This window comes from Schistocerca piceifrons, chromosome 8 (assembly GCF_021461385.2).
Source record: "Schistocerca piceifrons isolate TAMUIC-IGC-003096 chromosome 8, iqSchPice1.1, whole genome shotgun sequence".
Lineage (NCBI taxonomy): Eukaryota > Metazoa > Arthropoda > Insecta > Orthoptera > Acrididae > Schistocerca > Schistocerca piceifrons.
Window position 1 is genome coordinate 11,589,572 of NC_060145.1, and position 288,358 is coordinate 11,877,929.

General features: G+C 42.0%; 1 protein-coding gene across 2 annotated transcripts; it reads right to left on the reverse strand.

Annotated features, from left to right (window-relative positions):
* Positions 1-2,396: 2,396 nt before the first annotated feature.
* LOC124711415 (neurogenic locus notch homolog protein 1-like) lies at positions 2,397-173,384 on the reverse strand. 2 transcript variants are annotated; one of them, XM_047241474.1, is made up of 8 exons: positions 173,280-173,384; positions 172,646-172,700; positions 136,713-136,847; positions 113,883-114,053; positions 101,139-101,222; positions 62,030-62,205; positions 61,327-61,549; positions 2,397-3,431 (listed from the first exon to the last, which is right to left on the reverse strand). In XM_047241474.1, exons 1-8 carry the CDS (start codon positions 173,283-173,285, stop codon positions 3,067-3,069), a joined length of 1,215 nt encoding a protein of 404 aa, XP_047097430.1. In that variant the 5' UTR covers positions 173,286-173,384; the 3' UTR covers positions 2,397-3,066. The 2 variants fall into 2 exon arrangements, with proteins under 2 accessions (XP_047097430.1, XP_047097431.1); XM_047241475.1 differs by lacking the exon at positions 2,397-3,431 and adding an exon at positions 22,324-22,349 and having other exon boundaries at positions 173,280-173,381.
* Between the last annotated feature and the right edge of the window lie 114,974 nt (positions 173,385-288,358).

Consider the following 288,358-nt stretch of genomic DNA (forward strand, 5'->3'; position numbering starts at 1 on the left):
TTTCTTCATCATCTGCAGAGCTAGTTGGCATATAAACTTGTACTACTGTAGTAGGCATGGGCTTTGTGTCTATCTTGGCCACAATAATGCGTTCACTATGGTGTTTGTAGTAGGTAACCCGCACTCCTATTTTTTTATTCATTATTAAACCTACTCCTGCATTACCTCTATTTGATTTTGTATTTATAACCCTGTAATCACCTGACCAAAAGTCTTGTTCCTCCCGTCACCGAACTTCACTAATTCCCACTATATCTAACTTTAACCTATCCATTTCCCTTTTTAAATTTTCTAACCTACCTGCCCGATTAAGGGATCTGACATTCCACGCTCCGATCCGTAGAACGCCAGTTTTCTTTCTCCTGATAACGACGTCCTCCTGAGTAGTCCCCGCCCGGAGATCCGAATGGGGGACTATTTTACCTCCAGAATATTTTACCCAAGAGGACGCCATCATCATTTAACCATACAGTAAAGCTGCATGCCCTCGGGAAAAATTACGGCTGTAGTTTCCCCTTGCTTTCAGCCGTTCGCAGTACCAGCACAGCAAGGCCGTTTTGGTTAATGTTACAAGGCCAGATCAGTCAATCATCCAGACTGTTACCCCTGCAACTACTGAAAAGGCTGCTGCCCCTCTTCAGGAACCATATGTTTGTCTGGCCTCTCAACAGATACCCCTCCGTTGTGGTTGCACCTACAGTACGGCCATCTGTATCGCTGAGGCACGCAGGGCTCCCCACCAACGGCAAGGTCCATGGTTCATGGGGGGGGGGCCTTTTTCATATTTTTTTGATATTTTTCCGTAAATATATGGTCATACTGATGGCATACCCATGTGTTGTTCGATTTTATATAAGGATATTTGCATGTCCTATACACAAGCCTACTAAAAACTCCTAAGAATTCTCCTCTTCCTGATTTCGGCTAGGAAGATCGTGAAAAGTATGATAACACTCGCCTCATATCTAGACGAGACTTAACGACTGGTGCACGCTGGAAACTCGTAATCTGGAAACAAATCCATGTACTGCTACAACACACCAGAGTACTTGTGGGCAGACTCTTGTGGCAAGCCATTCAATGAAAACTCAAAAGTCTGACGCAGTTTTACACTTTCATCTGACTTCCACTCCACCATGTAGGGTTCTGCAACAGAGGGTTGACATGTGTACAGAGTTGATTTCTGCTGTTGCTCTGCTATTTATTTTTTTCCCGATAGGTATATGCTCTTATTGCTTACCAGATGAGCTTCTCTACTTTTGTTTACACTTTCCAACTCTGATACGTCCCCACAACTATGTCAGGGCATCTACAAATGGTAGATTTCGGGTATTTCTTTTATCCTAGTAATAAGTTACTCATTAATTGACATAATGTCAACTGCACTTAGCATCCTCAACTGTGAGAGTCTCTCCTTCCTGCATCTACAGAGTGTGCATCCTTGACAACGTAATTAATAGACAGAGTGTTAGCAAGTTATGCATTCAAACTAGAAATGTCCACCACTGACAGCTCTACAAACATAATTATAGAGACTATGCATGAATATTGCCAATAATTAAGTCTCGATTTTAACCGCTTGAATGTTATTTCAACAGTGCTACAGCCCCGCAAATAGCAAATAACTTTTCCCAAAATGATTCTGTGATGGATGTAAGCACATTTAAATTCATCCTGCTCAGCATAACATCTGTGATGCAAGTTATATTACTGATTTTTCATAACAAAATTGTCTAGTTTCTCCAGTAGTAACAACAAACCATGGCATCTTGCTGTGCCTATCAAGTCTCCTTTTATACTCTTAGAACATCCACAATGACAGTGCATAACCATCCCAATTCTGTTATTTTGTGTTGCTAGATGTTCATAGGAAGGATGGAGACAGTCCTTTTTGAGTATTATTCTTATGTACAGTAGAGAACAACACATTTGTTGGAAGGCATAGCACCATACTCAACTGTACCAAGTTACTCACAATCATATATTCTGCAGATGCAGCTCTATTATTTTGTACTTCTATGTCCATGCTTGTGCCGCAGGTGGTTCCAATAAACATAAAACATTGTTTGTATTCTTATAAGGATTGTTTGAAATATTTCATTCATCAACTAAAGAAGTGTTTCTCATGAGTAGATCTCTCTGTCCTTCAACATCTAGTTTAATTATCTTACATAAGATGTTACAGAGACGTTTTCATAGATATAAGGTTCGTGGATATAATATTTTAACTGGAAGTTACGTAACTATAATGTTTCATAATCTTATTTCAAGCTTTTATTTGGGATCTCTTGATTGTTATGATAAAGTGACAGCCAGGGTCATTTGCAACCTTGTGCTATACTCTTGAAAGGGGATACATGTCTACAATGTAGTTAAAAAAAATTAATAATACACTATTATGGTTGTGTTTATCTTTTATACTATGGAACATTACAAAGAGGTACAGAGACAAACACTATGCTTATTCTATAACACACAGATTATATACAGACAGCTGGGAATATCAACAATTCACATAAATGCACAAACACTATCATTAAATGTATGATGAGTGGGTTCCTGAAAAACAGCACAATTCAAGAGCCAGGTATTATTTGAAACAGATACCCAATTATAACTGTGTAGGCCTCCACAGCCAGAGTCAGTTAACATGGGACGTTTTCTGGCTATGGTACCGCATCTTAATGTAAGAAACTGTTACTGATGAAACTGATATTTCAGCCACAGCAACTGTAACCAAAACGTGTTTCATCTGTAGCACTTTCTTACAATATGATGTGGTACCATACCCATAAAACCTTTTCGTGAAATAGCAATTTGTTACTAACATTTCTTAGTGTGATACAGAACTCTTACCAAATCTGTGACTGTATCACTGAAAACACACCTACCAGTACAAACTGCTTGGTATAATTTCCACAAGTATATACATAAAGAACTGGAACTTTAGTTCAATTTCCAAACATAGCTCGATGCTTAAAACTTTCTTAATATTCAATGTTATTATAGATACTTTCATTATTTGAGAAGATTAGGTACAAATAGAGAGAAAAAAAGAGTCTATGTTCATACAAAATATCTGCTCTGGTAGACTATCCTCTGTTGAGAATTTAATGGCTGGCAAGCAACAGAGGCGTCGCCTGTGTAGCCTGCAGGACAAGCACACAGGGGAATGTGGTTCCTGACGACACACTCTGCCAGTGCCCCACAGGCCCCTCGACACGGACTGCGGCAAGTGAAGGTGGACGCGTCGCACGAGAGATCAAGCCTGCACTCATTATCTGTGAGGCACTCTCCACGCTGACACTCCCGGAGTGCATTTCCGACGTAGCCGGCAGGGCAAGTGCAGACCGGCCGCCGCTTCCCCGTGTTGTCGAAGCCAGGCTGGCAGACGGCGTTCTTTCCGCACGGATTGGGATTGCAGTAATCATCTGTTGACAGTTGTCAGAATATCTGTGTAGATAATTAATTTGATTGGAAAATACAAACACTTTTGTGTTGTGTGTGTGTGTGTGTGTGTGTGTGTGTGTGTGTGTGTGTGTGTGTGTGTGCGCGCACGCGCAAGGTTATGTTATATAAGTGATGTGTTTGTGCCAGGTGTTATAAATGTGCACACAGCTTGTAGAGTTTATACTGTAAACAGGATTTATGATGTACCAATCAATTCTCATATAACAACATGCATAATACACAATGTAGGAAAAGACAGAATGCTACTCACTGTAAAGCAGACACATTAAGTTGTAGACAGGTACAAATAAAAGACACTTACGTAAAGCTTTCGGTCACATCCTTCATCGGCAAAAGAGAAGCACACACCCTTCGTACACATGAGCAAGCACACCTCACGCACACACGACTGCCAACTCCAGCACATCGGGTCACATGTGCATGAAGTGTGCTTGCTCATTTGTATGAATGGTTTGTACTTCTCCTTTGCTAATGAAGTATGTAGCTGGAAGCTTTTTATAAGTGTCTTTTAATTATCCCTATCTGAAGCTTATCATGTCTTTTTTACAGTAAGTAGTGATCTGTCTTTTCCTATATTGTTGACACTCCTACCTGGAGTTTCTATTGTTTGAACATACATAATATCACATTTTTAATTACATAGTACACGTGCCCTCAATTGTCCTTCATATCCCCTGTCGGCTGTGAAAAAGCAAATGTCAAAAAGCTCATCTGCTTAAAATTGTGAACCTTCATCAGGTTTGATTTTGACACAGAAGTGTAAAAAGTTCCTAAATTTAGGTACTGAGCTTCTCTGGTGGCTTTAATTGATATTAACAGCCTAACTAGATTAGATTAGATTAGATTAATACTAGTTCCATGGATCATGAATACGATATTTCGTAATGATGTGGAATGAGTCGAATTTTCCAGTACATGACATAATTAGGTTAATTTAACAACATACTTAAGTTAATATAACAACTTTATTTTTTTGTGTTTTTTGTTTTTCTTATTTTTTTATTTTTATTTTTTTTTCTTAATTTATATCTAAAAATTCCTCTATGGAGTAGAAGGAGTTGTCATTCAGAAATTCTTTTAATTTCTTCTTAAATACTTGTTGGTTATCTGTCAGACTTTTGCTACTATTTGGTAAGTGACCAAAGACTTTAGTGCCAGTATAATTCACCCCTTTCTGTGCCAAAGTTAGATTTAATCTTGAATAGTGAAGATCATCCTTTCTCCTAGTATTGTAGTTATGCACACTGCTATTACTTTTGAATTGGGTTTGGTTGTTAATAACAAATTTCATAAGAGAGTATATATACTGAGAAGCTACTGTGAATATCCCTAGATCCTTAAATAAATGTCTGCAGGATGATCTTGGGTGGACTCCAGCTATTATTCTGATTACACGCTTTTGTGCAATAAATACTTTATTCCTCAGTGATGAATTACCCCAAAATATGATGCCATATGAAACCAATGAGTGAAAATAGGCATAGTAAGCTAATTTACTAAGATGTTTATCACCAAAATTTGCAATGACCCATATTGCATAAGTAGCTGAACTCAAACGTTTCAGCAGATCATCAATGTGTTTCTTCCAATTTAATCTCTCGTCAATGGACACACCTAAAAATTTGGAATATTCTACCTTAGCTATATGCTTCTGATTAAGGTCTATATTTATTAATGGCGTCATACCATTCACTGTACAGAACCGTATGTACTGTGTCTTATCAAAATTCAGTGAGAGTCCGTTTACAAGGAACCACTTCGTAATTTTCTGAAAGACAGTATTGACAATTTCATCAGTTAATTCTTGTTTGTCAGGTGTGATTACTATACTTGTATCATCAGCAAAGAGAACTAACTTTGCCTCTTCATGAATATAGAATGGCAAGTCATTAATATATAATAAGAACAACAAAGGACCCAAGACTGACACTTGTGGAACCCCATTCTTGATAGTTCCCCAGTTTGAGGAATGTGCTGATCTTTGCATGTTATGAGAACTACTTATTTCAACTTTCTGCACTCTTCCAGTTAGGTACGAATCAAACCATTTGTGCACTGTCCCACTCATGCCACAATACTTGAGCTTGTCTAGCAGAATTTCATGATTACACAATCAAAAGCCTTTGAGAGATCACAAAAAATCCCAATGGGTGGTGTTCGGTTATTCAGATCATTCAAAATTTGACTGGTGAAAGCATATATGGCATTTTTTGTTGAAAAACCTTTCTGGAAACCAAACTGACATTTTGTTAGTACTTCATTTTTACAGATATGTGAAGCTACTCTTGAATACATTACTTTCACAAAAATTTTGGATAAAGCTGTTAGAAGGGAGATTGGACGGTAATTGTTGACATCAGATCTATCCCCCTTTTTATGCAAAGGTATAACAATAGCATATTTCAGTCTATCAGGGAAAATGCCCTGTTCCAGAGAGCTATTACACAGGTGGTTGAGAATCTTACTTATCTGTTGAGAACAAGCTTTTAGTATTTTGCTGGAAATGCCACAATTCCATGTGAGTTTTTGCTTTTAAGCAAGTTTATTATTTTCCTAATTTCAGAGGGAGAAGTGGGTGAGATTTCAATTGTATCAAATAGCTAACTGTATAGCTAAGTACAACAGATACTCATTTTCTATGTCTTAGAGATGATTCAGATATGGAATGTGATTTTTCACTGAAAAAATAACCAATATCTTCCAGGCTAACAAACATAATTTATAACTGTGACTTTCCATTTTCCTTTGTGTAAAGAAGGACTTATTTAAGGCTGTTTTACCAACATAAAGTAGATTAGATTAGATTAATTATTCATTCCATAGACCCATAAAAGAGGGAACCCTCCTGGGTGTGGAACATGTCAGATAAACACATAACAAAAATGTAATTAGAAAAACTTGAGTTTCATTAATTTTAATGATCCTCAGTCAATAAACAGTAAAATTATGTACATGAATTAAATTTAAACTTCTAATACTTACATCTGCTTTCATTAAATCCATCATCCAGACATTTGCTAGTTTCTTGGCTATTACAACTGTAGAACTATAATAATGGAAAATCAATGTTGGAATACAGATATTGAAAGGAGTAAAGGTAACAATGTACAGTTGAAGCACTAAGTGGTCTATGGGTGCACAGACAAACTGAATGAAAACATTTTTAAGATTTTGGATGACACCTTTCTTCAGAGATAGCAAATACAGAACACGCGCGCAGTTACATCGTCCCAGAAAACTACATTGTACTGGTGCTGCAGCTTGACAGAACTAAACGAACGATTTGTGGTCAAGCAATGACGTGTGCTCACCCTGCATACAGGTGCGAAGTTACCATGACAGAGCCGGACTACATATGGTAGCTGCACTTGCTATAATCTTGTATTGACAGTAAACTTGTACTTGGGTGAAGGTGCACACCTGCCTTGCTTTAGATTTCCATCATTTTCTTTTAGATCCATCAAAATCTGAGGTTGCTACTCGAAGAGGCCAGAGCATATTTCCTTCCCCGTTCCAGGCTTTTGCTCGCCTTTGAACTATAATCCTACATTTCTTCTTGCTTTATGAATGGCAAAATATAAACACAAACAATGAGGAACAGCAGTTTCCATACAAATGCTCGACTCGCTGAAAAATTCATCGGAACTACAGCTTTTGAACACAAAGTAAGGTATGCAAATTTTGGAAATGGTAATAGATTAAAACTGTAGTAATTGCATCTCAGTGTGACTTTATCTGAAAGATGGAGTAATTTCCAAAAGGAACCCAGCAAAATGATGAGAGAGTGGGTTTAGTGTTTTTGTGAAAATGATGTGCTACAAGGAAAACAGAGCAATATACATCCAGATCACTTTCTTGAGACACTGGGATAACATCCAGTAAGCTTTGACCACACAAAAACAAGTGGTGTGTTATGTTCTACCAAAAACATCTGGCCACCTCGAGAGGCAATCTATCGCTTAATGCAGAGAGAAGTGTCACTCTCCTAGCAGAGTCTTGTGTAGCACTAGAGCTTGAAAGGCAGACTAAACTCAAAGAACTTCATGTTTTACTTTCATTATCTGAAACCAATAACTGTATTCTTTAAACCACAAAATCTTTCATGGAAAAGGGGATCGTCAGACAAGTTCATGGAGAAGTAGAAAGTGCCCCAGGATTTTATGGTTGGGCTGTATATGTTTCATTTCAAGAGTCACTTCTCAGGCAGGGCTGTTGTATTTTAATAAAATACCTACTACTACTTGAATGGTATCAGCTTTTGATTGTTACTGGATCTTTGGACAGAGGTGTATTTGAGACTTCATTTCTACTGACAATGAGGCAGTTTGGCACTTGATGGCAGAAAGTAATTAAAATTCCACTGCTTAATTTATAAAGATAAGAAGCTTTTTCCAAGTATGTTTCATAGTGTTGTTCTTACCAGGTGCTCGAGAGAAACCTTGGAACAGTTACTGAAATGCGGCCTGGTCAGTGTTTAGTAATCCATTTTTGCAGAGATTCAAGTGAAATCATGCTGTTCCCCATAGCCTAATCAGCTTTTAAATGTGTGTGTAAAGATTTTTACTGCCAAGAAGAATGCCCTACAAAATTAAAAAAAAAGACTAGGATAGCAACAAACCATCAAACTTGCAAACATGGGTAGTTCGTACGTCTTCAACATTGACAGTGGAGAACGCTGTATTTATCAGCCACAGGAGGGAAGCATTCAGTATGGTGGTTTAAATCTCTGTCTGGCCATCCATATTGATTTTCTCTATGATTTCCCTAAATTGCTTCATGTAAATCCTGAAATGTTTCCTTTGGAAAAAGCACCCCATCCATGTGTAATTCGAACTACAATGATTACTCTGTCAATGGGATATTAAACTCTAATCTTCCTTTGTTCTTCCAGAGGCCAACCCCGCAGACAGCAAACTCCACAATGTGGTAGTGACTGCACGAGGTGTGACGTGGCGGGCCATTTGAATTACGGAATATGAAAGTGAAGGTTAGTTTGTATTAATCATTTGTTCGAGTCTACATTTCACTGTTAACTATATTATGGACATAAATAAACATTTAAACTTCACTCGGCCTGCTGCCACTGTACTTTTGTCTTAAGGTAGTTTTTGATATTTTGTTGCTAGATCGAGAAGTGGCTTAAAAAAGCACTGAAAGCATTGTACTATAGAACTTGACTCTTCTGTTTCTAATTCAACAACTAGATGTTTTGCTAAGATTAATTATGGTAATAATGAGAATGGTACCAATGTAATCGGATTTACAGAAGGTAAGTTAGTTAACGCTCATACGATAATCGAGCCAGAGTAGTTACTAAAATAATTTAGGAAGTACGATGAAACTTATACAGATTGAACATTAATAAAACTGACAAAATGCAAGGAAGTATTCCTGACTGGAACACATGTCAGGAAATGGACGATGTGAGTCCTGGAACACAGTGCAGAGATGTATCACATTCACGCCACAACAGATGTCCAAAGTGGCCTCCATTAAATGCAATGTCATGCAGGATACACATAATTGTACTTTGGCATACACCATGTTGGCAGGCCACTTGCCCAGAACTTGTACTAGGGTTCGTCTCAATATATCCTGTAGACCCCAGTCCTCCATATCTGGTGTATGCACAGTCCGCCATCTACCTAAACATTTATCTGTTTGACAGGACTCACGATCACACAAACGCCCAAAAAGGGCTCAAAATGTTGTGTGATGTGGTTGATGTCTGTGATGGTACTTGTTTTGGTATAGCCATGCTGCCTCTTAGTCATTTCCATCTGCTTGGCCATATGGAAACATCTTCTCGGCTTGTTCCCAACATGAATACTGTATCATTCTCTGTTTACAGTATGCTGCACCAATCACACAGCCTGCAACACACAAGGAATGCACAGCATGTGGGCAGAGGAACTGACACTTCTCAGTGCCATCCACCGTAGCAATGATGCGCTTCCAGACACATGTTTACAGGATCTTTTCTCCTCCATTTCCAGTCAGGAATCTGCCCCTGCAGTTTGTTGGTTTTATTAATGTTCACCCAGAATATCTTTATGATTCATGAAAAGTCATGATAGTCATAGTCCTCAGTGTGTTATGTGCAGCAAAGTTCTCTCAAGTAACTCTATTGCTCCAGCAAAAATGCATTGTCGTTTGGATCTGTTTGTGGTAAGTTGTTTCTCTTTCTTTCTTTTTTTTTAAAAAAAAGGAAAGAGTAAATTACTTCATTCAAAGGTTTGGTATACTCTTGCCAGAAATATGTTTATGGTTCAAACTACAAAAATATTCAATGAAAAAAAAACCTGAAGCTGCTTAAATAGCCAGATATCAAATACCTCAGTGGAGCATGCTTAACTGCAGAAAATTTTATTACAACTTCTGCAACTGAGGTGGTAAAATGTTGGGTGAAAAATCAGCATCAGAAACATCCAAGATATCACTACTGCATGACATGCTAATTTAGTGCATCAGATGTTAGCAACCAATATAAAATATGATCTTATTCTTACCTCAAATCACATGAATTTTCATTACAAATGGATGAATCTAACAAATAGCTCGATTCATGCTATTAACTGCAATAGGTATCATTATGAAAACAAATCACTGGAGAATCTTCTTTCATGTCAATATCTACTAGCATCCCCTACAGAATTAGAGATATTTTGTCTCCTGAATTCTTTTCTCAAAGAGAATATAAATTATAATGGGGCAACTGCATTCAGATCTGTAGTGAGGAGCATGACCTATGCTTCAGCGAGTTTGGTTGTTTTCCGACAATGAAATGCTATCTAGAATAGGAATGGGTTGAAATAGGAGAGACTTAATGTAGAATTTATACAGACCCGGAAAGGTATGAATGAAGCTTTTTATCAGTGGTTTGAAAATGAACAGGACATTAAATATCAAAATGAATTATCGGTTAAAAACCCATTTATTGTCAATGCACGATTTTCGGCGAGGTCAGCAGATGAATGCAACCATTTTATTAAGCTGACATCTGATTGACATTGGAAGAAAAATTAAAATCAATACCGCTAGCAGAATTCTGATGCAGTTTACAAGAGGAATATTCTCCAGGCAAAGATGACACTTTCACACTTTGCTCTCACCAATTGAGAATGTTTGGGGCAGTATGGGCAGGGCTCTCCAACCAGCTTGAGATTTTGGCAATCTAATGCACCACTTGGGCAGAATTTTGCATGATATCCCTCAGGAGGACATCCGACAACTTTGTCAATCAATGCCAAGCTGAATAAATGCTTGCATAAGGGACAGAGATGGACCAACACATTCCTAACTTGCTTAGTTTGTGAAGCTCTTTCTCTTGCATAAATCATCCAATTTTTCCAAACTGTAATAATTTGTTTGCCTCTACATACAAATCTTGTCTACCGATTTCCATTCTCACCCTATGTATCTACAAAAAATAAATACTACAGCAGATTTTTCAAACCTGCCACAAGAATTCAACTTTTTTCCACAAAGCCTGATATTGTGTGTATCTATGAAAACAAGAACAAGTACCTCTTGACCCATTAAAATTAAAATTTAATGTTCTCACTGGTTACGTTATTTTAAAAATTTTGGATTGATTTTGAGATTACTTTTGAAGCAAATAAACAGTATCTGAAATTAGTGTCATTCTTGTTTCAAATAATCCATTGAGAGAATGTTGCATTAAAAACACACAGTGCAGAAAGAGACCAGGGGTTAAGAGCACATGTTCAGAAGTGCTGCACGGCAAAATACCTTAATAGGACACAGGACAATGTGGTCATGACCACTTAAGCTACATTAATAAGTATCAAACTACATCCATCTTCATACAACAAAATAAAAAAATGGAAAATAAGCAAAAGCATAACAAGAAAGGCGACAAAAAGCCATAATAAATTCTAAAGATTTCCAAAATGGAAAGAGCTGCTTACTTGAAACTAGCCTGAAGAGCAATTCCTAATGTGCATCTCTCCAAGATGTCCTCACTCATTTATAAGGTTTACCTATTTGCTAATTCTTTAGTAGGTAAGTCTAATTTAAGTAAGAAAGTATTTGTTTGAAGGCTGTACCTTAAATGTGTGCATATTTTTGTGTTATTAACAGTACACTTTCTGTTGCAAACTTAAAGCACAGCAGATTCCATGTTTGTTTTCTACTTATATTCAAAGTAAAAACAGAAATTAATGTCCCTTTGACAATGAGGTCATTTATGATTAAGCAAATAATGAAATAGAACAAGAATGAAGAAAAGAATTAACCATGTCATTTTCCAAAGGAACGCTCTCTTCATTTGCTTAACTGACTAAAATGTAAATCATGACTGTCAGATGGAGATTTGAACTGCAATGCGCTCGAATGAGAGCCCAGGGAGAGGCTCAGGTAGAATTACAGTGCCACCTATTCAGTACTTTTTCCATGTCCATGTAGCAGAATATAACACAATAGGACTGAAGCAACAAGTGGATGATACTGGGTTTAAGTCATCATTTGACAAACCTGACTGTCTTCTTTTCAACTGTTTCCAGGGCCACATACTTAGTGAGAGGGTTATCTGAGTGCTACGTCTGATGAACTTTGAGAACTTGGCCCATAATCTACTTGAGAACTTTATGTACCACAACTGCAATGCATGAGTAGGATACTAAATCTGTATACAACAATTCTACAGAAACCTTATGTGATCGATGGAAAGGACATTGATTCAGCCTGTGTTATGTTAGGGTTTTTACTTCTTCGTGTGACTAGAGCCTCCCGTCGGGTAGGCTATTCGCCGGGTGCAAGTCTTTCGATTTGACGCCACTTCAGCGACATGCGCGTCGATGGGGATGAAATGATGATGGTTAGGACAACACAACACCCAGTCCCTGAGCAGAGAAAATTTCTGACCCAGCCGAGAATTGAACCCGGGCTCTTAGGATTGACATTCTGTCACGCTGACCACTCAGCTACCAGGGGCGGACTAAGTTAGGGTGAAAATTATGTATTATTTGGCCAAATAATACAGCACACAGAAATTTAGGGGACACATTGAGATGATATTGTAACCGGGGTAGCTCGTATTGAACATATCACAATGTAATGTACGGCTTCACTTAACACCAATGTCGATGGGATGAGTACGGATTCAGTAAAAGGAAGAAAGCTTTGAGAGCCTCTTTTTTCCACTCTGTGGTGGAATGTGCTGGCCTCGCAACTGTGATCTTCATTTGCTTAAGCAAGACAATCCTACCTTTCTATTTCACTTCCAAAGTAAGAACAGAGGTTAATGTCCCTTTGACAGTGAAGTTATTACGGAATAACTAGCCCTACTCATTTCAAATGCAGATGACTGGCACCAGGGCAACATAGCTAACAATTACAATAACTGCAATCACACGACCAAATTTCAAACAGATTCAACACAGTTATCCACAATATCCAACGACAACCAACAGAACTCCGAGCTGTCAGATATTCTCTTATGACATCATGGAGTCAAAATATTAGTAGAAGCAACTACTGACTCAAATAGTACTAAGAATGCTGTGTCTCTGAAACAGTATATGAGATTAAGGTGCATTTAGCTCTTAAGGTGCATTTAGCTCTTAACATCATAGTTTCAGTGAAAAGAAAACATTGCACTGAAGCTAACTGGACAAAGAGAAAAAATAAATGACACTGGAAATTGCCAGTGGAATACAAAGAGTGCAAAGTGTAGAGCTAACATCTTGCCATACAGTGGAGGTGTCAACTGGTTGACAGGTGGATAAAAAAAGTGAAAATGTACCTGAACTTTTAGGTTGGGTCCTCGTTCAGCGCACGCAAACTTCCCACCTCTAAACTGTCTCGGCACTGTAGTCCACCTGGGATCAGGCTTGTGTCGGATGGAATGCGGGTGAAAGTAAAAAAGAGGGAGGGGCAAGAGGAGGGTGACCGTTGGCTGTGGGGGGGAGGGGGGGGGCACTGTGGTAGTGACGAGCCCACATGCTAGGAATGTGGTGCGACACAGCACGGCATGGCACTGTGCTGTGGACTCACTCCAGTATGGAGTGGGGGAGTTGCACGTGGTGCACAGCGAAGTCTCCGAATCGGTCCAGTTGCGATGGGGGAGTGGTAGACGTGGAAGAGACAATGAGGAACAAACAGGGAACACATAGAGCGATGGGGTGAAATGGAAGGGGGGGGGGGGGGGGACAGAACGCGCAGGTGTGGCGCAAAGTATAGCACTTGCTGAAGCCACGAGAACAGGGGGGCCGGAGGACATGTCACCGATACGATTCTCGTCTACGTACATCTGAGAAACAGGTACCGGGATCTAGTACACTGATGGGAAGTTGCCACTGAAGTCGAAGATACTGTGCCCAGCAGTGCATTATACTGCTGAATGCTTGACCTCAGTCTTGGCCCCATTGGTCGTGTGAGAGACTCTCTCTTTAGTAAGGCCCTAATGAAAATATGTACAATATATATAAATGTTTTCCACTCTCGAATTTTTAGAGGTAAATGAGTACAGTAAAACTTTTATAAGCTGGTGGGGTGCACTGCAATGTGAGTTGCTAGTTTGTGCACTGTGCATCACCATCATGCATAAATTAATAACTTTTCTTTGGACCAATACCTGTGTATTCCGAAGGTATTGCAGTCTGAGTCTGATTACTTACTGGCGACCTGTGGGCAAAGGTACTTATACAACACTATGTCAGTAAGTTATATATGTTACTTATATTTGAACACTAATGCAGATGATGAGACCAGTGTATAATAAAAATTTAAATAACGTTTCTATACTTGTGAATTATTTTACATCACACAGCTTACATGGACTCAAAATCTGAATGTCAAATTGGCAGAAATCAATTTCTTCACTTTTGTTTACACCTTCAGACTAAATTTGAATTCTTTCATCCAATTAACATGAATGAAATATTAAATATGTAGAATGCAAGCAGTCTGACAATTGATGAGCATGCTGCTGTATTGTTTGTGTAAGGTCTGTGTCACAGTGTCTATCCTGCGATAATTGTTTACTTTGTATCTCATTATCATAGTTCATATCTGCATGGACTGGGAGCTAATGAATTATGTAATCCATCACGAGCAAATCGTGTAGATAAGAAAACTTCCTATTCCTTGCCATCACTTCAATATGGTCTTCCCAGTAAAATGAGTTAAAATACAGCATTCAACCAGGAAAACTGATAACAGATGGATCTAAAGGGTATGAGAATGTGATGCAAGACTAAGAGGTCACTCTATGTGCAAATTATAAAAACACAGTATCCAAATTTACAAAGTTATTCCAAACTGTACAAGAAGGTCCTTTGTAAAATAATATCTAATGCAAAACAGCTAGCAGACGAAGGCTACATAAACAATTCTAATGACAAATGTAAAGCCATGTGGGATATTATCAACAAGCTGATGTCACATAGAATCATAGTGGGCAAAACATAATAGACACCAAATGCATTTGTTATACATTTAATAAATGCTTTACTGAAATAGCTAGCGGTGTTTCAGTTGGTCACTCTCCACCAACAAAATCTTTCCCTCCAAAGTGTATAAAATTTGACAAATAACTTTTTCTTATGTCTACAACTTTGAAGAATATTCTCTTAATTAATAAAAACATGAAAAAGTCTCTCTCATCTGGCCTTGATAGTTTACCCAGCTATGTAAGTAGACAGATTGATAATGAGACAGTACAGCCTCTTTGCAAAATAATCAACTATTCATTTGGTACTGGTATTTTCCCTCAACCACTCAAAATCTTCATGATCCCCTCAAGAAGGGGGACAAGCTCAAGGTCAACAACTACAAATATATAAACTTCTTCTCAACAGTATCCAAAACAACCGGAATCATTGTGTACACTAAAGTAAATCATCAATGAGGCTCTCTTTTGATTTACTGATCAGATAATACAGGTATTTAATGAAAAACACTATGCTTTTCGACTTTTTATTGATTTTATAAAGGCATTTTATTGAGTCAATCACACACTGCTTCCATGCAAACTGAATGCTTAAGGTATAGGAGTCTGTAATGAAAGGTTTCAGTCTCATCTATCAAACAGCAGAAACAACAACACATGACGGAAGAAGAATCTGTTCAGATTTAATATCACATATTACGAAAAGAAAAGTTGCTACTCCCCATGTAGCGGAGATACTGAGTCGCAGATATTCACAACAAAAAGTCTCCCACAATTAAAGCTTTCGGCCTTTGTCCTTCATCAACAATAGACCACACACACACACACACACACACACACACACACACACACACAAACGCAACTTGCGCACATGACTAGTGTGCGCGAGTTGTTTTTGCATGGGTGTGTGTGTGTGTGTGTGTGTGTGATGAAGGACAATGGCCAAAAGCTTTAGTTGTGGGAGTCTTTTTGTTGTGCCTGTCTGTGACTCAGCATCTCCGCTACATGGGGAGTAGCAACTTTCCCTTTCATAATATTATTACATTCCATCCTGGATTTTCCATTGTTTGGCAGACATAATATCAGTCACTCAGAGCTCAATTTAAGTCCCCATCCTCTTCCTTCTCTTTATTAATGACTCCCACGAACACCTACCTACCCTCAACAGTACCTTTGTTATTTGCTGATTCTACAAGCCTCCTCCCTTGTAAAATTACTCCACAGTAGATGACAGCTGACTTGGCTGTGAAAGGCTGTATGATAACAACCTCTTTCTTAATATGAATAAAACAGACTGTATGACCTTCTGCCCATCAAAGCACCATACAATGCATATAGAAATGATAGCTATAGTCGAGAAATTTGTTGAACAGGTCAGTGATACTAAATTCCTGGGGTTCTGGATAGACAATGCGCTACAAAGGAATGTTGGAGTGAGTTCTCAGCCTAAGGAGCGATTTGAATAGCTTTAAAACCATATACTTTGCTGTAGTTAATTCAGTCATCTCATGTGGCATTCATTTCTAGGGTAAATACACAAGAAAATATTTGTTAGGCGAAAATAAAGTGCCTAGCTTGCAATATGACTGTCAACATATACACCTTTGAAACAAATAATGATATGAATTTGGCGATGGTAACATTCATCTGACAAAGTAATAAAAACTCTTTCAGGAAGACTGTTACAGTATAATGCTCCAGCATTGTTTTTATTCTGTTTCTGAATTTCAAGAAACCAATTTTTGTAACATACAAATTTAATTTTATCCAAGTGTATTAATCTTGCATGTTATGGTAGTTAAATGACAATTATTCTTATTTAAACATACAGAGTGCTGTTTAAAAACTATTGTTGTATATGACACATACACACACACACTGTCCTTTACTCCACATGTATATTTAAAAACCAATGTACCATATGGTTTATGCTCCTTCAATAGCCATAGCTTGTATCCCATATCATGAACATGATTTTGTGGATAAACAAATAAAATTTTAGGTCATACGATCATGTTACATTAATGTTAAATTTTTGTCTTCACTGAAAAGACGTGAAAGTTCTGCTTACTAACGTGAAATTTGCTGTCGCACACACTGTTCTCCTAGTACACATGTTAATGCTTACACCTACAGCTTTTATTATAGGCAGATCTCCAGTTGCTGTTGGAGTGATGTGAAAACCAGCATTGACAACTGTTAGTTTTCTCCAGCACAGATGATGTGGTCTGCAAAGAACGACAAGTTGTGTGCTGCTTTTGCCACAGTGAAAGAGCTTTGATACAAGTTAAATGGATGTCAGTTCATGTTCCTCACAGATCACATACTAATTACACAAGCTTTCCACAGAAAAAAAACTGATAATCCAACACTAACCCAATTGTGTTACTTAGATACACTGATGTAGAACAAAATGCACCAGTAGATGTACTACCTTGAAATGACACTTTTCAAATTCTGCACTTAGTAGTACTCAGATGCTGAGTCACAGAAAGGAACAACAAAGAGACAGTCATAAAATTAGCTTTCAGCCAACGAGGCCTTTGTCAAAAATAGAAACACACACACACACACACACACACACACACACACACACACACACACACTCATGGAAACGCAACTCACACACACAATGACAGTCCCTGGTGGCTGGAGCTATATTCTTACATTCTATCCTGGATTTTCCGTTGTTTGATTTTGCCATGAGATGAGTTAAATTGTTTTATCACGTCAAGTCTGGTATACAGCTTCTACACTTCACATTGTCAAGCTCCAAAGAACACTAAACTCTCGCTAATACGGTCCTCTGTAGTCTGGCCTCTCCGTAATCTGGCACATTTCCAGCTTCTTGTCGTTCAACCTGAAATGATGCCTACAATAATGAAATTTCATCTGAAACGATGTTGTTAGTTAATCATAATGTTCAGTATTCCAGTACACTCTAAAATTGTGGCTTTCATTGTGGATCATTAACATGGCACCTAAAGGGAATCTCTTTCTTTCTTTTTTTTTTAAAAAAAGGAAAGAGTAAATTACTTCATTCAAAGGTTTGGTATACTCTTGCCAGAAATATGTTTATGGTTCAAACTACAAAAATATTCAATGGAAAAAAAACCTGAAGCTGCTTAAATAGCCAGATATCAAATACCTCAGTGGAGCATGCTTAACTGCAGAAAATTTTATTACAACTTCTGCAGCTGAGGTGGTAAAATGTTGGGTGAAAAATCAGCATCAGAAACATCCAAGATATCACTACTGCATGACATGCTAATTTAGTGCATCAGATGTTAGCAACCAATATAAAATATGATCTTATTCTTACCTCAAATCACATGAATTTTCATTACAAATGGATGAATCTAACAAATAACTCGATTCATGCTATTAACTGCAATAGGTATCGTTATGAAAACAAATCACTGGAGAATATCTTCTTTCATGTCAATATCTACTAGCATCCCCTACAGAATTAGAGATATTTTGTCTCCTGAATTCTTTTCTCAAAGAGAATATAAATTATAATGGGGCAACTGCATTCAGATCTGTAGTGAGGAGCATGACCTATGCTTCAGCAAGTTTGGTTGTTTTCCGACAATGAAATGCTATCTAGAATAGGAATGGGTTGAAATAGGAGAGACTTAATGTAGAATTTATACAGACCCGGAAAGGTATGAATGAAGCTTTTTATCAGTGGTTTGAAAATGAACAGGACATTAAATATCAAAATGAATTATCGGTTAAAAACCCATTTATTGTCAATGCACGATTTTCGGCGAGGTCAGCAGATGAATGCAACCATTTTATTAAGCTGACATCTGATTGACATTGGAAGAAAAATTAAAATCAATACCGCTAGCAGAATTCTGATGCAGTTTACAAGAGGAATATTCTCCAGGCAAAGATGACACTTTCACACTTTGCTCTCACCAATTGAGAATGTTTGGCGCAGTATGGGCAGGGCTCTCCAACCAGCTTGAGATTTTGGCAATCTAATGCACCACTTGGGCAGAATTTTGCATGATATCCCTCAGGAGGACATCCGACAACTTTGTCAATCAATGCCAAGCTGAATAAATGCTTGCATAAGGGACAGAGATGGACCAACACATTCCTAACTTGCTTAGTTTGTGAAGCTCTTTCTCTTGCATAAATCATCCAATTTTTCCAAACTGTAATAATTTGTTTGCCTCTACATACAAATCTTGTCTACCGATTTCCATTCTCACCCTATGTATCTACAAAAAATAAATACTACAGCAGATTTTTCAAACCTGCCACAAGAATTCAACTTTTTTCCACAAAGCCTGATATTGTGTGTATCTATGAAAACAAGAACAAGTACCTCTTGACCCATTAAAATTAAAATTTAATGTTCTCACTGGTTACGTTATTTTAAAAATTTTGGATTGATTTTGAGATTACTTTTGAAGCAAATAAACAGTATCTGAAATTAGTGTCATTCTTGTTTCAAATAATCCATTGAGAGAATGTTGCATTAAAAACACACAGTGCAGAAAGAGACCAGGGGTTAAGAGCACATGTTCAGAAGTGCTGCACGGCAAAATACCTTAATAGGACACAGGACAATGTGGTCATGACCACTTAAGCTACATTAATAAGTATCAAACTACATCCATCTTCATACAACAAAATAAAAAAATGGAAAATAAGCAAAAGCATAACAAGAAAGGCGACAAAAAGCCATAATAAACTCTAAAGATTTCCAAAATGGAAAGAGCTGCTTACTTGAAACTAGCCTGAAGAGCAATTCCTAATGTGCATCTCTCCAAGATGTCCTCACTCATTTATAAGGTTTACCTATTTGCTAATTCTTTAGTAGGTAAGTCTAATTTAAGTAAGAAAGTATTTGTTTGAAGGCTGTACCTTAAATGTGTGCATATTTTTGTGTTATTAACAGTACACTTTCTGTTGCAAACTTAAAGCACAGCAGATTCCATGTTTGTTTTCTACTTATATTCAAAGTAAAAACAGAAATTAATGTCCCTTTGACAATGAGGTCATTTATGATTAAGCAAATAATGAAATAGAACAAGAATGAAGAAAAGAATTAACCATGTCATTTTCCAAAGGAACGCTCTCTTCATTTGCTTAACTGACTAAAATGTAAATCATGACTGTCAGATGGAGATTTGAACTGCAATGCGCTCGAATGAGAGCCCAGGGAGAGGCTCAGGTAGAATTACAGTGCCACCTATTCAGTACTTTTTCCATGTCCATGTAGCAGAATATAACACAATAGGACTGAAGCAACAAGTGGATGATACTGGGTTTAAGTCATCATTTGACAAACCTGACTGTCTTCTTTTCAACTGTTTCCAGGGCCACATACTTAGTGAGAGGGTTATCTGAGTGCTACGTCTGATGAACTTTGAGAACTTGGCCCATAATCTACTTGAGAACTTTATGTACCACAACTGCAATGCATGAGTAGGATACTAAATCTGTATACAACAATTCTACAGAAACCTTATGTGATCGATGGAAAGGACATTGATTCAGCCTGTGTTATGTTAGGGTTTTTACTTCTTCGTGTGACTAGAGCCTCCCGTCGGGTAGGCTATTCGCCGGGTGCAAGTCTTTCGATTTGACGCCACTTCAGCGACATGCGCGTCGATGGGGATGAAATGATGATGGTTAGGACAACACAACACCCAGTCCCTGAGCAGAGAAAATTTCTGACCCAGCCGAGAATTGAACCCGGGCTCTTAGGATTGACATTCTGTCACGCTGACCACTCAGCTACCAGGGGCGGACTAAGTTAGGGTGAAAATTATGTATTATTTGGCCAAATAATACAGCACACAGAAATTTAGGGGACACATTGAGATGATATTGTAACCGGGGTAGCTCGTATTGAACATATCACAATGTAATGTACGGCTTCACTTAACACCAATGTCGATGGGATGAGTACGGATTCAGTAAAAGGAAGAAAGCTTTGAGAGCCTCTTTTTTCCACTCTGTGGTGGAATGTGCTGGCCTCGCAACTGTGATCTTCATTTGCTTAAGCAAGACAATCCTACCTTTCTATTTCACTTCCAAAGTAAGAACAGAGGTTAATGTCCCTTTGACAGTGAAGTTATTACGGAATAACTAGCCCTACTCATTTCAAATGCAGATGACTGGCACCAGGACAACATAGCTAACAATTACAATAACTGCAATCACACGACCAAATTTCAAACAGATTCAACACAGTTATCCACAATATCCAACGACAACCAACAGAACTCCGAGCTGTCAGATATTCTCTTATGACATCATGGAGTCAAAATATTAGTAGAAGCAACTACTGACTCAAATAGTACTAAGAATGCTGTGTCTCTGAAACAGTATATGAGATTAAGGTGCATTTAGCTCTTAAGGTGCATTTAGCTCTTAACAGCATAGTTTCAGTGAAAAGAAAACATTGCACTGAAGCTAACTGGACAAAGAGAAAAAATAAATGACACTGGAAATTGCCAGTGGAATACAAAGAGTGCAAAGTGTAGAGCTAACATCTTGCCATACAGTGGAGGTGTCAACTGGTTGACAGGTGGATAAAAAAAGTGAAAATGTACCTGAACTTTTAGGTTGGGTCCTCGTTCAGCGCACGCAAACTTCCCACCTCTAAACTGTCTTGGCACTGTAGTCCACCTGGGATCAGGCTTGTGTCGGATGGAATGCGGGTGAAAGTAAAAAAGAGGGAGGGGCAAGAGGAGGGTGACCGTTGGCTGTGGGGGGGAGGGGGGGGGGCACTGTGGTAGTGACGAGCCCACATGCTAGGAATGTGGTGCGACACAGCACGGCATGGCACTGTGCTGTGGACTCACTCCAGTATGGAGTGGGGGAGTTGCACGTGGTGCACAGCGAAGTCTCCGAATCGGTCCAGTTGCGATGGGGGAGTGGTAGACGTGGAAGAGACAATGAGGAACAAACAGGGAACACATAGAGCGATGGGGTGAAATGGAAGGGGGGGGGGGGGGGGGGACAGAACGCGCAGGTGTGGCGCAAAGTATAGCACTTGCTGAAGCCACGAGAACAGGGGGGCCGGAGGACATGTCACCGATACGATTCTCGTCTACGTACATCTGAGAAACAGGTACCGGGATCTAGTACACTGATGGGAAGTTGCCACTGAAGTCGAAGATACTGTGCCCAGCAGTGCATTATACTGCTGAATGCTTGACCTCAGTCTTGGCCCCATTGGTCGTGTGAGAGACTCTCTCTTTAGTAAGGCCCTAATGAAAATATGTACAATATATATAAATGTTTTCCACTCTCGAATTTTTAGAGGTAAATGAGTACAGTAAAACTTTTATAAGCTGGTGGGGTGCACTGCAATGTGAGATGCTAGTTTGTGCACTGTGCATCACCATCATGCATAAATTAATAACTTTTCTTTGGACCAATACCTGTGTATTCCGAAGGTATTGCAGTCTGAGTCTGATTACTTACTGGCGACCTGTGGGCAAAGGTACTTATACAACACTATGTCAGTAAGTTATATATGTTACTTATATTTGAACACTAATGCAGATGATGAGACCAGTGTATAATAAAAATTTAAATAACGTTTCTATACTTGTGAATTATTTTACATCACACAGCTTACATGGACTCAAAATCTGAATGTCAAATTGGCAGAAATCAATTTCTTCACTTTTGTTTACACCTTCAGACTAAATTTGAATTCTTTCATCCAATTAACATGAATGAAATATTAAATATGTAGAATGCAAGCAGTCTGACAATTGATGAGCATGCTGCTGTATTGTTTGTGTAAGGTCTGTGTCACAGTGTCTATCCTGCGATAATTGTTTACTTTGTATCTCATTATCATAGTTCATATCTGCATGGACTGGGAGCTAATGAATTATGTAATCCATCACGAGCAAATCGTGTAGATAAGAAAACTTCCTATTCCTTGCCATCACTTCAATATGGTCTTCCCAGTAAAATGAGTTAAAATACAGCATTCAACCAGGAAAACTGATAACAGATGGATCTAAAGGGTATGAGAATGTGATGCAAGACTAAGAGGTCACTCTATGTGCAAATTATAAAAACACAGTATCCAAATTTACAAAGTTATTCCAAACTGTACAAGAAGGTCCTTTGTAAAATAATATCTAATGCAAAACAGCTAGCAGACGAAGGCTACATAAACAATTCTAATGACAAATGTAAAGCCATGTGGGATATTATCAACAAGCTGATGTCACATAGAATCATAGTGGGCAAAACATAATAGACACCAAATGCATTTGTTATACATTTAATAAATGCTTTACTGAAATAGCTAGCGGTGTTTCAGTTGGTCACTCTCCACCAACAAAATCTTTCCCTCCAAAGTGTATAAAATTTGACAAATAACTTTTTCTTATGTCTACAACTTTGAAGAATATTCTCTTAATTAATAAAAACATGAAAAAGTCTCTCTCATCTGGCCTTGATAGTTTACCCAGCTATGTAAGTAGACAGATTGATAATGAGACAGTACAGCCTCTTTGCAAAATAATCAACTATTCATTTGGTACTGGTATTTTCCCTCAACCACTCAAAATCTTCATGATCCCCTCAAGAAGGGGGACAAGCTCAAGGTCAACAACTACCAATATATAAACTTCTTCTCAACAGTATCCAAAACAACCGGAATCATTGTGTACACTAAAGTAAATCATCAATGAGGCTCTCTTTTGATTTACTGATCAGATAATACAGGTATTTAATGAAAAACACTATGCTTTTCGACTTTTTATTGATTTTATAAAGGCATTTTATTGAGTCAATCACACACTGCTTCCATGCAAACTGAATGCTTAAGGTATAGGAGTCTGTAATGAAAGGTTTCAGTCTCGTCTATCAAACAGCAGAAACAACAACACATGACGGAAGAAGAATCTGTTCAGATTTAATATCACATATTACGAAAAGAAAAGTTGCTACTCCCCATGTAGCGGAGATACTGAGTCGCAGATATTCACAACAAAAAGTCTCCCACAATTAAAGCTTTCGGCCTTTGTCCTTCATCAACAATAGACCACACACACACACACACACACACACACACACACACACACACACACACACACAAACGCAACTTGCGCACATGACTAGTGTGCGCGAGTTGTTTTTGCATGGGTGTGTGTGTGTGTGTGATGAAGGACAATGGCCAAAAGCTTTAGTTGTGGGAGTCTTTTTGTTGTGCCTGTCTGTGACTCAGCATCTCCGCTACATGGGGAGTAGCAACTTTCCCTTTCATAATATTATTACATTCCATCCTGGATTTTCCATTGTTTGGCAGACATAATATCAGTCACTCAGAGCTCAATTTAAGTCCCCATCCTCTTCCTTCTCTTTATTAATGACTCCCACGAACACCTACCTACCCTCAACAGTACCTTTGTTATTTGCTGATTCTACAAGCCTCCTCCCTTGTAAAATTACTCCACAGTAGATGACAGCTGACTTGGCTGTGAAAGGCTGTATGATAACAACCTCTTTCTTAATATGAATAAAACAGACTGTATGACCTTCTGCCCATCAAAGCACCATACAATGCATATAGAAATGATAGCTATAGTCGAGAAATTTGTTGAACAGGTCAGTGATACTAAATTCCTGGGGTTCTGGATAGACAATGCGCTACAAAGGAATGTTGGAGTGAGTTCTCAGCCTAAGGAGCGATTTGAATAGCTTTAAAACCATATACTTTGCTGTAGTTAATTCAGTCATCTCATGTGGCATTCATTTCTAGGGTAAATACACAAGAAAATATTTGTTAGGCGAAAATAAAGTGCCTAGCTTGCAATATGACTGTCAACATATACACCTTTGAAACAAATAATGATATGAATTTGGCGATGGTAACATTCATCTGACAAAGTAATAAAAACTCTTTCAGGAAGACTGTTACAGTATAATGCTCCAGCATTGTTTTTATTCTGTTTCTGAATTTCAAGAAACCAATTTTTGTAACATACAAATTTAATTTTATCCAAGTGTATTAATCTTGCATGTTATGGTAGTTAAATGACAATTATTCTTATTTAAACATACAGAGTGCTGTTTAAAAACTATTGTTGTATATGACACATACACACACACACTGTCCTTTACTCCACATGTATATTTAAAAACCAATGTACCATATGGTTTATGCTCCTTCAATAGCCATAGCTTGTATCCCATATCATGAACATGATTTTGTGGATAAACAAATAAAATTTTAGGTCATACGATCATGTTACATTAATGTTAAATTTTTGTCTTCACTGAAAAGACGTGAAAGTTCTGCTTACTAACGCGAAATTTGCTGTCGCACACACTGTTCTCCTAGTACACATGTTAATGCTTACACCTACAGCTTTTATTATAGGCAGATCTCCAGTTGCTGTTGGAGTGATGTGAAAACCAGCATTGACAACTGTTAGTTTTCTCCAGCACAGATGATGTGGTCTGCAAAGAACGACAAGTTGTGTGCTGCTTTTGCCACAGTGAAAGAGCTTTGATACAAGTTAAATGGATGTCAGTTCATGTTCCTCACAGATCACATACTAATTACACAAGCTTTCCACAGAAAAAAAACTGATAATCCAACACTAACCCAATTGTGTTACTTAGATACACTGATGTAGAACAAAATGCACCAGTAGATGTACTACCTTGAAATGACACTTTTCAAATTCTGCACTTAGTAGTACTCAGATGGTGAGTCACAGAAAGGAACAACAAAGAGACAGTCATAAAATTAGCTTTCAGCCAACGAGGCCTTTGTCAAAAATAGAAACACACACACACACACACACACACACACACACACACACACACACACACACACATACACACATACACACTCATGGAACCGCAACTCACACACACAATGACAGTCCCTGGTGGCTGGAGCTATATTCTTACATTCTATCCTGGATTTTCCGTTGTTTGATTTTGCCATGAGATGAGTTAAATTGTTTTATCACGTCAAGTCTGGTATACAGCTTCTACACTTCACATTGTCAAGCTCCAAAGAACACTAAACTCTCGCTAATACGGTCCACTGTAGTCTGGCCTCTCCGTAATCTGGCACATTTCCAGCTTCTTGTCGTTCAACCTGAAATGATGCCTACAATAATGAAATTTCATCTGAAACGATGTTGTTAGTTAATCATAATGTTCAGTATTCCAGTACACTCTAAAATTGTGGCTTTCATTGTGGATCATTAACATGGCACCTAAAGGGAATCGCGTTATGCTAAACCTCAAACAGAAACTCGAAATTAGATATAAACTGAACTGAGGTTAATCCATGAAAAGCACCAGTTTGCTTTTGTTCTACAGTATTACTTTTATGGTGTTAACCAGTTTTCGGCTTACAAGGCCCTCTTCACACATTTACTGAGTATTTTCACAAAGAAGTTACAATGTTTGTAAACAACATTGGAAGAGAAGTTACATGTCTAGACTGAAGCAGAAGACATACAGTAAGTAACATCTTTGACAGTGTGGTGGTAATGCACTGAAAAAGCAAAAAATTGAACAGAAAATAAATAAAAATGGATTAGACAAGAAAAAACTTTAACACAAAATAGGAACAGTAGTCCTACATAACTGTTTCTATTAATAAACAAAAATAATAAAATAAAATAAAATTCATGCTTGACAAGGCTACTTCTGGAGGCACAAAACATGGAGAGTGATACACAAACCAATTAAAAGAAGAAACAATTAATCAATGTAACCACAGAATACGTAAGGAACTTAGGCAATATCAATAAGATAAACAGAAATAAATAAATAAATTCAGGAAAATGGAGGAGTTTGAGGGAGCATACAGTAAAAGCAATCTTTGAGAGTGTGGTGGTACTGCACTTTTTAAAGGTAAAAAGGCTGAACAATACACAAATACAAAAGGAGCAAACAGAAAAAACATTAACATTATATTCAAAGCTGTGGCTATGTAACAGTTTGCATTAAATAAATGAACCAAGCAAAATATAACCAATATTTGATGAGACAACTACAAGAGGTATTAAACATGGACAGTAATATAAGTGCCAGTTAAAAGAAAGCATTAACAATTGAAACTACAGTCTATAAGGAATACACACACAACTTCAATAAAACAAAAGAACTTAATGAATACAGGAAAATGGAAATATGTATGAACAGAGAGTGTGGTAAGTAATAGACAACATAAATGATTACATGAAGTTTATGAGAGGGGGAAGTGTTGAGCTGTGTCTGCTCATTTAGGATTAGATGTGGACTGTGGGCTAGATGTTTGTTAATTTCTAGGGCTTCCAGCAGATTGAGTTTATGGGACACTGGCTGTTAGTTATGAACCTCACTCAGTACATGTTCAGCAAATGCAGTCAGAATTCTGCAGCATCCAGCTGTGTTCATGTTTAGCCAGCCTAGCTGTTTTGTCTCTGCCTGGCTGGCCAATGTAAACTTGTCACAATCAGAACAGGTAATTTTGTATACCCGATTTTGGCTAATAACTGGATTTTATCTTTGCTATTGAAAATACATTGGGCTGTTGTGTTCTTAACATAGGAGGAAACCCTATACTTGCAGGCTTTCAGTGCTTTGGCTACAATCTGTGACACCTCTCCTAGATATGGTAGTGCACACCATTTCTTGCAGACGAGGATGAGGAAGCAGATGGGGCATAGAGGTGGGGCATAATTTTCTGTTTTTGTTTCCTGTACAAGATGTGGCCAATAAGCCATTGGCTGTGAAAATAAATTTGATTGTATCTAACTCTGCTTTAAAATCATCTCTGAACATGGGGATAGATATGAGATGGTGTACCATCAAGTGGAAAGCTGCATGTTTGTGAGCTATGGGGTGTTGTGAGCAAGAAGGTATTACTGTGCCTGTAGTTGTTCTATAAATTTTGAAATAATGTGTGTGTGTGTGTGTGTGTGTGTGTGTGTGTGTGTGTGTGTGTGTGTGTGTGTACAGATGTCAGTGGTGAGATATAAGAAGTTTGTGGATTTGCTGCCAATCTCCATTGTGAACTGAATATTTTTATATTATTTTATATTAACTTTATCAACATAATCACATTTATTCAAAGTGTTGAGCTGTCTTGTAGTACCAGTCCACATACACAGGACATCATCCACATATCTAAACCAGCATTTGATATTTGCACTCGAAGGTTCTGTTTTTAGAAAATTTTGTTCAAAATGATCCATAAATACTTCAGCCAACAGTGGACTACGAGGCGAACCCATAGCGGAGCCATCTAATTATTTATAAAGAGTCCCTAGGAACTGGAAATAGTTCTGTGCCAAGCATGTCTGAATGGCCAGTCTCAAGTCATTCAATTCCAGGATTGACATTAGGCTTGTGCATCAGCTCTGTCAGAATATCAATGCATTCCACCATTGGTATGTTGGAAAACAAACTGCAGACATCAAAGGATATTAATTTATCACTGTGTGAGACGGATATACCTTTTATCTTATTTACTAGGTCCACAGAGTTTGAAATACCATGCTTTGATTTGAATTTAGTCTTGCTCTTAATTAAGGCATCCAGTTTAGTAGTTAGTCTGTAAGAAGGAGCAGTGAATGGTGATACAACTGGACAAATAGGAAAATCTCATTTATGCAGTTTAGGAAGCCCATACATTCTAGGAGGCACTGGGTTCATATTAGTTAACAGTTTTGCTTCAAAATAAGAGAATATGCTTTTGCATGAACTGATTGCATATTTAACATCCTCTTTGAATAATTTAGTAGGGTCTTTATGAAGGACTTGGAAACCTGTGGTATTCAGGAAATCATTAACTTTATCAACATAATCACATTTATTCAAAAGTACAGTACTGTTGCCTTTATTAGATTTTGTGGCAATGATATCTTGTTGTCGTAATTTCTGTTTTAAGAACTTGAGGGTGTGAAAGTCAATAGACCATGGGATGTTTCACTTTAATCTGGTTTCTTTCTTTAGCGCATAAGGCAACTAAATATTTTGCCGTGGTGTCTTTTGTTAGAACATATTCAATATCTACTTTCATAACATCCAGCTGTTTTTCTGATGGAGGGTGGGGAGGAGCATATTTAAAACCTTTCTCAAGCACTTTTTGGTCACTTGGCAACAGAACCAAGTTCAATACATTAATTACACATCACAAAAACTTTTGTTAACAATTTGAGGTTAGAGGTGCACTCACATTCCTGTTCTGCCGCAAAAATACATCATGAATAAGATCACTTACACTTTGACGAACTTCTCAATTGAAAATGTCAAACTCACAGGGGTGTAACTTCGATGTGATGGCCATATGACCACTTTTAGATGGGTACACACGTCATGAACATGATACCATTTCCTCATTTATCCACGTGTATCTTGCAATGTCAATGGCTTTATTTGCAGTAGCAGGTGTTCCTCTTGACTTTAAGGAGATGTATTTTGGCATAATTTTGCATTGCAAATACTGTTTGTTAAACCAAATGCATTGTGTTGACTTTGTTTTTTGCCTCAGTAATTTACTAAATGACAAGACACAGCTCAACACTTCCCCTCTCATAAACTTCATATAATCATTTCTGTGTTCATTACTTCCCATGCTCTCTGTTCCTACATATTTCCATTTTCTTGTATTGATTAAGTTATTTTATTTTATTGAAGTTGTCTATGTATTCCATATAGACTGGCTTGGTTCATTTATTTAATGCAAACTGTTACATAGCCACAGCTTTGAATATAATGTTAATGTTTTTTCTGTTTGCTCCTTTTGTATTTGTGTATTGTTCAGCCTTTTTACCTTTTAAAAGTGCAGTACCACCACACTCTCAAAGATTGCTTTTACTGTATGTTCCCTCAAACTCCTCCATTTTCCTGAATTTATTTATTTATTTCTGTTTATCTTATTGATATTGCCTAAGTTCCTTATGTATTCTGTGGTTACATTGATTAATTGTTTCTTCTTTTAATTGGTTTGTGTATCACTCTCCATGTTTTGTGCCTCCAGAAGTAGCCTTGTCAAGCACAAATTTTATTTTATTTTATTATTTTTGTTTATTAATAGAAACAGTGGTAAGGAAAGTGTTTCTGAAGAAGAGAAATTTATTAACTTCGAGTATAGATTTAAGTGTCAGGAAGTCATTTCTGAAAGTATTTGTATGGAGTGTAGCCATGTATGGAAGTGAAACATGGACGATAAATAGTTTGGACAAGAAGAGAATAGAAGCTTTCGAAATGTGGTGCCACAGAAGAATGCTGAAGATTAGATGGGTGGATCACATAACTAATGAGGAAGTATTGAATAGGATTGGGGAGAAGAGAAGTTTGTGGCACAACTTGACCAGAAGAAGGGATCGTTTGGTAGGACATGTTCTGAGGCATCAAAGGATCACCAATTTAGTATTGGAGGGCACCGTGGAGAATAAAAATCGTAGAGGGAGACCAAGAGATGAATACACCAAGCAGATTCAGAAGGATGTAGGTTGCAGTAGGTACTGGGAGATGAAGAAGCTTGCACAGAATAGAGTAGCATGGAGAGCTGCATCAAACCAGTCTCAGGACTGAAGACCACAACAACAATGTAGGAATGCCGTTCCTATTTTGTTTTAAAGTCTTTTCCTGTCTAATCCATTTTCTTTTTTCTTTTTTTTTTTTTCCAATGCATTACCACCACACTCTCAAAGATGTTACTTACTGTATGTCTCTGCTTCAATCTAGACATGTAACTTCTCTTCAAATGTTGTTTACAAACATTGTAACTTCTTTGGTGACAATACTCAGTAAATGTCTGAAGATGGCCTTGTAAGCCGAAAACTGGTTAACACAATAAAAGTAATACTGTAAAACAAAAGCAAACTGGTGCTTTTCATTTATTATAATGTTGTTCTACCAAGAACCGACGGAAGATTCAGTAAACATGAACTGAGGTTCTTCGCAGAAAACCACTGTGGTTGGCATCACTGTTGGATGAACAATTATTTATGACCAAACTTCAACACAAAAGAGGTAATCATAAGCTCACAGGAAAGTTACGATGAAACTGATAAAGAAGAGGGCATAGGAGGAGAGAACATGAAGGAAGTTGGAGACATCTTCCTGGAGTACATTATGCAACAAACAGAAACATGACAGGACCTATGAAATGCTTGTGAAGCCATTGTGTGATAAAGCATGCTACCGTTGCGTATCTTCATGGTGACAACTAAAGCTTAGGGACATGTTTAGTAGTGAACGCCGAGTTATACTAATATGCATGTACGTACTCAAGGACTAAGTTTTCTGTAGTAATGCATGTATGTTTTGATTTGATAAAGTACAAACCCTATGTGTTTATACTAAATTTTAGACACTCTCAACAATCTGGCACTTCCGCTAATCCGGCACCCAGATGTGCGAGGAATGACCGGTTTAGCAAGAGTCTAGTGTAATGTTGCACTGTGACATCAACCATTCAGAAAAAAGGACATTTGCCATACTGCCACATCCACAGTCCATAGTCTTCACATCCAGTAGAGAGACCAACTACATGTCTGGAAAAGTATGAACAAGGACTGAAAGATGTTTGATCGGTAATTTAACACGTGCCGACTTGACTGTGGCAGGCAATTCAAATCCCTTCTTCTCAAAGCGTTGGCATCACTGTTGGAAATGAGACATATTCAAACAGTCCACCATCCTGCTGCAAACAACACAGTAGAAATACCACACCGACACCTGGAGGACCACATTAAGATGTAACTTCATAGACCGTCGGATTGAACAGTAACCACTATTTTTAGTTAGCCTACAGCACTACAATTACCCAGCAAATATTCTGCTGACACAATAACCTCCTTCATTTGTGCACCTGACTTTGTGTAGCACCTATGAACACAGATCTTATAATTACAAGTGAGCATTTCAAAAAGGGTATAGTGTTTAACAAACATTCATTTTAAATGATTTGCAGTCATGAAGCAAGTATGTGTGTAGAACCATGATTACAGTAAATAGGCTAAACTTGCATCTAAAACCCCAGGAACTCCAAGCTGTAATCAATGAGATGTGCAAAACGAATACAAGGATGCGAGCAACACAATGCAACTCGTGGCGATACCATGCTACTGACCTGCAGCCTCTGGATCACAACACAGTTGTCAGACGTTTGGGATGGCGAGTGTTTATGAACCTTAGGTTCACTGACACTGAGGAGGGAGTGATGTAGTGAGTGAGTAATCTGACAGATGTGCAGTGCTGTTTGTGTAAGCTCTCTGTCTCATGGTGCATGTTTCCTGATGAGTGTTTTCTATTTGACTAACAACTGTTCCATAAGTCTGTTTTTCATCTCAATACGTCTTTGTTTTTCATGTTGTAAACTTAGTTTATGTCTGTATCCGTTGAGAGTTTTATAAATAATACATTATGTATTCCATCACAAATGAGTCAATTTTACCTAGATGGTACTACATTAATATACTGGTATTGTATTAATTTGTTTCCAATATATTGGAAATACACGAATATATTGTTTACAAAGGCAAGGATTTTTAATTGTTCTTTTTTGGTTACTGTTTGTTTCTTTACATCATCCATTGTTCCAGTTTCCTTAGTGGTTGCCTGCAGTTACAACAGTTATTGCCTGATGCATCTATGTTGTACTTAACTGCTGTGGAAGTTAAGTGATTCACGCCTGTTTACTGCTCTGTCGTAGTTGACTTCAGCAACAATTCGATTACAGTACTTCTAATGGGCTCTTGCCGCATTTGATCATTGCTTATAAACACAGAAGATGGTCTTTTATTTAAAGCATAGTACACAAATTTGTTGCCGATTCAATATCAGTGCTATCAACAGATTATCTCTGGTATCCCGGCCAGGCACGTCTGATGACTCGCTAGACAGTACGGACACTGACGACGGCTACTAGGCGGCATTCTGGCAATTGCAGGCACCGCCGTCACCGATGCCCGCCCGACTGGCCTATCAGGGCTCACGGCCATCCTTTCAATCTGACAGCACGCCCTGGACACTCCATCTGTTAGTTGTGATTTCTCTGCATTGCCACACAGATCTCTCTACACGTCGTTGCCTCAGTCCCGAATTTGCTACGTCTCAGTATTCGAACTTGGCTCGCCATTTGGACTTGTTATTCTGCTGTGCCATTTCCCTTGCCTGTCATTCTCGAGTGTTGTCCACCTATTGCTCTCTGGACAAATGCTGCCGATGCTATTGGCCAGTCAGCTAGCCACAGGTGGTTCTGATGTCATTCCCGGACTTGTCCGATTCTGGTCACTATAACTCGCATCGCGGTAAGAGAGTAACAGTGCTCCGCGGATGCCGAGCCTGTGGAACGCATGGAACAGCAACAGCGGCTGCTCCTCCAGCAGCAACAGCAGTCCCTACAACAATTTCAACTTTTTCTCGGATCTCTTATGGGTTTGGGGTTCCCAAACCACCTAGGCTGGGGCCACCTACCAGGCAGAATTCCACCCACATGTGTTTCTGCCATTTAATGATGAAAGGAGGCTCTGCTACAAGTATCTGCCAAGGCTGAAACACCACTTCACCACATTTCTGGATTTGGATGATGCTCTCCAACAATTGCTCTTCCTTTCCTGGGCTTCCTCGGCAATATTTTTCTTGCTAAAGAATTTGGCTCCACTCTCGAATCCAGTTGTGCTCATGTGCGAGGAGATGTGTTCATTGCTTTCCAGTTATTATTCACAACGATTCCACGTTGTCACATTGTGCTTCAAGTTCCATCAGTACAAGTGGCCTGGTCAGCTGTACCACTTCTGTGTGACGGATTTGCAAGCTGAGTCGACGTTGCAATTTCACTTGTGCAAATACGGCTTACAAAACTTCATAAGCAGATTCACCGATCCGAGATGTTGTGGTCAAACTGGCTGTCAAAGTTCGTACTGCAGCCCTCAAACTGGACAAGCATTTCTTAGAAGATATTTTGAAAATCACCCCCTCTTTCGAGGTTGTGAAGGCTGCGAATTAAGACCTCGTGACTCAACCTCGGGTAGCAGCGGTCCAGCCACCACTTCGGGTGCAGAATTCTCGTTAATCTTTTTCTTGCCAGTGGAATTGCGATTCATCAATTTTGGATGTCTCTGTGGCCTCTAACAGCCTGTCATGCCTCGTTGATGTAAGCAGTGTGGTCTGCCGTGGTGTCCTGACCACTTGACACTCGTGTCCAGACTGTCCAGATTGCTGGGCACACTGCACCATTCTGTAAAAGATGGGTACCTCTGCACGGTCTGTTGTCATCCATCGACACAGTCAGGTGCTCCTGCCCCCCCCCCCCCTCCTCCCCCCCACATGTGTCACAGCACAGTGCATGAACTTGAGGCAGTAGTTTCTTAAGTCTTTCATCTTAAATCAATCAACAGACGTATGCAGACATGTGCTCCCTGCCGCCGTTGGATAAGCAGCTGCAGCAGCAAGTCGTATACTCCTAGCTCACTCATTTGTTACATAGTTTAATTCTTAATTTCTTTGCGTGTTTTTGGTACTTGCATTGTTTATTTCATAAATTTCGGGCGTATTATAGTATTTGAGAGTTGTAATATCGCGTTTTAGTACCTGAATAGTGTAACTTCGCGTAGTCGTTTGTCTTCTGTTTTTGTTTTGAACGGCCAGTGTTGGTTGGTCACAGTCAGTGTGCTCCCTGCCGTCATTGGATAAGCAGCTGCAGCAGCAAGTCGTATACTCATTTGTATACAGTACAGAAAGCTGGTTGAAGCCAGAGATAAATTCTGCCGAAAGTTTTACAAAGGTACAGACGGTGTTTAGAAAGGATAGACTGCATGCAACAAGTGGTGGAGTGTTCGTCGCTGTTAGTAGTAGTTTATCCTGTAGTGAAATAGAAGTGGATAGTTCCTGTGAATTATTACGGGTGGAGGTTACACTCAACAACCGAGCTAGGTTAATAATTGGCTCCTTTTACCAACTCCCGACTCAGCAGCATTAGTGGCAGAACAACTGAGAGAAAATTTGGAATACATTTCACATAAATTTTCTCAGCATGTTATAGTCTTAGGTGGAGATTTCAATTCACCAGATATAGACTGGGACACTCAGATGTTTAGGACGGGTGGTAGGGACAGAGCATCGAGTGACATTATACTGAGTGCACAATCCGAAAATTACCTCGAGCAATTAAACAGAGAACCGACTCGTGGAGATAACATCTTGGACCTACTGATAACAAACAGACCGAACTTTTCGACTCTGTATGTACAGAACAGGGAATCAGTGATCATAAGGCCGTTGCATCATCCCTGAATATGGAAGTTAGTAGGAGTATAAAAAAAGGGAGGAAGGTTTATCTGTTTAGCAAGAGTAATAGAAGGCAGATTTCAGACTACTTAACAGATCAAAACGAAAATTTCTGTTCCGACACTGACGATGTTGAGTGTTTATGGAAAAAGTTCAAGGCAATCGTAAAATGCGTTTTAGACAGGTACGTGCCGAGTAAAACTGTGAGGGACGGGAAAAACCCACCGTGGTACAACAACAAAGTTAGAAAACTACTGCGAAAGCAAAGAGAGCTTCACTCTAAGTTTAAATACAGCCAAAACCTCTCAGACAAACAGAAGCTAAACGATGTCAAAGTTAGCGTAAGGAGGGCTATGCGTGAAGCGTTCAGTGAATTCGAAAGTAAAATTCTATGTACCGACTTGACAGAAAATCCTAGGACGTTCTGGTCTTACGTTAAATCGGTAAATGGCTCGAAACAGCATATCCAGACACTCCGGGATGATGATGGCATTGAAACAGAGGATGACACGCGTAAAGCTGAAATACTAAACACCTTTTTCCAAAGCTGTTTCACAGAGGAAGACCGCACTGCAGTTCCTTCTCTGAATCCTCGCACAAACGAAAAAATGGCTGACATCGAAATAAGTGTCCAAGGAATAGAAAAGCAACTGGAATCACTCAACAGAGGAAAGTCCACTGGACCTGACGGGATACCAATTCGATTCTACACAGAGTACGCGAAAGAACTTGCCCCCCTTCTAACAGCCGTGTACCGCAAGTCTCTAGAGGAACGGAAGGGTCCAAATGATTGGAAAAGAGCACAGGTAGTCCCAGTCTTCAAGAAGGGTCGTCAAGCAGATGCGCAAAACTATAGACCTATATCTCTGACGACGATCTGTTGTAGAATTTTAGAACATGTTTTTTGCTCGAGTATCATGTCGTTTTTGGAAACCCAGAATCTACAATGTAGGAATCAACATGGATTCCGGAAACAGCGATTGTGTGAGACCCAACTCGCTTTATTTGTTCATGAGACCCAGAAAATATTAGATACAGGCTCCCAGGTAGATGCTATTTTTCTTAACTTCCGGAAGGCGTTCGATACAGTTCCGCACTGTCGCCTGATAAACAAAGTAAGAGCCTACGGAATATCAGACCAGCTGTGTGGCTGGATTGAAGAGTTTTTAGCAAACCGAACACAGCATTTTGTTATCAATGGAGAGACGTCTACAGACGTTAAGGTAACCTCTGGCGTGCCACAGGGGAGTGTTATGGGACCATTGCTTTTCACAATATATATAAATGACCTAGTAGATAGTGTCGGAAGTTCCATGTGGCTTTTCGCGGATGATGCGGTAGTATACAGAGAAGTTGCAGCATTAGAAAATTGTAGCGAAATGCAGGAAGATCTGCAGCGGATAGGCACTTGGTGCAGGGAGTGGCAACTGACCCTTAGCATAGACAAATGTAATGTATTGCGAATACATAGAAAGAAGGATCCTTTATTGTATGATTGTATGATAGCGGAACAAACACTGGTAGCAGTTACTTCTGTAAAGTATCTGGGAGTATGCGTGCGGAATGATTTGAAGTGGAATGATCATATAAAATTAATTGTTGGTAAGGCGGGTAACAGGTTGAGATTCATTGGGAGAGTCCTTAGAAAATGTGGTCCATCAACAAAGGAGGTGGCTTACAAAACACCCGTTCGACCTATACTTGAGTATTGCTCATCAGTGTGGGATCCGTACCAGATCGGGTTGACAGAGGAGATAGAGAAGATCCAAAGAAGAGCGGCGCGTTTCGTCACAGGGTTATTTGGTAATCGTGATAGAGTCAAGTGGCAGACTCTGCAAGAGAGGCGCTCTGCATCGCGGTGTAGCTTGCTCGCCAGGTTTCGAGAGGGTGCGTTTCTGGATGTGGTATCGAATATACTGCTTCCCCCTACTTATACCTCCCGAGGAGATCACGAATGTAAAATTAGAGAGATTAGAGCGCGCACGGAGGCTTTCAGACAGTCGTTCTTCCCGCGAACCATACGCGACTGGAACAGGAAAGGTAGGTAATGACAGTGGCACGTAAAGTGCCCTCCGCCACACACCGCTGGGTGTCTTGCCCAGTATAAATGTAGATGTAGATGTAGATGTAGATGCTTATTTTGATTCAACCTGATTTGGCCCTGCCCTCTACACTGGTCATCTATGGTGACAGTTCGATTCCTCTCTCAGGTCAAATCACTGTCAACACTGTATACAAATCTGGCTCATAATATCATGCCACTTTTCGGCACCTACCGGTCCACTTCCGTTCACGACTGTAGCTCAGCGGAGCTCTTCCGTGGGCAGCAGCTCTGTACTCTCCTACACCTCCTGGCCACACAGCCAACAGAACTTCGGACCCTGACTGCTGGGTGCTTGATGCCAGATGCAGCTGTGTGAGCACACTCGTACTGGCCAAAACACTCGGGGATGCCGGCCATGGTGGTCGCCACTCACACAACACACATCCATTGTAAGCTTGTTACTATTTTCAAGCCTCAGTCTACCTCTACAATTATTAACCCCTGTCCACATCTCCTTACAGTCGCAAATTGACTATTCCTTGATGTATTCTATCAACAGATTACTTCTACCCATCAGGTTGTGTCATTAATTTCCTTCATCTACAGTCTTTTTTAGTAGCTTCTCATTACTTATTTGTCTATCATCCATCAAATCTTCAGTTTACTCTAAAATAGTTGAATGAATAGTATGTAATCAATTAGAAAAGTACAATAAGGAAGGTAATATTATTCTCAATAACCAATATGGGTTTAGGAAGGGACAAAACACTTTACAAGCTGTAAATGAACTAACCTCTAAAGTAGTAAATGCCTTGACAACAAACAAAGTGTATCTGGTATTTTTTGTGACCTCTCAAAGGTGTTTGATGCAGTAAACAATAAGCTATGCTCCAAAAACTGGGTACCTATGGCTTCCATGGAAAATCTATAAGATGGTTTTCATCTTATCTCAAAAACAGATACCAAAGGGTGGTGATACATCAAAAGGGAGAGAAAACTTGCTCTAGCTGGAAAGAAATTCAAGCAGGCATGCCCCAGGGCTCGATATTAGGACCACTTCTGTACTTCTATTACATAAATGACGTGCCTAGCAAAGTAAATACAGATACAATACTTTACGCAGATGACTCAACTGCTGTAGTCTGCTGCAAAAACGCTGATGAATTAGTAAGAACCACGAAACAAACTCTAGAAGAACTTGAACAATGGATAAAAGATAATGCCATGATATTAAATCTTGAAAAACCCAAATCATACACTTCAGGACCAAACAAACTACTGAATGTATATCACAAATAGAATATTCAGGTAAAGAACTGACCACAGTTGATTCTGTAAAATTTCTTGGGATAACTTTAAATAAAAACTTGCAATGGACCGACCATGTGGACAGTTTACTGAAGAGATTAAATAGTTTAGTTTATGCAATGAGGGTACTACACAAAGTAACGGATTTAACGGTGAAGAAAACTGTATACCACGCGTATTTCATAACACTTATAAGATATGGAATAATATTTTGGGGTGCTGATAAGACGAACCTCCTTCGAATCTAAAAAAAAAAAAAAAAAAAACCAACAGAGCAATGACAGGAACGAATAGTAGGCATTCATGCAAACCACTATTCGAAAGCTTGGACTTCATGACAATACCTTCCATCTTCATATATGAAATACTTCTCTTTGAACAGAAAAACTCGCACCTGTTTGAAGGAAATACATTCACACATGCCTATGAAACTAATAAATTGAAATACATGCTACATTGTCACTGACTCACAGTATATGAAAATACTCCATATTACATGGCTCTGAAGATCAGAAATAAGATAAGGTCAATATTTGGGGAATCCACATTGGAGACCATTGGCACATACCTAAAAAACAAGTGTTACTATAGTCTAGAAGAATTTCTAAATGAATAAAAAGCAATGTTATAGTTTAGAAGAATTTATAAATAGGATTTGGGAGTAAAGATACAAGTACAAATGGTATACTTTTGAAGCCATATAGATACAAAGTATACACGTTCACTGTATATTCATGTTTATATATAGAATTATAGTTTGAATGGCGGTTTGTATCCCGTTCAGTACATCCCTACTTCATATAGGTGTGTGAAGACTATGGTAATGATTCAATGAGGTACAAAAAGATTTAAAATATAATGTTGTATTTTTATTATAATAAGCAATGTATGTATTATGTATTTCCTGCAGTATATAAAATACTGTAACAACTTAGGTTAAAGATTGACGAGTCACCAATGTTCTCAATCGAATGATTGTATAAAAACATGTTATGTGACAATTAAGTATCTTATCTTATCTTATGACTATGCCTCTGTGATCATTTCATATTCCTACAGATTATTACACACAATTAATTGTATAAGTTGCCCGATACCATCTGCAACTCACTGACATTGTAGTCACTGGGTACTGCCTGTTTTCGTATGAGAAAGTGCAAAATTTTACATTTCTGAACATTTAAAACAAGTTTCCAATCTTTGTACCACTTTGTAACCTTATTAAGATCCAACTGAATATTAGTGCAACCTTTTTCAGACAGTGCTTCATTATAGATACCTGCGTCATCTCTGTTAAGTATGAGGTTACTATTAATACTGTCTGTAATGCAGTTAATATAAATCATGAATAGCAAGGGTCCCAACACACTTCCCTGGGTTACACCCTAAGTTACTTTTTTTTCCATGCACAAAATACCTGATCTTGAATGTTCTGATCAAGTGCTGTCAAAACTAAAATCTAATAGACATTTTTGCTTAAGCCAGTCTAACCATCCCTGTTAAGATATTCATCTATAGAGTTGAAGAGGTTGCGTATCAAAAAGTCTTTCAAAATCCATTCAAACCGTGCTTTATCTGAATCCAAGTTTTAATGGCTGCTGGCAATTTACTGACAATGTGTGTTCCAGAATATTGAGCCCCTTTTTGGACCAAGGTAAGTGATTTTAAGTCTTTATGTAGATTGTTCTTATTCCTAGTATTGATACTACGTATTGAGCTTTTGGCTGGAAACAGAGATATATTACATGAAACAAATTTGATTAAGGAATAAATATATTGAGAAGCAGTGCTTAGAATAAAAAGTTACTTGAAGAGGTTTCCACACAATGTTCTTGACTTTCACCACAGATGAGTCTTACTACACGCTTCTGCACGCTAAAAAGTTTTGGTCTGTTTGACGCGTTACCCCAGAATATGATTCTGTATGACATATTACAATGAAAATATGCAAGTTATTTTTATATTTATATCTCCTACATCTGACATCATTTTCACTGCAAATACAGATTTGTTTAGGCACTTCAGCAATTCTGTGGTATGCTCTTCCCAACTGAATTTATTATTGAGTTGTAATCCCAGAAACAACACTGTCAACCTCTTTGATCTGCATATCTTCATATGTTATATACATGCTGCAAGGAAATCTCTTACGAGATCTGAGCTGCATATAGTGGGTCTTTTCAAAGTTTAATGACAGTGAATTAGCTTTAAACCATTTATTAATGACAGTGAAAATTTGATTAACAGTCATTTCTAAATCTGTCAATGACTCTTATCCAAAATAACTTTATGTGTCCTCTCTACCAAAAAATCCCCAATCCAGTCACAAATTTCGCTCGATATTTGATAGGATCGTATTGTCGATAATAAATGTAGGTGTCAAAGACTTTTCAGAAATCAAGAAATTCTGCATCTACCTGACTGCCTTGATTCAAAGCTTTCATTATGTATGTGAGAAAAGTGTGATGTAGATTTCATTTGACCAGTGCCTGTCTGAGATACTTTTTATGTTTGAGCTGAAAATACATTCTAAGATTCTACAGCAAATGGATTTCAAGGATGTTGCATGGTAGTTTTGTGGATCACTTTTGCTACCCTTCTTGTAGATAGGTGTGCCATGTGCTTTCTTCCAACAACTAGGCACGGTGTTTTGTTCAAGTGATCTACAGGAGATAACGGTTAAGGGACCTTGTCTCTACTTAGGTCTTTCAGTGCTGTAAAATTTTTCTTCTTGCAGTAAGTATGATATTTTCCAACTCGACATCATCTACTTCTTCTTCCGTTTCTATAATATTGGCTTCAAATTCAGTCCCTTGCATAGCCCTTCTATACAGTCCAACCTTCCATGCTTATATTGGCTTGCCATTTGACCTCTTGATATTCATACAGCTCCTCCTTTTTTTCTCCAAAGGTCTTTCGAATTTTCCTATAGACTGCATCTGTCTTTCCCATAGTCATGCATGCTTACACAGCTGTAACTGCTTAGCCATTTTATACTTTGTGACAATTTCATTTTTGCCTAGTTCACCTGCTTCATCTTGATATTTTCTCCTTTCATTAATTAAATTCAATACTGTGTATGTTATCCAAATATTTCTAATGGTCTTTGTCTGTTTGATCTCTGCTGCCTTTGCTATTTCATCTCTCAAAGCTATCTATTCATGTTCTTTTGCATTTCTTTCTCCTTTTTTTGCCAATTATTGACTAATGTGTCCTGTAAAACTCCCAACAACCTCTTGTTCCTTAAATTTATCTCGGTCCAACCTCCTAAATTTCTTATCTTTCTGGAGTTTCTTCAGCATTAATCTCCAGATCATGACCAATAAATCATGGTCCGAGTCCATATTTTCATTTCTTTCCCCCCCCCCCCCCCCCCCCCCCCCCCCCCCCCGCTCATGTTTTCCTATTATTTTTCTTCTTTTCCTTTTCCTATCATCAAATTTCAGTTTCCCACCACAGTCAAATTTTTGTCTCTCTCATACACCTGAATAATCTCAACATACACTCTTTCAATCTCTTCTTTATCTGCAGAGCTGGCAGATTAGCTTTGTACCTATCTTGGCTGCGATAATGTATTCACTATGGTGTTCATAGTAGCTGATCTGCATTTCTTTTTTCTTATTCATTATTAGACTTGCACCTGCATTTGCCCCATTTGATTTTATATTCACAACCATATACTCACCTAATTAGAAGCCGGAGTCTTCCTATCACCACACTTGCACAAATTCTCACCATATCTAACTCAACCTATCCATTTCCTTTTTTTTAATTTTCTAACCTACCTACCCAATTTAAGAGTGTAACGTTCCATTCTCTCACCTATAGAATGCCAGTTTCGTTTTTGCTGATGACACCATCCACCCGAGTAGTGCGTGTCTGGTCAACAGAATGGAGGACTATTTTACCTCAAAAATATTTTAACCACCGCCATTAAACCATATTGTAGAGCTACATGCCCCGGCTTCATGGCTGCAGTTTCCCTTTCCTTTCCGACATTTGCAGTATCAGCACAACAAGGAAATGTTGGTCAAGTGTTATGAGTCAAGACTGGTCAACCTCCAGGCTGTTGCCCATGAAATTACTGCAAAGACTGTTGCCCATTTTAGGAACAACTGGTTTTCCCAAACTCTACACTGTCCTTACATATATGGTACAGCAATCTGTATCATCAAGGCATACCAGCCTTGCTATCGTGGTGAGGCAGTTCGCAGATGGTTTAGAATGTGCCCCTCCCAAAAGAAGAAGTTTAAAACACTTTATAATTACTATCTGTCAGCAAAGGTCGTAAAAATATGGGCAATTAAATGAAAATGAGACAGATGGAAAAAGTAAGTAAACTGTTTCTTATATTAAAAGCAATCACCATAACTGTTAAACATATATCCGACTGTGAGACAAGACACTCAATGCCTTCATGAAAACTGTATGTGGTTGCCTACAGAATGATGATTGTACACAGGCATTCACCTCTTCTTCTGAAGCAAACTGATGGCTACAAATGTCTTTCTTCAAGATTCCAAAAATATGGAAATCACACAGAGAGAGATTGGGACTGTACGGAGGACGTGTAAGGTCTTCCCGGCAAAACTTCTGCAGCATACTGGAAACAACCTTGGCAATGTTTGGGTCTGCTTATGCCACAAGAATTTTCCTAGGAAGCACTTACACATCCTCCACACAGTCCCCATGCGATTTGTGTAATTTTGGAGCCCTGAAGAAAGACATGTGTGGTCATCACTTTGCTTTGAGAGAAGACACGCACGTCTGGGTGCAATCAATGCCCTGCAGTGTAACAGCCAGAGAGTAATTCTCTCTTTTCCAAGTTGAATCTTTCGGTGCTGTTCACGAATCATCTGATACCACTTTTGGTCATTATTTGTTTGATTTTTGGTTTTTACTGGTGATGTAGTATTGTTGTTGAATTTATCCTTTATTTCTATTTCTTTATCACATTGATGATATGAATATAATAAGAGGGAAACATTCCATGTGGGAAAAATATATCTAAAAACAAAGATGATGAGACTTACCAAACAAAAGCGCTGGCAGGTCGACAGACACACAAACACAATCAATTTTTTGGTCCTGTCCTCCTCAGTTGCGCGTAATACTACGGTATGTTGATGATTTTCACTTATGGACCGTCTGACAGCAACTGAATAAAACACAATTTTAGTGCCATACGCGTTTCGCCTTTATTTTCTGCAAGGCATCATCAGTGGCCTGTAATATGTACATATGTTAGCTATTTTATTTACATTTTTGTCACTGTGCCTATAGGTTATAAACAGTTCTGGTGGTTGGTATTTCCTATTAAGTAGTAATGTTTTGAACTGTACTTACAGGTTGCGTAGACATTTTCTTACATATTACGCTCCTGTTGCATTTTTGGTCTTGTTCTTCTTCCTATGAGCGCCAATTTGCTGCTTTTTCCTGCATTCCACAGCACTATGCACTGAACGCTTTTTTTAATGCAATGTTTTGGTTTCTGTTGCCGACTGTCAAATGTTTTTGCCAAAGATCGAATATTACTGCCAAACTTATGAGTGTAACTATCGAAGTATCTGTGGTCTGTTCGTGTATGCATTTGTGTGTGCGCTTGTGTGTGTGTGTGTGTGTGTGTGTGTGTGTGTGTTTTTTGGTGTCATTTTATTTTATTGTATTTAATTATTTATTTTTGTTTATGTCCTGTGTATGTGTGTGTGTTTTGGTGTGATATATATATATATATTTTTTTTTTTGTGCTGTGTATGTATGTCTGTCTGTATTTTGGTGTTATGCAAATTTTTTTTTTTGGAAGGGGGGGCTGTGTATGTGTGTGTGTGTGTGTGTGTGTGTGTGTGTGTGTGTGTGTGTGTGTATTTTGGTGTTATATACTTTTCTTATGTTATCATTTCCTTTATTAAGTGTAGTAAGGAGCCTGTGCTGATGTGTGTTTGTTCATTTATCACATGTTTGTTTTCTGCTATGGCTTTCTGGATGTGGAAGTTTTCTTGCATTTGTATAAGATGTTTGTCATGGTTGCTTATTCTCATTATTTTCATTTCTTGTTCCATGTTTGTAGGATGATGGTTGTAGTGTTTTAAATGCTCTGCAAATGTGGAATGGTTTGTTTCATACTTCCAACATCTGATATGTTCTTTGTATCTTGTTTCAAAATTCCTGCATGTCATACCTATGTATACTGCATCACAACTTTGACATTCAAGTTTATATATTCCTGATTGTTGGAATTTGTCCCTCTTGGTAGCTGGCTGGCTTAGGTGTGATTGAAGGGTTTGCCCAGGCTTATATGCTATTTTGAAGCCCTGTCTCTTTAGGATGTTTGCAACTCTGTGTGTTAGTTTATGTGTGTAGGTCATGGTGTACCATCTGGTTCTTTTCTGTGTGGTGTTGTCATTGTGTGTGTTTGTTGAATGTGTTTGTAAGTTTTCAGCTTGTGAGTTCTTTTGTATTGTGGAAATGTTGTGTTTGTTTTTTATTTGTGTTTTTATTTTTTGATTGAGCCTGTGTACCACATGTGTGTCATACCCGTTGTTCCTAGCTATTTGTATGATCGTGTTCATTTCTTGTTCATAGTTTCTCTTACTGAGTGGGATTCTGTTTAATCTATGTAACATGTGTCTTAGTGCTGCAAATTTCTGGCTTTGGAGGTGGTTGGATGTGGAATGTATTATTGTGTCCGTGGCTGTTGGTTTTCTAAAGATGTTAAATGTATGTTTTCCATTTTCTTTTTTAATTGTAATGTCAAGAAAATTTATTTGATTTTCTTTTTCTTTTTCAAGTGTGAATTTTATGTTCTTATGAGCTTTGTTTATTTCTGAATGGAGTTCATCTATTTTTTCACTTGGCTCGTCTACCAAACAAATAATGTCATCCACGTATCTGTACCAATATATGATTTTGAAACTTTCATTTGTGGTTATCTTATCAAATATCTGATTTTCAAGGTGACTGATGAAAATGTTTGCTAGTGTTCCTGATATTGGGGATCCCATGGGCAGTCCATCAGTTTGTAGATAATATTCTTCCTCAAACTGAAAGTAGTTTTGTTCAGTTGTCAGTCTGAGCATATCTGTTATTTCTTTTATTGCGTCTGTGGTGAGGTTGCTGTGGGAAGAGAGATTTTGTTCTATGATTTCTATTGTTTCTGTGATAGGGATGGAGGTATACATATTTTCTATATCGAATGAAATCAGTGATGCTGTGTGTGGTACCTGTATGTTCTGTATATTTTCTATTAGGTTTCCTGTGTTTATCACTGTTCTGTTGTTCTCTACTTTATAGTGTTTTGTAACTATCTTTTGGAGGTGTTTGGCTATGCGGTATGTTGGGGCTTTCTTGAAGTTGATAACAGGTCTCATTGGCATTCCGTCTTTATGTACTTTCGGTTGACTGCGGAGTGTTGGTGCTTGTGGGTTTTTCTGTGTTAAGTAGTATTTTTGTTTGTCTGTGAGTGTGTGTTCAATGTTTTTCAGTGTTCGTTTCACATTTGCCTGGAATCGTGTAGTTGGATCTGACTTCAGTTTTTGTATTGCGTTGGTGTTTATGTATTCCTTGGTTTTTGTGATGTATTGCTCTTTATCCATGAGTACTGTTACATTTCCCTTGTCTGCTCTTGTTATTAATACGTTGTTGTTTGTTAACTTTTGTTTTAACCTTTTCATAATAGCTGCTTCTGTTTGGTTGTTCTTATTGTGTGTCTGCTGTGTTTGTTTTATTATGCCTTTTATTTCTTCTTTTACTAGTTCTCTTGTCAGTCCTATGTTTATTTCACAATTATTTTGTTGTTCTTCACGTGTAAGGATGTGTTCGGTTTCTACTATGAGATTTTCTATGTATTGATTGTTCACCTTGCTATTGGTGCAGTGTTTCAAGCCTTTTTCCAAGAGCATTTTTTCGTTTTCGTGTAGTTCTGTCTCTGTTAGGTTAACTAAGCGTGGATGGAATGAGTGTTGGTGTTCATGTGGTTTCCCATTTAAAATGTAAATGTATTTTTGCGTCTTTTTTACTGTTAGTTTCATTATCTTGTGTTTATGTTTGTTTTGTAAATGTTTCATTGCTATGTATGTGTTGTGCTCAGTTTTTTCTACTAGTGCCATGAAAACTGCGGCGTTTCCTACGTTTTTTGCCAATTCTAGATGAGTTTCATAGAGCATCAAGTTTAGGTGCTGTTTTTTCGAATAGAGCATCTTAATTTCATGTAGTAACCAATATCGTTCTGCGAATGATTTCGACTTTTGTGCCACTGTAGAACTGTTTTTAACCTTTACATTAATGTAGCTTGGAATTAAATCGTTCTTTTTGCATGTTCTGTTGAATTTTATATGCTGTATCGTCTTATGGAGTCTCAGATGTATTTTCTTGAACCTGTTGTACACGTTGACAGGGAATGCTTGACATAGCTGTATTGACATCTTCAATTTTTTGGTCCTGTCCTCCTCAGTTGCGCGTAATACTACGGTATGTTGATGATTTTCACTTATGGACCGTCTGACAGCAACTGAATAAAACACAATTTTAGTGCCATACGCGTTTCGCCTTTATTTTCTGCAAGGCATCATCAGTGGCCTGTAATATGTACATATGTTAGCTATTTTATTTACATTTTTGTCACTGTGCCTATAGGTTATAAACAGTTCTGGTGGTTGGTATTTCCTATTAAGTAGTAATGTTTTGAACTGTACTTACAGGTTGCGTAGACATTTTCTTACATATTACGCTCCTGTTGCATTTTTGGTCTTGTTCTTCTTCCTATGAGCGCCAATTTGCTGCTTTTTCCTGCATTCCACAGCACTATGCACTGGACGCTTTTTTTAATGCAATGTTTTGGTTTCTGTTGCCGACTGTCAAATGTTTTTGCCAAAGATCGAATATTACTGCCAAACTTATGAGTGTAACTATCGAAGTATCTGTGGTCTGTTCGTGTATGCATTTGTGTGTGCGCTTGTGTGTGTGTGTGTGTGTGTGTTTTTTGGTGTCATTTTATTTTATTGTATTTAATTATTTATTTTTGTTTATGTCCTGTGTATGTGTGTGTGTTTTGGTGTGATATATATATATATATATATTTTTTTTTGTGCTGTGTATGTATGTCTGTCTGTATTTTGGTGTTATGCAAATTTTTTTTTTTGGAAGGGGGGGCTGTGTATGTGTGTGTGTGTGTGTGTGTGTGTGTGTGTGTGTGTGTGTGTGTGTGTGTGTGTGTATTTTGGTGTTATATACTTTTCTTATGTTATCATTTCCTTTATTAAGTGTAGTAAGGAGCCTGTGCTGATGTGTGTTTGTTCATTTATCACATGTTTGTTTTCTGCTATGGCTTTCTGGATGTGGAAGTTTTCTTGCATTTGTATAAGATGTTTGTCATGGTTGCTTATTCTCATTATTTTCATTTCTTGTTCCATGTTTGTAGGATGATGGTTGTAGTGTTTTAAATGCTCTGCAAATGTGGAATGGTTTGTTTCATACTTCCAACATCTGATATGTTCTTTGTATCTTGTTTCAAAATTCCTGCATGTCATACCTATGTATACTGCATCACAACTTTGACATTCAAGTTTATATATTCCTGATTGTTGGAATTTGTCCCTCTTGGTAGCTGGCTGGCTTAGGTGTGATTGAAGGGTTTGCCCAGGCTTATATGCTATTTTGAAGCCCTGTCTCTTTAGGATGTTTGCAACTCTGTGTGTTAGTTTATGTGTGTAGGTCATGGTGTACCATCTGGTTCTTTTCTGTGTGGTGTTGTCATTGTGTGTGTTCGTTGAATGTGTTTGTAAGTTTTCAGCTTGTGAGTTCTTTTGTATTGTGGAAATGTTGTGTTTGTTTTTTATTTGTGTTTTTATTTTTTGATTGAGCCTGTGTACCACATGTGTGTCATACCCGTTGTTCCTAGCTATTTGTATGATCGTGTTCATTTCTTGTTCATAGTTTCTCTTACTGAGTGGGATTCTGTTTAATCTATGTAACATGTGTCTTAGTGCTGCAAATTTCTGGCTTTGGGGGTGGTTGGATGTGGAATGTATTATTGTGTCCGTGGCTGTTGGTTTTCTAAAGATGTTAAATGTATGTTTTCCATTTTCTTTTTTAATTGTAATGTCAAGAAAATTTATTTGATTTTCTTTTTCTTTTTCAAGTGTGAATTTTATGTTCTTATGAGCTTTGTTTATTTCTGAATGGAGTTCATCTATTTTTTCACTTGGCTCGTCTACCAAACAAATAATGTCATCCACGTATCTGTACCAATATATGATTTTGAAACTTTCATTTGTGGTTATCTTATCAAATATCTGATTTTCAAGGTGACTGATGAAAATGTTTGCTAGTGTTCCTGATATTGGGGATCCCATGGGCAGTCCATCAGTTTGTAGATAATATTCTTCCTCAAACTGAAAGTAGTTTTGTTCAGTTGTCAGTCTGAGCATATCTGTTATTTCTTTTATTGCGTCTGTGGTGAGGTTGCTGTGGGAAGAGAGATTTTGTTCTATGATTTCTATTGTTTCTGTGATAGGGATGGAGGTATACATATTTTCTATATCGAATGAAATCAGTGATGCTGTGTGTGGTACCTGTATGTTCTGTATATTTTCTATTAGGTTTCCTGTGTTTATCACTGTTCTGTTGTTCTCTACTTTATAGTGTTTTGTAACTATCTTTTGGAGGTGTTTGGCTATGCGGTATGTTGGGGCTTTCTTGAAGTTGATAACAGGTCTCATTGGCATTCCGTCTTTATGTACTTTCGGTTGACTGCGGAGTGTTGGTGCTTGTGGGTTTTTCTGTGTTAAGTAGTATTTTTGTTTGTCTGTGAGTGTGTGTTCAATGTTTTTCAGTGTTCGTTTCACATTTGCCTGGAATCGTGTAGTTGGATCTGACTTCAGTTTTTGTATTGCGTTGGTGTTTATGTATTCCTTGGTTTTTGTGATGTATTGCTCTTTATCCATGAGTACTGTTACATTTCCCTTGTCTGCTCTTGTTATTAATACGTTGTTGTTTGTTAACTTTTGTTTTAACCTTTTCATAATAGCTGCTTCTGTTTGGTTGTTCTTATTGTGTGTCTGCTGTGTTTGTTTTATTATGCCTTTTATTTCTTCTTTTACTAGTTCTCTTGTCAGTCCTATGTTTATTTCACAATTATTTTGTTGTTCTTCACGTGTAAGGATGTGTTCGGTTTCTACTATGAGATTTTCTATGTATTGATTGTTCACCTTGCTATTGGTGCAGTGTTTCAAGCCTTTTTCCAAGAGCATTTTTTCGTTTTCGTGTAGTTCTGTCTCTGTTAGGTTAACTAAGCGTGGATGGAATGAGTGTTGGTGTTCATGTGGTTTCCCATTTAAAATGTAAATGTATTTTTGCGTCTTTTTTACTGTTAGTTTCATTATCTTGTGTTTATGTTTGTTTTGTAAATGTTTCATTGCTATGTATGTGTTGTGCTCAGTTTTTTCTACTAGTGCCATGAAAACTGCGGCGTTTCCTACGTTTTTTGCCAATTCTAGATGAGTTTCATAGAGCATCAAGTTTAGGTGCTGTTTTTTCGAATAGAGCATCTTAATTTCATGTAGTAACCAATATCGTTCTGCGAATGATTTCGACTTTTGTGCCACTGTAGAACTGTTTTTAACCTTTACATTAATGTAGCTTGGAATTAAATCGTTCTTTTTGCATGTTCTGTTGAATTTTATATGCTGTATCGTCTTATGGAGTCTCAGATGTATTTTCTTGAACCTGTTGTACACGTTGACAGGGAATGCTTGACATAGCTGTATTGACATCTTCAATTTTTTGGTCCTGTCCTCCTCAGTTGCGCGTAATACTACGGTATGTTGATGATTTTCACTTATGGACCGTCTGACAGCAACTGAATAAAACACAATTTTAGTGCCATACGCGTTTCGCCTTTATTTTCTGCAAGGCATCATCAGTGGCCTGTAATATGTACATATGTTAGCTATTTTATTTACATTTTTGTCACTGTGCCTATAGGTTATAAACAGTTCTGGTGGTTGGTATTTCCTATTAAGTAGTAATGTTTTGAACTGTACTTACAGGTTGCGTAGACATTTTCTTACATATTACGCTCCTGTTGCATTTTTGGTCTTGTTCTTCTTCCTATGAGCGCCAATTTGCTGCTTTTTCCTGCATTCCACAGCACTATGCACTGGACGCTTTTTTTAATGCAATGTTTTGGTTTCTGTTGCCGACTGTCAAATGTTTTTGCCAAAGATCGAATATTACTGCCAAACTTATGAGTGTAACTATCGAAGTATCTGTGGTCTGTTCGTGTATGCATTTGTGTGTGCGCTTGTGTGTGTGTGTGTGTGTGTGTGTGTGTTTTTTGGTGTCATTTTATTTTATTGTATTTAATTATTTATTTTTGTTTATGTCCTGTGTATGTGTGTGTGTTTTGGTGTGATATATATATATATATTTTTTTTTGTGCTGTGTATGTATGTCTGTCTGTATTTTGGTGTTATGCAAATTTTTTTTTTTTTTTTGGAAGGGGGGGCTGTGTATGTGTGTGTGTGTGTGTGTGTGTGTGTGTGTGTGTGTGTGTGTGTGTGTGTATTTTGGTGTTATATACTTTTCTTATGTTATCATTTCCTTTATTAAGTGTAGTAAGGAGCCTGTGCTGATGTGTGTTTGTTCATTTATCACATGTTTGTTTTCTGCTATGGCTTTCTGGATGTGGAAGTTTTCTTGCATTTGTATAAGATGTTTGTCATGGTTGCTTATTCTCATTATTTTCATTTCTTGTTCCATGTTTGTAGGATGATGGTTGTAGTGTTTTAAATGCTCTGCAAATGTGGAATGGTTTGTTTCATACTTCCAACATCTGATATGTTCTTTGTATCTTGTTTCAAAATTCCTGCATGTCATACCTATGTATACTGCATCACAACTTTGACATTCAAGTTTATATATTCCTGATTGTTGGAATTTGTCCCTCTTGGTAGCTGGCTGGCTTAGGTGTGATTGAAGGGTTTGCCCAGGCTTATATGCTATTTTGAAGCCCTGTCTCTTTAGGATGTTTGCAACTCTGTGTGTTAGTTTATGTGTGTAGGTCATGGTGTACCATCTGGTTCTTTTCTGTGTGGTGTTGTCATTGTGTGTGTTTGTTGAATGTGTTTGTAAGTTTTCAGCTTGTGAGTTCTTTTGTATTGTGGAAATGTTGTGTTTGTTTTTTATTTGTGTTTTTATTTTTTGATTGAGCCTGTGTACCACATGTGTGTCATACCCGTTGTTCCTAGCTATTTGTATGATCGTGTTCATTTCTTGTTCATAGTTTCTCTTACTGAGTGGGATTCTGTTTAATCTATGTAACATGTGTCTTAGTGCTGCAAATTTCTGGCTTTGGGGGTGGTTGGATGTGGAATGTATTATTGTGTCCGTGGCTGTTGGTTTTCTAAAGATGTTAAATGTATGTTTTCCATTTTCTTTTTTAATTGTAATGTCAAGAAAATTTATTTGATTTTCTTTTTCTTTTTCAAGTGTGAATTTTATGTTCTTATGAGCTTTGTTTATTTCTGAATGGAGTTCATCTATTTTTTCACTTGGCTCGTCTACCAAACAAATAATGTCATCCACGTATCTGTACCAATATATGATTTTGAAACTTTCATTTGTGGTTATCTTATCAAATATCTGATTTTCAAGGTGACTGATGAAAATGTTTGCTAGTGTTCCTGATATTGGGGATCCCCCGCATAGCCAAACACCTCCAAAAGATAGTTACAAAACACTATAAAGTAGAGAACAACAGAACAGTGATAAACACAGGAAACCTAATAGAAAATATACAGAACATACAGGTACCACACACAGCATCACTGATTTCATTCGATATAGAAAATATGTATACCTCCATCCCTATCACAGAAACAATAGAAATCATAGAACAAAATCTCTCTTCCCACAGCAACCTCACCACAGACGCAATAAAAGAAATAACAGATATGCTCAGACTGACAACTGAACAAAACTACTTTCAGTTTGAGGAAGAATATTATCTACAAACTGATGGACTGCCCATGGGATCCCCAATATCAGGAACACTAGCAAACATTTTCATCAGTCACCTTGAAAATCAGATATTTGATAAGATAACCACAAATGAAAGTTTCAAAATCATATATTGGTACAGATACGTGGATGACATTATTTGTTTGGTAGACGAGCCAAGTGAAAAAATAGATGAACTCCATTCAGAAATAAACAAAGCTCATAAGAACATAAAATTCACACTTGAAAAAGAAAAAGAAAATCAAATAAATTTTCTTGACATTACAATTAAAAAAGAAAATGGAAAACATACATTTAACATCTTTAGAAAACCAACAGCCACGGACACAATAATACATTCCACATCCAACCACCCCCAAAGCCAGAAATTTGCAGCACTAAGACACATGTTACATAGATTAAACAGAATCCCACTCAGTAAGAGAAACTATGAACAAGAAATGAACACGATCATACAAATAGCTAGGAACAACGGGTATGACACACATGTGGTACACAGGCTCAATCAAAAAATAAAAACACAAATAAAAAACAAACACAACATTTCCACAATACAAAAGAACTCACAAGCTGAAAACTTACAAACACATTCAACAAACACACACAATGACAACACCACACAGAAAAGAACCAGATGGTACACCATGACCTACACACATAAACTAACACACAGAGTTGCAAACATCCTAAAGAGACAGGGCTTCAAAATAGCATATAAGCCTGGGCAAACCCTTCAATCACACCTAAGCCAGCCAGCTACCAAGAGGGACAAATTCCAACAATCAGGAATATATAAACTTGAATGTCAAAGTTGTGATGCAGTATACATAGGTATGACATGCAGGAATTTTGAAACAAGATACAAAGAACATATCAGATGTTGGAAGTATGAAACAAACCATTCCACATTTGCAGAGCATTTAAAACACTACAACCATCATCCTACAAACATGGAACAAGAAATGAAAATAATGAGAATAAGCAACCATGACAAACATCTTATACAAATGCAAGAAAACTTCCACATCCAGAAAGCCATAGCAGAAAACAAACATGTGATAAATGAACAAACACACATCAGCACAGGCTCCTTACTACACTTAATAAAGGAAATGATAACATAAGAAAAGTATATAACACCAAAATACACACACACACACACACACACACACACACACACACACACACATACACAGCCCCCCCTTCCAAAAAAAAAATTTGCATAACACCAAAATACAGACAGACATACATACACAGCACAAAAAAAAAAATATATATATATATCACACCAAAACACACACACATACACAGGACATAAACAAAAATAAATAATTAAATACAATAAAATAAAATGACACCAAAAAACACACACACACACACACACACACACACACACAAGCGCACACACAAATGCATACACGAACAGACCACAGATACTTCGATAGTTACACTCATAAGTTTGGCAGTAATATTCGATCTTTGGCAAAAACATTTGACAGTCGGCAACAGAAACCAAAACATTGCATTAAAAAAAGCGTTCAGTGCATAGTGCTGTGGAATGCAGGAAAAAGCAGCAAATTGGCGCTCATAGGAAGAAGAACAAGACCAAAAATGCAACAGGAGCGTAATATGTAAGAAAATGTCTACGCAACCTGTAAGTACAGTTCAAAACATTAATACTTAATAGGAAATACCAACCACCAGAACTGTTTATAACCTATAGGCACAGTGACAAAAATGTAAATAAAATAGCTAACATATGTACATATTACAGGCCACTGATGATGCCTTGCAGAAAATAAAGGCGAAACGCGTATGGCACTAAAATTGTGTTTTATTCAGTTGCTGTCAGACGGTCCATAAGTGAAAATCATCAACATACCGTAGTATTACGCGCAACTGAGGAGGACAGGACCAAAAAATTGAAGATGTCAATACAGCTATGTCAAGCATTCCCTGTCAACGTGTACAACAGGTTCAAGAAAATACATCTGAGACTCCATAAGACGATACAGCATATAAAATTCAACAGAACATGCAAAAAGAACGATTTAATTCCAAGCTACATTAATGTAAAGGTTAAAAACAGTTCTACAGTGGCACAAAAGTCGAAATCATTCGCAGAACGATATTGGTTACTACATGAAATTAAGATGCTCTATTCGAAAAAACAGCACCTAAACTTGATGCTCTATGAAACTCATCTAGAATTGGCAAAAAACGTAGGAAACGCCGCAGTTTTCATGGCACTAGTAGAAAAAACTGAGCACAACACATACATAGCAATGAAACATTTACAAAACAAACATAAACACAAGATAATGAAACTAACAGTAAAAAAGACGCAAAAATACATTTACATTTTAAATGGGAAACCACATGAACACCAACACTCATTCCATCCACGCTTAGTTAACCTAACAGAGACAGAACTACACGAAAACGAAAAAATGCTCTTGGAAAAAGGCTTGAAACACTGCACCAATAGCAAGGTGAACAATCAATACATAGAAAATCTCATAGTAGAAACCGAACACATCCTTACACGTGAAGAACAACAAAATAATTGTGAAATAAACATAGGACTGACAAGAGAACTAGTAAAAGAAGAAATAAAAGGCATAATAAAACAAACACAGCAGACACACAATAAGAACAACCAAACAGAAGCAGCTATTATGAAAAGGTTAAAACAAAAGTTAACAAACAACAACGTATTAATAACAAGAGCAGACAAGGGAAATGTAACAGTACTCATGGATAAAGAGCAATACATCACAAAAACCAAGGAATACATAAACACCAACGCAATACAAAAACTGAAGTCAGATCCAACTACACGATTCCAGGCAAATGTGAAACGAACACTGAAAAACATTGAACACACACTCACAGACAAACAAAAATACTACTTAACACAGAAAAACCCACAAGCACCAACACTCCGCAGTCAACCGAAAGTACATAAAGACGGAATGCCAATGAGACCTGTTATCAACTTCAAGAAAGCCCCAACATACCGCATAGCCAAACACCTCCAAAAGATAGTTACAAAACACTATAAAGTAGAGAACAACAGAACAGTGATAAACACAGGAAACCTAATAGAAAATATACAGAACATACAGGTACCACACACAGCATCACTGATTTCATTCGATATAGAAAATATGTATACCTCCATCCCTATCACAGAAACAATAGAAATCATAGAACAAAATCTCTCTTCCCACAGCAACCTCACCACAGACGCAATAAAAGAAATAACAGATATGCTCAGACTGACAACTGAACAAAACTACTTTCAGTTTGAGGAAGAATATTATCTACAAACTGATGGACTGCCCATGGGATCCCCAATATCAGGAACACTAGCAAACATTTTCATCAGTCACCTTGAAAATCAGATATTTGATAAGATAACCACAAATGAAAGTTTCAAAATCATATATTGGTACAGATACGTGGATGACATTATTTGTTTGGTAGACGAGCCAAGTGAAAAAATAGATGAACTCCATTCAGAAATAAACAAAGCTCATAAGAACATAAAATTCACACTTGAAAAAGAAAAAGAAAATCAAATAAATTTTCTTGACATTACAATTAAAAAAGAAAATGGAAAACATACATTTAACATCTTTAGAAAACCAACAGCCACGGACACAATAATACATTCCACATCCAACCACCCCCAAAGCCAGAAATTTGCAGCACTAAGACACATGTTACATAGATTAAACAGAATCCCACTCAGTAAGAGAAACTATGAACAAGAAATGAACACGATCATACAAATAGCTAGGAACAACGGGTATGACACACATGTGGTACACAGGCTCAATCAAAAAATAAAAACACAAATAAAAAACAAACACAACATTTCCACAATACAAAAGAACTCACAAGCTGAAAACTTACAAACACATTCAACAAACACACACAATGACAACACCACACAGAAAAGAACCAGATGGTACACCATGACCTACACACATAAACTAACACACAGAGTTGCAAACATCCTAAAGAGACAGGGCTTCAAAATAGCATATAAGCCTGGGCAAACCCTTCAATCACACCTAAGCCAGCCAGCTACCAAGAGGGACAAATTCCAACAATCAGGAATATATAAACTTGAATGTCAAAGTTGTGATGCAGTATACATAGGTATGACATGCAGGAATTTTGAAACAAGATACAAAGAACATATCAGATGTTGGAAGTATGAAACAAACCATTCCACATTTGCAGAGCATTTAAAACACTACAACCATCATCCTACAAACATGGAACAAGAAATGAAAATAATGAGAATAAGCAACCATGACAAACATCTTATACAAATGCAAGAAAACTTCCACATCCAGAAAGCCATAGCAGAAAACAAACATGTGATAAATGAACAAACACACATCAGCACAGGCTCCTTACTACACTTAATAAAGGAAATGATAACATAAGAAAAGTATATAACACCAAAATACACACACACACACACACACACACACACACACACACACACACACACACACATACACAGCCCCCCCTTCCAAAAAAAAAAATTTGCATAACACCAAAATACAGACAGACATACATACACAGCACAAAAAAAAAATATATATATATATATCACACCAAAACACACACACATACACAGGACATAAACAAAAATAAATAATTAAATACAATAAAATAAAATGACACCAAAAAACACACACACACACACACACACACACACACACACACAAGCGCACACACAAATGCATACACGAACAGACCACAGATACTTCGATAGTTACACTCATAAGTTTGGCAGTAATATTCGATCTTTGGCAAAAACATTTGACAGTCGGCAACAGAAACCAAAACATTGCATTAAAAAAAGCGTTCAGTGCATAGTGCTGTGGAATGCAGGAAAAAGCAGCAAATTGGCGCTCATAGGAAGAAGAACAAGACCAAAAATGCAACAGGAGCGTAATATGTAAGAAAATGTCTACGCAACCTGTAAGTACAGTTCAAAACATTACTACTTAATAGGAAATACCAACCACCAGAACTGTTTATAACCTATAGGCACAGTGACAAAAATGTAAATAAAATAGCTAACATATGTACATATTACAGGCCACTGATGATGCCTTGCAGAAAATAAAGGCGAAACGCGTATGGCACTAAAATTGTGTTTTATTCAGTTGCTGTCAGACGGTCCATAAGTGAAAATCATCAACATACCGTAGTAACACAAACACAAACATACACACAAAATTCAAGCTTTCCTGATGAAGCAACCGTTTGTTGCGAAAGCTTGAATTTTGTGTGTATGTTTGTGTTTGTTTGTGAGTCTATCGACCTACCAGTACTTTTGTTTGGTAAGTCTCATCATCTTTGTTTTTAGATATCTTTATCACATTGGATAGTTATGAAAATATTCGGTATGCTTTTTATACAAAAATATGTACAGTCCAGAAAGTCAGTCATCCTGCCATTTTTAGATTTAACGTAAACAGAATCAGATAAACATATAATAGATTATAGATTATATTTTATCATAACGCATAAATTTCTACTTTTCTGATGTACAAAATTAATGTCATAATATAGATCAATATATTTATTTATTTGTCCAAGAATAATTTTAGTACATTGTTTGTATACGTGATATAGGACAGTGGTAAACCTAGTTAATTTACAATACAGTAGTCATTTTGACTACATTGTTGACATAATCAAAATGCATAATAATGCATGTTGGTGTACTACATTGCTTCTACATGTGGTAATAGCAGTTATTAAGTGAGATGACATGATAAGCACAACATAAACTATATTATGAATTGACAATTAGTAAAATTGGGTAAATGAGGTTTATTTATTATGATGTTCCATGAATTCAGACAAAGAATAGAAGCAGTGGTCAAGCAAGAATTGTTTTAACTTTATTTTAAATGCATTTAATGTTGGTATGCATTTTAGGTAAGAAAGAAATGGTTATATAACATAGCTCCAGTATGATACACTCCTCTAAACTTCTTTGAAAATTATTTTTGGTCTATTATAGTCTTTAGTCATAAGCTGATGCCATGAGAAGCAGATTTCAGATCTGTTCTGTGAAGTTATGTATGTCGTCTGTTGTGACTGTTAAGATACAAATCTAATTTGAAGAGCCATGTGAATATATGATAACAACAGTGACTGTCAAATATGTTTGCACCCATTAAATGGCGAAATAAGTCAGCAACAGCAAAAAATTAAAGCATAACCAAGACCCCTACATTCCAAAGTTTTGATAAAATGAATTTCAGCAACTGGACCACTAGAGCCATCAAAAAGATAAGTAGAGGTCGACATTTTATGTAACTAACACTCAATGGACTATTTTTATTTGGCAAGAATGTGGTGATTCACTTGTCACACATTACATATTTTTCCAATTATTGTCAGTAATGTCATTGTGACAGATAGTTATCGTAACAACTGCAAACATTTTTTTGTAAAGGCATTGCTAGTCTTGTTTGACAGTAGAATAAATTTATTTATAGTTATGATGGTTAATTTTGAAACAATAAACAGTTTACTTACTTTTTTTCATCAGTCTCATTTTCATTTGACTTCTCCTTATACATTTTTTCCAGCACAATGTACTGCACTTTATCCCTATGGTTGCTGCTTCAAAAACTACCATATTTATATCCATATTTATATTTAAGATAGGGATCAATAATATTGGTGATATGTTCATGGAATATATGCACAGTTATTTGTTTGCAAAATACATTTCTCAATATAGTACCTTGTCTGTTGGTTTGTATCTGTAGCACTTAAGTATTTGGGTAACTATATAACAATTACTGGAATGAAATCTTTCTTTCAGCAATGAAATGAATACTATAATCATGGTTTCTGACAACAGTTTCTCTGATGGACCCAAACACAGAGCTTTGCCTCTCATGGTGAATGGTGTTATCTGGGCATACCCCACTGCTCAGTCCACAGCCTAACCTGTCAGTAGTTATCTCGTATCTTTAGAACCCACGGTATTTCGCTAGTTTAGCATTCTTATGACAAATGCATAGAGGAGCATGATTTACCCACAGCCAAAGAATTGTTTTCAAAAGTGAATCATTCATGACAAAGTTTAGTGTATTACATCTGTTATGAAACTTCCTGGCAGATTAAAACTGTATGACAAAATGGATCTTGAATTCAGAGTCTTGGCTTACAATTGCTACTGAAGTTGCCTGGGAACACCTCTCAGTCATCAATCCAGACAATTCTGATCAAGTTAATAAATCTATAATCTATTCTATATGCTTTAGCTACCCCTTCTCTTGAATACCAACCTACATAGTAGTACAATAAGTCTAAGAATTAATTTTGATATAACAATATAAATGGCAAATACAATTTAAAAAATTCTTTTACAGAAAAAATGAACCACCTGTGAGCTACAGGCTTTTCAGAATAATCTACCTGTGTACCAAAACCGTGTGTTGGAGAGGGACAAACCTTGTGTTGTAGTGGGACAAACCTCAGTCCTGTGTACAATTTTAATTTATCAGAAAAATTCATACTGTATACAAATGCATTTTTACTCGTGGCTAGTTCGGTGGGGGCAGGGGGGGGGGGGGGGGGGCAGGGCCATTATACCATGCTTGAAGTGATTCTTGATTCTTTGGAAGCACTGCACAGCACTCCTCTTCAGTTGCAATTGGTTCTTGATTTGGGGGAAAAAAGGGACAGAGACAGAGGGGGAGGGAGGGGGGGGGGAGGGAAGGAGGGAGGGGGAGAGAGAGAGAGAGAGAGAGAGAGAGAGAGAGAGAGAGAGAGAGAGAGAGAGAGAGAGAGAGAGAGAACACGCCAACCAGGAAGAATCTGGGTTTAGGAAGCGAGAAAAGCCTAAGGGAACCAAATCTGGAGAAAAATGTGGCAAACCAAAATGCAATGCAAGTCCTTAATTTTGAAACTGCAAAACACTTCATTAACAGTTACAGTATATTATAATGTTGAAAAGTGAGTTTTTTGCAAATCATGTCTCTTCTCATAATTCTGACATTTATTATGGTGAAGTGAAAAAAGTAACATTTTCATTTGTTTAGTGATAACTGATGAGCAAACTCCATACAGCATCAAGAAACACTGAACTGTTTATTTCTGGTGAAAAGCATCCAGATTCTTTCCACTGTCTGGGTTTTGGTGTCAATAATGAAGTAAAATATTTTCTGCACACTAACAAAGTGAGACACAAAATTAGTTTCAACCTTTTAAAATTTTTACCAGCACATATTTTTGGTCTACTGTGAGCAATTCCCATATTATGTAAAGCTTTTTCACATGCAGTTCCTGTAGTAAAACATGAGCTCACATGTCACCTAGAAATGAGATGTGTTTTAGCAATTTCTCACACTTATATCTACCAGCTTACAATAAAATTTCATGCATTACTGTCAATATTTCTAATGAGGTCACATTTCTCAAAAGTCCTTCAGACAGCTGATTTTAAAGGATGGTAAGCCCACATTAAGTTTAGGAGCTCTTCTTTAATGATGGAGACACACTTTCATGAACTTCAAATGAATTGAATTAGGCTTTACAGTCTCCTTAAGAATAAACTCTGACTAAAAACTACTACAAAATATTCATTTTATAGAACGAGCTGTTAGTCAGAATAAGTTACTATGAAGAAATGCCGGTGCATAGGCAATACTTTTGTAATGAAAATCTGTTTCTAATGTATCGTAAATGATTACCTCATTTGTCGATCATTAAAATCATACAGTAATGAAGAAATCAAGCATGTGTAATGAGTACTGCAGGAACATACCATCTGTGACTGGCCGACAGTAGAGCATAGCATGTCCAACGTAGCCCTCTGGACAGCTGCAGACAGCGGTCTCACTTTTAACTTGACACTCGGCATTAACACCACATGCCGATTTGCAAGGGTCGAGGCAGCGACCGTACCAACAGAGGGGCTTGTCTTTGGTGCAGTCTTCTGAAGTAACACACTCGGGGCGACAGGACACTTGTGGATTTCCGACGTAGTACTGAAATGCACAGAGTTCGACAAGTTTTCATTGTGCGTTACATTACCCTATTATAAAGACACTTTTCTGTTTAAGTCAGAGGATATATTTTTGCCCCGAGCAAACAAAAAACTGAATAGTTGAATAATCTGTAAACAGAATACAGGGTATCCCACTCAAAACAATTTTTTTTTTTTTTTAATTTTATGTGATTAGCAACTTAACTGGGTTTGAAATATCTAGGCATCTGCCCTGTGCATCTGCATATTTTTAAATATTTCAATTCTTTCTTTTTGCAGATAACTGTAACTGTTGTTTTTGGGTTAATTATTTTATTGTCACATAGTAGTATTTTACTAGGTTGCAGCTTCATTTGTATTAATCAGCCTTACCATTATTATTGTTGCAAGAGTGGCTGTTCTTTTCTCACTGCAAAATTTTAGTAATTCACAATATTACACTGTACAAAAAATTACAAGCATTACTAGACTTTTGTCTTACTTCTGGGCAGGTGCACACAGCTACATGATTTCTGGCGGAGCAGAGGGCATCTACACCACAAACACCCGTAGTGCAGACACTTGTGCACCGGTTGTTGGAGCAGTGTTGGTGGTCGGAACAATCCCCGTCGCTTTCGCACTCTGGTCTGCACCCTCTGAGTGCTGACCCGACATATCCTGCAGAGCAGATCGCATTAACGATACTTGTGGGCCTCACTTTGAAAGCTACAGAATGGCAATCAACAACAAAGCGAGACAGACATCAATTAACACAATGTTATGATAGGGAAAAAATTACATCTTACCTCAGGTATAAACAGAAAAAATTACACATGAATAAACTGTTATTATATCTCTCTCACTTCTTTTTAAGAAACTGAGAGCCTTGTAAAACACGTATGCCTGATATAAGATGGTTGCTAAATTACTGTTGTAATGGCCTAAATCCAAGCTGATGCACAGTGCAGGGTACAGAAATGAAAAAGATCGTAAGGAAGGGCAGTCTTCTGAAGTAAGGGAGTTAAAACTCTAGGGAAGTGTACAGAAAGTAAGTGAAATCCTGCTAGTTCTTGCTAACTATGTGGTGAGTTACTCAATGAATCTTCAGAATTTCTGATCGAGTTCTGAAATGCTCGATACTGTCTAAATTTTAGCCAAACTTGAGTTGAATTTATTATGTAAATTATTTATTTCTTATCTATGAAAGCTATAAAGTTTCCTGACTGTCAAATGCCTTTTTTTCGTAAATACTGTATTATTTTGATATATTATCAGGCATCAAACTTACACAGTGAAAATTAGTAGTCACAGTTTTAACAGTATATGATCTGAAAATAAGTCTATGTTAGATCAGTAATTTACATTTTTCGCTTTTAACTGTACACAAAATATCCATCTCCATTTATAATTTCATTAATTTTGCTACTGATAATGAAATCAATATTACACAATAACAGGAAACTTCTATTTCCCGCACTGTCAAAATTTGCAATCTTTGTCATCAAAAATGAGACCTACAACTCTTCACGTTAATAATTATTTTCAGAATATTATGCAGCAGGAGAAGGTAACCAGACACTGAGGCCTTGTTGAAAATATAAGTACCAATTTGTTACTGCAATATATTGAACCTTTCCCTTCACCTAGGAAAACATAGTTACTAAATGAGATAACATCACACAGCAATGTTGTTATGAAAAATAAATCAGGAACAATTTGAGGGGGGTTCACTGCAGGTGGTGATGTCAGCTGAGACAAGCAATGTTTGTTTACATAAGGGAGGATTCGTTACAGTTAACACAGTGCAGGAAGTCGCACAAAAGATACGTCTGTTTAAACAGGGAAAAATGAAACAAAGGCAGCCAAGGAGAAGAAAATTATTTAATGGATAGAAAGAATGATAAACAGATAAATAAGGTATCAAAACATGAAATGAACTAAAATAAGGAAAAGATAGCAAACTGTTAACTTGCAGTACAACAAAAAGACAGCAGAAAATCACTAATGTAATACAGTGGGCTTGGATTACAGTAATCCACGGCATGTAGCACAGGACAGCAGATTCAGTAAGGCTCCGCTACAAAATTTAGAAAAGACTTGTCTCTGGTGAAGAGCCCTGACGTTCTGGATGGCAAGATGGCTGGCCGACTGCCAAATGTTGCAGGCATACGGTCTAGTGCTGCACCATGAGTGGGTGAATATCTTTCATACTGAAAACTGAAAGGCAGTTTTCAAACACATCCATGTAAATTTCAAAGAAGTGTCTAGAGAATAGTTTGCTCTCTGTTTTTCCTTCAATAATAGTCATTCTACAACAAACACACATGCGTGTGCATGCCCACACATGCAAGAGCAAGCACGTACTTGCGTCCACACACACACACACATACACACACACACAGCAGAAGCAGCACTACCATCACCGTCATCAACACCACCCACTGTCATCAATATCACCCACATAATGATTCTTCAGTTTATATTTCATACTTACTTTTACATGGATGGAAGAGATAACACCTCCATTGTTACAGACTCTTTCATACCTATTTTCATGGTAAGTGTTGATCTGTTTGTAACTTGCTCCAAGATGTCAGTATTCTCTACACTGTGTGCTCTAGAGTTGTTTGAACTAGCCTTGGGATTATTAATGAGCAGTGGCTATGAGAACCAGTGATAGACTTAAACAAGTAACATTCGTAAACATGGCACTGTGCCTTACCAAACTATTATCATCATTCTGTGTGCCTTGTAGACAATTTGTTGATCTGCTATTGGAAAAATTACTTTGTGTGCCAATTAGTTTACGATTCTCATCTTTTTAGTGGAAAATAATTTAAAGTTATCTGTCAAACTTGCATAAACAGTTTTGATATGGTCTTTAGCAATGGGACTCAAATTCTGCAAATAATTACGCAAAGTGATTTCATGCGAACATTTGAAAACTAATACTAACTTCTCTGTTTATTTATTAAGAGATACAATCCAATCCCATCATGAAAATTTTCAGCTACAGGGCTGGTGGCACAGCTACTGAGAGGTAACATTAATCTGCGAGCGGGTCTTCCTTGTAACCTTACATCTGGTGTCCGGAGAGAGGAACAATATCAGACTTTATACAGTGTTTGTTTGCGGATTCCCAAGTACTTGTGGTGGTTTGATACATCGATCTGTGTGATCTCTCTTAATGATGATATTTGATCTCACTTGATGTCTAGCTTCGTTCTGTGTAATTATGCTTTGTGATCACGAAGTGAATAAAGTATATCATTACGATAAATTGCTGTTAAAAGTTATTATTTCACTGTAAAATCATTACTTGCCACACTGGTTACCCTGTTTTCCACATTTTATGTGAACCCAGTGATTTGGACAATTTCCATTATCGAAATACCAAAGGACAATATTGCCTACAATAGCAACGAATGTTATGACGCAGCGGCCGACTCTGTCTACTGGTTCCGCATACATGTACATCTACTGCTTCAATTTGCCACCACTATGCTTCGAATCATGTGAAAACAGAAAACTGTGACCAATTTTCATTGGTATCATCACAACTTGCTCACCTATGTGCACAGACAATGGACATCGCTGCACATTCTCTCACGCCCTGGGAACATTTTCCAGGACAATTTACTCTTCTAACCTACAAATGATGCAGTTGGCTCTGCACAATGGCGCATACTGCTGGGAGATTCACATAACCTTGTCGAATTTGACGATGAACCACAAGTGTTCGGTTCAGTGCAACAGCAGCGGTGCTTGAACAGGGACCTTCTATTAATGAACAATGTGACTTTCGCTGCAGCCCCGTCCAGTGCTCCTAGATCGAGTGTTCCCACTCCACCAGAACTAGTAAACAAACCTCTGCAGTGTACTGTGTCATGCGTACCAAATCTCTTGGCAGCCACAGCCATTTCTACCATGCAGGTCACACCTGCAACCCCGTCTGCCATGTCGGGTTATATGCACGAGCATCAAGAACAGTGTAAAGTCGAGCATCCAGATATTCTGCAGGCCACCGCAACATCATCTGTGTTCACCGCTCCACTCCTGACTGTTCTCAGGACTTCTACCACAATTGCCTCCTCTTAGCACGGATAGCCCGAAAACATGGTTTGCTCTTGTGGACATTATCCTCAATCTCCATGGAGTCTTATCCGACGAAGCGCAGTTCGTATCTTTGATTGCAGCTCTGCATGAGCACAATGTCATCCTCGCAGCACCAACAAGGGACCGCTATGAACATGCAAAATCTATTATTCTCAAGTGCTTGTCGAGAACTCCAGAAGAAGCAATTAATCAGACAGTGCACAATGTATTGCTCCGTGAGCTCACACCGTCGCGGTAGTGGCGAAACATCAGAGCATTGATCATTCCGTCCTCCCTGTCTGACGCCCCTTTGTTGCTGCTATGGATAGCGAAAATTTGGGGAGCTCTCCAGCTGCAACTTTTATAACATGCTACCAATGCATTAGATATGCACACATGGCTAGCAGACGATGCCTATAAAATCATCAGACTTTGACAACTCACCGCAACATAGAGTTCTTCGCCGACAGTTGGCAATACTGCACACATCTTAGTATATAGTTTCGTGCGATGCCATTCCAGTCAACAATCTTGGTTGAGGTGCTACACGCTGGCCGTGACAGTAAACCAGCCACCCCTGAATGCTTCCTCACCCACGCCCCCTCTCCGTCTCACCCAACGCCAGCGCTGCAACTACAGATGTTGCACACACAGTCTGCAGCTGCACCCGTACATCCGCTGTGTCGGTACCACACCCATCACAGAGATGTGGCTCATAAGTGTCACCTGCCATGTGCCCTGCACCCAAACTTCCATCGCACGATGAGTTAGGTGTATCATCTTGCGGATATTCTACAGGGCACCTACAACAACACCAATCTTCACACAATGAACAACTACGTCCGGGGAGGCTGTACCTACATGACCTCATCAGCAAAACGTTCTTTCTAGGTGATACCAGTGCAGATACCAGCATCATACTTCTAGCATTGTCAACTTCACCACCAAGGCCTTCTGCCATAACACTGTGAGTAGCAAACAATTCATCAGTCACCGTCTACGACTCCACACACCTTCGCCTCAAACTTAAGCCGAAATTTTGGTTTGAATGGACATTCAAAAGTGACCTGCATTGATAAGCCAGTGTTGGGCATTGATTTTCTATGACACTATAGCCTCTCTCCAGATTTACCTTCGGGAACGCTGCTCCACCACTCTTCCGACACAGGCATTGAGGGCTCCTTTGTCGCAACACCCACACATCCACGAGCAACAATGGGTGCCCCTTCACGCCAGTTGGCTGAATTCGCATCCCTCACTTCGGACCTGGTGGATCCACAGTGCAAGCTAATCAACCAATGACATGGCATCGCAGCCATATGCGTGGCCAACTGACACTTCCGCAGACCTGGCACATGCATTAACGACCATCGCAGCACTTCCAGCAGCTACCACCACTACAATGCCAGCTGCTGCTCCGGTCTTTCTCTCTATGGACAACATTCAATGCAAACTGTCTTCTTGCTCCCACGGTGAGGAATCTGCCTCCTCCACGTCGGCAGACTACACTCGCTCTACAGCTGTCAAACCAATGACCTACGCAGCCGGTACAATCGATGCTGTCCCGCATGCTCACGTCAAGCCTGCACAACCACGCGCCACCTCGCTCACCATCAACACAAAACCACCCCTCTCACCCAGCTGACACCGCACACAACAGCTGGCCTGGATGACACACCTGCAGCTACCGACATAGTACCTGGTGGCAGAGAATCTTTCACCACCTTTGCCACCTGTTTTGCAGATCAGTTCTCAGTCTCACAGTGCTCATGTAAGCACAGTGAGGTTCTCCATTACGATTATTACAAATGGTACATGTCATAGGATAGATACTACGGATGGAAGCCTGTCCGCGTAAAAGCATGCCGTCTATCAGCTAAGAAACGTCGCGCCACAAAAGTACGCATTCAGGAACTTATACAACTAGAAATCATACGTCCTTCTGACAGTAATTGGTCATCATCTATTCATCTCGTCCCCAAGGACTCAACCTTCAGATTCTGGGGAGACTACTGTAGACTCAATGCCCGCACAATTTTAGACAGCTACCCCATCCCACACACTCAAGATTTTGCATTGCAACAACACGGTGCTCGACATTTTAGCATCATTGACTGTTGTAGGGCTTATCATCAGACTCCAATGCACAAAGGTGACATTCCTAAGACAGCCATTATGACACCCTTTAGGTTGTTTGAATATTGCTATAAGCTTTATGGACTTAAAAATGCAGCTCAGACGTGGCAACGTTTTGTAGACTCATTATTTCGTCATTTCCCATCGATGAGGATGGCATACTGTCAATTGGTATTCTATGCGATCGCCCACAGCCCTCCCTTCCCCTCCTATTCAGATCCTGCTCTCCCTCACTGGTCATCTCCTACACCAGCCGACGTGGACGAAAGATTCCCTGGTCACCTCCCCAATACAATTCCCTTCTCTTTTTGCTCCTATACCGTGCTCCACACTCCCAGTGGGGGTTCTGTGGTGGTTTGATACATTGATCCGTGTGGTCTCTCTTAATGATGATCTTTGAACTCACTTGATGTCTAGCTTTGATTTGTGTAGTTACGCTTTGTGATCACAAAGAGAATACAGACTATCATGTGATAAAGTGGTGTTAAATGTTATTATTTCACCGTAATAACAGTTTTTGGAAGTGACTTTTAATGGAAAGTCGTACTAATGGTGTTTACATATGCTTCTTTAGATGGGTCAGGAGCAATACGAAAACTGATTTAGTATTTATGAACAAGTGAGTGCAGAGAATATAATGTACTTAGTGGAAATTTACATTAATGACTTGTTCTACATCTACATCTACATTTATACTCCGCAAGCCACCCAACGGTGTGTGGCGGAGGGCACTTTACGTGCCACTGTCATTACCTCCCTTTCCTGTTCCAGTCGCGTATGGTTCGCGGGAAGAACGACTGTCTGAAAGCCTCCGTGCGCGCTCTAATCTCTCTAATTTTACATTCGTGATCTCCTCGGGAGGTATAAGTAGGGGGAAGCAATATATTCGATACCTCATCCAGAAACGCCCCCTCTCAAAACCTGGCGAGCAAGCTACACCGCGATGCAGAGTGCCTCTCTTGCAGAGTCTGCCACTTGAGTTCGTTAAACATCTCCGTAATGCTATCTCGGTTACCAAATAACCCTGTGACGAAACGCGCCGCTCTTCTTTGGATCTTCTCTATCTCCTCCGTCAAACCGATCTGGTACGGATCCCACACTGATGAGCAATACTCAAGTATAGGTCGAACGAGTGTTTTGTAAGCCACCTCCTTTGTTGATGGACTACATTTTCTAAGCACTCTCCCAATGAATCTCAACCTGGTACCTGCCTTATCAACAATTAATTTTATATGATCATTCCACTTCAAATCGTTCCGCACGCATACTCCCAGATATTTTACAGAAGTAACTGCTACCAGTGTTTGTTCCACTATCATATAATCATACAATAAAGGATCCTTCTTTCTATGTATTCGCAATACATTACATTTGTCTATGTTAAGGGTCAGTTGCCACTCCCTGCACAAGTGCCTATCCGCTGCAGATCTTCCTGAATTTCGCTACAATTTTCTAATGCTGCAACTTCTCTGTATACTACCGCATCATCCGCGAAAAGCCGCATGGAACTTCCGACACTATCTACTAGGTCATTTATATATATTGTGAAAAGCAATGGTCCCATAACACTCCCCTGTGGCACGCCAGAGGTTACCTTAACGTCTGTAGACGTCTCTCCATTGATAACAACATGCTGTGTTCGGTTTGCTAAAAACTCTTCAATCCAGCCACACAGCTGGTCTGATATTCCGTAGGCTCTTACTTTGTTTATCAGGCGACAGTGCGGAACTGTATCGAACGCCTTCCGGAAGTCAAGAAAAATAGCATCTACCTGGGAGCCTGTATCTAATATTTTCTGGGTCTCATGGACAAATAAATCGAGTTGGGTCTCACACAATCGCTGTTTCCGGAATCCATGTTGATTCCTACATAGTAGATTCTGGGTTTCCAAAAACGACATGATACTCGAGCAAAAAACATGTTCTAAAATTCTACAACAGATCGACGTCAGAGATACAGGTCTATAGTTTTGCGCATCTGCTCGACGACCCTTCTTGAAGACTGGGACTACCTGTGCTCTTTTCCAATCATTTTGAACCCTCCGTTCCTCTAGAGACTTGCGGTACACGGCTGTTAGAAGGGGGGCAAGTTCTTTCGCGTACTCTGTGTAGAATCGAATTGGTATCCCGTCAGGTCCAGTGGACTTTCCTCTGTTGAGTGATTCCAGTTGCTTTTCTATTCCTTGGACACTTATTTCGATGTCAGCCATTTTTTCGTTTGTGCGAGGATTCAGAGAAGGAACTGCAGTGCGGTCTTCCTCTGTGAAACAGCTTTGGAAAAAGGTGTTTAGTATTTCAGCTTTACGCGTGTCATCCTCTGTTTCAATGCCATCATCATCCCGGAGTGTCTGGATATGCTGTTTCGAGCCACTTACCGATTTAACGTAAGACCAGAATGTCCTAGGATTTTCTGTCAAGTCGGTACATAGAATTTTACTTTCGAATTCACTGAACGCTTCACGCATAGCCCTCCTTACGCTAACTTTGACATCGTTTAGCTTCTGTTTGTCTGAGAGGTTTTGGCTGCATTTAAACTTAGAATGAAGCTCTCTTTGCTTTCGCAGTAGTTTTCTAACTTTGTTGTTGTACCACGGTGGGTTTTTCCCGTCCCTCACAGTTTTACTCGGCACGTACCTGTCTAAAACGCATTTTACGATTGCCTTGAACTTTTTCCATAAACACTCAACATTGTCAGTGTCGGAACAGAAATTTTCGTTTTGATCTGTTAGATAGTCTGAAATCTGCCTTCTATTACTCTTGCTAAACAGATAAACCTTCCTCCCTTTTTTTATATTCCTATTAACTTCCATATTCGGGGATGCTGCAACGGCCTTATGATCACTGATTCCCTGTTCTGCACTTAAAGAGTCGAAAAGTTCGGGTCTGTTTGTTATCAGTAGGTCCAAGATGTTATCTCCACGAGTCGGTTCTCTGTTTAATTGCTCGAGGTAATTTTTGGATAGTGCACTCAGTATAATGTCACTCGATGCTCTGTCCCTACCACCCGTCCTAAACATCTGAGTGTCCCAGTCTATATCTGGTAAATTGAAGTCTCCACCGAAGACTATAACATGCTGAGAAAATTTATGTGAAATGTATTCCAAATTTTCTCTCAGTTGTTCTGCCACTAATGCTGCTGAGTCGGGAGGTCGGTAAAAGGAGCCAATTATTAACCTAGCTCGGTTGTTGAGAGTAACCTCCACCCATAATAATTCACAGGAACTATCCACTTCTACTTCACTACAGGATACACTACTACTAACAGCGACGAACACTCCACCACCGGTTGCATGCAATCTATCCTTTCTAAACACCGTCTGTACCTTTGTAAAAATTTCGGCACAATTTATCTCTGGCTTAAGCCAGCTTTCTGTACCTATAACGATTTCAGCTTCGGTGCTTTCTATCAGTGCTTGAAGTTCTGGTACTTTACCAACGCAGCTTCGACAGTTGACAATTACAATACCGATTGCTGCTAGTTCCCCGCATGTCCTGACTTTGCCCCGCACCCGTTGAGGCTGTTGCCCTTTCTGTACTTGCCCAAGGCCATCTAACCTAAAAAACCGCCCAGCCCACGCCACACAACCCCTGCTACCCGTGTAGCCGCTTGTTGCGTGTAGTGGACTCCTGACCTATCCAGCGGAACCCGAAACCCCACCACCCTATGGCGCAAGTCGAGGAATCTGCAGCCCACATGGTCACAGAACCGTCTCAGCCTCTGATTCAGACCCTCCACTCGGCTCTGTACCAAAGGTCCGCAGTCAGTCCTGTCGACAATGCTGCAGATGGTGAGCTCTGCTTTCATCCCGCTAGCAAGACTGGCAGTCTTCACCAAATCAGATAGCCGCCGGAAGCCAGAGAGGATTTCCTCTGATCCATAGCGACACACATCATTGGTGCCGACATGAGTGACCACCTGCAGATGGGTGCACCCTGTACCCTTCATGGCATCCGGAAGGACCCTTTCCACATCTGGAATGACTACCCCCGGTATGCACATGGAGTGCACATTGGTTTTCTTCCCCTCTCTTGCTGCCATTTCCCTAAGGGGCCCCATTACGCGCCTGATGTTGGAGCTCCCAACTACCAGTAAGCCCACCCTCTGCGACCGCCCGGATCTTGCAGTCTGAGGGGCAACCTCTGGAACAGGACAAGCAGCCATGTCAGGCCGAAGATCAATATCAGCCTGAGACAGAGCCTGAAACCGGTTCGTCAGACAAACTGGAGACGCCTTCCGTTCAGCCCTCCGGAATGTCTTTCGCCCCCTGCCACACCTTGAGACGACCTCCCACTCTACCACAGGTGAGGGATCAGCCTCAATGCGGGCAGTATCCCGGGCAACCACAGTCGTAGTCCGATCGGGGGGATGCGTGGGACGAGCTGGCCGTCCCTGACAAACCCCCATCCGGACCCCCACAGTGATGCCCATTGACAACAGCCTCAAGCTGTGTGACTGAAGCCAACACTGCCTGAAGCTGGGAGCGAAGGGATGCCAACTCAGCCTGCATCCGAACACAGCAGTTGCGGTCCCTATCCATGCTAAAAACTGTTTTGCAAAGAACGTCTGAACTAATCTACAGAGAGCGCAAACAAATCGACAAAATTTAAACGGTTATTAAAATACAAGATTGCCTAGTAAATGCAGTAATGCTGCTACTTGCGCACTGCTGACACTGCTCGGCGGCGGAAGGAGACTACGCGAATTTACACTATTCAGGTACTAAAACGCGATGCTACAGCTCTCAAATACTATAATACGCCCGAAATTTATGAATTAAACAATGCAAGTACCAAAAACACGCAAAGAAATTAAGAATTAAACTATGTAACAAATGAGTGAGCTAGGAGTATACGACTTGCTGCTGCAGCTGCTTATCCAACGGCAGCAGGGAGCACACTGACTGTGACCAACCGACACTGGCCGTTCAAAACAAAAACAGAAGACAAACGACTACGCGAATTTACACTATTCAGGTACTAAAACGCGATGCTACAACTCTCAAATACTATAATACGCCCGAAATTTATGAATTAAACAATGCAAGTACCAAAAACACGCAAAGAAATTAAGAATTAAACTATGTAACAAATGAGTGAGCTAGGAGTATACGACTTGCTGCTGCAGCTGCTTATCCAACGGCGGCAGGGAGCACACTGTTGTTGTGTAAGGAACATGTTGAAAAAATTTTCCAGAGTGACTGTTTTGAAAGATAACTGGAGCTGGACTTCAGACAGAACAATAGAAGAGGACCATGGGAATTATGAATAACCTGACCTGTCTATAGAAGAAGGAACACTGGATACTGGAGCATGTGAGAGCGCAGTCATCTGGAAAACTGGACCAAACCTGTGTTTGGCGTGCTGTAGTAGGCAATGTAGCTGACGATACCAGATAGTACTGAATGGATCTGGAGGTAGCATCACTAAGCTCATCAGGCAGATGCGTTTATTAATTATCTCAGTAGACAGAAATTTTAAATGATACTGAGGTGGATAATTAAACAAGTTTTGATGATAATCAAAAAAATAGTCAATTTTTGGAAGACAAAAGTAAGTAATGTTGAAAATAGCTATGAGCTGACCCTGTAATGTCAAACAAGAACCTGTCAGTGACGGATTGTTGTTCAGTATTGTTAAAATGGGACAAAATGGTGGTGTGGGTAATAGCATCGCAAAACTAGTAGCTCTGCCTAAATTATTTAAATATTAATATGACTGAACTAAAAGGAGAAATGAATTCAAACATGGATGAAATAAAAGGGGGATATTGGCAATATAACAAAGGAGCTGGTGGTTGTAAATGAAAATTTAACAAAATTTGACTAAAAAATTGCTGAAGTAGAAAGTAATTGAGAGCCAATTGAATGAGGCCAGTATAGAAATAGAGTCTGAATTGGAGGAAGTAGCCAATCATTGCAAAGCTGCTAAGGAAAATGTTTTAAAAATATGTAAGGATGAGTTGGAAGCAGTAAATGTTAATTGTCAGGAAGTTCATGAGGATAACAAAACTTACTGTGACAAAAATAAAGATAATTTGAAAACACAGTTAGAACAGACAAAACAAGCAGTGAATAGTTTCATTCTAAATCTGGAAAGTAAAGTAGAAACTAAATGTATTTCTATAATTAAGGACAGTATTGTGGGAGTTAATGAAATCATGGATTCAAAATTCACTGAAATTAAAATTAAGGTGAATCAATGGTGTTTCATCTTTCATTAGTTGTAAGAAATTTAATAATTTTGAACCTTGTGGCAATGTACATACAACAGACTTTATCAGAGAATTTGATGATTTACCAATGGGATGGGGTGAAAAAGAGAAAATGCCTTTTCTAGGAGGTTTTATGAAAGGAGATGCTTAAGGTTGGGCAGCAGAAGTAGCAAGTAAATGTGCTTCTTGGGAAGAATTCAGAAGTGTGTTCCTAGAAGAATATCGGTCCAAAGTACAACAAACAGAACATCTTGAGTGAGTTTTGAGGTGGAGAAAAACATGACCACAAGAGAGACACAGTAAAACGGTTTTGTCAATATTTGATACACAAACTCAAATATCTTGATCAGCATTTGGGTAGTGAAGCACTTATCTTGGGGTTAGAAAACAAATTGCCTCAAAGAGCGACAGAATTACTGTTGCCTGCCCACAGAGAAATTTTTTTTTAACTTATATGGGAGAAGTAGAAAGAATTAAATCTAATTTTGGGGAATATGAACCCACTTCAGTAAGGGAAAATGGGAGTAGAAATAATTACCAAATGAATAGGATCAGTAGATCAGACAACCGAAATAATCATAGGAATAATTGGAGTAGTAACAGTAACAGAAAAGATGGGGAAGAAGATAGAAGCTCAGATAACTGGAATGGAATGAGAAATATCATTCAAATCAGGATGAAGGAAACTAAAATTTGCACCAGTTGAGGCATGAACTTGGACAAAAGATTGCAGAAAGCCATACAGTTTCAAATATAACATTGGTACATACCAGAAAGTAGTGGAATTAAACATTTTATAAAGATAAAGACAATATGTACCCTCTAAATTACAAATATGGTAAAAAAGCAGCTTGCATACCCAAAAGGAAATGGGAGGAACCAAATTATGTGCTAAATCAGTATGAAAATGAATCAGTAGAGGTAAATAACCAGAATGAGTAAACAGAATTAACCAAAATGAGTAAACAAAATTAAAGAGGTAACTAGTAACTGAAATCAATGGCAATCAAGAGGAGAAACCAGACGGTAAGTTCACACAAGGAGCACCATCTTTGAAGTGTCTGGCTTTCTGGTCTAATAATAATTATCAGGAAAAGGATCAAATGACTAACAAAATGTTAAATGATAATGATACTCATACCAGTAGTAGTTTGTAAGATGAGGTGAACGATGAATCGTACAGAAGTGATGATGAGGAAGAAGTACTTTAATTTGTTTATGACGAACAAAGTAATTTGATTAGTAAAGAGAAAGTAATTCTGAAAAATGGGGCTATTAATAAAGAAAGGAGTACAGAAGAAGTAAAGAGTGAGAAGGACATGGCTGCATGTCATTTGATTTTAGATGAAAACAATTCTGGTGATCCAGGTGACAGTTTTTCTAGAAGAAAAATAAATGAGGATTTGTTGTACAAACCAGGCATTTCAGAGAAGAATGATGAAATACATAATCCTGTGGTTATCACTAAGATACAAGGAGTAGTGGCTAAGTGCCTTTGGGACTGTGGGAGTGAACTACATGGGGTATCTCGAGCATGTTTTGATTCTATAAGAAACAAAGAGGGGGTAGTTGCCATGAGGGTTTCTGGAAGTCATCTTCATATCCCATTTTCAAGAAAAGAGATGGTTAAATGGGAAATAGAGAAAATGATTTCATGGGAAATAACAGAAAGATCTTACAGCAGGTATAATAACCCTTTAGTATTAGTTGACAAAGAAATGGGGGTGTGAGGTTAGTACTGGATACCAGAAGACTAAATGAAATTGTGTTAAGAGAAGATAATAGGCCTGCTAATATAGATGAAATTCTACAAAAATTCCATGGCACTAAATTTTTAACTTCTTTTTATGTCACATGTGGGTACTGGAATATTAGCCTGGCTAAGGAACCAGGACCTTGTACTACTATTCTCCATGAAGGTAAATGTTATCATTATTGTGTGATGCCTTTCCGATTGAATGTATCAGTTTGTGTATTCATCAGGGCAATGGACCAGCTGTTGGGTAACGAATTACTATATAGAATAAATTTTTATGTATATGACATATTTACTGCAAATTCAAGCTGGTCTGAGCATTGTAGCTTAATAGATGAAGTTTTACAGGCTACCCACAAAGGGGGAATGAAATTAAATATCACCAAATCTGAGTTAGTTAAAAGGAGATTGCATTTTTGGGACATATAATAAATGAGAAGGGGATCTATTGAGATCCCAAGAGATTAAAGGATATAGGAGATTTTCCACCTCCTAAGAATAAAAAAGAATTGAAAGCCACGTTCAGCTTGTTCGTTTCTATTGTAAGTGATTAGTCATGTAATCATTCTTGTTTAGGGAATTTATTGAAAAAAATGTAGTTTGGAACTAGACAGATGAATGTATGGAAGCTTTTCAAAAATTAAAAGATGACTTGGTTAACAGTAAAATATTGTATCATCCATTCTTTGCCATTCTGCATGAGTGCTGATGCTAGTTACTGTGGGCTGGGGGTAGAAATTATCAACTCATCAAAGCAGAAAATGGAACTGAACATAGGAGCACAGCCTTTGCCAGTCAAACACGCATTCTCACAAGAAAAATTATGGGGTTTCAGAGCTAGAAGCATAGCTATTATATTTGGTTTTCAGAAATCTGAAGGATAGTTATTAGGATACAAAACAATTGTTTATTCTGATAACAAAGCTTTGAGTTTCTTGCAGCAGAGAAAGTTGAAGCAGAGCAAGGTAGGCCATGTATTTGCAACAATTTGATGTAGAGGTAATATACATAATAGGAAAGGATAATATTATTGTTGATGCATTGTCTCATTTATCAAAATAAACAAGCCATAACATTCAAGAAACAGAAAAGGGTTTGATCGAAATATTCTATATGCAAGACCTGAAGGAAGAAAAATCTATTAAAAAAAGTTGTGTATGGATGAAGAGAGAGAAAATGAAGACCCCAAGATAAAACTCACTAAACAATATTATAATTCTGACAATTTTCCAAAAATAAAACAATATTATCTGATTCACAAAAGGCTGCTCTTTTGAAGGGACTTTGTAAATAATCAGGAATGGAAATCATGTTTCCCATAGCAGCATGTGGATACTTTGATTGATTACTTGCCTCAAAGTTATGGTCATTTGGAACAAGACAATTGATAGCTAAAATATAAGAAACAAGTAACATTTGCTAATATGTCGAAGGAGTAAAAAGCAGGTTATCCAGTTGTTACACCTGTCAAAACAAAAAATAGTAGTAATCCATTAAAGGGTTTAATGCACTCAATCTTGCGAACCATGGATGAAGGGTATCAGACGGATGCCATATTCCTTGACTTCCAGAAAGCGTTTGACTCGGTGCCCCACTGCAGACTCCTAACCAAGGTACGAGCATATGGGATTGGTTCCCAGATATGTGAGTGGCTTGAAGACTTCTTAAGTAATAGAACCCAGTACGTTGTCCTCGATTGTAAGTGTTCATCGGAGGTGAGCGTATCATCTGGAGTGCATCAGGGAAGTGTGGTAGGTCCGCTGTTTTGTATCTACATAAATGATCTTTTGGATAGGGTGGATAGCAATGTGCAGCTGTTTGCTGATGATGCTGCAGTGTACGGGAAGGTGTCGTCGTTGAGTGACTGTAGGAGGGTACAAGATGACTTGGACAGGATTTGTGATTGGTGTAAAGAATGGCAGCTAAATCTAAATATAGATAAATGTAAATTAATGCAGATGAATAGGAAAAAGAATCCTGTAATGTTTGAATACTCCATTGGTAGTGTAGCGCTTGACACAGTCACGTCGATTAAATATTTGTGCGTAACATTGCAGAGCAATATGAAGTGGGACAAGCATGTAATGGCAGCTGTGGGGAAGGCGGATGGTCGTCTTTGGTTCATTGGTAGAATTTTGGGAAGATGTGGTTCATCTGTAAAGGAGACCGCTTATAAAACAGTAATACGACCTATTCTTGAGTACTGCTTGAGCATTTGGGATCCCTATCAGGTCGGATTGAGGGAGGACATAGAAGCAATTTAGAGGCGGGCTGCTAGATTTGTTACTGGTAGATTTGATCATCATGCGAGTGTTAGGAAAATGCTTCAGGAACTCAGGTGGGAGTCTCTTGCCTGCCTTGCATTGCCTTCAGACAATGGACCTCAGTTTACTTCAGAAAGATTTTTGCGATTCACAGGCCAATACAAAATTAAACATAAAAATATCTACATACTTTCCTCAAAGCAATATGAGTGAGGGAGTAACGAAGGAAATCAACAGGCTATGTCACACCTACTGCAGTAAGAAACACTCTGCTTGGGCTAATTACATATACCAATTTGAGAACATCATTAATAACTCTGGAACGAATCCACTGGTTTGCACCATGTGAATTAATATTTGGGAAAAAACTTTTTAATATAACTGTAAAGTTGCTACTCACCGCATGGCGGAGATGCTGAGTCACAGATCAGCCCAACAAAAAGTCTGTCACAGAATAATCTTTCAGCCAACAAGGCCTTTGTCACAAATAGAAGACACACACGCACGCACCCACGCACACACACACACACACACACACACACACACACACACACACACACACACACACAATCAAGCGCAATTCAACTCACACACATATGACTGCAGCCACTGGCAGCTGAAGCCACACTGCAAGCAGCAGTAGCAATGCATGCATGATAGGAGTGGCAACCGGCTGGGGGTAAGGAGGAGGCTGGAATGGGGAGGGGGTGATGCGGGGTAGTGGTGGGACAGTGAAGTGCTGTGGGGAATATGCGGGGATGAAGTGGAGACAGGGTAGGGCAGCTAGGTGCAAGGTGCAGTAGGGAGGTTAGACGGAGGGCAGAGAAGAGGTGGAGGGGGGGGGGGGGGTAATGGTAGCGGGAAAGGAGAGAAGCAAAAAGACTGGGTGCATTGGTGGAATGAAGGCTGTGTAGTGCTGGAATGGGAACAGGGAATGGCCTGGTGGGTAAGGACAATGACGAACGAAGGTTTAAGCCAGGAGGATTATGGGAATGTAGGATCTATTGCAGGTAAAGTTTCCACCTGCGCAATTCAGAAAATCTGGTGTTAGTGGCAAGGGTCCATATGGCACAGGATCTGAAGCACTCATTGAAATGAAGGATGTCATGTTGGGCAACGTGCTCAGCAACAGGGTTGTCCAGTTGTTTCTTGGCCACAGTTCATCAGTGGCCATTCATGCCCACAGAGAATGCAGCACAGTGGTTACAGCTCAGCTTGTAGATCACATGACCGGTTTCGCAGGTAGCTCTGCCTTTGACAGGACAGGTCCTGTTTGTGACCGCACTGGAGTAGGTGGTGCTGGGAGGATGTATGGGACAGGTCTTGCATCTAGGTCTTTTACAGGGATATCAGCCATGAGACAAGGGGTTGGTAGCAGGGGTTGTGTAGGGATTGACGAGTATGTTGTGTGGCCAGTTACTGTGCCCCCACTGAGAGAATTTCTGCTCTTGTAGACCAACACTTTCAGCCTATTACCCGGAACCTACCTTACTATATAAAAGATACCAACCATTTCCTCTACCGACTCTCCGCAGTTCCTATCCCTTTACCACACAGTGCCCTGCTTGTCACTATTGATGCCATCTCACTTTACACTAACATCCCTAATGCCCATGGCCTTACTGCTGTTGAACATTACCTTTCCCAATGCCCAAAGGATCCCGAACCAACAACCTCCTTCCTAGGTGCCATGACCAACTATATCCTCACCCACAATTACTTCTCCTTTGAAGGCATTACCTACAAACAAATCTAGGGTGCGGCTATGGGCACCTGCATGGCGCTATCCTATGCCAACCTACTGATGGACCATATAGAGGAATCCTTCCTAAACACCCAGAATCCTAAGCCCCTGAGGACACCCCATCCACACTCCTCCAGAACCTCAACAGCTTCTCTCCCATTTGCTTCACCTGGTCCTACTCAACCCAACAAGTCACCTTCCTAGATGTTGACTAAAACATACTAATCACTAGCAAATGTTATTACTCATTAGAAGAGTTCATGGAAGATTAACTGATAATTTGACCAAAATCCAACAGCAAATTAGCATTATATTGTGGAAAAAAAACTAATTGTCCATTATTAAGAAAGATATTTACCTATGCTGGAAAATAAGAAAATATGGATACTGCTACATAGACTAAATATAGTTTTAAAATTAATATTATATTCCAGTTTGTAATTTTTGATATGTCTCGTGTACCATAATACTAATAAATCACAATTCATAATTGACCTCCACCTTAAAGATGGCTACATCAGTATCTCTGTCCATATCAAACCTACTAACCACCAGCAATACCTCCACTTCGACAGCTACAGCCTGATTGAATGTATCAGTTTGTGTGTCCATCAGGCCTATGGATCAGCTGTTGGGAGTCCCTTCCATATGGTCTAGCCACCTGTGGTCATTGCATCAGCAGTAACAAAAGGTCCATCTCAAAATATACTGAGGGTCTCACTGAGGCCTTCACAGACTGTAACTATCCTCCCAACCTTGTACTAAAACCAATCTCCCTGCCTGTCTTTCCATCCTCCCACCATCTCCCGAAGTATCATCATCTGGCCACAGAGGAGCATCCCCCTCGTAACTCAGTACCACCCAGGACTGGAGAAAATGAATTACATTCTCCGCCAGGGTTTTGACCACCTCTCATTGTGCCCTAAAATGAGAAATCTCCTGCCCACTATCCATCCCACCCCTCCCACAGTGGTATTCTGTCGTACACCAAACCTACACAATACACTCATCCATCCACACACAACCCCTGCTCCCAACCCCTTAGGTGATGGCTGATACCCCTGTAACAGACCTAGAGGCAAGACCTGTCCCATACATCCTCCCACCACCACCACCACCTACTCCAGTCTGATCACAAGCATCATCTATCCCATCAAAGGCAGGGCTACCTGCGAAACCAGCTGCAACCACTCCTGCATTCTATGTGCGCATGACAACCAACACGCTGTCTGTCCGCATGAGTGGCCAACAACAAACTGTGGCCAAGAAACAACTGGACCACCCTGTTGCTGAGAACACTACCCAACACGAAATCTTTCATTTCAATGACTGCTTCACAGCCTGTGCCATATGGATCCTTCCCACCAACACCAGCTTTACTGAATTTACACATGGGAACTCTCCCTGCAATATATCCTATGTTCCCATAACCCTCCTGGCCTCAACCTTAGTTAGTCATTGTCCTCACCCACCAGCCCCTTCCCTGTTCCCATTTGAGCATGCAGTCTTTTAACTTCTCTCCTTTTCCACTACCACCCCCCCCCCCCCCTCAGACCTTTGTTTAGCCTCCTGACTGCACCTCGCTGCCCTACCCTGTCACCACCTCGTCCCTGCCCCCTCACCCCTACCCTGAATTCCTCCCTCTCCCCATCCCAGCCTCCTCCTTACCCCCCACCCAGTTGCCACTTCCATCACGCACTGGTGCTGCTCGCAGTGTGGCTTCAGCTGCTAGAAACTGCAACCATGTGTGTGTGAGCTGTGTGTGTGTGTGTGTGTGTGTGTGTGTGTGTGTGTGTGTGTGTGTGTGTGTGTGTGAGAGAGAGAGAGAGAGAGAGAGAGAGTTGTCTATTTTTGATATAGGCCTTGTTGCTGGCCAAAAGCTTATTCTGTGTCAGTCTTTTTGTTGTGCCTATCTGCGACTCAGCGTCTCTGCTATATAGTGAGTAGCAACTTCACTTTTCGTAATATTGCCACATTCCATACTGTATTTTTCACTGTTTGATCTAATATAATTTGAGAAGAAACTGATTTTCCGGTATGAAGTGAAATAGCACATGATGAAAAATATAAGGTTAGCCAAAGAAATGATGAAAAAGAAAGCAGTAGAAAGAAGAAACATGACAAAATGTAAACCCTGTTAATTATAAATCTGTTGATTTAGTATTGTAACAACAAAAGAAAAATCCAGCGAAGTGAATGACAAAATTAAGAAGTTGTTAGATGTGTACTATGGTCGTTCTAACGCCATCAGAGTAGTCCACAATAACGCCTATGAACTGGCTTATGTGAAATCAGGTACGTTGTTTGGATTGAAAACATAATTGACTTGAAATGTTGACCTATGACACTAAAGAAACTAACCAACACAGAACTCAACAAGATTGGAGATATTAATTTTACTAATAGAATAAAATAATTACTAAACAGTTATAATGCCACTTGGGTAAAGAATCCATTACTCTTTACTGAATACACCAACCGTCAATTGGTGCCTCCTCAGCTGGGTAACATCATTCTTCCCTTAATGATCCACTCAGCTAATCTGTTCTTTAGCAATATTTACAGTCACACATTTCTTCACACACACACAAACAAACACTTTCTGAGTGGATGCCTTTTAACATCTGGCAAGAACCAAATCCTCCAGATTTAGGCACTGGATCCAGTCAGAAAAGAACACTTGCAAAATTTGTAATAGGATTCTGATTAACTTTTTTATGTCATTTCTTTGTTCTTGATACAAGTATTAGAATTAAAGATCAATCAGTAATTTTAATTGCACTGTTCCAATAGGTTTCATATATAATGATTCTACACCCTCTTGATTCAGTGGCATTCTTCCTTGTTCTGGACCTACACTCTACTCAGAGATCCTTTTGCAGTTCCTTTGGTGTCATCTCTATCTTTGAAAACCATCATTACCACTTTTTTTTCACTTATGGCCTTATCACTTAAAGTCCTCATCAGAAGAGGCAAATTGCCTGTGTCATGTTTGTTAATTTTCTGAATATGTCATAGTATTTTTAAAGTTCTCCATGGTAGACGCTCGTTCACAAAAATTATTACAGTTATCATTACATATATTTACTATTTAAAGTCCTAATCAGTGGAGGCAACATCCATAACAAACAACCCAAGCAAATCAATACACCCCACTACTTACTACACTATTACTCGTATATCCTTAGACTCCTTTATCATAGGTTATTATGAACTTTGGTGTTTGCGTTTATGAAAATTTTATTCAAATGTTGAACAAAATTAATTGGTTTACTTTGATTAACAAAGAGTCAATATACATAAATGATCGGAATTATCACTGCTGCAAACAAATCGAATATAGCTTACTTTATATGATAATATCTTCTGTTTTAAACAAAAGAACTGTCTTACTTTCATTTTATTATTGTCTTGATTAATATTGATTAAGTTTGCTTATATATGACTTATAATTATTTTGCATTACGAGAGATTTTAAATAAATATTGGTATAATTATTTTGCATTATGAGGGAATTTAAATAAATATTGGTATTACAAGCAATGGAGTGTAGGAAAAAGCTTCAGTGATAAGGTTTCTTACGGTTCTGTTGGGACAAAACCACAACTGTCCATTTCTGCCATAAGGGAGTGTAGGAAAAAGCTTCAGTGATAAGGTTTCGTATGGTACTGTTGTGACAAAACCACAACTGTCCATTTCTGCCAATCTGTGTGATAAATTACATCAGTGGGCAGTTGCTGTTGCATGTTCCTTGGTCACCAAACAACGCCCTCCCCTTTTAATTACTTATCCTATTGCCGTGTTACTGAGTGTGTCCTCTCTTTCTTCTCGTTTCGATGAAAAGGGGGGGGGGGGGGGGGCCTTAGGCTACCCTTCTCCAGCATTTACTGTATCATTATGTTTCCACTCATTAAAGAAAAGAGGCTTTGTGCTTCTCTTGTAGCAGTATCCTACCAAAACTCCTCAATCTGGTACACCTGAATGTTAGACTAATGCATTTTGATAAAAGAATTTTGTCTTGCAATTGTATAATGCTGGGTATGTATATTCTATATGAAACTATCAAGAGATGTTATGAAAATGTTAGTATTTCATGTACATACACTCAGAAGAGGGTGAATGGATTTTTTTCTTCTTTGCAAAGGATAATAATAACTGAAAATCATTTTATCTACACACAAAATTTGAAACAGGCAAATAACAGACCTGAGTTGTAAATGTTTACAAAATGTGTGACACAAAACAACTTACTGACAGAGGATGATTTGAGACTAACATTTGAATTAAAGGAACAATTGAGCCCTGAGGGTAAAATAGGGATATACTTGCATTGGTAGATGTATGTTAAATTTTGTGACTGTAATGATTTTCATTATAAGGAACTGATCAGGGTTTATTTCGTATTTATTTCATATGATCATAAATTAATAATGCTGATGCCAAGGACATAGAGTGCGACTTGTAATAAGTGCAGAGAAAGTGAAGTGGTGGAAAACCCACAGCAAAAAACTTGCTCTCATGGTGACATAATTTTTTTCTTTTATTGAAAGAGTGAATCCCTTTTTGTTAATAATGTCAAGTAATTAATGACTATTGGTTGATGTAAAGTTAAGATCTACAGTAATTTGAATTTTGTAATTCTTTCAAATTTCTTTTTTAACTAAATTTTGAAAATATGCAACAAATAAAAAAGATTGAATTTTCAAACAATGGAAAATCCAGGATGGAATGTAACAATATTGAATTTTATAACCTCCCCTGTTTTTTGTATAAAATTGTAAGTAGATGACCAGTGACTCCAGGGACCTACTCAAAATTACTGAAAATTGTGACACAATATTCAAAATATTGACTTCACTTTGTATATATATGTAAATTTTATTATCATGGAATTATCCAGTCTCCACTCTGTTATGATCAAACCACAACAAATTTCTGCATAATTTCAGTGGGGGTTGGCGGCAGGGGGTGATGTAACAAAGAAAGTTTAGCCCCCGTCCTCCTCCTGTGTCTTTTACATTCCTAATTACAATGGCTAGGATCACACTAGTCGTTTACTGGGCACGCATTACATGAATTTATGAACTAATGTAAATTAATTTCCCCTGTGAAATCTATTTATTCATATTAGGCAATTCACTGTTCTGAACTTTTGTATTCATTACATCAGCAGAAACATATAACATTAAATTTCTCGGTGTCCAACAGGACAAAAATCTCTGTTAAACTGCATTACTTCTGCATGTGAGAAAATCAGCAGTAGCTTGTATATGATAAGTCAACAGGCAAAAATAGTCCGAAGTCAAACACTAAAAATGGTTTACTATGGAACAGTTTATCCATTTCTTAATTATGGTATTGAACTATGGGGTTGTGCGGCAGACCTGCACCTGAATGGAATATTAATATTACAGAAAGAGCCATTAGGTTAATGCATGGACTAAAGTCCAGAGAGTCCTGTAGTGAAACTTTTGTCCAACATAAATATTTAACAGTATATTCCCTGTATTTGTATAAACTTATTATGTTTTTACTGAATAGTAAAACAAAGTAAATAGGTGCAGTGATACGCATAACTATGATACTAGAAGTAAGGGTAACTATTTCAAGCACAGGACAAAACTAAAAATAACTGACAACACTTGTCCTTATATTAATGGGCAGATGTGGTTCAATAAGCTGCCACATGCTTTGAAAGCGTGAATCAAAACTGTTCCATAGGTAGTTACAAGCCTTCCTAGTAAATAAATGTTTATATTCACTCAATGAATTCTAATCTACTTGCCATCAGTTGTAACATGTAATATAATTAGAATACTAAGATGAATGTACGTATCACTACTGTATCTATTCAACCCATGGATGACATTTGCAAAAGTCATTAGCTTGATGGCCCACATGCAAAAATGTAAATAAATAAATCGGTTTTGCTGGAAATGATGTATTTCAAAAGTTACTGTATTTCAAAGCTTTTGATCTAGAAGGCATCCATAAAAGTCTAGTGAGCTAATAAATAGATTCAGAAAAGTAGATTATCTCTAAACAGTAGACCAATTTTTGCTCATTTCCCAGACATGTTTATTTTAGCTCAAAGCTAACTAATTCAGGAGATATAATTAATTAAAGATTTCAACCAGCCCAAACTATCAGCTTATATTATGATCAAACCACAACAAATTTCTGGAATATGTTAACATAGTATTGAAAAGCTAAACTTCATGAACCCAACGACACCAATAACAAATATGTAATTGCCATAATTGATTCCAAACACAATCAGTATTTGCTATGTCCTTCAATTATATCAACAGAAAAACTAAATGGATCCAATTACATATGTAGTGATTTCAAAGTCACTGAAATGCAGGAGGATCTGCAGCGAATTGATGCATGGTGCAGGGAATGGCAATTGAATCTCAATGTAGACAAGTGCAATGTGCTGCAAATACATAGAAAGATAGATCCCTTATCATTTAGCTACAAAATAGCAGGTCAGCAACTGGAAGCAGTTAATTCCATAAATTATCTGGGAGTACGCATTAGGAGTGATTTAAAATGGAATGATCATATAAAGTTGATCGTCGGTAAAGCAGATGCCAGACTGAGATTCATTGGAAGAATCTTAAGGAAATGCAATCTGAAAACAAAGGAAGTAGGTTACAGTACGCTTGTTCGCCCACTGCTTGAATACTGCTCAGCAGTGTGGGATCTGTACCAGATAGGGTTGATAGAAGAGATAGAGAAGATCCAATGGAGAGCAGCGCGCTTCGTTACAGGTTCATTTAGTAATTGCAAAAGTGTTACGGAGATGATAGATAAACTCCAATGGAAGACTCTGCAGGAGAGACGCTCAGTAACTCGGTACGGGCTTTTGTTAAAGTTTCGAGTACATACCTTCTCCAAAGAGTCAAGCAGTATATTGCTCCCTCCTACGTATATCTCGCGAAGAGACCATGAGGATAAAATCAGAGAGATTAGAGCCCACACAGTAGCATACCGACAATCCTTCTTTCCGTGAACAATACGAGACTGGAATAGAAGGGAGAACCGATAGAGGTACTCAGGGTACCCTCCGCCACACACCGTCATGTGGCTTGCGGAGTATGGATGTAGATGTAGATGTAGATTAGCATGCAATCAAACAGAGTTATATTGGATTCCACACCCTGAGAAGTTACTTTCTAAATTAGGTATTCCCATAGACACAATTTCTTGGCAGGTGGTACCAGGGCAGTGGCAGTGTGAGTTTATTGCTGTAGGTGTCCCACACTGCATTGAAATCTACTGAGGCTGCACTAGACTCCAAGACTTGTGGATGCTATAGAAAAAACTTTTTATTAGTCAATCATAATTGTACGTCATCTGACAAAGAATGTATAATCATTAGGTTTTTTTCTTATGTTTATCAAACCTGTGGGTCCTGTATTCTAAAATGAAATCAGTTTTTGTTGACTGAGCTCAGGGTTTTTGCAACATGTTACCCTCGTTCTATCAAAATCCCTGGAAATACTGCCAATTTGGTTGTTCTAATGGGGTCTACCTTAAATTTTCTGCATATGTTAACTTCTGTAAAACAACTGCATTATGCACTAGGAGCTCTTATAAACCAGGGGTGGGCAATAGTTTTGGCTTGGGGGCCACTTTGTTGAAGTAGAAGTTAGCAGAGGGCCGCCCCTTTTAAAATGACTGCATGCATTAGTTAACTTTGCACTTCAGAAAGGGTTTAAGTTGTACACAACAATTCTGACTGTCTTGGCAGGCCACACAAACACCATTAGAGAGCTGCATGTGGCCCACAGGACATTATTTGCCCACAACTGTTATACATGATCCCCAATTCGGAAACCCGTGTCAAGATAACAAAACAGGTATCAGCGTAGCGAGCACAACTTCATGCTGATAGGCTGGTTGAAAGGATCTTGTCTTCCACTCTTAGCTGTTTCCATGATTTCCAGAAAACCAATCGATTACACAACAGACTGTTATTTTCATCTCACAAAAATAGTTGGAATCATCTAAAAAGAGAGAGAGAATTGTTTAAGATGCCAATTTCCCATCTGCTCTAAGACCTGTCCATCACAGTGAATAATTACTGGTACCAGTGATTCCTAATAATGTGATACAAATTGAAAATGAAAGGAGAGACAGACAAGACCACAACTGTGCAGAAAAATGGCCTAATAGTGTTGTCTGAATAACTGCCCCAGCACAATAATTAAGTATATTATCAGCATTAGAGCATGAACCAAGAAAGATGAAAGGACTCATTTATATTGCAGATGTTTTGACCTTAGATCAGAAGCAGTAGTGGCAAACATAAAACCTGTCAATTAATGCAGAACACTTTTTCAGAAAAACAAAACTAGTTGGTACAAAACACAAATTTAGAAAAAATACCAACAGCTCTACACGGCACAGGTTTTTCTACATGAGAAACAGTTTTTTTCTTTTTTTTTTTAAGCTTTGGAATGAACTCGAATTATTTCACTTCACTTTACAAACTCATTAAACATACTGAAAACATAGTATGAATTAGCATGAACCCAGAAATCAATGGCCATTATCATACATAACTTTGAATTTCTGTTCCATCACTACTCTGAAAAGTGATTTGAGCCTTTTCTCTTTCACATTAGATAGAGCATGTACTGAATATTACTAAACTTGTCTATTTTTACTCTTTCTTCAAACTGATATTTAATATGTTACCATCAATAACAATTACTAGATATTGTTTTGTGAATAAAGCTTTCACACTGTGGGCAGAAAGTTAGAATAAATATCTATATACGGATACCACTGGATACACAGGATGTACATAAATTCCGGGAACACTTTCAGTTATTTATTGCACAAGAACCAAACATTGTACAGATATCATACATATGTCATTTTGAGGAGAAACCCTGAAAGTTTTTTTCATGTATACCGCCACTGTGTAGTTTGGTAATTTGCCGACAGTCAGCGCTAGTCGCAATCTTGATGAGTTAAAGTTCAGAGCAAGCTTTCTGTGCATTGGAGTTTGACAAAAACAAGTGTGCTATAGCTGTCCAACAGATGTTTAGAAACGAGTATGGTAAGAAGCCACCAACAAGGAAGACCATTTACCACTGGCACAACAAATTTGTTATGATGGGTTGCTTGTGCCCAGCAAAGGGAAGCGGATGTCCCAGTGTGAGTGAAGTGAATGTGGAGTGCGTACGAGAGACATTCATAAGGAGTCCAAAGAAATCGGTGCATCGTGCATCCTGTAAACTCGAAATGGCTCCAATAGTGTGGAAAGTCGTGCGACAGAAGCTGTCTATGAAACTATTCAAACTGCAGCTAGTGCAGAAGCTCAATGACGACGACAAAGACAGGCGTTTTGAGTTTTGTTCACAGTTGCTACAACTGAATGAGGATGGGGATGGCATTGTTGATCACTTAATTTTTAGTGACGAAGCCACTTTTCACACTAATGGGAAAGTGAACCAGCATAATTGTCGCATCTGGGGTACAAAGCATCCACACTAATGCATTGAATTTGAGCGTGATTCCCCAAAAGTAAATGTTTTTTGTGTCTTGTCACGTCGAAAACTGTACAGGCCATACTTATTCGTCGAGAGCACTGTCACTGGACATTGCTACTTGGACATTTGCAGGAATGGCTGATGCGTCAAATACAATGGGACTCTCCGTTCATCTTTCAGCAGGATGGGGCTCCACCCCATTTTCATCATGAAGTTCGTGGGTACCTGAACATGGAGCTGCCACATCAATGGATTGGCCATGCTACTGAAGGGGACAGCTGTTTCATGAAATGGCCTCCCCGATCACCAGATCTCACTCCATGTGACTGTTTTCTGTAGGGACACATTAAAGATCTGGTGTATGTACTGCCTCTACCACATGATGCAGCAGAGCTCCAGGAGAGAATATGAGAAGTGACTGCCACAGCCGACGATGCCATGCTGGGACGGGTATGGCAAGAATTCGATTACAGTATTGGCGTCTGCCGGGTCACTCATGGTTCGCATATCGAATGTTTGTAAGAAAACTTTCAGAATTTCTCTTCAAAATGCAATATGTATGACATCTGTACCATGTTTAGTTCTTGTGCAGCAAGAGGATGTAGAACAAACACGTGCTTTCCCTGTGGCAAATGGGTTACCTGACCGTGATGCACAACTGATTAACTTACAAAACCTAACAGGGTGTACACTTCAGAAACCATAAAGTAAAAGTGTGAGGGTGTTCAACTCGGTATCTATAGATCACTTTAGAGAAAGTTTAGGAAATGTAAACGGGGAAGATGTATATAATGAGCCAAACGCTGATGATAAATGCAGCATATTTCTTGATAAAGTTATATTCCCTTTTGAACATTGTTTTCCAAAGAAGATTACTAAATGTAACACCACAAAATTTTCAAAGAAACCTTGGATTACTACAGGTATTAAAGTGTCTTCAGAAAGAAAAAGAAAACTATAGGAGACAGCAAGAACTAGTAAAGATCCAGAAGTAGTTTTACACTATAAAAATTATTGTAACATACTGAGAAAAGTTGTAAGGAAATCAAGAAATATGTATGTTAAAGAAGAAATTAACAACTCCAGCAATAAAATCAAATCAATATGGAATGTTGTTAGAAGGGAGACCACTGTGGTAGGTAGTATTACAGTGAAAGAGAATGAGACCATTTTAACCAACAGTACACAGGTAGCCAATTTGTTTAACAATCACTTCTTAAGTGTAGGAGAAAAAATTTGTGAGAATAGTTCAAAAGAAAAAGCCAGGCAGTACATGGAAGAGTCAGTTTTGAAAAATTTTAGTCAGATTAAGTTTCATCTAACAACCTCTTGTGAAATAAGGAAAATTATTAAATCTTTGAAAAATAAATGTTCTGTTGGAGCAGATGATATCTCTAACAAGTTATTAAAACAATGTGGAGCAATTACAACTGATGTTTTGAGTCACATATGTAATGCATCACTGACTCAGGGTATTTTCCCAGACAGGTTAAAATATGCCATTGTCAGGCCTCTCTACAAAAAGGGGGAAACCGCAGATGTCAATAATTACTGGCCAGTATCTTTGCTTACAGCATTTTCAAAAATCTTTGAGAAAGTAATGTACTCAAGAGTGGTTAGCCATCTCAACAGTAATGGGATACTTAGTAAACCACAGTTCGGATTTCAGAAATGCTGTTTCACTGAGACAGCAATATACAATTTCACTGTCCACATAATAGAGTCTTTAAATAGTAAAATGTCAACAGTAGGAATATTCTGTGACTTATCCCAAGCATTTGATTGTGTGAACCATGAATTAGGTTAGAGAAATTACAATTCTATGGTATAAATGGAACAGCATATGAGTGGTTTAAGTGATATCTACAGAACAGGGAGCAAAAAGTCTCTTTATATGCTACAAGTGATTCAAAGGAGTTTGCCACTTCATCTAACTGGGGTGAAATTACATTAGGTGTTCCACAAGGTTCGATCACGGGTCCCCTCCTGTTCTTGATATATGTGAATGACCTCCCTTCTTATGTGAAACAAGATGCTGAACTGACACTGTTTGCTGATGATACAAGCGCAATTATTAATCCAGTAAAAGAAAGTCCAATAGAAAATGATACTAATAAGGTCTTTAGAAAAGTTATTAATTGGTTTTCTGTGAATGGGCTTGCTCTGAACTTTGAAAAAACACAGTACATCCAATTTTCTGCTGCAAAAAGCATAATCTTTCAATAAACATAACACATCAAAAGAACTCAGTAGCCAGGGTTGTGCATACAAAGTTTTTGGATTTACATATAGATAATTATCTTAATTGGAAAATTCATATTTTGGATCTCCTAAACGATTAGGTTTTGCAATCAGAATAATTGCCGATTTTGAGGATGTAGAAATTAGTAAACTAACATACATAAAATGTCTGACAGACAGCAGTAATAGTTTCAAAAACAAATTGAAATCATACCTCCTTGACAACTCCTTCTATACCATAGATGATTTCTTGAATATGAGTAAATAAATCTGGAGATATAATATATGCATTTTGTGCCATTTAAGGGAATGGGATAGATAATAGAAATATTTAGGTATAAAACTATAATGAAAAAAATAAAATGGAACATGTAACTATCTAACTAAATAATTGAAAGTGTTCCCAGACTTTGTGTACACCCTGTATTATAATCCTTGCAGCTATAAACATAGCACACCCATCTTTAAAATCTATTCTTATCTGGAAATAAATATGATTCTGCTTTCAGCCTTAAAAGTGACTGCATTTGTTAGTCACATTTTTTATGTAGCAATGTTTGACCTAAAGTGAGGCGGGCATAAAGTAGTAAACCAATATGTTTTTGAATCCAAACTGTAAAAATTGATTACTTGAATTTGAAACATCACAGTAACTATGCTGAGAAGATAAATAGTCTATTGTAAAATATCAATATGAGGCTGTAAGATGTGAAATCACCAAATTTTCAACCAAACAGTTTTCTCGAAATGGTTTGAGAAAGATTTAAGTCTAAAGACCTTGTCACGAATACACACACTGTAGTGGATGTGTTGCTGCACAGTGGGAAACAAGGCAGGCAGCCATGTCAGTGTGGGCACTCACTTTAGACACAAAGCACCAAAAAATTCGTGTTTGAATTTAAATTCTAGAGAGGTCAAGGTGATGTTTTTGCTGCTTCCATGTGGGAAAAGCCTTTAATCCTACTGATGCCTACCTGCAGTCTAAAAACACTCTCATTCTTAAAATGCCCTTTGGCACATACAGATACAACCAATATCTCTTCAGGATTGCAAAGGCCCTGGCAATTTTTCAGTACTATCTTCAGTGTCTTATATGAGGTGTGTCAGATTGTGTAACATACCTTGACAATGTAGTGTGCGGTCTTATGCGCAAGTAACACTTAGTAAATCTGCAAGTGTCATTCACGAGACTACAAGAAAATGGTTTGTGGTGCCGCCTTGACAAATGCTAGTTTTGGGTCATATCCTCGACAAGAATGAACAAGTCCACAGCAATATGACTGTGTAGTGCATAATACAGAGAGGCAAGGACAGGACTGTAACCTACACCCTTCTGAGTCTGCTTACTGTATTCATCTCTTGGTCTTCCCCCTACAATTTTTACCCCTCACACTTCCCTCTAGTACTAAACTGGTGATCCATTGATATCTCAGAATGTATCCTACCAACCAATCCCTTCTTCTAGTCAGGTTGTGCCACAATGTTGTATTCCCCCCCCCCCCCCCCCCCCCCAGTTCAATTCCGTACCTCCTTATTAGCTATGTGATCTACCCATCTACTCTTCAGCATTTTTCTGTAGCACCACATTAAAAAGGCTTCTATTCTCTTCTTGTTTAAACTGTTTATCATCCATGTTATACATGGCTACATTCCATACAAATGCTTTCAGAAGAGACTTCCTGGCACTTAAATCATTACGCAATGGTAGCAAATTTCCCTTCTTATCCTATGAAGTCAATTTTTTGCCTTTGCCAGTTGTCGCCAGATAATCTTAGTTTTGGGAATACGTAGATTATTAAAAATCCATTACACAATTTGTATTTAAGATTACCTTATCATTCATTCTTTACAAAACATGTTTGTATTGCGAATAACATTTCCTACATAAAGGTTATCGTGGTCTTATTGCAATGTCCTCTAACTAGCTCTTTGTAGTGTCAAAATGCAACATATTTCTTTACTTCATACTTTTCGGAGAGAGTTAAAGAGAGTCTGTGTGAAGTGATAGAGTGGATCACACATGGAGAGCCAAGTGAGGGACTTTTCTCCGTTGCAACTATGTAGAATGTACTTACTGGAACTCCATGATATGTAAAGACATTATAATCAAGAATTGCTTTGCATATGTTCATACTGAAATATATGAAAAATGGATATTAAAAAGAATTTATTTAGAAAGTTTACAAGTTTATCCAATCACAATTTTTACGTATCTGAACGAAATCTCATTATTGACAGAACTGATTTCGTTAGTACATATTGTCTAGCCATTATTACCCGGAGTACGTTATATTCTTAAACAAGTCAAGACCTAGGCCCCGACAAAATTTTTGTAGGATGACAACCAAGCCAACATCAACAACAATGAGAATTCAAGATGAGCATATTTTCTGACTTTGGTTTATTGCAAATAACAACACAGGTGAGGCCTATCTACAACTCATGTTTCCAAATTGTAATACGATACATTCCTACGTCTGTTGATTCCAACAGAAGAGTCAAAAAACTAATTGTGTGCTCCATTATTCACCTTGGTGCTTAATGGACTGTGGGAACAGGGTTGTCGGAACCTCAAACTTTTCCTGCGACGAAAGAGACTTGAAATGTGTACACACTAGAAGTTAGACGTGTTACAAAAGTTGCTGTGTAAATTTAGCTATTGCACAACACTGGTGGTAGTGATGCAATGCACACACTGTGTAGCTATCAATGTATCAGTGAATAAATCAAGAGGTCTACAGACATAAAAGAATTTTCATTTATCTAAGAAACAACAGAAGCCATTAATAAACAGAAGCTATACACAACCTTGAACCTGGATAACGCAATGCAACTTGAAGAAAACAATGCAACAAAAGATAAGTACCGAACATTTATACTTATTGCTGCCCAGTCATCTCGCAGCAACTGATTTCGGTGTGCGCACCTCCTTACCTGTGATGGCAAGTACAAATTGCGGACAAGAAAGCCAAGTGCTGTTTACATCCCGCATCACGAGAATGTTGACGACTTCTGTAGCTGCCACAATCTGAGCCCTAGCAAATTTTGCAATCAGAGGTGCTCTCTGCAACCCAGTCACTGATATTGATCTCAAATTTGTGCCTTCACTTTTCAGCAATGTTGCTGTTGTTGTGGTCTTCAGTCCTGAGACTGGTTTGATGCAGCTCTCAGTGCTGCCCTATCCTGTGCAAGCTTCTTCATCTCCAAGTACCTACTGCAACCTACATCCTTCTGAATCTGCTTAGTGTATTCATCTCTTGGTCTCCCTCTACGATTTTTACCCTCCACCCTGCTCTCCAGTACTAAATTGGTGATTCCTTGATGCTTCAGAATATGTCTAGCAACTGATCCCTTCTTCTAGTCAAGTTGTTACACAAATTCCTCTTCTCTCCAATTCTGTTCAGTACCTTCTCATTAGTTACGTGATTTATCCATCTAATCTTCAGCATTATTCTGTAGCACCACATTTTGAAAGCTTCTATTCTCTTCTTGTCCAAACTATTTATTGTCCACGTTTCACTTCCATACGTGGCTACACTCCATAGAAGTACTTTCATAAAACACTTCCTGACACTTAAACCTATACTCGTTAACAAATATCTCTTCTTCAGAAATGCTTTCCTTGCCATTGCCAGTCTACATTTTATATCCTCTCTACTTCAAACATCATCAGTTATTTTGCTCCCCAAATAGCAAAACTCCTTTACTACTTCAAGTGTCTCATTTGCTAATCTAATTCCCTCAGCATCACCTGACTTAATCAAACTAGATTCCATTCTCCTCATTTGCTTTTGTTGATGTTTATCTTATATCCTCCTTTCAAGATACTGTCCATTCCATTCAACTGCTCTTCCATGTCCTTTGCTGTCTCTGACAGAATTACAATGTCATCAGCGAACCTCAAAGTTTTTATTTCTTCTCCATGGATTTTAATTCCTACTCCAAATTTTTCTTTTGTTTCCTTTACTGCTTGCTCAATATACAGATTGAATAACATTGGGGATAGGCTACAACCCTGTCTTAGTCCCTTCCCAACCACTGCTTCCCTTTCATGCCCCTCGACTCTTATAACTGCCATCTGGTTTCTGTGCAAATTGTAAATAGCCCATCGTTCCCTGTTTTTGATCCTCGCCACCTTCAGAATCTGGAAGAAAGTATTCCAGTCAACACTGTCAGAAGCTTTCAGCAATACTGTGGCATAAATGACATCGGCCATCAGGCCGCAGTCAGTAATTTTGAGGCACAAATCTGGAAGCCCACAGTGGAGTCCCCACTCCGCCAAGCTTCTGCACTAAATGCCGTCTGTTCCAGTGGACAGTCACTGCAGATCTGGTCTGACATTCTGTGCCCAAACTGGCAAGTAGGGGCAGATGCCAGGCACAGTTGCCAGCCGCTCCGGCTTTTCGACATCGTGTCTTGGTGAAAGTGGCCCATTCGCCACGGTGCTCCACACACTGTGCACACACGTGTGAGCTGACTGGAGAATAAAGTGCCACATCACTAGGGACCAGTTCCAGGGCAATGTGTGGATGGACACCTGGCCCGCCCCAGCACATGGGTCACACGTTAATGCCTTTCGATAACCGACACATGATTGTCGGAACTGCCGGTCGCACACTCGGCGGTAGCCACACTGCACTGAGATTTCCTGTTTACAGATCTGCCAGTACCTCAAGTGGTCTGTCTGCTCACAGTGATGACACTTCTGTTTCTACCCACTTCGGCACGATACTGTCTCACCAGACAGTATACGAGTGTATCCGGCTGTGTTTTAGCCGTAGAACTGGTGATACTTAAAAGAGTTCTATGTGGAAGGCTTGCACATTCCTCATCACTCGTGGTCAGGCATCGTCCTGCTGAAATACGATACATGGAGTTGCCCGGAGGAGGAGCGGCATCTCGTCCGGCAGTAGCTGTGCTGGTTGCTCACGGTACGGAGAAGATGAGATTGCTTATTGTGTCCAGTCAGACCTACTGTCTGCCCACTGTACTGCTCAGCCATGAGGCTGTCAAACAGTGATTGAGAAGACAGCTTGTAATGTGTATGAGGGAAGCGTAATAAGAATACGAAAACACTACCTTTTGTCATTCGATCTGCCATTGGTAGCATTCGTGTGTCCTCATTACTCTTCATCACTTGTGATTTCTGGACAATAGGAGCCAAAACTGTAGCACGCATGCCAGGGTGCAGGTGACAAAGAAGGCATCAGGTCACTGATGTACGCAATTTCCTACGAGTTGCAGTGCTGTAGTGTCAAGCCAACACTGTCACAGAATGGTTAGGATGTCACAGCTTGATACGAAGCAAGCTGGGATATTTTTACTTCCTCCTCTTGTTTTGCCATCTGCCTCTTTAGAATTCATTTTTTCAATTTTAACTGATTACCATTAACATACATGAGTATAATCTGCATTTTCATAAAAGAGAAAGGTTGGCCCCCAGTTTTAAAGAATATAACCCCAGATCTAAATTTGTGCTTAGTTTTATGTATGTAATTGATTTTCTAATTTATTTGAACTATTCGTAGTTAGTATCTTTTGTTATAGGGTGAAATCAGTTATTGTTTGGTAACTTAAATTCTATTGTTGACTTATAAACAAATATAAATTCTGTACTAATTATAAACGTTTGGGAGATGACATACTAGAAATCTTACAGTATCTATTTTGCTACAATTGAAAACACGTTAGCAAAGGTAGCCCTTAATTAATAGTTCTGTCCGAAGTATTGTTTGCATACTTAATATTTGTCAATTTCATGATTTAAACAAATAATTAGGCCTAACTCTTGTTGTAGGAGAAACTGTTAAAAAGATGGAATTTTTCGATGTTTTCAGTTAATTTAATGAATTAAGTTTTAATTGTAATTTCTGTAAATTTAACTTCGAACAGTGTGTAAGTTCAGTGCCTATTATTGTGAAGATATGTAAGGGCTCAGTTTTTGGTCACGAGACAGTCAGTCTATGGCCGAGTTTCAGACAAGGAACCTGTGTTGGTTAGAATGACACAATGCATCAACTTAACAGTGAAATAAGTGTTACACCAGGGGTGCGCCATGTGTTAAAGCAATGGCAGTGTCTGCTCCGTACATACCTTTCTATTCTTAAAGAACTGTGAACTTTTTGGTTATGTTTTTACTGCACACAGATGTTCAACAGTAAACTATTCTAGCAGTGTGTGAATGTTCACCTGCAACCTATTAATGAAGTTTATGGCAAGTTAAAACAATTGTGCACTGGCCATACAAATGTGTAGTATTGGGGGGGTTGTGAACAGTGAAAGTAAAAGACTGTGAAACGCAAATGTGCCTCTGTCGGATACATCATTTACAGCAGACAGCAGTTGCACTTCCACAACCCACTTTTCAGCCAGGGTAGTAACGCAGTACGTCGACACCGAGGACAACAAACAAAGAAACAATGCAGGGAATGTCGCCACAAGCTGTGGGGATGAGATGACAGTAATCCAATACTGTTGTCACATTGTAGAGTCCAGTACATACTACAAAGTTTAATCTCCAAAAATAGGTTGATTTTAAAGAAATTTGCTTAAGTGCCTGTTCTCAAAATCATCTACAAATAAGTTAGCGGTTATGCACAATTGTGGTCACTCCATCTCCGTGCCCAAAAGCTTTTTCATCAATTAAAAAGTACATTTAAGATAGCACCACAACTACATTATTTTTTTCAATTAATAAGCTTGAGGACTCTTCGAGCTTGGGACCTTCACATTTACAAACATAATATAGTGTTAATTTTAGACCTTGATGACAAACCCAACAGAAGTATCACATATTTTGATGGGCATGCTGATGGAATTGTATTACATTGGTGCATAAGTTTGTAGAGTTTTTCTTTTGGATGTTGATATTCCAGTTGCTATGAGCTTATGTATCATTTTTTACTTTTTTATTTTATTTTATTTTATTTTTTTTTATTATTATTTGACATTCACTGTTGCTATTTGAGTTTACATGTTGTTATTTGGAGGTAGTAAGTGGAGCTGTGGATGCTAGAAAATGGAGTGCCAAGTGGTAAATCAGAACATTCCCAACATATTCTCCTGTCTGAGTTCAAGAGCGTGGTGACAGCAATGAAAGCAGCAAGAAACATTTGGACCGTATATGGGGATAATGCCGCTGGACAGAGCAGATCAAGAAAGTGGTTTTCTCATTTTAAGAGGGATTGTTTAGACATTAGTGACTCTCCAAGTTCAGGAAAACCTTTGGGGTTTGATGAAGATCATTTAAACACATTAATACACAATGATCCATATCAGCATATTCAAGAACTGGCAAATGTGATGAACTGTAATCATTGCACAACTCAGTGACAACTGTAATCAGTGGGAAAGGTTCAAATATCAGGTGTACAGATACCACATGCTTTCAGTCAAAATCACAAAACTTTGTAGGTCATCATATGTGCACCTCTGCTTGCTCGCCATCAATTGGCTTGTGAACAGTACCGACCATTCCTGTTTTGTATCATACCTGGTGACAAGAAATGGTGTCTTTATGCTAGCATAAGGAAAAGAGAGAAATGACTGAGCCAAAATAAAACAGCAATTCCCCATGCAAAGATCTGTCTGTGCACATGCATAAAAGATAATGTCACGTGTCTGGTGGAACAACGATGGTATGGTTGGTGTACTATGGATTGCTTCCCGAGGTGTAACTGTGACTGCTGACAGTTTCTTTCAACAACTGAGATGTGTTGCAGACACAATCCCAGAATGACACCAAGAAAGAGTGTGTGAAGTAATGCTAATTCACGATAATGCTTGCTCACATTCAGCTAGGCTGACAAAAAATACTAAACAAGAGTTGGATTTGAAATTCATTCTGCAACCATCTTCTTTACCTTATCTTGTGCACTCAGATTTTCATCTTTTCAACTCTCTATCGAACAACTTCAAGGAAATTCCTGTCTGGATGAAAATGCACTCTGAACATGGCTCAACGAATTCTTTGCCTCAAAACCATGTGATTTCTACAGGTGCAGAATTGAGAAGTTACCCCATCATTGGCAGACTGTTGTAAACAGTGAAGGAGTATATATTATTATGACTAAAGTCTCTGTTATGTATATCTGTTGTGTTTATTCAGCTTATGGAAAAACACTATGAGCTTACGAGGTCTGTGAAAAAAAATCCGGAATTTTGTCCACAACATTTTTCTACGCTTATCTTTTACTTATTGTGCATGGTCTCCTCTGAAACACTCACCTCCAGAACTGATACACCACTCCCAATGCTTTTCCACCACTGGAAGCAGTCTTGGTATGCCTCTTGCTGGATCACGTGAAGTGCTGTATGTGAATTTCTTTTATCTCGTATATTGTTGGAAATCTATGTCTTTTCAACGGGGTTTTCAACTTTGGTAATAAAAAAACGTTCACAGGGGCCAGATCTGAAGAGTATGGAGGAAGAGGCAGCACAGTGATTTCGTGTTTTGTACAACAGTCATACACCAGCAGGGATGAATGTACGGTTGCATTATCGTGATGTAAGAGTCAAGAGTTGTCTTGCCACATTTCAGACCGTTTCCATCCCACATTTTCTCTCAGGTGTCACAACATGTCCTGATAGTATCATCAATTAACAGTCTGTCCCTGTGGCACGAATTCGTGATAAACTAATTCTTCAGATTTGAAGAAAACTATCAGCGTGTTGTAAACAGCGAATGAGTAAATATTATTACGACTAAAGTTTCTGTAATGTGTATATGTTGTGTTTATTCAGCTTATGGAAAAACACTATGAACTTATGAGGTCTGTACAAAAAATTACGGAACCTTGGTCTCAACATCATAACTATAGGTCCACATGTCATCATCAGTTTTGATTTTCTTAAGGGACATTTTGTTCTCATTTGCGCAATCCAAAAGCTTTTCACAGATTGCGAGGCAAAGGTCTTTCTTGATTTGACTCATGAGCCGTGGAATGAACTTGGTGACAACATGATGCATTCCAAGATGCCATGTCAGGATTTCATGACATAATCCTACTGAAATGTTACATTCTTCCACAATCTCTCGAACACTAAGTCTTCAATTGGCACACACGATTTCACTGATGTTCCTCACATGAGTGTTGCTGGTAGACGTCAAAGGGCATCCTGAACAAGGGTCATCTTTACCTTCCTTCCGGCAATTTTTAGATCATGTGAACCATTTGTAACACCAAGTATAGCTTAAGCATTTGCCACCGTAGGCTTCCTGCAACATTTGGTGTGTTTCTGTAAAGGTTTTCTTGGGTTTCATGCAAAATTTAATACAGATGCATTGCTTCTCTAACACTACCATCTCGAAATTCACAAACTATGTGGCACAATGTTCTGCTCAAAACAGCACTGATCAAAATAACTAACAAATATACAACAATGAAGCTTCCCATACTTACACACTAAAAATAGGCATGTGTAGGGATGCCAACCGCATTTTGCTCCAACGCATTGTTGGCCTGAAATTATGAATGTTCCGGAATTTTTTGAGCAGAACAGACCTCGCGGTAGCCAACCCAATATTTATATTAATTGCTAGTAAAAAGTTCTACACATCTTCAAAGTTCGCATTTGCTTGGGATGTTCCTTTTACGTGTTACAATTTTGACTGAATCATTTACTAAAAACGTAACATTATATTGTTTGTACTGTACCTGGAGGACACGAACAAGTGGGCACTTTGTTCACTACTTTGCATTGTGCATTCTTTCCACAAGGATTTGGTATGCAAAGAGACTCTGAAAAAGAAAAGTTCTCTTTAGAAATACATAAAATGTGAAATGCCTGAAACTGCCTTAATATGCTGGAATACAATGAGCGACCAGATGAAAGCATACAAATTGTCCAGTGGCATTAGAATTGCATAAAAGAACTATAAATAAGCAGAGAATGGCCTTTACTTGCAGTTAATTTCTGCACCCAATGTGAAATACATCACAATGTAAGAGCATCTATGCAGTGAAATTTATTCAGTATACAGAAAGAAACAAACAAGTTGATTTATTTCAGAATGGCTTATCCAGTCATTTCACAAATGGTGCAACAAATTGTCTTATATATGCTCACAGCCTAGACTCCAGTCAGACAAGATAGCACACTGTGTCAACCACTCAAAACCATCTCTGCTACTGAAAATTGTGTGCAAGAAGCCACACACAAAAATAAAATCTCGGCCAATTTTTTATGGCAAGTGCTGTGTCAGAAATACCTTTAGAAAAGAAATTAATTAAACCCTTAACTGAAAAGTCACAAAGTCCATCATTCCTTGTATTACACCATAATGTCCAGTCATTCAGAAATAAGATTCAAATGCTGGAAGTGTTACTGCAGTCTCAAATAAATCCAGATGTAATATGTATTACCGAACACTGGCTGTCTAAAGAAGAAATTCAGTCAACCTCTATTCCAAGGTACTCATTAACAAGCTTTTATTGTAGGAATTTCTCCACACATGGCGGTACTGTTATATTTGTAAAGGGCCAGATAAAATTCAGTGAGGTAGGCCTAAATGAACAGATTGCATTATCTGAAGATAAGGAATTTGAGCACTCTATAGTTAAGCTGCCTGAACTAAACTATATAATTATAAATGTATACAGAGCACCAAGTAGTAATATTCCAAATTTTATGACCAAATTAGAAGTTCTGCTGAATAGTGTCAGCTCATTAAATATGAGAATAATACTTTGTGGTGATTTTAACATTGATTTATCAAAAAACAGTAATGCTAAACTTGATTTGTTAAACATGACCAAATCCTTTAATATGATCCCCACAATACACTCTCCAACAAGATCAACAGAGCATACTGATTCAATAATTGATCAAATCTTCATAACTGATACTGGTTACAAATTCACTGGCGAAGTACTGATCATGGGATACAGTGACCATGATGCTCAGCTACTGAGCGTTGACATGGAAAATAGTAAAATCAGCCCCAAAAAAGTATTTCCAAGAAGAAACTTTTCAGATGACAATATTAGGATTTTTAACTTCCTATTAGCTAAGGAAAATTGGGACAGTGTTTACATGCAAACAACTGTTGATAATATGTTCTTAAGCTTCCATAACACCTTCCTTTATTACTTTAATACAGCATTTCCTTTTGAAACAAAAACTTCAAGCAATCAAAATAGAAAGTCGTGGGTAGCAAAAGGAATCAAAATTTCTAGTGAGAGAAACAGATTTCTCCAATATTGCTCCAAAAAATACATAGTCACTGAAGAATTTTCTGACTATTGTAAAGCCTACTAAAAACTTATCTTAGAGTGATTAGACAGGCAAAACTTTTATGGAATGACAATTTCATAAGAAACTCTTCAAACAAAATGAAAGCTATGTAGAAAGTTATTAAAAAAGAAACTTGTAGTTCAACACCTAAAAAGGAAAACATTTCTCTAACACTTAATGACTCTAAGGTCACAGATCCATACACAGTTGTAAAGAAGTTAATGAATATTTCACCTCACTAGCAGAAGATCTCATTCAGGCAAACTGCAAGGTATCGTTCTTCAATTCCACCAATACGTCAAACAGCACTAATGCTACAATGTTTGTTTATGAAACAAACCCTGATGAAATTAGGAACATAATAAAACTGTTACCCAATAAAATCTGTAGTGGCTATGATGAAGTACCTGACCTCATATTAAGGGTGTGTGCTCCCCATATAGTAAAGCCATTATCAACCATCTACAACCAATCATTAAAAACTGGCTTTTTTCCAGATGCTCTCAAAATAGCTAAAGTCTCGCCATTACTAAAGAAAGGTTCCCCTGATTTAGTATCCAATTATAGACCATTATCCATATTAAGCATCTTTTCAAAAATCCTGGAAAAACTTTTTTATGACAGGCTTATTAATTTCATAAAAAACCACGCACTAATCAGCATTCAACAACATGGTTTTAGTAAATCTTTATCCACCCAGACAGCAATTTTTGAACTGTTGGACCACATACTGAAATCAATTGACCAACATAATATAGCTGCAGGTATCTTCTTAGATCTCTCTAAAGCCTTTGACGTACTAGATCATAAAATACTGCTTGCTAAATTGGAAAGAAGAGGAATGAGAGGTGTGGCTCACAACTGGCTATGCTCTTACCTACAAAACCGCAGACAGAAGGTATCACTTCAATACAATATTAATGTACAGAATAAAATAAATAACACAGTTTTCCTCTCGGAGGAAAGAACAATAAGATATGGAGTTCCCCAGGGTTCTGTTCTAGGGTCATTACTTTTCCTCATTCACATAGATGATCTTGTTGAACGTATGAGCCCACAAAAAACTATCCTGTTTGCTGATGAGACAAGCATAGTGTTGACTTGATCTAGCCCTGAATCCCTTCAGACAATATCTGATAACTCTATGAAAAAACCTTCTGAGTGGTTTAACAAAAATGGCTTAATTGTTAATAGTGGGAAAACTGTATGTATCAACTTCCATCTAATTCCCACATCCAATCAAAAAACTATCCAAGTAAAGTTAAATAATGATAAAATTGAAAATGTAAATGCAACAAAATTTTTGGGTCTATGGGTCCAACAAAATTTAAAATGGGACACACATATAAACAACTTATCAAAGAAACTCTCATCATTGTGCTATGGACTAAGAATACTAAAATCTACTACAAGTAAATCCACACTAATGCAAGCATACCATGCGCAGTTCCACTCTTTGCTCCGCTATGGAATAATCTTTTGGGGAAATTCAACTCACAGCACAAATATATTTAAACTACAAAAAAGAGCACTGAGGATAATCTGTGGCCTCAAAAAGCTGGAATCCTGTAAATGTCAATTTATAAAACTTAATGTTCTAAGCATCCCATCCCTATTCATTCAAGAAACAATCCTATTCACCAGGGAATACCTCTCAAGAACAGGCAAATTAATCCAAAACAATGATATACACGCTCGTTATACCAGAGGGCAATCTAATATCCATCAAATTTTTTCAAGGACATCATCATACCAAAAATATATAACTCATCTGGGTGTCGTATTACACAATAAAATTCCAGAACAAATAAAAACTGCTCCAGATCCAATATTTAAAAATAAACTAAAGGCATTTCTGACAAAGCACTGTTTCTATTCAGTACAAGAATTCCTGGAAATGAAAAATTATAAAGTTCCTTTGTAAAATACTGTGATTGGAGTAAAACATTCTGTAGGCAAAATAATAACCTAATTTCTACTATACACAACTACGTTTCAGTTTCACTTCCCCAAATTTTTTAACTCGCTTTTTGAATGTACAAGTACACATTCTATTAGTATTAAAACTTAATTGTCTGTGAAATCTCAATGTTAATTTCATGTTTAATGTAGTTTTTAAATGACATTGTCCTTCTGTTGTGTTTCCAGTTGACATTTTCACTATTCTGTAATCTCAGTGATTATTTGTGTAAATTTAAAGTAGCACTACATTGCCTACATGTTTCTGTTGTGTTTCCAGTTGACATTTTCACTGTTCTGCAATCTCAGTGACTATTTGTGTAAATTTAAAGTAGCACTACATTGCCGACATGTTTCTTAGTTCCCCATGTAAATTGTTTATATTCTCTGTATGTGAAGTTACTATATTCATCAGATGGCCGAAGTGGCCGTGCGGTTAAAGGCGCTGCATCTGGAACCGCAAGACCGCTACGGTCGCAGGTTCGAATCCTGCCTCGGGCATGGATGTTTGCGATGTCCTTAGGTTAGTTAGGTTTAACTAGTTCTAAGTTCTAGGGGACTAATGACCTCAGCAGTTGAGTCCCATAGTGCTTAGAGCCATTTGAACCATTTACTATATTCATCAATGAACAATTTTGTGTACATTTTTTTAAATGGCAGTCCATTGCCTATTTTTTTTCTCCAAACTACATATTTGTTAAGAAAAATGACTTGTCCTATATCATGTGTACTTTGTACAATATGTGATCCACAGGATAAATAAATAAATACAAATACATTTAGAGATGAGTCTGTGAAAACATCAACCATTGCTCAAGAAGATGACTTTTTTAATTGAATTGAATTGAATTTTATTTATCCTGTAAGATTACACCGTGAGCAGTGAATGTATGAGAAACATAGGACATATCAACAACATAAAACATTCATTATCATTTATTTTCTAAGAAGCAACCGCTTTGATTACACTCTCTAGCACAATTAATTATAACAATATTATAAAAAGTAAAGTTGCTACTGAGCTGCAGATAGGCACAACAAAAAGACTGTCACAAATAAAGCTTTCAGCCAGTAAGGCCTTTGTCAACAGTAGGCGACAGTAACACACGCGCGCGCGCGCACACACACACACACACACACACACACACACACACACACACACACGCAAACTCAAGCTCACACACACAACTGCAGTCTCAGGCAACTGCAACCATTATAAAGAATAATACACACAAATTTAATTCAATACACACTCTTTAACACCATAAAATTTCTTTTCCACCATTTAGTCTTGAGAGTTTCTTTGGTACGCTAGGGTCATGAATGCTGGCATTCAGGTTTCCAGACACAGCCCTTAGTAACTGGATATCTGACTACTGAGGTAATTTTCAAGCATTATCATCACCAGTTGAGGTGTGCTTCATGTATTTCCTGCTGTGTGTTGCAGTCAGGTACACTAGCATTTGCAATCCACTCTCAAATATCTCTTGTGATGTACATTATTGTTTTACTGCAGTGTGGCTTCAGTTGCCTGAGTCATGTGTATGAGTTGTGTTTGCATAATACTTTTACATTCCATCCTGGATTTTCCATTGCTTGATTATTGTTTTATATATATGTACAAGAATGTATAAAATTAAGATGCCTACGTTTTTTAGTCAGATTCATTTAGTACCTAATAATTTAGTGGATCATGCTGCCTCCAGCTTTGTTCCAATCATTTCTAGTCCAGACAGACAGCCTTCTCTTTAAATAAAATTAGTAATAAACAGTCTCTATTTCCCAGTAATGTTATCTAAAGATGTGCAAAGTGCACTATTGGTTTTTTTAAAATCTGAAAATCACACTTGTGATGATAATAAGTTTAAATAATGCCAGAATAACAAGAAAAGTGTCCACTATGTTTGAATTATAAAAGTGGTTTGTTTTACAAAAATTGCATTTTTCATGCACATGAAAAAATTTTTTGTGAAGTTACACATGTTTTTACAGTCTGGTAATAGAATGTTAACTGGCGAATGATAAAATATTGTTGGATACTTTATGGAATAGATTTGAAAATTCATAATTACACACATACTTTATGGAACAGATTTGAAAATTCATAATTACACACATTTTCTTTGAAAATAATCATAATTAAATTAAAAATAAATTTCATGTTTTTGGCAGACAAATAGTGGGTGGAGAGTCGTTGATGGCATTATGTGCAGAGCAGTCATGTGCAGATGTGCTGTGGATAAATTTTTTGAAGAATTTGTGAAACAGTATGATTACAAGTTGAAAGTATTATGTCATATTGCAGGGTAAAAATGGTTTACGATTTGGTTTATCAGCGGAAAGGTGCGCAGAATTAGTTATGAAATTTATGATCAAAATGGCTTAATGGCAGTACACGCTGCTGTTAGTACATAATTGAAAAAAGCAATGTGACTGTAAAACGAGTGTGTGCCAAAAGGATAATAAATTGATTTGTGCTGTTACAATTTCAAAGGGATATTTTCCATTTCACAACTGAGAAACTTTTGATCTATTTGTTGCCTACACAGTTAATTTAAAAAAAACTTCATTTTTTCCTAACATACGGGATGATTAATTTCATTTCAATTTATTGTCTTCCTGTAAAGCATTTACACAATATATGAACTGTTACAAGTGTAATTAACATGCAAAGTACATGTAAAACAAACATAATAACAGAATATCACTTAAATATGTGTTTTCAATGCATTTTTCAGAGTACAACATTGTCTTGAGCATGTACATAAATGTTAAGACTAATTTTACACACATTCAAAGTACTCATCTATGTCCTACAAACTTTACTTAAAAGGTAATTTTTAAAGTCAGTCTTAAATTTTACTTCTTCTGTTATTTCCTTCATTTAATCTGGCAGAGCATTGTAAATTTTTATTCCAATATAACTTACATGCTTTTGGGTTTGTATTATTCTTACTCTTTCTGCATGTAAATTTTTACAATTGTAAGTATTATAATTGCAGCAGTTGTCCTTGGTAGGTAAATTGTTCAGGTTTGCTCTTGAACATAGAATGCTTATAAATATACACACTGATGATGTGAGTATATGTAACTGTTAGAAGAGAGGCATACAGTGAGTTCTTGGAGAATTGTGTGTTGTAATTTGAATAGCACTTTTCTGTAGTTTGAATGTATCTATTAAGTATGATTTAGTTTTACCCCAGAATACTATACACCAAAATATACAATAGACTGCAATAAAGCAAAATACACTAATCTAGCACACTGTCTGCTGCATATTTTATATATTATCCTCAATGCAAAACATGCTGAACTGAGCCTGTGGGATAAATAATTGATGTCGTCTTTCCAGCTTAAGTGTTGACCAATGTGCATGCCCAGAAATTTTCAAGGTTCCAGATTCAAAATGCTGTAGAAACCACTCTTCCGAATGACATCAAGTTTAAATGACATTTATCAAAGGGAGAAACATTATGGAAAAAAATTAATGAAATTTAATCACAATTTTACTGCAAGATGGTGCTGTTAGCAACAGAATATGCAAAATAAAGGACACAGGTTACATGGCTGTCCTTCAGTTTGCATCTGAGGTACTCGGCACAACTGTTGCAATGCAGCATTGTGTGCCGCTGGTGAAGCTCTTTACAAGAACTGACAGTGCTCTAGTAGCTCTGCAGAAGCTCTGCACATTCGTTGTTGTAGTTGTGGTCTTCAGTCCTGTGACTGTTTTGATGCAGCTCTCCATGCTACTCTATCCTGTGCAAGCTTCTTCATCTCCCAGTACCTACTGCAGCCTACATCCTCCTGAATCTGCTTAGTATATTCATCTCTTGGTCTCCCTCTACGATTTTTACCCTCCACACTGCCCTCCCATACTAAATTGGTGATCCCTCGATGTCTCAGAACATGTCCTACCAACCAGTCCCTTCTTCTAGTCACGTTGTGCCACAAACTCCTCTTCTCCCCAATCCTATTCAATACCTCCTCATTATTTATGTGATCTACCCATCTAATCTTCACCATTCTTCTGTAGCACCACATTTCAAAAGCTTCTATTCTCTTCTTGTCCAAACTATTTATCGTCCATGTTCCACTTCCATACATGGCAACACTCCATACAAATACTTTCAGAAACGATTTCCTGACACTTAAATCTATACTCGATGTTAACAAATTTCTCTTCTTCAGAAATGCTTCCCTTGCCATTGCCAGTCTACATTTTCTATCCTCTCTACTTCGACCATCATCAGTTATTTTGCTCCCCAAATAGCAAAACTCATTTACTACTTTAAGTGTCTCTTTTCCTAATCTAATTCCCTCAGCATCACCCGACTTAATTCAACTACATTCCATTATCCTTAATTTGCTTTTGTTGATGTTCATCTTATATTCTCCTTTCAAGACACTGTCCATTCGGTTCAACGGCTCTTCCAGGTCCTTTCTGTCTCTGACAGAATTACAATGTCATCGGCGAACCTCAAAGTTTTTATTTCTTCTCCATGGATTTTAATACCTACTCTGAATTTTTGTTTGTTTCCTTTACTGCTTGCTCAATAAACAGATTGAATAACATTGGGGAGAGGCTACAATCCTGTCTCACTCTCTTCCCAACCACTGCTTCCCTTTCGTGCCCCTCGATTCTTATAACTGCCATCTGTTTCCTGTACAAATTGTAAATAGCCTTTCGCTCCCTGTATTTTACCCCTGCCACCTTAAGAATTTGAATGACAGAATTCTAGTCAACATTGTCAAAAGCTTTATGTAAGTCTACAAATGTTAGGAATGTAGGTTTGCCTCTCCTTAATCTTTCTTCTACATTAAGTCGTAAGGTCAGTATTGCCTCACATGTTCCAACATTTCTACAGAATCCAAACTGATCTTCCCCGAGGTCAACTTCTACCAGTCAACACCTGCTTTCTTTGGGATTGGAATTATTATATTCTTCTTGATGTCTGAGGGTATTTCGCCTGTCTCATACATCCTGCTCACCAGATGGCAGAGTTTTGTCAGGACTGGCTCTCCCAAGGCTGTCAGTAGTTCTAATGGAATAATGTTGTCTACTCCCGGGGTCATGTTTCGACTCAGGTCTTTCAGTGCTCTGTCAACCTCTTCACGCAGTATCGTATCTCCTGTTTCATCTTCATCTACATCCTCTTCAATTTCCATAATATTGTCCTCAAGTACATCACCCTTGTATAGACCCTCTATATACTCCTTCCACCTTTGTGCTTTCCCTTCTTTGCTTAGAATTGGGTTTCCATCTGAGCTCTTGATATTCATACAAGTGGTTCTCTTTTTTCCAAAGGTTTCTTTAATTTCCCTGTAGGCAGTATCTATCTTACCACTAGTGAGATAAGCCTCTACATCCTTACATTTGTCCTCTAGCCATCCCTGCTTAGCCATTTTGCACTTCCTGTCGATCTCATTTTTGAGACGTTTGTATTCCTTTTTGCCTGCTTCATTTACTGCATTTTTATATTTTCTCCTTTCATCAATTAAATTCAATATTTCTTCTGTTACCCAATGATTTCTACTAGCCCTCATCTTTTTACCTACTTGATCCTCTGCTGCTAAAATGATCAAACACCCATGGACATCACCAGCTTACATGGACCGAAGACATGCAAATGGCTTTCGCACGTTCAGTTGACAGATTGGTTTCGGCACTGCCTTTAGCCCACCCGGTGCTGGGCGCACTCTTACATTCACTACTGATGCCAGCACAGTAGCAATAGGCACGATACTCGAACTCCAACAATGAACAAGTGGAGCCACTCTGGTTTTTCTACAAAAAGCTCTCAAAAGCCCAAACGCAGTACTCCGCATTTCACCGAGAACTTTTAGCAATCTACAAAGCTGTCCGCTGTTTCAGAGAAGATATTGACGGGCGAGCGATTGTGATTTACAAAAGGCCATAAACTGATTGCGGACGTGATTCAACATCTGTTGACATGAGTTACTCCGAGACAATTTAGATACTTGGACTATATTTCTCAATTTACAATGGATATCTGCTACTTATGGGTAGGTCAATACTATATTGCTTCAACTGAACTACCTCCAAATGGCACAGGAACAGACATCAGATCTGTCAATTACGGTGCTTGCTTCTGACCCAGCAACCAGTCTGAGGTTTGGACAATGTCAGCTACCAGAGACAGACGCAGATCTACTCTATGATACTTCGCTTGGAAAACGACAGCCACTGGTTCCAGTGCCCTTTCACAAAGCCATTTTCCAGTCGTTGCAAAATCTCTCCCATCCAGTAATATGCCCCACAATGAACTTGTCACTGACAATTTCATACACCTGGATGTTAAAAGAGACAGCAAAGTATGGACACACGCATGCACTGCCTGCCAACAAAGCAAAGTCGGTCGTCAGACACAATCGCCACTAGGCCACTTCACAGTTCTGTGGGGATGATTTTATCACATTCCTTTGGACCTTGTTGGCCCTTTACTGGAATCTTCAGGATAAAAATATATCCTCTCAATGACTGATGGGGGTGACACGACGAGTTGAGGTGACACTGATGACCGATATGATGGCAAAAGCCACAGCTACAACATTTGCGCAAATGTAGATCGCCCAGTTCAGCTGCCCACTCATGATAACAATGGAGGACGACAGTAGACGTCTCGTTGTTTGAAGCATTACGCAACACGTGGGGCATCGACCTCTGGTGTATGAAAGTGACCACCCACATAGTAACAGTCTCGTTGAGAAGTGGCCCAGAAATGAAAGCAGCACTCATGTGTCATGGTGGTGAATGGGGGGGAAGTGCTCCCTCAGGTCTCGCTAGGGGTGCATAACACTGCAAAAGAGGATTTACAGGTGTCGCTTGCCGAATTGCTATGTGGAGACATACTGCAACTACCGGAGGACCTTTTCAAGCCACCCACAGACAACGACCCACAACCATTACTGGAACTACTAAAACCAGTATGGAGAAGAATTCAGTGCATCACCACAGCCCCACACAACACTGCCTACTCTTGTATACAAGGCACCGGTCACGACACAATCTGTCATGCCGTGTGACGAGACGACACGGTCTGACCTGCACTCATGACTCCGTACGAGGGTCCATACCGAATCATCGACTGCAGCGATAAAACTTTCCGAATCCAGGGCGATGGCAATCTGGCAACGGTGGCTGTCAACCATTGTGGAGCTGGCATAGACTTTGGAAGATCTCTCCACTGATTCTAAACCACTTTTATTGCCACCACAGACGTTGATGGAACTTGAATGACCAGCATCACCCGTGCGACGGCCGATGGCAGTGGACGACAGAGCACCACCTCCCACCTCGGTGTACGGCTGACCACGGCACTTCCCGCAACACCTCACAGATTACAAATTCACGTAAGCGGCAGCAGTAACTGCCCCCCCGCCGTGCTCTGCACTCCCCGGGCCAGGAGGAGGTGGGTTGGTCTTTGGGGACTCTGAACAATGACATCACTGATGGACAATGTACATGCTCTCTTCTGGGGCCACAATTAGTATACGCTCTGTGCTTTCATAGTTAATGGATGCTACATATTGTATTACGTGGAAATAAAATGCTGTGTACAGAATGCAGCGCTGTCGGTAATAATTCACTATCATATTGCCTAGACTGTGAAAACTCACCAAAAACTTTTATTACAAACCTGTTCAAATAAAACAAGAGTTTACAAGATGATAGAATTTATTGCTATGTCCTCTTTGGTTTCACAAAATTATCAAATTTTAAACAGAGCAGTAGATTGTTGTGGTCGCTAGTTTCCCGTGCATCCCTCGCACTAGTGCCACGCAAGTCTAATTTCCTCGACTGTTCGAGCGAGATCGACACTGCATCGAATGCATCAGCGTATCAGGAAATCTCTAACTGTTGGTGCTTCAGTATCATTTGCTCATCCCACCCTTCCAAATTCTTAAAAATAAATCTGGCACAGATCTCGATAGCTGAAGCTTCATTAGAAAATGTAAAAATACCCCTATATCTATTTATTAAACTATGTAAAAATATAATGGAAGGAAACATTCCACGTGGGAAAAATTATTTGTGTTTGTTTGTGGTCTATCGACCTGCCAGCGTTTTTGTTCGGTAAGTCACCTCATCTTTATAAACTATGTAAAAATGTTGATTTCAGCAAGCACAGATTGATATGTGAATATAAGATGACCCTGCAATTTTTGACTGATGTTTTTGGGAAAAAGCTGGTCTTATAATAGGGTAAATATGGTACAAATTGACTTTTCCCATTAGATGTGGTATGACATTGACATGGTGGATGGGCTTACCTATCAGTGCCACAGCTGTTGAAGGTCAAACTTGTGCAGTCATGCACATTGCACAGCACAGTTGGTTTAATGTGCAACTCACACCGTAGCCATCGTATTGTGATTTATCGTCATTTGTAGCTGAACCCATTTGTGTTATGATGCTTAGAGCATCATCTGATGGAAAAATTTATTTATTATTTTCATAATGATTCCCCCTTCTTCAATATTCTGTTCAAATTTGACATTATTCTGCACAACGGTTCATTTTTTACAGCATTTTGAAACTGGAACTTTAATTATAATCACCCTGCAATATTAAGATTCACAGAATCCCATGGATCCATTGAATAGCTAGCAAAACACACTAACTGCTGGCATTTCGTGATTTAATGATTACCCAAATATGGCAAGTGAATGTATTACTGGCAGCATCAGTTGAGCATTTCTTTTAAAGATCAGTTTGTGAGTTTTAAGTGTGATATTGTTACCACGATGGACACCATTTGATAACATATTACTTAATCAGAAAGGTTAGGCAAAAATGTCAGTAACAAAACAGGTCAGTAATTATTTACATTGGATATAAAAAATTTCTTTTGAAATGGTTTAATAGTGGAATATGTTACCCTCTCTTGGGAAGTATTGTGAATTAATGACTAATTACAAATTTCAGAAATATGTTGTTTATTAGCTGAGTACAGCATTTTTGTATTTTATTTAAAATGCTGTGTACTCCAAATGAACTTTTATTTTCAAGATATTTTACAAATTTATCAACTTCAGAAGGGGAAACTGAGGTGGCAGGTGACCAAATCTATTGAAGCTGCTACCACATATTTCCTGTACAGATGTGTACTATGAACTGAGAGTGTGTCCTCTATCCCTCTCACACTAATCTCATTCATTCAACCACTCACACAAGAAGTACTCACCTGGATCATTGCGGCAATGCACGAAAGGGTCGCCAGAGTACCCGGCAGGGCAAGAGCATATGGGCACATGATTCCGTGCCTCACATTTTGCATTTATTCCACAGGTTCCATCACACACATCTCTGCACTGAGAACTAATGCAAGTCTTGTGGCTTGGACAATCTTCACTGACTGTCAACAGACAAAAGTGGGGAAAGAAATTACTGACTCACAAAAAGTGTAATAAAACATTTATTCAAAATGTCGAGGCATCACAGCTTCAACATTTAACAGCTTCTGTATCAGCATACGTATTAGAAGAACACAAAATTTGTCTAATTAAGCATAATTCTTGTAATACCTAACCCACCAATCCAGTATTATTTCATAAACAGGGATGAAACGAACACTTTTTCAAGAGTGAAAGTGCTTATTTGATGTATGATAAATATGAAAGCATAATCTCTGTTTATATTATCCACATTTATAACAACATGGTTTTTATATCAGACAAACTAATTACTCAATAGCCACAGAAGCACATATACGAGGAGTGAGGTATGTGATGTGCAGTCATCCTAGCACTACACTTCACTTTGATAAAAATGCCTGTAGAGACGTCTCAGGTAACAAACAAAGAACTGACACTGTACTCAACTGTCTTCAGCTTACTGACAAATATTAACAAAATATGAGAATCCCTGGGGGATTCTGACACTAGGGGGCAATTGTCGGCAGGCTGGAGGCAGCAGGCAGGTTCCTGTAAGGGGCGGCGAGGTGGAGAGTAGCGGCACAGTGGGAGACAGCCCACCTCACTACAGAATCACTCCTAACGTGTGATGTACACACATAATCTTTGAATATGTGAGAATAATCGATCCGGCAACCATCTGTAATAATATGTGTTACTTCTTGTACGTTTGTGCAGCTACAATTCGGTGTATGTTGTTTCTGTGGTGTGTAACGTTTACCCACATAACTGGTGACTCTGACAATGAAGAAAATTGTATAAGTATGGCCATTTTATTTTGTGGACAGTTAAATATGGAATCACGACAATGGAAGACACTCACAAGGTTCCAGAAATGTGCAACGAAATCCAGGTTTTGGAGGTCTCAGTGGTGATGCTTCTGCTATACCACCACATACGGGCCACAGGAGGTCTTAAGCCTCCAGTTACAGAGAGGCCAACAGCTGCTCCACGTATGGCTATTCACTCCCAACACACCAGCAACCTGCACCGACAACAGAAACTCACTCCCGGCTGGCCAAACGACACGCGCTCGCCGCAGCACCGTGTGAATTTGTGGCGCTGGCTGTTTGCGCTCTTTTGACCCCCACCTCTGAGTACTGCGGGTGGTCGTACCTACCGCTGCACCTGTCTCCAAAAATCACTCTCCGTTTGCAGTTCCGATACGACTCGGCACAGTACTTACACTTGGGGGATTCCCTGGACTCACTACTGGCCTTATCTCTCGGATTACTACTACTTGAATTCTGTGTATATTTCCTATGTAAGTCTTGTACATTGTCAGTACAAAAAAATGTTAACTGTTGCAAGTCATCTGATTCTTGTATAGCAATGACTAAAGTTTCCCTTCCTGAAATGCACAAAGTGAACACAGTACATTGTAATGAGCTGAATGCTAAAGCGGTGCAAAACAATATGTCAAACCTATATGACAGACTACACGCCACCTCGCATTTGATCTTTCTGCTACACTGGGTACTGACATTAAGACACATTTGAAAATGTTGATCATTCAGGTCTTTTTTTTCACATGATAATTGCACTCGGGAGCAATGTAATGTCCGTTCATCAACTGAAGTGGTTCTTCCGTGCCATTTTTGAAGTTAAGGGCCCTGACGTCTGTGCCCGACCGACCATAGACTTGCTTCACTCTGACGGAATATATTACCACCCACTGACAAGTTTCTGACGCCTGTGAACGACGGGTGACAACGTGGGTGCGGGACATTATTGCGGACCTGCCACATCGCCGAGCTCATCCCACTTTTAAAGCTGAATTATCTGCTGATCACGACAAATTGCCAGACTGAAGGCTCAGACAACTGCTCGGCTGAGAAAACAGAAGTGAAAAAACAACTTCAGAGTTTTGACAGCATCAACAATGTATAATAGGCACAGCTACAATTTCAGATGACTTGCTGTCGTATGCAGTGTTTGGCAGCAGCATTAGCTGTGTCATGAATGTAAGTAACAAAGAGAGCGACCGACAGAGAAGACGCCGAGAGTGGCCACTAGAATACACATGACACTGGAGTCACCAGTGACAGTCACCCTGATATCACCTCAGATGAAACACCGGCCACATCCACCTGAAAGATGCCAGACTCGCCCGAAGAGGCGAGACTGGACTGGGCCACCATCGTGCCCCGGCACCCACCCTGAATTTCTGCAGAGCTCCAGAGTTGACTCGCCACAGCAGTTGTGACGACGTTTCCTGCTTTATTTCTTTGTTTGTTGTCCTTGGTGTCAATGTACTGTGTTGTTAAACTGGCTGAAAAATGGGTTCTGCAAGTACAACACCGACTACTTTAAATGATGTAGCTGACAGGTGCACATTTGCGTTTCACAGTACTTAACTAACACAGTTCACAACCCCCCCCCCCCCCCCCCCCCCAATAATACCCAGTTATATGGCCAGCGCACTATTGTTTAACTTTCGATAAGCCTCATTCATAGGTTGTAGGTGAACATCCACATACTGCTACAATAGTTTACTGTTGTACATCTCATCATCATCACCTCAGCCTTTTCCCACGTCATGTGGGGTCGGCGTTGCTTTGCTGGACCCTTCCCTTCCATAAATGCCTATCCATTGCTTCTTCTCTGGGCCATCCTTTCTCCCAAAGATCCCCTGCTGCCTTGTCTTTCCATCTCAGTTTCGATCTTCCTCTTCTCCTTGATCCTTCCTTCAATTTCTAGGTCTTCAACTCTTCTCCCCACGTAGTGCTGCCCTCTTCTCTGCACATGTCCATACCAACTTAGCTTATTTTCTTGAACCTTCTTCCCTATGGACCCCTTGTTCACTGTTCCCCTGATGTACTCATTCCTTAGTCTATCCTTTCCTGTCACCCCACTCACTGATCTTAACATTCTCATTTCTGCCACTTCAATCTTTTTCTCTTCGGCTTTTGTAATTGGCCAAGTTTCTGCACTATACAGCACCACAGGCCTCACCACAGACTTGTAAAGCTTTCCTTTCATCCTGCAACTAACCTTCTTATCAGACAGTACTCCGTTCAGTTTCTTCCAGTTCATCCATCCACTATTTATAATGTACTGTATTTCAGCCTCCAGTACTTTGCATGTAAGAGCCTAGGTATTTAAATTTCTTGACCAGTGTCAGTTGTTCTCCTTGCAGGTTAATATATAGATCTCTGGCATCCTTTGTACACTTATACTCTGTTTTTACCCTGCTAATTCTCATTCCCCTTTCCTCTAGAGCTTTTCTCCACTGTTCAAGCTTGGCCTGAAGTGTCTCCTGGGTGGGTTCACAGACTACAACATCATCGGCAAACATCATGCTCCGAGGTGTCTCTTTTTTCACATCTTTGACTAGTACATCCATGACAAGGTCAAAGAGATATGGGCTGAGAGCAGATCCCTGATGTAGTCCTACTCTTGCTGTAAATGCCTTTGTTGCACCTGCACTGCTCCTGACTTCTGTCATTGCACCTTCATACATATCTCCTATCAGCCTGATATATTTTTCTGGCAGGCAACAGTTTACTGTTGTACATCTATGAGCAGTAATAACCTTACCACAAAGAGTTCACAGTTCTTGAAGAAAAGAAAGTTACATTTGGAGCAGACGCTGTCATTGTTTTAACACATGGCCTATTGGTGTAACACTTATTTCACTGTTAAGTTGAAGCATAGTTGTTTTAGCCAACACAGGTTTCTCGTCTCAAACTCAGCCGTAGACTGACTGTCTCTGGACTAAACATCGGCTCCTTAGATATCCTCACAATAATAGGTGCTGAAACTACACATTGTTTGAAGTTAAATTTATAGAAATTACAATTAAAACTTAACTCGTTAAATTAACTGAATACATAAAAAAAATTGATTCTTTTTAACAGTTTCTTCTACTACGAGGGTTAAGCCGAATTATTTGTTAAAAATCATGAAATTAACGTATAAAGTTACGCAAACAACACTTTTGACAAAATTGTTAATTACTTTGGAATTAATGAAGGGCTGGCTTTGCTAACACTTTTTTGAATAGAGTCAAATAGATACTTTAAGATTACAAGCATTTTGTCTTCCAAATGTTTACAATTAGTACATAATCTATATTTGCTTATATGTCAACAACAGAATATAAGTTACGAAACAATAACTGGTTTCACACTATAACAAAAGATACTAACTAGAAATAGTTGAAATAAATTAGAAAATCAATTACACACATAAAACTAAGCACAAAATTAGATCTGGTGTTATACTCTTTAAACCAAGGGCCAACCTTCCTCTTTTATGAAAATGCAGATTATACTCAGTATATGTTAATGGTAATTAGTCAGATATGAAAAAATGAATTTTAAGGAGGCAGATGGCAAAACAAGAGGGGAAGTAAAATTATCCCAGCTTGCTTTGTCACACAGTGCTGCTGAGTGGGAAGATTCAAGTTTGGCAGCACCGGGGAGGACTCAGCGAGCAGCTGCAGTCCTGACATACTGCAGTACTCCACCACCAAGATTACCAACGACAAAATTATTAATGTTTGCTCGTACTGCAAGCATTTTGGTTGATGAAGATCGAAATGCACTGTGCACCTACCAAAACGGCTGTCACAATGTCTATTAAGCACGACAGATCACAAGCCGGACAAAAAGCACCGAAAGGCACACATGCAAAATAATGACGAGTGGAATAGTGTCACTTGGCAGTAAATGTACCCAACTGTGACAGCCGTTACATCCACAGCAACAGTACAATGTCTACTTAAGTTCCAAACAAACTACAGCTGCCAGCACACCCCACTGCATCACAGAGGTTGTACGTATGACCTTTCTGGTTGACACCAGCTCAAATACTGACACACTCCCAGCACAGTGCACACCTGACAATAAACTGGATGACTGTTTGCGTCTGAAAGCAGGGAATGACTCGACAATTGCCACCTATGGCTACGATGCACTGACTATCGACACCCTTCCACGTGTACATTTGTAGTCGTCGATGTCACCGAGCCTATATTGTGTACCGACTTGTTCATTCGTTGTGCATTAGTGGCAGATTTGAGGAAACTGGAAACTGGAACTACAGCACACAGTTGATGGCAGCACAGTAACTGCCATTCGGGAAAGCTCCACCTACGGCACGGTACAGAAGATAGGTAACACCAAAGCCTATGAAACCCACACGAGAAGTCTCTGACCGATCCCCTAACACCAGCACAGCATAGCGGCATCAGACACAACACAGTGCACCGTACACGTACTACTTTTGGCCAACCCATTTCACAGTGTACCCAAATAACTGTCGCAGAGTGTCAAACAGAAAAAAAGCCATGTTTGAAGAAATGCTCCAAACTGGGATAATCTGTTTTTCTGACAGCCCACTGTCTTTAATGTCTGCATCTTGTTCACAAAGAAAGACAGTTTGGAATGATCTCCCACTCAACCATTGCTGTGCTGGCAGCAACAAGGAATAAAAATTTAACATTTGCCAGTGTCAGTCGGTGTGGTCTGCACCTGTTGTTGTTCGGCGGGCATCTACGACTGTTTCTGGGACACAGATGCCACTGGGTGGATGAGACAACTGCTCTAGTCAGGCACACCCGTAGATTGTGGAAAACGTTTTCTGTCTCCAGGGTCCACTCGATGGACAGCTCTCCCTTGGAATTATGTCCTGTGACCACATCAGTTTATTGTCAGGTGTGCACTGTGCTGGGAGTGAGTCAGTATTTGAGCTGGTGTCAACCAGAAAGGTCATACGTACAACCTCTGTGATGCAGTGGGGTGTGCTGGCAGCTGTAGTTTGTTTGGAACTTAAGTAGACATTGTACTGTTGCTGTGGATGTAACGGCTGTCACAGTTGGGTACATTTACTGCCAAGTGACACTATTCCACTCGTCATTATTTTGCATGTGTGCCTTTCGGTGCTTTTTGTCCGGCTTGTGATCTGTCGTGCTTAATAGACATTGTGACAGCCGTTTTGGTAGATGCACAGTGCATTTCGATCTTCATCAACCAAAATGCTTGCGGTACGAGCAAACATTAATAATTTTGTCGTTGGTAATCTTGGTGGTGGAGTACTGCAGTATGTCAGGACTGCAGCTGCTCGCTGAGTCCTCCCCGGTGCTGCCAAACTTGAATCTTCCCACTCAGCAGCACTGTGTGACAAAGCAAGCTGGGATAATTTTACTTCCCCTCTTGTTTTGCCATCTGCCTCCTTAAAATTCATTTTTTCATATCTGACTAATTACCATTAACATATACTGAGTATAATCTGCATTTTCATAAAAGAGGAAGGTTGGCCCTTGGTTTAAAGAGTATAACACCAGATCTAATTTTGTGCTTAGTTTTATGTGTGTAATTGATTTCCTAATTTATTTCAACTATTTCTAGTTAGTATCTTTTGTTATAGTGTGAAACCAGTTATTGTTTCGTAACACTTATATTCTGTTGTTGACATATAAGCAAATATAGATTATGTACTAATTGTAAACATTCCAGTTCCAAAGTCTGGTATGCATGAAAGACTTTTCGAGGGGCCGATCATAGGGCCTCCCTGTTTCGTTTGACGAACAGGTTTTGGGCATTATCTGTGGCTGATGAAGTCTCTGAGTTGGATGCAGTCATCCACACTGTTCCAGAGGAAGCTTCTCGGCCTGCAAGGTCTGGGCATTCACAGAGGGTGGGTTTGCTGGTAGTTCGGAGCTCCAACATTAGGCACATGATGGGGCTCCTTAGGAACATGGCTGCCAAGGAGGGGAAGGTAGCCAGTGTACATACAAGGGGGGGGGGGGGGGGGGGGGTCATTCCGGATGTGGAAAGGGTGTTTCTGGATGCCATGAAGAGTACAGGGTGAAGCCAACTGCAGGTGGTGGCCCATGGGCCCATGTCGGTACCAATGAAGTGTGTTGCTTTGGATTGGAGGAGATTCTCTCTGGTTTCGGGCTGTTAGCGGAAGTGGTAAACACTGCCAGTCTTGCTTGCGACATTAAGGCAGAGCTCACCATCTGCAGCATCGTCGACAGAACTGATTGTGGTCCTTTGGTGCAGGGCCAAACGAAGGGTCTGAATCAGAGGCTCAGGCAGTTCTGTGACCGTGTAGGCTGCAGATTCCTTGACTTACATCATCGGGTGGTGGGTTTACGGGTTCCACTTAATAGGTCAGGAGTCCACAACACACAGGAAGCGGTTACATGGGTAGTGGGGGCTGTGTGTAAGGGATGGGGTGACTTTTCAGGTTAGAGCATCTCAGGAAACCACCGAAAGGGTGTCCATCTAAAAGGGGGCAGGTAAAACACAGTAAGGTAGTTGTAGAAATGATTGGTATTGTAGTTGTAAATTGTCATAGCTGTGTTGGAAAAGAACCAGAGCTCCAAGCCCTAATAGAAAGCACTGAAACTCAGCAAGTTATAGGTACAGAAAGCTAGCTAAAGCCGGAGATAAGTTCAGCTGAAATGTTTTCAAACAGCCTAACAGTGTTCAGAAAGGATAGACTAAATATAGTTGGTGGTGGAGTATTTATTGCTATCAGAAGTAGTTTATCTTGTAGTGAAATTGAAGTAGGTAGTATGGGTAGAGGTTATACTTGACAATCAGACTAAACTATTAATTGGATCATTTTACTGACCCCCTGACTCTGAAGATATAGTTTCTGAACAGTTCAAAGAAAGCTTGAGTCTCATTTCAAATAGGTAGCCCACTCATACTATTATAGTCGGTGGTGAATTCAATCTATCTTGATACGCTGGAAAAAATTATACGTTTAAAGCTGGTGGCAGGCATAAAACACCACCTGAAATTGTACTGAATGCTTTCTCAGAAAATTATTTCGAACAATTAGTTCATGAGCCCACTCAAAGCGTAAACATACTTGACCTCTTAGCAACAAATAATCCTGGACAAACAGGGAGTATCATGACGGTTACAGGGATAAGCAACCACAAGACAGTTGCTGCTAGGCTGAATACTGTAACACCTACAACCATAAAAAAGAAATGCAAAGTACATCTATTTAAAATAGCGGATAAAAATGCTCTTAAAGCATTTTTAAGAGAGTCTCCACTCCTTCCTTTCTGATCATGTAAGTGTAGAAAAGATGTGGAAAGATTTCAAAGAGATAGTATCGACGGCAATTGAAAGATACATACCACATAAATTAATAAGTGATGGTACTGATCCCCCATGGTACACAAAATGGGTCAGATCTCTGTTGCAGAAGCAACGAAAAAAGCATGCCAAATTTAAAAGAACATGAAATCCCCAAGATTGGCAAAGTTTTGCCGAAGTTCAAAATATAGAAGTAGATATCACCATGAAGAAAATGACTTATTGACACATAGTCAGCACAGATTCAGAAAACATTCTTTATACTCATGAAGTAATGAGTGCTAACGACAGGGGATGTCAAATTGATTCCATATTTTTAGATTTCGAGAAGGCTTTCGACACCATTCCTCACAAGCGTCTTCTAAGCAAACTGTGTGCCTAAGGAATATCACCTCAGCTGTGCAACTGGCTTGGTGATTTCCTGTCAGAAAGGTCACAGTTCATAGTAATAGATGGAAAGTCATACAGTAAAAAAGAAGTAATATCTAGCGTCCCCCAGGGAAGTGTTATAGACCCTCTATTGTTCCTGACCTATGTTAACGACGTGGGAGACAATTTGAGTAGCCCTATTAGATTATTTGCAGATGACGCTGTCATTTACTGTCTTGTAAAGTCATCAGATGACCAAAGCAAATAGTAAAATGATTTAGATAAGATATCTGTATGGTGGGAAAAGTGGCAATTGACCCTGAATAAAGAAAAGTGTGAAGTTATTCACATGAGTACTAAAAGAAATCTGCTAAATTTCGATTATGTGATAAGTCACACAAATCTTACAGCTGTAAATTCAACTAAATACATAGGGATTACAATTACAAATGATCTACATAGATAATGTTGTGGGTAGAGCAAACCAAAGACTGCGATTCATTGGCAGAACACTTAGAAGGGCAACAGATTTACTAAAGAGACTGCTTACACCATGCTTGTCCACCCTATTCTGGAGTATTGCTGTGCGGTGTGGGATCCGCATCAGTTGGGACTGATGGACGACATCAAAAAAGTTCAAAGAAGGGCGGCTCGTTTTGTACTATTACGAAATAGAGGAGATCATCTCATGAAATTTCTATCACCAGTTTTCTCCTCCGATTGCGAAAAAATTCTGTTGACACCCACCTACATAGGAAGAAATGATCATCACGATAAAATAAGAGAAATCAGGGCTCAAAAAATTAAGTGCTCATTTTTCCCACACGCCGTTCGTGAGTGGAACAGCAGAGAGACAGCTTGAAGGTGGTTCATTCACCCTCTGCCAGGCACTTTATTGTGAATAGCAGAGTAATCACATAGATGAAGGTGTAGATGAGTGTATGACAGAAATGCTTGCAATATATTAAGTGGTTAGACATTTCTGCCCATAAACTTAGTCTCCCCTTGTGACAATTTACACTGACAACAGACCAATAGTAACCTCTTTCCGGAATATCAGTGACAAGTTAGTGGTTGGAGTGATGACAACTTATCTACAGAAAAGGCCACTTTTTACTTATCTGCCTCACTACTGCCATCTAATAAATGACACAACACTGGAACTCTTATCTTCAACTATTCTGGAGATAGTATATGGCTTACCTACAAGTTAACTTTAGTCCACACATACATCTTCATCTACACTCTGCACACCACTGTGAGGTGCCTGCAGAAAGTACATCCCACTGTACCAGTTATTAGGGTTTCTTACCATTCCATTCCCGTATGGGGCATGGGAAGAATGATTATTTGAATGCATTTGTGTGTGCAGTAATTATTCTGATCTTATCTTCACAATCCCTATGTGAGCAATATGTAGAAATTCTAGTATATTTGTAGGGTCATTATTGAAAGCCATTTCTTGGAACTTTGTTAATAGACTTTCTCAGAATAGTTTATGTCAACCTTCAAGAGTATTCCAGTTCAGTTCCTTCAGTATCTCTGTGACACTCACCCACGGATCAAACAAACCTGTGAACATTCGTGCTGCCCTTCTCTGTTTATGTTCAACATCCCTCTTTAGTCCCATCTGGTACAGGCCCCACACACTTGAGCAATATTCTAGAACTGGTCACATGAGTTATTTGTAAGCAATCTCCTTTGTGGACTGACTGCACTTCCTCAGTATTCTACCAATAAACTGGAGTCTACCCACCTGCTTTACCCATGACTGAGCCACTCCATTTCGTATCCCTACAAAGTGCTACATCCAAGTATTTGTATGAGTTTGCTGATTTCAACAGTGACTCATTGATATTATAGTCACAGGTTACTACATTTTTTCGTTTTGTGAAGTGCACAATTTTACATTTCGGAAGATTTAAAGCAAGTTGCCAGTCATTGAGCCACTTTGAAATCTTATCAAGATCTAAGTACTTATCCAACTTCTTTCAGATAGTGCTTCAGCAGCGAAAAGTATGAGCTTACTATTAACATAATCTTGCAAGATCATTGACATACAACAAGAACAGCAAGGGCACTTCTCTGGGGAACACCCACTGTTACTTCTTCATTTGACGATGACTCTTGATCCAAGATAACCACTGTGTCCTCCCTACTAAAAAGTCCTCACTCCAGTCACAAATTTCACTTGATATCCCATATGATCGTACTTTTGACAATAAGTATAGGTGTGGTCCTAAGTCAAATTTTTTTCAGAAATCAAGAAATACTGCTTCTACCTGACTGCCTTGATACATAGCTTTCAGTATGTCATGTGAGAAAAGTTCAAGATGGAGAGATACGTAGAAAAACCAAATGGAATATTATCCCTCCAAAGGCAAATATATCTCTAGACAATCAGTTAAACCAAAAGACTGCTCAAAACGAGTAAGGAAATGCACTTTTAATTTCAGAGAGGCTGACAGAATAAAAATTCACGAAGAATTATGAAATATAGGCAATACAGACATACAGCATCTATATATCAAAACACTTTTAGAAAAGATGGAAAAGGGAAGTAACAGACTTCTACAGGCTCATGCAGGAGAAAATTCACAAATAAGTACTTTTTAAACAAAGATGGTCAGAGATTTCAGGTTTATCAGTCCTTCTTTCTTGCAAATGTTTCATTTGACTGCATCATTCACAAGTCAGGTTCTGTTACAAAGGAAAGAGTACAACATCATTTCTAAGAGATAAAGTGGGTAGCACAAACTGGAAACAGCTAAATCAGATTCTGCCAAAGAAAAAATTAGATCTCAGCTTTTCATAACTCCCTTCACATTATGCTAAGAAGAATTAAGAGAAAGAACACTTGCCGCGCGAGTTAAGTCCTCAAAAAATGAGCCTTATGTATGTGAAAGCTGGAAATAATGATAACATCTCTCCTGGAAAGGAATATTATTATTGAAACATATTTAATGCAGAATTTATCCAGTCCTTCCATGTACTTAAAATGTTTTATGTGTGAAATGCTGTGTTTTCTCTTGAGAATGCCACAGAGAAAGAAATTCGTCATTTGGGTCAAGATGCTAACATAAATCAGGATAGTTTAGCAAAGGCTACAAGAGACAGCATCAAGCTGGAAGCTACATCAAGATAAACACATTTAGCTGAATTTAATATGGATGCTGTCTACTACAAGCCAAAGACAAATGCTAATGCATTGTTTTATTGATGGAGAGTCGTTGTGTACAACTTAACTGTGCACAATAAAACTTCAAGAGAAGCTGCATGCTACAAGTGGCGTGAAAGTACGAGGGTGGTTCCATAAGTACCCAACCCAACAAAGAAATCACAAAAATTTTGGAAAAAAATGTATTTATTTTTCAACATCATCTCCTTTCAGCTCTATACACTTTTCCCAGCAATGTTCAGTAAGTTCGATATCCTTTTTATAATGAGAACTGTCTAATTTCTCATAATAGCCATTAACTGCCGACATCATGTCTTCATTTGTTGAAAATATTCGACCGCCGAGCCATTTTTTCAAGTTTGGGAACAGAAAGTAATCCGAGGGGGCTAAATCTGGCGAATAGGGTGCATGAGGTAGCAATGCAAACTTCAGTCCATTAATTTTGGCCATTGCAATAATGGACTTGTGAGATGATGCACTGTCCTGAAGAAACGACACATTCTTCTTGGTCAAATGTGGCCTTTTTTGATTGATTTCTTCACCCAAATGTTGCAATAATTTTGCATAATACTCGCCATTGACAGTTTTTCCTTTTTCAAGGTAGTCAATGAAAATTATCCCACTCGCATCCCATAAAAATGATGCCATGACCTAGCCTGCAGATGAAACGGTCTTCACCTTCTTTGGAGTCAGCTCTCCAATTTGTGTCCATTGTTTTGAGTGTTCTTTTGTCTCGGGAATGAAGTGGTGGACCCATGTTTTATCCATAGTAATGAAACAGCACAAAAAATCATCTTCGTTGGTGCGAAACTTCGCTAAACACTAAACTGAAACATCTTCACGACACTGTTTTTGCTCAGGTGTGAGCAAATGTGGCAGAAACCTTGCACACATTTTTCAGATAATGTGCAATGTGCCACACTTTTGGAATTGCCTACTATGTCTGCTAGCTCACGCACGTTCAGTCGATGATCATCCAGTACTGCTTTGTGGATTTTCTTCACCATTTATGGAGTCTTCACCTCATTTGGTCAACCACTGCGATGCTCATCTTGGCCGCTCGTAGTATGGCCTCATTTAAACTCGGCTACCCAATACTTTGCTGTTGTCAACAATGGAGCAGACTCTCCAAAAGTAGAATCTAGGTCAGCTTTAATACTGGTTGCACTTCGAAAACAAATATTGTATAACATAACGATGACCAATTTTCTCAATTTTCACAAATTCACTCACAACATTCACTGTTGATGGCTGCCAAACAAATACTAAAAATGTGGCATCTTCAAACTTGGAACATATGCTTCATAGGACGTATACTTTATAATCCATTATAATCCAGAGATATTTTTCATCGACTGCCATCTCTTGGTCAGGCCGGGTACTTACGGGACCACCCTCGTACTGCCAAATGCTGATGTACGGACACTGCTTCACGCTTGCCTAATTTTCTAGAAAAAATGTAGACAGTGATGACTGGATTATCTTCTCTGATACATGTGGATTGCAAAATAGAAATGGAAACATATTATGTTCCTGTACACTGTTGGTCATCTTATATCCTTGTAATAAGTCACACCTTCTTTGAGCCAGGCCACTCACAAATGGAGCGCGACTTTGATTGTTCCTCAACAGAGAAAATGACAAGACTGCTTGATGGTTCACTGCTGCCAAGTAACAAACAAAAATTACCAATTCACTGAAGTCCAGCACACAGAAGTACTCAATTTCCCAGAACTGAGACATTACAGAATAAAGAACAGAGAAATTGACAGTGATGGAAATAATGGCAATTAGCTCAAGATAACCTGTTTTCTCTACTGAATCATCATTTCTACAAGTTTTTAATTGCAGATACAACAGCTGGTGAAGGCACAAATATTAAAGGTAATGAAGATTAAAGCATATTCAATTTTCAATAAGATCTGTTTCAGTGGATATCTGTACAAAAAGTACAATTATTTTGTATTTGTTACGTATTTTGTTATATCTTCATGGTGACTGTCCTTTTAAACGTTTAACAAAAATATAATTATTATGACCCATGTAATTCTTGAAACACTAATAAATGTCTGAAATACATTGTTTAAGATTACTCATGGCAATGAAGCAAAATAAATTTTGTAAATTGGTGCATTCTTTGTTACTGTTATTACCGCTGTATGCTACTGAGTCCTGTTAACCAATAAGCTGCATTTAAATAACTGTCACAAACAACACGGGCAGGCAGTGAAACTTTATGGCAGATTAAAATTGTGTGCCCAACCGGGACTGAAACCTGGGACCTCAGTCTTCGTCTTTTACGGTGGGTCGTGAGTTGTGCTCAGATAACTGAGTCGAAAGAGCATTTACCAACATAAGGCGAAGGTCCCAGGTTCGAGTCCCAGTCTGGCAGCAGTTTTAATCTGCTAGGAAGTTTCAATCACACAGCACAGACTGCTGACTTGCAGGGCCTCATAGACAAATGCAATTTCACATTGGAGAGCAGTAAAGTTTTGTATGCGGAAATTGCGCACCTAGCCCGAAGCTTTTGAATTTGCTTTGACAGCTCAGCACACTTTTAAAAATAAAATTCAAGTTTCACAAGTAGTTAGTTGCCACGACAAACGTGGTCAACTGACGATTCTGGCTAATCGTCTCCAGAGACCTTTTCAAGTTTCGGACATCTATGATGTATATATGCAGACTGAAGAGATGAATGAAAACTTGTACCAAAGCTGGGATTTGAACCTAGGTCTCCTGGCAGAGAGCTTGGAGATCCAGGTCTGAATCCCAACTTCGGTGCAAATTTTCATTCATCTCTTCAGTCTTCATATATAATCATCCTCTATTTCTGCCTCTAAGTCCCGCCTGAGCTCACAGGCATCTGGATCACTGACACCTTGTGAGTGACTTAAGCACTTTGATCATTCTGCTGTGATTCACACCCATTACAGCTGTGGATCAGGCAGCTCCCATACTGTACAGCTCAATTATTCCAAAATTGAGATGGAGGCTTTGCTGATTATTTATAAGGTCAATAAATTTTTTGTATTTTTGTATGTCAGCAAATTTCATCGGATGACTGACCACAAACATTCGATTACATTTTCAGGCGCCGCTCTGAGTTCCCGTAAAGGCGGCACTATGTCTGCAGTGCTGGGCATCGTTTTCAAGTAGGCACCACTATGAGGTCCAGTTTTGCCGCACTGGTCGACACACCGATGCCCACACCCTGTCCTGCTTTCCTATTGGCCGCAAAGTCCAATTCGATTGCCAGAAAACAGTTTGTTTTGCCCTGGACCAACATCTACAACAAACCCCGGAAGATATCCCGCAGACTGTGCACGAGTTAGCTACGGTATTGGCCCGTGCCCCAGTCGTAAAGAAAGTTTTGTCGGCAGTCCAGAAAGGACGGTCAGAGCACACTTCTCGACAGACTGCCCTGGCTTTTTGCAGTTACTTCACATTGCAGTTTTGGCTTAACACCACGAAGATCATCTTAATGTCGGCCATGGAGGACTCCGAGTGTGGGTCGTCATCCCACCCCCAGATCCTCCACTTCTTGTGTGCTCTTCACATTCTTCGCGCGAGTACGATGAGCGTGAGGATGTCGACCAGATGGCACATCTACCGGCCACTCACTGACACAGACATTCGAATGTAAATGGCGCTCTCGATGTGCCTGCTCTGGTGTCTCCTGGGCAACATTTCCCACCACAGCTCTGCCCTGACCGCCGAGGAGGGAAGGGTTGTGTCAATTTTGCTGGGTCATTTCGGGGAGCTATATCGCCAGTGGTGGTGAACGCCCTTTGAACTTACTGTACATAACAAGGATGCTGCCCACTGTGATCCTCGCTAAGATCTGTGCCCTCCAGAAGATTCTCACCGTCCAGGGGATATCGACATCCAGGTGTTGAACAACGAGTCCGAATTTATGTCAATATAATTCCAGGCCTTCTATTGCTGTAGCAACATCAAACTACAGAGTCCACCAGAAAAATGTATACACTCTTTGTCCGGCTCTATCGAGATATCGATATTGTTGTTCGATTTGAGTTAAGAGTGTGTTGTAGTATGGTCTTTCGCTCGACAAATGTTAGTACTTTCACCTCGGTATTGACAAAACAAGATGGCTGGGGTGCGCACTTGAGATTCGAGCAATAAAAATGTATTGTGACATGGTTTTTCAAATTTGATAATGTTGTTGAAGTGCAATGTCAGTGGAGGTGGGAGCTTGAAACGGAATCACCGACCCGCCTAACAGTTAAATGCGTCACTGACAAGTTTGAATTGCATGAAACGATTTGTGATATTCACAAAGGAAGATCAGGAAGACAGCATACAGCTACAAGTCCTGCTTCGTCAGCTCTCGCGTTGGAACAGTTCGTTAATTCTTCACAGAAGTCTGCTATGCAATGTGCACGTGAAGTGGGGATTATCAGCACAAGTGTAAGAAGAATTCTGAAAGCTGCAAAGTAGAAAGCTTACATTCCACAAATATTGCATGCAATTAATGACGACAATCCTGATCACTGAATGCAATTTTGGGAATGGTATCCGTAAATGGTAACTGATGACGAACAATTTGTGACGAAGGTAGTGTGGAGTGACAAGTCACAATCAATGAGTCACAATTTAAACTTAATGGAACTGTGAATCGGCATGACAGTGTGTACTGGGCACAGTAAAATCCACATGTTTATGTGGATAAAGCAGTCAATGTACCAAAGGTTCATGTGTGGTATGGACTATCATCTAGGGGCTTAGTAGAACCCTTTTTCTTTGATGCTACTGTTATTGGAGAAGTGTACCTGGAAATGTTATGCACACAAATTTTGCCAGGTATACGTGTGCTTTATGGAGCTGATGAAGAGGTCTTCTACCAACAGGACAGGGTGCCACCACACTACCACCTATCCATACGAGCTTTCCTGGATGACAACGTTCGGGGGCATTGGATTGGACGAAGAGGGCCCATTGAGTTCCCTCCACAATTGCCAGATCTAACACGTATGGACTTTTACTTGTGGGGGACTGTGAAAGATAACATCTATCAACGTAAGCCACGCACGGTCGAGGAACTTTGCCAGGACATTACAGCAACATGTGCGCTGATATCCACTGTAACACTGACTGACGTAGTTGTGGCGAACGCTAGTCATTCTGTTATGTGTATAGCCGCCAATGGTGAATATTTTGAACATTTAAAGTAACCGTGTGCTAAACTGTAGGTTGTACAATGTGTGTGATCAATTATTAAATGTAAAACAAACATATAAGTAATACTTTTCATTCCTTAAAGTGTGTATACATTTTTCTAGTGGACTCTGTATTGATCTCTGCCCCTTTCAACCTGCCTCCAATGTGGAGGGAGTGGACGATCTGGACTTTCGAAACCCAGTCACGACTGAGGAGGCCCCACACAGCTTCCTTGTGACACAGAGGTCCACACCAGTCAGCGAGGTCAGACCGACTGAAATCATGCGGGGGCATTGCACTCTGTTATACATCCTGTGTCCCTATCAGCACTCCCATACTGCATACAGGCCCACCTATGTGGGATGCATCTGTGCCCGGGGCCACCATATTCAGCCACGGTCCAGGGCAGATGGAGATGTCACTGTAGAGAGCAGGGGCTGCCAGGAGGACACTTATGAGAGTGACGGGCAGTCAGGAAAGTGTCGGTCTACAGTCAGCATTCAATGTGTCAGTGGGCAGCTAGCATTCAACAATGCAATCACTACATTAAATGTTACTCATATTTTTATAAGAAGGCAAAAAAATAGCAGCTCTCTGGCCACAGAAAGTTCTTTTTATTAAAACCACGACCAGTTTCTCACCAATTGAGGCACATCCTCAGGTGATTAGAATGTAGGTATTTTACAATTTTTGTCTTTACAGTGGGTTAGTCAAGACTGTGATATGGAGTCCTGTACATTAGGTACTTCCATAAATTGTGTCCACAACATTATTTTAAGCTATCCTGAAGTCTCTGCCCATCCTTCACATCACTGGTAAACAAAAACCTGCTAGTAACGTATGTCACATTGATAAAAGGATGCCCATAAAACAAAATAAAATGAGTACTTGGTGAGGAGAGAATAAAATAAGCCTTGCAAAGTGGGTAAAAATGTTTGTAAGCATAAACAACAATACAAGAGACGATACAGCTTCCACTAGAAAAAACTACCATTAGATTCCTTTCTTTTGAGATATTTCTGATAGAATATGAAAATGTCTGGTTTCAAAAAACATTATTATGTTCCTAAGAACAATGGCCAAAACTTTAGAGACAAGGAAAGCATGCTTCACGAAAGGTTTAAGTTACTGGGAGTCTACTGGATCTCTTGGCGGCAATGTGATGCCAAATATATAGGTCAATCTGGCAGAAGTTTTTCAACTCGATTTAAAGAGCATACCATTTGCGTGAATTCAGAATGAACACTAGGTGCACATTTATGTGACACAGGACATCAGATCACAGACATACATGAGAGTATGAAAATCATATACTTGGAGAATAAGGGTAACAACCTTAATATTTTAGAAGAGACAGTGATTTTTGAAGACTTACAAAAATCTCCTGAGCTCGCTTTAAATACCCAGAGAGAACTGAGCACTTCGTATTGGACTGTCGTTGTGATGAACAGTGTGCTACTGCCACTGGTATGTAAGTTTGTTCATGTGTTTAATGAAGTATATAAGTAATACCCTACAAGTGATCTTCACCATGAGTGACAATGTGAACAAAAATGTATAAATATGAAAAGACAATCCCACGAAGATGTGTGAAATTCATTTAGAAATTAATCCAAATTACTTCTGAAGATGTGAATGAATATGGATCTAGAGGCTACCGGAACCACAAAAGCAAACCGTTATGACTAATGGTTTAATAGTATGTTGGCATATCTTTAGAATGAAATACAGCAGTGATTTTATGTAGCACGGTTTTGAAAAGTGGTTGGGAGGTTTCCAGAGCTACATGGCACCAGATGCCTACACACTGGTCATCACATAATTTGTATAAATTATGGGCCAGTCATTTGTGGGCTCAGAGCTGGTGCCTGATAGTGTACCAGATGTGTTTTGCCAGCTTCAAGTAGGGCATATCTGGAGGCTGAGAGGTCTACGTGAGCTCACTATTGTGTCCCTGAACCACTTAGCACAGTTCTGCTCAACTGACACGGACAGCTACACTGCTGGGAAGGTACCGCATCGCAGACGTCGGGGCTGACATCATGCACGAAAGGATGGAGGTAGTCTGCAGTTGTCTTGGTGTCTTCAATTACTATCGCACGTCCCATAGGAGCCCATGGGAATGTCCTCCATGGCACAATACTGCCGCAATTGTCCTGCATCTGTGGCACAATGCATTTTTCGAGCAGCCGCTCGCCCAGATGACTGCGTACGCAGACACAACTGTTGAACTGCTGTAATGAGAAACGTAATTCGTCCAACTCTGTGGAACCTTTCCATTAATGCTCGGTCTAATCACAATGCTGCCATGCCCACAGCAATCTTAACTGAGGATATCATCAGGTCAACACGGAAATGTGTAGTGGTTGTCTGCTGTGGAGTGCACATTTGACAATTAGTGTCGGACGGTGAATTCCAAAATATGTGTGCTTGTACCTGCACTGTACTCTGCTGTCAGATCTGCCTCTTCGGCAGTGCGACAACACCCCATTTCATTCTGCACGGGGCACCTTCAGACGTGTGCTGCTTCTCTGGGCTAAAAAAATTTGCTCAGTCCCCATATTCCCCTGGCAGGGCACCCAGTGACTTCTTTCCAGTTCACTGGGTGCAAACACTGTTGTGTGGCAGGTATTTCCAGAATGACAATGGGGTGATTTTTGAGGCAGAACCTCTATCGAAAATCCAAAATGCACCCTTCTACAACAGAGATCTCGGCCAAAACACGCGACACAACAGTGTGTGAACACGCAATTAGGTGAACCTCCATCCATTCCAGATAACAATAGCTGTTGGAAACCTGAAAGTATTAGTGTTAAGATTGAAAGAAATACCTCCCACGGCTGAGAGTACTAAAATCCTAATGGTAATTTGCCAAAGCATCTGCAATGAAGTGATAAAGAGTTTGAAGTGCTCATGAAAAGCAGTAAAACTCATATAATGCTAGGTACAGAAAGCTGGTTGAAACCTGAAACTGACTGCAGTGAGACCCCTGGGAAAAGTTTAAGTGTATATCAAAAGGATAGGCAAATGGGAAATGGAGGTGATTTACATGTCACAGTAGACAAGAAACTCAAATCCACCGAGACAGAAATTGAAGTGGCATTTCAGACTATCTGGACAAGACTCAGTATCAGGGATCCTTCTATCGCCCACCAGACTCATTCCATGATGTAACAAAAAACTTGAGATAATCTCGGTTCACTCGTATGTAAGTTCCCCAATCGTACTGTAATCATCGGTGGAGAGTTTAATCATCCAACAATTAATTGGGAAGAATAGTTTGGTTAGTGGTGGGTGATATAAGACATCCTGTGAAACATTACTAACTGCCTTCTGAAAACTACATGGAACAGGCAATTAGGGACCCCACTCATGATGAAAATACACTGGATCTAATGGTAACAAATAAGACCAGACCTCTTTGAGGATGTCGAAATGCAGTTGTGGCAACAATGATTACCAAAGTACAAAGGACAACTGAAATAACAAAAAGATATATATGATCAGCAAACTAGATAAAAAATTGGTATTGTCATATGTCAGTGAGGAACCTGAAATTTTCAGCACAGGGCAGGAGCATTTAGATGAACTATGCCTCAAGTTTAAGAGAGAATACTTGAGCATGCACTGGATAGATATGTACCCAGTACAACAGTTCATAATGGGAGGAAACCTCCATGGTATACAGTCACAGTAAAGAAACTTCTAAGGAAACAGAGATTACTGCACAATAAATGTGAAACAAACCATAGTGCTATAGATATATGCTGAATGAAACACATTTGGCTGTCGAGAGCAATGTGAGATGTCTTTCACGGTTACCTCAGCAGAATACTGTCAAATGATATTTCACAAAACCCAAAGAAATTCTGGCCATATGTATAGGCTGTTAGTGTCACCCAAGTTAGTGTCCAGTCCCTAGCGAATGAGACAGCAACTGAAATCGAGTGGAGCAAAGCAAAAACTGAAATGCTTAACTCTGTTTTCAAATGCTCCTTTAAAAAGGAAAACCCAGGAGAATTGGCTCAATTTAATCCTCTTACCACTGAAAAGATGAATGAAATAAGTATTAGTGTCAGTGGTGTTGAGAAACAGCTGAAATCGTTAAAATTGAACAACGCTCCATGGCCGAATGCCGTCCCTGTAAGACTACATACCGAATTTGTGGCTGAATTAATCTCCTTCTAACTATAATGTATTGTAGATCCATAGAACAAAAAACTGTGCCCAGTTCTTGGAAAAAACACAGGTCACAACACCTGTATACAACAAGGATAGTAGAAGTGATTCACAAAAATACCACCTCATATCCTTGACATTGATTTGTTGTAGAATCTTTGAACATATTCTGAGCTCAAAGACAATGAGGACTCTTGAACAGAATGACCACCTCAATGTCAGCCAGCATGGATTCCGAAAACATCAATGATGTGAAATGCAACTCGTACTTTTCTCTCATTACATAATGAAAGCTTTGGACCAAGGCAGTCACGTAGATGCAGTATTTTTTGATTTGCGAAAAGCATCTGACTAAGTACCACACCTATGCTTATTGTCAAAAGTACAGTCGTATGCGGTGTCGAATGAAATTTGTGAATGGACTGAGGATTTTTTGGTAGGGAGGATGCAGCATGTTATCTTGGATGGGGATTTATTGTCAGATGCAGAAATAACTTTGGTTGTGCCCTTGCTGTTCATGTTGTACATCAATGACCTTGCAAGACAATATTAATAGTAACATCAGACTTTTTGCTGATGATGCTGTTATCTATAATGAAGTACTATCTGAAATAAATTGGATAAATATTTAGTCATATCTCAATAAGATTTCAAAGAAGTGCACTGACTGGCAACTTGCTTTAAATGTTCAGCAATGTAAAATTGTGCACTTTACAAAACAGAAAAAACATAGTACCCTATCACAAGTAATATCAGTGAATCACTGTTGGAATCAGCCAACTCAACCAAATATCTGTGTGCAACTCTTTGTAGTGATCACATAGGTTCTGTCATGGGTAAAGCAGGTGGTGGACTTTGGTTTATTGGTAGAATACTGGGGGAGTGCAATAGTCCACAAAGGAGATTGCTTACAAATGACCATGTGTGACCAGTTCTATAATACTGCTCAAGTGTGGGATCCGTACGAAATAGGACCAACAAGGGATACAGAGTGTATACACAGAAGGACAGCACAAATGGTCACAGGTTTTGTATCACAGAGATACCGTAAGAACTGAACTGCAAGCCTCTTGAAGATAGACGTAAACTATTCTGAGAAAGTTTATTAAATAACTTTCAAAAACTGGCTTTAAACTATAACTCTACGAATATACTACAATGCCCTACATATCGCTCACATACAGATCATGAAGATAAGATTAGAGTAATTAATGCAAGCACAGAGGCATTCAAACAATCATTCTTCCTGCACTCCATACATGAATGGAACGGTAAGGAACCCTTATAACCGATATGGTGGGAAGTACTCTCTGTCATGTATATCATGATGGTTTGCAGAGTGCAGGTGTAGAAGTGGACATAGATATAGGAGTGACACCGGCACAGAGTTTCACGGTCGGAACTTAAGCTTTTTCGCAGTGACGATTGATTCTTTACAACTATAGGTATGCCTACCCCCGTATTGCAGTCTCTCAAAGGAGAAATTCATACTCTTTTCCTTCTCACACTGTCTCGACAAGTGATGCCGTGATTCCTGTTAACATTCTGTGACTTGTTGTGAAATACCACACTGAGCGAGGCATTTTGCACTGCACACTTCTGATGATGAGGCGTCTCTCATACATACAGACCTGAGCACTCTCCCTTCTCACAGGAACTGAGTGGCGAACCACGGTAACCGGGCAGGCAAGAGCAGACCGCGCGGCCCGACGTACTCCGGCAGTTGGTGTTTTTCCCACACGGGTTGGGTTGGCACGGGTCTGGAACTAATGAACAAATAACTGAAAAACATCAAACTTCAAATTATTATATTATGCATATTTGTGGCACATATTCCACAGATTCAGGATTAAGAGGGAAACTTCAGAGGAGTGGAATCAGTCAAAGCACACATAATGATAGACCTCGAACGTACTGCTTCTGTCAATTATGTACCTTTAACACTTTGTGTGCCGTGTCCACAATATTTCAGGCACAACATCTTAGTGAGAACTGCTACGATTGTAATATTACAGGTGTGGCACTCCTCACTAACAATAAGATGCTTTTCCCAAAATATTATGGGCACGGTATTCTTTCCGACACAGGTGACAATGTAGTATTATGGGCCTGGTACCCAAAGTATTAATAACATATACCTTGCACTATTTATAATAGCTGCTTGCCATACTTTCCTTATATTTCAAAACCCTGAAAATTTTAGTCTTAGATAAGGAACTGGGAAATTTCTGTTTTAGATAAGGAACTGGAAAATTTCTGTTTTTCCACTTACACATTTTAGCTGCAGATTGCCAGTCACAAAGTAATTAGAAAGTAAGTAAGTGTCCTGACTGCTATTTAAAATAACTGTGTTTCCATAGCACATGATGGAGACTTTCATATAAGAAACATTGTTTCCATACTCCAAATTAAGAACTGCATACTAAGAATGTAAAACATTTAGAAAGACAACATTTTTTTCCTTTGACTGACAGCCTTACATTCAACCATTACAATGGCAATTTCAATGATGGTGTCAGTTTTAAGTGGGAACTGCAAATAAGAGTGCATACATAATGCAAGGTATATATCTTAACCTAAAAGTGCCATCAAATCAGAGACTGGCTCGAGCACCACAGTGTTTTACCAGTCACGGCACTGTCGGAGGTGGTACACTGTTGCCTCTCTCTGACCTCTGATCTGAGTTGTCCAGCCAGTTAGAGTAGGGTGATAACAGTTTAGGGTGGACTCAGAACCACAGAGCTGCTCGGCACTATTACTCTCAACAAACACTCTCTCAGGTGAAATCCTGCGACTGACGAGGGATCTGGCCCCTGACCTCTGGGTCAGTAGTCGGTCACTCTTCCGGTGACCTATCAAGCCACAACTCCGGCAAACAGTGAATGTAGGTCACAGTGGCACAACTCACATTACTTACATTTTATACCTAAGTACACAACAAAGTACTTGGGCATTCTCCGGCACTTGTAAAATTTGTGAATTAGGTACATGAACTCCATTTCTTACCATAAAGTGGGGAACCAGTCACTGAAAAGTGAGTGACAGCCACTCGCAGTGATAGTCTGTACAGAGCAAAGCCTTTGATTTAATTGCTTTAAGTGCCACTGTCTAGAAATGAGTTGTAGAGAAAGTACAATCATCACAAAACGTGGGAACAATAAATATTAGTGCATACTAATTACACACACAGACCTGCCCAGATAAAAAATTACACAATTGCAGAGGAGTTCTTATTGTTTTGGACAGTTTTCCTTTGCCTGCCTTCTACCCAGCTATATCATTTACACAAAAGAGCTATAACAATTTAAGACACTTTTCTGTGGATTTTGCTTTCTCATTGTGTTGATTATCTAGTAACAGGTGTGATACGCACAATTGCAGCATGCTGCCAAATAGTTTCCTGTGCCTGTGACTGGCACCTCACATAATTTCATCATGTTCTTCTTTAATACAGGACAACTATTCTGAGAATGTAGCATCTCGGTTCTCAATAATGTAGATGGCTGCATATTCAATCATCCACAGACCTGCATTGTGTGTAGTAGGCTATCATGTGCTGTAAGGCCACATTATTTGAGACAGTACGCATTCATCCTGTCAGTGACAGCTAGTCGGTGGCTGAGAAACCTCCACACGTCCCGCACCGGTCCGCAAACAAATGTGTGCGCGAGTGAGTCGACATTTCTGCATCTGCAGCAAGCAGATGTTACTCTGGCGTGGATTGTGTGCAGTTTATCATTCACAGAGATTTTGTCACTGACTATCAATTACCACCACAAGAGAATCCGTGATGGCAGGCACATCAGTGAATATTTCGACACAATACTGTCGAGTTCATCTGTAGTTCCCTTTCTTTGACAGGGTTTCCTGGTGCATTCTTTGTGATGACTTTATGTATTGTTTTGTTAAGAAACTGTGATGTCTTTGATATACTAGTGCACACATAGTAAATTCTGGAAAGCACTTCTGGATGTAATGGTACTCAGGTGGAATCACTGCTAGGTATATCAGAGATGCCAGGCCTGTCGATCTCGAACCGGTAAAAAGACTATGCAGAAGGTGTGCGCCCTGATGCCACTTTTTTTTTTCTTGTTTGGTTGGTGAGGAGCGTGTCACGTGCACATGTGTCGAACACTGGTGAACCGAGGCCACCCTGCAAGGGACGCAGGGCGAGTGCCGTGACCTGCACTTTAGGGATGTTACCGTGAAGAAGAAACCAGCTGATCAGATGCTGCCCAAGTTTCAGGGAGTGAAAGTACTCGGGCCGCGCAGTACAATCTGTTTGTGACAAATGTGTGAAATATTTGTGACTTTTGCAGGAAGTTCAGGTGCCTGTCGGACAGCAGATTCAGAATGGCCCTGATGTGGTTCAGGAGGTCTGCCCAGTTTTTAGTTTTCTTGCAGCCAGATGTACCTCCCAGTATACGTCCAGAGAATGGTGTGAGGTCTGTTGCCTGACTCGTGTCACTTCAGGTACTTCACCCAAGCCCCCACTAAGGGTAAGTACAGTCATTTTCCTGCAGTCATTTTGAGTGCCAGACACCTTACTTACTTACTTACTCACTGGTCATACAGGACTCGAGAGTCCATTACCACAGCAATGTATTTTCGCCACCTGTCCCTGTCTTGGGCTATTTCCTTCCATTCACCTTCAATATCTAGGCTCCTCAAATCAGCCTTCACACTGTCCTCCCATCTACGCCTCGGTCTCCCCACAGGACGTTTTCCTTCTAGGTGCCCTACCAGTACTCTGTGCGCTGCCCTGCCCTCATCCATTCGAGCTACATGACCAGACACCTTCCTGTAGATTTTAAGTACGTCTTTAATGGAAGAATGGTCTTGTTGGAAAGCCAACAGAGATGTCATCTGCCTCTGCTGTGAAGCAGATTCTCGGGTTCTGAACATGTAATCCTCAAATTCTGCCTTCAGTGAGACACAGCACAGTGGGCATCCTCGGCAGGCAGATAGATGTGTTACGATTCTGTGAAGTGATTATTAATTAAACTCTGAGAGGAAACAGTTGATAATAATCCACGAAGAATTGTTGTGATATGAATTCCGTATCCCATCCTCTTCATCACTTCTATTAAAAACTCATGACTTGAATAGTCAAATACATTCAAAAATTCTAAAAACACAATTGCTCCTTCATGTTCGACCCCTGCTGTGGAGCACGTCCCATACTCAATGGTTCTTCAAGGGACAGTACAACACTGGTAGCTGCCTACAGTGTTCTCGAAGAGTGATACGGTACGACTCTTGGCTGCACGCATAATGGCTGTGAAACCTGCATTAAGCACAGCCAGTTTTCATGAGAAGAACTACTATTCCTTCTTTGACAGCATTGGATACTGTTGGTCCTCACACCTGGCCTTTAGCAACAGCTTGACGAGATTCTTTGAGGACATCTCAATAGCACTGGTAAAATTCTGCTACGAGATTTCACTACTCGTGTTAAAAATGACAGTATAACCTGCAAAAATAAAATTGTTACTGGCAGTGGTAACTTACTGAAGAAGTGTGCTATCAATCACAGTTCCTTACAGAAAGTCTGCAGGAGCACAGATCTTAAGGCGACAGGTTAATTTTTGATACGTTGTGTTATAAATCTAACACTGAATGAAGGGATGTAACTGCACTGCAGTGTAAGATGGCATTCTTATGTTGACATCTGCCCACTGGGTCTACGTTCCGTGTGTACTGCAGGGGTCTTCTTCTGTGGCTGTAGCATCAGCAAAGACACCAGGTGTAGATTCCAAAGTGGTTTACGTTCCCTTAATGGTTGCGATCATTTTCATTAGAGTAGCCTTTACTTGTTCAGCTTTCTAGTGTGTCTTCCTTCCTTTGGCTGTCGTCTTCCTGTTATGAGGTCCTCACAACATTTTCAAAAGATATTACATTAACCCAGTAAACAATAGTTAAAGGCTGCTTAACAAATCAGTGTTGAAAACAAAATGCAAGATAATGGCAGTACTATAATGTACCATTAACAAAGTGGAGAAAAATAAAGTTTCATTTTAGGCCTGACATTTTGATGAATATGTGTAATATACAATTGAGAAATCCTGATTAATTGCAGATGACAAACTGGAACAAAATATCAGGTGCAGTGCAAATGAAAGACAGCCACATAAACATCAATATGTGGTATTTAGGTCTACACTGTGTCAGTAATATTATGAATACAAATGACACCCTTTTAAAACTGTTCATATTATCATGCAAAACTGCTGCATGTTATTTCACAGAACATAAAATGAACCCACTGACAATGCTGAAACTTGACCATAACATCATACAGTAGTTCAGGTACCTGTAGTCACAACTGTTGTCTCAGTTTTTGCAGACTGTCAGACCTGACTACTTTGGATTCATTTAACTCTTCTACACATTTAACAATGTGAGGAAAAGATAAATTACTACTTATCGTAAAGATGACAGATTAACTTGCAGACAGGCAGAACTAAAACAACACTTACACATTAGTTTTTGACCACAGCCTTCATCAGAAAAGGAGGCACACACACACATTCATTCACACAAGCAAACACACCTCACACACACATGACCGCTATCTCCAGCATTCTGGTCTAAGCTGCCGGAGCTGGCGGTCACGTGTGTGTGAGGTGTGTTTGCTTGTGTGAATGAATGTGTGTGTGTGCCTCCTTTTCTGATGAAGGTTGTGGTCAAAAACTAATGTGTAAGTGTTGTTTTAGTTGTGCCTGTCTGCAAGTTAACCTGTCATCTTTATGATAAGTAGTAATTTATCTTTTCCTCACACTGCTGATATTCCAACCTGGAGTTTCCATTGTTTGAGTTTACACACTTAGTTAAAGCTGTTTAATACTGAAAAATTCCTAGGGACTGGCCCTGTCTCGCACAGATTCAGGTGGAACCAGCCATAATCTACAAACAGTTAGAAGCTGCAATGCCACTGTTAGCAAGCTCGAGGCTGCTGAGGTGTTGCCTGCTGCAGAAACTGTGACTGAAGCAGCACGGACAACTGTATGCATCTGTGTTGATGTATATTTAACCATTTATTTTCACTGTATTACAATGACAAATACTGCATCACTGTGAGATCATCCCTGGATAACAAATAATAAAAATAAAACATAAAATGGCATAAATAACAGTAACAGTAAAATATACAGACTTGTAGCATCTTAATAACAGGTAAAACAAACCAAATATTGAAAGAAAACATTAAAAAATATAGCATACTACTTTGGGACAAACAGTCTATTCATAAACTTAAAACGAAACAGTCTTGCAATGGATATATCAATTCCACAGAGTAAAACTTCAGCTGATCCCCATGGTGAAATAAGTGGATAAACAATCATCAAACAGTTATCAAAAAGGTGAGTAGTAAATTTCTAAGAAGACAGATGCAAAAGAAACGGCACCAAACAAACTGAATCACTTCTCTGTGTCTTCAGTGAAAGATATTACAAACAGAATCAACGTGATTGTCACTTCTGTGAGTCATACATTTGTTTCAATAGAATACAATCATATCCAAGTCATAAAAACTGGCAAAATTTGTCCATTTCTAAAACTATGTATAATTACTGGCTATAAATATGGATCAATACTGGCTATATAACTAAATTATCAAGAAAATAAGACATTTATACATTTGGCTTTAGCATGCATCTTTAACAAATGTCTAGAGTTTTGAATTATTCCTCAAACACAAAAAATTTCAAAAATTATTCCAAATTTTAAAAAAAGAATGAGACAATAAAAATCTCCCTCAAAATTATCGAGCAATCTCGATAGTTCCAATAATTTCCAAAATGATTGAGACACTCATCTGCAAACAACTCAGTTATTATTTCAATAAATGTAGCCTGCTTTTAAAGAGTCAGTTCACTTACTGAAAGAGAAAAAAATACTATCTAGCATCATAAATCAAATAAACACAACTTTTGAAAATATAGTCTCACTTGTTTTATGTGACCCAAATAATCTTTCAATAGTATTCCTTAAGGAATATTGCTTAAGAAGCTTGAGTTTTACGGGGTACATAGTATGTCAATAAAAGTAATTGCTTCATACTCAAACAACAGAAAACAATAGATCTAGGTGATGTGATGAGTGTTCTCTGTTGAAAATTGTTAACACTGATGTGCCACAGAGATCAGTTCTTCAACCATCCTTTTTCAAAATTGCAATTAATGATTTGTCACTCTGTGTAGCCCATTCTGTGATCTGCTATGCAGATGATGCAACAATAATTGCACCCATCAAGAGACATCAGTAGTAAAACAAATGTCTACAGAATCATTTGATATTGCAGTGAAATTGTTCTCTTTCAGTAAATGTTTGTGTAACACAGATAAGACCCACCGTCCACTGTTTGGTTGTCAAAGGTATAGAAAATAAGTCACTTACTGAAGGAGAAAAAAATACTGTTCTAGCATCATAAACCATAGGATTTTTTAAAGACTCCAAACTGACGTAGAGAAAAGACACCAGTTTTATTTGCAAAAGAACTTCAAGGGTAACATATGAATGTAGAAACTGAGATACTGGTACACAGATATTTCTGAATACGTTACCTAAAGACTGAGTAACTGACAGGCAAACACAATAAAGAAAGAAAACATGCTAGCTTTTGGAATGAGTCCTTTCTCAGGCTGGAATATGTGAGTTAACGAGCATTTCGCTCTCATTTAAGTATATGCTCGAAAGAGACAGCTTTCCAGGAATTGTGAAATGAATCCTGTCATCTAGGACCGTGTGCCACAAAGAGTGCAGATTCGTCACAACATGGAGGAAGTCCACAGGTGCCGACCATGGTGCCCGAGCGGTTCTAGGTGCTTCAGTCCGGAACCGCGCTACTGCTACGGTCGCAGGTTTGAATCCTGCCTCGGGCATGGATGTGTGTGATGTCATTAGATTGGTTAGGTTTAAGTAGTTCTAAGTTCCAGGGGACTGACGACCTCAGATGTTAAGTCCCATAGTGCTCAGAGCCATTTGAACGATTTTTAAATCCACAGGTGTCTGTTGTGTTGAATGAGACCAGACTGATCAGGCCTAAGCGCTGTAGTGTGCGAGTGAGACAGACGAGAACCTACATCATAGGGAAACCCTGTAGGAGCTGGTTGTGACCAGCGAGGCATAGCAGTGTTAAATATGGTGGACCTAAGCTCAGCCATAAAGGGAAACATTTATGAAAACTATTTAAGTCTGTAGTAATTCAGGGAATGAAGCTACTGCAATTTTAATCAACCATCTTTCTTAAATTTTCATGGTGATCCCAATAAATCTTGAATACTGATCATATCTATAATAGTTTAGGATTTACTGTTAAAGTGAATTTAACAAGTTTTGTAACAAAGACCTGAATGTTAAAATCTGAACACTTTGGTTGATCTTAATGATCAACATTTCATATCAACGGGCAGCATTAAAATGGCAAATGTAAATATCAACTCTGTAACTTTATTTGTTTAAAAGATATAGTAAATTTAAATTATCAGTATTTTCAAGCATCAGATCATCATTTCCTCCACACAAAACACATTGAACAATGACACGCGACACCTTATTGAATCATTGGGTAACAGAATATTTGTTGTAAAGTTGAATGCATAACAGGAGAGGGAATCTGTGCATTGCAAATACATTGCTTCAAGCTGTAATTGTAACTCGATAGTCCATCTCTGTAGCCGAGTGCTCAGTGCAGTTGAATGCTGTGGGAGGGGCCCGGGTTCGAATCCCAGCCAAGTCAAAGATAGTTTTAACTTGGAGAATGAGTGTCGTGTTGCCTCCACCATCATTTTATCATCACTGATACACAAGTCACCGAAGTGGCATCAAATAGAAATATTTCATCAGGCAGCTGAACTCCCCAAAAGCGACTCTGGCCAAAATTTGTCGTAAGCACATTTCATCTCATTTCTGTAACTATATTTGCATCTCTTTTAATCCCTTGTCAAGTCATCTAATTTGGAAGCCAGTGTCTTACGGGTTAGCATATGACAAAAAAGTCCAGAGCAACCTGCATTTTAACTTTGGTGTGGTATCAAGTTTTCAGAGGAAATAATTTCCTTTTTGTAGTTTTCTGTAGCCACTGTATCACCTGAAAAACTTTCACTCATCACTGAAAGGTGGTTTATGCAATGATGGGCTTTCCATCTTTCCAGCCAACCTTGTCCTGTTGTGTAGTTAAGGATCCCCATCGGGTAGCTTGTTGTTCGAGATCGGTGCCTTTTGCTACAGGATTGCTCTCCTTTCTCATTGAGTTAAATGAATAATGCTTCTTCCCTTGTTTGATTTTTTGCTTTCTTTATTGCATGGCAGTTTTTAAAACTGTCTTTAGTCGTTACCTTCTTTTCCTTTCTCTTCCCAGTGTGACACACGGCTGATGTCCCCACTATAGCTAGTTTTCAGTACTTCTCTTTTGCCTACTCTGTTTAGTGCTTCCAATTTTTTGTCAATCAAAGCAAATGCTTTCTTTCACTTTGAAGCCATTTTGCTGATGAAACACAAAACACGGAAACAGAAGGACAACACCTGCACAGCTTCTTAACTCAGTAGGAAACGGAGCTGTGCTGATTGTAATAATGGCAGCCAGAGGGGTCGCATTCATGATACGCTCAGCTTAGTTGGAAGTGACGTCAAAATGACATGTACATATACAGCAGCACATTTCAAGTAAGCTGAGAATGAGACTGACACCAACTCCTCCTTTGGCTGAGAGGACCCTCAGGATTCACAACATATTCACAGGAAAAACAGTTCAATATTCGTGACATGGTACAATATAAATGTCACTGCTGTTCATTTCATTTGCAGCAATTTAAGCTCTCTTCTTAGGTTGCTGCCAAACCATATTCTTGGAAATTGCGACACTCGACAAATGGCCAAATAGTTGTCACTAGCAAGAACACAAATATGACTCCTGGTTCTAGCACCTGTTACAAATGCTAATATGGGAGAAATTATGAAAGAAAGAGAGGGGTGTGAATCTACTTCTTTTGACTCTATAATTTGATGAGCCTAACCACAAGACTCCCAGCAATGTTATTATTCACCTTAGGATCTCCTGAAGGTTTTCACCACCAGTGCATCATTAACTGACACTTAATATAATCATGAAATTGTATGAGGGTAGTCAATTATCATCCGCAATTTAGTTATATTTTTGTTTATTTTGGTAGTACTGTCATTTTATGCTGACAACACATGCTTTGTTTGTTTGTTGTTATATATTTGCAGTTTTCAAGTTGCTAGGTTAGTTTTGTTATCGCTGCCGTGCTGTTAATCATGGCTGCTCTGCTGTCTATTTGCACCAAAGAAGAGCAACGTTCAGCGATGCATTTTTTGTGGTCAGAAGGCATACCAGGGGCCAAAATTCATCGAAGACTTTTGGTACAGTACGGGAGCAGTGTTTGCCAAACCGGAGTGTCTATGAATGGATTGAAAAATTCCGAAATGATCACACAAGTGTTATGCATGATGAAGGAGCTGGACAGCCGTTTACTGCCACAAGTGAAGAAAACACTGAGCGTTCACGTGAAATGATTCTCTTAGACAGACGATTAATTACTGAGGAAGTGGCACATTGTCTGCAAATTAGTCACAGTTCTGCCTACGAAATCATCCACAACAGACTTGGGTTTCATAAAGTTTGTGCAAGATGGATCCCAAAACAACTCACACAGTTGTGTAAACAAACACACTTGGACATTTGCAAAAACCATTTGGATCGCTATGGTAACGAAGGGGACAACTTCTTAGACAGGATCATTACCGGTGATGAAACACGAATCCATCATTACGAGCTGGAGAGTAAATGGCAGAGTGTGGAACGGAATCATCCAAATTCACCGTGCAAGGAAAGTTCAAGACCCCACCGTCCGTAGGAAAACTTATGCTTACAGTTTTTTGGGACACACAAGGTCCAGTACTGGAACATTATGGGGAAAGGGTCACAACAATAAACAGTGTACATTACAGTGAGATGCTTACTGCCAGGCTAAAGCCTGCAATTCGATGCAAAGGCTGAGTATTGCTGTCAAAAGGTGTTGTGTTGTCGCACAACAATGCCCGGCCACATACTCCTGTCCACACTGCTGAAATGCTCCAGAAACTCAAATTTGAAGTCCTGGATCATAATCCATATAGTCCCTATCTTCCCCCTTCTGACTATCACTTGTTTGGTCCACTAAAACAGGCATTAAGGGGCCATTGATTTGCCTCAGACAATGCAGTGAAAGAAGCAATGTATTCCTGGGTCGCTGCTCAACTGAGAACCTTCTTTTATGAGGGCATCAGGGAGCTTATACAACGATGGATCAACTGCATTGAAATGCAAGGAGACTATGTTGAAAATTGATGTTCTTGTAAGTTTCCTTTTTGATTACAATAAAATTTTATAACTACTTTGCAGATAATAACTGACTTACCCTCATACAAAGGTTGATGTGTCTGTGATAAGTTTTCAATGTGCCGTTGCCTTGAAAAAGCAGTAACAGGGAAATTATAATACAAAAACAACAAAATATAATGAAACTGATATGGAATCTCCAAGTCTGTCAACTGTTCTGGTTGCATTGAGTGATACGTCATTTTAATGTAACTTCCCAGTAAGCAGAGCATATCACCAGTGATGACTATGCTACCTGTGGTGCTGACATAATTGTACATGTACTGCACTGTTCCAACTATTATGAGGGTCAGGTAAATGACCTTATGTACATGATCTACAGTCTTGGATTTGTCTTCTTACGTTCCTGCTTAGCCACTCAGCACTTTCTGGCAACATCAGTTTTTAGTAGCCTGTATTTCTTTTCACCTGTTTCATTTGCCTCATTCTTATTTTTCTCCACTTCAAGGATCAGTAATGGCACCACTTCTGTTCCTCCTCCTCCTCCTCCTCATCATCATCATCATTTAAGACTGATTATGCCTTTCAGCATTCAGTCTGGAGCATAGTCCCCATTATAAAATTCCTCCCCGATCCCCTATTCAGTGCTAACATTGGTGCCTCTTCTGATGTTAAACCTACTACTTCAAAATCATTCTTAACCGAATCCAGGTACCTTCTCCTTGGTCTGCCCCGACTCCTCCCACCCTCTTCTGCTGAACCCATGAGTCTCTTGGGTAACCTTGCTTCTCCCATGTGTGTAACATGACCCCACCATCTAAGCCTGTTCGCCCTGACTGCTACATCTATAGAGTTCATTCCCAGTTTTTCTTTGATTTCCTCATTGTGGGAACCCTCCTGCCATTGTTCCCATCTACTAGTACCTGCAATCATCCTAGCTACTTTCATATCCGTAACCTCAACCTTGTTGATAAGGTAACCTGAATCCACCCAGCTTTCGCTCCCATACAACAAAGTCGGTCGAAAGATTGAACGGTGCACAGATATATTCTCCAAATTTACCCATAACCTTTTCATACCCTTCTGTTCGATTTCCAATCCTGGCGTTAAAATCACCCGTGAGCAGAACACTGTCCTTGTCCTTTACTCTAACAACTACATCGGTGAGTGCCTCATAAAAACTATCCATCTTATCTTGATCTGTCCCTTCACAATGCGAATATACTGACACAATCCTAATTTTCTTGCTAGACTGTCAAATCTATCCACATCAGTCGTTCGTTTACATACCTTATTGCAACTACACTGGGTTCCATTTCTTTCCTGATGTAAAGCCCTACACCCCATTGCGCTATTCCTGCTTTGACCTCCTGGCAGGTAGACCTTGTATTCTCCCACTTCCTCTTCTTTCTCACCCCTTACCTGAATGTCACTAACACCTAAAAGGTCCAGCCCGATCTTACTTGCAGCCTCTGCCAGCTCTACTTCCTTCCCAGAGTAGCCCCCATTGATATTAATAGCTCCCCATCTCATTACCATTTGTCTGCCAAGTCATATCTTAGGAGTCCCTGGTTTGTCAGTTAGAGGTGGGCCTCCGTCACCTCCAAAGATCCGAGGCATTTTGCTCTGATTGTTGCCAGCATCATATTTAAAGTACCGGGGAAGCAGGTTGCTAGCCTTCCTTGCCCCGAGTCCCATTGGGTTTTACCCCTAACGGTTGAGGGACTAACCGGTGGATTTGGTAGTCTTTGCCGTATGAGCACAAAGGTGACCACGACTCAGAATATGTCTGAGATGCCCAGCCTTATTCCAAAGTAACTGGTATGCCAACTGTCAGGACCACTTACTTGGCCACTCATACGTTGCCCGTGGTTCATGAACTAGGACATGACTACAGGAACCCACACCATGAACCATACTTCTGTTCCTTTTTTACGTTAATTATCTAAGCTTAAAAGTGGTTGCTCATAAAAGGATAATATTTGCAGATGACATTACAATGCTATTAAATGGGGAAAGTAAGGAAGAATTACAGCAATCAGTAAATGCATGAGTTGCTTTTGAGGACAACAGGCCAATAAAAACACAACAAAATACAATCTTTGTATCTCCTATAACGAATCTGTGCGTATCTATTACACAAGACATGCTAATGCTGTGAATATTCGGAAGACTAATGCAGTACTATTCCAAAAACATAGATTCTATCTAAGCATCAAATCGTATAATGCATTACTGAGCTTCATAAAATGATAATGAACAAGGATAAATTAAAATCATAAGCAAAAGATTGTGTGGCTGGGCACTGTGTTACAAGGAGAAATCAAGCACTATGGAACAACAAAATGGTGGGCCAGATTTTTCCTAGGAGGGACGAAATGTAACGATACAGGCCAAAGCAAGAGTCCAATGCCATGTATAAGGCATTAGTTACAGCTAGCCGAACAAGCAAAATGCTCTGCTGAAAATGATGATAACTTGAGTTGACAATTTCAAATCCAATAACTGAAAAATCATAAGCTGAATTAAATCACGGCTATCAATGAAAGGTCACATTGTCATTGACTCTTTCATCAAAAGAGGAGGTAAAGCCAAAAAGGAGTTCAAGGTTCCAAACTGGTGATCAAGTGTATGCTAAAAATGTATCAAACGATTTGTCCATTGGATCGCTATGGATCATTGGCAGTGAAATCAAACAGCTGGGGAATGTGCTGTACATCATGAAACTGCCTTCTGGAACTGCCACAAGGCATCAAAACCAACTCAGAAAGGGCAGCATCTTCAAGAACAGTGGACAACACAAAACTGAAGGTGTCATTTAGTTCGACTGCCTCCTGATCCACCTGAAAACTGGATAAAAATGGACCCCAGGATAACAGTTCAGGGACAGAACCAGAAAACACACAAATTGAGGGGGACATCTATTGACAAACAAGAATTTGTCGAAATGTAGTATGCTACAGGCCATTCTCATATTAGCTGGGGAAGAAATATTATATCCAACTTTTTTAAACTTGAATACAATTTCTACGCAGTGAAAGAAGTGCAATGACAGTCAGTTTTGTGTTCAGTGTGAAATTTGCTGCTTTCATGTATGTTACAGTATGGCTGTACAGACTTACTGCTTTGTGTTCTGTGTTAATGAATGTGTATATTAATATACTAATGAAAACAATCAATTTTTTACAAAATAAATTAATTGTACAGATAAAAAATCTGCTCACCAAGCAGTGGCAGAACACATACATAAAAGAAAGTTACAATTAGGCACGCTTTTGGAGCGAGTGGCTCTGTCTTCAGGCAGAATGGTTAAAGGGGAAGGAAAAGGGGTGAAGGAAAAGGACTGGAGAGGTCTACGAAAAGGTTTTACGAAAGTCGCCCAGAACTGTGGTCAGGTGAGACTTACTGGGAGAGATGAGAAGAAAAGACTGATCAGCTTTTTCATGAATTACAACCACAGTAATGTGACCACTACCAAAGAACATATTAGTTTACATAGGAATGTAAAACAAGGAGTTCCTATTTCTTTGCTTTGGTACAAAATAAAGATTATGTTTCGCTTCTCAGTAACATTGTTCCCTGCTTTGGGGTAACTTTGGCCTATGATCCAATGAAGACACTATGGCAACAGATCTTGAGAAAATGGTAACAGACCAAGTCCAGCTCCTACACTGCCAACAGATGTGTTTCTTGTGGCCTTAAGGGAACTAATGGAGGGTCCAAAACAGAGCAAAGCTCAAAATTTTATCTTACATGAATTTTATCTTATTTGAGAAGTGTGCCACTTTTCTACTAAAAGTTCATGAATTCTTTCCAATGAAGAAAAGAGAGACTGACAGGGAGAAGGAAGTCATTATTTAGCATATTCAACTGAGCATAAGAAGAGGAGGAGGAAGTTAGTGTTCCTGCTGGCAAAAGCATTTCTGTGAAAGATCTTTAACAGTTTGCATCTAATGAAACCATTCCTTCCTCACTGTCCAATCACACGAAGAAAAGTCTTAGACAGCCAAGTCCTAAGTATGGAACTACTGTATCAGCATGCTCTAAAAGGAACATGGCTGGTATATAATCTGGACCAGAGTGCTTGCCTTTATTAAGTGATTAAAGCTGCTTTGCTACACCAAGGATATCTACTTCTAAGTTACTGATGGAGTTGTTCTCAATTCGAATTTTGGAATATTTACTTCATCTCCCTTGGTGAAGAAATGTCAGAAAACTGTGTTTAGTATGTATATATGTATTAAAACGCGGACCTACAAATGATGGAGATGCTTCGTCCTGGCGTAGCCCTCAGTAATCCACAACCTCACAACAGTCCACAGCAGTCAACCCATCCCATCGCCGCCCCACACCGAACCCAGGGTTATTGTGCGGTTTGACCCCCAGTGGACCCTCTGCAAACGTCTCATACCAGATGAGTATAACCCCAAATGTTTGCGTGGTAGAATAATTATGGTGTACGCATATGTGGAAATGGTGTTTGCGCAGCAATCACCGACACAGTGTAACTGAGGCGGAATAAGGGGAACCAGCCTGCATTTGCCGAGGTAGATGGAAAACTGCCTTAAAAACTATCCACAGGCTGGCCGTCACATCGGATCTTGACACTAATCTGCCAGGCGGATTCGTGCCGGGGACTGGCACGTTTTCCCACATGGGAAACAGCACATTAGACCACGTGGCTAGCTGGGCGGGCTTTGGGTTTAGTACCTCTGCTTTCGAGTCACCGCCATCCCCAACATCACCATTGTTATCGCACTGAGAAGGTATTATTGTCTCTCCGCTGGTATATTTTACATACAACCAAAATCTCTTTGGATTTTCTACTACATTTTGAGTCAGAGTTTTGTTTGGAAACTACTAAAAGCATCTCACACTGAAATTGGCACTAAATTTTGAGTTTCTGTAAAAATTTGCCAACTTTGGGGTTTTTGTGTTCTTTGAAATTTGGCATTCTTTTTTCATTGCTTCTCCAGCAGTGCTTTGACCTGTTTTATGTACCATGGGGGATACGTACCAACTCTTATTTATTAGTTTATTTTTTATATATCTCTCAACTGCCATCAGTAACATTTCTTTGAATTCAAACCACATCTGGTTTATGCTTACACAGTCACATTGGAAGGAGTGAATACTGTCTCTTAGGAAGGCACAAAGTATTTTGAGTTTATTTTTCGTGGATTTTGACGTTACAGTATTCAGTCTTGCTACAATGACCTTGTGATCAATAATCCCTGTTTCCAGCATGATGATCCCTATTTACTCAGAACTATTTCTTACAAAGAAGTGAAGTACATTTTCACAACCATTTACACTTCAATTGGGCTCAATGAACTAATTGTTCAAAATAATTTTCTGAGAATGCATTCAGAACAACTTCGGACGAAGTTTTATGCCTACCACCAACTTTAAACATGTATTTTCACCAACATATCGAGGGTAGATTGAAGTCACCGCCAACTATAGTGGTATGAGTGGGGTGCCTATTTTAAAGGAGACTCAAGTCTTGTTTGAACTGTTCAGCAACTAAACCATCCGAGTCCTGAGTTTAGTAAAAGGAACCAATTCTTAATTTATTCTGGTTGTCAAGTATAATTTCTGCCCATACTAACTCACAGGATCTGTCTACATCAGTTTCACTACAAGGTAAACTACTTCTAACAACAATAAACATTCCACCACCAACAGCATGTAATCTATCCTTTCCGTACATTATTAGGGCCTTTGTAAAAATTTCAGTGGAACTTATTTCCAGCTTTAGCCTGCTTTCTGTACCTATAAAGATTTGAGCTTAACTGTTTTGTATTAGCACTTGGAATTCTGGTTCTTTTCCATCAAAGCTATGGCAGTTTACAACTATACTTGTTTCTAGGTCTACTTTCTTGTGTTTGTCCTGCGCCCTTTTAGACTGGCATCCTTTCTGCTGTCTCCTGAGAACCTCTAACCTCAAAAACTGCCCAGTCCTCTCCATACATCCCTGCTACCTGTGTAGCCACTTCCTGTGTGTAGTGGACCCTTGATCCATCAAGCAGAATCTGGATACCCACCATCCTATGGCGCTATCGAGGAATCTACAACCTACATGGTTGCAGAACTCCTTTGGAGTTTCTAAAATAGGAAAGGCAGACAATTATTCACACAACAGGGTTGCCACAAGTTTCCCCAAGCGAAATTCCCTGATTTCCAGACAAGTTTTAGCATTTTCCCCTGACAAATTTTGAGACATAAGTTGACAAAAATGTAAGGACTAATGTATTTCCAAACGTGTGAGCAAAAATCTTAAGTACTAACATCAACATATTTTGTAATGAACTGTTTCTAGGCAAAGAAAGCAAGCCAAATTGTATATATGTTTCATTAAGACCACTGATGTTATTTTATTTCAATAAAATGAAACACATTTGGTGGCTAAAATAGGCATTTTGTTGGAGTCGCAAGACAGATTTAAAATACCTTCACTGATTTCAGAAATAACCTCAGTAAAAAGTAGGCCTCTTGAAAGAAGTGTATAAGGTGGGGAAAGGTTGTGTAAACCAACACTATAGGTGACCGCCAATAAAATGTTAGTTCTACTGTGTTTGTTACTGTCAGTTATTACCCACTGTGTTATGTCTATTATTTTACACATAATGTGTGATTTTTCATTCAATAAATATACGAGTACATAGCATACAAACTGCCAATGACTGCCACAATTTTCTTCTTCTTGTCACCCGTGCTTTCTAACACATAAACAACTTTCAAAGTGCCAAAATGTACTAGAATAAATACAATGTCTATAAAATGCCACACTGTAGAATGTACTTGTGGTAAGACAGTCGCAATTCTTGAAATCCATTGCCCGTGGCCCCTGGTGTGCCGAGGAGTACCTCAGTCCTGGGTGCACAGATAAACCATGAAAATCTGCCACATTACACCTCACACACAGACAGTCCCGGCCTGCGGACAGATCGGTGAGAATAGATCCGTCAGGCAGGGCCTGCACATTAGTGGGAAGCTACAGGCTTCAGATTGGCAGGCCTGATCCTTCAGATAACCAAAGAAATGGACTGTGGTTTTGGCGCATCACGAAAGTCTACTCGTGTGGCCAGCTATTCATATGTCACAGACACAATGTTGATGAAATGAGACCGCGGTGATCAGTCCGTGCCAACAGATAACTTGCGCAAATACAATCAAAAATAATGAGAATAGGTAACAACTCACTGTACAGATGATTGCTGAGCCACAGACAGACACATAAAAAAAACAATCGCACTGCCATAACTAAATTTTTGGCCATAGCTTTTGTCAGAAAACGACAGCAAACGCACATTCACACAATCACTCAGAGACAATTCATGCACACATGACAACCGTCTCCGGCCACTGCATCAACCACCTCTGAGAATCAGATCCAAACAAAGCACTTCTCATGCCTCCCTGCCTCTCGTTGGCAGCTGCTAGGCTAGTGGCAGGAAGTGGTGACAGCAATGACTGCAAGCTGAGGGGAGTGGTAGGAAGGGGAGAAGCAGTAGGAATGATGGAGAAGGGAAGCAGCACACATACTCAGTTGCGCCCAGTCAGTGACGGTGTGTGACATCTCAGTAAACCATTTCATCTACTGAGACAAAAACGAGGTTTTTCCAGTGTTTCTTCTTTCAGATTTCCCTGATACATTTGAAATTCCCTGATTTCCAGAACTTGTGGCAACCCTCCACAATCATTTTAAGATCACATGCATTCATGTTGCTGACAGGAGTAATATACTTAAGAATGGAATAGAAAACTGAGGATCTACCAGAAGACAATCAGTTCAGATTTTGGAAACATACGAGCATCAGGGAGGCAGTTCTGATGGTGCACTTGATAATACATGCAATATTTAAGAAAAATCAAGACATGTCCACACATTTCTATCCTCAATATAATGGAAGGAAACATTCCACGTGGGAAAAATTATATATAAAAACAAAGATGAGGTGACTTACCGAACAAAAGCGCTGGCAGGTCGATAGACACACAAACAAACACAAACATACACACAAAATTCAAGCTTTCGCAACAAACTGTTGCCTCATCAGGAAAGAGGGAAGGAGAGGGGAAGACGAAAGGAAGTGGGTTTTAAGGGAGAGGGTAAGGAGTCATTCCAATCCCGGGAGCGGAAAGACTTACCTTAGGGGGAAAAAAGGACAGGTATACACACGCACATATCCATCCACACATACAGACACAAGCAGACATATTTAAAGACCATACCTTAATGGGGTCATTGTGGGGGTGTTGTGAGGGTGACATGGTATTAGAAAGTGGAAAGTGTGACATGAGGTGAAATGAAAATGAAAATAAAAATATATGGGGAGAGATAAAGGTGAACCGGAAAGAAACTGGAGATCTGGAATGAAAAAAGGCGAAAAGGTGTTGGTTACAGCTGGGCTATGTTGGACTTGGGTTGGTAGACAACGATGTGCATAAAGGTTAGGTGGTTGTGTTGCCGCCAAAACACGTTAAAGGACGGAGAAATTCGGGAAAATTTCGAAAAAACTGCGTGTAGTATATTAAAAGGAGTGGTATTGTGGTGGCAGATTATGAAAATGAGGCCAACAATTGTTTGACGAAGAAATAATGGCGTTAAAACCCGTGGGAAGCGGCTAAAAATGATCAGTGATGTGGGAAAAACGGAAATGGAGATAAAGCGAAAGTTATTAGAACTGGCCGAAATGGTTGTTTAAAAGGTGAAAGGAGCTGTTTGTGAACTAGAAACGGTGGATATTATAGCGGCGGTAGTGCTGAAAGCGGCAAAAAAATATTTTTTTGGTTATGGTTTGGAGGTGGGTTACGTATTATTGAGTATATATATAGGCGGGATAAAATAGTATAGCAGATTACGGTAAAAAGGAGAAGGTGAATACAAAGTGAAACTACTGGCAAAAACAGAAAGAGGAAAATAAGACGACAGAAAAGATTTCGAAATGCAACAGTGACAATAACAAACGTAATTGTTGGATTCAAATTAATGATATCAATATAATGGAAGGAAACATTCCACGTGGGAAAAATTATATATAAAAACAAAGATGAGGTGACTTACCGAACAAAAGCGCTGGCAGGTCGATAGACACACAAACAAACACAAACATACACACAAAATTCAAGCTTTCGCAACAAACTGTTGCCTCATCAGGAAAGAGGGAAGGAGAGGGGAAGACGAAAGGAAGTGGGTTTTAAGGGAGAGGGTAAGGAGTCATTCCAATCCCGGGAGCGGAAAGACTTACCTTAGGGGGAAAAAAGGACAGGTATACACTCGCACACACGCACATATCCATCCACACATACAGACACAAGCAGACATATTTGGTCTTTAAATATGTCTGCTTGTGTCTGTATGTGTGGATGGATATGTGCGTGTGTGCGAGTGTATACCTGTCCTTTTTTCCCCCTAAGGTAAGTCTTTCCGCTCCCGGGATTGGAATGACTCCTTACCCTCTCCCTTAAAACCCACTTCCTTTCGTCTTCCCCTCTCCTTCCCTCTTTCCTGATGAGGCAACAGTTTGTTGCGAAAGCTTGAATTTTGTGTGTATGTTTGTGTTTGTTTGTGTGTCTATCGACCTGCCAGCGCTTTTGTTCGGTAAGTCACCTCATCTTTGTTTTTATATATAACATTTCTATCCTCAGTAATAAAAGTGAGGAAGAACTGCTGACAGTGTTGAATGGAATGAACAGTCTAATCAACACACTATGGATTTCTACATCTACATTCTCCATACCACCATGAGGTGCACGACAGAGGGTATGACCCATTGTACCAGTTATTAGTGTTTCTTCTCATTCCATTCACATATGGAGCGCACGAAGAATGATTATTTGAATCCCCCTGTGCATGCAGTAATTGTTCTAATCTCATTGTTACAATCCCTAAGTGAGCAATACATAGGGGGTTTTAATATATTCCTAGCGTCATCATTTAAAGTTGGTTCTTGAAACTTTATTAATAGGCTTTCTTGGGATAGTTTATGTCTATCTTCACAAGTCTTCCAGTCCAGTTGCTACAGTATCTCTGTGACACTCTCCCATGTGTCAAACAAATCTGTGACCATTCATGCTGACCTTCTCTGTATATGTTCAATATACCTATTAGTCCTATTTGGTACGGGTCCAATGCACTTGAACAATACTCTAGAATGGGCCGCACAAATGATTTGCAAGCCGTCTCCTTTGTAGACTAATTGCACTTCCCCAATATTCTACCAATGAACCAAGGTCTACCACCTGCATTACACACAACAGAGCCTATGTGGTCATTACATTTAATATCCCTACAAAGTGTTACATCCAGGTATTTTTATGAATTGACCGATTCTGATAGCGATTCACCGATATTATTTTCATAGGATTTTATGTGTTTTTTTTTTTTCCTGCGAAAAGTGCAAGTTGGGTTTCATGTGATCAATGTTGTCCGAATCCATGCTGGTTGGTATTGAGGAGGTTATTCTGTTAAAGATACCTCATTATATTTGTGCTCAGAATATGTTCTTAGATTCTGCAACAAATCCATGACAAGGATACTGGATGGTAGTTTTGTGGATCACTTCCACTATTCTTCTCGCAGACGGATGTGACCTGTGCTTTTTTCCAAAACTGGGCACCGTTTTTTGTTTGAGGGATCAACGATAGATTGTGATTAGAAGAGGAGCTAACTCAGTTGCAAATTCAGTATAGGATCTGACAGGGATTCCACTGGCTCCTGTAGCTTTGTTCAGTTTTAACACTTTCAGCTGTTTCTCAACACCACTGATACTAATACTTACTTCATTCATATTTTCAGTGGTAAAGGATTAAATTGAGGCAGTTCTAGTGTGTTTTCCTTTGTAATGGAACATTCGAAAATGAAGTTAAGCATTTCGGCTTTTGCTTTGCTACCCTCAATTTCAGTTCCTGTTTCATTCATTAGGGACTGGACACTAACTTTGGTGCCACTAACAGCCTTTTAATACAACCAGAATTTCTTTGGGTTTTGTGAGAGATCATCTGACAATATTCTGCTACAGTAACCATCAAAGGCATCACTCACTGTTCTCTTGACAGCCAAACACATTTCATTTAGCATCTCTCTGTCTATAGCCCTACACTTTGTTTTACACCTATTATGTAGTAATTTCTGATTCTTCAGAAGTTTCTTTACAGTGACTGTATACCATGGAGGGTCCCTCCTCTTATGAACTGTTCTACTGGGTACATATCTATCCAGTGCATGGTCAACTACTATATCCAGTGAATGGTCATCTACTATTTTAAACTTGAGCCATAGTTTCTCTACATGCTCCTCCCCTGTGCTGAAAGTTTCAAGTTCCTCATTGAGGTATGAGGTACCTCACTGAGGTAAACCAAAGAAAGATAAAATAATGAGGAATATCCTCAGCAGCTGGATAAGGCGGATAGGGGATAGACACGGGGAGCTACAAGCCGATCTGCATATGGCTTTCATTGATTTGGAGAAAGCGTATGACAGAGTCCCAAGGGACGAAATACGGAGAAGCATGAGACAACAGTGCATGCCAGAGAAGTATGTGAGGTTAGTGAAGGAAATGTACAGAGGAGCAATGACACAGTTGAGAAATAGTGTGGGCATGACAAAGGAGTTTCCAGTAAAAGTAGGGTTACATCAAGGGTCTGCGCTTATCCCCTACCTCTTTGACCTGATTATGGATGTGCTGGTGAAAGATGTGAAGAAGGAAGCGCCGTGGAATATGATGTGGTTCTTTGTGAGCAGAGCATCGACAGACTTGAGGAAAAGCTGGAGGATTGGAGGAAGGCACTAGAAGAAAGAGGGATGAAAATTAGCAGGACAAAGCCAGAATATTTAGCACTGAAGGATGTGCAGATGAGTTCTAGCAAGATACAGGATGATGAGCTGAAATCGATCTGCAAATTTAAATACCTGAGGTCATACATGCAGAGGAACGGAGGACTGGAAAGCGAGATACAACACCGAATAAATTGCGGTTGGAACAACTGGAGGAAAATGAGTGGAGTGTTGTGTGACAAGAAGGTGAGCACTGGGTTGAAAGGGAAAGTGTACAAGTCGGTGGAAAGGCCTGCTATGATATACGGGACAGAGACATGGCTAATCACAGTAGCCCAGGAAAGGAAGATGGAAGTGGCGGAAATGAGGATGCTGAGGTGGATGTGTGGGGTGACAAGGAAGGACAGGATTAGAAATGAATTTGTTAGAGTAGCTGTAAAAATGGGACCCATGGGGGAAAAGATACAAGAGAGCAGACTAAGGTGGTACAGACACTTACAGAGAAAAGGGGAAGAGTATATGGGAAACAGAGTTGAAGATATAAAGATTGAAGGAGATTGAAGGAGCGAGAAGGACAGGAAGACCGAAGATGAGGTGGAAGGATAAGATATCCGGGGACCTAAGGGAAAAAGGATGGAAGAAGGAAGAGGCAATGGATAGAGCACTATGGAGGAGAAGGATCCAGAAGAGCAATGCCAACCCTACGTGACGCGGGAAAAGGCGACGATAAAGAAGAAGAAGAAGAAGATACTCAGCAGCTGGAGATAGTGGCCATGTGTGTGCAGATGTGCTTGTGTGAATGGGTGAGAGTTTTCTACTTTGGAAGGACTCTGTCTGAAAGCTTAAATGCTTCTAGCATTATTATTCGTAGTGCCTCTCTGTGACTCGATGCCTCCTCTATGTGGTGAGTAGAAAACTATACTTTCCACACTGTTGTGATTCCACCCAGGAATTTCCATTGTTTGGTTTTACTAATGAATTCATAACATTGATTGTGCCTTCATTCATGAATTATTTATTTGTTCTTAATAGTTCCTTATTATTTATAAACATACTGTCGATTTGGTTTTGCCAAGTTCAGTATGTAAGCTGACCACGGCTGAGAATGAGGGCGCCTCGGTCGGGCCACGGTCAGTCAGCGTGTAATCGGGACTGACAGTATACGTGCAACTGAGCTGAAAGCCTTTACAGAGAGATGTGCTTTCCTTAGTCACCACGTTACTTGTTTAATGTAATGTCACCATGTGTTTCCAATGATGCAATAATATTGTGGTTGAGTAGTACAGTACATTACTATATAAAAAGCAACCATTTTTTTTCTAACGTGACACTCCCCAATGTAAAAGTTATTTTTAAACTTACTAACAATGACATCAATTGCATGTACATGCTTAAAGATTGATGAGTAAATAAATAAATCATATTATACTAATGAAATATTTTCAGACAACTAGGGGTGTTCAATTGAGATCAAATGATTTTGTTTCTACAGAGAAAGTGGATCTCCAAGGCTGCTCCAATAAAGATTGTGATAGTTCTATTTAATTGTTCTCTAATAATTACCAAGATCAATATGACTGTTGTATTGTAATGTGCTTCCTATATAACACATGAAAAATAACAGAGTGGCAACTTAACTCAGTACTTTTGCGTGAAAAATCGTATGTATTTTTTAATCATACATGTAAATATGGTAAGAAAGGTTATGGTAGGAAGTAAATAATTTTGGAATAAAGGCAACAGCTCACCAAACAGTAGAAATGTCGAGTCATCGACAGATGCACAAAAAAGAATGAAAACTTCAGTAGCTTTTGTACAAATCCTTCAAAGAGCTAAAATACACATACATAAAATACACACATCCTGATCCCCCACCCCCACCTGCCCCTTATACCTGTGGAGATGCACTGCACCAGATGAACACACATTGCTGGGGCTGCGGTTTGACAGGTAAACTGGGCTGGAGGATGGTGCAGAGGGGTGTGGTAGAGGGAGGAAAGAGGTGGAAGGTGGGTGGGAGTGCTGGAGAAGGATAGCTTACTGTTCAGAGGGAGTCAGCAAGTGCACATGGTGGGGATGCGATGCACCGGTAGCGGTGAGTCGGTGTGGTGCATCATGACGGTGATGTCGAGGACTGGACTGGTAGGGCAGAGGAAGGGGAGACTGCTGGGAAGAGGATACGGCTGCAGTGGGTTAGCAGAGATTGGGGCCAGGAGAACTACGGGAGTAAAATATGTGTTGAAAGGATAAATCCCGTCTACAGTTTGGAAACACTGGTGCTGGCAGTCAGGTGGGTGGGCGGAGGTGGCAGGACAGTCGCAAGCGTACTCTGCAACTCTGCTCCCGGCCACAGTTTAGCAGTGGCCATTCATTCTGCTGGACAGCTGGTTGTTGGTCGTGCCCACATAAAATGCTGTGCAGAAATTGCAGCGGAGTAGGTATATGACATGGCTGCTTTCAAAAGTGGCCCTGCCTCTGATGGGGTAGGATAAGCCTGTGACAAGACTGGAATAGAAAGTGCCAGGTTGGGTGGATTGGGCAGGTCTTGCACCTGGGTCTTCCACAGGGCTAGGCATCTGTGGCTAGGAACTGGGAGTGGGAATGGCACAGGGATGGATCACGATGTTGTGCAGGTTGGGTGGGTGGTAGAATACCACTTTAGGAGAGTTGGGAAGGATTGTGGACAGGATGTCCCTCATTTCTGGACACAACGATACAGCAGGCCAGGCAAAGGACGTAGTTCAGTTGCTCCACTCTGGGATGATACTGGGTGATGAGAACATTACTCCTTTGTAGTGTTAACTTATAACTTTTTTTACCTTCGGTAGTGAAATATGTCAACAAAAAGATGGTCTTGGGATGGCTAACAGTTTGGCTCGTACGTCAGCAGAAATGTTTTGTACGATTTAGAATGTAAGTTCTTTGCTAAGTTTCCCCAACTAAAAGAAAAGACTATAAATTACAAATGTTATTTCAATGAAATCTTGCTACTGTTGGAGGGAGACGAGACTGAGGTTACCAAATCTGCTCAAGCCATAGGCAGCATGCACCAAAAAATAGCTTTTACTACGAAACTGGAAGGAGCGAGCTCCATTAACTATTTAGACCTTACTATTACGAAAGCTGATAACAGACATTAATTTTTGATTTTCAGAAAGCCTAAATGTACAGTGTTAGTTCATGCCATCTAACTCTTTCGATTACCATTGGCCAACAATGAAAAACGCCAAGAACTTAGCATCTTAAAGAAAATTGCAGTAGCCAATGGTTTTTCTGTGAATGTTGCAATGCACCCATACAACAGGATAAAAAATAGAAAATAAATAGTATGCAAACGCTCAATTACCCAGAAAAAAGAAGTAATAAAGAAAAACTGAAAACTATTCCAATGAAATTTTCCGGAAAAATGTCCCAACAAATAAAAAATGTTTCAGGAAATCTAGGGTTAGATGTGGTTTCCAAGTTAATAACACTCTGAAACTCCATGTTACGTAATAATTTTGATACATCTGATGGTTCTAAGGTTTAAAGATCGTTTGTAGCAGTTGTGACAAATTTTATATCATTCGAACTGGCTGTTCTTTTAAAGTAAGATTCAAGGCGCACTTGGAGGCACATAACATAACTGCATTGGGAATGCATTTGCCAGAAACTGGCCACACTATAGAGAATATCGAGAGTTGTATGCGTATTCTTCACAAGGCGGAAAAGGGTTCAAGCTCTCGATTTGTTAGAGGAGTTGGGAGATTTACAAGGCCAAAAAGCATGAGCCCACAAGGGTACTCAATGGACAGAGTGCTTTTGTGCCCAACGCCTACTTTGCTTTATTTGATAACATATTACAATAACTACTTAATGCATCACTTATTTATATCTAGCCTCGTTGCTGATTTATGTCGAGAACAGTATGCATGTGTCTTACTTCCATACATTCGTCGCTCTAATCCTGTAACTGATTATATCCTACCTATTCATGGATTGTATGGCCAGACTATATAATCTTATTTATTGACTGTTAATATGTTGTATAAATCTTTTCTGTGGGAGAGGTATCACAATGTATGAAAAGCACTCTAGTGGTTAAGTTCTTATGATTGCTGCGCGCCTACATAACATCCTGGTGGCCGAGCCAACAGAAGGCGCTGATCACTGATCTGTCTTTTGTTCCATACAGTTATTTTGTCATATACACATTTTATCTTTCATAGGTAATTTATAGGTTGCTATAGGCAGTGTTTTACGTATATTTTATTTATGACCGTAAATTGGCCATAAAAATGTCAAAACCTATTATCTTTATATACTTCTTTTAAATAATTTTATATGTTACTGTCTTCATCTTTTATTTTATCACAATTGGTTTCTATAATAGTTGGCAGTATTTAAAAGTCTGCTATTTGTATTTTACCTACTGTATTTTCATCATATTATGGTTCTCATGTAAATGAACACTACATCTAAGCCCACAGTAGCTACATCTATGAAGCATATAGGCAAACATATTTCTGGTAGCACTTAGCATGTTTTGTACAGTAATGCCAGTTGCAAAATGACTGTGTGGACAATGTGGCCTATTTTACACCATATTTTAGCTCTACGGATGACGCTTTGCTGAGTGTGTTTAAATGTTTTGATGATGCCATTACGGCTTTATCACATTAGGACATGGTGTAAAACAGGTACGCTTTACCTTATTTTATCTGTACATTCCCAGTTTGTATCAGAATATACTGTGATAGGAAATACTGTATTGTTTCGAAAGATAGACTGCCCACTAGCTGTATATTTTTTATATGGTAGATCTGAAGATAGTCATTACTGACTGAAACCGGTCATCGTCGAAGGACTTTATATTGTGATTAGGAACTGAAATAAAAAGCATTTGACCTTGGTGGCTGGTTCTTGGGGGTGGTGGGGCAATTTGTGACGGTGTGGTGACAGGAATTGTTTGTGGATTAAGTCTGAAGGGTAGTGCTTGTCTGTGAAGGCCTTTGTGAGACCTTCAGTGTACTGGACAAGAGAATTCTTGTCACTGCTGGTATGCCATCCACGTGTGGCCGGGCCATATGGGAGTCACTTTTTAGTGTGGAAGGGATGACATCTGTCAAGATGCAAGTAATGCTCAGTGAGCTTGTATGGACAAAAGATGGAGCCATCAGAAAGGTGAAGATGAATATCTGGGAAGATGGCATGTTGCGCTGAGGAGGACCAGGTGAAGTGGAGGGGAGAGACACTGTTGAGGCTATAAGGAACGATGACAGGGTGTCTCGCCCTCAGTCCAGATCATGAAGATATTGACAGTGAACCTGAAGTAGACAAGGGGTTTCAGGTTTTTGGTAGCTAGAATGGTTCCTTCTTTTTCTGCCTTAACTACATCTCATCCCAAATGGATCCCCGGTCCATCTATCTGCATCAGTTCAGAAAAGTATCCCTACACCTGGCTAAAATCCAGTTCCACATTCTGTTCCTCAAATGCTGCCTGAGCCATGGAACCCTCCACTCCTCCAATAATCTATCCATAACACTTCCTTTTTTGTGTACTTAACTACATGCTCCTACTATTTGGTGAATGGTCTTCTTTAGTTCTAAAGTAATTAGATTCAGCAAGAACTTCCCTTAGCACATTTATACATATGTTTTTAATCATAAACATGGAGTCTACACTCAAAAGTACATGCATAAGTGCTGTGCTTTACGTATGACACATATAAATGACCAGTATGGCAATATTTGTCACTGCAAAATTTTGATGACCAAACAGCTAACAAATGTATGTATTTAGTCATTGCGTACAATGTAATTTGTATTTTGCTTAATCACTGGTTTTGATCTGTAACTACAAACAATGTAAAAAAACTTTCTATAGCCAAGATCACATAAATTTGTCTTTATTTTTGACAACCAATCTTGACAGATATAACTGTCATCTTCTGATCTTCAAAAATTTTTTATTACAAAATGTGTTGATTGTGAGTTCGAACCCCATGCCATATTATCATTATGGTGGATAAAATATGGCACACTATACAAAAGTTTGCCAGAAATAAAACACTTACAATTAAAAAGCACCTTGTGCATATGACCATGCCCATATACATAACACTCACAGGTGACCGTTAATTCTTAAAAATCACCATACACAATAAAGGACATCTGTTTACATATGTGTGACAACTTCCATAATTGAGGACCCACCTTACACAAAAATCCATGATGTACTGAGGATAAAATGTTGTTATTGTATAAAAAAATCTTAACAGTGAGTGTGAAGAAGGCCTACGGCTGAAACGACGCAACAGTGCATAAATAATCTACAGGTCAACAATTGCAGGTGGCATGGAGCCATTTAAGAAATTCATGGGAACTGCAGGCCTGAATGCAAATAAAATCATTAGCTGAGCATCATAGTAATTCAAAAAGATTTTCCCTTTCTTAATGTTGCATGACTAAGCCATAATTAACAGCAAAATGCACGAGGAAAACAGAATTACACCTATTAGTTCCAGATAAACTTTTACATGGTTTCAGGAATGTACAGAAGAAATATTTCATTTTTCTAGTTACTGTACATTAAAAACTGAAAATCTGTTTTTCTATAGGCTCTACAACACAACAAAATAGACAAATAGAAACTGTTTTTCTTTCCAATTTACTCCTTGAGCCCTTTAATTTTAATGCAGGAACAAGAGGACTGCCGATGTTGAACACTACCGCTCAACTTACGACCTGCATTCTTCATCACATAACAGTATTCAACATGCTCTGTGTGTTCCCATCTGCACCTCACCTCATTACCTCCGTCACACAGTGAATTAGTCAGTTAGTGTCTTCTATGTTCTATAGACAATATACACAATAAACAAATGATGAGGAATATGCCAACTGAGCAAAATATTGCATGGACAATTACAAAAATTATTTATATGACTACAAACTGGATAGTTACAGTGTTGTAATTGACTTCTTATACAAAAGTTCCTTTACAGTATAAAATACTTCATTGGTAAAATACAATTAGATGTTGGACTATCTGGCCTAATGTGGTGCAAGGTCAAGCTCGCTAACAAAAACCTGAAGAGGGTGGAGTTCTAAAAATTCTTTCTTCTGACACCAGCCGTACTATTCAAAACACCCTTTTTTATGTACCAAAAGCCAATTTTATTAACATTTTCTAACTTATTACATAATATGTGCTAGTTGTAAGTGTTTATGATGTATATACTGCACCCTTCAGAAATTATTACAGGAAATATAAAATGATCTGCATTGTAAAGTGTGATTACACAATGTAAAATCCAGGCTCAACAAAAAAGATGAACCTCATATGTTTGAGGTTTTTAAAAAGTCTATGATAGATGACTTGTTTCCTCTCCTTTAAACCTCTTCTGTGCTGCTGTATGGCTCCACTTACACAAATGGAGATACCAGCAGACATTGCTTGCTTCTGTCCTCTAATGTTTTGCAACACTGCCTCAATCATCTTGAAGCCTTCTGAACATGGAATGTGATTTCTTCTGTCATATACGTTTGCCTCCTCCTCTTGCGTTACTTCCCCCTGTGTCACTATTTCCACAATATCACTATCAGTTAGTTCATCAACTTCATTATTTGCCATCCAACCTGTGACGTCCTCTGCATCGACATCCTCACAGCCCAGTAGATTTTTGAGCAACAAAACGATATCATCATTTCAATCTCTGACTTTGGTTTCACACATGGATTCAAAGTTAGAATGTCCACCTTCAATGTCTACAAGAATTTTCCGTGACCTTATGAGCGATATTTTCGGAAACTCTTCCCATGCACCAGCCAACCATCTTATGACATCTAACAAATCAATCTTCAGAATGGTTACATCATTATTAATTGCCGATATCAAGAGACTGAGGAGATGGCGACAATACTACATCTTTAGCATTCGATGGATGCTGACAAAGAGCAATCACATTTTGGTGGTAAAAATAATGCTTCGATATGTCCATCTGCGAGTTCAGCACTGGCAGGACGTGTAGGTGTATTATCAAGAAGCGGCAGATCTTTCCTCAGTAAATTCTTGTCTCTGAAATAATTCTCTACATCTTGCACTAATTCATTTTGGAACCATATTTGAAAGATTTCTAAATTCATCCACACCTCGTGTTGATTGGCGTAATGTAGGGGCTTTGATTCCCGATTTTCCACGTTTTTAAAAGCTCTAGATTTTTTGATCTCCCTATTACTGTAGACCTAAGCTTGAGGTTCCCAGTATCATTACTGCAAGCCAATACGGTAACTCTTCTGTAGTTTTCATGTATCTATGTGCTGCAGCTTCCTTATTTACAGCAAGTGTTTTCACAGGGAGCATCTTGTAAATTACACCACTCTCACTGCAATTATACAATTGTTCACCAGAAATTCCCTCCTTGTCAATTAACTTGGAAAGATAGTCTTTAAGCAATGTCACAACCTCTTTGTCAGTGGATAAAGCTTCTCCACTAAAGGTAGTCTGCCGAATACTGAACTGTTTTTTCCATCGAGTCCTCTCTGTCAGTAGATAAAGCCTCTTCACTAATGGTAATTGTTTTTTCCACCGATACAATCATGCACTGGTAGTAAATTCTGAATCTCCTCCTACTATTTAACACTGAAATTGTATTGTTTTTTCCCTGCAATACTGGCCCAGTAATGGAAAAACCTTTTCCTCTTAAATGTTCATGCTACAAAAATACAGCTTCCTTAACTTCTTTGTGCTTACCTTGCAACATTATCTTCCTTACTTAGATTCCACTTCTAATAGCTAGGGAAACACACCACTTTTCCATATCTGCTCGATTTTTCTTCCAGTCTTCAACAGGACTTTTTCCTACTCCTATCTCCAAAGCAATAGTTATGGCTCCTATCCGGAATCCAGTTGCATTATAGCATGTAGTTTCTGATCCATAGTCACTACATTTTTTTTGTTTATCACTCATTCTGAACTCTTTAATTAAAACACAAAGCACAACACAAAACAAAAATTTAACAATGCATGCACTCTGAACATCTGATACGCAACTGAAGAAACAAAGAACACAGAGCTGCCAACAGACCAGTCTCTACATGTGTTTATCACTAATGTCTGTGAGTGCTGGAAGAGGGCTTTTAAGTATCATTTCTTGAAGAGTGGTTCTGGTAATTTATTAAATATTAACAATGCAATCTGTATTTTATAACTGATACTCTAGATGTGCTACAAGCACAAAAGATAAAAGAAACATTTTGAAAGGCCACAAGCATTACAGCTACTGTCCACTTGCTAAGCCATTGGAAAAGTACTGTAGTACAATAAATTAATCCTCATTATATCACGGAGAAGTATTATTGTGATATTAATTGAGTAGGCCGGATTAACTAGGTCGGACAGACGGAGATCGGATTGTCACGAGCAGGACAGTCAGGACTCGAGGTGTACTATGAAATGTAGTCTGTCTACAAAGGAGACTGCTTACCAATTACCACAGCAGACAGAACTAACAGTCTGAAATATTGAGCACATACAAAGAAGGGCAGTACCAGTGTGACAGGTCTGTTTGACTCAGAAGATCACTGAAATGCTCGAGAAACCTGAACTGGCAGGCACACGAAGACTGATGTCAATTATTCAGCTAAAACCTAGTTACAAAGTTTCATGATCCAGTACAAAGTGACAGAACGCTACTCCCATGAAGAAAGTGTCCTTGGAGATGAGGCAAACTGCAGTGTGCACAGAGGCAATAAACGGTAATTCTTCCACTGCTCCATTCATGAATGGAATGGGAAGAAATCGTACTACGTGATACAGCGAGAAGTATGCTCTACCTCACACTTCTCAGTGTCCCTGCACGCGTGCTTATGTATGTGTTTGTACTAACTCAAAAAGCTCTGATACCTGGCAAAAGTTTTACACTAGTTTGTGTGCCTGTCGATGACTCGACACCTGTGCTACTTCCGGTAATTCCCAACAAAGTACAAAAGCACCAAAAAAACATAAACGGAACCCCTGAAGTCTTTAAAAGCATGATATTATGCTGAACAGCTAAGCTAATCCTATAATGTTACTAAAAACAGCCTGGAAGACAGTAAACAAAGAACGTGAAAATACTGAACTTTCATGTTGCAGTACTTTAACACTAGGAGAAAATGGCATGTCGGTGAGTGAGCCAAGCTCAGTATGTGAGGCCTTCAGAATATTTCAGAAAGACATGAAGAGAAGAAATTAATGAACCAGCAGTAATCTAAAAATTCAAAATACAACCATCTGGAGGCTTGGATAGTATATCATCTGCATTACTTAACATACACAGAAATGAATTAATAAAACAATTAAACTGGCCAGGGGACCTTCCCTAGCCTTTCAAAAATTACTGTGGTGTGACCAGTGCATAAAAAGGGAACAGCCACTGACAAATAATTACAGGCCAATTTCACTGACTTCAACGTTTGGCAAAATACTTGGAAGTGTAATTCTAGATCAAATGCAGTCTTTCTTCTGCAAATACACCCTATTGAACAACTCACGGCATGGGTTCCTAAATGGGTGATCCACAATAGTGGAAGCAACTTTTTTCCATGAGCTACTAAAAAGACTGGATAAAGAAAAGAAAGTCACTGGAACTTTTTCTAGATTTGTCTGTGGCCTTTGATTCTATGAATTATGCAGTACTTTTATCCAAATTAGAAACTAATGATAGAAGTCGAATGGCACTGAATTCCATAAGTTCTTGTCTCAGAAACAAAAGACAGTAAGGTGAACTTTGTTGTAAGAATGAAGCTAAGATCTTAACAGTACAATCAACATACAAGACTCTCAACTATGGAACCACCAGGGATGTATTCTCAGGCCATTTTTGTTTCTTGCATTGCACAGTCACAAAACAGAAAACTGGTGAATTATGCACATGATACATCATTTATTAGCTGGGGCTATACTAAATAGCTAACATTGCAAAGCAATTAAGAGAACTTTGATCTAACCACAGAATATCTAATCACAAATAAACTTACACTGAAGGAGATGACAGACATGATGAAGTTCGAACTAATCTCAAGCCTGGGGGGGGGGGGGGGGAGGGGGGGCTAAGTACTGAACCACTGTCTACAGCTGAAACATCCAATACACATAAATTTTCAGGCACTGTGATTATTAACACTTTATGTGAAAGAGCAGATATGCTATGTTGCATGGAGATTACCTACAACATTTGCTTATTAAAACATTTTACAAATATAATAACTCCTCCCATTCTTCAACAAATACACTATGGATTAACCTACTCATATATGGAGTGTGGCATTGAAATCTGGGATGGAGGCAACCACAGTCTAAGTGGGTAGGATACTCAGGCTTCAAAATAGAGTAGTTGGAAAAAGTGGTAATATAAACAAACACCAGTCCTCTAGGGGCTACTTCAAGTTTAATTTACTGACTGCTTAAGGCTGCTCATTGCATGTCTTTTGCACAAATATGTTTGTAAAAGAGAATGAAGAACAACCGTAATGAACAGAGACAATCAGAATACACGGACCAGATGTGATTAAGGGTCACAGTCCATGGACTACTTGCAGCTGGAAGACAATTCAATAGCCAAATAATAAGGAGACACTCTGTAGAAAGCTTTTAAAGGATGTTTATTGAAAGATGTTTATTCCCAGAATTCTGAACTCCATTGTTAGCAGCACTGCTTTTGTATGTAGCACTATATTAGTGGTGATAAATGTTAATATAAAATATCTTAAGTGCTACTTGTTGTATATGTTCGTTATAGCATGAAATCACTATTACAGATGTAAAATAAATCATGATATCCAAAACTATAAAGTTATTGTGGGTAAATAAAGATTGTTATTTCCACTTGGTGGTTTGTTAATTTTACTCCTACATTATTTACATTAACACGAGGTGGGATATTTTTGACAGTAAAAAACCAAATGTGCTATAACTTTTATTTACAGAGCCATGATTTTTTGTTACTATTTCTTCTATCTTCTACTGCTGTTTGTGATCCACCTAGGCTTTTCCATCATCAGTTTTTTTAATTTTATATTTATTTGCAGGCCATTATTATTATTGTTATCATTATTAGTCAATCATCTAGAAGCAAACTGACTTACCTAAAACTGAACATTGCTACTATTTTAAGAGAAGCTGTAGCGCAATTGCCAATAGCATTTGTGAGTGACAGAATATACAATTTTTCAGCCTTCTGGATACTTTTAAAATTTAAATACAATATGTACATTCGTGGAATAAAGTCTACTCAAACTGCTCCTTTAGTCAGAAATCAGGTGGCCATACAATAATAAAGTATGATGATCAGAAGTCTTTGTCATTCCTGTCATAAAAATCCGTGGTTGAAAACCTTTCAAGGTCCCATGTACCTCATCAGAATATGGATGTATGAAATAGTCCTTTTTAAAGTCACAGAAACTTTCATTTTATAATGTGCTATCAATAGGTACCCAATAAGTTTTTGAAACTCGCTTAATGCTGTCTGTACGAGAGCTTTAAATAAATAAATAAATGGCAAGAAAGCAGACAGCCACTAGAATGCCGTTTAGAAGAACAAGGCATGATTCTACAAGAAATGGTTGCCTTTCTTGTACATTAAGCTACTCACTGGCTGATTTGTTGGGGGGAGAAGAGAGGGGTGGAGTTGCAACTTTATAGACATTTTGAACAGAGGTGAACCCTGGCATTTTCCACATAAAATCCTTGAATCTACATTATAAGATAACTGACTGATGGAATGATCAATTCCATGTCTCTAGCTGTATTCCGAATTTGCAAATTTCCTAGTTTCTTTATTTTAGTTCGCCAGTGGTTTGTCGAATGTTTTTGCACCTGAATACAGAAGGCCACTCTGAACCTTAGACAATGGCTGTTGTTTTGTGTCGGTACGAATCACCGTTCATCATCACAACACTGGCGCTTTCTTTGATCTCGAGTACATATTTACTTATGTATTATTTCAGTGCAAACTCTAAGATTTATAACTGAATTGTAAATCATGTAACTGTTATTTGTAAGATGTAATTCATGTAGACGTTAAGGTTGTACAGATGTTACATATGTGCGTAATTACAAGCAACCATGACTTCATTATCTTGAAGCAGACAGTGCAGCTACAATTAAGTATTTGACGGTACAATTAAGGTCTTCCAAAATTATTTTAGTACGTCACTTGTAATAAAATTATAATGGGCCATAACGTTACCGTTACTGATAATGACGACGACAATTTATAACATAAAAATAATAATGACTATGACGACAACGGCTTTCATTGCAAGCACAACAATGGTAACGCTGAAAAACAGCGGCGATTATTACAAGGACAATACTGTACCATATAACAATAACAAACATGATAGTAACAATAAAGGTAATAATGATATTAAAAGTATAGTGCATTACTGTGGTGATAGAAAGAGTATCTTCTTACCTCCCAGTGACGGCGTAATGAGAAACGTAATGACAGTAAAGACCCAGCAAGTAACCTGTGAACATCCATTACAATATTTGTCTTAATTAACTTGAAAAATTTAAAAGAAAAAACTGATTATCTTGCAACGCAAATCCGTCGTAAAAACCCAAAAGGCCTGCACAGTGCGTCACTTCATTGTTCATTATAAGCTAGGGCAGCGAACATCCAGGGGCGGCAACTTGAAAGCAGAAAAGTGACGTACAGTACTGCTGCTCCATTTGCCGTTATACGCGACCAGCCAAGAATTATTCAGCGTGCGGCTCTAGCTCAGAAGTGGCTGAATAATCAGACTTTACTTGGAATAGCAGCTGCCCTGGCAAATATGATTATTTAATGTGATCATCGGTTTTTTCCTCGTATGAAACAAAAAAAAAAAACTTTTTTCAAATTATAGAATGCTATGCCACACTAACTGAACCTGCAAATTTATTGCAAATATGAGAAATAGTTTCTGTGTCATTTACAGCGTGTTTAATATCCGTGGGAAGAGGGTGGGGGTGGATAGACGAAGAATTTGTGTGCGTAAATACGCGTGCGCTCACCAGCGTTAAAGCAGGTGACGAACACAGAGCTGCGGGCGTGGTGTACTTACGTGCATGTTGACTGGAGCCAGCGCGGAAGCGGACTGTTGCGTGCGAAGCGCCGAGCACAACCTTTATTGGTTTGCCAAGGCTGGCAAGCCGCGCCTCCGATGCCGAGGAGGTTTTCTCGCAGTGTGTGACTGTACCTGTGTCCAGGCGCACGGCAGAGCACAGACACCCAAACCGGCGCTGCCCTGAGTCACGGCCCTCGGACACGTGGGCTGGGTCAGGTCACGGCCTGTGTTGTGGGTGAGGCGGGCGGCTGGGCAGGGCCGTTGAGAGCGGCTGTCCGCCACTGCAACTGGCGGACTGGGTTTTTGGAAAAATAGACGTTTTGTCACCAAGTAATAGATAAGGCGAACATTTTAATATTCTAGGGCCGAACACGGTTGGAATACTATAGAGGAAAGTCACGTTTTTAATCTCATGTAGAAGTGTAGCTGATGACATCGCAATAAGAACGTTCTCCACTGATGCTGATACTGAAATGTGGTTGCTTGTTTATTTACTTTCTGTTCTGTAGTGTAGATCACTATTTAAAAATTTGAAAACACTACCTTGACTGTACATACAGTATATGAAATACCAATCTTTACTTAAAGGAGCTTCTTAAAAGAGGAAAAGATCTTCGAGTATATCTATTATTACCACTATATTACGCAGGCCCAAGCAACACGAGCAGCCGCCTCAGGCGTCGCAACTGTTGAAGATTCCGCCACAGGCCGCATCGAAGCGGCCAGACAGCGAGCGGCCGCTGAAACTGCGAGACCTGTCTGTGTACAGTGTGGATCACAACTAGTAGCGAAAACTGACACGGCTGGAAGTTTGCGCGGGAGGAGGGGAGGGAGGGGAGAGGCGAGAAATGACAACCAATGAACGCTATCGTTTAGTACATTTTAAGTCCAGTTTATACGTCTGTTGTTTGACCACTACTTCTACACTGTCTGTATATGTCTGAAGCATCATTCTAAATAAGTCTCATTTGCCAAATATCATTAATTGTATTATCATTACGTTTTATGACGCTTCATATTATTATTTACTTTGATTCTGTTGCACTTACAGTCTCACTTATTAACTACTGTGACTCTAAATAACTGTTTTATCCCTGACTTGACCTGTATCACATACGTACAGCCGTGTACTAAAAATCGCTTACTGGACATTGCGTTTGTAAAATTTATTGATATGAAGTATCAGAAAATGAATACTTCAATATTAGTAAAATAGCTGGCATATAAACACAGGTCTGGGTAATAATGCACGCTGGTATAATTGCCTTTCGTGAACAGTCTGTTTTGTATAATGTGTAATACAGCTGTGGAAAAATGATTTTTTTCTTTTATTTCAAATAAGACGAGAACTTATGGAAAACCGAGGTAAAAGATTTCGATACTCGTAGAAAGAGGCATCTCAGAAGATATCTACATACTTAATTCAGGAAATTGTGTCTTGTTTGCAAAAATTCGTACATTTTGAGGCGTGCGTGGCTCGTGTTCGTGCCATCTCTTATTTAACATCGTGTTTTTTGCTGTACTGCTACCTCGTTATGTTAATTTTCAATTACTGGTTTCACTGAGCCTGCCCGTGAGCGGCAGTAGTAGCTCTTATCGATATACGCCCTGCCGTATTATCCTTGCTGGACTGCTATTACTTTCCGGTTGTCGTATGTTGTGAGTAGAGATGGGCAAACACGTAACTGTTTCGAAGCAAATAAAACAGTACAATGTAATGTTTCGATACGCTGTTTCGAAACAGTGAAACACGTTGTGTTTTGTTATCTAATAAACCTACACATTTTATCATCTTGAATGTCTACTGTATAAGTTTGTCCATATAAACGCAAATGAGGTGCGAGAGCGCTAATCATATCGCAGAAAGTATGAAACTATCACTTAGGCGTCTTGGCAGTTTGGTATTTCCTGCAGCAAATGCGCTGCTTTCGTGTCGTGTGACTTTCATACTTTTCAATTGGCTGAGGACAGCCATAGCCTAAGACAGAAGAACCACCACGAACGGAGCTGGAGGTGGGAGCAAACTGCAAACACAACTGATATGCTACTGGGATTCCCACTTTCCGTTAGTATGGGTAATATACCCATCCTGCTAATTTCCATGCACACTAAGGGAATCATTGTGGATAATAGGCACAGTGACTATAGTCTCACAAATAATGCCAAATAATTAGAATAAATAACAATATATAACAGAAAAAATTTTGTCTTTCAAGGTGTTTCGAACCGTTACTATAAACAGACCATTCTTCCCAGCCCTACCCGTTCACCATTACACTATCAGTGATATGTCAAACAGATTGCTTGCAATTATACCTACATCAAATTTATGTATATGTCTAATAACTGTCACTCTATGCCTATTTTTATTCGAAATGTTGTAGGCTTACTTGCGTTTCTTAATATGATTACTGCACATGAACAGAGAAGCGTATGTTATAAAAAAAGTGTAATTTAACTGAATGATTTTCATCTATTTATTATTTTGAATGTGAATAGTATGCGTTGTTTTATTGTTTGGTTAGTGTTTATAAAGCAGATGTTACGCCATTTCGGCATAGGACAGTCAGCTAGAAACGAAGCTTTATTTTCGGATATCTTAAGCTTCATGGTATTGCTTGTCAAAAAGATTTCGACACTCTTGAAAGTGTTTCACGAAGTGGTATGTTGTGTTTCAGTACCTGTGCCGAGCCCGAATCTCGCCCGACACAGAGCGGAATGAAACATAACTGTTTCGATACAATTAGTCCGTTCCAAGCACAGGTGTACTGAAACAGCCTTATTTTGAAACAACGATACAGTTTCTGTGTCTGGCTCGAGATCGAATCTGGTCCGGTTATCCGAGACAGAGGCGGAATGAAACACCACTGTTTCGAAACAGTGAACCACAGCCGTTCCGAAACACTGAAACAGTTCCACGTATCGATACACTGTATCGAAACACAGAAACAGTGGCCAAGTCTAGTTGTGAGGGAGTTGGGACCTGGCCGTGTTGCGAGTTGGCACGCAGCACAAGTTCAGTCGGGGCGCGGCAGCAGTGAGGTCCGGACCGACGGTTGCCGACACACATGATCTGAGTGCGGACGACTTTGGTTGGTCGTCGGTCCGTCGTATTGTCGGACGACGTGTATTTGGCCGGCGATCACTTACGGGTTGGCTGTGTGTGCCGACTTGCGATTCGTCCTTATTACTGTGCAGTCACTGCCGTTAGCATTGTCTAGTTCTTCGGGCAAGTGTTCGTGAAACTATGTGTAGTTTGTGTGATTTTGACTGACAAGTTATTTTAAATGTTGTCGGTGTACTTGCTCTGTGTCGGTCAGTTGGCGTGGAACAGCGAGGAATTCTCGGCGGGGGGTAGTTTGGCCGTGCCCGCTGGCGGTCTGTATGCAGCGTGGCAGTGTGTGGCTCATCGACCCTGGACACGAAAGCTGAGTTTTCATTTAACCTAACAGCAAGTCAAGACTGTTCACACTGTGTCATTTCTAGCCACCCTCTGGTGCAGTTTCCCTGTACTTGGTTATTTTGAATTGAAGTCCGCCAGCGGAATCTTCTGCCTTGTGGCCGTTATCGTTCCGGTTACCTGCCCTGACCGTTGACGTAAATTTCAGGCAGTGTAGTTTCCTCATCGTGTTGTTGCTGTCCAGCACGGTGTGTTGTTTGACAGCTCCATTTATGATTGGTTGTGGCCGCCAATATCTTCTACGTTGTTACGTTGAACTGCCTGTTGTGCCCTGGTCGGGCGAAGTGGAAGTTATCTTGTTGGTGGGTCCATTGACTGTCAGTCAGTTGGGTTGTCGTCAGATCGTGAATGGTTGGCCCGACTTGCTGTCTCACCTAAGCGAACGTTAGTGTTTGAATTCCAGGCTGACCCTCGAACATCTGAGCGCCCTTGGTTGTACTGCCCCTTTTAAAAATTTGTTCTTGTTGTTTGTACTTGTATGGCTTCTAGCCGATTTTTTTAAAAATTAGTGTTGTTTTGCTCTTAGGGCCTTCAGCCTAGTTTAAAGAACTGTTTCGCGTAAGGCTTTTGGTATTTTAAAAAAAAGTTTAATGTTGTTGAATTTTAAGTCTTGGGCCTTCAGCCGATTTTGAGTTTGAGTTGCTCCAAGGCCTTCAGCCTAAATTAAAGAACTGTTTCACGTAAGGCCTTTGGCATTAAAAAAAATTAATGTTATGGAGTTTTAAGTGTTTGGCCTTCAGCCGATTTTAAATGAAAGTGGCTTTCAGCCCGTAATTAAGTCCCAAAGATTAAAGTTGTGTGTTTTTAAAAAAACTTTTTTGGGATCTTGTAATGTTTGTTAAAATAATAAAGTTGTATGTTCGAGCCGACCGTGGTGGCCGAGCGGTTCTAGGCGCTTCAGTCCGGAACCGCGCGACTGCTACGGTCGCAGGTTCGAATCCTGCCTCGGGCATGGATGTGTGTGATGTCCTTAGGTTAGTTAGGTTTAAGTAGTTCTGAGTTCTAGGGGACTGATGACCTCAGATGTTGAGTCCCATAGCGCTCAGAGCCATTTGAACCATTTGTATGTTCGGGTGTAACTGACAGCCCCTTATTTTGGCCCCTTTCCACAGTTTATACTATCTGTCCTGTCCTGCGGGTTAAGCGTGGCGTATCACATTTATTGAGAGAGGGAATGTTAGGTTGATGCATACGTGCGTAGCGTTTTTCTTTTACGTGTTGATATTCGGGTTGCTATGGGTTCGTTTATCGATTGTCATTTTTTATTTTAGTTCAGCATTGCTGTCTGAGTGTACATACTGTCACTTTGTCATTTGGAAATGGTGAGTGGAGCTGTGGACGGTAGAAAATGAAGTGTTAATCGGAACATTTTCGACATACTCTTCTGTTTGAGTTCAATAGAGGAATGATAGCAGCGGAGGCAGTCAGTAACATTTGCGCTGCGTATGGGGATAATGCCAGTGGGCAGATCACGGCAAGAAAATGGTTTGGACTGATGACCTTAGAAGTTAAGTCCCATAGTGCTCAGAGCCATTGAAAATGGTTTCCTCCTTTTACGGAGGATCGTTTTGACATTAGTGATTCTCCACGTTCAGGAACACCTTCGGCGTTTGATGAAGATACTTTCAACGCATTAATACGCAATGATCTACGTCACTGAGCTCGAGAAGTGGCAAATGTGTTGAACTGCGATCATTCCACCATCTTGCGACATTTCCGTACAATGGGGAAGGTTCATAAATCGGGTGTTTGGGGACCGCATGCTCTATGCCAAAATCACAAAAATGAATCGGTGAACAACATCAACCATTCCTATCCTGTGTCCGCAGCTCGTGGTCGTGCGGTAGCGTTCTCGCTTCCCACGCTCGGGTTCCCGGGTTCGATTCCCGGCGGGGTCAGAGATTTTCTCTGCCTCGTGATGACTGGGTGTTGTGTGACGTCCTTAGGTTAGTTAGGTTTAAGTAGTTCTAAGTTCTAGGGGACTGATGACCATAGCTGTTAAGTCCCATAGTGCTCAGAGCCATTTGAACCATTTTTTCCTATCCTGTGTCGTCACTGGTGACGGGAAGTGGTGTCTTTATGCTAACGTAAGGAAACAAAGGATTGGCTGAGGCCAAACAAAGCAGGAAGTCCTCGCACAAAGACTTGCGCGCATCCACAAAAGATAATTTTACGCGTCTGGTGGAGCAGCGATGGTGCGGGGCACTACGGATTGCTTCCCCGAAGTGCAACCGTCACTGCTGAGATTTACTGTCAGCAACTGGGACGTCTTGCAGGCACAGTCCGAGAACAACGACCGGCAAGACTGTGTGAAGTGGTACTGTTCCACGATAGTGTCGTCCCGCGTTCTACTAGACCGGTAAAAAACACTATACAGGACTCGGATTGGGAATTCGTTCTGTTCGCACCGCATACACCTGATCTTGCGCCCTCAGATTTTCACCCTTCCGCTCTCCATCGAACAACGTTCGAGGAACTTCCTTTCCGGTGAAAATGCGCTCCCAATATAGCTCGACGAGTTCTTCGCCTCAAAAGCACGCGGTTCCTACAGTCGCGGAATAGAAAAGTTACCCCAGCGTTGGCACACTGTTGTAAGCAGTGAAGGAGAATACATTACTGATGTTAAAGTGTCTATTATGTGTATCTGTTGTGTTTATTAAACTTATGGAAAAATGCTAGGAACTTATACTCAGAGACGGGACGACCACTAACTTGCAACTCATCGATCAAAACATGCAGGGTGGCGCACGAAGTGTGTTACCATTTTGTTTTTGAATATAAACTTTATTGTCAATGAGCCGTCCATGGAGATTTGTTCTAACTCAGCACATGCTCAATATGTCCACCATTTCGTTTCCTAACTTCCTTCAAACGAACACTGAAGTTAGTGATTACCCTACGGCACATGTCTTCCGTAATTTCACTGCAAGCTTGAAGAATGTGTTCTGAGCTCCATTAAATTCCACAGCTTCTTGCTACTGCCTTGCCCTTCAACACGCAGTGGTTCATGGAAGATTAAGCAAGGCCACATGCTGGAAACACTGTGTTGGAGTTTTTACACGAGCATTTCGACACGCAGATCATTTCACTCATGTTTCCAGGTCGCCTCAATAACGGACAAAATTGGCCCCCCAATAGTCCAGACCTCAATCCAAGTGACTTTTTTCTTTGGGGGCGCTTAAAGGAAAAATTTTTCCCGAAACGTCCACGTGATTTAATGGAGCTCAGAAGACTTATTCTTCAAGCTTGCAGTGAAATTACGGAAGACGTGTGCCGTAGGGTAATCACTAACTTCAGTGTTCGTTTGAAGAAAGCTAGGAACCGAAATGGTGGACATCTTGAGCATGTGCTGAGTTAGAACAAATCTCCATGGACGGCTCTTCATTGTAGTATATGTTCCTTTCAGATTGTATTGACAATAAAGTTCATATTCAAAAACAAAATGGTAACACATTTCGTGCTCCACCCTGTATTTAATTTCAATCGAAGTACTGTTTTCCAAGTCGCGCAACGGGCACCCGTCCATCTTTACTTTCTGAGACGCCACTTAGAAAAGTGGTCGTTCCGCAGTTTTAGCTTTCCAGCTCTTTGAGAGATGGTGTCTGGAGAGGTGTTCGTCCAAGTCTTGGAACACAGTCCAGTCAGATTGTGTCAGAAATAGGAAGAGAAGTCAGACGAGGATGTTGTCTGTCACCGAGTCTCTTCAACCTGTGTGGAGTACGGCTGGCGAGGGAAGCGGATGCGGAAACTTCAGGATAGGAGGACGACTCGTCGACACCGTGGAGTACGCAGGCGACCTGCCAGTGCTCGCCAAAACTCAAAGACAGCTGCAACACGCGATGAAACGGTCGGCGGAAATAAGGCCCAGACATAGACGTCGAGAAATCAAAAGAGATGCGGTTAAGCAAACGGGAGATGCCCCCTGAGGATGACTGTCGACAATCGAGAACTGGATAATGTGGTGCAGTTCAAGTACCTGGGAAGCTTGCTGACAAAACATGCCCACTGCACAAAGGAAATTCGAGCAAGAATCGCCACGGTCAACAGGAAGAGGATCCTGCTTATCAGCAAATTGAGATCAGAATTAAGGAAAAAGAACTGGTGATGTGCTACATCTGGAGCATTTCATTGCACAGAGCAGAGACGTGGACCGTGAGGAAAATGGAGAAAAAGGATACCTGGAAAGTTTTGAAACGTCGTGCTGGAGAAGAACAGAGAAGATCGAGTGGACAGATCGGGTGACAAACGACGTTGTACCGAGAAGAGTAGGAAAGGAGAAAACTATTCTTAATACAGTTCTTCAGAGAAAGGCCAACTGGATCGGACATACACTTAGGCACGAGGATCACACGCAGGACGACATCGAAGGGAAGATGAAAGGAGCTACAGGACGAGGAAGAAGAAGAACTCAACATCTGGATGACACGAAAGATGGAAGGAGATACGGAAAGCTGAAGGAGGAAGCCGAGGACAGCAAACATCGGGGTCAGGAATTCTCCGTATGAAGACGCGCCCCTGCCACCGGGCCGAACACTGCATAAGGATAATAACAGGTTGGAGATGGTGTACACTGAAATCCATGGAATTCGTCTGGAAGAAACTGCTTACAAAACAAATGAATTTTCTTGTTGGAGTGATATTACATTCTGTACTTGCGTTATCGTTTCATCAAGCAGATGAAATATATTAGACAAACTTTCATTGACAGGCATGACCGCCCGCAGAATTTTATACGACTGGAGGGGTGGAGGGAGGAGGGGGGGGGGGGACAAGGCTCTAAAAGTGCCGTTTGTATTGTAAATGAGCTGGTCAGTTTTCACGGCGTGTCATGCCATAAGAAATAAATTTTGTAGGTGACACAACGCAAGTTAATGTACCCCAGAGAACTATCTATTCACTTCTAGAAGGGTATGAGAATGCTGTAATGAATAAAAACGCTGCACCCCATATTCCGGTAGTAGGGGGTTGTCAGGTGGCCCTTTCCCACCGAGCCCCATTCCCTCTCCCTCGAAGCCCCCCCCCCCCCCCCTTCCGTCTGTCCTTGGGGACAAGTCTGTAGACGCGGAAGTGGTGCGACGTGCGGTACTACTGAACGTCACAGCTGGCCTTTAGTCGGCAACAAACCACGAAAAGAACTGCGTGCACAGTGAACGGCTACGAGCCGAAACTTCAGGAAAGATTTAACTGTACTGCAGTGATAGAGCTCGTGGCACATATTTTGGTAAGTCTAGTTGATGCACGCAGGTGAGAAGGACATCCGTTCGGTGCCTCTCCACTTGCAAGCCTCGACTCGAGCAACATCTTAGGAGTCTACTATTGCGCACTTAATCGTAAAACGTCGACCGAGAACTTGGCCACAGCCCTCTGTCTGTCGTTACTTTTCTTATTATTTCTTTTACTTGTGATTACAAACAAGAGCTGCGAGGTCGTATGCACGTGAAGCGACGGGCAGTGTGACTCGTTGTTTCGTCTTTCGATCTCTCTACGAAATTATGACTTGTCGGCCCCTGCTGCGTGCGTAATTCCTTTTTTGTGGCTTATTGTCGCCGAAAAGCCGTTGGCGACGTTTATTGCACGTCAGTCCGCATTTATGGGTCTATAAACGAATGGCTGATTAAACAGTGTTGAGAGAAACGGCCGCGTTTGAGTGTGTGGGATTTTAAACACGGCTCAACTAGGCGCAGTGGCGATGTCTCTCTCTCTCTCTCTCTCTCTCTCTCTCTCTGTGTGTGTGTTCTGTGCGGAGGCCGCTGCAGGCTGGGGCGACCGCCAACTTCATTCTCACTCGGCACTCGTAACACATTTAATTTCAATCGAAGTAGGGTTTTCCAATTTTCGCGACCGACACCCGTCCACTTTCACTTTGTCAGGCACCACTTAGGAAAGTGTTCGTCACTCACTTTTAGCTCTTCAGCGCTTTGAGAAACGGGGTCTGCATAGATGTTTCCCCAGATCCTGAGCCAGACGCGGCGTGTGTGTGTGTGTGTGTGTGTGGGGGGGGGGGGGGGTAGTCAGTAAGTTTCAATTCTCACTCGGGAAAAAATCAATCTGCCGGCACGAAACTCGGTGTTGTGTCTTCTCTCTGTATCCACCCTTCAATGTGGATACTATTTCCCCTGAGAAGGATGACCCGGCGGAGACATCGGCTTGAAGTAGTCCGCATGTAACTTCCCCCTCACTTATCGACCTTAACGACAGTGAAAAATTAAACCGCGTGCACCTAATGGAAATTTGGGAAAAGCAACCGTCACCGAATTTAATTTGTCGGTAAAGAGGGGGGAAAGGGTTACATCTTAATGAAAGGAAAAATGGAAATAAAATTGGTGGAAATTAATTTTGAGAAAAGGGTAAAATTAATAAACAAAGTAAATGTGCGGTCGTTACATTAACAATTAATTACCGTTAATTAGATATTTGAGATTTGGGGAAAATTATGGTCGCCAGTCCTATGGACATCTACTATAATAACTGAAAATGAAAGATAATTGCACATATAAATAGCACTAAAAGGGTGGCAACTGAAGGCTGATATGTGTCGTGTGAAAACTGAATGTTTGTTAGAAGTAATAAATTTCGCTGCACTCTGACTTAATTTTGCAAAAGAATTAATAAAACCGGAAAATTGAAAGTTAATTTAGTGACTCAGATTAATAGTGAACTTTGTTTCTGAAGCACTATGAAATTCAATAAAATAAGGTTAGTCTCGGGCTACCTCAACAATCATTTCAAAAGCTACTTGAATCTACGCAATTTAAAAAAAGAGATTAAACTTTGAACTTGAATTAAATGATTCTGAACAATTAACAATAATAAAATTTACTACATAACAAGCTGAGCTGCAGTCACAGGTAAGCTAAAATATGGTAACAAAACTCGCACTCTTAATTTCTGCTCGTGTAATCTAAATATAGTAACCAGCTATGAATACTTTAGCTGAACTTTGAAATTAAAGCAGTGAATTGGAATGATATTACTTTAATGCTGGCATATGAATTTCAACGACACTCGGGTTCATTCCAGAAAAGGAAGGGACCCTGCTTGGTAATGCAATTGGGACAATGAGCAACAAAGGTTCATGCTAAGTTACTGCAATTTTGTGATTTGAACAGTTTGGAATGCTGAAGTCTGCCATACAGTTCTAAAACTTTACGTGCTTCGAGTCTTCGTTGTTGGTTGATTGAAGGTTTGAAGCCGTCGATCGAGGAGGTGGCGACAGTCACTCATTGTCGGCCGTCGCTGTTGCATAAGCTTCTTCTCGACACGGTCACCAGGGGAAACGGGCTCTTGATATGCGCCAATTAATGCTTCCCGTCCGCGACACCGTGTCAGAAACTATCACAGCAAGTCGAGCGCAATTACATGCTGCCAAACCTGAAAGCGCGGCAACTCGCGGGAGCGTCACACAACACACCTGCTCTAGCGCCGTTCTCCAGCGCCCTACTCCAGCCGGACTGCTCTCTGCCCGCGCTCCACGCGGCAGAGTTAACTGTAGCAAAGACCCTAAACACTTTGGTTCTCCACACGACCTATATATGTAATCGTTCGATAGCATAGTTTTCCCTAGGCCAGACCCAGCGTAAAAATACAAATAATATTTACAAAACAAACCAATTATAGACCGACATAAAAGCATATATATATATATATATATATATATATATATATATATATATATATATATATCCTGGAAATTGAAATAAGAACACCGTGAATTCATTGTCCCAGGAAGGGGAAACTTTATTGACACATTCCTGGGGTCAGATACATCACATGATCACACTGACAGAACCACAGGCACATAGTCACAGGCAACAGAGCATGCACAATGTCGGCACTAGTACAGTGTATATCCACCTTTCGCAGCAATGCAGGCTGCTATTCTCCCATGGAGACGATCGTAGAGATGCTGGATGTAGTCCTGTGGAACGGCTTGCCATGCCATTTCCACCTGGCGCCTCAGTTGGACCAGCGTTCGTGCTGGACGTGCAGACCGCGTGAGACGACGCTTCATCCAGTCCCAAACATGCTCAATGGGGGACAGATCCGAAGGTCTTGCTGGCCAGGGTAGTTGACTAACTCCTTCTAGAGCACGTTGGGTGGCACGGGATACATGCGGACGTGCATTGTCCTGTTGGAACAGCAAGTTCCCTTGCCGGTTTAGGAATCGTAGAACGATGGGTTCGATGACGGTTTGGATGTACCGTGCACTATTCAGTGTCCCCTCGACGATCACCAGTGGTGTACGGCCAGTGTAGGAGATCGCTCCCCACACCATGATGCCGGGTGTTGGCCCTGTGTGCCTCGGTCGTATGCAGTCCTGATTGTGGCGCTCACCTGCACGGCGCCAAACACGCATACGCCCATCATTGGCACCAAGGCAGAAGCGACTCTCATCGCTGAAGACGACACGTCTCCATTCGTCCCTCCATTCACGCCTGTCGCGACACCACTGGAGGCGGGCTGCACGATGTTGGGGGCGTGAGCGGAAGACGGCCTAACGGTGTGCGGGACCGTAGCCCGGCTTCATGGAGACGGTTGCGAATGGTCCTCGCCGATACCCCAGGAGCAACAGTGTCCCTAATTTGCTGGGAAGTGGCGGTGCGGTCCCCTACGGCACTGCGTAGGATCCTACGGTCTTGGCGTGCATCCGTGCGTCGCTGCGGTCCGGTCCCAGGTCGACGGGCACGTGCACCTTCCGCCGACCACTGGCGACAACATCGATGTACTGTGGAGACCTCACGCCCCACGTGTTGAGCAATTCGGCGGTACGTCCACCCGGCCTCCCGCATGCCCACTATACGCCCTCACTCAAAGTCCGTCAACTGCACATACGGTTCACGTCCACGCTGTCGCGGCATGCTACCAGTGTTAAAGACTGCAATGGAGCTCCGTATGCCACGGCAAACTGGCTGACACTGACGGCGGCGGTGCACAAATGCTGCGCAGCTAGCGCCATTCGACGGCCAACACCGCGGCTCCTGGTGTGTCCGCTGTGCCGTGCGTGTGATCATTGCTTGTACAGCCCTCTCGCAGTGTCCGGAGCAAGTATGGTGGGTCTGACACACCGGTGTCAATGTGTTCTTTTTTCCATTTCCAGGAGTGCATATACAAATAGTAAAACAATTACAATATATAAAGACACAGAAATGTCATATCTTCATGTAACAAAATAAGGAAAAAATTTATAGTACAATAGATGGAAATAGGAGGATATGCATTTCCGGCGTTACACGCAGTGCGTCGTAAATCTGGAATCGCACGTCGCGCAGTGGTTTCTCCATCCGAGGAAAGAAGAGGAGGTCAGTGGGTGCGGTGTCAGCCAGACACCGAGGGTAACCCGAGGAGGTGGCACACGTGTATCTGGTGTGCAGCCGGAGGACCGCCGCCTCGCGACGCCCCGTCTGGGCAGCCCCCCCTCCCCCCCCCCCCCCCCCCCCCCGTATGTTGGCCAGGTGGCCTTGGTGGTATGCTACTGTCGGGGTTTCCCCCTTAGAAGTACAAAACCATCGGCGAACGGAACGAATTACCTAAGGTAGTCTACCAGTTTTGTGACGTAATTTCCTGAATTTCGGCAACGTGCCACGTAAAACAGAACTGATAGGAAGCAAGAACGCTAGCTACGTCACAAGCAGAAAGCATGACGCCGTACTGTATTTGTCGTGTTCAGTACGAGTCCGCATTCGATGCATTTTCGTCATACATTACGTGCTATGAATATGTGCTGTTTCAAAGCACCAGCACATTGAATGCCTCGAGAACGATGCGCTAGTAGTAGGATTTGTTGCAATAAAATGACGCAAAACGCCGTATTTAGTTGTTTTCGCGTTATAAGTCGCCTGTTATGAGAGTAAGCCACTTTAAAGCTAATACGCATTGTAGATTCATCAAGACGTGTCCTTCTTGTTAGAATTTGTTACATTAAATGTCAGTAACACTTCGACGTTTGAAGCCTTTAGAAGCCTGTAACACGAATTACGGCGGCGCTGGGAGTACAGGCATGGCGTAGTTGGTCGGGGTGCCCTGTAATGGAGCTGCGGGTGGGCGGGTAGTGAGTTCGTGTGCTGCTGCGTGCAATTTCTTTTCAGCTTCCCTTTCTCTATTTGGAAATTTGTGGTAAGGTATTATGGGACCAAACTGCTGAGGTCATCGGACCCTAAGCTTACACACCACTTAATCTAACTTTAACTTACGCTAAGGACGACACACACACCCATGCCCGAGGGAGGACTCAAACCTCCTACGAGCGAGGCTGCACGGACCGTGACAAGACGTCTGAGACCGCTCGGCTACCCTCCGCATGGCCCTCGCTTTCTTTAAAAGATTGTGCGGTTTCCTATGAAAGTAGTGGAAATCATTTCTGTAATATTTGATGTTACGCAAATATAAGTGCACTGTGTGTCAGCAGTGAGTTTGTTCGATTTGGTGAACTTCTATACGCTGGTGTGCTTTCTGAGTGGACATGTATGTTTCATTTCCGTCTTACTACTCGTTCACGGGTGTTGAACCTTTTATTAATGTATACGACAGACAGCGCGACACGACTAGGATACGGTCCAGAAACGAAATGTGCGTTTGAATAGAGCCCGTGCAGGAACTGTACACGCATTCGTTTTCGTGAACAAACTGTGTTGTTTGCGAGCCAAATAGAGCCGACAAGTGCCTCCGGGGAGCGCTGAGATCGCTGAATGGCGCTGCGCAGCTGGTGCCGCGTGCCGGCGGCGCCGTGTCTCGTGGTGTCGGGTACCACGGTCCGCGCGCACCTCAACGTTGCTTAGCTGCCTCGTCCGCGTGTGCCGATCGCTTAACTCAAATGGTTCAAATGGCTCTGACAACGGAACCTCCCCATCGCACCCCCCTCAGATTTAGTTATAAGTTGGCACAGCGGATAGGCCTTGAACAACTGAACACACATCAATCGAGAAAACAGGAAGAAGTTGTGTGGAACTATGAAAAAATAAGCAAAATATACAAACTGAGTACATGCGCAACATAGGCAACATCAAGGATAGTGTTAGCTCAGGAGCGCCGTGGTCCTGTGGTTAGCGTGAGTAGCTGCGGAACGAGAGGTCCTTAGTTCAATTCTTCCCTCAAGTGAAAAGTTTACTCTTTTTTCTGATCCGTACCCGTGGTCTAGGGGTAGCGTCTTTGATTCATAATCAAAACGTCTTCGGTCCCGGGTTCGATCCCCGCCACTGCCTAAATTTTGATAAATAATCAGCATTGGTGGCCGAAGACTTCCGGCATAAGAAGTCAGCCTCATTCTGCAAACGGCCTTGTCAAAGAGGGCGGAGGAGCGGATAGAGGTTCAGGGCACTCTCTTGTCCTAGGGCTGGGAAATTGCCCCTAAAGGCGGAAGAATCAGCAATGATCAACGACATGAGGATGCAGAAGGCAATGGAAACCACTGCATTAAAGACACGTAACGTGTATCCACAGGACATGTGGCCTGTAATTGAAGAAGTGTCATGATGATCTCTCCATTGACAAAAGATTCCGGAATAGTCCCCCATTCGGATCTCCGGGAGGGGACTGCCAAGGGAGAGGTTACCATGAGAAAAAGATTGAATAATCAACGAAAGGATAACGTTCTACGAGTCGGGGCGTGGAATGTCAGAAGCTTGAACGTGGTAGGGAAAGTAGAAAATCTGAAAAGGGAAATGCAAAGGCTCGATCTAGATATAGTAGGGGTCAGTGAAGTGAAGTGGAAGGAAGACAAGGATTTCTGGTCAGATGAGTATCGGGTAATATCAACAGCAGCAGAAAATGGTATAACAGGTGTGGGACTCGTTATGAATAGGAAGGTAGGGCAGAGGGTGTGTTACTGTGAACAGTTCAGTGACCGGGTTGTTCTAATCAGAATCGACAGCAGACCAACACCGACAACGATAGTTCAGGTATACATGCCGACGTCGCAAGCTGAAGATGAACAGATAGAGAAAGTGTATGAGGATATTGAAAGGGTAATGCAGTTTGTAAAGGGGGACGAAAATCTAATAGTGATGGGCGACTGGAATGCAGTTGTAGGGGAAGGAGTAGAAGAAAAGGTTACAGGAGAATATGGGCTTGGGACAAGGAATGAAAGAGGAGAAAGACTAATTCAGTTCTGTAACAAGTTCCAGCTAGTAATAGCGAATACCCTGTTCAAGAATCACAAGAGGAGGAGGTATACTTGGAAAAGGCCGGGAGGTACGGGAAGATTTCAATTAGATTACATCATGGTCAGACAGAGATTCCGAAATCAGATACTGGACTGTAAGGCGTACCCAGGAGCAGATATAGACTCAGATCACAATATAGTAGTGATGAAGAGTAGGCTGAAGTTCAAGACATTAGTCAGGAAGAATCAATACGCAAAGAAGTGGGATACTAAAGTACTAAGGAATGACGAGATACGTTTGAAGTTCTCTAACGCTGTAGATACAGCAATAAGGAATAGCGCAGTAGGCAGTACAGTTGAAGAGGAATGGACATCTCTAAAAAGGGCCATCACAGAAGTTGGGAAGGAAATCATAGGTACAAAGAAGGTAGCTGCGAAGAAACCATGGGTAACAGAAGAAATACTTCAGTTGATTGATGAAAGGAGGAAGTACAAACATGTTCCGGGAAAATCAGGAATACAGAAATACAAGTCGCTGAGGAATGAAATAAATAGGAAGTGCAGGGAAGCTAAGACGAAATGGCTGCAGGAAAAATGTGAAGACATCGAAAAAGATATGATTGTCGGAAGGACAGACTCAGCATACAGGAAAGTCAAAACAACCTTTGGTGACATTAAAAGCAACGGTGGTAACATTAAGAGTGCAACTGGAATTCCACTGTTAAATGCAGAGGAGAGAGCAGATAGGTGGAAAGAATGCATTGAAAGCCTCTATGAGGGTGAAGATTTGTCTGATGTGATAGAAGAAGAAACAGCAGTCGATTTAGAAGAGATAGGGGATCCAGTATTAGAATCGGAATTTAAAAGAGCTTTGGAGGACTTACGGTCAAATAAGGCAGAAGGGATAGATAACATTCCATCAGAATTTCTAAAATCATTGGGGGAAGTGGCAACAAAACGACTATTCACGTTGGTGTGTAGAATATATGAGTCTGGCGACAAACCATCTGACTTTCGGAAAAGCATCATCCACACAATTCTGAAGACGGAAAGAGCTGACAAGTGCGAGAATTATCGCAGAATCAGCTTAACAGCTCATGCATCGAAGCTGCTTACAAGAATAATATACAGAAGAATGGAAAAGAAAATTGAGAATGCGGTAGGTGACGATCAGTTTGGCTTTAGGAAAAGTAAAGGGACGAGAGAGGCAATTCTGACGTTACGGCTAATAATGGAAGCAAGGCTAAAGAAAAATCAAGACACTTTCATAGGATTTGTCGACCTGGAAAAAGCGTTCGACAATATAAAATGGTGCAAGCTGTTCGAGATTCTGAAAAAAGTAGGGGTAAGCTATAGGGAGAGACGAGTCATATACAATATGTACAACAACCAAGAGGGAATAATAAGAGTGGACGATCAAGAACGAAGTGCTCGTATTAAGAAGGGTGTAAGACAAGGCTGTAGCCTTTCGCCCCTACTCTTCAATCTGTACATCGAGGAAGCAATGATGGAAATAAAAGAAAGGTTCAGGAGTGGAATTAAAATACAAGGTGAAAGGATATCAATGATACGATTCGCTGATGTCATTGCTATCCTAAGTGAAAGTGAAGAAGAATTAAATGATCTGCTGAACGGAATGAACAGTCTAATGAGTACACAGTACGGTTTGAGAGTAAATCGGAGAAAGACGAAGGTAATGAGAAGTAGTAGAAATGAGAACAGCGAGAAATTTAACATCAGGATCGATGGTCACGAAGTCAATGAAGTTAAGGAATTCTGCTACCTAGGCAGTAAAATAACCAATGACGGACGGAGCAAGCAGGACATGAAAAGCAGAGTCGCTATGACAAAAAAGGCATTTCTGGCCAAGAGAAGTCTACTAATATCAAATACCGGCCTTAATTTGAGGAAGAAATTTCTGAGGATGTACGTCTGGAGTACAGCATTGTATGGTAGTGAAACATGGACTGTGGGAAAACCGGAACAGAAGAGAATCGAAGCATTTGAGATGTGGTGCTATAGACGAATGTTGAAAATTAGGTGGACTGATAAGGTAAGGAATGAGGAGGTTCTACGCAGAATCGGAGAGGAAAGGAATATGTGGAAAACACTGATAAGGAGAAGGGACAGGATGATAGGACATCTGATAAGACATGAGGGAATGACTTCCATGGTACTAGAGGGAGCTGTAGAGGGCAAAAACTGTAGAGGAAGACAGATTGGAATACGTCAAGCAAATAATTGAGGACGCAGGTTGCAATGCTACTCTGAGATGAAGAGGTTAGCACAGGAAAGGAATTCGTGGCGGGCCGCATCAAACCAGTCAGTAGACTGATGACCAAAAAAAAAAAAAAATGCTCCGTCCGTTCGTTCATTGACGTCTCTGTTCACTGTAATAAGTTTAGTGTCTGTGTCTTGCGACCGCACCGCAAAACCGTGCGATTAGTAGACGAAAGGACGTGCCTCTCCAATGGGAACCGAAAACATTTGATCGCAAGGTCATAGGTCAACCGATTCCTCCACAGGAAAACACGTCGGATATATTCTATACGACACTGGTGACGGCATGTGCGTCACATGACAGGAATATGTTGTCGACCCACCTAACTTGTACACTTGGCGAATGGGTAAAAAGATTCTTCTACCTTGCCCGATTTAGGTTTTCTTGTGGATGTGATAATCACTCCCAAAAAAGTGATGAAAACATAAGAGTTTGTCACATAAACTGAAAATAAAAAATTAAACTTTTCACTCGAGGGAAGAATTGAACCTAGGACCTCTCGTTCCGTAGCTGCTCTTGCTAACCACGGGACCACGGGACTGAAGCGCGTAGAATCACTCCGCCACACTGGCCGGCTGCCGGCTCAACTGTCGGCCTCACACCGTGACAGTCCCCGCAGAAGATACTCGGCAGCCCCGTTCGTCCGACAACTGCTGGGTCTGGGCGTCGTTCGCGCTCGCTTTGCCGCTTTGTCCACGACTGTGAGGCTTGAGTAGCGTCACGTGTAGAGGTGTGGGAGTTTGGGTATCACTTTTTTTATTTCCACCTACGGGGTGTGGCGTGCATTACGAGGGAGCTGCGCGTCTAAAGACAGTGGAGTGCGGCGCGGCAGCGGCACACGCGGTGCTCACCTGTGGGTGTGGCACGGCGCGGAGCTGCCGGGGGTCAGTGCTGGACGAGGCGCCGCCGACTACTGAAATTTCTGAGCGTGCTACAATCTGCTACACTCGTGCACACGTCTGATCCTAAATGAGAAGAGTTGCAATAACGAATGATAAATGCGAGGGGGAAGGGAATCACAATCGGGCTCCGTCCAGCTCGTACCAGAAGCGTCTGGCACCGCGACGTGGCGGTGGTGGACACGCAGGGGGCGTTGGCCGCGGTTGCAGGCAGCGGCTGGTCAGCCGTAGGAGGGGTGACACGGCGCGCTTCCTGAACGCACGTAGCCAGCCGACGCCGACATTCTACACTACTGGCCATTAAAATTGCCACACCACGAAGATGAGGTGCTACAGACGCCAAATTTAACAGACAGGAAGAATATCCCGCGATATGCAAATGATTAACTTTTCAGAGCATTCACACAAGGTTGGCTCCGGTGACGACACTTACAACGTGCAGACGTGAGGAAACTTTCCAACCGATTTCTCATACACAAACACCAGTTGACCGGCGTCGCCTGCTGAAACGTTGTTGTAATGCCTCGTGTAAGGAGGAGAAATGCGAAGAAATGCGTACCATCGCGTTTCAGACTTTGATAAAGGCCGAATTGTAGCCTATCGCGATTCTGGTTTATCGTATCGCGACATTGCTGCCCGCGTTGGTCGTGATCCAATGACTGTTAGCTGAATATGGAATCGGTGGGTTCAGGAGGGTAATACGGAACGCCGTGCTAGATCCCTACGGCCTCGTATCACTAGCAGTCGAGATGACAGGCATCTTATCCGCATGGCTGTAACGGATCGTGCGGCCACGTCTCGATCCCTCAGTCAGCAGATGTGGACGTTTGCGAGACAACAACCATCTGCACGAACAGTTCGACGACGTTCGCACCAGCATGGACTATCAGCTCGCAGACCGTGGCTGCGGTTACCCTTGACGCTGCATCGCAGACAGGAGCGCCTGCGATGGTGTACTCGACGACGAACCTCGTTGCACGAATGGCAAAACCTCATTTTTTTGGATGAATCCAGGTTCTGTTGACAGCATCGTGGTGGTCGCATTCGTATTTGGCGACATCGCGGTGAACGCACATTGGAAGCGTGTACTCGTCATCCCCATACTGGCGAATCACCTGGCGTGATGGTATGCGGTGCCATTGCTTACACGTCTCGGTCACCTCTTGTTCGCACTGACGGCTCTTTGAACCGTGGACGTTACATTTCAGATGTGTTACGACCCGTGGCTCTACCCTTCATTCGATCCCTGCGAAGCCCTACATTTCAGCAGGATAATTCACGATCGCATGTTCCAGATCCTGTACTGGCCTTTCTGGATACAGAAAATGTTCGACTCTGCCTTGGCCAGCACGTTCTCCAGATCTCTCACCCATTGAAAACGTGTGGTCAATGGTGGCCGAGCAACTGGCTCGTCACAATACGCTAGTCACTACTCTTGATGAACTGTGGAATCGTGTTGAAGCTGCATTGGCAGCTGTACCTATTAGGCGATCCAAGCTCTGTTTGACCAATGCCCAGGCGTATCAAGGGCGCTATTACGGCCAGAGGTGGTTGTTCTGGGTACTGATTTCTCAGGATCTATGCACCCAAACTGCGAGAAAATGTAATCACGTCAGTTCTAGTATAATATATTTGTCGAATGAATACCCGTTTATCATTTGCATTTCTTCTTGGTGTAGCCATTTTAATGGCCAGCAGTGTACATCTGCAGCTATACACAAAGCAGTGACGAGTGTGTGGCAGCGGGTACGTCTCACTGCACCAGCTGTTGGGGTTTTCGCCCGTTCCATTAGTGTATGGAGCGCAGGAGGAATTACCAAAGTCCCCCTCGCTATTAAAGAGAGTTACGAATGGCGCTAATATGTTCTCTATCTACAGCTCTCCCCAATCAACCACGCTTCTTAAACTGTGCGCAAAGGAGTTTATAAGCGCTAATTTTCGGCACAGGAATGGATCAACGGGTGCAGGTAATCATATAGTTTCGTTAATTACGCACGGGGATCACTAGCTACGAAACGAAATTCGAGGATACGATACTTTCCTCACTTTATTAGCGCAAGACCATTTGATTGAAAACATTGTCAAGTAATTAAGTAAAAGTTATTCCAGAAGCAACGACAATAATAATGAACAAAAAACAAGATAAAATTGAAGTGACTTTGGTTAGAGAAGTTCAGGAAGTGAAGCGCGACGGTTAACTTCAGCTCCCTAACATTATACACTGAAGCGCCAAAGAAACTGATATAGGCAAGCGTATTCAAATCCAGACATATGTAAACTGCCAGAATACGGCGTTGTGGTCGGCAACGCCTGTATAACACAACGACTGCCTGGAGCTGTTATTAGATCGGTTACTGCTACTACAGTGGCAGGTTATCAAGATTTAAGTGAGTTTGAACGCGGTGTTGTAGTCGGCGCACAAGCGATGGGACACAGCATCTCCGAGACAGCGACGAAGTGGGGCTTTTCCTGTACGACCATTTCATGAGTGTGCCATGAATACCAGGAATTCGGTAAAACATCAAATCTCCGACATCGCTGCTGCCGGAAAAACATCCTGCAACACCGGGACCGACGACGACGGAAGAGAATCGTTCAACGTGACAGAGGTGCAGGCCTTCCGCAAATTGCTGCAGATTTCTATGGTGAGCCGTCGACAAGCGTCAGCGTGTGAAACGTACAACGAAACATTATCGATATGGGCTTTCGGATCCGAAGGCCCGCTCATGTACCCTTGATGGTGTCTTGGTGAAAACTGATTTATTGAGTGTCGAAGTATACATGTTGTTAAGAGAATTGTTCCATAATTACAGGGGTCAAGACACACAGCTTTACGCCTCGCCTGGGCCTGTCAACAGCGACATTGCACTGTTGATGAGTGGAAACGTGTTGCCTGGTCGGACGAGTATCGTTTCAAATTCTATCGAGAGGATGGACGTGTACGGGTATGGAGACAACCTCATAAATTCACGGACGCTGCATGTCAGCAGGGGAGTGTTCAAAGTGGTGGAGGCTTTCTAATGGTCTGCGGGGCGTGTGCAGTTGGAATGATATGGGACCCCTGATACGTCTACATACGACTCTGACAGGTGACACGTACGGAAGCATCCTTTCTGATCACCTCCATCCATTCACGTGCATTGTGCATCCCGACGGACTTGGGCAGTTCAGCAGGACAGTGCGACACCCCAGACGTCCAGAATTGCTACAGAGTGGCTCCAGGAACACTCTGAGTTTAAACACTTCCGTCGGCCACCGGAGTCCCAAGACAGGAACATCACTGAGCATATCTGGGATGCCTTGGAAGGTGCTGTTCACAAGAGATCTCCATCCCCTCGTACTCTTACGGATTTGTGGACAGCCGTGCAGGGTTAACGGTGTGGCTTCCCTCCAGACAAGCCGCGGTGCAGCACTCCGGCGTGCTCGCGGGCAGCCTACACGGTGTTAGGCAGATGTACAAGTTCCTGAGGCTCTTCAGTCTAAATTTTAACTGACTAAAGTCCGCGACTCGACAAGAGTGGTTAGTGTTCGTGCTTAGAATATAAGTGAATTTGTTGTCGAGCTGTGCCAGCGTCAGTGGCCAAGTAGAAACCAACTGTGAACTTAGTGACGGCTGTAAAATGCACCGCGACCCGTACCGCCGGTGCCAGCCGGCCGCCTCGCCACGGCCGCAGTGTGGACTGTGGACGCGCCGCTGGCTGCCGGAGGCGGAGGAGGCCCGTCTGTCCGCCCGCGCTGCACCGCCCCCGGCCGAGGTCGCCGCTAGCCGGGGGCGGGGCCAGCCGTCCGCGGCGTGCGCAACCCCGAGGGTAAGAAAGACGGACAAGCGACACGCCGAAGCAGAGCCTAGAGTCGCCCTACCCGGCGCAGAACCCAACGTGAAATTAAAAGCGCAGAGCGTGTCAGTCCTGCGCACGTTTCCCGAGTCTCAGGCACCAACTCCCAGACGCAAAAGCGACGTTTTTATTCTGCCAGTGAAAGAATTAAACACACGCCGCTGTAGTCAAACCACCGTACGAAAATGCGCTCCTTCCAATCGACATCACTGTTCCAGAAACTTGGGTCTAAAAAATTTACGTCACAATACTCCAGCCGATCAAGATGTCTTACATTTGGTGCCTTTCGCACGCTGTTTCCTACCGTGGGAACATAAAATGAGAAAAAAGAAAAGAAAAGGGAAAAACGTTTTGAGCCGTGCGTGGCTCGTGTTCGTGCCATATCTCATTTGACATCCTGCTTTTACTGTACTACCATCTCGTTATGTTAATTACTGGTGTCACAGAGTTGCCGCCTTGCCTGCCCGTGAGCGGCAGCAGCGGCGCTTATCGATATAAGCCCTGGCACAGTATCTTTGCTGACTGCTATTACTTCCCGATTGTCGTGTGTTCGGAGTTAGTTCGGATCTGTCAGTGAGTTGGGAGGCGCTAGCAGTGCAGCTCGGACCTGGCAGTGTTTGGCTTAGGACGCGGCAGAAGTTCAGTCGGGGTGCGGCTGCAGTGAGGTCCGGACAGCCGCGACTCGTCCGGCGGTTGCCGATACATATCACTTGAGTCTGGACCACTTTGGTCGGTCGTCGGTCGGTCGGTCGTCTTGTCGGACACCGTGTATGTTGGCCGGTTATCGCTTATGGGTTGCCTGCTTGTATCTTGAGATGTCGACTGCTCAGTTATTTTGGCGCTGACTCCGTGCTCATGTGTGGCAATCGGTCGGTTGGCGTGGATCAGCGAGGAAATCTCCGCGGGGCGTAGTTTGGTTGGGCCCGCTGTCGGTTTCTATGCAGTGTCGGAGTGTGTGGGGCTGTTCCTATTGCTACGAGGTCCGTGGCTCACCGACCCTAGACACGAAAGTTGAGTTTGGATTTAATTCATCAGCAAGTCAAGACTGTTGACATTGTGCCGTTTGGTTCTCGTTGTTGGCTATTGGGACATTCTCGCGAGCAAGAACATGTGTATTGGAGTTGGCGAAGGTTTACCCACCGCCTGGTGGAGTCTAACTGTATTTGGTTATTTCCAATTGAAGTGCACCAGCGGAATTTTCTGCTTTGTGGCCGTTAAAGTTCCGGTTACCTGCCCTGGCTGTTGACGTAAATTCAGGCAGTGTCCTTTCCTCACCGTGTTGTCGCTGTCCAGCACGGTGTGTAGTCTGACAGCTTAATGTGTGTAGTTGATTGTGGGCATCCATGCCTTTTACGTTTTGCATTGAACTCCCAGTTGTGTGCTGGGCGAGTGGAGCACAAGTTACCTTGTCGGTGGGTCAGTTTATTGTCTGTTGGTTGGGTTGTCGGCGGATCGACAATGGTTGGGCCGACTGCCTGTCTCACCTAAGTTAACGTTAGTATTTCAAGTGCTGGCCGTCCCCTGAAACTTCTGAGCGCCGTTAGCTTCCCTGCCTTTTCTTATTTTCTGTCGTGTGTATTTATATGGCTCATAGCCGATGGTTTTGAATTAAAGTTGAATTGTTTTCACTGGTGTTCTAAGTCATGGGCCTTCAGCCGCTTTAAAATTAAAGTTTCTTGCTTTTCAAGTGTTAGATTGTTTGGGGCCCTCAGCCTAGTTTAAGATAAGGCTTTGTTGTTTAAATTTATTTTACCTTGAGTTTTAAGTTATGGGGCCTTCATCCACTTTTAAATTAAGGATCTTTGTCTTTCGAGCATCAGACTGTTTGGGGCCTTCAGCCTAATTGAAGATAAGGCCTTCTGTCTTGTGTTTTTTTATTTAATTTTACCTTGAGTCTTAAATCATAGGCCTTCCGCCGTCTTTAAATTAAGGTTGTTGCTTTTCAAGTGTTATTTGGGCCTTCAGCCAAATTATAGAACTTACTTAACGTGAGGCCTTCTGCCTTCCAAATATTCTTTTTGGCGTCTGAATTTTGAGTTAATGGCTTTTAGCAGTTTTTTCTTTTTTTAAAAAATTGAAGTGGTTGCGCCCTTAAGGCATAAGATAGTGTGGCGTATTCAGCCTATAACTAAGTTCAAGAATTTGTAGTGTAATGTTTGGTCAAATAAATAAAGTTATATGTGTTCGCCGGCCGGGGTGGCCGAGCGGTTCTAGGCGCTACAGTCCGGAACCGCGCGACCGCTACGGTCGCAGGTTCGAATCCTGCCTCGGGCATGGATGTGTGTGAAGTCCTTAGGTTAGTTAGGTTTAAGTAGTTCTAAGTTCTAGGGGACTGATGACCTTAGATGTTAAGTCCCGTAGTGCTCAGAGCCATTTGAACCATATATGTGTTCGAGTGTAGCTGACAGCCGCTCATTTTGGCCCCTTTCCACAATTCCAACTACCTGTCCTGTCCTGCAGGTTTATCAGGGCGTATCACATTTGGCTAGATGACAAACAGGCGGCCGAAGCATGTGGCCGTCATTCCCAGGGTCTGCCCATGTCTTTCGGAAAGGTTTCGAAATCAGTGACATGCCTAGAAAGTTTTCTCTTAAGAATGGCTCAAAAGCACTGGCTGTGTTATTTACAAAATCGTCTTCGCACCACCAGGGAAGCGTTTCGCAGATTGTCCTTAACAGCGAGAAGTCACAGAGTGCGCCCGACCGACAGGGTCTGCCCAGGAAGCGGTCAGAGTGCAGCCAACAGCTGTGTGTGCTGCCGCTGCCAGAGTCCGACACCAGAGGCTGTCTGCTGCAGCAGGGAGGGTTGGAACGGTTCTTCGGTCGAAACGCCCTCGTCGCTCTGTGGTTGGCACAGTAAGCAGAAATCGTCTTGGAGACTACGCAGTACGTGCAGTGGAATACCTAAAAGTGTCGAGAGGGAAGAAATAAGGATGAAATCACCTGCGCAATCACTGTTCTTGTATTACAATTGAAAATAGGCTTGCGTTTCTACAGTCCCACGATTTCGACTGGATTTAATTTGAAATGTAATTTATTTGCAGCTTGCACTGGATATGCAAATGAAAATGTGGCTAATTTGCGTAATGACGGATTTAGGAATTGAAAGTCACGAGGCATACTGGTTTGACTCGTTTCAGAACTGTATATGAACTGAAGGGGATGGCTGCTGTCAGCTGCAGCGGAACATTACGCGGAATCAGTGGCAACGAGCAAAAATGTGTACCACACCAGGATTCGAACCATTTTTTTGTAACCGTATATATTTATTTAAATATATTAACAAACGTTACATTTAAATAAAGAAACATTTCATTCTATTATCCTATTTCTAGAGTTGGTTAACATTACTGTCATTTTATAGGTTTTCGTTCGTATATTCTTTTCGTTTTTCTCTTATTGTTGTCCTTGAACCCTTTTACATGGCCATTTGTCGTCTTCTTTGTTTTGGTAAAGCATTGCAGGACAGGCATAATAATTTATACGTAGCATCGACACATTTCTTTTGAGTTCAAATTTCTGTGTGTCATGCACTTGTGATGCCACGTTCACATTGTGTATTCTGGTTTGATGTCTTCCTCTAATTTGCACTGTTAGGTGGGACAGTATGAGGAAAAACGTCAGCATGACAGATGGAGCAGAAGTGGAAGAATTTTTACATGTGCTACAGATTGTACATAAATTGAAGAAGAAGGAAAAAAATTATGTCGTATTATGTAAGAGAAGCAGAGAGGAAAGTATGAGTAAACAATATAAATTTTATAGGGCACGTAGTATAGGAATTCATTCAAAAAAAATTATGAGTAGTTGGCACTTTCCACTAAGCAGTGCTTGTATCCTAGACAATATAGTGCAAGAATGAGGAAGAAAGAAAAAAAGAAATCACTCTTAGTACTACTGGGCATTCCTTTGGCACTGATTTGGCTGCGAGAATGACAGATGGTTGGTGAGAAGCACTTTATACTACTATACTTCACTAGATGAGGGGAGAGGAGAAAGCACTTTATCTTCTGTGTTGCACTTGTTCACTATCACTGCACACGTTATTCTTGTGGTGACTGTGGTGAGGTGGCTGGTGGCGGTGCTGAGGGTCACAGGCTGGGGAGGACTCTGGCGGTCGCTGTCTGCAGTGGAATCTGCAGGAAGCTTCTGCAGTTGTCGCGGTAGCACCTGTGCTGCTGGGCCGTCTTGTTCTCCTCCCAGAGATCCATCAGGAAGGCCAGCCGGTCGGTCTGCCTCCTTGCTACGATGGCGTGTGCCGTCATGGCGAGGATCCAGAGAGTCGCCAGTCGCTCGGGTCGTGGAAGTGGGTTGCAGTCTGGGGTGGTGATCGCTTCCACTGTTATGTTTCCCGGCGCCGTTCTGTCGACGTGGGCCACCATATGTTGGTGGCATTCCCGCAGGTGAATCGCTGCTCGAGGGTGTCGGTCATACCACATACGTCGCACTTGTCACTTGCGACGAGTTTTATCTCCGCCAGTCTTTGGTTGGTTGGTACCGTTCTGTTGACTATTTTGTCCTATGTCTCCTTCGCATGTTTAGGCAACACGTTTTCCGAGACGTTCCCCCATATTTGTTTCCAATTGTGTTGCGGGAGTTTGTGTTCAATTTTGTTTTTTGCCGGCTTCCCCCTGAGGGCCCAGTATATTCTTTCGGCTGTTCTGTGGCTGGGGTTCGCCACGGTGTCCAGAACGTAACTTTTGTTGGTGTAGTGCAGCCTGACGTGTCGCATTCTGAAGGGAATCTGCCTCGTGTCGACCGGCGCTTCTTCTGCTACGGGATTGTATCCTCCAATTATCTTGGCTGTGACGCTGTCAGGGTTATTATCCTGGATGGCGAGCGTTCGTTTTAGTAGAAGGGGCTGCACGAGCCTGGGACCTCCTGCTTAGTACGCAGGTGCATTAACCACTGCGCCATCCGGGACACAACGGTGTGGCAACTGTGCAGAGTGTATTGGGACGCCTCGCGGGCCACCCACCCTCCCACAGAGAGCCACCTATCCACAGTCCCTGTCCATTTTATTCGTGCTCGCTACTCTGACATCCCCAGGACGTCGGACGTATTTGTGCATCCACACTGAATCGATATACTTAGCTGTTCAATTGATCCACCTTCTTCAGTGCACAAATACACTCCTGGAAATTGAAATAAGAACACCGTGAATTCATTGTCCCAGGAAGGGGAAAATTTATTGACACATTCCTGGGGTCAGATACATCACATGATCACACTGACAGAACCACAGGCACATAGACACAGGCAACAGAGCATGCACAATGTCGGCACTAGTACAGTGTATATCCACCTTTCGCAGCAATGCAGGCTGCTATTCTCCCATGGAGACGATCGTAGAGATGCTGGATGTAGTCCTGTGGAACGGCTTGCCATGCCATTTCCACCTGGCGCCTCAGTTGGACCAGCGTTCGTGCTGGACGTGCAGACCGCGTGAGACGACGCTTCATCCAGTCCCAAACATGCTCAATGGGGGACAGATCCGGAGATCTTGCTGGCCAGGGTAGTTGACTTACACCTTCTAGAGCACGTTGGGTGGCACGGGATACATGCGGACGTGCATTGTCCTGTTGGAACAGCAAGTTCCCTTGCCGGTCTAGGAATGGTAGAACGATGGGTTCGATGACGGTATGGATGTACCGTGCACTATTCAGTGTCCCCTCGATGATCACCAGTGGTGTACGGCCAGTGTAGGAGATCGCTCCCCACACCATGATGCCGGGTGTTGGCCCTGTGTGCCTCGGTCGTATGCAGTCCTGATTGTGGCGCTCACCTGCTTGGCGCCAAACACGCATACGACCATCATTGGCACCAAGGCAGAAGCGACTCTCATCGCTGAAGACGACACGTCTCCATTCGTCCCTCCATTCACGCCTGTCGCGACACCACTGGAGGCAGGCTGCACGATGTTGGGGCGTGAGCGGAAGACGGCCTAACGGTGTGCGGGACCGTAGCCCAGCTTCATGGAGACGGTTGCGAATGGTCCTCGCCGATACCCCAGGAGCAACAGTGTCCCTAATTTGCTGCGAAGTGGCGGTGCGGTCCCCTACGGCACTGCGTAGGATCCTACGGTCTTGGCGTGCATCCGTGGGTCGCTGCGGTCCGGTCCCAGGTCGACGGGCGCGTGCACCTTCCCCCGACCACTGGCAACAACATCGATGTACTGTGGAGACCTCACGCCCCACGTGTTGAGCAATTCGGCGGTACGTCCACCCGGCCTCCCGCATGCCCACTATACGCCCTCGCTCAACGTCCGTCAACTGCACATACGGTTCACGTCCACACTGTCGCGGCATGCTACCAGTGTTAAAGACTGCGATGGAGCTCCGTATGCCACGGCAAACTGGCCGACACTGACGGCGGCGGTGCACAAATGCTGCGCAGCTAGCGCCATTCGACGGCCAACACCGCGGTTCCTGGTGTGTCCGCTGTGCCGTGCGTGTGATCATTGTTTGTACAGCCCTCTCGCAGTGTCCGGAGCAAGTATGGTGGGTCTGACACACCGGTGTCAATGTGTTCTTTTTTCCATTTCCAGGAGTGTACGTCCGACCTCCGGTGCGAAACTTAGTGTAGCGAACGAGCGTGTAATGGACAGGGACTGCAGACAGGTGGCGCTCGGTGGTGACGTGGGTCGACCGTGAGGCGCGTCGAAATACTCCGCGCAGTTGCCACACTGCTGTGTCCCAGATGGCGCTGTGGTTGCCGCATGTGTCTAGGAAGTGGGAGGCCCCGCGTTCGAATCTGCGTCCAGTACAATTTTCCACGCGCCGCTGTTGATTCCGCGTGATGTCACGCCGTGGCTGAAAGTGACGATACCCTTCAATTTACGAGGGTTACCCAGTAAGTAAAAAATTCTACAAGTGCGAAACGTTACGTATGTTTTATTTATTGTCTCCTGAGTGAGCGTGCCAAGTTTCCGTCACTTCCGACAGATAGCGTAGCTGCAGGACAGTTTCAAAATGGCGTCTGTAGGTGATGTGCATTACAACCAATGTGCGTGCCGTCTTTGTATTTATCGTTGCTGAGAAGAAAACTGTGGGGAATATTTACAAACACTTGTGCAGAGTCTATGGAACATCTGCTGTCGACAGAAGTACAGTTAGTCATTGGACACGGAGGATGCCGTCACCAGCAGGCGGTTCGGCGGAGCTCAACAATTTGCAGCGGTTGGGGAGACCATCCACGGCCGTCACACCTGACATGTTGCAGCGAACTGATGTTGTCATTCGCAAGGACAGATGCATTACGACTCGAAAAGACATTTAGAGGACGGTGAGGAGGTGGTTCACACAGTAAAGCACTGGCTGCGCCGCCAGGACAATGACTGGTACCGAGGGGCATACACGCCCTTGTTTCGCACTGGAAGAAGGCTATAGGACGGGATGGACATAACGTGGAAAAATAGGGTATGTAGATAAAATACCTTTCTTATGTGTATGTAATTCTCATTATGTTCAATAAAGAATCGTTGGAGATAAAATGTGCTGAATTACATTCTGGGTAACCCTCGCACATATAATGTTTCACAGCTGCAGATTCTGTGGACATGTCCGGAAGAACAGACATGACGCATTCATGTATGAGCCGTGTCTTTTTCTTTTTTTAAAGTAAGGTCCATTTGAACATAAGTACAAAAAGAAAGGTTATTTTAAAAAAGTAAATTTATATTCAGAAAGTACACACTTCACTCTATTTTTTGACATAGTTGACAAGTTCGTTGAAACATGTATCATACCTCTCAACCACTTTTAAAATATCCTCTTCATATAAACTTGCCGCCAGCTCTGATAACCAAGAGTTCACTGCCGTTTTCACGTCGTCATTCTCATTGTAACGGTTGCCACTGAGGTGTTGTTTGAGGTTGAGGAGCAGATGGTAATCGCTCGGCGCAAGATCAGGACTGCAGGGTGGGTGGTCTATAACTTCCCAGCCAAAACTGTCCAACAAATCGTGGTTCTGACCTGCAGTGTGAGGTCTTACATTGTCATGGAGGAGGATGATTCCCTTTGTCAGCATGCCACGTCTTTTCTTTTGAATCATTCTGCGTATCTTTCTCAGGGTTTGGCAGTATGCTTCTACATTGATAGTGGTTCCTCGTTGCATGAAGTCGACCAACAGAACCTATGCCTATCCCAAAACACCGACGCCATGGTTTTGCTCTGGAACAGAGTCTGTTTCGCCTTCACCTCTACAGGAAAGTGTGTATGTTTCCATTCCATGCTCTGTTGGTTCGATTCGGGGGTGATATGCGAAACCTATGTTTCGTCTCCAGTTACGATCTGACTTAAGAAGCCGTCATCTTCTTCGTGATAACGAGTGAAGAACTTCATCGCACACTCAACTCTTTGGTTTATGTGGTACTCTGTTAGGAGTTTCGGGACCCAATGGGAGCACAGTTTCCTAAACTTTAGGTGTTCAGAAACAAATTTGTAAAGCAATGAACTCGACACGTCAGGAAATTCGTTTGAGAGACCCGTTGTTTTGAAGCGCCTGTTCTCACGAATCCTCGCTTCAACTGAAGCCACCAAATCGTCTCTCACCAAAGAAGGGCGACTGGAGCGGTCCTCATCATGGACGTTGTCACGGCCATCTTTGAATTCTCGTACCCACTTACGCACTTTGCTTTCACTTATAACATTATCACCGTGCACTTCGCAAATCTGTCGATGAATTCCTGCAGCAGACAGGTTCCTTGCTGACAAAAACCGTATCACTGAGCGAACCTCACACGCGGCGGGAGAGTTGAAAGCACAAAACAGAACCGTACAGGTTAGCTACAGAGCTGAAACTGAGCACAGTTATTTCCGAGGCATGCCAGTACACGACACACGCGTTCGTTGCGGTATGCGCGCGAACTATTAGTGTCTACAACAAAACGGACCTTACTTAAAAAAACACGCCTTGTATCTTTTCAAAATGATTGTTTAGATGCGTCCATGCGTGCTGTAATTATTCTAATCTTGTCCTCACGATACCTACCCGAGTGATTCGCAGGGGGTTGTAGTATATTCCGAGAGTCATCATTTAAAGCCAGTTCTTGAAACTTCATAAGCAGACTTTCTCAGGCTAGTCTGACCTTTTTCACGTTCAGAATGGAGCGAAAGGTGTCGCCAAGTGGTCCGCAAATGGTCTCCACCTTTTCCAGCACCGCCTGGGTTGCGGAACGCTGGCCTTCGAGTAGCAGTCCCTCCACCTCTGTCGCGTTTCTCGGTTCTTCGCGTGGAGACGATGCACCGCTTCGTTCTTTGTGATTGAGACTCGCTTCACCACGCTAGAAGCGCCCGGGCGGCTCAGCCACTGCGTGTTACGGCGGCGCACTCTTCCACCGACTCAGCAAGCACTGTTGCGGCGGTGTTTCCCTTCAAAGGCAGAAAACGGTTTGCCGCACGATTTTATCAGTGGGCTCCGCCATTTTGTCGTGGCTCCTCTTTTCGCCGTTTACCGTGACTTCAGACACGAGCCTGCGAACGAGAACTCGCGAGGTAACAACCTGACAACCCAGTCACGACACTGTAGTGCGTTTACTTCGAGCCCACTGAACATAAATCTGTCAGCCAGAGTCGAATTTCTAGGATCCATACTGGAGTGTTTACAAGAGTAGAGTCTGTAAGTCGGTTAAACGAAAACCGTGTTTTCGAGCCCACGGAAACGTTGTGTTATATGACCGACCGAGACCCACCCAAGAGCCTGTCCCAGTTATCTTTTAGCTGGTACAATAAGAAGAGGACGATGTTAAACTTCGACATGGAAACACCATTTTTTCACCACAATGACGGGAGTGAACCGTTTTGTACCCACTGTCAAGTACGGTTCTCTGAGAGTTTTGCTCCACTGGAGTTTTGATTAGCGAAACACCTTAGCGTCGTAGTGTTGTGTTGGCGAATCCATCACAGACTGGTGACCATTGGCAACAATGCGGGAATCCTCCGAATTTTGTCATCGGTCGTCGCTATGGAGATGGTTTGCCGTTACCTGCCTCTGTCCAGTAAACAAAATCTCAAAGCATATCTGTTAAGTATGGATGACCCCGCCTATGGTCAACAGAATTCTGTTTATTTTCTTTTGCATAATTGTAGCACATAAGTAATGCACAAAATTTGTGATGATAAGTCTTCTGGATCTAAAAGTACGTAACAAGCACAGTTTTCAAGTACCCGCTGATATTGCTATACAGGGCTATTACAAATGATTGAAGCGATTTCATAAATTCACTGTAGCTCCATTCATTGACATATGCTCACGACACACTACAGATACGTAGAAAAACTCATAAAGTTTTGTTCGGCTGAAGCCGCACTTCAGGTTTCTGCCGCCAGAACGTTCGAGAGCGCAGTGAGACAAAATGGCGACAGGAGCCGAGAAAGCGTATGTCGTGCTTGAAATGCACTCACATCAGTCAGTCATAACAGTGCAACGACACTTCAGGACGAAGTTCAACAAAGATCCACCAACTGCTAACTCCATTCAGCGATGGTATGCGCAATTTAAAGCTTCTGGATGCCTCTGTAAGGGGAAATCAACGGGTCGGCCTACAGTGGGGGAAGAAACGGTTGAACGCGTGCGGGCAAGTTTCACGCGTAGCTCGCGGAAGTCGACGAATAAAGCAAGCAGGGAGCTAAACGTACCACAGCCGACGGTTTGGAAAATCTTACGGAAAAGGCTAAAGCACAAGCCTTACCGTTTACAATTGCTACAAGCGCTGACACCCGATGACAAAGTCAAACGCTTTGAATTTTCGGCGCGGTTGCAACAGCTCATGGAAGAGGATGCGTTCAGTGCGAAACTTGTTTTCAGTGATGAAGCAACATTTTTTCTTAATGGTGAAGTGAACAGACACAATGTGCGAATCTGGGCGGTAGAAAGTCCTCACGCATTCGTGCAGCAAATTCGCAATTCACCAAAAGTTAACGTGTTTTGTGCAATCTCACGGTTTAAAGTTTACGGCCCCTTTCTCTTCTGCGAAAAAAACGTTACAGGACACGTGTATCTGGACATGCTGGAAAATTGGCTCATGCCACAACTGGAGACCGACAGCACCGACTTCATCTTTCAACAGGATGGTGCTCCACCGCACTTCCATCATGATGTTCGGCATTTCTTAAACAGGAGATTGGAAAACCGATGGATCGGTCGTGGTGGAGATCATGATCAGCAATTCATGCCATGGCCTCCACGGTCTCCCGACTTAACCCCATGCGATTTCTTTCTGTGGGGTTATGTGAAAGATTCAGTGTTTAAACCTCCTCTACCAAGAAACGTGCCAGAACTGCGAGCTCGCATCAACGATGCTTTCGAACTCATTGATGGGGACATTCTGCGCCGAGTGTGGGAGGAACTTGACTATCGGCTTGATGTCTGCCGAATCACTAAAGGGGCACGTATCGAACATTTGTGAAAGCCTAAAAAAACTTTTTGAGTTTTTGTATGTGTGTGCAAAGCATTGTGAAAATATCTCAAATAATAAAGTTATTGTAGAGCTGTGAAATCGCTTCAATCATTTGTAATAACCCTGTATAATGTCTCCATCTAACCTCTACATCACGGGACAGAATCTTTCAACTCTCAACTGCTAAGCGTGCACAAAATATCACTATATGTTTCAAACGCAGTACCAAATCAGTACAATGATTCACAAAACGATGGTCAGTGCAAATAGAGACAATCGCAATGTGCTTGACATCCTTTACAATTATGTTTAAACGAAGAACTCCATTCGGGCGTACGCTGTTTATTGAAAGTAAAAACAGTAGATATGCTTCTATTCGTATCGCATGGAAAACTCGTTATAATTCTATAACAGACGAATGGCCAGGTGTTCTGGACTGCTGCTGGCCTACTGTCCACCTGTACACGTACCGGAAGAATGGGCATTCTACAGCTATCCTTCAGTAAAGACTCAAAATTCAAACATTAAACGCTTCCTCTAGCCGAGGCAAGTTCAGCACACGGATTGGTTCTTTTCCATCAGGTGTGGTCTAGGGTTGACCTTAGCACCATTTGTTCGTGGACAGTTCCTGATAAAAACCCGAAAAACCAAGATTTTTGGCTACCAGAAGTACCAACTGTGGGACGGTCATTTCTATAACTTTTATTCGTGGCAGATCGTCGACATTTTTACCGTGTGTTCTTATGACGATGATCTCGTGGAACCTTGAAACTTTATTCGATACCATTACCCGTTATGGAGGGCCAGAGATTCAAGTTACCGTACTTGGGAAATAAAATATGCACGCTCTATCCGGTCTGAAGCGTAAATGTAATGTTAAGAGACGTAGTGAATATATGGGAAGGGTTCTGGGATCATAGAAAAAGTTCCAAGGTCACCAAACTATGTTTCCAGTCGCCATTTTTTCACCGATAAAACGCTAGCTGTACAATGCGCACCCCAAGCCAGTACGGGCTGTCTCGAGCTGTAAATTATTTTATTTTGCCACCTCGCTGCGTAAGTACCTCACAAAAAAGTATTTTGTCACTCGAAATCATTTTTCTAGCAAATCAAACACCGCATTTTTTGGTATACTGTACGTGTAGCCTAAAGTGGTTTAAAATGAACTTGTGTTGGAATTTGGTGATAAATTTGTATGCGACCAAACTGCCTAGGTCATCGGTCCCTAGACTTACAGACTACTTAATCTAAATTAAACTAACTGACGCTAAGGACAACACACACACTTATGCCCGAGAGAGGACTCGAACCTCCGACGGTGTGAGCCGCGCGAACCGTGACAAGACCCCGCAGACCGCGCGGGGTAGCCACGTTTGATGGCAGACGATTCTATTTTAACGTATTACACATACTTTATTGTTGTTTATATCTGTCAAAGTACGTAAATATGTCGAAGTATATAAATAAATTATCAAAACTTTACTGACCTACAGAATTCGTTGTATATAAGCAGCGCACACTGCTGTAACAGGGAAAAGGAAGGAAAGAGCTAAAAACGCTCCTGTTGGAACACGAAATGGCGAGAGCGTTATCCTTCCAAAGACTCTGGCATAAAGGTGGCGAACCTCCTGTCTCAATCTTCGTTCTGTCTTCATAACGAAAAATTTTGGCACGCGGACATATCTGCGGCGTTTTGTGCTGAAAGAGATTAGCAGAGAGACAGTGATGTTGAAAGAGAGAGGAGGCATTGGAAGTGAGAGAGAAAGAGGGAGGAGGGAGTGACGGTCGGAAAGTGGCAGTGAAAGAGAGAAAGATGGATGAAAACAATAGTATTGGTAACCAATGTGGTGATGGTCAGTGTGAGGCAATGGCATTGAAAGAGAAAAAATGGGAGGATGGGGACAGTAGCAGTGGGAGAAAAAGAGACAGGAAACAGTGGAAACGAAAAAGAGAGGTGAGTGAAGACTTTACATAGGCTTGGTGCTGTGGACAACAGCCGCCGCCCCCCCCCCCACCTCCCCCCACCCCCACAACCACTGACAGTCTGGGTGAAGAGGAAAACATTTGCGCAGTTTCCCTCATTCACTTGTAGACATGTTAAATTTTCCCTGTATACAGGTCAAAACTGTGAGTAAACCATTCCGAAGAAAATGTGTGGAGAGGAGACAATGGTGGTTGAAGAGAAAAATAGCAGACTGTAAGTGAGAATGTAACAGACAGTGGCAATGGGGGTGAAAAAGAATGGGACAGAGACAACGCAGTAGAAAAAAGAGAAAATGACAAGAGCAGAGAAGGAGACAGTGGTAAAGGAGGGCGAGAGAAAGGGATGAAGACGGTGGTACTGGGAGAGACAGACAGAAGGAAGAACCAAAGGGAGATAAAGTAGGCAGTGGGAGGGAGTCGTACGTACACTGCGCAGCAAAATTAAAGGACGACATCGATGGACTGCAACGCCAGTTCACCCGATCTGACCTCTGTAGAGTTTAGGCAAAGGGCACCTCCAAGACCCTCAGTTCTGTAACACCTTTGGTGCCACCCACGGACCTTTGTTGTGCGCATTAAAAATGTACCTGCCAAAAACACCAGTTCAGCCTCGTGGCTCAGGATTTGGCAATTCCTTCAGTGCCCCGTAAGTGTGGTCTGCCAGATTCAGACTCTACAGCAGGAGGGAGACTAAACTGGTGTCGAAGTTTGCGACAGGTTCATTGTTAAAGCGCCACACAAAGATGCGAGGGTGGCACCGAGGCTGTTGTCACACTGGGGGTTCTCGGAGGGACCTTTTGTCGTTTCATTTATGCACACAACAATGTAGCCCCTCTCTCCCCCTTCCTCTCACTGTGATCAGTCCATAGGATGGCGCGAAAGAGAAGTGCTCGAAAAGTATAAAGCGCCTTTGCCGCTTCGGATCACGTTAAAATTTCGACCAACGGCTTTGAACGGTCTTTATAACAGCCCCGCCTTGTCCTTAGAGTAGTGCTGAAACGCCCAGGAGGTGGCAGCAGTGTCAACGTTGTCGACAGCAGCTCACCGCAATGCAGACCGCCGTTTCAGACAGCGAAATACGCGGCAATGAACGCCCCAAGCGGAGACGCCCTTTATACCACCCCCTCGGGCATCTTGGTGTCGATTCTGAGGGGCGGTGAATTTGAAATGATTCCCTCAGTCGCCCATAATGAAACCGCGTGATTTCGACTCTGGGTGTCGCGGTTCTCACCCGGCAAAAGATAGGAGTGAAAAGTGGGTAAGAGGGGGTTGTGGCGACCTTCCCACCGTGTGACACGCCCACGGCGACGTTGCAAACAATTGTGCTGAAGCCTGGTGCCAGTGTGACCTCACGAACCCACCTCACAGCTCACATGAACTTCTCAGCTGTGCCATCTTTTTCCGCACTTGTCGACACCTCGCTGGTTGAAGTGTCACCGAGACCGAGGGTGACGTCGTGGGGCGCCGCTGCAGAGGGAGGCTGTAGGCAACTTTGAGTCAAACTTCAGACTAATGTGCTGGAATGGGAGATACTTGCGCCGTTTCGAAAAAGCGATCTTTTAATTTTGTCGTGCAGCGAAGACGGTCACAGTGAGAGGGAGATGCAGACTAGGCTGAGCTAAACTACAAAGAGAAACTGGATAAAACGATTTCGAATGTTCTGTGTTAAAAGTGAGCGAATGTTTTGTGAAGTACGAAAGGACACAAGTGGGGGGACAGTTTTGCTACAGAAGACACAAGACCGAAAATTTCGAGGCCTCTCCTCTGAACCAGAGTCAAGTGCAGAACAAAGCACATCACACTTTGTATGACGCCAAAAGAGGAATTTTGTCTGAACAGTGCGTTCAATTTGGCTGACATTCAGCTAGATATTAGCTGAAGAGTCGTTGAGCTCCAGCAGCGGAGAAACGAAACAGCCACGTGCTTAATTGTTCTTGCGAGAACCGATAGTGCCTTGTAATAAGCAAGCTGCTCCATCTATGCACGTGTATATCGCCATATTTCAAGACCAGAGATGAATGCATGTTTTCTCGCCTAACGAGAAACATAGAAAGTTTCTGCTGATATAATCAGTAAAGATTTTGATTAGTTTTTACAGGATTTTCGGAGGGTCAGAGCAGCTACACAGCCAGCAGCTCACTGCAGCTAAGGTAAATACCGCTAGCAGAGGCGTAAACTTGTTGGTTCACCAGCTTGCATCCAATGTGAGTAATCTTTTGCTCATCTTGTCACAAAAAACTGATCATCCGCCATAGACTTGATTGTCGTCCTAAATAGTACCAAACTTATAACCACAAACGGATGATTTGTCATAATATTGGCCAACTTCACAGTGTAGTCATAAGAATAATTTTGTAGAGAACCTTCTGGTTAAAATTTGATATTGTTGTGTTCGGTGTTATTTCGATTAAATAGGGCGTAATGCGATATATTGCCAACTGCCCTAACATTGTCATGTTACAACCTATGTAAATTCGTGTACTTCTTTGACAATAATACTGGATTAAAAACAATTTGTGTACAGCTAAACGCCGATGTGCTCTTTCATAGAATAAGGGTTCGTTGCTAACCCCAGTTATTTATCCTATAGACGCTTACGCACTCACAGGGTGTTTTGCTGATGTCTGACTAACGTGAAAAGGAGTGGAGTGTCAGATAATGGCGACCCTGCCAGGATGGCAATTGATCTTCCAGTATGGCAATTAGTTAAAATAGAAAGCATATTTAAAATTTGGAATTGAAAAAAATTTTTTTTTGAAAACAAAAAATGACAAGTTTACTCAAGGAATGTGTCTGCATAGTGGTCAAATTACTGTAAATGTGTGATCTACAGAGTAGGAAAACTTGTATTAACGAGTAAAGATAAAGTTTTGTGTAAAAGTAGCTTGTGCATGACCTTGCTGGCGCGCGCGAAGTTACCCACGGCTTTGCTGACTTGGCTTGAATATCGACAAACAGTGAACAGCGTTGCTAATGGTGTGTTAATAGAATAAGAGACTCTCTGTGATATTTTGGAGACGTGTCAGGTCATATTACTTCATGCTGACTAGAGCTCAGGCTCGCGCAAATCGTGAAAGACACAGGTTAGTTAGACGGAAGGATGTAGATCATCGCATATAGGGCAAATTGAAGATCTTGATAGGATAGAAATTGACGTACAACAAAATGTATCGAATGCAAGTCACGAAACCGAACGAAGTGATAATGCAGAGGGAATGGAGGCAGTTTAGTGATTAGTATCTCAGTCTGGCCGCGCGCAAAACCGAACAGATGACGGATCTAGTGGTTCAGAAGCAGAATCAGAGGGCGAGCAACTTCGGTACGTTGAACCAAATGTTATAATTCTGAACCGAACGCGACAGTTTCCTAGGGAAAGAGTGGGTGTAAGTGCCCTCAGCACTATACACAGAAGTCGGTGAGACGTCACGTGAAAGACGCGAACGGTAAAATTTACACCAGAGGGTAACAGATGACGATGGCGAAGAGTCTGATGTTGTGTTCGCAATGTTGAAGCAGCCCACTATTGTTGTCGAGCAAACAAGTGACGCGATGAGAGAATGGTTAACAGACGTAAAAACCGAAACAGTGAGTTTAAAAACCGAAACGGTGAATTAAAAAACCGAAACGAATGCTGGGTTCGAAAAAGTCCGCAAAGATCAGCAAAAGTTGCGAACGGAAGTTAATGAACGGTTTATTGAAATTCAGAAAGAGGCGAGAGAATCGCGCGAACTAAATCAGTCGCTTATGGTCGATCAGAAAAGGATGCGTACTGACATTGACGAGGAGCAGGATGCAGTGTCTAATATCAACCAAAGAGTTGATAATTTAGCACGTAAGGCGTCTGGTAAGGCGCAACAAATCGTGGAAGAACTCAGTGTCAGAAAACGCGTAACGCGTTAAAAAGATTCGATACACACATTGTAAACATCGTCTCGAAAAATAAGCAGCAGTATGAACAGATTCTTACAGAACTGAAGCAGTGTATCGAGAACCGTACAGAAAGCAGCAGTGAGGCGACGGAATCGGCAGTATCATCTGACATAGTGCCGAAAAAAAAAAAACCATATGTAACCAAGTCTGTTATGCAATCTTCCGTGTCAGTCGCGGAAACACAAAAAAGTCATGAGATTCCTCTTGTATGTCCACAAGATGTTGCGTGAGTATTTTCAGAGCCGAAACAGAAGTAAATGGTAAGAGAACAGTTGAGAGAGGTGAGCGAAGCAGGTAATGTGCGTTCACAGCAGACAATGGTGCGAGAAGCGGTAACTGCGGGGAATACCAACAGAGCGGCAGCCGACCCTCAGAACGTACGCGAATGACGCGATAACAGAGCAGTTTACTGCGACACACGTACCAAATACTCAGTTAACGAGTTACAGTACAACAGGCAGTATGCCGGCCGGTGTGGCCGTCCGGTTAAAGGCGCTTCAGTCTGGAACCGCGTGACCGCTACGGTCGCAGGTTCGAATCCTGCCTCGGGCATGGATGTGTGTGATGTCCTTAGGTTAGTTAGGTTTAAGTAGTTCTAAGTTCTAGGCGACTGATGACCTCAGAAGTTGAGTCGCATAGTGCTCAGAGCCATTTGAGCCAACAGGCAGTATACTGCAGGTCAATATAAAGCAAGTACAAAGACAAAACACTATTCCAGTAACGGGAAATTTAAACGTATCTTTCAGACCGATACACGAGGAGCGGTACGGTTTAGACAATTGGACACCACTGCGTAGATGCGATGCTAGATGGGACTCAAATATGTCATCTCAGGATCCAAATGTGATAGGACGAATGAAGGAAAACATGACGCACTTGAAGGGAACGGAAAATGTTGCGAAGGCACAAACGCCATATGGTGCAAGAGAAAAATTTGACAATGATCATTTTTTGACGGTCAGAAAATTCCAACAGTACAAAGGGAACGGCTTGCACCCCCGCACCATAATTTCCAAATCGGTTTACCAGAGCTTTGGCAACTTACCTATGAACTAGATTTCGGTTGTGATCATATGGAAGGCGAAATAGCGGAAACGATGCAAAGAGTTGCTGCAAACTGTCAGTCGTATGAACAATTTGCGTCTGCATTCTTGGAGCGATGCTGGTCAGCGGAAACTCAAAATAGGATAAAATATGAATTGTTACAGGAGGAGTCAATTGAAAATTCAGGAGAAAAGAAGCCAGTTAGATTTTTTGTAGAAATGACGAAAAAAAATCAGTGTTTAGACAATCCATACAGTGATGGGGAACTGATACGTACGTGCAAAATGCAGTTACCCTTGCGTTATCAGCAATCGTTGGTTGGCAGAGCAGGAGATAATATACAGGCATCTTCAGTAGAGATGACGCGAAGAAACAACATGCAGTGAGAGAAACCAATGGTAGGTGGAATAATAGCAACCGATTGGCCTTTAACAATGCTTACAATGCCAATAATAATGCTGCTAAAGGTAATCGTTTCGGGAAGAATAGTAACCGCCCATGGGATATTAATAGCTATAGTTTTGGCAACCCACAGAGATCAAACAATAACTATGGTTTTGGTGAGCCGCGGAATTACAATAATGGCGTTGGTCCCAGAAACTATGGCGGTAACTATAATTCGCGATATGATCACCGTGCAAACGAAGCAGGAAGGTTCAGAGGTTTTCCACCACATAACCCAATTTATTCGGATGGAACTGGATACCTAGAACGTAGAAAGGTTGGGAGATTCAGACTTCTGCAGGACAACACACGCGAAGTTAACCGGTACAGGAAGTCGAGTTAAGGCCACCAAATCCTGGTAAAAGATAGGAATGACAAGGTCAACGGTACGAAGACCAGTCACAAGTGATTCAATCGCCACGTGAAGTTAATTTTATGATTAAATATGTAAACAGACTTAGCTTTGATCAGCAAAATTCTGAAGTAGGTTTAAGGGATGGTCAGATACAAACACCAGCATGTTGGGAGACAATTGATTGGGAATTGGTCGCTGATGAGGAACAAGAGTTGTTAACTGTTAATATAGACAGCTGTACAAAAACTGATGGTGACCAAATTGTGAAGAATGTAGTTCAATTATACGAAACCGAGAAAGAAATGGTACGCCAAGAGGATAAGGCACCATTGGCAACACCAGTATTCATACCCAAGTCAGATAAGTTTTATGGGACAGGGACTTATCCGAAAAATAATTAAATTCTCACCAGTACCCAGAGTACAACATCAACAATTAGTAAAATTGGCACTGAGCAATTTGAAGGCTGCGGCGTTAAATAGAAAGATCCGGGTGGACAAAACTGCAACCTCACAAGTGTTTTCACTAGGACAAAAAGTACTTATGAAAACCCACCATCTCTCTAGCAAGAAAAAACGTCAAAGCCACAAGTTCTTTTCGGTACACAAAGCTCCCATGGAAGTGAGTAAATTGGTCCATGAGAATGCAGTCGAATTGATTAATCCAAAAACAGGAAAATCATGGGGCTTGCACCATGCGAGTCACTTAAATTGTATAACGGGTAAAACAACAAATATTAACTCCACAAGAAAAATTAGTTGTATCAAATATCAAGATTCCAATAAGAGCAAAATCTAGAAGTCAAAGAGTACGGATGCTAAGAAAATGCATTTTTAACTTGTAGTTATCACATTAAAATAAATTGGTTATCTTTCTCAGTGTATCAAAAAGATAGTTGTGAAGGAAGAACAATAAAGTAAGAACTGAAGTAATCCTTCTGCTGAGGAAGTGTGTTATGGGGAATGAGTAGAAAGAAAGGAGAAAGATAGAGATTAACCTGCGGATAGTTTGACGAAATAGTAGTAGATTCTCTCTTAAAATGTAGGGTAAAGTAGGAAAAGTTGATTTTCTGTGGACGAAAGGAAGCCAAGAAGTTGTGTCTAAAGAATTACGTAAGAAAGAAATATTTATTTTTGGTCCGTTCCGTCACAGACGGTGAACATCTTGCTGAGGAGATATTTTTTGGAATATGAGTAGTATATATGCGATTGGTGCAAGTTACCAAAGGTTGATATTAAAAGCAGATGTTAGGGAATGGATGTGAAAGGTTCTTAGGAGGTAAGAATTAACAGAGAGAATTGAATTATTAACGAAAGCGAGAAACATGATATTTCTTTGAAGGATATAGACAGAGGGATGTGAGTTTAACACAGAGATAATTTCAATAAGGAAGAGTAAGATAGAGGGAGAAAGTAATATAAAAGTTTACTGTTTATAAGAAGGAGATAGGGATAACTACAGCTAATAAAAGTACAAGCTCTAGAACAATGGAATTGGACAGTGGAGAAAGTTTTTAAAAAGGGAGACAAGAAGCAAGGATATATTGTATTTTGAAGTTCTGTTCATGCCGGAAAGAAGAAATTGCAGAGAAAAAGACACTGGAGTCGGAGTCATGGTGCGGAGTTTTTCTAATATGAAGTACCTGTAGTTAGAACAAAAAACAGACTTACTACCACACTAACCTTCGTCACCATCAATTTTCCTCTTACTATCCATCGTGATGAAGATGAGTAAACCATAACCTTTTACTGATAGAAAAAAAAAAAATTGCATGTGGAATGGGGATGGATGTTGATCTGTTAAAATAGCTGTAAAGTCATGAAGAGTTTAATAACGAAAATCTTATGTATAGTTTAAATACGGAATTTTTGTAAAGTGTCTTAGTAGTTTAGTGTTTGTAAAGCTTGTAATGTATTTTAATCGAGTAAGGGTTATGATAAGATAGGTAATGATACCATGTAAATTAGAGAAATATGGGAATATAAGAAAAGTAAGATAGACAAAAGTGTGCACAATGTTGTATTACATGCGACGTCATCAAACATGATGCAGCATCAGTGCGGCCAGCTCGACAGTAGAAATGAGTACAGCAGTTAGGCGTGAGAGGAAGGGGCACTGAGCGTGGGTGCCCGGTACATCAGCTTTCGAGATGACAGAAGATAGTGCCTTGGTGAAAGCAACAGTCCAAGAGGATAGCACCTCTGCGGAAAAGTTGGGGATCTACAACGAATCCTGGATACGGTCAACATGCACCACAACGTGATCTTTATTCATGTGAAAATCGCATGCGATCTTCATAACAATGGTTTAGCGAAAATGCTAGGTACTTAACACTTCTGTCGCAAACTGTTTAGAATAGCATAAGGAGATATGATGGATGTCCACCAAACTGGAATGGAGGAGGACATGGTACATAAAGGACGAAGGAATGTTTGGATTCACTGGAAGAAGAAGAGGCGCATTTCTGTAACTCAAGGTTCAGAATGGGGGAAACTGTCATCAAGTTGTTGTTGTTGTGGTCTTCAGTCCTGAGACTGGTTTGATGCAGTTCTCCATGCTACTCTATCCTGTGCTAGCTTCTTCATCTCCCAGCGCCTACTGCAACCTACATCCTTCTGAATCTGTTTAGTGTGTTCATCTCTTGGTCTCCCTCTACGATTTTTACCCTCCACGCTGCCCTCCAACACTAAATTGCTGATCCCTTGATGCCTTATAATATGTCCTACCAACAGTTCCCTTCTTCTAGTCAAGTTGTGCCACAAATTTCTCTTCTCCCCAATTCTATTCAGTCCTTCCACATTAGTTACGTGATCTACCCATCCAATCTTCAGCATTTTTCTACAGCACCACATTTCGAAAGCTTCTATTCTCTTCTTGTCTAAACTATTTATCGTCCACATTTCACTTCCATACATGGCTACACTCCATACAAATACTTTCAGGAACGACCTCCTGACAAATCCATACTCGATGTTAACAAATTTCTCTTCTTCAGAAACGCTTTCCTTGCCATTGCCAGTCTACATTTTATATCCTCTCTACTTCGACCATTATCACTATCAGTTATTTTGTTCCCGAAATAGCAAAATTCCTTTACTACTTTAAGTGTCTTATTTCATAATCTAATTCCCTTAGCATCACCTGATTTAATTTGACTACATTCCATTATCCTCGTTTCGCTTTTGTTGATGTTCGACTTATATCCTCCTCTCAAGACACTGTCCATTCCGTTCAACTGCTCTTCCAGGTCCTTTGCTGCTTCTGTCATCGGCGAACCTCAAAGTTTTTATTTCTTCTCCATAGATTTTAATTCCTACTCCGAACTTTTCTTTTGTTTCCTTTACTGCTTGCTCAATATACAGATTGAATAACATCGGGGATAGGCTACAACCCTGTCTCACTCCCTTCCCAACCACTGCTTCCCTTTCATGCCCCTCGAATCTTATAACTGCCATCTGGCTTCTGTACAAGTTATAAATAGCCTTTCGCTACCTGTATTTTACCCCTGCAACCTTCAGAATTTGAAAGAGAGTATTGCAGTCAACATTGTCAAACGTTGTCTCTAAGTCTACAAAAGCTATAAACATAGCTTTGCCTTTCCTGAAAATATCTTTTATGAGAACTTGTAGGGTCAGTATTGCCTTCCGTGTTCGTAAATTTCTCCAGAATAGAAACTGATCTTCCCTAAGGTCAGTTTCTACCAGTTTTTCCTTTCTTCTGCAAGGAATTCGTTTTAGTATTTTGCAGTCGTGACTTATTAAATTGACACTTCGGTAATTTTCACACCTGTCAGCACCTGCTGTCTCTGGGATTGTATTTCTTATATTCTTCTTGAATCTGCGGGTATTTCGCCTTTCTCATACATCTCGCTCACTAGAAGGAAGAGATTTGTCGTGGCTGGCTGGCTCCCCCAAGGCTATCAGTAGTTTAACGAAATGTTGTCTAAGTCCTGAGGCCTTGTTTTTTATTTATTTTATTTTACATGTCTAGTTGCGTAGGACCAAATTGAGGAGCAAATCTCCAATGTAATAAAATGTGTCAGTACACGAAAACAACATAAAAGTAATAACAGATAAAATAACATGTTTATGAAGCCAAAAGAAGACAAGCCATAACTTTACGTAAATGCAATCAGCAATATGACACAGGAGTCAGCTTAATTTTTCAAGGAACTCCTCGAGAGAAATACAAGCAGTGACCACTGACAGAACTCTTCCGTTTCGATTTGAAAGCACTTGGATTACAGCTAAAATTTTTGAATTCCTGTGGTAGCCTATTGATGCAGCAGTATATGCACACCTTTCTGCACAAGAGTCAAGGAAGTTGAATTCAAATACAGATTGGATTTCTGCTTAGCATTAACTGAGTGAAAGCTGCTAATTCTTGGGAATAAGCTGATATTGTTAACAAGAAACGACAGTAAAGGATGTATATATTGAGAGGCCAATGCCAGAATACCCAGATTAATAAACAGGGGTCGACAAGAGGTTCGCGAACTTACACTACACATTGCCCGAAGCGCCCGTTTCTGAGCGAAAAATATCCTTTGAGAATGGGAAGAGTTACCCCAAAATATAATACCAGACGTCATAAGCGAATGAAAATAAGCAAAATAGATTACTTTTGGTGTCGAACTATCACTTGCTTCGGATACCGTTCTAAAAGTAAAAATGGCAGCATTACGTCTTTGAACAAAATCCTGAGCCAGGGCTTTCCACGGCAGTTTACTATCCATCTGAATACCTAGAAATTTGAATTGTTCAGTGTCACTAATCGTATGCCCATTCTGTGATTTAAAACTTCGGGTTTTGTTGAATTGTGTGTTAGAAATGGTAAAAACTGAGTCTAACTATGATTTAGCGTCACTTTATTTTATACAAACCATGAACTTATGCCAGGAACTGCACTGTTTGAGACCGAGCCAGTGTTGCACACAACATTCTTTACTACCAAGCTAGTGCCATCAGCAAACAGAAATACTTGAGAATCACCTGTAATACAAGAGGTGATATCATTCATATAAGTAAGGAAAAAGGAGGGGTTCCAGCACTGATCCCTGGCGCACCCCCCCCCCCCCCCCCCCACTTAACTGTGCCCCACTCAGACTCCACGTCATAGCCATTCTCAACTCCGTGGATAATGATCTTTTGCTGTCTGTTGTTAAAGTAATAGGTGAACCAGTTGTTACTCCCCGTATTCCATAACGGTCCAACTTCTGGAGTTTCGACTTGGGTCTTTCACTGCTCTATCAAATTCTTCACGCAGCGTGGTATCTCTCATCTCATCTTCTTCTACGTCCTTTTCCTTTTCCATAATACTACCCCAAAGTACATCTCCCTTGTATAGACGCTCTATGTACTACTTCCACCTTTCTGCTTTCCCTCCTTTACCTAGGACTAGTTTTCGATCTGAGCATATTGGTGGAAATTAATTTTGAGAAAAGGGTAAAATTAATAAAGAAAGTAAATGTGCGGTCTTTACGTTAACAATTAATTGGCGTTAATTAGATATTTGAGATCTGGGGAAAATTACGGTCGCCAGTCCTATGGACAACTACTATAATAACTGAAAATGAAAGATTAATGCACATATAATTAGCACTAAAAGCGTGGCAACTGAAGGTTGACACGTGCTATGTGAAAACTGAATGCTTGTCAGAAGTAATAAATTTCGCTACACTCTGACTTAATTTAGCAAAAGAATTAACAAAACCTGAAAATTGAAAGTTAATTTAGTGATTGAAATTAATAGTGAGCTTTGTTTCTGAAGCACTACGAAATTCAGTAAAATAAGGTTAGTCTTGGGCTACCTCAACAATCATTTCAAAAGCTACTTGAGTCTACGCAATTTAAAATAAGAGATTTAACTTTAAACTTGAATTAAATGATTCTGAACAATTAACAATAGTAAAATTTAGTACGTACCAAGCTGGGCTGCAGTCACAGGTAAGCTAAAATATGATAACAAAACTCGCACTCTTAATTTGTGCTTGTGTAATCTAAATATTGTAGCCAGCTATGAATACTTTAACTGAACTTTGAAATTAAAGCAGTGAAATGGAATGATATTACTTTAATGCTGGCGTTTGAAGTTCAACGACACTCGGGTTCATTCCGGAAAAGGAAGGGACCCTGCTTGGTAATGCAATTGGGACAATGAGCAACAAAGGTTCATGCTAAGTTGCTGTAATTTTGAAACACTTTGAAAAGCTGAGGGCTGCCATACAGATCTAAAACTTTACGTGCTTTTAGTCTTCCTTGTTGGTTGATTGAAGGTTTGCAGTCGTCGATCGGGGAGGTGGCGACAGTCACTCATTGTCGGCCGTCGCTGTTGCAGAAGCTGGATGTTGGCGCGCCTTCTTCTCGACACGGTCACCAGGCGAAACGGGCTCTTGATGTGCGCCAGCTAATGCTTCCCGTCCGCGACACCGTGTCAGAAACTATCATAACAAGTCGAGCGCAATTACATGCTGCCAAACCCCGAAAGCACGGCAACTCGCGGGAGCGTCACACAACACACCTGCTCCACCGCCCTACTCCCGCCAGACTCTGCTCTGCCTGCGCTCCATGCGTCAGAGTTAACACTACCAAAGATCCTAAACACTTTGGTTCTCCACACGACCTATATATGTAATCGTTCGATAGCGTAGTTTTCCCTAGGCAAGACCCAGCGTAAAAATACAAATAATATTTACAAAACAAACCAATTATACATCGACATAAATGCATATATATATATATATATATATATATATATATATATATATATATATATATATATATATATATAGTAAAACAATTACAATACATGAAGAAACAGAAATGTCATATCTTCAGGTAACAAAATAAGGAAAAAATTTATAGTACAGTAGATGGAAATAGGAGGATATACATTTTCGGGGTTACAAGCTCTTGATATCCGTACAGGTGGTTCTCTTTTCTCCGAAGGACTCTTTAATCTTCCTGTATGCAGCAGCTATCTTCCTCATAGTGGTATACACTTTAAGTCCTTACATTTGTCCCTCAGCCATCCCTGCTTAGCCATTTTGACTTCCTGTTGATCTCATTCCTTAGACGTCTGCATTTTTAAATTTTCGCCTTTCATCAATTAAATTCAGTATTCCTTCTGTTACCCAAGCATTTCTACTAGCGCTCTTTTTACCTACTCGATCCTCTGCTGCCTTCATTATTTCATATCTCAAATCTAACCATTCTTCTTCTACAGTATAACTTTCCCCTGTTCTAGTCAATCGTTCCCTAACGCTCCCTGTGAAACACTCTACAAGCTCTGGTTCGGTCAGTTATCCAGGTCCCACTTTCTTAAATTCCTACCTTTTGTAGTTTCTTCAGCTTTAATCTACAATTCACAACCAATAAATTGTGGTCAGAGTCTACATCTGGCCCTGCAAAAGTGTTACAGTTTAAAATCTGGTTCCAGAATCTCTGCCTTATCATTGTATAATCTCTTTGAAACCTTACGGCGCCTCCAGGCCCCTTCCACGTATACAACCTTCTTTCATGACTCTTAATCGAAGTGTTAGGTGTGATTAATTTATGCTCTGTGCAAAATTCTACCGGGCAGTTTCCTCTTTCATTCCTTACCCCCAATCCATATTCACCTACTGCTTTTCCTTCCCTTCCTTTTCTTACAATAGAATTCCAGTCCCCAATGACTATTAAATTTTCGTCTCCCTTAACTACCTGAATAATTTCTCTTAGCGCATCATACATTTCTGCAATCTCCTGATTATCTGCGGAGCTAGTTGGCATATAAACTTGTACTACTGTGGTAGGTGTGGGCTTCGTGTCTGTCTTGGCTACAACAATACGTTCACTATACTGTTCATAGTAGCTTATCCGCGTACCTATTTTTTGTTCGTTACTAAACCTACTCCTGCATTACTGCTATTTCATTTTGTATGTATAGCCCTGTATTCACATGACCAGAATTCCGTGCCTCCTGGCACTGAACTTCACTAATTTCCACTATATCTAACTTTAACCTATCAATTTCCGTTTTTAAATTTTCTAGTGAACATGCCCGATTAAGGGATTTGACATTCCACGCTCCGATCCACGAAACGCCAGTTTTGTATCTGCCGATGTTCTCCTGAACAGTCAGTGCCCGGAGATCCGAATGGGGGATTATTTTACCTCTGGGATATTTTACCTAAGAGACCGCCATCATCATTCAACCACGCAATAAACCTGCATGCTCTCGGGAAAAATTATGGCTATAATTTCCCTTTGTTTTAAGCCATTCGCAGTACCAAAACAGGAAGGCCAGATCAGCCAATCATCCAGACTGTTGCCCATCCAACTACTGAAAAGGCTGCTGCCCTTCTTCAGGAACCATATGTTTGTCTGGCCTCTCAACAGATATTCCTCCGTTGTGGTTGCACCTACGCTACAGCTATCTGTATGGTTGAGGCATGCAAATCACCCCATCAACGGCGGGGTGCATGGTTCATGAGCGGGGGAATATTCATTGCTGTTTGAAAACTGGAAGCATTATGTAAGTTATGACGTTATGAATCAAGACCTTTTAATGAACTATTTAGCGACAAAGTGTTTAGTTAAAGTCAGCCCGGATGTATTTAAAAAAAAGATATTAACGTGTCAGGATGTTGCTTTTATGGAAAGTAAAAAAAAAAAAAAAAAAATTGCTAATAGAGAAAATGAAACGGATGGTAGAAAACAGTTATCTCTAAGGAATTTCGTGTGCAAAAAAAGAACGTTCAGTACCAGCTAATATAATTAAATAAATATCTTGTGACTAGGGCCTCCCGTCGGGTAGACCATTCGCCGCGTGCAAATCTTTCGATTTGACTCCACTTCGGCGACTTGCGCGTCGATGGGGATGAAATGATGATGATTAGGACAACACAACACCCAGTCCCTGAGCGGAGAAAATCTACGACCCAACCTTAGGATTGACATCCTGTTGCGCTGACCACTCAGCTACCGTGGGCGGACTGTACCAGCTAAAAAAAACTCAACTTCTGATGTGCGAGCTAATTGAAAAAATGGTTCAAATGGCTCTGAGGACTATGGGACTTAACTTCTGAGGTCATCAGTCCCCTAGAACTTAGAACTAGTTAAACCTAACGAACCTAAGGACATCACACACATCCATGCTCGAGGCAGGATTCGAGCCTGCGACCGTAGCGGTCGCGCGGTTCCAGACTGTAGCGCCTAGAACCAATCGGCCACTCCGGCCGGCAATTGAAACTCAAATGAAGTTGTAGTGAACATAGTGACTGGCAGTAGTGGATGAGATATCGGACGACGGGAGAACAGAGTTCATATTGATCACTCCCGTGAGGAACAGTTGATGAAACCTCCTTCTGTGAAACATGGAGGTCATTGTTTTTCCGGCACAAGGGACACCGTTCCCAAAAACTGTGGCTTCTCAGATACTCCTGGTTGGCGTAAAGGATTTTGTAAATGTTGCTTTCCTTTCATAAGGTATGCAGCCTGGAAAGTGGACATCAACAGTTGGGAGTTTCCGTAAAACGGCCGTACACCAACTGGATGAAAGTTCTGGAAGATTTTTCTAGTCAAATAAAAACAATCTCTCATCTAAAATGTGTCGAATCCACTGATAGCTTTTTTGAAGGTAGGATAGCAAATATCTGTTGTGCATCAGTTGAGCGACGAAATGGGACATCGGCACATTGACCGTAGGCCGTCAGCCGTGAAAGTTGTGATGCCTTGTCGCAGGCAGCAACCGGCTCTTCGCGGCCAGCGCAGCTCTGGAAATTCAACGTCACGTGACGGCGAGTTCAGCGGTGGGCTCCGTCGTTCTGCCCTGCGGTTCCGGGCTAAAGCTGACGACTTAGCTTTGCACAGCAGAGAACTGCGCTTGGCGTCCGCGGCCAGAGTCGGTTTACACGAACGTTTTCTGGGTGCGAAAGCACGTGGTATGTAAATTAAAATTGCTACACCAAGAAGAAATGCAGATGATAAACGGGTATTCATTGGACAAATATATTGTACTAGAACTGACATGTGATTACATTTTCGCGCAATTTGGGTGCATAGATCCTGAGAAATCAGTACCCAGAACAACCACCTCTGGTCGTAATAACGGCCTTGATACGCCTGGGCATTGAGTCAGACAGAGCTTGGATGGGATGTACAGCTTCTGCTGCCCATGCAGCTTCAACACGATACCACACTTCATCGAGAGTAGTGACTGGCTTATTGTGACGAGCCAGTTGCCTAGCCACCATTGACCAGACGTTTTCAATTGGTGAGTCATCTGGAGAATATGCTGGCCAGGGCAGCAGTCGAACATTTTCTGTATCCAGAGAGGCGCGGACAGGACCTGCAAAGTGCGGTCGTGCATTATCCTCCTGAAATATAGGGTTTCACAGCGATCGAATGAAGGGTAGAGCCACGGGTCGTAACACATCTTAAATGTAACGTCAACTGTTCAAACTGCCGTTAATGCGAACAAGAGGTGACCGAGACGTGTTACCAATGCCACCCCACACCATCACGCCGGGTGATACGGCAGTATGGCGCTGACGAATACACGCTTCCAATGTGCGTTCACCGCGATGTCGCCAAACACGGATGCGACCATCATGATGCTGTAAACAGAACCTGGATTCATCCGAAAAAATGACGTTTTGCCATTCGTGCAGCCACGTTCGTCGTCGAGTACACCATCGCAGGCGCTCCTGTCTGTGATGCAGCGTCAAGGGTAACCGCAGCCACGGTCTCCGAGCTGATAGTCCATGCTGCTGCAAACGTCGCCGAACTGTTCGTGCAGATGGTTGTTGTCTTGCAAACGTCACCATATATTGACTCACGGATCGAGACGTGGCTGCACGATCCGTTACAGCCATGCGGATAAGATGCATGTCATCTCGACTGCTACTGATACGAGGCCGTTGGGATCCAGCACGGCGTTCCGTATTACCCTCCTGAACCCACCGATTCCATATTCTGCTAACAGTCATTGGATCTCGACCAACGCGAGCAGCAATGTCGCGGTACGATAAACCGCAATCGCAATAGGCTACAATCCGATCTTCATCAAAGTCGGAAACGTGGTGGTACGCATTTCTCCTCCTTACACGAGGCATCACAACAACGATTCACCAGGCAACGTCGGTCAACTGCTGTTTGTGTACGAGGAATCGGTTGGAAACTTTCCTCATGTGAGCACGTTGTAAGTGTCGCCACCGGTGCCAACCTTGTGTGAATGCTCTGAAAAGCTAATCATTTGCATATCACAGCATCTTCTTCCTGTCGGTTAAATATCGCGTCTGTAGCACGTCATCTTCGTGGTGTAGCAATTTTAATGGCCAGTAGTGTAGTATCACTGGCGAAACCAGCAAAGGCCGCGATCGCAGTGGCCTCCTTCCGGGTCTAGTGGTGCAGTTTTGCTGTCCAGAGTCACTTGTATTAACGTCGCGACTGCTATGCCGAGCACGACATTACGCCGCAATTTTAAAAGCGATGGTACTATTGCTCGTTAATGGCGGAACGGGTGGGAAACTTTACTGCAGCGAGTTCGCTGTGCTGGAGGGGGCGGGGAACAGCCGTGGCGCCCTGGGCTCCTCTCTGCTTCCCTGCTGCTGCTGGACGCAGGCGCGCGCCGGCAGCCAGTAGAGGACAAGACCGTCCTCCCTGCTCAAGTTGCTGGGGTGTCTCAGCATTTCGGTGGCCCCCCTCGCGTTGCGTTCCACCAACCCGGCTGCTCGGCAAACACGCAGCTGTCGCCGAATTTTACTTCCTCGCCTCGGTCTTTCTGGTGCTCGGCCGTTGCAGGCCTGCTGTGCTGCCCAGTCGAATGCACCCCTCTGGGTTCCGTAAGGGTGTCGGTAACCCGCGCCTGCAGCCCACCTCGTCCACGCCTGCAGTGTGCGGAGCAGCAGTCGTGTACTTCGCGCAACCTGGGTCTCGTGGCTGCTGTACAAGACGGAATGGACATCGACCCGGCAAATGTCAGTGACCGTCTCCACGCAGGGTAAGCGCTCTGCTCGCTACACTTTGCCGACGTCCTGCATATTGTAACGTCATCTTCGGATCTTCGGTCTTGGCTAACACTCAGGGGTAGACCAATGAAATTGTTATTTCTTATGTATCGGTATCGACGTTACAAACAGAACATTGATGAACTGAACTCGCGACTTGTGCGAGATATTTACTTCACCAAATGTCGTAATTAAATCGTTTATTATCGATGGTTTATTAGTTGCTATTTAAATATTGATAATAAGTTCAAATTAGTTCCAGCGACACAAAATTCCCTATAGACTGGTTGTAATCTCAAATCTATGATCAGTCGTAACAGTGTTATTAATTCCTAACGACAAGGAGTTTCTATATAAGCGCCTAGCGCTTCACTCAAATAATATCGCAGCACGTTACCTCTATAAATAATATTGCAAAACTTGAATGATAAATGCGTGATTTGACACGATATGCTGATTTATTACACAATATTAGTCACTTCCTAACAGAGCCATGAGGAAGAAGCTTTCCCAGGTGTTGGGGGGGGGGGGGGGGGAATTATAAATTATATGCTTCGTAACTAACGCCAAGTTGCATAGTCCATTAGTTACTACGAATAAAATTGTCTATCTGTGGTGACTTCCTAAATAGTATTAACTTGAGGTTATCTAATTAAAAGTCACTTCTGTCCAATAATGTAAGTCCTCTATCTGAATTCTAAATAACGCAATACTTGAAGTCAAAGTATCGTTTCACTGCGTCGTAGTAGATCGCAATAATCAATTCTGAAAAAACAATCTAATTGCGCCTACATATACGAGCATTCAAAAGAATGACCTGCTTCGGCTGACTCTCGTGACGTAGTGACAATGGACTGAATTATCCTTAGCCATTACTCACTAATCTCAAAGAGTACTCACGCAGAGTATCCTTTGGGAACGTTCGTTCTACTTTGCGAATTTTAATTACAATGATTTTGTGATTTAGTACGATTTTGAATTTTGAGTTTGATTTTACTGGAATCCTATCTTTCTTTCGTATGTTAATAAATTAGTAAGTATTAGATTCTTGGTTCAATTACTGGTTAATATCGAAATAATACTGTTAACTGGAAATTTGTTTGCTTGTTCATTTTTCATGGAATTTGGAACTTGTTTTGGGGAAATCTTTGGGAATTTTGGAGCTAATTTTTGATTTTCATTTCTCGTCCGAGGAAGTGGCATTATAATATCGTGCGTTCTTTCCTTCGTTCCCACGGCTTGCGAATCGATGTGGGGTTGTAGCCATCGGCCATTTAAGTTGCCCGCAGCCTTTTAAGTTCAGGTGTTACATTGCGACCATAACTTAGGCGCTGAGCGCGAATGGCCAGAAAACGAATGTCTGAGTTGTCCTTCACTGGCACAGGACGTGTAAATGACCTGCCCGTGTGACGTAGTCCTACTGTGCCCTAGTGTCCCATCCATTGTCCTCTAGTTCCACGTCTAGGACTGGAATGGCAGCACTCTTTACTAATTACAGCGTGAACTGGATCTTCTCGTCCATTTTGTTCAAATGTTCGTGAAAGGTGTGTAGATCCGTGACACCGTGGGCCTGTATAGCGAACGTGTCGTCCACGGATCTGAACCAGCGGCGTGCGTGTAAAGGAGCTGAAAAAAAAGTGCCGTCGCTATAAACGCCTCCGTGAATATATCGGCTGCTAATGGAGATAGGGCAAACGCTGTCGGTCTGCTCGTAGTATTTCCCGTGCTGTTTGAAGTATGTCGATGACAAACAGAAATCAACCAGGTCGCATATGTCTGGCTGGAAATGCCCTCGTAGGGTGGGAATAGTTTCGTCTAATGGCAGTCTGTCAACAGTGACTTTACGTCCAAGCTACCTGCGATGTCTGGGGTATAATTGTTTCTCCCTTCGTGCGTTCTGTAGCGTGTGTCGAGTCCTTCACGTAACAGTCCATGTTGCCAACTGGAGGTCTCAATTTGCAGGCTGGATAGTTTGCCGAGGCGAACGTATGCGACGTTACCGCCCGGAGACCGGACAGCGTGTCGGGTGGTGCCAGGAGCAGGCTGGACCGCCAACCCCCCCCCCCCCTCCCCCTCCCCATCACCCCCTCCACGTCGTGCATGGGTGAGCCGTAGATCGGTGGGAGATGGTCTGCCTGTCTTCCGAAGGCACTAATGGAACATCACTAGTAAGCAAGCATTTATTGTTCGAAAATACAACGTAGACACCATTCACGTCTGCGAGCAGCAAGCAGTGCGACACCGTGGGAGTGCAATGGCGCCCGTACACGATTCGCCGTCTCGGTCGGCATAACCGATGTGAAAGTGTAACAGATATGCTCGGCGAACTGTTTGGGAATCCTTGAAAGGAAAGCGAAGTAGCTGCTGCGTAGTATCTATAACGTGACGGAGATGCAGGTGCCCACGTGACACTGTGGAAGTGCTGTTCGTCTTCTGAACAAGCGCGGCCCGGTTTTCTCAGTCTGCCACACGACTGTTTCGGAATCTTGTTTGTAAACGGCCGTTAGTTAACTCACTTCTTATTCTGAAGTAAACTACGTAGCCGGACTCACGCAAAACTTTCAGTCCTGTGTTGGAACTGTAGTACAGGCGAGTTGTAATTTCTCAGTTGTTCCAATTTGACAGACAATTTCTTGTAGCTCTCTCAGTACAAGGAAATACAAGTTTATGTCCTTTTCCAATAACAGGGCATCGCAGTAACTAAAATGTTGGATAATTTTACACGCAGTAGTCTCTAGAATCCTCCGGAATCCTCTTGCGGATTTGGTAAGTACGAATTTTGTTTCATATGCCATGCTCCGAAAATTAATATCATTGTAAAACAAAAACAAAAAATCGCAATTTTTCGTCTTCTTAGCTGTAACTAGACTTTCTCTTCTGTGTTACAAAGCGACACTGGAGAATCAATGACTAAATGATTTCCCTCAGTTTTGGCAGTGCTTGGAAATAAACGTGCAACCTGAAATCGAGCTTTTTAGTATACTGAATTACATTAGATCCTAATCGGGTATTCCCGAACGAAATGGCAACCCGATGTGGTTGCCTTCTAGTTGCCGGGTCGTTTTACTTGGGACAGTGCTGTGAGTTCGTGTCCGAACCCAGCGTTGAAGTCTCCCAGCAATAAAGAAGAAATAATTTCTTTTTATAGGGATTGTTGGCAAACTCGAGAACGATTATAATTCTGATGTGACGTTCCACACATTTGTTCGCAGAGAAGGCAGTTTAAGAACATTGCAAGGCGTTCTGAACACTGGTCCGTCGTTATAGATTGCACTGTGCCACTTTATAAATAGGAACGATTTACAATTTATTTTTCGTAACACTGTTATAAACCACTACGATAAGCTTGATTGTAATTATCTAGTCGGCACTTGGCGCTCCTGTTAGCTTTACCCTACACTCGATTTGGTCCCCGTTAGCGATCGCACTTGAATACAGGCTTTCCAGACCAAAATATTTAGTATACGTACGAACACTTACTACACTGTAGGAAAGTTCCTTAGTTTTTAATGAATAGCTAATACGTATTCGTGAATTTTTAAAAGTGTTATAATCACAGTTAACTGTGTTTTTACGTAGATCCCATTAACAGAAATTTTCTGCCTAGTTCTTTCACATGCCTAATTAAGTTTATTTAGCTGTGCTAAGTAACTTCAATGCATTTAAACTTCAGCACTCAGTGCGAACTGTAAATTACAGACTTTTACTACTTCATTATCGAAAATCTATTCCGACTACGATTATTCAATATTAACATAAGAATGGATATTAACAGTAAAACGCTTCTCCGAGTGCTATCAAGTCCATATCAGTAGCAAAAACCACTAACGTAAAGTTTTTATTAATATTTCCGTCCAGCGAAAATTACGTTCTTTTGTTCTGCAAGGCTTACAGAGATTATGCTACGACGCAAGTCAGCGTACTGTTTATTACAGACAACTATGAAAGAAACACATTGCACATGCCACTGGATAGACGAAGGCTCGAAGTTTTATGTTCGCACAGACACTATACCGTACACCCAACATGAGCAACATGCGTTGCTCGAGAAGCATCGAAACGGTAGTCCATTTCAATCCACACACGAATCAACAGTTCCGTGGTTATTGAATCGAGAACGTCATCATTCCGATTTCTCAGCTCTTGAAGAGTATCTGCCGTACGTGGGACGAAGACTCTGTCGTTTATGAACCCTGACAGCAAAAAAAAATGGCGCAAAGTGTGAGATCTGGTGAGCTGGGACGCGAAAAGCAATGTGCAACATCTTGTTTTCCTTCTCTTCCAACCCAGTTTTGTGGGACAGTGGTGTCAGGATAACGCCACACCTCAAGGTGAAAGTTGGGCGGTGCGCCGTCATGCATAAGAGTGAAACCATTGGAATCTTCATAAGGTTGAGGAAATAATCAATTTTGCAGCATATCTACTTGTGACATCCTTATCACAGTTTCCTCCGAAAAACAGAAAGTTCCATAAACTTTGCGAACAGAAACGGCGCGAAACACATTCAGTTTCGGCGAGCCTCTTTCATGTTCGACGACGACGCCAGGATTGTGTGACGCGAAAGTTCTTGCACTAAGGCTGTTTACTTTATCCGATAGACGAAACGTCGATTCGTCCGAAAACTTGAGTCGTTCGGAAAAAGTATGCTCTGCAATATCCTGGAGAACTGTAATGCAAAATTCGTACCTTCTGTTAAGGTCGTCAGGACGCAATTGCTGCGGTAACTGCTACTTATACGCCAGCGTTGTTTCAAAACACGGGCCACATATTTGTTTGAGGAAGCTGGAGTTCCTGGCCTGCAAGTCTTGTGGACTTCGAGGGCTCCTTGTGAACGCATCTCGGACACGCTCGTCTTCATCAGGCACGCTTGGCCGACCAGTGCTCCTCCCTTTGCGTCTGCAACCAACTTCCAAGAATTTTCTTTGCGCTCATTAATCTGCTTGTGCAGAGTCAGATTCTTACTTAATCGACGGCGAAATGCGTGTTGCACTTGAACAATGGATTGACTTCGCGTAAATTCTAACACACAAAACGATTTCTCTTGTGGTGTAGTCACTATTTTCCTACAAAGAAACAAGGTTTCTTTCTGTTTTAAATTAGATAGTCGTAATGTAACTAAAACTCTTTGCATTAAATCTACCAAAATGGCGACTACGTAGATTACATTATAAATTTTTTGCTTTCACTTTGGAAACATTACAATTTATTATTTTTCAGGTATCTCTAGTGTCGGTTCAATAAAAAGTCGTTGAAGGACAATTTCGTTCAGTTACAAGTCGGCAACCCAGTTTTAAGTACCTTGGCTTTACTAGATTTTTAATAACCAGTACAGCCAGTTCGTCGCAATAGTATCGCAATAGTACGAGTGGCAGTAGAATACAGTCCCCTCTGACGGACAATAGCCTAGTCGTGAGCAAAAGTGACGAACAAAAGACCTAGGTTTGCTGCATACATTAAACAACCTGAACGAAACTGAAACCTCTTCAAATGCTGGCCATACGCGACGCACTGGAGCTCCGTGATTGAAATGGTCATTCGACACTGTTAACTCATAAGTAACAGCTTATCTGTACAAATGCCTTCATCAACGGTTCTCTAAAAGGCGTTATCTCTCTTTAGCTTTACCAGGGCAAATCTTCACAAACTCCCGGGCAAATTTTCTCTGCAGCAAGAAGATAAATTTCCGCTATCAAGTATTAGGGTGTGTCGCCTTAATTAAAACGCACTTGAGTCATTACCTCGTTGAAGACTAAAAATCCACGTATATACCACAAAAGAACAGCAACGACTCAATCCTCGGAGTGCGCCGCGCATCAACAAGACAGCCATAATTCAGTTACCTCTGAGTGCGCCAGCGCCAGAACCAGCGGCAAAACGCCACGGAAGGGTACGGATTCCAGTCCGGTGTCATCGGTCAACAACTCACAGTTAATATCACTAATTCTTGCTCCACACAGCCCCGAACATACTTTTCTACCAGTCAATAGTTACGCAAGCCCATCAAACTTTAACTTACTACTAAAGCGCTCCATTCACCATTCGAAACGTTACGGGAATACTAACTCTATCAGCGACAGAAACAGAAACCAGTTCTTATGTCGGAGGGACATGCGGAGCAATAAATGTCGCCGGTAGTCTCTTCCAATTACAGCTTACTGCACTGAGTAGCTCGCTCTCCACAACCATGTTACTGCAAAACTATGCCTTCAAGACTTGAACCGAATTCTCCTTCCGCTGGCACTGTACTGTCTACGAAGACCATCTTAAAACAGAACGGAACCATTAATTTCGACGAGTGTAGAGCGCCACAGTTTAAATGTCGTTGGCGACGGCCGTCGGCTGCACCCCCAGCGGCCTGCAGGCTGTTAACTCCTCTCTGGTGGCGGCGGCAGCTCACGTTGCATCTGGACTTTTGACGTCTGCAGCACAGTTACAATACACGTGTATTACCATACTTTTACAAGCACTGTTTTTTTACATTTTATTGGATATTGAAACTATTTCCGGACGCTAATTCAATAACTAAACGCGACACAAAAAATATTTCGTTTCGAAGTTGACACAGCACAGCATACACACGGCTGTGGGCATACTCGTAATAATGGCTCTGAGCACTATGGGACTCAACATCTGAGGTCATCAGTCGCCTAGAACTTAGAACTACTTAAACCTAACTAACCTAAGGACAGCACTCACATCCATACCCAAGGCAGGATTCGAACCTGCGACCTTAGCGGTCGCGCGGTTCCAGACTGTAGCGCCTAGAACCGCTCGGCCACGCCGGCCGGCTTACTCGTAATATTTTTACCTCGTCTACCACTACTTAAACAGTGCTAATGAACTTTTTCGACATCCTGCAGAAAACGTACGTATACAGTCCACTATCAGCTCTTGTTTCAACAATTCGTAACTGCAGTAGCCGCGAGCGTCGTCGTTGCAGCCACCAGCAGGAAGAAGGCTGGTGTGATGCAGCTAGCTCGCCGCGCTAGTCCACCTCGTGCGAGTCTCTTCACACGTGCCTACTTACTGTCCACTGCAGTCTTCTCAGTGTATCCAAGCCTTGGTGTTTGTCTGCACGTTTAAACCCCCTCCCCTTGTGTTACGGTATATTACACTTTGACTTCGGAAATTCGTTCTGTCATTGCTGAAAGAATTTCTGCGACATTAGAACGATACTCCTCTGCTAATGCACCGCTGATTATCATTGGACGTAAAAATACATATCGGAATGGATTCAGGAACAAAATTTACTCATTCCGTACAGTAGGGTGCATGCTTGCCGCATATATTATCATCCAAAGAATGTTTTTTTTTTTTTCGAGGCAATGAACGCTTCAAAAGCGTTTGGAACAATATGAACTCCTTGAACAGCTAACGAAACCGGCAGTAATATTCTCGGTACATTAGTAATACTTATAATTTAGCAGTCTGGACTTCCGCTTTATACTACAGTAAAACCAATTACGAAATGCCTCGCAGGGTATCAATAAACACACTCAATGTTTGTTTAGTGAAGAGTCGTCTGTCTGTTTATCTGCTTCCGTATCCTGGTTGGTTTAGGCTGTTCGGGCGCTCTCTGGCACCAGTCAGGCATCTTACATCTTCCAAGTATACAGATAAGTATCTTTACGTAACAGTAAAGGTAATAGTCTATGTGGTGTCACCGCCAGACACCACACTTGCTAGGTGGTAGCCTTTAAATCGTCCGCGGTCCATTAGTATACGTCGGTCCCGCGTGTCGCCACTGTCAGTGATTGCAGACCGAGCGCCACCACACGGCAGGTCTAGAGAGACTTACTAGCACTCGCCCCAGTTGTACAGCCGACATTAATAGCAATGGTTCACTGACAAATACGCTCTCATTTGCCGAGACGATAGTTAGCATAGCCTTCAGCTACGTCATTTGCTACGACCTAGCAAGGCGCCATTATCAATAGATATTTAACTTGTGATGCCTGTGCCGTCAGACCGATGTACACCACTTATGGATTAAAGTTAAGTATTACATCAACTACGTACTTATTTGCTACTATTAATTCCCTTAACTGTTCCAGACCTCGAGCCAGCCTGCGTGAGCTTAAGCGCGTGCCTTTCGGCTTCCTCTCATAGTGACTTGGCTGCCTTGCCAAGTCACAACAGTCTATATGAGTGGATGCAGACTACAGATTGTACAGTATTGGATGTTAACCGGGGACACAGAAACGACGGAGAGGCTCCGTCCCCGCCGCAGCCGCAGTGGTCCACAACCCCACGGCGACTACCGCAGTCCACTTCAGCCCTCTGCCGCCCCACACCGAACCCAGGGTTATTGTGCGGTTCGGCCCCCGGTGGACCCCCAGGGAACAACGTCTCACACCAGACGAGTGTAACCCCTATGTTTGCGTGGTAGTGTAATGATGATGTACGCGTACGTGGAGAGCTTGTTTTTGGATTGTTTGGGGGAAGAGACCAAACAGCGAGGTCATCGGTCTCATCGGATTAGGGAAGGAGGGGGAAGGAAGTCGGCCGTGCCCTTTCAAAGGAACCATCCCAGCATTTGCCCGGAGCAATTTATGGAAATTACGGAAAACCCGAATCAGGATGGCCGGACGCGGGATTAAACCGTCGTCCTCACGAATGCGAGTCCAGTGTGCTACCACTGCGCCACCTCGCTCGGTCGAGAGCTTGTTTGCGCAGCAATCGCCGACATAGTGTAACTGAGGCAGAATAAGGGGAACCAGCCCGCATTCGCCGAGGCAGACGGAAAACCGCCTAAAAACCATCCACAGACTGGCCGGTTCACCGGACCTCGACACAAATCCGCCGGGGGGATTCGCGCCGGGGACCAGGTGCTCCTTCCCGCCCGGAAAGCCCAGACTACAGATACTGCAATAACTATCTCATTTATATTATAGAGTTATAATATGAAATAAAAATTACAGGATGGAGGAAAGAGATGAAAAAAATTTCTTTCTCTCCTAAACGAAAGAAAGATAGTGACACGGAGCACGATAAATTACGTTTTATTTTTCTATTTTCTTATCTGAAAAATACATAGTGGTAGGTAGAAATGAAACGAAGAGTGAAGGCGTTCTTTCGTCCGCCTGCTTAGCTGAGTGCTGACGTGTTTGCATACCGTGCAGCGGGCCCGGGTTCGATTCGCGACCGGGTTGGAGATTTTCTTCGCCCGTGGACTTGATGCTCTGTTGTTCTCTCATCATCTCGCCATCACCGACACGCATGTCGCCCAATGTGGCGCCGCCTGAAATAAGACTTGCAACTTGGCGGCCGGGCTTACCCGGTTGGGGCCTCCGGGCCATCAATGCCACACGTTCATTTCATTTTACTTTTTTTTTGCGTTTTTTTAATCAGCTGCCGAGAACCAGAAGGAATCGAAACACGTGTGGGAGCTGCACGCGGGGGCGGCGGCTGTCCTAACCGCGCCTGCAGGCTGCACGAGGAGCAGAGCGGCGCGGGGCGGGAAGGGAAAGGAAGGCAGAGGCCCTCCACCGGGAAGAACACTCTTCCTGAACGCGAGCGGGCGCCCACCACTCAAAGGAACGGCATCCCGATCGTTTTCACGTGCATACACGGCCACAGTCTTCAAACCGGTGTTCACTAGAGTAGTGCCGAGTCAAATACTGGCAATTATGAGCGCACACTGCGATCTCACTTTGTGTATACTATGTAGTTATCAAAGTTCTCGGAGTGTCTTGCTGTTACAGTTCTCACATTAAATGCCTGACAAATATATACACTACTGGTCATTAAAATTGCTACACCACGAAAATGACGTGCTACAGACGCGAAATTTAACCGACAGGAAGAAGATGCTGTGATATGCAAATGACTAGCTTTTCAGAGTATTCACACAAGGTTGGTGCCGGTGGTGACACCTACAACGTGCTGACATCAGGAAAGTTTCCAACCGATTTCTCATACACAATCAGCAGTTGACTGGCGTTGCCTGGTGAAACGTTGTTGTGATGCCTCGTGTAAGGAGCGGAAATACGTACCATCACGTTTCCGACTTTGATAAAGGTCGGATTGTAGCCTATCGCGATTGCGGTTTGTCGTACCGCGACATTGCTGCTCGCGTTGGTCGAGATCCAATGACTGTTAGCAGAATATGGAATCGGTGGGTTCAGGAGGGTAATACGGAACGCCGTGCTGGATCCCAACGGCCTCGTATCAGTAGCAGTCGAGATGACATGCATCTTACCCGCATGGCTGTAACGGATCGTGCAGCCACGTCTCGATCCGTGCGTCAACAGATGGGAACTTTTGGAACACAACAACCATGTGCACGAACAGTTCGACGACGTTTGCAGCAGCATGGCCTATCAGCTCGGACACGATGGCTCCGGTTACCCTTGACGCTGCATCACAGACAGGAGTGCCTGTGATGGTGTACTCAACGACGAACCTGAGAGCACGAATGGCTAAACGTCATTTTTTCGGATGAATGCAGGTTCTGTTTACAGCATCATGATGGTCGCATCCGTGTTTGGCGACATCGCGGTGAACGCACATTGGAAGCGTGTATTCGTCATCGCCATACTGGCGTATCACCCGGCATGATGGTATGGGGTGCCATTGGTTACACGTCTCGGTCACCTCTTGTTCGCACTGACGGCACTTTGAACAGTGGACGTTACATTTCAGATGTGTTACGACCCGTGGCTCTACCCTTCATTCGATCCCTGCGAAACCCTACATTTCAGCAGCATAATGCGCGACCGCATGTTGCAGGTCCTGTACGGGCCTTTCTGGACACAGAAAAATGTTGGACTGCTGCTCTCGCCAGCACATTCTCCAGATCTCTCACCAACTGAAAACGTCTGGTCAATGGTTGCCGAGCAACTGGGTCGTCACAATACGCCAGTGATGAACTGTGGTATCGTGTTGAAGCTTCATGGGCAGCTGTACCTGTACACGCCACCCAAGCTCTGTTTGACTCAATGCCCTGATTTCTCAGGATCTATGCATTCAAATTGCGTGAAAATGTAATCACGTGTCAGTTCTAGTATAGTATATTTGTCCAATGAATAGTCATTTATCATCTGCATTTCTTCTTGGTGTAGCAATTTTAATGGCCAGTCGTGTAGTTATCAAATTTACAAACGTGAGATACTGAGAGCCTATATTTTCTGAGCTGCACTGGACGTTAAGCTAAATCAGTGTACTACTCAGCAGTGTAAACACATAGGCATTATTGGATCAAAACATTTTATACCTTTTATTGTAATCGAACAATTTATTGTTATATTAGAAATTGTTATACGCTTTTTTGTTATTATTAAAACAGTGCACGTCTATGGTAAGTTGAAAGGGAGATGGCGGCAAGTTATGACTGGGGTCGGAAGTGGGGGTCGAGGTGCGGGGAGACACAGACAGAGACGACAGTGGGATCACCTCCACCTCACCTCTCCCCCATCCCAGAGCCGAACCCTGGACCTGCTCGTGAGGCACCAGCCTCAACCACTCTGTGGGAGTCGACACCACAACTGCTACAAGAGCAAGCAGGAAAACCGCAGGCCTCGCTTTTCCCCGTTCCGAACGCCTCACTGACTACGTCTGTCAGGCACTGAGGGTGTCTCTTCCGTGCGGCACCAGTAAGTACGTTGTCAGAATCACCAGCTCTTGCTACTGGCATGGTTCAGTAGTCTCCACAGAGAACTGCAGTGTGTACAAGCTTTAGACAGTGCTTTGGAAGGTAGGAGGTGAGGTACTGGCAGAAGTAAAGCTGTGAGGACGGGGCGTGAGTCGTGCTTGGGTAGCTCAGTTGGTAGAGCACTTGCACGCGGAAGGCAAAGGTCCCGAGTTGGAGTCTCGGTCCGGCACACAGTTTTAATCTGCCAGGAAGTTTCAGTGCTTTGTGTCTCTCTCTCTCTCTCCCTCCTCGTGTCCTGGAATTCCGCTCCGCGTCAGGTTCACACGAGCACCTGTCTAGGCTCTAGGCCACAGCCTGCAGCCACTGCCGCTGCTTGCTTTCGCACAGCCCCGCGGCCCTGGACATCGCCAGCCCGCCTTAAAAAGCCGTGGAGGCGCCGCGTCCAGCTGCGGCCGCGGCCGCGCGTGACTCACAGTGGTTGGACGACCTCCGAGGCCGCTCCTTGTCTGACACACACACACACACACACACACACACACACACACACACATACACAGTTCTCTGCTACGCCTGCTCGCTGAGATCTTCATTAGATGTTTATGGGCAGCAAAACGTTTCACGATAAACCAAGTGCCGAGGACACAAACTGCAGACGGCCAGTAGTAGGGAAAACATTTCTGAAAAAGAGAAATTTGTGAACATCGCACATAAACTTACGCCTCAGGAGCTATTTTCTGAAGGTATCTGTCTTAAGTGTAACTTCTACGGAGGCGAAATGCGGACGATAAAGAGTTCGTAGCAAAAGAGAATATGAGCTTTTTAAATGTTGTGCGAGAGAAGATTGCTCGAGATTATATGGGTAGATAGAATAAATAATAATGGAGACAGCAAATTTACGGCACAGCTTGATTGAAAGAAGGGGTCGCTTAATAGAACATGTCCTGAGGTATCAGTGAATCGTCTGTTGACGCTACATTAGTAAACCCTCGTAAAATTTACGATTGCAAAAGAACATCAAACAGGACATTAGTTCTACAACTTTTGTAGTCCTGTCTTCCTCAGTTGCGTGTAATATTACGGTATATTGATAATTTTTACTTATTGACTGTCTGACAGCCGGCCAGAGTGGCCGAGCGGTTCTAGGCGCTACGTCTGAGAACCGCGCGACCACTGCGGTCCCAGGTTCGAATCCTGCCTCGGGCATGGATGTGTGTGACGTCCTTAGGTTAGTTAGGTTTAAGTAGTTCTAAGTTCTAGGGGACTGATGACCTCAGCAGTTAAGTCCCATAGTGCTCAGAGCCATTTGAACCATTTTTTTGACTGTCTGGCATAAAAACATAAAAGCTTTTCCGTCTTCATCTTCTGGACACACACACACACACACACACACACACACACACACACACACAGACACAAACACACACAACCCAGCAAGGAAAAAAAATGTATCACACCAAAACACACACACACACATACACACACACACACGCACACACACACGCACACACACACAGCCAATATATATATATCACAGCAAAACACATAGACACACACCCGAACACACACACACATACACACACACACACACACACACACACACGCACACACACACACACACAAATGCATACACGAACAGATCACACATACTTCAATAATTACACTCGAAAGTTCGACAATAACATTCGATCTTTGGCAAAAACATTTGACAGTCGGCAACAGAAACCAAATCATTGCATTGAAACAAGCGTTCAGTTCATAGTGCTGTGGCATGTGGGAAAAAAACCGCAAATTGGCATTCATAAGAAGAATAACAACACAAAAAATGCAACAGGAGCGTAATACGTAAGAAATTATCCACGCAACCTGTAAGTACAGTTCAAAACATTACTACTTAATAGGAAACACCAGACCACCAGAACTGTTTATAACCTGTAGGTACAGTGACAAAAATGTAAATTAAATAGCAAAACATATGTACATATTCCAGTGCAGGGATCATTTCACGTCTGGCCATTATGTCCCCGTCGACGAACATCAACATAAGAAAGGGGGTAGATGGAACCTGGAGAATTCATTTATTTATAATTGTAGACTTCCAAAAGGCTTTTGACACTGTACCACACAAGCAGCTTGTAGTGAAATTGCGTGCTTATGACATATCGTCACAATTATGTGATTGAATTCGTGATTTCCTGTCAGACAGATCACATTTCGTAGTAAGTGGCGGGAAGTCATCCTCATTACTTGCGGCATTTTCGCGATTCCATTATAAGTTCGAGCGTGATGTGCATCTGCACTGAAGATATCATTGATGTCAAATTCCAACGGAATATTATCGGAGAAGGGGGAAAACGTATGGAAGAAGAAAAAAATAGTGTGAAAAATGCTCAGGAGATGCTGTATGTGTCAGAAAACGTAAACGTAAACACCTGCGATGCGCACAACCCTTTGAAGTTGGTATAAACACGCCGGGTACACGACTTTTCCTCCTTTCGCGTATGCGACGTTCGACATGACTGTCTCCAGGCAGGATCGCGCTCTGCTTGTAAAGCTGTATTACAAGAATGATGACTGTGCACACGTCGCTCTGCACAAGTTCTGGACACTGAAGGGTTTCAAAAAAGGCGCTGGTCCGATGACTGCCGTGGGTCTGGAGAAAATTATTCGGAAATTCGAAAAGACGGGTTCTGTTGATGCGCAACCTCGTAGAGGGAGGAAATGAATTGATTCGACGTCAGTGGAAGCAGTGGACACAGCAATGCAGGAGGAGACGAGTGGTGGTGTGCAAACGTGTAGTGCACAGAGAATTGCCAGAACATTGGACAGACCCGTGAGCACAGTGTGTAAAATCCTACGAAACGTCCTTCTTTGCTATCCATTCAAAATTATCCACGCGCACGAGTTGCTTCCTGTTGACCTGCCAGCAAGAGAGACCTTTGGTTTAGAATTTCTTGTTCGCAGGGAAGTGGACAATGATTGGCCGGGGAAGATTTTGTGGCCAGACGAAGCCCACTTCCATCTGGCAAGATACGTCAATACACAGAATTGTCGAATATGGGCAACGGAAAATCCACACGGAAATCAACCAGTAGCACCTCATTCTGAAAAGGTGACTGTGTGGTGCGGGTTTACGGCATCATTTATCATAGGGCCATATTTTTTCGAAGAGACAGGTGCTTCAGGTCCTGTTACCTGTACCGTCACTGGTAAGCGCTATGAGTGCCTTTTGCGCAACCACGTAGTCATTCCAGCTCTCCAACAGCGTGGATGTGTGGATGGGATCATTTTTATGTAAGATGGCGCACCTCCGAACATTGCCAATCCAGTTAAGCAGCTGTTGAAGTGCCGTTTCGGAAATGCTAGAACTATCAGCCGCCATTTCTCTACAGCCTAGCTACCCCGATTATCTGATCTTAATCCGTGTGACTTCTGGCAGTAGGGCTATCGGAAAGATGTTCAGCGTTCCGATTGCAAACTTAGCTGCATTCAGGGCAGGCACTGCGCAACACATTCTGAACGTGACCTCGGAAACACTTCGATCAGTTGTGGAACATGCTGTTTCTCGATTTCGACTTGTTGCAGGAAACCGCGCGCAGCATATCGAACATGTTTTGCGCCAGTCAGACGGAAATTAATAATCCGATTTGATTTTGATTGATGCTTTTTATGCAGTTCTTGGCCTCAGGACAATTAAAAACCGATGTGATTTATGCTTTTTATGCGGTTTTTAGCCTCAGGACAGTTAGAAAACTATGTGATTGATGCTTTTTATGCGGTTCTTGGCCTCAGGGCAATTAAAAACCGATGTGGTTGATGGTTTTTATGCGGTTTTTGGCCTCAGGACTCTTAAAAACCGATTTTTCCCATACGATGTGATATGCTCTTGCCGTGGTGGATAGGCTTACGTAACTAACAGTATCACACCTGAACAACCACGCGCACTGGGCAGTACAGTTTGTTTAACGTCAAACGTACACATTAGGCATTGTTGTATGATTCATTTGTAGTCGACCACTATTAAATTATGATGCTTAGAGCGCCATCTATTGCTACATTTTGTAACTATTAATTTGTCTTCTGCCATACGTTTCCCCCTTCTCCGATAATATTCCGTTGCAATATGACGTCATTCTGAACTGTGGTGTTATTTCTACAGCGGTTTGAAAGTTTAACTTTAGTTATAATCACCCTGTATGCACATCAATGCTTTTCTTAAGATGGACGTAGCATACCTCAAGAAACTTGTCGACTGTCTTCCTCACTGGATTGAGGCCACGTGTTGTGAGGATGACTGAACATTTTATCCGGTATGCTTAGCTGCCCAGTGTTTGGGTACAGGCAGTTGGGGGGCATCGGCTTTCATTTCTAGAGGTACATTTGACCTAGAATTATGGGCTAATGAACGAGCGACAGCTTGCCTTTACACACATGGACAAGTCTGCGCTTTTCCATTACAGCTGTCAGTGGCTAAAGCTGTGTGAACTATGAATATAAATTCAGTCATAGAGACCCAAATGACTTGTCAGATCAGTAGTGGACTCTGCTAGCCGCTAGGGGGAGCAACATCAGGTGCCATTAGGTGGTCCTCCGCTGTTAAACGCCTCCTTGCAGTCAGTATACGCTGTCGTCGCTACTGAATACGACGTTAGGTCAGTCAGCAGAGTGAGTCCGCGTGTGGTTGCCCCCCTCCCCCCCCCCCCCCTGCGTTATCACAGACTGCACGCGACTGTCTCCACTTCTGCAAGAGTAGCCTGGCGTGTCAGAGGCTTAGTTGTGTCTTGCTGCGTCACAGCGAAGTACTGGAACTCTGAAAGTCGCCGCCAGCGAGCCGCCTCCAAGTAGCGCCGTCGCCTCGCCAGCGCGCGGGCCGCCCCCCTGCTGTTGTCGCTGTAAGGTTCTAGTCGAGCCAGCCGCCCATGTCCTGTCTGACGCTCACTGCCGCCAAAATTAAACTCCTCGGATGCTATCGACTTTTGATTTCTTACGATTTATTATAAAAACTAGTCGAAACAAGGCCCCGGGAGTAGACAATATTCCATTAGAACTACTCATAGCCTTGGGAGAGCCAGCCCTGACAAAACTCTACCATCTGGTGAGCAAGATGTATGAGACAGGCGAAATATCCTCAGGCTTCAAGAAGAATATAATAATTCCAATCCCAAAGAAAGCAGGTGTTGACAGATGTGAAAATTACCGAACTATCAGTTTAAAGAGCCACGGCTGCAAAATACTAACACGAATTCTTTACAAACGAATGGGAAAACTGGTAGAAGCAGACCTCGGGGAACATCAGTTTGGATTCCGTACACATGTTGGAACACGTGAGGCAATTCTCACCCTACGACTTGTCTTAGAAAATAGATTAAGGAAAAGCAAATCTACGTTTCTACCATTTGTAGAGTCAAAGCTTTTCACAATGTTGACTGGAATACTCTCTTTCAAATTCTGAAGGTGGTTGGGGTAAAATACAGGGAGCGAAAGGCTATTTACAATTTGTACAGAAACCACATGGCAGTTATAAGAGTCGAGGGACATGAAAGGGAAGCAGTTGTTGGGAAGGGAGTAAGACAGGGTTGTAGCCTATCCCTGATGTTATTCAATCTGTATATTGAGCAAGCAGTAAAGGAAACAAAAGAAAAATTCGGAGTAGGTATTAAAATCCATGGAAAAGAAATAGAAACTTTGAGGTTCACCGATGACATTGTAATTCTTTCAGAGGTGGCAAAGGACTTGGAAGAGCAGTTGAACGGAATGGATAGTGTCTTGAAAGGAGGGTGTAAGATGAACATCAACAAAAGCAAAATGAGGATAATAGAATGTAGTCGAATTAAGTTGGGTGATGCTGAGGGAATTAGATTAGGAAATGAGGCACTTAAAGTAGTAAAGGAATTTTGATATTTGGGGAGCAAAATAACTGAGGATGGTCGAAGTAGAGAGGATATAAAATGTAGGCTGGCAATGGCAAGGAAAGCGTTTCTGAAGAAGAGAAATTTGTTAACATCGAGTATAGATTTAAGTGTTAGGAAGTCATTTCTAAAAGTATTTGTATGGAGTGTAGCCATGTATGGAAGTGAAACATGGACGATAAATAGTTTGGACAAGAAGAGAATAGAAGCTTTTGAAATGTGGTGCTACAGAAGAATGCTGAAGATTAGATGGGTAGATCACATAACTAATGAGGAAGTATTGAATAGGATTGGGGAGAAGAGAAGTTTGTGGCACAGCTTGACTAGAAGAAGGGATCGGTTGGTTGGACATGTGTTGGGGCATCAAGGGATCACCAATTTAGTATTGGAGGGCAGCATGGAGGGTAAAAATCGTAGAGGGAGACCAAGAGATGAATACACTAAGCAGATTCAGAAGGATGTAGGTTGCAGTAGGTACTGGGAGATGAAGAGGCTTGCACAGGATAGAGTAGCATGGAGAGCTGCATCAAACCAGTCTCAGGACTGAAGACCACAACAACAACAAGCTCAATTACTCCCTGCCTCGCTCGCAGTCACTCCCTGCCACTGGAATCGTAGCAGATTCGCTCTTCCAGTCCTCGTCAACGACTGTCCCGGGTAGCTGGGCGGTCGCTCGGCACGCAAAAGCCTATGGCATGCTAAGCGGTCGGGCTCTATCTCGAGTTAGTCAGTTGCTCTACAAAAATTGACATTCTGACATTCTAAAGAAGTTTTGATACGTGGTGGTGGCTTAGTACTGGGAGGTTCTCCCTTATTATTGTATTATTATATTTTAGTAATGAGTAATGAATGAAAACATGATCCTTGGCGCAGTGACCTGAGTGTAATCATCCCATCTTCTATCAGAGCATACCGTCAGACTGCAAGACTATACAGTTGGCTGCAGCTTCTTGCGATACTTGTACTCGTAGTACCGAACGCCGTTTGTGAGCAACATCTTTTACATTATATACACTACTGGCCATTAAAACTGCTACACCAAGAAGAAATGTAGATGATAAACGGGTATTCATTGGACAAATATATTATACTAGGACTGACATGTGATTACATTTTCACTCAATTTGGGTGCATAGATCCTGAGAAATCAGTACCCAGAACAACCTCCTCTGGCCGTAATAACGGGCATTGAGTCAAAGAGAGCTTGGATGGCGTGTACGGGTACAGCTGCCCGTGCAGCTTCAACACGATACCACGGTTCATCAAGAGTAGTGACTGGCGTATTGTGACGAGCCAGTTGCTCGGCCACCACTGACCAGACGTTTTCAGTTGGTGAGAGATCTGGAGAATGTGCTGGCCAGGGCAGCAGTGGAACATTTTCTGTATCCAGAAAGGCCCGTACAGGACCTGCAACATGCGGCCGTGCATTATCTTACTGAAATGTAGGGTTTCGCAGGGATCGAATGAAGGGTAGAGCCACGGGTCGTAACACATCAGAAATGTAACGTCCACTGTTCAAAGTGCCGTCAATGCGAACAAGAGGTGACCGAGACGTGTAACCATTGGCACCCCATACCATCACGCCAGTATGGTGATGACGAATACACGCTTCCAATGTGCGTTCACCGCGATGTCGCCAAACACGGATGCGACCATCATGATGCTGTAAACAGAACCTGGATTCATCCGAAAAAATGACGTTTTGCCATTCGTGCACCCAGGTTCGTCGTCGAGTACACCATCGCAGGCGCTCCTGTCTGTGATGCAGCGTCAAGGGTAACCGCAGCCATGGTCTCCGAGCTGATAGTCCATGCTGCTGCAAACGTCGTGTCTAACTGTTCGTTGCAGGTGGTTGTTGTCTCGCAAACGTCCCCATCTGTTGACTCATGGATCGAGACGTGACTGCACGATCCGTTACAGCCGTGCGGATAAGATGCCTATCATCTTGACTGCTAGTGATACGAGGCCTTTGGGATCGAGCACGGCGTTCCGTATTACCCTCCTGAACCCACCGATTCCATATTCTGCTAACAGTCATTGGATCTCGACCAAAGCGAACAGCAATGTCGCGATACGATGAACTGCAGTCGCGATAGGCTACAATCCGACCAAGTCGGAAACGTGATGGTACGCATTTCTCCTCCTTACACGAGGCATCACAACACCGTTTCACGAGACAACGCCGGTCAACTGCTGTTTGTGTATGAGAAATGGGTTGGAAACTTTCCTCATGTCAGTACGTTGTAGGTGTCGCCACCGGCGCCAACCTTGTGTGAATGCTCTGAAAAGCTAACCATTTGCATATCACAGCATCGTCCTCCTGTCGGTTAAATTTGGCGCCTGTAGCACGTCATCTTCGTGGTGTAGCAATTTTAATGGCCAGTAGTGTATTTCAATAGGCCGGTTGTTTATCACTCACGTAACTCAAAGACTATGCACTAAGCGCTCTCGTCTAGTGTGGGAGTTGTATGTTTTGGCTGCACGGTGAAGCATACCTGCGAGTGGGTCTCACGAGCGCGCATCCCTGTCGACCAGTGAGCTGGGGCGGCTGGGCGGCCGTTCAGTCTCGGCTGGGACAGGGCCGGCCGGACCAGTGGCTGGCTGCCCCGCGCCTCCCCGCCGTCTCCGCCTGCAGCAGCTGACGTCATACTGCCCGTTGCGTTCAGACGCTGCAGCCTCGTACTCCGCAGAGACGGCCGTTTCTCAGTTACAGCATTCAGGATTCACAGCGAGAGAGAGAGACAGAGTTGCTTGCTAGCGTTGCATTCGCTTATTTCTATGGTATACGATTGTTTTTCCGGTTTTTCAGAAGTGTGTTCAACATAAGCAAAGCTAGGCCTCGGTCAGGTACACGTTTTCGTCCGACGTAGCGAGGACTGGTATCTACTATTGTTCGAACCGTCCGAAAATATAAACACTTTCTATTTTACTTTCTCATTCACTAAGTAGCATTACGGGGATTGAAAGCATATGGGCTAAATTTTCCGTTATTGGGAATACGTGATGTTGTATGTCTAGTTGGTCTGTTGGACGTCATATCTATCTACTATTTCTGAACCATCATTCATTGAATAATAATTGCAAGTAACGTCAAGTTTCTCCTCAAATCATTTATCAATTTCACGACTTATATATTCAACCCACAACCACACGTTTATGCTTGATTCACGCCAGTAGCTGATATGATACACTGCTTATTGGAAATAAGGTGCCGAAGGCGGAATTAATAGAATTATGAACTGCCTTCAGCAGTAGAGTATTTTCCTTCTTTGTTCGCTATTTTCAAGCAGTATAAGTTAGGTCTGACCCGCAGAGAACTTCGAGACACGTGCTGCATCCTGTAAACATCGCTTCAGCGATTCACGCCTGTTGCTGGCGGTGCAGTTTACATTCGCACTGCACGCTGTTTATTACAAGAGAAGACGGACCAAAACTCATAGGTTGTGTTAGTGTGGCTGAACGTCTTAGTTGTAATTTTGAATTGCTACAAGACTTGCTAAAAGACCCAATCATATGTTCCGTTGCCCTAGAAAGTGAGATTACTACTTAATATTTCATTAGCAGTGGTCAGATTGCACTGTTGTTCACTCATGGGACAAAATTTTGTACGAGAAGAAAAATATTTTTAGGACATGACTATCAGACTCATAACTGCTAAGCACTGAGATTAAAGTCTGAAATGTAGCCTTTCAGAACCGTCCGTTGCTCCTAACGCACTACACTTTATGACGTCATCAGTCAGTTACTGCATGTTCGCTCAACTGAGATGTGAAGTGTCGGAATAATCTTACGTCTGACAGAGCCAGAATGTAATACATTTCCTCCCCTTCCTTGTGATATTCCCAAAACTACTAGGGAACAAATAGTTTTGAAATAAGCCATGATTAGTGCTTTATAAATGAAAATGAAAAATAAGAGACCCATAAACAGTACTGCTGTCATAATAAATTCTCATCGCTGCTTGATCCCAAAATTGATTTGCAAAAGCATTGAATGCAGTTGGCAATATAAGGATACATTAACTACAAATTATAACACAGCTACTCAATACTAAAGAAAGAATCAGAAATTAGTAATTAATCAAGTGATAAATCACAACTTTGGAGATGCTGAAGGCAAAATTTTTTAACAGGGCTCATGCATTCAATCATTATTAGGTGCAGTTCTTGCTTAGTTAAATTAACTTTTTAAAGACAATTTCAAACTTAAATTGCTTCATTCTGTGTGACGCGAAAATATGTCCGAGAATTGCTATTCCCAGCACACAATTTCCTTACCTAAGAAACAATTGAGTGGGGGTGCCAGCGTACTACAATAATGACTTTTCTTTCCTGTCAGCCGAGCTATATATCACTAGCTTACAGCAGTTTGTAAGTATGCATAATTTATATGGAACAGTATTCATATCATAATGTTGGACTTGTTCATCAGCTAGTCCAAAATTACTTAGACATGGACATAGCACTCTATCATTAGTTTAAAATGTCATCACGGATGGAATTATAGATGAGCCACTCCTTTATTTTTCCTGGAAAATCTTAAAATCAACATTTTCTCGTAATATAACTTCTCCTGTAATTGCACATCAGTCAGTCCTGCAATTACACTGGAAAAACTGAAAAATCAATAGTGACATTTTCATATTGGACGACATCGTTTCTTCAGCAAAGCTTTGTGCTGTTTCACTGTAGCAATGTAGTCTCGTCCCAGTGGCGTTCTTTCATGAAATTTAAACACTTCGGGTATAAACTTATTTTTTTGCGAGAGATGGAGACAAAGGAGCGAGTGGGGCTTGACGTGCGTTGACACTGGAGAGCGAGGCCTCAGAGCTCCCAGCGCTGCAATGGTGCGCCACCAACAGCCGGTACAGAAGGACCTCGCTCTCCTACACAAAATACTCGGGTTGTGGGTTAATGTTATGCCATCAGGTCCCGCAGGCTATTAAAGTTTTCTGTCAAGGTTCATGCCGAACATTACACTGGAGACGCAGGTAATCAAGCTGTCAATCTGTAGGCGGCGGCTGCCGATTGGCGTAACCACGCACTCGATTTATTCAGATGTTTCTGCCTGGAGACAAACAGAGATAATCGCCCTGTTCTGAAGAGGGCCGCCAGATTTGGCGAGCGTTGTGGGAGCGGGGGAGTGGGGCAGGGGAGCGGTCACCAGTCTGCAGACAGTGAGCGGCGTGACGGGTGTGGGGGGGGGGGGGGGGGCGGGAAAACTCAGCGCTGCCGGGACCGGCTGGAGCCACGTCCAGCGTAAACCTGGAGACCTGCCACCGACACGAACGTCGGCAGCACTGCCACCACATATCCTCCACATGGTGCGAAGGAGAAGCCAGCTGTCCGAGGAGTGGCGCCTCACCAGATAGCGAGAGACAAAAGCCAGAGGTAGTCTCCACGAGTGACTGTAGCCCTTCGACCATAAATACAATAGACTGGCCCTGACGTCATTTTCGTGGCTCCAACATCTCTGGGCTAAAGTCACGTGAATGTTGGCAAAACATGGTTGTTTCGTGTTGCGCTTATGGCTGTACTCAGCGTTTTGTCGGGGGAAATGGCATTACATTTCACGTGTGTTTCTATGATAGTGCAGATGCACTTGAAATAGAGTATCACGTAAATTAAAGTGTTGAAAGCGATGCCTGTAAAGTCAGACTCATATTGCATTTTGGAAAGTATCTGTGATAATTCGGTTACAGAAGTAAGTATAACTGTTTCTCGTTCCTACTCATAGGTTCACTAAGGATGCAAACCGAAGGCAGCTTTGGATACAGGCACTGAAACGGAAAAACTTTAAGCCGTCTGCACATACGCGCCTTTTTGTATATACAAGTGAGATTATAAGAAGGTAAGAGCACCTATAGTCGACACAAGAAGAGAATTTTTTTCTACCTTCTAATACTGTTACATAAATGCAGGCTCCAAAATTATTTTCTGAAGCTTCAAAGGCTCACTTTTCATCTAAAACATCATTTTTTTAAAACTGATAGTTTAAATTTTTGTAAAAATAGTTGGAACTGAACCTTTGAAGTGCACCTAAAATTGATACTCTAAAATGGACCTGCCCCTAAAGTCGACAATTTTGGCACCTATAGTTGACATAATTCCCATATCCCATTTTCTTTTATAAGTGGCTAGAGCTCAAAACGTGGCGAATCCAATATTTAAAGTTTTGACACGAGCCCACTCTTACTGTTTAAAAGAATTTTAACGACATTTTACTTTAATTGATAGTTTATAGTAATTTCGTCCCGCTTCCCACCAGAGGGGCGTCCGATGTATTTGTTAGATTTTATAAATGGTACTGTGAACAAATCCAGGTCAAATGTAGTTCTGACATAATTTTTCGCAAATAAAAAAGTAAGTTTTGTTGGAAGCGTTTGGCAGTCAATTGAGAAATGTGGGTAAAATACGATGCAAACATAGGATGGCAGACCGCTGATTTGAAATCCCGCCACGTTTTGCCAACAGTCACGTGGTTTATGTTGGAGTCATACCAGCCCTATAGCTTCTGTACAGCAAGGCCAGTCTACTAGTATCTATGGTCGAAGCTGTAGCCAAAGAAGTTGCAGCGCCGCAGAGATGCGCTGCGGCTTGGGACGCCGTCCGCACCTCACATCCAGATGGCGGACGAGACCGCCGCCGTCAGCAATGCCAGCTGGCCAGGTTAGTACACCTACGGGCAAACCGGGCACTGCCAATTCCCTACCCCTGCAGGAACCGATAAACGACCCCCACATCCAGATGGCGGAAGAATGTCTTCAAGTTTTCCTCACTGCTGTTGGGGAAGACGAAGTGGAAGAACAAGCAGCCGTCACAGAACTCTAAGCCCAGTGATGCATGAAAGCACTCTTCAGTGAGAAGCTCCAGGGCACAACGACATCAACATCGAGATGCTGAAAGACCTGACCCCAGAAGCCATCGCAGCACCTCGGCTGCAAGTTCTCCAGCACCGTTTTCCGACAGCTGAATCACCAACTCACCCAGGAAGACGTCCTACCTGGAGAATAATTTACTTGCACGACTGTAGACTCCACACTAGTTCAGCTGCCGCCAGTAGTAGTAGACCAAGCCACACTCGCCTTGACCTACAAAGAACGCTGTGGCGCGATTTTACCAGATGTCGAATACGCGTTGGAGAGTCTCTGGCACTGTGGGCTTCTGTACGAACTCTGCACTCGAGGTGCGAGTGCTCGAAAATACCTTGACGCCAGAACCTTCATTGTAAGGGTCAGTATTGACGAATCGGCCGCCAGAGAATCGCAAGCAGGAGTGCGACAGGGGTCGATTATAGGTCCTGTGTTATAAGATTCCCAAACCACCGCCGACTTCCATACGTCAGAACGGATCAGCGAATACGTTTACAGAGATGACTCCGCTTTAATCTGCCCGAGTGGGTGGCTGGAACGTATCCAACGACGGCTGCAAAACGTGTGCACCGATCTCTGAAGCTGGGCAGCAGATTGGGGCACCGGTTTCAATGCTGCAAAGAGCCAGCCAGAGCTACTGACCGAGAGGCATCCGCCGAACATGAGCAACACAACCATCCTGTGGACGCCAACGGAGAGAGACCTGGCAGTGACGCCGGAGCGCCGCGCCGCCAGCCCTGGAAGCGCCACGCCGACGACAGCGACGAGGAGGGCAGCAGCGCTCCTGGGCGCCCCCTGGCCGCTCATCAGCGCCACGTCGGCTCTCTCCGTTGAATGCTGACTCGAGATTTGCAGGTCTGACATCCGAACTGTTGTGGGTACGCCCGTCCCGTCTCGGGAACGCCACTGAAGACCCACCTCAGCCAACTCTAAACAGTCCACAACGAGGCACATCAACAGTTATACCATGTTCCGAGGAAGTTCCCCGTAGAGTATCTCTAACATCGCTCAGCTGAAGTATTTTGGAACGTTTTTACTGGCGTACTATGACATTTCTGGAGACTGAAAAGTCTCCTCTTCCTTTTTTTTTTCTTTTTGCGTGTGCCTTTTTCCCACAATGACGCAGGGTCGGCAAGGTTAATCGGATTTGGCAAGGTTAATTTAAGGGGTGGCCGGATGCCCTTCCTGCCGCCACCCCGTACCCCCCGGTACGGAATTAGTGCACCCCAACTGTCTGTGTCTCTAGTGTAATCCATGGAATAGTGTGAATGCGTTCAGATGTCTGCGAGCCGTGTAACTGAGGCGGGACGTGGGGACCAGCCCGGTATTCACCTAGTGAGATGTGGAAAACCGCCTAAAAACCACATCCAAACTGGCTGGCACGTGGGCCTCCGTAGTTAAGCTGCCGGGCGGATTCGATCTGGGGCCGGCGTGCCTACCCGAGTCCAGAAAGCAGCGCATTAGCGCTCATTAAAAAATCTCCTCTGTAGGAACCTAAATGGGTTCCGGAAATAATGATCGTGTGAAACCCAGCTCGCCCTGTTCGTTCACGAGAGCCAGAAAGCAGGAGATACAGGCGCCCAGGTAGATGCCGTGTTCCTTAACTTGTGAAAGGATTTCCATACAGATCCGCAGTGCCGCCTAATGAACAAAATAGGAGCCCGGAGAGAGAATGAGACCGGCTGTGTCATGACTGGACTGCAGCGTTCCCAGCAAACTCTGTGAGTCGTTCTCAATGGAGAGAAGTCTTCAGACCTAAAAGTAACTCACAGCGCGCGCCATTGGACTGTTATGTAGGACCGTTTGTTATTGTGGTCTATATAAACGAGCCAGCAGATAACGCCGGAAGTTCTGTGAGGCTTTTAGCTGACTACGCTGTTGTACACGGAGAAGCGCCGACGCCAGACAGCTGTAGCGAAGTGGCAGGAAGAGCTGCAGAGAATCGACGTCTGTTGCAGGGAGTGGAAATTAACCATCGGCGTAAAGAAATGTAATGTATTGCAGGTACAGAGATGGAAACACCCTTTGTTGTATGATTACACAATTGTAGAATGATCACTAGAAGTAGTTACTTCTGCAAAGTAGGTAGCAGTATGGATATGGACCGAATTCAGTTGGAACGATTACACAAAGTTAATGACAACTAAGATAGTTGCCAGTCTGAGATTCATAGTAAGAATCCTCAGAGAAAATGTATTCGATGAACAAAGGAAATAGCTTACTAAACACTGGTTCGAGAAATACTTGAATATAACTCATCAGTGCGGGATCTGTGCCAGATGGGACTGAGTGAGGAAACAGGTGAGACGAGAGTAAGAGCAGCGCGTGTGCTCACTGCGGGTTCACACAGCAGGCGCGGTGGTGCTCTCAGTAAACTCCAGTGGCAGAAGCTGCGAAAGAGGCCTTCTGCGTCACGGCATCGCCTCTTGTTACAATACCGAAAGTATACGTCACCGGAAGACGCAAGCAATATACTTATTGCTTCCACCTGTGCATACGTGGCGATATTACCGTGAAGATAAAACGAGAGAGATTCGAGCCCACAGGAAGGTACTCGGTGTTCCCGCGAGCTACTACCGTCTGGAACAGGAAGCGAGTCAAGCGAAAGTGCCCGACAAACCTCCCCCCCCCCCCCTCCGCCCCCCACCACTCTCGTATGCGGATTAGATGTAGGTGAGGATACACAACAGAACAATAGCTACTGATCCAGAGGTTCAAGAAATACGCAAATGAGATTTACGACAGGTTGAGAAACTCTCATAATTCTTCGATTCGTCGCCTCTGGAAGCGCAGTTGGCCCACTGACTGCTACAAACAGCCCGCGGTAGTTGGTAGGACCGCACGAAGCTGGGTACACAGGTCTTAAGGCCGGTCCACACGAAACGGTCTGTCTGCGCAGACATCGGCGCACATGTCTGTACATGCAAAAGATCGCTGCAAATGTGGTGTGTTCACACGACACAAACTCCAGTCTAGTACTCGCCCGCCATCTGTCGGTGTAGAAAAGAAATCTCAGTGGCAAGCGACTACGCTCCCCGTAAATGTCAAAAATTTAATTCAGTTATTTTGAAATATAGAAATGGAGGAAGTTCTGTTGTGGTCTGTGTTCGCAACTTGTGTTGCAGGAAACATTCACACCAACCGCAGGAAACAGAGAAAGCAGTCAAAATGGTGTAGACAGTGGCTGCTACAGCGAAAGCAGTTTTCTCACGTAAATTTACTGCGAGAGTTGCAGGGCGAACCTAAAACATGGACAATTACATGCATCGTTTTATTTTTATAACAGCAGTTAATTTTCTATTATGTTTGCACACAAATATATTCTTTCGAATAAACTTTTGATAAACGTATGTGATATATTTTGTTTTAGATTACCTCGTGTTCCATTTCCTCGCACATCGACACTCCAATTTCATCTTCAATTGTACTCCTGCATGGTCTTGGCGTTTCTTGATCACTAAGAAAGCCAAGCAGATCAAAATACCATAACGTTGGCTGGTATACTTGATCTACTCCTACACCAGATATTCTAGATCTCTGAACTTTGGATAACTCTTTTCGGTAAACAGTTCGCAACGAATTTTTTTATTTTTTTTTATTACTGTTTCTCTGTTTGCCGAGGTGTCAACGGCCCGCAATTTTTCAATTAGAGCACTGTATGCTGCTGTCTCTTTGTCTCGGTCTCTATATTCTTTACTTTTAATTTTTCACAAACATGGGTGGTTTCTATATACACTCCTGGAAATTGAAATAAGAACACCGTGAATTCATTGTCCCAGGAAGGGGAAACTTTATTGACACATTCCTGGGGTCAGATACATCACATGATCACACTGACAGAACCACAGGCACATAGACATAGGCAACAGAGCATGCACAATGTCGGCACTAGTACAGTGTATATCCACCTTTCGCAGCAATGCAGGCTGCTATTCTCCCATGGAGACGATCGTAGAGATGCTGGATGTAGTCCTGTGGAACGGCTTGCCATGCCATTTCCACCTGGCGCCTCAGTTGGACCAGCGTTCGTGCTGGACGTGCAGACCGCGTGAGACGACGCTTCATCCAGTCCCAAACATGCTCAATGGGGGACAGATCCGGAGATCTTGCTGGCCAGGGTAGTTGACTTACACCTTCTAGAGCACGTTGGGTGGCACGGGATACATGCGGACGTGCATTGTCCTGTTGGAACAGCAAGTTCCCTTGCCGGTCTAGGAATGGTAGAACGATGGGTTCGATGACGGTTTGGATGTACCGTGCACTATTCAGTGTCCCCTCGACAATCACCAGTGGTGTACGGCCAGTGTAGGAGATCGCTCCCCACACCATGATGCCGGGTGTTGGCCCTGTGTGCCTCGGTCGTATGCAGTCCTGATTGTGGCGCTCACCTGCACGGCGCCAAACACGCATACGACCATCATTGGCACCAAGGCAGAAGCGACTCTCATCGCTGAAGACGACACGTCTCCATTCGTCCGTCCATTCACGCCTGTCGCGACACCACTGGAGGCGGGCTGCACGATGTTGGGGCGTGAGCGGAAGACGGCCTAACGGTGTGCGGGACCGTAGCCCAGCTTCATGGAGACGGTTGCGAATGGTCCTCGCCGATACCCCAGGAGCAACAGTGTCCCTAATTTGCTGGGAAGTGGCGGTGCGGTCCCCTACGGCACTGCGTAGGATCCTACGGTCTTGGCGTGCATCCGTGCGTCGCTGCGGTCCGGTCCCAGGTCGACGGGCACGTGCACCTTCCGCCGACCACTGGCGACAACATCGATGTACTGTGGAGACCTCACGCCCCACGTGTTGAGCAATTCGGCGGTACGTCCATCCGGCCTCCCGCATGCCCACTATACGCCCTCGCTCAAAGTCCGTCAACTGCACATACGGTTCACGTCCACGCTGTTGCGGCATGCTACCAGTGTTAAAGACTGCGATGGAGCTCCGTATGCCACGGCAAACTGGCTGACACTGACGGCGGCGGTGCACAAATGCTGCGCAGGTAGCGCCATTCGACGGCCAACACCGCGGTTCCTGGTGTGTCCGCTGTGCCGTGCGTGTGATCATTGCTTGTACAGCCCTCTCGCAGTGTCCGGAGCAAGTATGGTGGGTCTGACACACCGGTGTCAATGTGTTCTTTTTTCCATTTCCAGGAGTGTATTTCAGTGAATTCACTTACAGTCTCTCGAGAACACTGTCGAGTATCAGCCATTTTAATGCCCTGCGCGCACAAATACAAACACTAGACTGAGCAAAGAGCTGTTTCGCGCCAGATTTGCGGCGATCTCCTGTCCACACGCTCCAACTTGTCTGCGCAGATGCGGTTTGAACCCACAGATTTGAGAGGTTTCCCTCAAACCTCCAAGTCCAACTTCCAGGTTTGCACACACCTCAGGTTGGTGCAAATCTTATGTGCACACGCAAGGATCTGTCTGCGCAGATGTGATGTGCGCAGACATTTGCGCAGACAGATCGTTGCGTGTGGACGGGCCTTTAGTTTAAACCGTAGCATCGCGCAGCCGTAGTAAAACAGGTGACGAAATAAAACAGAGCAGCGGGCAGCAGCTGCCCCGTAAGCGGTACGACGTGAGGACAGGGCGTCGGCCCCTGGAGGAGACGCCGCAGTGCGGGAGGCGGCGTGGGCGCACCGCCACTGCCGGCGGCACCACCAGCAGCAGCGGGAGGCGGCAGAGAGGCGGCCCGGCGGCTTCCGCGTGGGCCCACGGCGTCCACACACACACACACAGCAGCCGCCGCCGCCGCCGCTGCCGCGCACTTGGCTGTGCAAGTCACCCACACCCGCTGCACAGTCTCCTCACCAGAGGCTGCAGTCGCACTCGGAAGGGGCTCACAACGGGGACGACCACTAGGATTTGCTTCCAGGAGAAATTTTCAGCATCAGAGCGGTGGAGCTGAGAGGCGAGTTGAGGAGCTTTTGGGATGTCCGGCCGCCACGTCGGGAGCCGGCGAGCACCCTGGGCCGAGTCCCACACTCCGCTCTCCAGTGCGCCGTGCTGTGCTGTGCAGCCCCTCACTATTACTCGGGGGCAAAGCCGTGACAACAGAACACGCGGTCACGACACAAACAATACACGCGTACGTCACAACTGCCTACACTATACATCGAAATTTGAAACGCAAAACGCACACCTCTCAAGAAAGAACTGTCCAGTCACTGCAGATTAAGACAACCTTGCAGATTTAGCGGTCTGAAGACGTAACGCAGCTTCTAGTCGGCACCGCAATACGACAGCCTCGTATTCCGTACAGCTCGTACAAGCTTTCCATCTGATGTGAATATATGTTTATGTGTCAGTACTTCGCTGGTTTCGGCTGCAGTGTTTCTTTATTTCGTATGACAGGCATAGAGAAATACGCTCTCCTTTATCGTCCGCAAGTCCCAGCGCTGGGCTAGCTTCTGGATCAAACACCCGCACGTTTCAGAGCTGCAGAAATAATCAGATGTGGCTTGAAAAGTATCTACATGACGGAAGAAGAATGTTCCCACGGTTGTTGTATCCGTGCACTGAATGGCAGAGAGGTGAGCACGAGGGTGTGTAGTGAGCAGGGCGGTGCGCGGCGCCGCCTCGCAGCGGCCAGCCTCCAGCCAGCAGCCTCCAGCGGGGCTGGAGGCGGGCCGCTGCGGCAGGCAGTCGTTTGGTCCGCCTGCATCACCCTCCCCGGCGCCTCCCTTACCAGCAGGCGAGGAGGGGACCGCGTTGCTGCTTACTACAGCGTTTCTCAGCGTATGGCGCCGTCTCTGTCCCACCGTTTCCTCTGACTCGATAGAAAACATCCATACTGCGCCACTCGTTGTACCGTTTCAGTTTAATCACGTATTTGAATTATATTCATTTTTGCGACTTTTTTTATGCTTTGCGGAAAACGATTGCATTTCTTTCCGCCATGTTATTTCCTCAAAATTTACACTGAAGAGCCACAGAAACTGGTACACCTGCCCAATATCGTGTACGGCCCCCGCGAGGACGCAGAATTCCCGCAACACGACGAGCCATGGACTCGACTAATGTCTGAAGTAGTGATGGAGGGAACTTCCACCATGAATCCTGCAGGGCAGTCCATAAATCCGTAGTGGTACGAGACGGTGAAGATCTATTCTGAACAGCACGTTGTAAGCATCCCAGATATACTCGATAATCTTCATGTCTCGGAAGTTTGGTGGACAGCGGAAGTGTTTAAACTCTGAAGAGTTTTCCTGCAGCTACTCTGTAGCAATTCTGGAAGTGTGGGGTGTCGCATTGTCCTGCTGTAATTCCCCAATCGATCGGAATGCACAATGCAGATCAACTGATGCAAGTGATCAGACAGCATGCCTGTCAGAATCGTATCTAGAGGTATCAAAGGTCCGATATCACTCCAACTGCCCACGCCCCAAACCATTACACAGCCTCCACCAGGTTGAACAGCCTCCGGCTGACACGCAGGATCCATGGATCCATGAGGTTGTCTCCATACCCGTACACGTCCATCCGCTCTATACAAATTGAAACGAGACTCGTCCGACCAGGCAACATGTCTCCAGTCATCGAGAGTCCAATGCCGGTGTTGACTGGCACAGGCGAGGCGTATAGCTTTGTGTCGTGTAGTCACCAAGTGTACACGACTGGGCCTCCGGCTCCGAAAGCCCATGTCGATGATGCTTCGTTGAATGATTCGCACGCTCACATTTGTTAACGGCGCAGCATAGAAATCTACAGTAATTTGCGGAAGGCTTGCACTTCTGTCACATCGAACGATTCTCTTCAGTCGTCGTTGGTCCCGTTCTTCCCGGCCGCAGCGATTTCGGAGATTTGATGTTTTACCGGATACCTGATATTCACGGTACACTCGTGAAATTCAAAAATGGTTCAAATGGCTCTGAGCACTATGGGACTTAACAGCTGTGGTCATCAGTCCCCTAGAATTTAGAACTACTTAAACCTAACTAACCTAAGGACATCACACACATCCATGCTCGAGGCAGGATTCGAGCCTGCGACCGTAGCAGTCGCGCGGTTCCAGACTGCGCGCCTAGAACCGCTCAACCACCGCGGCCGGCACTCGTGAAATGATCGTGCGGGAAAATCCCCAGTCCATCGCTACCTCGGAGATCCTGTTTCGCCGGCCGTTGTGGCCGAGCGGTTCTAGGCGCTTCCGTCTGGAAGCGCGCGACCTCTACGGTCGCATGTTCGAATCCTGCCTCGGGGATGGATGTGTGTGTGATGTCCTTAGGTTAGTTAGGTTTAAGTAGTTCTAAGTTCTACGGTACTGATGACCTCAGATGTTAAGTCCCATAGTGCTTAGAGTGAATTGAACCATTTGAAGCTGTGTCGCATCGCTCGTGCGCCGACTACAACAACACGTTCATACTCACTTAAATCTTGATAACCTGCCACTGTAGCAGCAGTAACCGACATAACAACTGCGCGAGACATTTGTTATCTTATATAGGAGCTGCCGACCGCAGCGCCGTATTCTCCCAGATTAGATATCTCTGTATTAGAATATGCATGCCTATACCAGTTAATTTCCCCCCTCCCCCCCCCCCCCCCCCCAAGAACCATGGCCCTTGCCGTTGGTGGGAAGGTTTGCGTGACTCTGCGATACAGATAGCCGTACCGTAGATGCAACCACAACGGAGGGGTATCTGTTGAGACGCCAGACAAACGTGTGGTTCCTGAAGAGGGGCAGCAGCCTTTTCAATAGTTGCAGGGGCAACAGTCTGGATGATTGACTGATCTGGCCTTGTAACACTAACCAAAATGGCCTTGCTGTGCTGGTACTGCGAACGGCTGAAAGCAAGGGGAAACTACAGCCGTAATTTTCACCGAGGGCATGCAGCTTTACTGTGTGGTTAAATGATGATGGCGTCCTCTTGCGTAAAATATTCCGGAGGTAAAATAGTCCCCCATTTAGATCTCCGGGCGGGGACTACTCAGGAGGACGTCGTTATCAGGAGAAAGAAAACTGGTGTTCTACGGATCGGAGCGTGGAATGTCAGATCCCTTAATCCAGAAAGGTAGGTTAGAAAATTTAAAAATGGAAATGAATAGGTTAAAGTTAGATATAGTAGGAATTAGTGAAGTTCGCTGGCAGGAGGAACAAGACTTTTGGTCAGCCGATTACAGGCTTATAAATACAAAATCAAATAGGGGTAATGCAGGAGTAAATGAAGCAGGCAAAAAGGAGTACAAACGTCTCAAAAATGAGATCGACAGGAAGTGCAAAACAGCTAAGCAGGGATGGCTAGAGGACAAATGTAAAGATATAGAGGATTATCTCACTCGGGGTAAGATAGATATTGCCTACAGGAAAATTAAAGAGACCTTTGGAGAAAAGAGAACCACTTGTATGAGTATAAAGAGCTCAGATGGAAACCCAGTTATAAGCAATGAACGGAAAGCAGAAAGGTGGAAGGAGTATATAGAGGGTCTATACAAGGGCGATGTACTTGAGGACAATGTTATGGAAATGGAAGAGGATGTAGATGAAGATGAAATGGGAGATACGATACTGCGTGAAGAGTTTGACAGAGCAGTGAAAGACCTGAGTCGAAACAAGGCCCCGGGAATAGACAACATTCCATTAGAACTACTGACGGCCTTTGGAGAGCCAGTCCTGACAAAACTCTATGATCTGGTGAGCAAGATGTATGAGACAAGCGAAATACCCTGACTTCAAGAAGAATATAATAATTCCAATCCCAAAGAAAGCAGATATTGGCAGATGGGAAAATTACCAAACAATCAGTTTAATGAGCCACAGCTGCAAAATACTAACGCGAATTCTTTACAGACGAATGGAAAAACTGGTAGAAGCCGACCTCGGGGGAGATCAGTTTGGATTCCGTAGGAATACTGGAACACGTGAGGCAATACTGACCTTACGACTTACCTTAGAAGCTAGATTAAGGAAAGGCAAACCTACGTTTCTAGCATTTGTAGACTTAGAGAAAGCTTTTGACAATGTTGACTGGAATACGCTCTTTCAAATTCTGAAGGTGGCAGGGGTAAAATACAGGGAGCGAAAGGCTATTTACAATTTGTACAGAAACCAGATGGCAGTTATAAGAGTCGAGGGACATGAAAGGGAAACAGTGGTTAGGAAGGGAGTGAGACAGGGTTGTAGTCTCTCCCCGATGTTATTCATCTGTATATTGAGCAAGCAGTGAAGGAAAACAAATGAAAAATTCGGAGTAGGAATTAAAATCCATGGAGAAGAAATAAAAACTTTGAGGTTCGCCGATGACATTGTAATTCTGTCAGAGACAGAAAGGCCTGGAAGAGCAGTTGAACGGAATGGACAGTGTCTTGAAAGGAGGATATAAGATGAACATCAACAAAAGCAAACGAGGATAATGGAATGCAGTCTGATTAAGTCAGGTGATGCTGAGGGAATTAGATTAGGAAATGAGACACTTAAAGGAGTAAAGGAGTTTTGCTATTTGGGGAGCAAAACGACTGATGATGGTCGAAGTAGAGAGGATATAAAATGTAGACTGGCAATGGCAAGGAAAGCGTTTCTGAAGGAGAGAAATTTGTTAACATCGAGTATAGATGTGTCAGGAAGTCGTTTCTGAAAGTATTTGTATGGAGTGTAGCCATGTATGGAAGTGAAACGTGGACGACAAATAGTTTAGACAAGAGTAGAATAGAATAGAATAGAAGCTTTCGAAATGTGGTGCTACAGAAGAATGCTGAAGATCGGATGGGTAGATCATATAACTAATAAGGAGCTATTGAATAGGATTGGGGAGAAGAGAATTTTGTGGCGCAACTTGACTAGAAGCAGGGATCGGTTGGTAGGACATGTTCTGAGGCATCAAGGGATCACCAATGTAGTATTGGAGGGCAGTGTGGAGGGTAAAAATCGTAGAGGGAGACCAAGAGATGAATACACTAAGCAGATTCAGAAGGATGTAGGTTGCAGTAGGTACTGGGAGATGAAGAAGCTTGCACAGGATAGAGTAGCATGGAGAGCTGCATCAAACCAGTCTCAGGACTGAAGACCACAACAACAACAACAACAACAACCAGTTAATTTGGCACTTCAGTGTATATTCTATTGTCTTCGGTGGAGTATCATTTGTGAAAATGTTGTGTTTTCATTTGTTGTGGTACGTTTGAGTGTACACTGCTAGTTTCTCCATAACAGCAGATGTCGCCCAGATAGTAGCACTGGTACCTATTATTTCTAATTTCTCTGCATTTCACAGCAGCATTAACAGCGCACGGACAGAGTGGAAAGTCTCCCGTATTAATACATGATGGGTGTTTTAGTCCACTACCTCTTTCACATAAGAAGCACATGCGTTGTTAGCGTGACAGTTTTCGTTCTTCCACCTTTTTACTTTAAAAACGACTTTGCTGTTCATCTTATCTGTCAGGGCACTATATGACCAAAGCGCTGCAGTACGAGCCGTTTGTACACCGACAAACCAACTGATAATCCCATCTCGCAACTTATTTCTGTTACATTGTTTTCTTATAATGTTTGTCCCTGTGTACTTCGTTTAGATTCATTTCAACTGTAAAAATCCGCGCCACCTTAAAGTTTTTTGATTTCGGCTGTTTCTAGTCAATATAAAGTAAAATTTGGTACCAGTTCGTAAGAAGTCTCTTTCTTCACTCCCAACGGTGAAGAAATGTGTTGCGGTGCTAAAATCCGCCCGCACGTCTCTCGCAGGTGAGTCACGTGAAAGCCACGTGGAAACCACGTGCAGCGAGGTGGCGAAGACACCGCAGCAGTCGAGGCCCCTCAGCGACTCTCACGCCCAACACTAAAATTCCCTCCGATGTGAGCACCAATATCTGCCAGCATTTGGACCATTTTCAAGAGAATATGACTCAAGCATTTGGACCATTTTCAAGTGAATATGACTCATACTCAGCTACGATTTTTTACTGTGGTTGGGCGAAACACGGGTCCAAAAATTTTATTGGGAAACGAACATGTAACCGAGTGGTGTGTGGTGGGCGGTGGCACGGCCCCTAGGATTGTGGTCAATGTTTTGAGGACTGCAAAGCCAATTCTCCTAATTGAGTGGCTTACATGGGATAAGATAAAAACTGGCGAACAGTAGTCTACTGCCCAAACTACTTCACAAGTACGCGACGAAATGTCTCGTCTCCACAAGAAACAAAACGCGTTTATCAGGGCAGTGCATCTACTTATAAAATAATGTCGCTTAGCCAACAGAAAAACTGAGGTAGTTGAAGAACCTGTTGTTGGTAAATCCACCCTGTTAATCAGATTTGCCCCCGTTCAATGTCGATCGGTGATCAGATCGTAAGAAATTTGTAGCTGAAAACATTTTGTGTCCCTTGAAGAGCACCACTTTGTTGACCTTCCACAGTCGCCCTTCTACGTCTGAGATCTGCCCACGGAATAACCATCTAACGGGCACTGCGGAAGCGGCAGTCTCTCTCTCACACACTGCGGCGCTGACGGCTTTTCGCCGTACCTTCGAGCACTGCAATTGCGCCTTTAACTAAAAAGATTTAAACGTTGTTTGTGGTGAAAATTCCTGGCAAATTAAAACTATGTACCGGACCGAGACTCGAGCGCGGCTCCTTCCGCCAGAGGTTCGAGTCCTCCCTTGGGCATGGGTGTGTGTGTTGTTCTTAGCATAAATTAGTTTAAGTAGTGTGTAAGACTAGGGACCGATGACCTCAGCAGTTTTGTCCCTTAGGAATTCACACACATTTGAACATTTTTGAGACTCGAACTCGGAACCTTTAATCTGCTATGAATGTTTCATATCAGCACACACTCCGCTGCTGAGTGAAACTCTCATTCTTGTCTGTGGTGCATTGCTAACGTTGTGATACGTACTGTATGACTGATATTGCTAGCCGGCCGCGGTGGCCGTGCGGTTCTGGCGCTGCAGTCCGGAACCGCGAGGCTGCTACGGTCGCAGGTTCGAATCCTGCCTCGGGCATGTGTGTGTGTGATGTCCTTACGTTAGTTAGGTTTAAGTAGTTCTAAGTTCTAGGGGACTTATGACCTAAGATGTTGAGTCCCATAGTGCTCAGAGCCATTTGAACTGATATTGCTACCTAAAGTGTCTGACTTTGGCGAAACATTGTAAAACTCTATAAATATTTAGTTATTTGTTTTGTGGTGGATAGTACTTCATGTTTATAAGGTATTTTCTTTCGGTGTAGTCACTGAGAGTACCCGAAAAAAGGTGCAAAATTCTCAGGCAGTGGGTGTATATGAGGCGGAATCCACTACTTGGCGCCGTTAACGGTTCTTCTCTCAAGCCCGACCAGACGAGATGAATTTAGTCGGCTACTTGTGGCGTCCAAAAACAGAGCCATTTAGACGGCGAGCAGAGTTAAGGAAACGCGTAGCGGCGCGATTTGGGAGACGTAACGAAGTGGAGGGGCGTACTGTATCCGGGTACAGCGACGGCAGATTGTGGAGGGATCTTCTAGTCGACTGAAGTAATGACCCATTTCACTCGGCTGTTTGCCATCGGGAAATGCCGTTCGCCACCCTGGATACGAAACTTGGCACAGACGGTTAATGGTCATAGCTATGTCTTTCTCATGGTGTGCTTTATGTTAATATTTAAGGAAAGTAATGTTCTCATTTTCTACTCTTTGTCAATCAAATAAACGCTGGATGCTGCAAGTTGTTAAATTTTATATTCTCACATCGAAACTCACACTTACATATGATCTCTCATACACAGCTGGGTAGCGCAGTCGTCAGCACATTGGACTCACATTCTGGAGGGCGGCGGTTCAAACCAGATTCCGGACATCGTGATTTAGGTTTTCACTGATTTCCCTAATTCGCGTAAGGCAAATGCCGGAATTGTTACTTCGAAATGGCAGGGCCGCTTTCCTTTACCGTCATTCCCTAACCCTGGGCTCCATCTCTATAGAGCTCGTTGTCGACGGGGCGTTAACCACTAATCTGCTCCCCCTCCCTTATCTTCCAGGTGACTGATTAGTGCTGTGGTTTGGATGTCCAGTCGAGATGTTAATTCACAAAAAAAAAAAAAAAATGGTTCAAATGGCTCTGAGCACTATGGGGCCTTAACTGCTGAGGTCATCAGTCCCCTAGAACTCAGAACTACTTAAACCTAACTAACCTAAGGACAGCACACACATCCATGCCCGAGGCAGGATTCGAACCTGCGACCGTAGCGGTCACGCGGTTTCAGACTGTAGCGCCTATAACCGCACGGCCACTCCAGCCGGCGTTAATTCACAATCTTCAGCTGCTGCGAGCAGTGTTGTTATTTCGTTTCATGATTATACCGAGTTCGGCGACAGCATATATGACTGGTTGTTTTAACTGCGTCTGTCGCTGATGTTCTAATAGGCCGGCCCACGTAAGTCATGCCACGCTCGTGCGTCTTGCTGTACGCACACGGCTTTCGGAGACCTAGATCATCTGCAACTGGAATCGAACTACGAGACCAGAACCGGAGTAATATTTGTTTCGGGGATAGCGAAATTGAGGAGTCTAGTGAAGGGAAGTAGCCGGCCGCTGTGGCCGAACGGTTCTAGGCGCTTCAGTCCGGAACCGCGCTGCTGTTACGGTCGCAGGTTCGAATTGTGCCTGGGGCATGGATGTGTGTGATGTCCTTAGGTTAGGTATTGAAACAGTACAGTAGTTTCCGCTCTATAAGCAGCAGGTTTCGCTGCTCGCTCGCACCGGAAAATAGAAACAGAGGCGGCTCCGCAGCCAATTTTATCACACGACGCGGCCGATCGCGGGTGCAACAGAACTCATGTGGACGGGTGGAAAGAAATGTGTCAGGCTTCATAACACGTATTTATATGTGTCGTTTATCATGCATTTCTTGTACGTGGATGTGAATCTGCACATGAACTTTCCTAATCCTCCTCTCACCTTTCCGTAAAGCGTGGCCAAATCTTTGTTGGGAAGTAGTTCTGTAGTATAGTAGTGCCAACCTTACTCCTGGCTAGGGGATCAGAGAGACAGCACAGGCAGGTAAAAGTCAAAGACTTTCCAGTGTCACGAGATTTGGGGTGGAGAGGTTGGTCACGGCCAAGTGGTTCGACCACCCCCTCCACCGGGGCCCAGGAAGACCTCCGGGTGCCCGCCATATTCTTGAAGTGTTACAAAAGACGGGTAAGTGAGCAGACGTGCCCTCAGTGCGTCTCTCTCAATGTTCACGCATGGAAGAGAGGTATTTGAATATTTGTACTAATTCTTTTATTTCCAGCTTCGGATTGTGTAGGTAATGAATGTTCTCGTTTAATTTCGGAAATTTGACCCCCTGTGTTCATGTATCTGGTCCCCAGTTTGCCCGTTATCCTCCTCACATAGTGGATGTCCTATGTAAAATGTTGGGAGACTTTGCTGATATACATTTGGCCAACGCAATTCCGTCTTACCCGTAGAAATGTGCGTGCAGATTAGTATATAATATACCCGAGCTATAAGTTGTAAAATTGTAATATCTGTAAACTGAAACAATTGCTGCTATCGCTGTAAAGTCGAGTGACAATGTTTAAAATAAATAGGAAATCAACTGTCATCAATCTTTAACATACCTTAAAAATCACAAAGAAGTCAGGTTAAAGGAATTTATTTAAAATAAAATCTATAGACTGCAGGGACCCACACATCAGCGTGTGAGCCCTCCTGCCCCTTGCCTAGTATCGTACTGAATAGAGCACGCTCTCTAGGTAGCGCTCTCAAGCTCCTCTCCCCAGTTATCCGTTGCGCAATTTTCATTCAGGGCTTGACGAGATCAACTTTCATCTGGCGTCCCTAGGCAAGGAGGTAAGACGGTAAACTTTCAGTAGGTTTAAGTAGTTCTAAGACTAGGAAACTGATGACCTCAGCTGTTAAGTCCCATAGTGCTTAGAGCCATTTGAAGTGAAGTAATCGGGAAACCTAGTTACCGAGATTTTAACTTATGCAAGATTTGAGATCCAGCAGTTTATTTTCTAGCATCCCTCTGGCCTATGTTCGACGTCAACTTGCTGTAACCACTCGCACAACACAGCTGCCAGCACTAGCAGTGGAGGGTGAATAAAGTGCGTCGGGCGGACGCGGAAAACTGCTGTCGTTGTCGTCGCGCGGAAACGGAGCGATTCATCTGACTTCCGGAAGGGCGTGGTCACTGGCTTTCAGGCTGAGGGTGGAAGCATTCCCGAAACGGCTAAGTTTGTAAAGTATATCCTGGATGACAACGTGGCGCTATCCAAAACCGCTGCCGAGACAACTGCGGTGCACCACGGGCCATAGATTACGGGAATGAAGGACGGCTGTGCAGGTGTGTACGGGCGAGCAGACGTGCAATTGTCGAGCAACTGACCGCCCAGATGAACCAAGTGGCCACCACCGGTGTCTCGTCCACGACCGTTGAGCGAACGTTTCTGTGTATGGGCCTATGCAGCAGGTGCCTGGTTCAAGCACCCGTGCTGAGCGCTGTTCGTTGCCTACGAAGGCTGGAATTTGCACGACTGGACCTCCACTGGGTGGCGACAGGTGGCAGACGTTTTGTGCTCCGTAGGACAGATGGCTGCTGGCGTATACGACGTGAAGCATCTGAAAGTAGACACCCTGTAGTAACCACTGGAAGGATCCAGGCCGGAGGAGGGGGGGGGGGGCGTTGTGGTCTGGGGAACGTTTCTGTGGTCTTCCCTGGATGATTTCGTCACTCTGGTGGATCGACAAAGGAATGGATGTATGCCTGAAGTCTGTGTCGATCCGCACATACAGTTGTTTCTCCTCAGTAGCAGGGCATCTATCAGGAGGACAATGCAACACGTCACGTAGCTCGCAGTGTACGAGCGCGCGTTTGGAGAGGACCAGGATGAGTTTACCGTTCTCTGCTGTCCACCAGACTCCCCGGATGTAAACCCAACCGAGAATCTAATGGGACCATGTCGATCGAGCTGTTCACACCACGGATGCTCAACCGAGGAACCTGGAGCAGCTGGCCACGGCAGTGGAATCGGCACGACTGGACGTTCCTGGCTCCCTTCCTGCACGTCACGCAGCGCTACGCGCTGCAGAAAGTGGCTTTGAGAGGCGGCCACACTCATGTGACTGGACAGCGCGTAACAGTAGCGAACAGGTACCTCGGCGCGCAGTACACGGTTGCAGCTGCAGGTCGCCTACGTAACGGATTCCGGGGGCAACAAAAGTTTAATTTTCAGTGTTCAGTAATTTTAGATCCTACCATAACTTACTGTGGTGTACGTACTGTAAGACCTTCGGTACACACACCATCAGATTATTTTACTTGTATCGAAGTAGACAAGTGTCAGCAATATGTCTCGTGGTCTTATCGTGCCGTGTTTATCTTCTGCCATTAGGTCAGACAATAAAAATGCCACTTGCACGCTTAGAGTAGCAGATTGACGGTGACCAACTTTAAACAGAACTTGATTAATTTTCACACACATTTATTAAAATAATAACAAGCATAAACATTACTTAACTTGGTTCTGGATGCTATTGACAATTGACAATCTGAAGTTCCTTTGGTCTTGGTACATTAATCTTATTCTCACATATATCTCTGATACTTGAGAAAAGTGTCTATACATTTATCTTCATGGCTATGTACAGGAATATGGTAATCTTATCAGGCGCAGACTGAAACAATGACTATAGACTGGTGCAAACAAATGCAGACTGGTGCAAACTGGTGCAGACAAATGCAGACTGACTAATCGGTACACTCGTTATAATACCTCGAGCGTTCAGGTGTCACTGCGCGAGTGTGATCCGCGAGGAGAAAAGGTTCTACGTTAGCAGCAATCTCATTGGCTGCGTTACGTATTAATACGCGGATCGGCGGAAGCAGAATTTGGTCCGTCTCTAAGAGAGCGCCATCTCGTAGTGCGGAGACGGACGAGCGCTGCGCCTGCGCTGTTGTGCTTAGCGGGGCGCGCTCCAGTGGGAAAGTACGTGGAACTATGTAGACAACACTTACTCATAGACAGCTGTTACTGGTTTAAGAGGATGAGGTAAAAAAGTGTAAATGAGCGTATGGCATTGTTGGCCGGGAGCCCCTATTCGGGCAAGTTCGGCAGCCAAGTGCAAGTTTTATTTCATTCGAGGCCAGACTGGGCGACTTGCGCGCCGGTGATGAAGATGAAATAATGATGAGGACAACACAACAGCCAGTCCCCCAGCGCAGAAAATCTCCTACCTGGCCGGGAATCGAACCCGTGCCCTCTTGCATGGGAGGCGAACACGTTACCACCCAGCTAAGCAGGCAGACAGGATCGGATAAGTGTTACAGTCAGAAACTGGTACAGACAGCTCAAGCAGTGTAACTCACAGTGCGCGAGTTACACAGACTTCATTCGTGCAGTGTTTGAGAATGAGAGCAAAGCCTGTCCAAATGTCGGTACTGTGGCCACAGTAATGGCTGTGCCCAAAAGTCTCAACTCGCCGCTGAAGATCCAAATCCTGTGTGAAACAGTACCGGTGGTACTAGTCGGACCACCTCACCGCAAGATGATCGATACGTAGACTCGTTTGTCGGGCGCCGGAAAACGGTGGCGCTTCAAGTGAAACGCTCCGCCAGCCGGTGTCGCCGAGCGGTTCTAGGCGCTACAGTCTGGAACCGCGCGACCGCTACGGTCGCAGGTTCGAATCCTGTCTCGGGCATGGATGTGTGTGATGTCCTTAGGTTAGTTAGGTTTAAGTAGTTCTGAATTCTAGGGGACTGATGACCTCAGCAGTTAAGTCCCATAGTGCTCAGAGCCATTTGAATAATTTTTTGAAACGCTTCACGCCGAGCGACGAGACGCGTTCGCCAGCACACTGGATTTGCATCGCGACGTGGACAGTTGAAATCCGCGTCCGGCCATCCGGTTTCAGGTTTCCCACGATTTCAGGAAATCGCTCCAAGCAAATGCCGGGATGGTTCTTTTGAAACGGGCGCGGCTGGTTTCCTTGGAACAGTCGAAGCTTGTGTTCCGTCTGTAATGACTTCCACATCGAAGGGCCACCAGACTCTGATCTCCCTTCCTTCTAATTCATCACGGATATACGGCAGACGGTGCTCTTGTGGAAGAAAAATCAATAACACATGCATGAAACGTGAGAACGAAAGTAGCTTATCGCAGCACGCCAGCCGCAGAAAGCGGGAAGGCAGAGAGGCCAAAAAACAAAGACATTCTACACTTCAGTTCTTCAGTGATAGACTAACTCTATCGCCACGCTCTCTTGGCAACGGGAAGTTTGCAAGATCTATTTAATTTCTGCGATGGAAGTGTTCGAAAACTTGCATAACTCTGTCAGTACTGCGCTACAAAATCCACTTTGAATACCACCACTACGAAGCGACACAGAGACTTCTGGTTCATACTGAAGCACAGAGCTGCCTCTGATACAGAGAACGCTGGTCAGTCAGAGGGCCAAATACGCTGGTCTCCTCGATGCCTGTACTGTGTAACTCTCTGGTCATCTGCTCAACTCAAGTGCCAATTGTGGCGTTCAATAGCACATCCTTAAAGAATTTAAAACGCGTCTCATCATCCCTCAGGATTTCAGTATCGTGCTTCTTTCCACGCTGATTCTGCGGGACGATTCTGTTACATTTCACTGTACACTTCATCATCGCTAAATTGCGGTCTGAGTCTTTATCTTCTCCTGGGCATAACTTTCACTCCAGTACCTCATTTCGGAATCTCTGTGTGACAGTGATATAATCCAGTTGAATTTTCCTGTGTCTTCAAGCCATACGAGAGCATACTACTGCATCACCACAACTCTGCAATTCACGCACTTCTTCATCTTATCATGTTTTAAGAATGTATTCCCTATTTCTAGCTGAAATTTACTCTAGAACTCAATTAGTGGTTCTCCTCTGTCATTTGTATTATCGAGCCCATGTTCTCCCATAAGTTTTATATTCCTTCTCGTTCTACCGCGTTCTAGTCACTCATGGTTATTAGATTTTCATCTCTCTTTAAGCACTGAATTACACGTTCAGTATGCTCATATACTTTCCCTATCTATTTATCTTTTGCTTTTCACGCAGGAGTATATACCTGCACGATAGTTGTTAACAGTTTTTCTCTGCTGATTCCGATGAGAATAAGCCTATCAATGGAGTGTTGGCAGCACCCCACCCTCTGGACTGCCTCCCTACTCGTGAGGGCTGCTACTTCCGTTGTGCCATTCTCTGCGGCTGCTTGTATTGCTCTATATCCGCCTGACCAGAAATCCTTACATACTTTCCATTCCACTTCGCTGCTCACGACTATATGTAGACCGAGCCTTTGCATCTGTCCTCTCTAATTTTTTAAACTCTCATGTCACTTTTAGACTTCTGACATTCCTCGCTGCGACTTGTTAGAGCGTTACGCTCTCGTCGGCCATTCGATCTTTTTCTCGTGGCCGCCTCCTCCTTGGCAGCCCCCTCCGGGAGATCTGAATAAGGAGCTGATGTAGGATGTTTTGCCAATGGAAAGATCGTCATAACAGTTTGTCAATTACATGGCATATGCTCTAATGCATACAGGTGTATCTTCAATACAGTGGTTTTCATTGCTCTCTGCATCCTTGTTGTTAAATGCAGCCTACTCGTCAAATGCGAGGGTCGCTCCAAAAGAAATGCACACTATTTTTTTTTTTTAATCCATCTTTCATTCTACATGTTTGAAAGTTTTACAGTGTGTAGATACATCCTTTAGGAACAATATTTTCATTTCTCCACATAATTTCCATCCCTCTCAACTGCCTTACGCCATCTTGGAACCTGGGCCTGTATACCCGCACGGTAAAATTCTGCACCAACCTGTTGGAGCCACTGTTTGGCAGCGTGCACAAAGGAGTCATCATCTTCAAACCTTGTTCCACGGAGAGAGTCTTTCAGTTTCCCAACGACATGAAAGTCATATGGAACCAGGTCAGGACTGCAAGGCGGGTGTTTCAGTGTTGTCCATCCGAGTTTTGTGATCGCTTCCACGGTTTATTGACTGACATGTGGCCGTGCATTGTCGTGCAACAGCAAAACATCCTGCTTTTGCCGATGTGGTCGAACACGACTCAGTCGAGCTTGAAGTTTCTTCAGAGTCGTTACATATGCATCAGAATTTATGGTGGTTCCACTTGGCATGATGTCGACAAGCAAGAGTCCTTCGGAATCGTAAAACACCGTAGCTATAACTTTTCCAGCAGAAGGTATGGTTTCGAATTTTTTTTTTCTTGGGTGAATTTGCATGATGCCACTCCATTGATTGCCTCTTCGCCTCTGGTGAAAAATGATGGAGCCATGTTTCATCACCTGTCACAATTCTTCCAAGAACTTCATCTCCACCATTCTCGTACTGTTCCAAAAGTTCGCTGCATACCGTTTTTCTTGTTTCTTTGTGAGCCACTGTCAACATCCTGGGAACCCACCTGGCACAAACCATTTTTAATACTTTCAGTATTCTGCAAACACTTCCTTCCCCTATCCCAAAGTAGCGTGACAATTCGTTCACTGTGATGCCTCTGTCAGCAGTCACCAATTCGCTAACTCTCTGCACATTGTCTGGAGTGTGTGCAGTACGAGGCCTGCCGCTGCGAGGACAATCCTCAATATTGCCGTGCCCGCTTTCATCACGTAACCTGCTTGCCCACCGACTATCTGTACTGCGATCGACAGCAGCATCTCCATACAGCTTTTTCAACCTCTTGTGGATGTTTCCCACTGTCTCGTTTTCACAGCACAGGAATTCTATGACAGCACGTTGCTTCTGACGAACGGCAAGTGTAGCAGCCATCTTGAGGACATGCTGTGACGGCGCCACTGTTTGAAAACAAGCGGGAAGGATGTATCTACACACTGTAAAACTTTCACACATGCAGAATGAAAACTTTATTTTCACAAAAATAGTGTGCATTTCTTTTGGAGTGACCCTCGTATTATGTCCCTTTGGTCGTTATCAAATATGTGGAGTCTAGGAATCCTACGTACTCGGTTCGGTAGACAAACAGTTCGAACAAATCGTATTGATGAGTTTTATCACAGAAGGGAAAGATTACAATACTTAACTTTGTCAATTACACAGATGTGTCGCAAGCAAAGGGCGACATACAAAATAAGCAAACCGTCTTCAGTACAACAATCCTGTGTCGCCGCTGTACAAGTGCCTAATCTGGAAGCTACTACTCAACTGGGCCGCGACCAGTCGGACACGGCTTATGCCCTCTTCACATAGGGGCTGCTGCTGTCACGTTGTCGTCCTGGAGAGTGGTCGGTCAGCGTGCGATTGTCTGACGCCTTCTCACAGCCCCCTCTGCGCTGTCGTTCCCGACTGTCGTGCCGGCCGGCGCCTCCCTTTACTCCGTAACACTCGTGCGCGCCGTTGATCGTTACTGATTCGCTCGCCTTTTAGGCGGAGTCCCCCATGCCAGGGGTAAAGCAGTCTCCTGGACCTGTGTCCGCTCCATTTGACAAGGCGGGTGGCGCATTGTGGGTGACTCCTAATCCTGGAAGCCTTCCGACAGCATTTGTGATGAAACTCAAATTCAAATGTTAAGCCACGGCTGTAAGTGAACGCGGTACCCAGGACGTTTGGGTTGCCTGTGGAAGACGAGCCTCCCGCCCCCTACATCACAGTTTTCAACAGCCAGCATCTCACACGACATGCTGAACGTGAGGAAGGTCGCCGCCCACTGAATCCGGCGACTGGTCGCAGCCGTTCAGAAAACCCGCCGGTCGGAGGGATCACCGGGAGTGTCGCAGCCGTGTCCAGAGCACTTCTTCAGGTGGCTTGATCACGTCACCACGATCCCGAGACAGACGTAATGCTGTGTAGTTGTTGGGACCGACGTTGTGTGCTGCCAACAGATTCTACTCGTAAAGGGCAAACCGTGACAGAAACATAACAGTGGAATCTCCTGACGTCTTCAAGGGAAGCTGTTCGGAAGAAACGTCTCAGGAAAGTTCTGGTGCGACAAGGTGCGTCTGCGCTCCACGACACGAAAACGCGCCGGCCCGCTCTGCGCTGGGGACGCCAAATTTTTCCTCATCTCCCTCCCACCTCTCTGTATCTAAATCTACATCTGTACGCCGCAGCCACTTTGCGGTGCGTGGCGGAGACTACTTTGTGGTACACAGACACTTGCCACCGTCTCCTGTTCCACTCGCGAACTGTTGCCGGGAAGAACGCTTGCCAGTAAGTTTCCATGTGGGCTGCAATCTCTCTGATTTTGTATCAATGTTCTTCTCACGAGATGTACGTAGAAGAGAGCATAATACTGGTCGTCTACTATAAGAACGTACACTCTCGGAACTTTAATGGTAGACCACGCCATGATGCGTCTGCCGCTGCAATTGGTCCATCTACTCTGCCACGGTTTCGCGCTTACTACGAGGCGTGTTTTTTAAGTAAGCACCGTTTTGAAATTAAAAAAAGACGTGTTAAGATATCTCAATTTTATTTTTACATGGAAGCCTGTACCTTAATCTACGCACTGACGCCATTATTCCTTGTTTACGTTGTGTACTGCGTGTTGAAGATGCCTCCGATAATCGCAAGTCCCGCCGACTGTGAAGTACGCGCTGTTGTAAGACTTCTTAGTGATAAAGGCCTAAAAGCGATCGATATCCATCGTGAGATATGTGTAGTTTACGGACAAAACATTATGAGTGTTGGAATGGTAAGAAAGTGGGTGAGAGCATTTGAAGACGGCCGCACAAATGTGCATGATGAACAACGGAGTGGGCGTCCATCGGACGTTAATGAAAGTTTGGTGCAGGAAGTGGACAATAAGGTGAGAGAAAACAGATGCTTTACGATTTCCTCCTTGCGGGATGACTTTCCTAATGTTTCTCGTAGTCTTTTGTATGGCATTATGACCGTACGCTTGAATTACCGAAAATTGTGCGCACATTGGGTACCGAAAATGTTGACCGATGTGCACAAAACCAAACGTTTAGACAGTGCATTGACTTTCCTTGAGCGGTAGCACAACGACGGTGATGATTTGTTAAGCCAAATTGTTACGGGCGATGAAGCATGGGTGGTCTACGTCAAACCCAGAATCAAAGCAACAGTCCATGGAAGTTGAGCAAGGAAATCGTTTTGCTGCAAACAATGCCCGTGCGCATGTGGCGAATCAGACCAAAGATCTCGTCACATCTTTTCGATAGAAAACTCTAGATCATCCTCCGTACAGCCCCGATCTTGCGCCCAGTGACTACCATCTGTTCTTACACTTGAAGAAACACCTGGCGGTCAGCGTCTTCAAGACGATGACGAAGTCAAAACAGTGGTGGTACAATGGTTAACAAGTCAGGCGCCAGACTTCTATGAGGAGGGTATTCAAAAACTGGAACAACGTTATGAGAAGTGCCTCAGTATGGACGGCAACTATGTAGAAAAGTAGATTAAGGTACAGGCTTTCATGTAAAAATAAAATTATTGAGATATCTTAGCACATCTTTTCTTAATTTTAAAACGGTACTTACTTAAAAAACACGCCTCGTAAATGAGTCTGTGACAAAACGCACTGCTCTTCTTTCAGTGTTCTCTGTTTCTGCCCCTCTTTACCCTGACATGGCGGACAGTCACTTCTTACTGTTTACAAGAGTGAAGCCAGCGCCCTCATCTCACTGGATACACCGAATGTAAACAACGTCGTGCGTGGCCGCCACTTGACTGGATGACCGCCTGGGTATGCCACTTGCTGCTGGCTGTTTCCCACTGTCTTCACGACAAGAGGGAGGAGAGATGGTGGCTTCAAGTTCCTGATCACCAGACTTTCCACCAACGTCCGGTTTAAATACCAAACGCGAGAGGTGGACGTGACACATTTGATGGATGGGGACCTTTACCTCGGCGCTCCACACCGGTGCTGTTCGAGGGGAGTAGGCTGAGTGCCGGTAGCGGGTACCACCCTCTGCCTTGTCCTATCATCATCATCATCATCACACAACACAAATGTGGCACGGCGCTACACGCACAGGTTACGGTCACCTACACTTGTCAGACACACTCAAAACACACCACTCTAACACCTGCTGGAGGAAAGGTGGGACTGTGTGCCAAGGACAGAAGAGCCCATCCCATTAGGCGGACTGAACCTCTCCTTTCGGAGCGTTCCACCCAACGACGCCTTCACTTTTACTCGAATGAAGAAGCTGTTGCGTGGTAAGCACTTCCAGAATGGCGACGCCGTGATTTTCGACGTGGAGCGTTTCCTGAAAATCCAACATACCAAGCCGTCCACCTATGCGGAAAATGTGTTAAAAGCCAAGACTGAATGTGCAGAGAGGCACAGACACTATCACCAAATACCGTGGTTCCAACCTGAGGTTATCGTCAAGGTGATGACTGAAACATTACGACTGTCCCACCTCACCCCTCCCCCCCTCCCATGTTTCCAGTTGCCTTCACAAAGTGTAAGTTGAGCAGCCAAAACGCTGTGACCACTGCCAGCTGCCACTGGCCGTCATGAGGGAGTTGGATACCGCTCGGTGGCATTGCCAGCACTTCACACGCAAGAGAGAGTATGTGTCAGAGGTGAATGGAGGAAAAAAAAAAAAAACTACTGAGCGGCCGATCGTGGGGACTGCACCCTTCCACAATTCTCCAGACCTACAAATCGTTGATCCGACTCTCCTCGACCGAGCGAGGTGGCGCAGTGGTTAGCACACTGGACTCGCATTCGGGAGGACGACGGTTCAATCCCGTCTCCGGCCATCCTGATTTAAGTTTTCCGTGATTTCCCTAAATCGTTTCAGGCAAATGCCGGGATGGTTCCTTAGAAAGGGCACGGCCGATTTCCTTCCCCATCCTTCCGTAACCCGAGCTTGCGCTTCGTCTCTAATGACCTCGTTGTCGACGGGACGTTAAACACTAACCACCACCACCACCGACTCTCCTCTGATATGCGAGTGCAGCATGGAATTCCATCCCTCCAAATCTGTATCTCCCCTACAGGTCCTAGAATGCCACGCAGTACGTACAGCCTATCGGTTTCACTTACACTCCCCTACACAAATCCTCAGTCAACTTACACATTCGTCACCCTCCACGTACACAATGAACAACTATGAACATCGTGTACTGACAAACTTGATACTATCCACGTACAGTTTTTCCCCTTGCTGTCTCATCTTGGTACTCCACTGCACCTATACCGCCACATTGCGCACCACTACACCTCCGCTCTCTCCCAACGAAACTCTAATCACCCAGACTTAATGCTGCCGTGAAGACTGCTGAGACGCGAACTGGGCAGTGCCATACTGCGAGCAGGGCCAGTCTCCAAGCAGCACGACCATGTCGCTCGGGGCGCCAACCTGAGAGGGCCGGCAGAGGCGTCCTAGTACAGAACTTGTGTAGGCCACAGTGCGCATCTCACAATTAGTAGCCAAGACTGACAAGGTTGAGACAGTGTGCGGGGTGGCTTGGAAGGGCGGGGCGGGGGCAGGAAATGGAGACCCAGTGCTGCCTGCGAGACCCACAGAAACTTTCCCTACCCCCCTATCCTCCCTTCTCCTGCCCTCACCATCCCCTCCCCCTCCCCCAGACGCACCTACATCCAGCAGCCTAAAGACTGCGACAGAACTGCATGCCTCGTAATTGCCCCAACTCCCTCAATTCATCCACGCACACACAACCTATACTGCACAGCACCAATAAATCCGCAAACCCCTTATAGCCCCACCCCTGGCAGTCTGCATAAACTGATCACCTCATTCGTGTTCATCGAAATACTGGACACAGCCAACGAATCAACCTTTAGCTTTTCACCAACGCATATCACTATTTGTGTTTTATTTTGTTATACATTCAGTTTGTAACTCAATGTATAATTTCTAATATGTTTTAAACTTTTAAAATCGTTCGGTTCATCACTGGCGAATCACAGTACTGCAGAAGAATCACTAGAAACAGTCACATTCATAAAAGTGTACGAGTACCTATGTGGAGAGATTTAAAATGGAATCACCATATAAAAGTAATTGCAGGTAAGGCAGATGCTGCACTGAGATTCAATGGGACAATAGTTAAGAAATGTGATCCACTCACAAAGAGATACATTAAGAATCCTTGTTCAATGAATAGTTCTGTTCGTCGATTTTAAAAGTGTACCAGATAGTATTCACACACGAAATAGAGAACATCCAAAGAAGAGCACCGTGTTTCATTACGGGTTCATGCAGTTAGCACGGAAGCGTTTGTGGAGATGCTCGATCATCCGCAGTGGCAGGCGCTGCAGCAGCGGCGTTCTGCATCACGCTGCGATTTACTGTTTAACGTCCCTAGAAGACTGAAGCAGCATATCTCAACCTCCTACGCCTATCTCCCTAAAACAGCAAAACAGGTAAAGTTACAGAAATTCGAGTTGCCACCAAGGCTTACCAGCAATCTTTGTTCCCGGGAACCACTCGCGTCTGGAGGAGGCAGAGCGGGAGCTGCAACTGGTGTTCAAAGTACCCTCCACCACACGGAATTGCGTAGCTTTCGGAGAACAGTCGCAGGGATAGAGTTGTAATCATCTACAACCCACCCACTACCCTTGCAGGGAAAGAGAGGTGTGTGTGTGTGTGTGTGTGTGTGTGTGTGTGTGTGTGTGTGTGTGTGTGTGTGTGTGTTGGGGCTTATGGGCGCTCGACATCGAGGTCATCGGAGCCCTGACACACATTAAAAGGAACGAATGTGTACAGACCTAAGAAAAGTAAGCACACACTCAACGAAAGCAGGAAAGGAAGGAAAATGCTACATAAGAAAGTAAAACGTAAGGAAAGGGAAAGCATAGCAACAAGAATGCCACAGGGAATTGTCATTGGCTGGCCACTTACATAAAATATGGGCGAGCTTGTCACACAGTGAACAAATTAAAATCCTCTCCCTAAAATCTGTGTAAAAACATTTGACATGGCACAGAACTTTAAAACTTTAACCACATTCGCCTGAGTGTTGCCTAAAAGAGATGGCAGGTCCGCTGGCAAGTCAGCCGTGGCCCATTGGTCAGAAAATAAAATGCAATCCAAGAGAACGTGGCGCACAGTGACCTGGACGCCGCAAGCACCACACATTGGAGGGTCCTCTCGCCGGAGCAGGAAGCCGTGCGTCATAGGGCTGTGGCCTATTCGAAGCCGAGTGAGGAGAACCTCGTCCCGTCGACGGGGCTGAAAGGAAGTACACCACACACGCGTTGTGGGCTTGACTATACGGAGCTTATTGTCAGTCACTTCCAGCCACTCATCCTCCCACCGACGCATGACTTGTGAGCTCAACAGTGAGGTGAGTGCGTGCAGGGGGATAGCGCACTGAGATACTTGTGGGGCGAGACACGCCTCCGTGGCTGCGAGATCTGCCCTTTCATTCCCAGCCATGCCGACATGCCCCGGAACCCAGCAGAAAGCTACAACCTTCCCCAGTCGCTGTAGTCGGAGGAGGGCATCCTGGATGGTCTGGACGATTTTGTCTGCCGGATACAAACGTTGCAATGAGTGAAGGGCACTGAGTGAATCGGAACAGACAAGAAATTTATGACAGGAAGAATGTCTCATCTGCTCCAGTGCCCGCAAGATCGCAGACAATTCTGCATCAAAGACAATAAAAGTCTGAGGCAGTCGGACCTTGAGGACACGATCCGGATAAACAACTGAGCAACCAACTTAATCCCCTTGTTTCGACCCATCCGTAAAAACAGCTACATAGTCGTGATGCTCAGATAAAATGGCAGAAAATGCTGCATTAAAAACGGTGGCAGGAGTGCAATCTCTCTTGTACTGCAATAAATCTAAAATCACTCCGGGCCTCTTCAGTAACCAGGGTGGCAGGCGGTTAAAGCCCTGGATTTGGGGTTGTACAGACTCCACACCGAGGGACTCTAGTACACGTTGCACATGGATCCCAAACGGCAACGTAACCCAGGGACGGTGGGAAAAAAGGCGGTCCAGAGGTGGATGAGCAACAAGATGGTGAGCAGGCGAGGTGGGAGCTGCAAGAAACTTACAAGCCTGGCGGACCAGCAGGAGCTGCCGCCGGATGGTAAGTGGTGGTTCGCCAGCTAAAAAAAAAAATATGATAGAGAACACAAAGAGCAATCTCCGATTGCCCTAGAGGTGATGTTGTTGTTGTTGTGGTCTTCAGTCCTGAGACTGGTTTGATGCAGCTCTCCATGCTACTCTATCCTGTGCAAGCTTTTTCATCTCCCAGTACCTACTGCAACCTACATCCTTCTGAATCTGCTTAATGTATTCATCTCTTGGTCTCCCTCTACGATTTTTACCCCCCACGCTGCCCTCCAATACTACATTGGTGATCCCTTGATGCCTCAGAACATCTCCTACCAACGGATCCCTTCTTCTGGTCAAGTTGTGCCACAAACTTCTCTTCTCCCCAATCCTATTCAATACTTCCTCATTAGTTATGTGATCTACCCATCTAATCTTCAGCATTCTTCTGTAGCACCACATTTCGAAAGCTTCTATTCTCTTCATGTCCAAACTATTTATCGTCCATGTTTGACTTCCATACATGGCTACACTCCATACAAATACTTTCAGAAATGACTTCCTGACACTTAAATCTATACATAATTGATGTTAACAAATTTCTCTTCTTCAGACACGCTTTCCCAATCTAGAGATACCTGCCGCAAATGGGGGACTCCACCGACGCGAGCGCCTCTCATAACCGGCAGTCCTGTTGGCGAGCCGGCACAGCGGCGCCACACGTCACCTCTCAGCGTGCTGGGTAGGCGGGCGGCCACCTGCGCCACACCCAATGGCGGCAGAACGCAGTGCCGGTGCACGCCAAGTATTTCATGGCGAACCACTCAGCGCGCATTGGTGTACGCGGGGATCTGCAGCAGGCGACACTGCGCGTTCCTAGTTTTAATCCACCACCTCTCCAATTACGATTCGAGATGGCACTGCATCATCGAGGTAGCCCCGTAAATCGATTAAAACATGTCTGGTCAGTAGAAGATAAAGGGCGGCGTCACCCCACTCTCCAATGTTGCAAAATGTATTCAAGATGGTGAATCAAAGATTGCGGCGATAGATATGGCGACATCACAATGATGCCATGGCTGGAAGTTCAAATTTTGGCGGGAAAATAGGTCAATTGGGTTGTTGTTGTTGTGGTCTTCAGTCCTGAGACTGGTTTGATGCAGCTCACCATGCTACTCTATCCTGTGCAAGATTCTTCATCTCCCAATACGGACTGCAGCCTACATCCTTCAGAATCTGTTTGGTGTATTCATCTCTTGGTCTCCCTCTACGATTTTTACCCTCCACGCTGCCCTCCAATACTAAATTGGTGATCCCTTGATGCCTCAGAACATGTCCTACCAACCGATCCCTTCTTCTGGTCAAGTTGTGCCACAAACTCCTCTTCTCCCCAATCCTATTCAATACTTCCTCATTAGTTACGTGATCTACCCATCTAATCTTCAGCATTCTTCTGTAGCACCACATTTCAAAGGCTTCTATTCTCTTCTTGTCCAAACTATTTATCGTCCATGTTTCACTTCCATACAAATACTTTCAGAAACGACTTCCTGACAGTTAAATCTATACTCGATGTTAACAAATTTCTCTTCTTCAGAAACGCTTTTCTTGCCATTGCCAGTCTACATTTTATATCCTCTCTACTTCGACCATTATCAGTTATTTTGCTCCCCAAATAGCAAAACTCATATACTACTTTAAGTGTCTCATTTCCTAATCTAATTCCCTCAGCATCGCCAGACTTAATTCGACTACATTCTATTATTCTCGTTTTACTTTTGATGATGTTCATTTTATATCCTCTCTTCAAGACACTGTCTATTCCGTTCAACTGCTCTTCCAAGTCCTTTGCTGTCTCTGACAGAATTACAATCTCATCAGCGAACCTTACAGTTTTTATTTCTTCTCCATGGATTTTAATACCTACTCTGAGTTTTTCTGCTTGCTCAATATACAGATTGAATAACATCGGGGAGAGGCTACAACCCTGTCTCACTCACTTCCCAACCACTGCTTCCCTATCATACCCCTCGACTCTTATAACTGCCATCTGGTTTCTGTACAAATTGTAAAGAGCCTTTCGCTCCCTGTATTTTACCCCTGCCACCTTCAGAATTTGAAAGAGATTATTCCAGTCAACATTGTCAAAAGCTTTCTCTAAGTCTACAAATGCTAGAAACGTAGGTTTGCCTTTTCTTAATCTAGCTTCTATGATAAGTCGTAGGGTCAGTATTGCCTCACGTGTTCCCATATTTCTACGGAATCCAAACTGATCTTCCCCGAGGTTGGCTTCTACCAGTTTTTCCATTCGTCTGTACAGAATTCGCGTTAGTACTTTGCAGCCGTGACTTATTAAACTGACAGTTCGGTAATTTTCACATCTGTCAACACCTGCTTTCTTTGGGATTGGAATTACTATATTCTTCTTGAAGTTTGAGGGTATTTCGCCTGTCTCATACATTTTGCTCACCAGATAGTAGAGTTTTGTCAGGACTGGCTCTCCCAAGGCTGTCAGTTGTCTACTCCCGGGGCCTTGTTTCGACTCAGGTCTTTCAGTGCTCTGTCAAACTCTTCACGCAGTATTATATCTCCCATTTGATCTTCATCTACATATTCTTCCATTTCCATAATATTGTCCTCAAGAACATCGCCGTTGTATAGTCCCTCTATATACTCCTTCCACCTTTCTGCTTTCCCTTCTTTGCTTAGAACTGGGTTTCCATCTGAGCCCTTGATATTCATACAAGTGGTTGTTCTCTTTTCTCCAAAGGTCTCTTTAATTTTCCTGTAGGCAGTATCTATCTTACCCCTCATGAGATAAGCCTCTACATCCTTACATTTGTCCTCTAGCCATGCCTGCTTAGCCATTTTGCACTTCCTGACGATCTCATTTTTGACACGTTTGTATTCCTTTTTGCCTGCTTCATTTACAGCATTTTTATATTTTCTCCTTTCATCAATTAAATTCAGTATTTCTTCTGTCACCCAAGGATTTCTACTAGCCCTCGTCTTTTTACCTACTTGATCCTCTGCTGCCTTCACCACTTCATCCCTCAAAGCTATCCAGTCTTCTTCTACTGTATTTCTTTCCGTCATTCTTGTCAATTGTTCCTTTATGCTCTTCCTGAAACTCTCTACAACCTCTAGTTCCTTCAGTTTATCCAGGTCCCATCTCCTTAAATTCCCACCTTTTTGCAGTTTCTTCAGTTTTAATCTACAGTTCATAACCAATAGATTGTGGTCAGAGTCCACATCTGCCCCTGGAAATGTCTTACAATTTAAAACCTGGTTCCTAAATCTCTGTCTTACTATTACATAATCTATCTGATATCTTCTAGTATCTCCAGGGTTCTTCCATGTATACAACCTTCTTTGATGATTCCTGAACCAAGTGTTAGCTATGATTAAGTTATGCTCTGCGCAAAATTCTACCAGGCGGCTTCCTCTTTCATTTCTTAGCCCCAATCCATATTCACCTACTATGTTTTCTTCTCTCCCTTTTCCTACTCTCGAATTCGAGTTACCCATGACTATTAAATTTTCGTCTCCCTTCACTACCTGGATAATTTCTTTTATCTCATCATACAATTCATCAATTTCTTCGTCATCTGCAGAGCTAGTTGGCATATAAACTTGTACTACTGTTGTAGGCGTTGGCTTCGTGTCTATCTTGGCCACAATAATGCGTTCACTATGTTGTTTGTAGTAGCTTACCCGAACTCCTATTTTTTTTATTAAACCTACTCCTGCATTACCCCTATTTGATTTTGTATTTATGATCCTGTATTCGCCTGACCAAAAATCTTGTTCCTCCTGCCACCGAACTTAACTAATTCCCACTATATCTAACTTTAACCTATCCATTTCCCTCTTTAAATTTTCTAACCTACCTGCCCGATTAAGGGATCTGACATTCCACGCTCCGATCTGTAGAACGCCAGTTTTCTTTCTCCTGATAACGACGTCCTCCTGAGTAGTCCCCGCCCGGAGATCCGAATGGGGGACTATTTTACCTCCGGAATATTTTACCCAAGAGGACGCCATCATCATTTAATCATACAGTAAAGCTGCATGCCCTCGGGAAAACTTACGGCTGTAGTTTCCCCTTGCTTTCAGCCGTTCGCAGTACCAGCACAGCAAGGCCGTTTTGGTTATTGTTACAAGGCCAGATCAGTCAATCATCCAAACTGTTGCCCTTGCAACTACTGAAAAGGCTGCTGCCCCTCTTCAGGAACCACACGTTTGTCTTGCCTCTCAACAGATACCCCTCCGTTGTGGTTGCATCTACGGTACGGCTATGTGTGTCGCTGAGGCATGCAAGCCTCCCCACCAACGGCAAGGTCCATGGTTCGTGGGACGGGGGGGGGGGGGGGGACTACCTCCACTAATCTAACCCCCCACCCAGATCCCCTCTCCCATCCTCCAGAAAATGCTGGGAAGTTCAAATTCCAGCAGGACAATGCAACACACCACGGCTACCTCCACTAACCTAAGAAAATGGCGGAAAAATAGGTGACTTGTGCTACCTCCACTAACCTAAGTCATTTGACTGATACCTCTTCCTAGGAATTGGCAGGGAAAGTGAGCTGGGCTGCTTGATCGAATGTCTTTATTATGCATGCAGTGTTTATTTAAACAATTTGAGGCAGTAGATACATCCGGTGTGTTCACATGATGCCTGGAGTCCAACTGACCTATTACACAGTACTGCCACCAGATGGTGTTATCGTCCCATGAGGGTCGGGGGTGGGGGGGGGGGAATAGTGGGGAAAAGACTCAGCCTGTGCTGGGCTGCTGGAGGGAGGAAGGAGTGTACTTTACTTATTTTGGAACAATTTATTTAGCGACGGATTTACATAGATAATTTATTACACTGACACAAACCACTTGCTCTGACATCTTCAGGTCACAACACACAGCCTACAGACCTGCAAACTACTCGTGAATCACCGGAATAATGCAGTGCACTGATGTGCAGACGCGAAAAAACTGCTAAATTACCTAAATAATGCAGTACACAACATACAGACCTGCAAACTGCTCGTAAATCACCGAAATAATGCTGTACACTGATGTGTAAGACGCAAAAAACTCGTAATTTGTCAAAATAATGCGTGTAAACGGCTCTGCAAACACGCTTACTGATTACAAACTTTACAAATAATTCATCGCACTGCCTGCACACATGGTCACCAAATAATGCAACTGACACGGAATCAACTCCTAAATTGTCAAAAAAAAAAGCATGTGTCACGCTCACAGCGCTTAAACAGCCTAATATAATGCAGTGCAAGAACACTCACTGCACTCAAAAACGCTTCCAGACTGTCGTCAACTGCGACGTGTCAGGGAGCTCTTCCCTACAGAGCCCCAATGTACGCAAGGCAGGCGGCGCGCTCGAGCCGGTCCCATACGTGAGATGCCTCTGGGCTGCGTGATTGTGTTTACTGTTGCCGGTGCGATACCTCTCTGCCTCTGGATACTGACGTCACAGGTCGCGTTATAGAAATCTGTTCCAATGTTTTCCAGAATAGCACAAGGTGCAGTGTTCCCAGAGATCCTAACAGGACTTGCGAGCTGCACCTAGCCGTGAACGCGAGTTTACCTGCCTAGTGTGGTTGACACATCGCAGCGAGATGTCAGTGTAGCGACTCAGCATATCAGGTGCACCTAAAAGGTTTTCAATTTTATACTGATGTCACATGGCTATGTAAATAAGAGCCAAGTCGAACTCTCGGAAATTGTAAAGTGTCGCAGAAATAGTTAACAGTCGCTTTTGTAGGAGCTTCCGTGATGTTCTCAGCGCTATGTAGAGGCTCCTACGTCCCAGCACAACGGATGTCTTGTAAAGGAAGCGAGCATTATGATTGGCTTTTACTCAATTTACCTGCCAAATTACTGATAACGCTGGTGTGGAAACACTGTCAGCCCTTTTCATTCTGCAGACGAGAATTTCAGTGGCAAAAAACAATTTTTGTACAGATCGCCATATTGCACTAACAGTTAAACCCTGAAAAAGTTTCCTACCGATTGTCAAATATGGAAAGACTCTTGCTCAATTATACTGATACGTGATGGTACGCATTTCTCCTCCTTACACGAGGCATCACAACAAAGTTTCACCAGGCAACGCCGGTCAACTGCTGTTTGTGTATGAGAAATCGGTTGGAAACTTCCCTCATGTCAGCACGTTGTAGGTGTCGCCACCGGCGCCAGCCTTTTGTGATTGCTCTGAAAAGCTAATCATTTGGATATCACAGCATCTTCTTCCTGTCGGTTAAATTTCGCGTCTGTAGTACGTCATCTTCGTGGTGTAGCAATTTTAATGGCCAATAGTGTAGATTTTAACCTCTTACGCTGGGGTCGATACCACGGCGCTTCTCTGCTTGGATACGACTGCTGCATAGGGGCTTCTCCTAACGTAAATGAGCTTTCTTGCGTCGTAAGTACGTGTCAAGTACTACACACTCTGTCCTCAGTAATGGGAAAAACCAGACAAATTTTACGAATATATGAGACAACGGGACAAACATTCTCTTACATACTCGAGATAATTCGTGGTGACCTTGAAAAACAAGACGCTGTTTCGCTGTATTCATTTAAAGTTGTGCAGACGTATGTCAATTAGCCTTCAATGACTGCGATTTACCACACGAGTGAAAGACAAGTGTACTATAAGGTACTCTGAAAATCTAAATCACTTAAAAGTGGAAATACATACCGTACATCACATTCGCAAACCACTTCATATTCAAAGATTAGGACCCTACCATTACGAAACGCCAGTAGGCAGTAATAATAATCTGTTGACAACTAATGACAACCTACCACAAAAAAGATCCCGTAGAGTAGCTATAAGCATATAAGATACGCTACACTTTTCACTTGAACAAATTATTTTTTGATCTTATAAAATATGCATAAAATTTCCAATAAAGATTTTGCCTTTTTGAGATTTCGAATAAACCTGTTATTTCAGTCCATAGATCCGAACTATATCCCGATTGAGATATTTTTATCCAGACGATTCCAAAAACACGCTCTTTCTTGGACTAAACTTATCAGTTTCTCTCCCTCCAAATTTCGAGTGCGAGAACGTCGGTCGATTTGACCGAAAGAAACAAACTCGTCTGAATTTCACCGATTGTCGACCGAAGTCTGTACGTTCGGCAGATAGGATCGGCCGTAATGTGACCGGCACGTAGTGGCGTACTGATTTGAAAAGATCGGCCGTCTCCGGCCGACGTCTGTCGTCGGCAGAAACCAATTACAGCGGACATCCTTGCATCCCTTCACGTTTGATGTCACCACCGACGGTTACCGCATCTTTCAAAACGATAGCTGTCGTTTTGCAAGGTCATAATCACTCTGCAGTGCTTTGAGGAGCTTCATAGTGAACAGACGTTGATGCCTTGCCTATCAAATTCACCTGCTCTGAACCTAATGTAGCACACCTGCGTAGCTATCTGGTGACTGCTCAACGCACACAAACTTACCAGCCAATAATTTACGAGACTTGCGTGTCCTGTACGCACACATCTGGTGCCAGCCGCCTCCGGAAACCTACCGAGGACTTGTCCAATCCGAGTCGCACAGAGTCTTTGTTATATTGCGTTGCGAAGGTCGATCAACCCGTCGTTAGGCAGTGGTCGTAATGTATTCCTCAGCAGTGTAAACGACAATGTGCCAGTATGACTTCCTTCCGTAAGTTTTGCTATCAAGATTTTGTTTTCGTACTTGGATTTTTTCGATTTCGTAGTGTCTCTACACGTTTTGATTCACGGTGATTTGTTAGTAGATCGACCAGACGATGACAGTACTATCAAAAGTAATCCAAACATACTTGAAATTTGTGTGTGTGTGTGTGTGTGTGTGTGTGTGTGTGTGTGTGTGTTCCACATGTCCTCTTAAACCACAGGACCGATTTCAACCAAACTTGGTGCATACGTACTTAACTGTCAGGCGCCAATGCCAGTGGGTGTCAGAACAAGCTACCCATCAAAGGGGTGAGGGTGAAAAAGAAGAGTAACCCGGGGGGGGGGGGGGGGGGAGGGGCAGAATTCCCAG

Excerpts from the sequence above, each read along its gene's own strand:
- LOC124711415 (XM_047241474.1), bottom strand. Across the intron at positions 136,848-172,645 it reads CATTACGCCGTCACTGGGAG|TTCCAGACCCGTGCCAACCC; the intron begins GTAAGAAGATAC and ends TTTGTTCATTAG. Across the intron at positions 3,432-61,326 it reads CTGTCGGCCAGTCACAGATG|ATGATTACTGCAATCCCAAT; the intron begins GTATGTTCCTGC and ends AACTGTCAACAG.